Source organism: Poromitra crassiceps (assembly GCF_964638095.1).
Source record: "Poromitra crassiceps genome assembly, chromosome: 1".
Taxonomy (NCBI): domain Eukaryota; kingdom Metazoa; phylum Chordata; class Actinopteri; order Beryciformes; family Melamphaidae; genus Poromitra; species Poromitra crassiceps.
In genome coordinates, this window is record NC_139623.1 from 101,652,558 (window position 1) to 101,940,915 (window position 288,358).

The 288,358-nt window shown below is 43.0% G+C and overlaps 2 protein-coding genes and 1 pseudogene across 3 annotated transcripts; 2 read left to right on the forward strand and 1 right to left on the reverse strand.

Annotated features, from left to right (window-relative positions):
• Positions 1-10,923: 10,923 nt before the first annotated feature.
• LOC310788247 (vascular endothelial zinc finger 1-like) lies at positions 10,924-47,950 on the reverse strand (the record flags this gene model as incomplete). Its single annotated transcript, XM_083649786.1, has 5 exons — positions 10,924-13,424; positions 17,364-17,526; positions 18,329-18,398; positions 26,617-27,374; positions 47,918-47,950. The coding sequence occupies 5 exons, from the start codon at positions 47,948-47,950 to the stop codon at positions 13,066-13,068; spliced, it is 1,383 nt and encodes a 460-aa protein (XP_083505912.1). The 3' UTR covers positions 10,924-13,065.
• Positions 47,951-58,530: 10,580 nt separating this feature from the next.
• Positions 58,531-59,646, forward strand: LOC310780249 (gap junction delta-2 protein pseudogene; annotated as a pseudogene). The gene has a single exon. The product of its transcript is annotated as a gap junction delta-2 protein pseudogene (transcript).
• Positions 59,647-66,550: 6,904 nt separating this feature from the next.
• Positions 66,551-187,883, forward strand: LOC310776356 (unconventional myosin-XVIIIa-like; the record flags this gene model as incomplete). The annotated part of the gene is made up of 40 exons (XM_083636552.1): positions 66,551-67,555; positions 120,547-120,634; positions 121,636-121,742; positions 121,836-122,012; positions 122,961-123,171; positions 123,284-123,426; positions 123,556-123,656; positions 123,961-124,024; positions 125,795-125,939; positions 129,950-130,120; positions 131,234-131,324; positions 134,692-134,884; positions 135,877-135,963; positions 138,814-138,952; positions 139,980-140,139; positions 140,248-140,434; positions 141,403-141,628; positions 141,866-141,975; positions 143,023-143,088; positions 144,652-144,780; positions 152,828-152,971; positions 153,159-153,248; positions 154,534-154,653; positions 155,029-155,146; positions 156,604-156,731; positions 156,961-157,115; positions 160,935-161,058; positions 161,714-161,914; positions 162,321-162,431; positions 163,798-163,902; positions 164,063-164,209; positions 164,734-164,847; positions 170,839-170,955; positions 171,958-172,041; positions 173,795-173,932; positions 175,520-175,705; positions 175,819-175,958; positions 177,011-177,055; positions 185,359-185,481; positions 186,500-187,883. 40 exons carry the CDS (start codon positions 66,551-66,553, stop codon positions 187,881-187,883), a joined length of 7,374 nt encoding a protein of 2,457 aa, XP_083492678.1.
• Positions 187,884-288,358: the final 100,475 nt, after the last annotated feature.

Below are 288,358 nucleotides of genomic sequence, written 5' to 3' on the forward strand. Positions count from 1 at the left end.
TCTAACAAATATAGCCTACCAAGTACCGACACCAAGGCGATGAAGTAGATCAAGGTAAGAATATTTCATTTTGTATCCAGAATGAAAGAAGTTGTACACTCACTGGCCTAACATTCAGCTAAACTTGAATGTTAGTGTACATTATGTCATTTGGCAGACACTTTTATCCAAAGCGACTTACAATAACACATTTTTGTCAGCAATAGAGCAATCAATTATGCAACACAGTCTATGACAGCTACAACTTACCAAGGAATAGTGGTAAAGTTTTTTTTGTGTGTGTGTGTAAGTCTCTTTTACTACTTTAGTAATATTTGACTTAGGCTTAGAGCAGTGATTCTCAACCCTTTTCATATCAAGGACCCCTCATTTAGTCCACATGAGACATCCACTGACCCCTATTTGAGGACATTTTGTCTTGGATCCAAATCTGAGAATAGTATTATTAACAGACGTGATTTTGTCATCTGTATTGTAGGTAGAGAGATAACAGAAAAACTATGATCAAAATAGTCATTCTTTGACATTCTCTAATTGTGTTAATATTTTGTAATGAAATTATGCTTAAATTTAACTATTCATTCAGGTTGCTTGGGGGCGCCTTGGAACCCTCGGACCCCATGTTGAGAACCACTCAGGCTTAAGAGTATGTTGCATAATTGTCCCTTAATTATCACGTTTGCTACTTTACCATTCAATTTACTGATCGTTAAGAAGGGTGAAATGTGAGCACAGCACAGCATAGCCAGGTACTATATGATCATTGACAAATTCAAATATATTTTGTTTTACCTTGTGTGCTCTCCTCTCTTATGTTCTCTCTTCTCTCCAAGAGTTCACTTTCCTTTTAAATGATTCTATTCTACTATACTCAATAATCTAGAACGTACAAAAGTAAGTAAGTAAATAAATAAATAAATAAATAAATAAATACTTGCAATATTGGAACAAGCCCCTGAATTTAACAGCAGCTATGGCAGGTGAGAGGCACTTGGCAGCTTGTTGACATGAGTGGCTGATCTGAGGATAGACGTGATCCTTTTCCAGCCTAACGGCCACTTAAGCCCTTTAAACTGTGGTGCTATTGGACGGCCAAGACAGCACGCATCACAGCACTGCTTCAGATTAGACAGCTCATAAAGACTGCAGACAGGAGCAGACTGGGCTCATAAAGACTGCAGACAGGAGTAGACTGGGCTCATAAAGACAGCAGACAGGAGCAGACTGGGCTCATAAAGACTGCAGACAGGAGCAGACTGGGCTCATAAAGACTGCAGACAGGAACAGACTGGGCTCATAAAGACTGCAGACAGGAGCAGACTCGGCTCATAAAGACTGTAGACAGGAGCAGACTGGGCTCATAAAGACTGCAGACAGGAACAGACTGGGCTCATAAAGACTGCAGACAGGAGTAGACTGGGCTCATAAAGACTGCAGACAGGAACAGACTGGGCTCATAAAGACTGCAGACAGGAGTAGACTGGGCTCATAAAGACTGCAGACAGGAGCAGACTGGGCTCATAAAGACTGCAGACAGGAGTAGACTGGGCTCATAAAGACAGCAGACAGGAGCAGACTGGGCTCATAAAGACTGCAGACAGGAACAGACTGGGCTCATAAAGACTGCAGACAGGAGCAGACTGGGCTCATAAAGACTGCAGACAGGAGCAGACTGGGCTCATAAAGACTGCAGACAGGAGTAGACTGGGCTCATAAAGACTGCAGACAGGAGTAGACTGGGCTCATAAAGACTGCAGACAGGAGCAGACTGGGCTCATAAAGACTGCAGACAGGAACAGACTGGGCTCATAAAGACTGCAGACAGGAGCAGACTCGGCTCATAAAGACTGTAGACAGGAACAGCAGACTGGGCTCATAAAGACTGCAGACAGGAACAGACTGGGCTCATAAAGACTGCAGACAGGAGTAGACTGGGCTCATAAAGACTGCAGACAGGAGCAGACTGGGCTCATAAAGACTGCAGACAGGAGTAGACTGGGCTCATAAAGACTGCAGACAGGAACAGACTGGGCTCATAAAGACTGCAGACAGGAGCAGACTGGGCTCATAAAGACTGCAGACAGGAGCAGACTGGGCTCATAAAGACTGCAGACAGGAACAGACTGGGCTCATAAAGACTGCAGACAGGAGCAGACTGGGCTCATAAAGACTGTAGACAGGAGCAGACTGGGCTCATAAAGACTGCAGACAGGAGCAGACTGGGCTCATAAAGACTGCAGACAGGAACAGACTGGGCTCATAAAGACTGCAGACAGGAGCAGACTGGGCTCATAAAGACTGTAGACAGCAGCAGACTGGGCTCATAAAGACAGCAGACAGGAGCAGACTGGGCTCATAAAGACAGCAGACAGGAGCAGACTGGGCTCATTAAGACAGCAGACAGGAACAGACTGGGCTCATAAAGACTGCAGACAGGAGCAGACTGGGCTCATAAAGACAGCAGACAGGAGCAGACTGGGCTCATAAAGACTGCAGACAGGAGCAGACTGGGCTCATAAAGACAGCAGACAGGAACAGACTGGGCTCATAAAGACTGCAGACAGGAGCAGACTGGGCTCATAAAGACTGCAGACAGGAGCAGACTGGGCTCATAAAGACTGCAGACAGGAGCAGACTGGGCTCATAAAGACTGCAGACAGGAGCAGACTGGGCTCATAAAGACTGCAGACAGGAGCAGACTGGGCTCATAAAGACAGCAGACAGGAGCAGACTGGGCTCATAAAGACTGCAGACTGGAGCAGACTGGGCTCATAAAGACTGCAGACTGGAGCAGACTGGGCTCATAAAGACTGCAGACTGGAGCAGACTGGGCTCATAAAGACAGCAGACAGGAGCAGACTGGGCTCATAAAGACTGCAGACAGGAGCAGACTGGGCTCATAAAGACTGCAGACAGGAGCAGACTGGGCTCATAAAGACAGCAGACAGGAGCAGACTGGGCTCATAAAGACTGCAGACAGGAGCAGACTGGGCTCATAAAGACTGCAGACAGGAGCAGACTGGGCTCATAAAGACTGCAGACAGGAGCAGACTGGGCTCATAAAGACTGCAGACTGGAGCAGACTGGGCTCATAAAGACTGCAGACAGGAGCAGACTGGGCTCATAAAGACTGCAGACAGGAGCAGACTGGGCTCATAAAGACTGCAGACAGGAGCAGACTGGGCTCATAAAGACTGCAGACAGGAACAGACTGGGCTCATAAAGACAGCAGACAGGAGCAGACTGGGCTCATAAAGACTGCAGACAGGAGCAGACTAGGCTCATAAAGACTGCAGACAGGAGCAGACTAGGCTCATAAAGACTGCAGACAGGAGCAGACTAGGCTCATAAAGACAGCAGACAGGAGCAGACTGGGCTCATAAAGACTGCAGACAGGAGCAGACTGGGCTCATAAAGACTGCAGACAGGAGCAGACTGGGCTCATAAAGACAGCAGACAGGAACAGACTGGGCTCATAAAGACTGCAGACAGGAGCAGACTAAGCTCATAAAGACAGCAGACAGGAGCAGACTAGGCTCATAAAGACTGCAGACAGGAGTAGACTGGGCTCATAAAGACTGCAGACAGGAGCAGACTAGGCTCATAAAGACTGCAGACAGGAGTAGACTGGGCTCATAAAGACAGCAGACAGGAGCAGACTAGGCTCATAAAGACTGCAGACAGGAGCAGACTAGGCTCATAAAGACTGCAGACAGGAGTAGACTGGGCTCATAAAGACTGCAGACAGGAGCAGACTAGGCTCATAAAGACTGCAGACAGGAGCAGACTAGGCTCATAAAGACTGCAGACAGGAGCAGACTGGGCTCATAAAGACAGCAGACAGGAACAGACTGGGCTCATAAAGACTGCAGACAGGAGCAGACTGGGCTCATAAAGACAGCAGACAGGAGCAGACTGGGCTCATAAAGACTGCAGACAGGAGTAGACTGGGCTCATAAAGACTGCAGACAGGAGCAGACTGGGCTCATAAAGACAGCAGACAGGAGCAGACTGGGCTCATAAAGACTGCAGACAGGAGTAGACTGGGCTCATAAAGACTGCAGACAGGAGTAGACTGGGCTCATTAAGACAGCAGACAGGAACAGACTGGGCTCATAAAGACTGCAGACAGGAGCAGACTGGGCTCATAAAGACTGCAGACAGGAGCAGACTGGGCTCATAAAGACTGCAGACAGGAACAGACTGGGCTCATAAAGACTGCAGACAGGAGCAGACTGGGCTCATAAAGACTGTAGACAGGAGCAGACTGGGCTCATAAAGACTGCAGACAGGAGCAGACTGGGCTCATAAAGACTGCAGACAGGAACAGACTGGGCTCATAAAGACTGCAGACAGGAGCAGACTGGGCTCATAAAGACTGTAGACAGGAGCAGACTGGGCTCATAAAGACAGCAGACAGGAGCAGACTGGGCTCATAAAGACAGCAGACAGGAGCAGACTGGGCTCATTAAGACAGCAGACAGGAACAGACTGGGCTCATAAAGACTGCAGACAGGAGCAGACTGGGCTCATAAAGACAGCAGACAGGAGCAGACTGGGCTCATAAAGACTGCAGACAGGAGCAGACTGGGCTCATAAAGACAGCAGACAGGAACAGACTGGGCTCATAAAGACTGCAGACAGGAGCAGACTGGGCTCATAAAGACTGCAGACAGGAGCAGACTGGGCTCATAAAGACTGCAGACAGGAGCAGACTGGGCTCATAAAGACTGCAGACAGGAGCAGACTGGGCTCATAAAGACTGCAGACAGGAGCAGACTGGGCTCATAAAGACAGCAGACAGGAGCAGACTGGGCTCATAAAGACTGCAGACTGGAGCAGACTGGGCTCATAAAGACTGCAGACTGGAGCAGACTGGGCTCATAAAGACTGCAGACTGGAGCAGACTGGGCTCATAAAGACAGCAGACAGGAGCAGACTGGGCTCATAAAGACTGCAGACAGGAGCAGACTAGGCTCATAAAGACTGCAGACAGGAGCAGACTAGGCTCATAAAGACAGCAGACAGGAGCAGACTGGGCTCATAAAGACTGCAGACAGGAGCAGACTGGGCTCATAAAGACTGCAGACAGGAGCAGACTGGGCTCATAAAGACAGCAGACAGGAACAGACTGGGCTCATAAAGACTGCAGACAGGAGCAGACTAAGCTCATAAAGACAGCAGACAGGAGCAGACTAGGCTCATAAAGACTGCAGACAGGAGTAGACTGGGCTCATAAAGACTGCAGACAGGAGCAGACTAGGCTCATAAAGACTGCAGACAGGAGTAGACTGGGCTCATAAAGACAGCAGACAGGAGCAGACTAGGCTCATAAAGACTGCAGACAGGAGCAGACTAGGCTCATAAAGACTGCAGACAGGAGTAGACTGGGCTCATAAAGACTGCAGACAGGAGCAGACTAGGCTCATAAAGACTGCAGACAGGAGCAGACTAGGCTCATAAAGACTGCAGACAGGAGCAGACTGGGCTCATAAAGACAGCAGACAGGAACAGACTGGGCTCATAAAGACTGCAGACAGGAGCAGACTGGGCTCATAAAGACAGCAGACAGGAGCAGACTGGGCTCATAAAGACTGCAGACAGGAGTAGACTGGGCTCATAAAGACTGCAGACAGGAGCAGACTGGGCTCATAAAGACAGCAGACAGGAGCAGACTGGGCTCATAAAGACTGCAGACAGGAGTAGACTGGGCTCATAAAGACTGCAGACAGGAGTAGACTGGGCTCATTAAGACAGCAGACAGGAACAGACTGGGCTCATAAAGACTGCAGACAGGAGCAGACTGGGCTCATAAAGACTGCAGACAGGAGCAGACTGGGCTCATAAAGACTGCAGACAGGAGCAGACTGGGCTCATAAAGACAGCAGACAGGAACAGACTGGGCTCATAAAGACTGCAGACAGGAGCAGACTAAGCTCATAAAGACAGCAGACAGGAGCAGACTAGGCTCATAAAGACTGCAGACAGGAGTAGACTGGGCTCATAAAGACTGCAGACAGGAGCAGACTAGGCTCATAAAGACTGCAGACAGGAGTAGACTGGGCTCATAAAGACAGCAGACAGGAGCAGACTAGGCTCATAAAGACTGCAGACAGGAGCAGACTAGGCTCATAAAGACTGCAGACAGGAGTAGACTGGGCTCATAAAGACTGCAGACAGGAGCAGACTAGGCTCATAAAGACTGCAGACAGGAGCAGACTAGGCTCATAAAGACTGCAGACAGGAGCAGACTGGGCTCATAAAGACAGCAGACAGGAACAGACTGGGCTCATAAAGACTGCAGACAGGAGCAGACTGGGCTCATAAAGACAGCAGACAGGAGCAGACTGGGCTCATAAAGACTGCAGACAGGAGTAGACTGGGCTCATAAAGACTGCAGACAGGAGCAGACTGGGCTCATAAAGACAGCAGACAGGAGCAGACTGGGCTCATAAAGACTGCAGACAGGAGTAGACTGGGCTCATAAAGACTGCAGACAGGAGTAGACTGGGCTCATTAAGACAGCAGACAGGAACAGACTGGGCTCATAAAGACTGCAGACAGGAGCAGACTGGGCTCATAAAGACTGCAGACAGGAGCAGACTGGGCTCATAAAGACTGCAGACAGGAGCAGACTGGGCTCATAAAGACTGCAGACAGGAGCAGACTGGGCTCATAAAGACAGCAGACAGGAGCAGACTGGGCTCATAAAGACAGCAGACAGGAACAGACTGGGCTCATAAAGACTGCAGACAGGAGCAGACTGGGCTCATAAAGACAGCAGACAGGAACAGACTGGGCTCATAAAGACTGCAGACAGGAGCAGACTGGGCTCATAAAGACTGCAGACAGGAACAGACTGGGCTCATAAAGACTGTAGACAGGAACAGACTGGGCTCATTAAGACAGCAGACAGGAACAGACTGGGCTCATAAAGACTGCAGACAGGAACAGACTGGGCTCATAAAGACTGCAGACAGGAGCAGACTGGGCTCATAAAGACAGCAGACAGGAGCAGACTGGGCTCATAAAGACTGTAGACAGGAGCAGACTGGGCTCATAAAGACTGTAGACAGGAGCAGACTGGGCTCATAAAGACAGCAGACAGGAACAGACTGGGCTCATAAAGACTGTAGACAGGAGCAGACTGGGCTCACTGCACCCCTTGGAAAAAACATTCTTGTGTCGGCTGACTTGCAGGGCCAAGCCATTGCATAATTCAAATGAGTATGCAAACTAGTGTGTGTGTGTGTGTGTGTGTGTGTGTGTGTGTGTGTGCATGCGCGGGTGTGTGTGTGTGTGTGTGTGTGTGTGTGTGTGTGTACACAAGAAGCCATACTATTGTTTATGAATATGTTTTGTATGTTGTGCATGTCCCAGTAAGGTTCCCATAGTGTGTAGCCTACCTAGTGTTTATACCTGTTTCAATAGCCTACCTAGTGTGTATACCTGTTTCAATAGCCTACCTCCCTAGTGTGTATACCTGTTTCAATAGGCTACTATGGATTGCATTCTACGGTTGCATTTTATTTAAATGTAGCAAAGCCTAGGTATTGTCCCTGTCAAATAAATGAACGAATAAAAAATAAACAAATGCAGTGAAAGTGAACACTCACTTGATTGTAATGACTCCCATTATTATGGCTGGTTGACTTTTCCTTTGACTATACTGAGGAATCAGCATGACATCACGACCACCCGGAAATGCGGGACCACAGCAATGAACTAGTATGAGTTGTGCCAAACAATATCTCAAAAACAATACATCACATTGCTTTAATATATTTTGACATTCTGAGTGAGCAGAAGTAGCTCAAGGGTCTGATGTATGATGTATGTCGTGTTAAAGTTGTGTGAACTGTCACAGTTTTTAAAATAATGTGTGAATTTATTAAAAGGTACAGCCTGCCAGAGTGAGACAACAATATAACATAGGGTCCCATTATAAAGTTACCCCCAGTAAGCCGTTTGTTTACCAACACTGATCCCTCGTATAAGACAATTTATAGCTCATTTAAATTATGTCATGATTTGGCCCCTTATAAAAGTATAATGATTCAACTTTGGCCAGAGCATTCCTTTCTGGCCATGCCTATCAATTTTTTTCCTACATCTTAAAATGGCTTTTTTTTTTAGGATGTTAACATTTGGAATCAGAACACCAAATGTGTATTATTATTATTATTGTATTACTGCCCCCCCCGCCCAACACACACACACACACACACACACACACACACACACACACACGTTGTGCAATCCCAGAGAAATCACCACTTACTCCCTGAAGATGTGCTGAGGCCGTCACCAGAACCTCTGCTCTCCCAAATGTCTTTGCATGTCTCTGGAACACAGGATGGCACCATGCAGGAACATGGAGGCCTATCGATGCTGCTTTGCCTGGAGGTGATGAAAACCCATCCTAGCTCACAGCAGTGACTAGAGACTAGATGCAGAGTGAACACAGGCTTTTAATTCCTATTACTCCATACAGGATCATCAAGCATAGACTACTACTGAGGACTCGGATGAACTGGAGCGGAAAAAATGCTTGTAGACATCACCATCTGGTGGACAATGCTGAACACACTTACAAACCATGAGCAAAGATTCTCTGAAAAAGAAAATATAAGATGAGAAAAGAAAAAACAGTCTAACCAGTTGTCCAAATCCATAAAAAATAATCATCTTTAAACATTAATACCATGTGATTGTGATCCTACTCTTCGAAACACTGTCAGTTACAGCCATCCAAAGGTTGTCTGCAGTAGAATCAGTAACCTGAAAGAACCTGGGTCATTCAATGAGCTCCTCCAGACCCTGCAGCACCACCTGGCTGCATGTCTACCTGATTCCCAGATGGAAGTTTTAGATGCATCCATTGCATACACTGCTTTAACATCACCAACACAAAGACATTCCCTCACCCACTGGCAGGAAAACAAACCAAAACAGGAGGCTTCATTAATTTAAGATTCCAGGAATGTTGTGTGTGGGTCAAACTAAAGAGTATAAAGCTGCATGGAAAACATGGAATATTCCATTGCTTGTTGCCACTACATGGACATGGAAGCTGGATCGTTGCCACATGATACTGAATGTGTACAGAGATGTAACTGAGAGGCGGTGAATTTGGTCCCACCTACAGGAAACTACTGGATAGCCTACTACTACTTCAAACCCAAACATCATTTTGCTTAAATGAAACAAAATAATTGACCAATTATAACTATACTAACTTTAACCTTATCTCTGTGTGTTGTGACGGGTGTTCTTCAACTTTATTTAGTGCACCTTTAGAACAAAAGACAATCATACCTTTAGTATTAATTATGTTACATTAGATGTCCCAAAATTACAGCCAATGGAATGGAATATTATTCGATTTCAAATGAAATAAATGTCATTATGGTAAATTTTTTCAAAATACTTGAGAATACATGTTTTATTTTATCCAACATTAGAACTGGCCGTGGCAATACTAATGAACATAGTCACAACAGAAACCTAGAAATAATTGTAATATAATTTATTTTAAGTAGGCTACAATACAGTATATCTTAGATTGTAACAGTTGGTCAATTTGCAGGAATTAAGATTGTCTTCATCTTTCTACACACAAAGAATGTAAAAATGTGGCTCTTTCCTCATTGGAGTTGCTCATATTGATAGGTGTCATACTTCACCAACTTGGTAAACCAACTGTCAGTGCACGTAATTCCAATGTCGTATGCAGGTAAGAGAGCCGGCAGCGTAACCACAAAGCCCACAGTCACAGCAAAAGTCTGATAAGTGAGAAAGAAGCAGAAGGAAGTGTAAACAAAAGTACACTAATTTGCAAGTTATGTTTTACTTTTGACATGATTTTTTGTTTTGTTTTTTGCTTCAGTGAGTTTTATTCTCTCAAATTCTTATTTTTGTTTGATATTTAAGAAAATGTTTGACTATATTGATACAAATCTAATTCCATAGATTCAGTGCTAGGGTCTCGAACCCCTATTAATAATAAACCAGGTGCAAATACAGAGCAGTATAACTGCAAAGTCCAATTGTGGTTCAAACATAATACTATCAATGGTTCAAACCAAATGGGAATGTTAAAGATTGAAGAATTTCAGGGGACAGTAGCCCTATGGATGTGTCCAAAGATTAGGTTTTGATCAAATTTTCATGATGGCGATATCCAAGATAGACAGAATTATACATTCATATTTGTATTAACTATAGAGAAAAAAGGAGCTTATTGGGTACTTTTAATAGATTTAATCCCAAAATATACAGTACATGTGTACTCACTGTAACTAGAAACAGTTGACCAAACATCTTCATAATACACCGGTGCCCAGTGTATTTATGAAGATGTACTTTGTTTGGTAAACTATCTAGTTACACACGTACTGTATACTTCATGATTAAATCTGTTTAAAGTACCCAAGAAGCTCCTTTTTTCTCCGTTATATTTTTGGCCTGCTGAGCTCTCTTGTGCCACGTTTTGGATTTTTCCTTCTTTGTATTAACTAACATGACAATAACAACAGGCTGAATGTTTTGTTTGACGGATATGTAACAATTTAAAAATTGTCCCCTGAATGGTTCTGTTAAATGTCAAGTCAATTGTAGATGCACATGTACCATCCACTGCTGAACTTGATCACTGTTGAGGATTTGTGAGGACCCCTATGGGTTGTTTTGGTCAAGTCTAGGCCTGAATGCCAGTGGTGCTGAGGTAGCTAAAGTTGGAGGGTGACGGTGACATGAACACAGCTTTGCTTGTTCAAAAACCATGCTCTACTCTACTAAAGTGAAATACAGACATGTGCTTCTTTCATTCTAAAATTGACCAGGATTAAAAACATATAAAGACATGATAGTTTTCTTTTATTTAGACAACCCAAATAAAAGGCACATAAAACATTGCGCATGTTTATGTAATAATTTGACAAACATACATTTGAAAAAAATGTAGGAATGTTTGACCTTTCTGCTAATCAGAAAGCCTAGCCTCTCATATATACAAAATTACCATTGTTAATGTTCTAATACAAAAGATTTATAAAAAAGGTTATTTTATCTTTCACATGTATTCTAACTACCATATCCTGGGAAACTAAAATACTTTTGTACAAAGATATACATTCAACTGCCTTCACAAGGGTCCTGGAATTTCCAATTCTATTTGTTGCGTAAAAATAAAGAGATGTTCAATTCCACAAGAAATGTTCAGTTCATCACATTATTGTATCAAATTTGGCAAACAGGCTATCATAGTGTATCTACATAAATGCATAAGAAAAAAAAGAAGCTACGCTAGTATTTTGTTTGAAACAAAACGACAAACATGCATATTGCATTTTTCAGTATACAATGAACCAACTCAAAGAGCTGCAACACTGTCAAGACAACATGGCATTCACTAAAAATAGTTATGGTTCAACAGCTAGTGTTTGGGGGGCATGCAACTTCTGTCTCCTCCCATTATTGCAATGGGCAAAAACTTGCATTTAGTCACAAACTTGGATGCAGCCAGTGTGGCTGACTGATTCAGACCAATATGCCTCTTTATTGTGGTTGTACTACCATCACTTTCTAAATGTTCGTTAGTGTTTTCTCAATACATCTGCAAAATCATCCAGATCTCAGCCACATAACTATCCAGCCTGAAACCAGATCTCAGCGACATAACTATCCAGCCTGAAACCTACATGGGTTTTAATGCAATGTAAAAGGCATACATACCATTATAGCTAACATCATTTAAATTGACAGATATGTTTAAAATCTATCATTCTTGGACCCCTCAAGTCTCTGGTGGCCATCTAGCCAGTTCTTTTGACAAAAATGACAAATGATTTATGAAATATTTACAAACATGGAAAACTGCAGGACAAGATAAATGGAAGATATTATCAATTAAAAAGCAAATGAGATCATGTGTTTTGGGCTTTTCAGTGAGTTTCCTGAGTGGAGGGGCCATCATATTGCGTTGGAGTTATCACAGATAAATGATATCAAAAAGGCTTAATGAATATTCAAACAAAACTATAATCAGTCACCATAATGATGAAAATAACAGCCTGAAACTACAAGGCCAGGCCATCCTATGTTATGCCACTAGATGGCCCTCAAGTGTGCAGGCTGGTTACCCCACATACTTAAGAGACTCCAATTTGATCTTTGATAATACTGCTGTTCACCTATGTAGGATATGCTTTCAGTGCAAGACTCATTTCATTCCCACTTCATGGGAAAAATAACACTACAAAAAGACAAAAAAAAATAAAAAATACAAATAATAACAAAACATTTAATAGCCTAGAGGACTATCAACTATCCACTTAAATGGCAAAAGCACAAATTAAAATGCTGATAATACACTAATATGACAACTGTACAAGTTAGTCACTGTACCTCAAGAGCATACCTACCTGAAAAGACCACATGTAGCACTGTCAAAAAATATCCTTCCATGCAAGTGGAAGCTGCTGTCCCTTTTACTAGACTCATCTCCTGGGACATTAAATAGTGATTAGCAGGCTATAGTTAAAAAAAACAACAACATATAAGTAACAGCCAAAGACTTTGCGAGAGAACTTGTGAAACATCAAAACCAGCAATTTATAGTTATTGCCTAAGTCCATTTCTCTTCTCTCATACTAAAGGTAGAGGTGTTTTCCTAAAGACTCCTCAAGGGTGCTTGAGGAGTCCTCTTCTTCCTTTCACCAAAAGCCCAACTGTCATGATCAAATCACAGTCTTCTCACTCATTAACTCACTACATCTATGTTTTACAGTTCTCCTGATTACAAGAGAAATCCTACCTGATTTCTACACAACGGCTCTGCTTCTCATGTCAGTGATGTCACATTAGTTGGCTGCAGCTGTGACTCGGGGAGCTCTTAGTACCCTGGTTGCACAGCTAATGTAAATGTTCACTTCGAGGTTTGATGAAGTAAACCGGGTTTAGGGGGAGACGCGACTAGGCCCGAGGTGCAAATAACGTGGTCAGGAGTCTCCTGTTTTACTTCATTTTCCCTTTCTATCTGACCAGTTCAATGCTCTCCTCCTTTTACCAAGGTGGGGAAGAAGGCAAGACTTGGGACAGAAACGGCATGCTTTCCATTGACCTCATGGCGATGTTGAGGTGCCCTATATTCATAGGCATATTGGTTATTGCAACTGGGTGGGCGATGTTCATGTGTGCCGAGGCAGGGATGTTGAGGGAGGTGATGTTGACAGGCCCGGTGATGGTGACTGGATGCTGGAGGCTGACAGGAGACGTGATGTTGACTGTGTTGGTAGTAATGTTCATTTGCGCCGCTATGGTGACGGGGTTGTTGCTCGAGATGCCTCGGTTCATTGCCGTGGTCATGGGGGTTGTAACGGTCACAGGCGTGGCTGAGGAAGAGTTGCAGACCTCATTACCATCTGGAAAAATGTCAAACACAACGAGGCAGTGTTACCTTTTAGATCTGCAGCTCTCTTAGTCAAACGCCAGAGGCAGTGCTACCTTTTAGATCTGCAGCTCTCCCAGTCAAACATCAGAGGCAGTGCTACCTTTTAGATCTGCAGCTCTCTCAGTCAAACACCAGGTGCAGTGGACTTACCTTTTAGATCTGCAGCTCTCCCAGTGTGACTCAAATCATCAATATCCATCCTTTTGGACATACGCAGTATGTGTATGTATGGTTAGTGGTTATAACAGTTCACTGTCGGTAAGGAGATGAAGGGATGTTGTCTTTACATTAATGAATTACTCACTAAAAGAGGATGAGTAAATAGGCTTTTAATTGAATGGGATGGTACCGTTACTCACATATCCTAAAGACGTTAACCCTTGTGCCATGTTTTAACTCATTCGCCAGCCACTGCCAGGGTTTTTGATCATTTTGACTAATCTCCCAAGACCCACAGAATATTTTCTTCTATGACCATGTAAACACTGAATATCTCAAAGGAAAGAAGGGAACCACTACTTTCATAGAAAAAAGTTTGATTCTACCTTCATCCGTTCTTTAGTTACCGGCACTTGAATGTAGGTAGTGTTCACTGAAAACGTCCGTCTGTCCCCAAAAAGCCGAGAAAAAAGCCTTTTTGTAAATGAAGTCATCTTCACGGGTCCTGAACCGAATAAATGTCTCTGATGGCGGATAGTGGCCGGTGTTACACCAAATTATGCACTCCATAATGATTTGCTTTCCCTTTCCGGCCAAACACACCCGTGGTCACCACTTTTACCGTACCACCGGTGCAAGAGAGAGAGTCTCCCCGCTCTCAGGAGAGGGGAGCCGGGTCGCACTCTTGTCTTGCTTGGGCAGGCAAGTGGTTGTCTGCGTCTGGAGGTCATGGACCAAATGTACCAGCTAGGGATGCACACAATTAATCGAAACTCGATTACTCGCTCGTTAAGGATTTACTCGAGCATGTGAAAATGTACTCGATCAAAACAAAACAAAAAGCAACGTGCATTCTGTCAGTAGAACAGTGTTTTCAAATCATTTTTCAATGATCCTCCAGAGGGAGCAATGATATCACTGTAACAGACTGTTCAGCGTGTATGCGAGGCTCTGTGTTTGTCCCCTCGAGAGTTGCCGTAGAATAGGAAGTGGGGGACTTTGTTGTTGACAGAGACAGAGCCGGTGTTGACTAGTGTGCTTAGTGCTAACGCTAGGTGCTAGCTGTCTGAGAATAAATGTGGAAACGTGTTATAACGTTACAGCCTGACTCTCGTTTATTGTTTTATTAACAAAGTGTAAGTAATAGGCGGACCCGGACACTCGGCTACATCACTATAGCCCTTTTCAGACAAGTCATAAGATGCTCTACTTGGAACAGTAGCTCAAACATGGAGCAACCCACCATCAGCGAGGAAGAGGAAGAGTTGCGACGCACGTACAACAACAATCACTTGAACAATGTTCATTCGGATCCTAGTCTCACCTGGACTGGAGCTGAGAAACTCGCCATCAGCGTTTAAGAGCTGCGATGGTGCGACGGACTGCAGCAGAAAAAGTAAACTATCTGCATGCGGTAAGTGAGCCTCTGCGGCCGTGGCCGGGATTCTGGGCAAATGTTTACATGTCTAAAAGTTATGCCTCTACGTTTTTATGTGTTTTGTAGCGTAGGCTATGCTATGCAATGCCGTGAGTAATATACAATAAGTTGCTGCTGTATGAATAAAGGTTTTATTGAGGAAAAAACGCATTGGTATGGTTTGTAAAATTCTGTATTTTTAATTACAATTAATCGATTGATTGCTCGTTAACGTTACCAATGATCGAGTTTGGAATTTGTGGAAAATGTGCATCCCTAGTACCAGCTGAAATTGACATGGTGTTAAGAGTTTAGGGACTGGATTACTAAACTACCTGAGGACAAGTGACTTGTGTACATTTGCCAGTGCCTGGTGAAAAGAAAATTGAGTGACAGGCTGCCCTGCTGTCATGGAGTCCCATCCCTCGCTCAAAGCTGCTCGGTACCACGCTTTGAGCGGCAAGCCTGGAGCTGTTTTATGGAGCTTTTCTGATGGGAGATTGTTCCTTTTCTCTGCTTCATGGTTTTGGTGGACAATTATGGTGGCTTCTGTGCCACTCTAGACTCCTCTAGGCATGCTGTAGTTATTTCACAACGTGAGGAAGACAGCAGCCATCTGTCACGACGGTGAAAACACAGATTGACGTGATAGCATGTCAGGCTGGGGAGGGGGACAACTGACAGCTTCTATAAGATTGATTCATTTTTATTATGTGATAAGATTCAAACATAATGAGCCCTAAGTCCCGCCCACTCCAACCCCAACCCCAGAAAACACAAAATGGCAATATTTAGGATTTGGATTTAAACTAATGTCTACAACTTTTAGATGCTTACAATTATGTACATAAGAACCGACCTGCGATGGCTAGGCTAATTCTAGGACGTAGACTTAAATTATTAGCTGCCAAACTGAGTTCCACCTCTGCGCAGATTCCTCCTCCCTCTTCTCTCTCTCCCCCTCAGGTGTCCTTCATTGGCCTGACGTACACCCCGCCGCTGCAGCCCTAGGCCCGGTCGGCATCGTCCCAGCCACCTGTCGTCAATCTAGGCCATCTACCCACTACTCCTTCGCCTGTCTGACACCCCGGGCTCATCATCACCACCGACCCCTATCCTCATCATCCTGGTCACCTGTCGTCACTCCGGCCCACCTACCCACTACTCCTTCACCTGCCTGCCCAGGGGAAGGGGGGGGACGTCCTCCCCCCATGGCCTCATCATCACCTCCGACCCCTATCCTCCCCTCCTCTCCTCTTAATCGATGTCACCAATGCGGACTCATGCGGATTCCTCAGATCATCCTCGTGGAAAGGCATGGCACCCATTCTATCCCCTCCCACTATTCCGCCACTATTTAAAGCATGGCACACATTCTACCCTAAAGCGAGGCACCCATAAGCTCTATGTGAACATGTGTTTATTTGGCAAAGGGACTCAGTACTAAAGGCTTGCAGCCAATTAAATTAAGCATAGTTTGGTTGCTAAGAAATCGACATATGTCCGTTTGCAAAATGTGTGTCTATATTTCTCTATCATATAATTGTTCGATGTGTTATTATTACTACTGTAATTTGTTACTGTTGTGTCAGCTAGCCCTCCTTTCCCTGTTCTCTCCATATGGTCTCCCATACTCTCTCTATACTCCCATACTCTTCCATATGCTCTCTCCTCTCCCACATTTCCCATTCTCTCCCCACCTCCTCCCTCCCCCTGCTCTCTTCTCCCCCGCTCCCCCCCTTCCCCTCTCCTGCTCTCTCCTCTTGCTCCTTCCCCACCTCCTATACTCTCCAACATTTCCCATTCCCTCCCCACTCCATCACTCTCTCACATTCCCCCTGCTCTCCTCCCTTCTCCCCCTCTCTCCTCTGCTCTATCCTATATTTCTATATTTTCTATATTTCTCTATCAATTGTTCAAAGTGTTATCTTTATTCTGTAATTTGCTACTGTTGTGTCAGCTAGAATTAGCTAGACATATTCTCTGTGAAGCCCTCTGAGACATGCTTGTGAATTAGGGCTATATAAATAAACTTGACTTGACTTGACCCTAAATTAAATAATAGGGTATTTTACGAGAAACATGCTTAATAATGGTTGTCTATGACACTTTATATTGTAGCAGTTAACTTGGATTAGGACTTACTTATATGCTTTTAATACTGGTTTTAATCATTTTTTATGTCTTTTTACTACATGTTGTTTTGTGTGTTTGTATACATTTTTGAAACCCTGGCTGCAAACCAAATTTCCACGGGGGGTAATAAAGTTGAAATACTATGCACACATAAGGCATTAATGTTGTGTTGGCAGGGGCGTGTGTGGTCTGACATACCTTTGTTACAGGAGTTAAAGTTGGTCTGTCCATGAGTCTTTAGATGGCTGGTGATATAGGCGGCACTGAGCATCTTTCCACAGATATTACAGGTCACCTTCCCTTCATGTCTGATCATGTGGGAGCGGAGTCTGTCTTTGGTGGCGAAAGCAGAGGTGCAGGCCTGCAGGTACATGGCAGACAGGGACAGAGGGTCATGCTACTATCTTTCCTAGGGCCACCAAGCTTCAATGACAATCGCTGAGCCAGGAGTGCCTCCAATCATGCATGGGCCAGAGCCACTTCAAAACGTCTATTAGTGTGAAAAAAGTGCTGTGCGGAATCTGCTGAAAGCCCTAACCCAGTGATACTCAACTTGCGGCCCGCGGGCGCCCCGTGTGGCCCGCGATGGAATTGCAAAAAATAAAATCAAAAATCAAAATAAATTACAGTGCACCTGAATGCAACATGCAAGATACCCGCTGAATAAGTGTCCAAATGTTCATGTCATTCTGGCCAATACTCTACTATTCTGTTATAGCATTTCAGTCTGGAATATGGAATATCTTTGAATAATCTATGATTTAGCTGCTAAATTGTCAAATACAACCGTCTGCTCACTACCCAGGCACTTACTGTATGTATGTACTTAACCTAACTAACTTAACCTAACTATCGGGTGTGCACAACATTGTCAGCCTAAACTCCAGCTGACACCCCAAAAACCTACAATCCGCTACAGAAACATGTATATTGTTTGTTTATTTACTGGCCCCTGGCCTTCTATCATTTCACGAAAGTGGCCCCCGGGCAAAGCAAGTTGAGTATCCCTGCCCTAACCTATTGCAAGTAGTACAATTTGAGCTAACTCAAATATGTTGTGAATAAATGAGCTGCTGATAAGTGGCAGTAATGACTCTTACCGTGAATTGACATGTTGTGAATAAATGAGCTGCTGATAATAAGTGTGCAGTAATGACTCTTACCGTTACTTGACATTTGAACGGTCTTTCTGAGGAATGGACATGCTTCACGTGGCAGCTCAGGTGGTCTGGCCTAGATGGACAAAAGAAACATTTTAATCTTTTGTCTGTGTGTGTGTGTGTGTGTGTGTGTGTGTGTGTGTGTGTGTGTGTGTGTGTGTGTGTGTGTGTAAATGGCCTGCATTTAATATAGCGCTTCTATCCAAAGCACTTTACAATCAGTAGGTACATTCACACAGACATCCATACACACACAGAGTGCTGGCACACCATCGGGAGCAATTTGGGGTTCAGTATCTTGCCCAAGGACACTTTGACATGCAAACTGCAGGCGGCAGGAATCAAACCACCAACCTCTTTTATCCAAAGCGATTAGTGGATGACCCGCTCTACCTCCTGAGCTACAGCTGCCCCAGCCGTGTGTGTGTGTGTGTGTGTGTGTGTAGTGTAGTGTTTTAGCTCCGTACTCCTGCTCCATGAACGACAAGTGTTGAGCACCACATGAATGTGCACAAGCACAATTACACACTATACTAACAACACTAATGTGTACGTTTGCAATACAATGGAAGTACATCGTGTGACATCTGTTGTAGCAAACTAATGTGTTTTCCCTTTGCTTTAGTAGTGAAGGGGTAAAAAACTACAAAAACTAAAATTTCAGTCACTGGTGGTTGCTTCTCCATGATCAATCAAGCGTGAATTAGTTTGACCTACTTTTAAAACACACCAACCAGAGCCGATGTGTTTTTGTGTCCTTTTCCACTCCCCCCCAGAATGTGCTGCAAATTGAGCAATGCACTATATTGATATGTATATCAAAAAATAATACAGCAATACTATTATTACTTTTCCCAGATCACTGACATTGCCTCCAGAAAGATGTAGAACTATAATGAGAATTTCCAGGATCCTGGTTAGCAATGTTAATTTCCTAGGCAGAATATCTGGAATATTTTGCCGTTCATCTAATAAAACTGAATGTAAAAAAATGAATTAATGTTGACATTCAGCACTTTATAAACACATACATGACTATATACTACTTATGGAGTTCACCAAATCACTGGTTACAAGAACACAGATACACACAACTACTCCCCTTTTGACCTTTACAGCAAAGGTCCAGCATTCACAAATCCTACTTTGCACACATGGCCCTTTGTTAGCCTGTTAGCTGTAGCCAAGCTGCATCATGTTAGATGTGGAGTGAGTAAGGGCCACAGCACTGGCAGCTGCTCCCAAACCGGAAAGTTTCACGCTGCTGGTGGTAACTTTTTTCTTCCTTCCAATTTTTCCGCTTTTTCTTACAATGAGAGGCGTCAAGTGGAATCTTCTCAGTGGTGCCATGAACCGGAATCATGTTACCCCCCCCCCCCAACGAGGACGAGAGCAAACTCCAGACGGTGCCTGCCTACAGAACTGACTGGCAGTGACTCAGTGCCCTGTTATTGAGTTAGTCAGTCCCCACTCTCACTTTCCAGTATGCTGATGAGTCCCTATCCCACGTCACTGTGTTGGGAGTGTGTCTAAAGCTGCCCTGAACAGCACAGCGTTAATGTTACAGCTTGGCCTGGGTGCTGCAGCCAGTTTACTTCTGGGAGCAACACAAATCAATTCTACTAAAATAAGCCATATTGAATGCATCATCTATTCAGCTCTTTATTACTCATCATGTAAGTGCATCTCATTAGTGGTGCATAATTGTGAGTGGGTAGTAGAGGCTACACTGGCACCAATACTGAAAGAAGGCAATGTATGGTGCAAACACTACCAGGGTAAAGGGCTTGATTCCCACTGGAGCTGGCCATGCTAAAAAGGTATCCGCTCACACATGTATAGCATATAACATTGAGGGGAGTGGGGGTGTCAGTGGGGGGTGGAGGGGAGAAGCATACTAGTCATGTTGTGTGGAGGCAGTAAACGTGATCAACTATCAATATTCTGCCAGTGCAGGTCAATTTTGACTTACCAATCAAAAGCAAATACTTTCTTGACTTTTTTTTATGTACATTTTTGTGTTCATAAACTGTGAGGGCAAAATTAAACCTTGTGTTATTCTATGAAATGTTAATTCTCTAGATAGTAAATAAGAGAAAAGGTCAGTGTTGATCTGAACATCACTAGGAGGCTCATGAAATTTCCTTGGGAAAGACAAGCTGTGACAAGCTGGCAGGAACCGCAAAGTACCGCAAAGTGACGCGTGACGCTATGCTTCCCCCCTGCCTAAGTATATTAGCACTAGTGCTCTCCCATGTGATGCTATGCTTCCCCCCTGCCTAAATATATTAGCACTAGTGCTCTCCCATGTGATGCTATGCTTCCCCCCTGCCTAAATATATTAGCACTAGTGCTCTCCCATGTGAGGCTATGCTTCCCCCCTGCCTAAATATATTAGCACTAGTGCTCTCCCATGTGAGGCTATGCTTCCCCCCTGCCTAAATATATTAGCACTAGTGCTCTCCCATGTGAGGCTATGCTTCCCCCCTGCCTAAATATATTAGCACTAGTGCTCTCCCATGTGAGGCTATGCTTCCCCCCTGCCTAAATATATTAGCACTAGTGCTCTCCCATGTGATGCTATGCTTCCCCCCTGCCTAAATATATTAGCACTAGTGCTCTCCCATGTGAGGCTATGCTTCCCCCCTGCCTAAATATATTAGCACTAGTGCTCTCCCATGTGATGCTATGCTCCCCCCTGCCTAAATATATTAGCACTAGTGCTCTCCCATGTGAGGCTATGCTTCCCCCCTGCCTAAATATATTAGCACTAGTGCTCTCCCATGTGAGGCTATGCTTCCCCCCTGCCTAAATATATTAGCACTAGTGCTCTCCCATGTGATGCTATGCTTCCCCCCTGCCTAAATATATTAGCACTAGTGCTCTCCCATGTGAGGCTATGCTTCCCCCCTGCCTAAATATATTAGCACTAGTGCTCTCCCATGTGAGGCTATGCTTCCCCCCTGCCTAAATATATTAGCACTAGTGCTCTCCCATGTGATGCTATGCTTCCCCCCTGCCTAAATATATTAGCACTAGTGCTCTCCCATGTGAGGCTATGCTTCCCCCCTGCCTAAATATATTAGCACTAGTGCTCTCCCATGTGAGGCTATGCTTCCCCCCTGCCTAAATATATTAGCACTAGTGCTCTCCCATGTGATGCTATGCTTCCCCCCTGCCTAAATATATTAGCACTAGTGCTCTCCCATGTGAGGCTATGCTTCCCCCCTGCCTAAATATATTAGCACTAGTGCTCTCCCATGTGAGGCTATGCTTCCCCCCTGCCTAAATATATTAGCACTAGTGCTCTCCCATGTGATGCTATGCTTCCCCCCTGCCTAAATATATTAGCACTAGTGCTCTCCCATGTGATGCTATGCTTCCCCCCTGCCTAAATATAGTAGCACTAGTGCTCTCCCATGTGAGGCTATGCTTCCCCCCTGCCTAAATATATTAGCACTAGTGCTCTCCCATGTGAGGCTATGCTTCCCCCCTGCCTAAATATATTAGCACTAGTGCTCTCCCATGTGATGCTATGCTCCCCCCTGCCTAAATATATTAGCACTAGTGCTCTCCCATGTGAGGCTATGCTTCCCCCCTGCCTAAATATATTAGCACTAGTGCTCTCCCATGTGAGGCTATGCTTCCCCCCTGCCTAAATATATTAGCACTAGTGCTCTCCCATGTGATGCTATGCTTCCCCCCTGCCTAAATATATTAGCACTAGTGCTCTCCCATGTGAGGCTATGCTTCCCCCCTGCCTAAATATATTAGCACTAGTGCTCTCCCATGTGAGGCTATGCTTCCCCCCTGCCTAAATATATTAGCACTAGTGCTCTCCCATGTGATGCTATGCTTCCCCCCTGCCTAAATATATTAGCACTAGTGCTCTCCCATGTGAGGCTATGCTTCCCCCCTGCCTAAATATATTAGCACTAGTGCTCTCCCATGTGAGGCTATGCTTCCCCCCTGCCTAAATATATTAGCACTAGTGCTCTCCCATGTGAGGCTATGCTTCCCCCCTGCCTAAATATATTAGCACTAGTGCTCTCCCATGTGATGCTATGCTCCCCCCTGCCTAAATATATTAGCACTAGTGCTCTCCCATGTGAGGCTATGCTTCCCCCCTGCCTAAATATATTAGCACTAGTGCTCTCCCATGTGAGGCTATGCTTCCCCCCTGCCTAAATATATTAGCACTAGTGCTCTCCCATGTGATGCTATGCTTCCCCCCTGCCTAAATATAGTAGCACTAGTGCTCTCCCATGTGAGGCTATGCTTCCCCCCTGCCTAAATATATTAGCACTAGTGCTCTCCCATGTGAGGCTATGCTTCCCCCCTGCCTAAATATATTAGCACTAGTGCTCTCCCATGTGATGCTATGCTCCCCCCTGCCTAAATATATTAGCACTAGTGCTCTCCCATGTGAGGCTATGCTTCCCCCCTGCCTAAATATATTAGCACTAGTGCTCTCCCATGTGAGGCTATGCTTCCCCCCTGCCTAAATATATTAGCACTAGTGCTCTCCCATGTGATGCTATGCTTCCCCCCTGCCTAAATATATTAGCACTAGTGCTCTCCCATGTGATGCTATGCTTCCCCCCTGCCTAAATATATTAGCACTAGTGCTCTCCCATGTGAGGCTATGCTTCCCCCCTGCCTAAATATATTAGCACTAGTGCTCTCCCATGTGAGGCTATGCTTCCCCCCTGCCTAAATATATTAGCACTAGTGCTCTCCCATGTGAGGCTATGCTTCCCCCCTGCCTAAATATATTAGCACTAGTGCTCTCCCATGTGAGGCTATGCTTCCCCCCTGCCTAAATATATTAGCACTAGTGCTCTCCCATGTGATGCTATGCTCCCCCCTGCCTAAATATATTAGCACTAGTGCTCTCCCATGTGAGGCTATGCTTCCCCCCTGCCTAAATATATTAGCACTAGTGCTCTCCCATGTGAGGCTATGCTTCCCCCCTGCCTAAATATATTAGCACTAGTGCTCTCCCATGTGATGCTATGCTTCCCCCCTGCCTAAATATATTAGCACTAGTGCTCTCCCATGTGAGGCTATGCTTCCCCCCTGCCTAAATATATTAGCACTAGTGCTCTCCCATGTGAGGCTATGCTTCCCCCCTGCCTAAATATATTAGCACTAGTGCTCTCCCATGTGATGCTATGCTTCCCCCCTGCCTAAATATATTAGCACTAGTGCTCTCCCATGTGAGGCTATGCTTCCCCCCTGCCTAAATATATTAGCACTAGTGCTCTCCCATGTGAGGCTATGCTTCCCCCCTGCCTAAATATATTAGCACTAGTGCTCTCCCATGTGATGCTATGCTTCCCCCCTGCCTAAATATATTAGCACTAGTGCTCTCCCATGTGATGCTATGCTTCCCCCCTGCCTAAATATAGTAGCACTAGTGCTCTCCCATGTGAGGCTATGCTTCCCCCCTGCCTAAATATATTAGCACTAGTGCTCTCCCATGTGAGGCTATGCTTCCCCCCTGCCTAAATATATTAGCACTAGTGCTCTCCCATGTGATGCTATGCTCCCCCCTGCCTAAATATATTAGCACTAGTGCTCTCCCATGTGAGGCTATGCTTCCCCCCTGCCTAAATATATTAGCACTAGTGCTCTCCCATGTGAGGCTATGCTTCCCCCCTGCCTAAATATATTAGCACTAGTGCTCTCCCATGTGATGCTATGCTTCCCCCCTGCCTAAATATATTAGCACTAGTGCTCTCCCATGTGAGGCTATGCTTCCCCCCTGCCTAAATATATTAGCACTAGTGCTCTCCCATGTGAGGCTATGCTTCCCCCCTGCCTAAATATATTAGCACTAGTGCTCTCCCATGTGATGCTATGCTTCCCCCCTGCCTAAATATATTAGCACTAGTGCTCTCCCATGTGAGGCTATGCTTCCCCCCTGCCTAAATATATTAGCACTAGTGCTCTCCCATGTGAGGCTATGCTTCCGCCCTGCCTAAATATATTAGCACTAGTGCTCTCCCATGTGATGCTATGCTTCCCCCCTGCCTAAATATATTAGCACTAGTGCTCTCCCATGTGAGGCTATGCTTCCCCCCTGCCTAAATATATTAGCACTAGTGCTCTCCCATGTGAGGCTATGCTTCCCCCCTGCCTAAATATATTAGCACTAGTGCTCTCCCATGTGAGGCTATGCTTCCCCCCTGCCTAAATATATTAGCACTAGTGCTCTCCCATGTGATGCTATGCTTCCCCCCTGCCTAAATATATTAGCACTAGTGCTCTCCCATGTGATGCTATGCTTCCCCCCTGCCTAAATATAGTAGCACTAGTGCTCTCCCATGTGAGGCTATGCTTCCCCCCTGCCTAAATATATTAGCACTAGTGCTCTCCCATGTGAGGCTATGCTTCCCCCCTGCCTAAATATATTAGCACTAGTGCTCTCCCATGTGATGCTATGCTTCCCCCCTGCCTAAATATATTAGCACTAGTGCTCTCCCATGTGAGGCTATGCTTCCCCCCTGCCTAAATATATTAGCACTAGTGCTCTCCCATGTGATGCTATGCTTCCCCCCTGCCTAAATATATTAGCACTAGTGCTCTCCCATGTGACGCTATGCTTCCCCCCTGCCTAAATATATTAGCACTAGTGCTCTCCCATGTGATGCTATGCTTCCCCCCTGCCTAAATATATTAGCACTAGTGCTCTCCCATGTGAGGCTATGCTTCCCCCCTGCCTAAATATATTAGCACTAGTGCTCTCCCATGTGAGGCTATGCTTCCCCCCTGCCTAAATATATTAGCACTAGTGCTCTCCCATGTGATGCTATGCTTCCCCCCTGCCTAAATATATTAGCACTAGTGCTCTCCCATGTGATGCTATGCTTCCCCCCTGCCTAAATATAGTAGCACTAGTGCTCTCCCATGTGACGCTATGCTTCCCCCCTGCCTAAATATAGTAGCACTAGTGCTCTCCCATGTGAGGCTATGCTTCCCCCCTGCCTAAGTATATTAGCACTAGTGCTCTCCCATGTGATGCTATGCTTCCCCCCTGCCTAAATATATTAGCACTAGTGCTCTCCCATGTGAGGCTATGCTTCCCCCCTGCCTAAATATATTAGCACTAGTGCTCTCCCATGTGAGGCTATGCTTCCCCCCTGCCTAAATATATTAGCACTAGTGCTCTCCCATGTGAGGCTATGCTTCCCCCCTGCCTAAGTATATTAGCACTAGTGCTCTCCCATGTGATGCTATGCTTCCCCCCTGCCTAAATATAGTAGCACTAGTGCTCTCCCATGTGACGCTATGCTTCCCCCCTGCCTAAATATTAGGCAACGAAAAAACGAAAAAACCTGTTTTTGTCAGTCCATTCTGATTGCACTATTGTTCGTATTAGCCTCTTCTCAAGTTGCACTAGTATGCAAAAGTCTTATTTTGTTTATTATGTTGATGTTTGAAGAAAAGTTAAGCTGAATAGTTATGAGAAATAAATACAGGGTGTGTTTGTTACACAGGTGTCCTGCTTCTTTTTATTCAGTATCATTGCTGGTTGACAATAGTGTATTATCGCTATCAGGTGGACTGAAGTTGCACTACAGACAGTTATGGGCCACACTCGGGAGCCCTGCTTAAATTTTTTTTTTTTTTTTTTAATTACAAAAAAAATCGGTATACCGGTTCGATCCGGTTTAGACGGCAATATCGAACCGGTTTTAAAATTTTCAAACCGACCCAGCCCTACTGGAGGGTTAAGGTTATAAAAAGGTAGCAAAGTCCAAACAGTTTAATACAACTATCAATCCGAAGGAAAAGTGATGGGGACCTACATGGACAATACATCATATGATCACGCTTCTGTATGAACCACCAATAATACAGAAAAAAAGTTGAGTAGTGGTCAAATGCCGGCTAGATTTTAAGTGAGAGAGCAAAGGAAAGAACGGAGAAGAGAGCAGGACAGAAGGCTGATATGCCTGACCCTTGGGCGGTTCCTAACCATATGGGAGAGCAGGGTTCATGCCGGTTGCTTTTATTTCTAACAGCTTTACTATGTGCACAGTAGGGGGGAATCCATACAGGGACATGAGGGTGCGCCTTCAGTCATTAATGGGACTACGCTATGTAGCATGTAAACGGTAATATGAATTATGGATGGAATATTCTATAAGCACCTTAATTGAATTAGACTTATTTTTTATGATTAAGGTCAGTAGTCAGATTTTTTGCAGTCGATGTTAACACAGTCATGGAGATGCAAGATAGTCAAGGCCCCTATCTTATATTGCATGAAGCCTTGAGCCTACCTGGAAAAGCCTTTCCCACACACAGAACACACGTAGGGCTTGTGGACTCCTCCGTCGTGGGAGCGAACGTGGTAGGTCATACGGTCCTTCCTTTTAAAACGCTGGTGGCAGATGGGGCACTCGAAGGGCTTCTCGTCTGAGTGGGACAGCTTGTGGCGGTTCAGGTGGTAGACGTCACGAAAGGCCTTGCCGCACATGTCACAGCCGTGGTTCTTCTTGACGGGTTTGGCGGGCTTCTTGGTGGCATTTGGCTGTGGCACATTGACATTGCCCATCGTGGACGGGGTCATGATACTTGCGCCCGAGGAGACGGAGGCGGTTGCCGTGGTGAGGATACCCGTGACGGTGGAGATGTAGGAGGGGTTGATGCTGTTCTCTCGTGGCAGGGAGGACATCATGGGCACCATGGTGGGGGCTGTCTGGGCGGTCTTCTTGGGCCGGGACACCATCTTGATGCCCGTGTGGCAGGACTCGTGCCGCCGCAGGTGGTAGCTGTCACGGAAGGCCTTGTTGCAGTAGCCGCAGATGAAGGGAGTTTTGCTTTTGTGCTCCTTCTTGATCACGGGCAATGGCGGCCGCGTGCCCCCTCCGCTCGCCACATTGTCTTTGAGAAGATGGGCGGCGCTGACGGGGGGCTTGTGGTCCATGGGGATGGGCAGGACAGGCTTCTGGTCGATTTGCTCGGCTCCTGCATTAAGAAGTGGGAGCAGGCTGTTCTGGGCCACCTGGTGCTGGTGGTGGAGGGCTTCATTGGCCTGCTGTTGGAACACACAGACACACAACACAGCTTAACATTTGGGTGGGCCAAATGATAACAATTAGCTCAATATTTAAGGTCCAACAAGAAACTGCAAACATAATGTGCCATTGAAAAGAGTCCAAATACTACAAGCTATTTTCACTGGTTATTACAGTTTGACTTATCCAATCATATCAGGATGCATGAAGTGAAAGAATACACAAAAATAAGATTTTGCTCACAATGCTACTGGATCAGATATCATGGAAACACGTCACACTTGCATAGTGATTGACATTCTATGGCTTTTTTTTATAGCGAGAGCTGGCTACTTCCATTGAGTCAGACTAGTAGTGTGGTAGACACACACACACACACACAGCATGCCGCCACCACACACACACACACACACACAGACACAGACACACAGCATGCCACCACACACAGCATGCCACCACACACACACACACACACACACACACACACACACACACACACACACACACACAGCATGCCACCACACACACACACACAGCATGCCACCACACACAAGCCACTTCTTAACATGCAGTGGAATCCGTATTATAACCTGCACCGAGCCGGTTGGCCTGCATGTTAAACAACAATTAGCCGGCCTACGCGCACTCCCGCGACTCCGTATCTTATCTACCTCGACCGCCGGTATAAGATCCGCTTCCACGCAATCGCAGCTCATGTTTAACAATGGCAGGTCATTATCCGCATATCCATAGTGGGCAGGTGTGGCTCTTCGTGACTCACTTCACGTTCGCTAGTTTATTAATTAATGAATCGTTTGGGCAATCGCTTATATCAACGAGCAAACTCACGGTTTCCTCAAGTGTTGCAAAAACGGCTTGAATTGTTAAGTGGGGGCTAGAATGACCGTGCTTTCCGAGGTGAGGGCTGGCTTGACTGCAGTTGCAGGCAGCCAGGTCCAGTGCATCAGGAGGGACGCTGCTGCGCTGCTTGCTTGCTCCCATGTCAGAAAAAGCCTAACGTTTGTGGGAGATTCAAGTTGTCGCACTTATTACTTTTAGCTAACGCTACGTTGTTTTTTCATCAAGGCAATGTCCAGAAGATATGGGTTCATGAGTTTCTGCAAATGCAGATAGATAGGCTACAGTAGGAGCATGCATGTTGTCTGTTTCAATAACGAAAGCGTCCTTTACCGAGAACGACGTGCCGACTAATTAAATATTCTTGCTGCGAAATCGGCCTCTTAATGACAACACTGGAATAAATAAGATCGACTACGACTATAGAGGCTATAAAGAATGGACTATAGAGAAATAAATGGATTCAAAACGTTTATTTAGGAAACATAGGCTATCAAACTTTTGTGGGGAGAAATACATTTAAAACTAGTCAGATATGACTAGTTGCCACTTGTAAAATAAATCACCCACAGTGATTGACGACGGTGCGACCACTATTTTGACTGCCTCATAGCTAAAGCTGTTTCCTATCACATTTCTTGTGTTTGATACATGCTACCGCGGCTCTAAACATGTAGTTTAGAGCCGCAGCACCGTCTTTTGGTGAGTCAGCCCATGAGATATATCGGCGGTTTTACCCCACTCGCGCGCCAGCCGTTTAACATTTTGTGGGCGTTCCCAGACATGCGGACTGTCTCTATGGGGGTGGACTGGTTGAGCGCAATGAGTAATCTAGTCTCCTGACTGGGGAGGTCAGACAGAATTTGCATATATGTACTGTACCTGTGTAATTGCACTTGTATTCTCACTTTCTCAGGTTGTCTTTTTAAATTCTGGCAGGGGGACTGCCAATGGAAACTAGCCTCTGGCTACAATTGGGTACTTTTACGCTATACTGTGTTCATGAATGTACACTGTCCCTCTATATCAAATAAAATAAATTCAAATTCAAATTCAAAACCTTGCCGCAGCCATCCAAAACAAGACTGGAAAATGTTTTGAAGAGAACTTGGTAGAATCATAGATATAATTAGAGCTGCAACGATTAATCGATTAATCGATTAGTCGATCGACAGAAAATTAATCGACAACTATTTTGATAATCGATTAATCGTTTTGAGTACAATTTTAAGAGAAAAGGTCTAAATTCTCTGATTCCAGCTTCGTAAATGTGAATATTTTCTGGTTTCTTTACTCCTGTACAACAGTAAACTGATATTATCTTTGAGTTGTGGACAAAACAAGACATTTGAGGGCATCATCTTGGGCTTTGGGAAACACTGATCGTCATTTGCCACCATTTTCTGTCATTTTATAGACCAAACAACTAATCGATTAATCGAGAAAAGAATCGACAGATTAATCGATTATGAAAATAATCGTTAGTTGCAGCCCTAGATATAATATTACTATAGATGCCAGCCAATGACGCCCCCGCCAGGGATGGGGGGGATTTTTTTCCCCCTGCTCTCCCCAAAATTTCAATAAAACTTTATGGCATATTATTACAATACAACAATACTGGTGTTAACAGTAATAGAGGATGCCAAGTCATTCAAAACAATAAGCATTTTGCTTTCAGGAGCATCGTGCCAGCATCCGGTGCTGTTCCAAAATGTGTCAACGTGTGTCGTTGCCTGGGAAACGCACATCCCATAATACAACTGTTCGCATCGCATCCCATAGTATGATGATACTTGGGATGCCATTGCGAACATAGATGCGAACAGGTTAGCTAAAAGTTTAGCATCCCCAGCGAGACCCCCCACCGCTGCGGTCGGGGTACGTTTCGAAATCCCTCCAGGCCTGAAAAATGTTCTAGGGGAAACACTGGGTCACGTGGTCACCTCTCCCCTGAAGTGTTGTGCCTGGTGACGCGGGGTTAGTGCTGACCTTGAAACTTAAAATAGAGATCGTGAGTTCCGAAACACAAACCCACACATATAAACACAAAGCTGCCCATTGTTATCTCAATGCAGCTGAAACTAAGATATTCCATAAAAAAAAAAAAAATCTAGGCACAGATTTAGCTACTACATCAATGAATTTCAGCTTTAGCTTTAGCTAATCGCTCCCTGCTATTAACATGAGTTCCTGTTGCCAAATCTCACGAGTGTGTTGCTGAGATAGAGATAGGTCTTGAACAAGTTTAATTTTATCCTGATCTGTCTGTCTGAAAAATGCCATTTTAGTGTCTGAATATTCAGAAGATATGTGGCTTCGGAGAATGGGGCGAATATTTACTTTCATGAATATGGGGGCAAAATCTGAGATCATGTTGACTTTTCCCATTGACTCCAATAGACTAAGACCTGCCGAAAATCTCTTAGTGGCCATGTCCGTGGAAAGCCAAAACCTGCATGCCAAAATGACAGGAAGTGAGTTGAAGGTCTTGCTTGAAATCCCATCGTCTTTGGTAGAATAATCTGGCTGGCTGTTTTAAATGAAAATCGCTCATGGCATTTTTTGTGGGCAGGTGCTCCGGTGAGGGAGAAGGTTAGTGACGTCAAACAGCAGAGCTACTTACATCCATCGACATTAACAGACAAGCACGCAGATAAGCTACACAGAGCTGCAAGTACTGACCTGCAGGCCATGATATTAAGAACAGTTAATCAATGCCCGTCAATTCAGATTCCTCAATTATTCTGTCTAGATTTACAGCTTGAAACTGAGGTAACAAGGAAAGAAAACAACTACTCTTTTTAACTCTTTATTCACTTTTATAATACACACTTTGCTAAAGGCTTTTGGTAAAAAATGTAAATCCCATGCAATTACTTTTAAATCCTACCTAAATATAACATTCAACACTGTCCTTAAAGTAATGAAACAGACAATCAAGACAACGTTGTTGTCTTCCACAAGCACAAAAGGACAAGGTGAAATGCTTGACCTTTCCCTTTGAGGCTCAATCATCCATCCAAGACGGTCAGCCAAGAAAGGACTTGCAAGAAAAGAAAAATGAAGCAGACAATGTCCTCCTTATGCCATCTAGCCTATTGTGAAAGACACAAATCTGAGCAGTGATGCACTCGGCTCTCAGCGGGGCATCTTTGTCTTCACATCTTCACTGATTTGGCTGCTCTATTCATAAGACAGGGACATTGTTTATTAGGGCTGTGCCGATTCACTTATCTCCCGATTCGATACTATCACGATACTTTGGTGCCGATTCGATATATATTGCGATTCACGATTATTGCGATTCTACGATTATTGCGATTCGATATTACGATTTATTGCGATTTTTGTTTATTTTTTTCTTTTATTTTTTCAGTTTGTTTGCTTTTTTACACTAGATTAGAACATGGGAAAAGTTGAATCATACACTAGAGACTGTATATTATATATCATGAGTAGGGCTGGGCGATATAGTTAAAAACAGGGGCGGACTGGGATCATAATTCAGGCCGGGCATTAGATACCAAGCAGGCCAGGCCGATATGGGCCAACGCGCGTGAAATTTGGGCCGTTTGAAGCCAGATTTGGGTCCAATTTTACAATGAGATGCACCCACTTTAACCCTGAAGTGTAATTATTACTTCAGACTAACTAATAAAGTAATAAAACCACTAGTAAACCAGTAGGCGGCGCCTGGCCTGCTGTTCAGTGAGTGGCCTGACTGCAAGCACCCAAAAAAAAAAAAAAAAAAAAAAAAAAAAAAAAAAAAAAATTAATTTGCGATTATCGATTCTGGAATAAAAGATCGATCCAAAAAATCGTGACATTAAAAATCGCGATACTTAGGTGAATCGATTTTTTCCCCCACCCCTATTGTTTATCCACACAGCACTCAGCTAAACTAGCTGCCATTCTCTCATACGCAGTGGGACCTGGGAACTCACTGAAAACACCAGCAAGCCCTGAGCCCACCCCGGCCATTTGTCTGAGCACCTGCTCACACTTGCCACCTTCCAGGATTAGTCGTCATTGTGCCAACACTAGCCCGACTGCTGGCACACCGGAGCAGGGGGGCTTTATGTTTGGGTGGTGGTGGTGGTGGTGGGGGGGGGGGGTTCCCTCTTTGTGAAGCTTGTGAACAGCAGACATGGGATGGCCACTGCAGACAGCCTGGACACTATACAGAGGTGCAGTGCCTGAAGGCTGATGTGCCTTCATGCAGCTCAGACCATTTTGACACAGATGCGCTCTGACAGCTGGGCTCATAAATAACATCAACATGGAGGGAGTGTCCTGATGGCTCCACAGGACACTGTAGGCTTGAGTTGAGCTCATAAGTAGGGCTGAGTAAAAAAAAAAAAGAATAGATTCTCCGATTTTGAATCGATTTTTATTTTAATCCTTTGATATCGATTCATATGTCCAGAGATAGTTTTTTTTTTTTTTTATAATAATAATAAAAATAATAATAAACATAGGCTATAATATTATAGGTTGTGTGTGGTAGTTCAAACATACCGTAAATTCTGGACTATAAGGCGCACCGGTGTATAAGCCGCACCTTCAAAGTTGACTATTTTTTTCTTATATAAGCCGCACCGGACTATAAGCCGCGGGTGTTTTGATGTTTAATTACCATATGTAAGGTTTCGTGCACAGAGGGGATTGTCGGGAAAGAGATGGCTGTTTGGGGAAGCTCCCATTTATTAACATTTCAACAAAACAAGTTGCATATTTGCATAACGTATTCAAGTGTTACCATTTAGTGCAATAGTAGCTACAGAACATGTACTGTGCTGTGTAAATTTAGGGGTCCTTGGCATGAAAAAGGTTGAAAACCACTGATCTACATTATAGCCTACAGTAGTACCATAACAAAAAACAAAGCCTACAGCGCTTGACGAGGCAATATCAATGGCTAAATTAAATGTGTTTTTTTTAAAGTGCAAAATAAAGTGCCTGTAACACGACAGTAAGCGCGTAAGCCTAAAGTTGCAGTAACACGGCTGCTTAAAATATACGGTAATCAGCCTACCAGAAAAGTCATTAATCCTCGTCTTCATCTTTTAGGCTAAGGTGCAGTACACGGCTGTAACCAGAAAAGTCAAGTCATTAATCCTCATCTTCGTCTTCTTCCTGCGTACTAAAACCACCAAAGTCCTCATCTTCAGCTTCGTCAGCCACTCTCCTCTCTCCTTCGTTGTCGCTCTCAAAACCAACGAACTCCTCTTCGTCACTGTCGGAATCGAACAGCCTCTGAAGGCCCTCAGCTGTGGCGGCGTCCTCCTCTTCATCACGCAGCAGTCCAGCCTTTCGGAACCCGTTGGTGATCGTGGATGTTTTGACACTCCTCCACGCTGTCAGGATCCACTGGCAAACTTGAGCCTTCAGTCGGATCTGAACGGCACCTCGGCCGTCTGCTCTCTGTGTCAACACCCTGATGCCAAGGTTACGTGCTGCTGCTCGATTTCCTTCTTTCCTTCTTCTTCTCCTTGCCATCGTCGTAACACAGCCAGTTCTCCATCTTTTGAAGCATGATGTTAGATTACAACGAGCTAGTTGTGTGGCTTAGCCTTCCAAAATGTTGCCATTAGTTTTTTAGAATGTAATACATAGAATTGGGAATGTTACATTCAATTTCATTCAGACTGTCTTTCAGGCTCAATCGCTGCCTTTTTCCCCCCGGAGCGAGGGAGGAGGGAGGGTGTTTTACTGTAGTGGCTGAGAGAGAGTAGTGGCACAGTGCTCCAATCAGGTCGCGAGGCACATTTTTTGCAACATCATCCAATCAGGGTCTCGCTCTCGTAATGTCTGTCTTGCTCTCGTTCTGCCTCATACCAACATCCATAGATTTTGGAGGTTCCCGAGTGGCCGTTTGCTGAAAAAATCCATAGATAAGCCGCACCGTTATATAAGCCGCAGGGGCCAAAAAAGGCCAAAAAACGGGAAAAAAGCCGCGGCTTATAGTCCGGAATTTACGGTAGTTTCAAGTTGACATTTATGTTTGTAGTTGAAACAAAAACATTGATTAGGCTATTTACTCGGACTACTGTATTGTCCCAGTATACAGGTGGGAAATCGATTCTTTTGATAGAATCATGTTGCCTCCGCTACGATAGGTGGCGATATGCACTCTTTCCACGCAGGCTCTGCCAATTCTGACAGCTGATAGCAGCAAGTCTCTTAAAGTCGAACTGAACCGGAGGCGAATGCAATAGCACGAGCGTCGGAGACTGAAAACAAATTGAGAGGCGGACCATATACGTGTCGATGATTTGATTTGACAATTCTGACGACTGGCTTTGGCATTGGTCAATCATGGCGTGTTCCACCCCCAAATCGAGTGGGATTCAGCGTGTTGTCATGCTACGCGAGTGGGATCCGCGGAGTACCAGGCAGCCACTTGCTTCGTGCGGAGCGAGCAGACAATCCGATGCATGGGTGCTGCCTGCCCGCCTGAAATCTCCGAGGGGAGACCCCTGACTACCACGCTCTCAAGCGCGCGCTTTTTACGCTATTTCTGTAAATACGCTATTCCTGGAATGCGCGTTTTATTTCAAATTGTTTTTATTCGTTTTTAAGCAATACAAACAAGAAAAAACAAAACCCGTAGAAGACAGACAATACAAAATAGGTGCAAGGTTGCATGATGTCATACATGTATACACAATCTCCTGAATAATTGTGATGCAATGACAACCAAGTGTAAAAATAAAACCAAAATAATAGAGACGAGGAAAGAACAAGAGGGGGGTGGGAAGAGGGTAGGGTAGAGATGTTGGGGGCAAGTTCTCGCGTCAAATTCCTTATGATAATAATCTAAGAAGGGGTGCCACGTCATTTCAAACTTTTCCAGAGAACCCTGGACTGTGCATCTGACTTTTTCTAGTTTAAGAAATGACATTACCTCTCACGAATCCAGCGTGAGTGTGATGGAGGTGTGGGCGATTTCCAACTAAAAAGAATAAGCCAGCGGGAATGCGCGTTTTAACGAGCCAGTTCCATTTCTTTGCATTCTTAGAGATGATAGTTTTTGTTTTTTGTTCATGTTTCATGCAATTGGCCAAGTTAGTAGTTCGTTTATGGGATAGGAATTCTGCCAGATGACAGGCACTAGGCGCCATTTTCTACTTCATTTGGAAGAGAAAATTATCCTGAAATGAAGATTTGATTGACAGCTGCATGTTGTGATATGAATGATTGGTTGAAATGGGGTAGAAATTTGATAGTACTAGGTGACGTCAGCAAACTGTAGATTAGTGTTATCAATGAAATCTTGAAAAATGAACTTTTGATGTGAAAAAGTGTGAAAAACTCAAGGAATTAGATTTTTGTTTTTGTTTTTGCATACATCATTAAATAGGTGCACTGCATACCCAGGTATTTGAACTAAAATAAAAGAAAAGTCATTTTTGGGTTCAGCTCGACTTTAATAATGCAGCTATTTCATTAAAAACTATGATATAATTATACAAACGTTTCCCCTCAAAACGATCACTTCTGGCCCATATAATAGTGTGGCAGTGTTTATATTGAGAGACGCTGCGTCCTGTGTGTAGTTTAGTGATAGGACATTGTTTTGCTGTGTTCTGTGTTTATGTGGCCGAGCGAGGTTGTGTTTATGTGGAGAGAGAGAGCGCCGATAAACAAATGTTCAAACGCAGGGATGGTCAGGTAACACAAAGCCCAAAAGCCTATGGCTCCTAGTCTGCAGATAAAACACATTGACAAAAGTAATTTAGACTCAGGTGTGCATAAACTACAGGTTAAGAACTTCCTTTTTTAAATACAATAATGTGAAATTATCGCTCATCGGACATGAGAAGCAGATATTTGTCGGTTATAGTATCGGCTGAAAAAAGCCCCCCCCAAAGTCTATAGATTCCCCCCAAAATCTATAAATCCCCCCTATCTGAAGAACATAAGGGGGGAATTTGCAAAGTGAATTTTAAGCCCTGTAATTCCATTAAAAAAATATTTTTTCTAGACAGATTTAGCTCTACATCAAAGAAATTCACATTTAGCTGGCCGCTAACATTACAGTTTTACACGCTGTTCGACTTCCGGGTCAAAGAACGTCAGCGCATGCGCTGATTGCTTCGTCCAGTTCCAGTCCAACTGACCTGTATACATGCAGGAGTAAATCGACTATCAATCGCATTATCTGGGTGTGTTAGTCTGACTTTCATAACTTCGATTTCAGTCGAGCTAACATGTTTACATGCATTTCAAAAGGCCGGTTTTAGGCAGACTAACGCAATAATTCAATTTTTTAATGTGCATGTAAACCATTGACAGTACATAATATGGACCACCTTAGCTATATGTTTTTGACACAGCAAAATGAAGCTCACTTCCCGATATTGTTTGATTTCGTTTGATTGGATGAATGGATTTTCCTGTTGCATTGTGGGAAATCTGTTCAAACCTGGAGCCGGGAAAACAGGAAAGGGCGTGAGCGTGGACGGGACTCGGGGGAGGGTTTCCTCCGCCACGGCATCCATCTTGTTCATGTTATTTTCCATGCTAGCCGTTAGCTTGGCTAACAAATGTTGCTAACGTTAGTTGCTATTGCTAGCCTTGCTCCATTGCTCTCACATTGAATACAATAGCCCGAAGAAAAACCAGAGTATTATTTCCTCCAGACCTCGCGCGGCGTCACCAGCCTGCCGCTTGCATCTTCCACAAAATCGAGGTAATCTTATTTTCTAACGTAACGCTAATTACATAGCATGACATTAACGCTAGCTACGTTAGACTAGAGTAGCATAAGTTAACGTTATACAACGTTAAACAGTATTGCATGCTGCACAGATTCGGACGTAGACAGAAAACAAACGCAGTTCTGTTTACCTAGGTTACCTCTTTGAGATGAGGCAGACTCAAAGCATACTCATGATCTACCAGCTATAGCGTTATATATCTAGCTAACGTTAGATCAACTATCAATCAATGAGAGGGAACAAGGGGGTTAAACTCCTCTGGATAGTTTATCCACCTCTGCATTTACAGTATTTACCAATTGCACGTAGTGTTGGGTAAGCAAACGTTAACGTTATACAGTGATTAACAGTGTCTAGTATTGCATGCTGCACAGATTCGGACGTAGACAGAAAACAAACGCAGTTCTGTTTACCTAGGTTACCTCTTTGAGATGAGGCAGACTCAAAGCATACTCATATGATCTACCAGCTATAGCGTTATATATCTAGCTAACGTTAGATCAACTATCAATCAATGAGGGGGAACAAGGGGGTTAAACTCCTCTGGATACTTTATCCACCTCTGCATTTACAGTATTTACCAATCGCACGTAGTGTTGGGTAAGCAGACATTAACGTTATACAGTGATTAACAGTGTCTAATTCGTTTCTTCCAGGGGTAGGCGCCGTCCAGTACCGATGGGACACACAACAGAGGATTATGATTTGTGACGATCAAAGCTATAATATTCTGTTCTCCTGAGATTAACGCTAAACTACATGTTACTGCTGATCAGTTGTTTCAACATAGGAAATTGCCATAACACACAAGCCAAATGCTGACATGAGAGATTTGCTTTGAACAAGTTGTAGCCTAGCTAGTATCTGCCAGTGACCGGAGAATATTGTTATATTTGCTTGTTTTAATGCTTTTGTCAATAAACATTGTCAACAAAGATAGCCTTGTTGTATATTATCATGTATCTGAATGTCGCAAATATGATCGCGCAGAACGATCCATTAGTTGTCTGGTCAGAGGCAGGTTGGATAAAATGATCAGATGTGATATAAAGATTGTTGATGTCGAGTGAACACGAACTACGAACCGAAGATTGGACCATGAGGACATGACGACGGAGAAACAAGCGATCAGCAGTCTGCTTCAATCAACGAATGCTTTATATTTATTGAAATGAAATATGGTGATATCTGGTGGTCTGAAATTACTCTCTCTAGCTAGGCTAACTGGCTCATATTATGTCATATTATTGTAACGTCTGAATCAGCGTTTCATAACTTTATAATAGCCTAACGTTACTGTATAGCCTGGATGACAAATGCTACCCATCCTTCCATTGGTGTATGCTGCCTTTAGCTTGTGGTATTATGGTACAGTAATATTGTCTAGCTACTAGACAGACAAGTTTATCTGAAATCAGGGTGACAAGATCCCTGCTGCTAGCTCGTCTGCCTTTCTGTGTCAGAGTATCTAGCATGTTTACAGTATCTTAACAGACTGCATTACATGCTACACCATGCAAATATATTTCGATATAATTCAAACAATGGTTCCAATCCTTAACCATACCATGGTGGGCTGGACTGTGTATTGCTGTGAAAAAGTTAAATTTGATTGTTTCAAGTGTTACACGTGGTTACACGTTATATTTTTAATTGAGCTTTGCAGAATACCTCAACACAATTGTGTATCAGCTTTAAATGTCCAATATATACAGCATTAAACAAACGACCAGCAGCATTCAAATGTGCAAAAACGTTATATTTATTGAAATGTGGTGATCATGTCACAAGTCACATTACATAACGATATAGCGTTAGGTGTTCTTTTGATCAACAGACCTCGGGGGCTCTATACTGTTGCTACGTTGCTAGCTAGCTAGCCGCAGATCAGCTCTGCCCGTCCACTAAAACCCGATTTCGATATAGCGTTTTAGGTGTTCTTTTGATCAACATACCTCATAACGGGGATCTATACTATTACGTGTGTCTACTAACATCATTAAAATATCATAAGGGTAACGCTGTTTCTGTTATTTTACTTTTAATCTCTGGCTACGTTGCTAGCTAGCTAGCTAGCCTGCCTTGGCAACTGGTTGGAATCATCTGGTTTCCTGTGGCTGGTGTAAATCAAAGAAAATCCCGCCCCCAAAGTTATAATTTTTATCGGCTCTTTTACTCGAAATGGGACCATAATTTAGAAAACGGAGCCCAGGAGAGCATGAAAAAGACTTGAAATTGTTTATTCAGACCATAAGCTCATTCGGAAAATGTTTATTTAAGACACAGAACGAGAGAGAAGTCGGCTCATTTTTACATTGGAGCCAATGTACGTGTCGTCACTTCCGGACCTGACGTGCGCCCCCCGGCGGGATTTTCGAATTAATGGAATTCCAGAACTGGCTTCATACATTCCCTAGTTGACTTGCCCACTGATGTAAACGTACTGAGTGATTTTCACTGTCTGCACAGTGAGGTTATCATTTCACAGCACACTGTGGGATATGTCACTACACTAATCACAGTAACGTGAACATTCACAATCACGAACAACAATCATTACATAATGTTAGGCAAACAACAGATGACTAAATAAATGGTTAATGATCATTTAATGACAACAATAGCCAATGAGCTGCATTGAGTCATTCTGGTAAGAAATGCATGGTGCATCATGAGAATATGGTACTTTAATTGAATTAAACTAAATTGCAATGTATCAAGATGAATCATTGTGCCCTTAAAATTCTTGAATAAAGAATTAAAGAAAAATAAAGAAATAAAGAAAGAGCACGGCTCCTACCTTTTTCAACTTAGAAGCATAATGCAAGTCGATAATCACACAACAGACACCCAGTTCATAAATGCTGCAATAATTAAAATGCAAAGGCTTCCATCAATGGGCCATAGGCTCAATCCCCATTGTGTTAACTCAGTTGGTGATAGTGACTTAAAGGTCCCAATTCGTGCAGCTGTAACCTCTTAAAAACGTGTGTCTGTGGTCCATAAAACATGATTCTGGATTAATTTGTCGAAAATATAGCAACCCTGTTTGTTGTGACGGAGTTGTCCCTTCCTCATCTCGTTGCGTCCCAAGAATGGTCTGTTTCTATAATATATTCAGAACTAACAGTTCCCATTGGCCACTGAGGGAGAGCCCGCCCCAGGCTCCCAGCGGCCAATCAGATTAGTATCTGTGGACCAGCATGCTGGGTTGTGTCCACAACTAACGCTATCGCTAACTTAACGTTGCTACGCTAAAGAGGACATCTCAAAATGCCTAGACTTACCGAATGCACCTCCGCAGTTGCTGGATCACGTACAGTTGGCGTCGCTCCAGCTAGAAGTGTTAATTTTGTGGCTATAGACAAAATGGTGCAGATAGCTTGTGTGAGAGAGATGCGCGCAGTATGCTTGAGGACCATCGTGACGTCCCGATACCCCGTCTGGGGGAACAGAGCGTTTGGGGGTGTGGCTTGAAGGAGACTGCAGGGGGAAGCTGGATAGGGACAAATCCAACTGTGGCAGTTCTGAGCTTGTGACCACTCATTACAGGGAGGGATGATAGCAGTATATATGCATTTACAAGTAAAAACAGCTTTTGCACGGAATGGGACCTTTAACAGACAAAGCGTATCACTTTAAGAAATTACCAATATGTATACAAAATGACAAAGAAGGTAACGCTTAAAATTTATTATTGCAGTGCCAAAAGGCGTGGTGAAAAATGTGGATGAACCTAAATGATGTGCTGGTGCACCTAAATTAAAAAGGCAACAATGTAAAAAGTTAGTCTGGAGCCCTGTAGTATCATACCCCCTTAAGAGTTACATGGGGAAAACTACAGCCGTTTTCTATGGTCAAACGGCTCCAATTTCAAAAATAATTGCATATTTCTACTACATAGGTGTCCTAGGTTTAATAAATCATCATATTCACAGCAGTGAAATGGCGTGTCAATTTTTCCCTCGCACTTCCCTCATCAACATCTAATTTAGTTAGTGATTTCCTACAGTTCCAAAATGTTTTTGACAACTTCCTGAGAACAGGTATGAACTTACTGCATTCAGCTGTTTTATGTATAGACGGAGAGAGTAACAGCAGCACAAGAGTGTTTCCAGCAGAGGAAAAGTCCAAACACAACTTGTGGCTGCATTGTGTTATGGTCTACTGAGGATACTGCCGGTGGGGAAATTGGTATCTCTTCCTCTTCTACAATGTCTCCTGTATGACTGTTAAATGTCAGTACAGAATGGGCAGTGGGGAAGCTTTATCTCTTTGATTCTGAGGGACTGTCACCTAAACCTGACATTTACCACTGATGTTTAAGATAGCAGAAATATTTTCTGCTATACAACTCTGACTGCTGCCTGTGTTTGGCAAGTCATCTGCAGGAATAAAAGAAACAACAAACAGCAAAATAGGCCCAGAAGGGCAAGGTAAATCGATCGACAATAGAGTACTGCAGGGATGACATGTTTTGTAGGCTTACCCAGAAGTCCCTGCACTTCCTGGTTCTTACGTGTAAAAGTCAATGGGATTTTTGGTTAAATGCATGAAATAAGTTGTAGTTAACAAAATGTTATGAAACAGCGCAGTTTGTGTTCAGCAAGATATTCTTCACAAATGAGGAGTCCACTTTTATGACTTTTGAAGTGTTTTCTGAAAATCACAAAAAATGCTTTGAAAATCATAAAAGTCATAAACTTTTGTTAACCACAGCACAGACCTTATGTCGTGCATTTAACCAAAACCCCATTGACTTTTACACGTAAGAGCCGGAAGTGCTACAGTAACATCCAGGTGTTCCGGACTCATTCCTGCTGTACTATAGCTGTTTTTAAAGCTGCCTCTTTCATGTTGTTCAACTGTCACATTGAATGGACACATAAAACCTTCTAGTATTATTTTTGGATCATTTCTGTTGGTTGGCCATTAGTCTCCAGAGTAAGCCAAACATCTGATGTCACTTCGAGACGGTTTTAGAAACATTATGTAATGAGAATAATGAATTGTAAAATATTGTCATGCTTTTGTTTTACATCTCTTATCGCCTCTCAACACAGAACTACAACCAATTTTTGCTTCACTTTGACTTGTGCAAAAACTTTCAGTGCCAGTCTGTGAATGTGAGACGTCCCTCCCTGCAGTAAAATGTTTCCCTGGTTAGGGCTGGGCAATATAGCGATATTATATTGAGATTGTGATATGAGACTAGATATCGTCTTAGACTTTGGAGATCGTAATATCGTGATATGGTATAAGTGTTGTCTTAAAGGCTGCATTACAGTGAAGTCAGTGTTTCCCCTAGAAAAAATTTCAGGCCTGGAGGGATTTCGAAACGTACCTCGACCGCAACGGTGGGGGTCCTTGCTGGCGACACTAAACTTTCAGCTAACCTGTTTGCATCTATGTTCGCAATGGCATCCCAAGTATCATCATACTATTATGGGATGCGATGCGAACCGTTGTATTATGGGATGTGCGTTTCGCAGGCCACGACACATTGACATGTTTTGGAACAGCGCTGCACGCTGGCACAATGCTCCTAAAAGCAAAATGCTTAATTGTTTTTAATGATTTGGTATCTTCTATTACTGTCATCACCAGTATTGCTGTATTCTAATAATATTGATACATTGATTGCAATAACATTGATTATTGCTGCCTGACCTGACGAAGAGCCTGCATCGGCTCGAAACGTTGTCTTTTAAAATGCAAAATTAAACAAAACATTGGGAGCAAATCAGTGTCGCGAGTCTCTTTTAATCTTGATGAATTAACCACTTTGGACTCAGCACCTACAAGAAGAGATGTGCGTGTGTTTTCTCTAATTTTTCTAATAATATGCCATAAAGGTGCCCGCTAGGCCTGTAGAACGGTAGGGGAAACACTGGAAGTGATGTAATTTTCCGAGCTTACCAGACTGTTCTAGCTGTTCTATTATTTATTTGCCTTTACCCATTGAGTCATTATCATTAAAAGTTCTTGTAACATCTCACTTTGACTTACAACTGAACATTTAGCCCACTATGTACGAAATACCAAGACCAAGATACTCAGCCTAAAAATAGGATGAGTATATGATTGTTGGTCCATTTCGCTCGGCCCTAATTGTACTCTTGAGTAACTTGCAAAATAGCCTTTAACCAACATAAAAAGAATCATGATGAGATCGTGGATCGGGGATCCTGCCTGAAAAAAATCGTGATATGATATTTTTGCCATATCGCCCACCCCTACCCCTGGTGCAGAATTCAAATGTTCACTAGAGCTTTCCCCCCAAATCAACAGGGGAAAGACGTGATTAGGACACTACTCTAGTTCATCTACACAAAAATACTGACTTTCATTTGCTTGATTGATGCAATACTTAAAAGGACAAATCAGTAATCAATGAACACCTCTAAACTAAATAGCATTCTATGATGGAAACAACCCATAGGACCCAAAACTTGTGGCAACACTAGCAATGCCTATGCTGGCTGCTGTAGCAGACACCAATTAACTCTTGCAGTCCAACAAGAAATATAAATATTCATATCCATCTCCTCTTTTGAAGTCAACTTGCCACCAATCACCTAAAGATTGTATTACAATTGCTTTTGTCACAGCCGAACACTGTGTTAGGGTTCTGTACTCGGCTTCACTTGCAAATGATGGAACAATGTGAGGTATATAGCCAATACATGCAAGGCTTCTGGCTACATGCCAGATACAACAAACCACATTGCCAATGCATGCAGCTTTTTCATCTGGAAGGAATAACAGCCAAATATGCGATTTAGCTATCAAACACAACAGGCTCTGTTAGCCAAGCAAATACAACTAATAGCCAACACACTGAAGAGTCTGAATCAACCACTGCCATGTCCGTGTGAAGTATGCCTAACTTTTATTACAGATAAATAAATACCAGGTAAAATACCTTGACTTTCTACTCACATTCTTGCTAAAACTATAGCTTGACTCAGATGAAGCAGTACTAAGGTTAACACTGAAAGATTAACATTGGCTTGCCTTGTGTAGCAAGTCCCTTTTTCCACACGCCCTTTTAGTGCCATCTTAGGTGAGAAAGTTCAAACCTGGCTAAACATGGCAATTCTAATTCAAGCAATCGTCCATTTGGTACTTCTACCAACACTAGTCCACCTTCTCCCCTGTGTGATCCTCTTGACTGCCTCTCCTGTGGTCATCACAGTCACACCACCACTAGCCTGGAAATGGGACACAGTTCCAGTGGTGTGTGTGACTTCCACTCATTGCCTCTCCTCCATTTCCCATCTCAGTGCTCCCTCTCAACATAATTATACAATGATATATGATGACAAAATTGTACAAAATGTCCAATTAAAATAATACAAGGGATCAGTCGTTGACCATTTTTGTAAACAAACTGCTTCAAAATAATTCCGGGTGGAAATAGAGTACTGTATGTCCTAGTCTCTTAGAACAGACGAGTTGGCTTCCGCAATTTTCAAATGCTTCCGCCATACCGCCTGTAGTTCGTGGGGGAGAATCATGCACCAACCGGAATGGGAAGCAGAAAGGCGGGTCTTCCGCTCATTAGTCCAATCAGAATTTTTTTTAAGGCGGGTCTTCCGCTCATTAGTCCAATCAGAATTTTTTTTCGTGGACACACGTGTCGTGATTGGTCGGATTTTTTCGAACTTCCTTCCAGTCTGAAGTTTTTTTCCCAACTTCCTTGTGCATGTTCTGGGGGTGTAACGTACAGACTGTATAGCTGCATTCGCCGGATGTAGATGAGACAGTCTGTTTAAGAGACTATGTATGTCCAGAATGAGGAGCGAAAGTCGCCGCCATGACAGTCTTATTGCATCGATAAAAACGTTATTTTAGAGCCACAATATATCAACAACTAGCCAACAGATATCAAAGCTGGTGGGCTTTATGGAAAGAGCATGACTTAAACATGACCGTTATATCAAATTGGTCATTCAGTGTGGCGTTTTATTGCCACACACTAACGTTAGCTCACAGCAAACAGCTAGCTATGTTCCAGCTCCCAGCGCCTAGTGCGGGTGGATGTATTTACGGGGGACCACGCGTTATTTCGAATCCCACATAGGTTACGCTAAAACCTAATTGATTTTCAGCTTCAATTTTTTTTTTTTTTTACTGTTTTTCATTCTTTAACCTCTTCCCCCCTAGCGGGCCCGCCGGCGGGCTGAGCCCTTGTCATCTCTCACAAATGACGCTCTACAGCAGCCTAGGAAGGACTCAGTGAGACATACAGCACACCAAAATGTCGGGAAGAAACGTGGCTACAAAACTCTGACAAGCATTTGTATTCAAACGAAAAATAATTCCAACCCCAAGCAACAATATCACCATGTAGTAAAAACAAGAAAACCGTGCATGCCTGCGTTTACGTGGTGATTTGTTTTTGCGAGTGAATCTTTTCTCTCCAAACGAGGTGGCTTTCGAAAGCTAACACTCTGCTCTTTCTAAAGAGGTATAGCTCGTCTCTGAGAGATGAAAACTCACTCAGTAGGCTGTCAAAGAACAGCAAAAAACTGTTTCACGTTTTACAGATAGAACTACAAGTTATGTCTTCCTTTGCTGTTTTCAAATCAAAAGTTGTGTTTGACTTAATAAAAACGCTACTAATTGCTACTCCTAATGCCTCTTCATCATCTTAAAGCATTGTTTTTTACAGTCATCGTGTTTACAAAGCCATATGGAGGATTTTACATGGAGTGGTCATCTTCACAGAATAGACGAGCTTTGGGTTCAGTCGACAGCATTTCCTGAAAAAACTGCCTGACGTAAATTATTTCAGTCCACGTCGATTCTATTGGCTCTGACGCTTCCAAAGAGGTGTCAATCATCGAAATCGGCCAATGGGGTCCCGAGATAGCCCTCTGCGTATCGCCCCAGGCTTTGCAGGCAAATTGAAGAAGCCCTTTTGATGCATTTCACAGAGTAAAAATACAGATATAAGGCTTGAGGGTTATCCAAACCATAACGCATATTAACTGAGTACCTATAGTGATATGTAAATAGGAGAAAAAAAAGGTATTTCAGTGTTCTACCATAGAAAAGTCAAATGGCACTCATGATGCCCAAAATGTGCCCAGATCAGGTCCGCCTGGGCCTACATGTAGTAAATCATCTGTCAAATTGCTCTGGTTCACTTTCTAAGGATTTGCTTTGATACAAGCACTCATAAGACATTAGTCTACTGCTCCATAGAATAATTTGGCTACCAACCCATGATTTTCAGGTGCTTTTCATCCAAAATAGTGTTGTTTTTTTGGGCGGAGCTTGAATTTTAATTTTTTTGCCATGTTCTAACTGATTTTACTCTGATACAGTACATTTGTAATTGATTCTGACACTTCTACAGCAATCTCACAGGTGTTGGCTAGCTTTTGAAAAAAATAATTTTCAGAAAATACCCTGTAGTTGTGGAGATATACTCAATTCAGTTCAGGCATGTCATTTTCGGCAGGTGAGCTGAAAAATAGGCTTAGGGGTTAACAGGTTAATTTCTGACCATTTTCCATGTCTCAATTAGAAAGGAAAAATAAATTATACTTTAGTAGCCCGATCGTGCAACACATAGGCATTCTTTTCCACCACAAAATGAAAGCACACAACCAATATTTATTACAAAACATGTCTCAGTGTTTAGTTGACTAACCACCGCTGCATGAAACAAAAAGCAATATTGGCAAAAACATGGCAATGATCAAATAAAAACAGTTTGAAGGCAAGAATAAATAGGGAATGCTGCTGAACTGAACCGCTGGAAAATTCCTTTAAAAAGTGGCCCGCAAAAGCACCATGTCATAGCCTAGTGAAATCCAATAATTTGGGAGAATACATTTTAAAATAGGTGGGGATTAATCTGAGTGAGCACTTTACTATTATTTCCTTTCATGATAAGGTACCCCCCTCTCCCCTAAAAACGGACCATTTGCTGTAAAAGCAGTTCCATGTAAAAGTCTTGCATTCCACTCCCCAAAATAGTTTTTACATTTTTCATGTTAACTCATGCATGTAAACTCAAATCCAAACGTTAACTTAGGCCATGTGAATACAACATCTAATGTATTTAATTGAACTCTATTCCCCCATAATGAAACCACCAAACCGCGACAGATGTCATAACGTTACAATACATTCTTAACTGCATGACTCACTTTCTGGTTGAGTTTGTCAATGGCGCATTGAGCGTAATCTCGATTGTGGTCAAATCTGTGCGTTCATTGCTAGCAAAGTGCATAGTTTGAATTCCTCTCCATCACGATCACCGAAATAAATTACTCTGAGCTAGCTAACTGGCCTAAATGAGCGGTTAACGTTAATTTAGCAACTGGCAAATTTGGTTACCGCAGATAAAACGTCGTTAGCGTGGCTAGTTAACGTAAAAAGTTCTTATCAGCTGCTAAGATTTGCAACTGCAAGTAAAGAAGCAGCTAACAATTACTACAATTAGTTGCATTAAAGATTACATTAGTCGTGATAATAGCAGCTCTTGAAGTGCTAATGTTAGCTTGCGTTTAGGGTACACCTCATCAGACGGCGGATGATCAGCCTTCAGTCAAAAGAAAAAACAGGTCTGTCTCGATTGTAACGGTGCAGTGGCGTCTCCAGCCTGAACGTTACTTCAAATGATCCCGCATGTTTTGCTGGCTTTGATTTAGCAAACACATTTAGAAATCACAAACCCCACCGAGTTATCCAATAAACATGACGTTGGTCGATGGATGTGTATAGCTAATTTAGAAAGAATATCCAAATTTTCATACAGAGAGGAGAATAGATTTTTTTCTAGCGTCATGCCCAAGCCTCACAGCTGGAAGCCTGGATTGAATATACCATTGTTTTGCTTGGTTAGTTGCTCTTAGCGTTACACATTTGAAAACTGGTTGTTACCGCTAAGGTATCCGACGTGCTCGTTTTCAAATTGTTTTGCGAACCGTCCTACTTTCAAGTAATAAGAGTCAACTTACTTGAAAAAGAAACGTACTCCAGCTCGGCTCCATTTCCACACTTACACAATTCTGTGGGAAACCTAGAAGAAGCCTACAACAAAGCAACCAAACATGGCAGCTGAAACAACTTCCGGTAACCTCGCGGACAGAACCATTTCGTATACTATGTAGGGGGACCTTGGTCCATTATTATGCTTAAGCATGTGTGGAATGGTTTACATACAGCCCAAGAAAAAAATCGAATGTACCAAATTAACAATTAAAATGTGAAATGTCTTTGCAGCAAATGTTTGATGCGTTTCTCTCCTACCACGGGTCTAATGTCACATACTTGGATTTGTATACAACCCTATTATGGTTTTGCTGGGATTCTGTGAGGGGCATTCATTCGACCACTGTCGCATGTGGCTAGGAGGTGATTGTGTTAAAGCAACACTCCTTCATTCATCAAATAAAACATCCACATAAAAGATATGGGTTTATAAATGCTTTGATATATTGCGAACACTTTCTCCAAATGTTTTCAATTTGCTAGTTTAACAGAAGCAATACAAACCCCGTGTATGTAAGTTTCATTTTCATTCAACAATACATTACCATGATAGGCCTACCACAGATAGATATATAGATAGATAGATAGACAGATAGATAGATAGATAGATAGATAGATAGATAGATAGATAGATAGATAGATAGATAGATAGATAGATAGATAGATAGATAGATAGATAGATGCCACGTATAGGACAAATCAGTGTGACGTCACAACAACAACAAATTCCATGCGGTCTGCATGTCTGGGGGGGTGTGCGCACACACACACAAAGTCCCAGTGATGATGTCATCAGTTATGTCATAAATTGTGACATCATCAGTGATGTCAGAGGCATTGTGACATCATCAGTGATATCATACGAGGTTGTGATGTCATCAGTGATGTCATAAAGCAGTTGTGACATCATCAGTGATGTCATAAGAGTCCCACTGATGATGTCATCAGTGATGTCATAAGAGCATTTTCAAGTCCCAGGGGCAGACACTGAACGAAGATGGAGTCTGGCTTCAGACCCCCGTCTTCAGCCATTGTTGTGGAATAGAATTTACCATCCCTCCCGCAGTGAAAGCAGAGAATCAAGAAATGCATTTCTCTATCATTTGGATTGGAAAAGCAGGGGAAATTAGTTTTTGTGTCTATCAATGGTGCAATGAATAGACTTACCTATTACAAATATGTCCTGTAAATACATTTGTCTACAAATACATTAAAGAGAAATTGTGAGTGTATCATTAATTAATCTCAGAACCAGCTGCAGTTTTCGCCTTGACTGACATATCTAAGCTGATGGCTTATGTATATAATAGCTAATTAACATGCAGGGCAACACAGGCTTTGGAAAATGCAATAATTGACATTGAATGTTTTTAATAAGTGCTCAAGGGCCACACTGGAAATTAATCACACCCTTTTTGTATTATGTTTTTAGAATACTCTCTCCTTGATGTATTTAACTTAATGTAATACATTCAATCATTTGAAAAAGAAGAAGTTATCATTCTATCTAAAGTATTAGGATCCCATGATACTGTATTAGTATGAAATATATCAATAGATACTTGATGCCTGTAGTTGCAGCAGGGTGCAATACTAGATGCAGGCCAGTACACAGCATAAGCAGTAGGCCTATGTTGGGCAGCTAAGAAGATGAATGCTAAGTAATACACATGCTTTCAGTCCTCAAAGCAATACAGGAGCAGTCTGCTGTGGTAAAACAATGCCACAAATAGAACCAGGAAAAAGTACAGAGCTCGGGACATTTACAAAAACAGTAGGCAATGCCAGATACCTGGGCAACATGTCATATGAGGTCAGTCTGATATTAAACTAGTCTATATACTATAACTATACTATACTATACTACTATGCTATCGCATACTATACTATAGTATACTATAGTACAGGGGTGCCCAAATTCTTTCCCATGAAGGGCCAAAACTCAATCTGGGTGGAGGGCCTAGGGCCAAAAATAAACCTTGTGGAAATACATTCAAATGTATTGTGTTTTATAGAAAATTAACATTCTAAACCTAAAATAACATTTCAATATAATAATCTACTTTTTATCTGTTTGGTAATTGTAATAATTTGCAATTGGTTATATATATATTTTTAAACATCTGCATTTGTGGGGAGCTTAAACATTTAATCAGTAAACACCCCGTTAAAAACAGTTGTATTTTCCACCTTTGTAATCAAGAGAGAAATTTGACTTAATTCACAACTTGAAAAATCCTCAAGGTACTTTGAAAATCAGCTTTATTGTCCATCTTTTGTAAACAATTTGCCATGACAATTTGCCAAAAACATGCAATATCCTGGTTGCTAATGTGGTTCCTCCTCTGGTCGTTAAAGGCGCCTGTTCAGAGGGAGGGGAACTGGTTGGAATAGCGTGAACCTCCCACGTGCTATGTCCTACCGGTGAAGCTTCCTCTGTCAGGTGAAAAGAAGCGGCTGGCTAACTGCCCATGTCTCGGAGGGAGCATGGAGCCAGTTTCGGCTCTCCCCAGATCGGCAGAGGGTGGAGTAGCAACCAGGAGTTTGGCCCGCGGGCCCCAAATTGGTCACCACTGCTATAGTACTATATATACTATGTATATATACAGTACTATGTATACTATAGTATACTATAGTACTATATATAATATGTATATATAGTACTATGTATAGTATAGTATAGTATAGTATAGTATATTATAGTATAGTATAGCATAGTATAGTATAGTATAGTATAGTATAGTATAGTATAGTACAGTACAGTACAGTATAGTATAGTATAGTATAGTATAGTATAGCAATATACTATACTATACTACACTATACTATACTATACTGTACGATACTATACTATACTATACTATGCTATGCTATGCTATACTATACTATACTGTACTGTACTATACTATACTGTACTGTACTGTACTATACTATACTATACTCCACTGTGTTCCACTGTGCTCCACTATACTATAGTATACTATAGTATACTATACTATGCTATCCTATACTATACTATACTATACTATACCATACCATACCATACCGTACCGTACCGTACCGTACCGTACCGTACTGTACTGTACTATACTATACTATACTATACTATACTATACTATACTATATAGGCTATACTACTATACTATATAGGCTATACTACTATACTATATACTATACTTCCCTGTGTGACTAGCCATCATTAGTGATGATTCAAACTCTGCTCACCTGTGTCAGTGCGGCTCCACTCTGGAGCGCTCCATGGTGCTGAACCTGTGTTGAGGCATTTCGGCCACTAATTAGCCATTTTTGCCCATTTAGTCGGCCCTAATTACCTAATAAAAAAAAACGGCTCCGTTAGGTCACCCACAGGGAGCTTTACACTTGCTGAAAGATTCAGTGCGATCGCACCTAAAATGGCATAGCTGTGTGGCCGAACACAATTCTGCTTACAGTCACACACACACACACGCACACGCACACGCACACGCACACGCACACCCACACGCACACACACTTCACATTCTTATGATATGGTCACCGTGCTACTAAACTATTACTATAAATATATGGCAGAAGTCATCGTCTGGCCATCCTGCAGGGACCTTTGTCGCCTGCCATTCCTCCTGTCTTTCTCCCAAATCATTCTTCATTGTCTAACATAGGCAAAAATGCCATGCAAGTAAATAAATAAATGAGCTTATAGGTGATGTATATTAGGCGATACAAGTGCATGAATTTTAAGTACTAGCCTGCGAAATAATGCTTAATGCAAGCTGCTGTCATGTCAGCAAATCAACAAAGGGTCCAGATTGCTATAGGCAGCATTAGAGAATGCACATTATACAAACAGGTTGCCAAAATCACACCCAGCAACAACAGTATCGAGCCAGACAATGTTAAATTCACATTAAGACAGGATGAGCACTGCAGGTATAGCTGGAAAAAAAACATGCCAACATGACAATGACAGAAGCATAGCCTACACATACAGTATATATTGTACTACTTTTAATATATTAATATCATGACAGTGGGCAGCACAGCTATGATGACCAGTATGTTTTATGAAGAGCTGAGTACTCAAGCAAAGACCTTTCCTATTTAATGCAGGTGATCTTGGCAAAGTTCGTCCATCTTTGCCACCCCTGTAAATGTTTAGTGTCCCATATTATTAGAATCAGAATCAAATGTATTGTCATTGTACAAGTACAATGAGATTAAAATACTTTACCTTACTATTGTTGTTGTTATTATTATTATTATTATTATTATTATTATTATTATTATTATTATTATTATTATTATTATTATTATTATTATTATTTCATATTTCATGGCATTGCTTCATCATTAGCATAGATGTACAGTATGTAAAACACACTTTTTTTATCAGGTTAAAATCCTTAAAATGGCTTCCCCTCCTCCTTCCTCATTTAAAAATTTCTTCAAAGAGCTGGACTCCATAATTCTGTCCTACAGTATACGGAATGATAAGAACCATAGAATTGTGAAAACTCACCTGCAAAAACCTAAGTCTGCAGAGGGACTGGCCTTATCAGTGTTTAGGGATTATTACTGGGCTGCCAAAGTTAGGGCTCTTATGTTTTGGCGACAAGGGGCTTCTGGCAATTTAACTCCCGGGGCCCCCCTGTGGCTAAAAATGGAGGTCGGCTCTATCGCCAGGTCCTCTTTGCCAGTGATGTTGTTTTCTAAGTTAGAGGAGCCTGGGACTTTGAAAGGTTTGAGTTTTGTTGTGAAAAACTCAGTCAGAATTCTGAATCAGGTTAAGAAGTTTTGAATATACCAGGTGTTTCTGTTCACATACCAATCTGTTTTAATTTAACCATTTGCCCTCATGGTCGGATAGAATTTGCCATGCCTGGAGTGAAAAGAGGCTGGTCTCCATCAGAGACCTGTATATTGATGGCCAATTTGCATCCTTTGATCTTCTGAAGAGAGAATTTGAGTTGCCCCAAACGCATCTTTATAGATATATACAAACTAGAGATGATGGGCTCTATCGTCCCACTGGCCTTAAATTAGCGCTTAGCGCCAGGCGCAGCCCATATTAGTGGGCGTGGACCGGCCCAGTCGATATTTTCGTGTCGGCGCTACACACAGGCCTTAAGCATTATAACCACGCCTTTTAAGCGTAGAATTATTCAGAACATGTTCATTGGAGAAGTGCAGTAAACGAATCACAATATCCCTTTCATGTTCCATTCCACGGAGTGATCCAATCCGGTCAGAAAAGCCCCAAAGCGCTCTGAGCTCCCCCCCCCCTCTTTCATCCCCGTCTGTCTCCATATATATTATTCCATATTATTATGCTTCTCAAACCATTCTCACTACAGTTTAAATACAGCAAGCATGTAAATACGCTACACTATAGCAAGATCAAAGTGAAAATAATGTTCTAAACGCATCGGCTTGAAAAATATAGCCTATCCCTGGATGTCATGATGAGATTAGATTGGTGAAAGTTTGGGCAGAATGATATCGTTTTCTCTCGCTACCTTTTCTTCTCCCCCAATGCACAGGTAGGATGATGCAACAGCCTCTGGTAGGATGATGCAACAGCCTCTGAATGACAGGGGCTCAAAACTACGGTATAACAACTTTTTTTTTTCATCGGTCATTGTACCTGTCTGACGCGGGAGAGAGAAGGGGAGAGAGAGTGAGATGGCAGAGGAGAGCTGCGCGCAATTACGCACAATAATATCCCCGGCGCACTGAATAAGGCCTGGTTTTGAAAACCGCTAAACGCTAAATTAACGCCAGGGGGAAGATAGCGTTAGGCCGGTATTTAAGGCAGAAAAGCCCATTCTGGCCTATTCTGGCACTGCGCCACGCCTCTTCGGCGTAAAGCGCATTTCGGGGCCTAAAAACATGATGCTATTTTCCCGAGGCAGGCGCAAAGCGTGTTTTTTTGCGTTTAACGCCAGTTTAGCGCCTAAGGCCAGTGGGAAGATAGGGGCCTATGTCTGATCCAAGATTCACGATTTTGAAATTCTCCCAAATGAACATGCTTTTTCTTAGGTTTTGTTAAGCCCTCCTAACTCCAGGCATCTTATTTCTAGGTTTGTGTGTTTGTTTGACGATGGCATTAAGGCCCCCACTGAGAGGATCAGAGAGGCGTGGCACGAAGAACTTGGTGTTGATCTATCTGAAGTCATATGGGACAGGAGTCTGTCTGTGGTCCAGCTCTGCTCAGTTAATAGCAGACACCAGCTGATCCAATTTAAAGTTGCTCACCGTCTTCATTACTCCAAGCATATAGGTTACACAAGATATATCCTTCTGTCTCACCATTATGTGATAGGTGTCGGGTGTTGGAGGACACACTGTCCCATGCTTTTTGGTTTTGCCCTTCATTATCCGGATTCTGGGCCAAGATATTTGACTGGTACTCTAAAGTAGGCCTACAAAGTAGCCCTTCAACCGGAGGCGGAACTCGCCATCTTCGGCTGATCGGAATCCTCTTTGCTCCTCCCAACAGCCGTGCAGCAATCTCTGACACAGGGGATGACTGTTGCCAAGAAACTAATTCTGAAGGAATGGAAGTCCTCCTCTCCACCTTCTTTTCAGTTGTGGCTGACAGACATGGTCTCAATTATACAATCGGATTTTTGACTTTAAGGGGTCTTTTCAATTGAAATCTGAAAATCATTTGAGTTTGGAAAAAAGTTCAAGTTCTTGACAAATTTCTGAACCCATACTGGCTATTGCTAGTGGCAAAGGTTCAGGCATGAAGTTACATTCTGGATTTCACTGTAAGTTTGAGGTGTATTGGAATTGGAAGGCATTTGGAATTTTTGACAATTTGCCTGAGATCTGTAAGTGTATGCCTGAACTTGAAATTAATAATTTAAGGATTATCTCTGTTAAAATTGACTTAATATGCAAAGAGGATGTACGTCATCAGGCTCTCATCAGTGCCTTAGCTAAGACCAAATCTCATGATGAGAAACTGCTAGAAATCAAGCTATATTACTTCATTTTAAATATACACAACACAAGTATAAATCAAAACTAGGGGTTCAAGCCTTTTCCCAAATGCAATGATATCAAAGAGTGGCAGTGGTTCTGGTACATGGTCCAAATATATCGCTCGATGTATCTGCCTGCCAAGTTTCCCGATCATTGAACAAAGGGGTGTGGAGCTGTTAGACCACGCCCATTTCTGGAGTCTGCGGCGCCCCCGTTTGGTCAAATCGTACAGTAGCATGTCAGAAATGCCATTCCAGATGAGGCTGATAAGTTCGGGACCGATTATGCGAATGGACTTGATTTACCGCTATTACATGGTTACACCATATAGACCCCGCCCACGTTTCCCGATGATGACACAACTTGAGATTCTGACTAGTACAGCCTCCTTGATATATCTGCCAAGTTTCGCGATCATTGGACAAACAGGTCTGGAGTTATGGCCTTTTTTTGTTTTAGGCCACACCTATTATTGGTGTTTATGGCACCCCCTTCTGTTCGAATCGCATAAAATAAGGCAGGCATGGTCAGTGATGATATTTGAACATCTATCTATCTATCTATCTATCTATCTATCTATCTATCTATCTATCTATCTGTCTATCTGTCTATCTGTCTGTCTGTCTGTCTGTTTGTCTGTTTGTCTGTTTGTCTGTCTGTCTGTCTGTCTGTCTGTCTGTCTGTCTGTCTGTCTGTCTATTTGTCTGTCCCACTGATGACATCCTCAGTGGACACCACACACACACACACACACACACACACACACACACACACACACACACACACACACACACACACACACACACACACACACACACAAGACACTAATGATGTCGTCAGTGATGTCATAACTTGTGACATCATCAGTGATGTCAGAGGCATTGTGACATCACACACACACACACACACACAAAACAGCAGTAGCGAGCACACTCCAAAATAAAGTAAATCAAGGTGCAGGGCCAAGGTAGAAATGTAAAAAGGAGAAAAGGGCAGCACTCCAGAATGTCAGCGTTTAATAAGGTTTAGTACAGCACAGCAAACAACGTACGTGTTTCAGCAGGTAGCCTTCATTGTACTCCTTATCACACACACACACACACACACACAAGAGACAGACACACACACATACGCACGCACGCACAACGTCCCAGTGATGACGCGTGTGCACACACACACATACACACACACACACAAAGTCCCAGTGATGATGTAATCAGTGATGTCATAAATTGTGACATCATCAGTGATGTCAGAGGCATTGTGACATCATCAGTGATATCATAAGAGGTTGTTTTTTTACGTTTTGGTCCCAGTGAAATGTTATGCGATCTCTCCTGTTTCTAAATATATCTGTACCATATGGTTTGAACCAGTAAAACAATTTTTATACGCATTTTACGAAAATGTGGATGGGAAAATAAATGGCGGATGAAAATCTCTGGTACAGTGCTGAAGCAGGAAGTTGGCGGTCACTTTGCCTCTCTATATTTATAACAGCTTATATAAACCAAATTGAATGAAGCCAAGAGCCAGAAAGATGTCTTATGTTGAAAGTATATTTAAGCCATAACAAACTCCTCTAAACTTTATTAGAGAAGGACTGAATCTCAATGTACACATTATGGTATGTCATAGTCGAGTCCAAATATTCAGTAAAGAAACTGACAGTTGACATGGATACTTATACTGTAAGGCAGGGAAAAGAGGAGGGAAACAGAGGGCAGGGGATGTTTTGGAAGTGTGTGCGTATCTGCGCAGGTCACTTGACATGCAGAGTTTTCTGAAGGCTAGCAGCAGAGGGGAGAAATCTCCTCCTTGATAACTGTCTGCCTGTGCGTCTCCATCATGACGTGCATATAATGTGATAACTCATATCAATACAATGTGTATGCAATTATAACTTATTGATAATTAAATGAGCCAATGGAACTTACATTTTCTACAACAGCCATGGACAGCTGTATGTTGCCAGCTCCAGGACAGGTGATCCAGCATCCCTGAAGTATGCCATCAAGGAGCAGCCAGGGTGACCGCAGCGGCCGACCTGCATATGCGAGCTGCAGGGCAGGCGAGCCTAGGAATCGAGCGCACGTAGCACATGAGATCCCTAGTGTTCCCAAAGTTTCATGACGATTCGTTAATCGGCTATGAATCTATGACAATTTAGCTGAGAGGCCACACCCTCTCACAACTTTAATGCTTAATAGCTTCTAAACGAATGTAAAAAAAGAAAAGCCTATGCTTGCTCCATAGCCTCCATAGATGCTACCTAGCAATTTTGGTGGAAATCGGTCAAACGGTCTAGGAGGACAGCTCAAAAATGTGTTTTCCAAACTTAAAAAAAAATATATATATATAAAAAAATCCAGATGGACCTTGAGGGTCCTTGATGCAAATTTGTAGAGCAGGTTCACTTGAACATGTGGAAAGAAAACATTTGAGCAGAAACTAGCCAACAATATCTGTCATTGGGCCAAATTTCAGGTCTCTAGGATATACCAACTCACGGGAAAAATAATGACAATGACAAAGCAATAGGGTTTCAGCCCCTTCGGGGCTTGAACCCCTTGTGCATTTAGGCCTAAATACATGTTTAAACACTTAGGCTACTTAAGCTCTAAAAATTAAAGCAGGCACAAATCCATGAATCAGTGTGGACACTCTTTCCAGTACGTTCTTTGAACTCTGTGCTGGACTGTGAATGGCTGTTCAGGAAGGGTGCCCCCTATTGTATTTAAATCTTTGTTCCACTGTACATTTAAAACCTTTGTTCACATACTGTATGGTGCAATGAATGTTTCAGATTGAGTTCGGGAGCATGTGTGGCCAGCCCATTCTCCCCTCATCCAGCTTGAAAGACTCCACAACGTCCAGCAACCGGTTCCACTTGAAAATAATAGTTATGCAAATTGTTTTCTTGGATATTTTTCCAGCTTTGGATAGACAAGAGTCACATCTTCCAAAGGTAAGCTCCTAGGACAAGGGCAATTGTTTGATCACCTTAGAGGTTGTTTACTTTTTGGCTTCTTTCACATGTTTAAAACAGTTTATGTGATTATTTTCACAGTTAACTGTTGAATTGTGAGGGGAGTTTATATTTTACTTCAGTATTAATGGTGCTTTACAGTATTATACAGTAAATATTCTCAGTGAAAAATCTATACTGAATTTTTTGGTGACATACTGTGACATAAGATTCTGAGGAAAAATGAAAAATATATAAAATAAATAGAAGTAAATAATAAATAAATAAATAAATAAAGATAATCCTTATGGAAGAGTGGACAACTTTGTATATTTAAAAATATATGCAAGTCGTAACCAGATAATATACAGAGTTATACATATGTGTTGATAGTGACTTTCTGTCTTCATTTCTGCTTTCTTGATGAAGAGCTTAAGATGTGCCAAAGCTGTGCTGATGAACACTGAAATGTGGCCATGGAATGTTTAGGACATTGTTCTCATACCATTAAGAGTGGAGGATGATTTAATGAAATAATCCAGTTTGATAATGATTCAATTCTTGAATGAGACATTCACATGACTAATGTACATACTGTTTTAATTACCCTGTATTTCAGAAATGGGAGACTGGTCCATTCTTGGCCGCTTCCTGACGGAGGTGCAAAACCACTCCACAGTCATTGGCAAGCTTTGGCTGACTATGCTCCTCATCTTCCGCATCTTGCTTGTGACCCTAATTGGGGATGCTGTCTACAGTGACGAGCAGTCCAAATTCACATGCAACACCTTGCAGCCTGGATGTAACAATGTCTGCTACGACACTTTCGCACCCGTCTCACACCTGCGCTTTTGGGTCTTTCAGATTGTTCTTGTCTCCACACCATCCATCTTCTACATTGTCTACGTTTTGCAAAAAATCACCAAGGATGACAAGTTGGAGATTGAGAAGGTTCAAGTGGCACCCATGTGCTCACCTGTGGTTGAAAGGCCCAAACATGCAGGAATAGAGAGCGAAGCAGCACTGGAAGCTGGCATCCCTGAGGACACTCCCCATACTGAAGAGGACTGGGGCTCACAGGAGGGCGAGTGTGTGGAGAAGAACCAGGAGGAGGACATGGCAGATGTGGGCAGGGACCCAACAGAGCTCTCCAGCCAAGTACTCCTCACCTACATCATCCATGTGGTACTGCGCTCCATCATGGAGATCATCTTCCTCGTAGGGCAGTATTACCTGTTTGGGTTTGAAGTTCCGCACCTTTTCCAATGTGACACCTACCCCTGCCCTAACCGAACTGACTGCTTTGTATCTCGGGCCACAGAGAAGACCATCTTTCTCAACTTCATGTTCAGCATCAGTCTAGGCTGCTTCATCTTGAACATTGTGGAGTTGCACTACCTAGGCTGGGTCTATATATTGCGAGTACTGTGCTCTGCATGCTGCCCGTGCTGTCAGCCAGATAGGCACCCCGTGGAACGGGTGAGACTGCACTCCGACAACAACCCACTGCTGCTGCAGCTCAAGCACTCTCTGCGTGGCAGGGTGGTCCTGCAGACCCCCCCTCCAATGTCCCGGGACAAGAGCAACTTTGTGCCAACACAGGCCCCTACCATCTCCTTTGAGACAGACTCCACTTTGGAGTACACTTCTAGGAGAAACCCAGTTGAAAAGGAACGCGCCAAGTCTAAACTGTACAATATGGCCAAAATAGGCAGAGGCAAAAAGTCGTGGCTGTAAATCTTTTAAACTGTTTTGTGGATCCATGTTCCATGAAAAGAGACATTCTTCCACTCTCAATTCTATACACCATATGTGACCATCATCCAATAGACCCTTCTCACGGGGGCCATTTTGTGTCGAGAAGCCAGGGTAAACACAGGTGCAAGCAAAACACTAATGAGGGTTTCCAACTTCCATGATTGGGATTTGGAAACTTAATTAGTGTGTTTGCTTGCACCTGTGTTTACCCTGGCTTCTCGACACAAAATGGCCCCCGTGAGAAGGGTCTATTTACTTCTGTAGCCTATCCTCAAAATGAAAGGACAAAGCACATTGGTATACAGCAGTGGTTCTCAAAGTGAGATACAGGGAAATAAGGGGTTCCGGGGGGTCCCCAGCAAAAAGGGTAATGATTTATTTTAACTGGAATTTCAACCATAAGTAACATAATAACAGAATGTATGACTATTTTTATATACTTTCTCTGTAATAAAACATGTAAAAGTGTGACAATCCTCCCACTCCTGGCCCTGTCTTGCAGGAGCCTGGTGTTGGGCTCATTAGGCTGATTGGGTGCACCTGGGCCTGGTGCACTCATTGGGCTTAAGAAGACCTTCAGACCATCCAGTCTGTCTCTCTCCTCACCAATGCACCATTTGTGTAGTTTGTGTTGTGTAGTTATTTGACTCCCCTCATATGGTCCAACTGTATAAGACATAACGGGTTACAACCCGGCTCAAGGAAGTAACAAGTATCCACGAGTATAGAGGGTATGCACACCCACTGGAACACACCCCCTCAATCGGCAATGAGTGTCAAAATGAGTGTCAAGTTCCTCCCTGAGCAGCAGGTGTCAGATAACTAGGCTGATTACTGCATTCAAGCTCAGTCTTGCTGTGACTCAGTGGGCTCCTCCGGCAAGACAGGGCCAGGAGAGTGGGAGGGTCAGGCTCCTCCTGCAAGACAGGGCCAGGAGAGTGGGAGGGTCAGGCTCCTCCGGCAAGACAGGGCCAGGAGAGTGGGAGGGTCAGGCTCCTCCTGCAAGACAGGGCCAGGAGAGTGGGAGGGTCAGGCTCCTCCTGCAAGACAGGGCCAGGAGAGTGGGAGGGTCGGGCTCCTGCAAGACAGGGCCAGGAGAGGGGGAGGGTCGGGCTCCTCCTGCAAGACAGGGCCAGGAGAGGGGGAGGGTCAGGCTCCTCCTGCAAGACAGGGCCAGGAGAGTGGGAGGGTCGGGCTCCTGCAAGACAGGGCCAGGAGAGGGGGAGGGTCGGGCTCCTCCTGCAAGACAGGGCCAGGAGAGGGGGAGGGTCAGGCTCCTCCTGCAAGACAGGGCCAGGAGAGTGGGAGGGTCAGGCTCCTCCTGCAAGACAGCGCCAGGAGAGTGGGAGGGTCGGGCTCCTCCTGCAAGACAGGGCCAGGAGAGTGGGAGGGTCAGGCTCCTCCTGCAAGACAGGGCCAGGAGAGTGGGAGGGTCGGGCTCCTGCAAGACAGGGCCAGGAGAGTGGGAGGGTCGGGCTCCTGCAAGACAGGGCCAGGAGAGGGCGGGTCATCACAAAAGCTCAAATCTTATCAGACGGGGGACCCTGGGACAAAATCTCAGCAAATGGGGGTCAGTGGTCTAATTTGTGTCCGTTTAGGGGTCCTTGACATGGAAAAGTTTGAGAACCACTTTTTAAATGGACCGGAAGTCATATGTCAGATTATTTACCATTCTAAATTGCCCCCAGCTTACTTCCTGTTGCAGGGTTTGCTCGTACAATAACTGACAGGACATAGGCTAGCTTCCAAACTGTTCCCTATCAACACAATTCCGTGAAAACCATCTAAATTATATACAGTAGTATTCAATTCCACCTCAATTAAGAGATTGTCCCAAGGACAAATTGTGACCTGCTCCATCATTGAGTGGCATTGACCCCTCGAACCATTCTGAGTTTAATACACTATTGGAAAGAGGAGAATGTAATTTTTTTGGTGATATCAGCATTATCTTTGTACTCCAAAGATTGAGTGAGATGCATCCCTTTATGTCTTGACTGTTTCCAAACTATATTTTTGAGAAAAAGGGCCTCAAATTATGACAAAGTAAGCTCTGCTTGTCACCCTTTATGAGCTTCAAAACTATATTTAGCATTTGTTATAATAATGTTTACACAGAATGAAAGCCAAGGCTTTATTTTATTTAAATCTGATGAAACCCCAAAACAGCAAAAATCAATATTTTCTCATAAAATCACATTCTTACACAAACACGCCAGTGCGACATCAGACTCATTTTGAGCAGAGCTTTTTTCTTTTTACAGGATGGCTACAGTACAGGAAGTCACACTTGTACATGTTATGTTGCCTCTCCTCGCCATGTGAGATAAAAGGCTCAGAACTCTTGTTATCCCGCATTTCCCAGACAAATCCTGCCTGGCAATTTGTCTATTATTGAGTCTGTCTTGTGTCACTGTGTCCTCAAGAAATGCTTTCACTGCAGTGTAGAGGCGCAAGTTCAAACATGCATGGTGTTCAGTGATGATGTGAGTCCCTATTTGCTCTGCTACCAGTTTACCATCCAATCCACAACTTCATCCACTACCTCTTTAATTACCTTAAAACATTGTTTTATTGTGGTAAAACCTAGAAAGAAATGAAAAAGACACTGGTAGCACTGTGTGTTTGATGTGTGTGACTAGGTTACTAAGATGCAAGTCTAATGTTGGGCCAGTCTGTTTCTTTTATTGCTGATAATAAACTATACTTTGTTTAAACCCTTGTTTGTGTGATGTGTGCTTCTTTGTTCAGATCCATATAATTCATGTTGCAAAAATATATAGCCTATTCTATTTACTTTAGGGTTTAGTCATGTTTAGAACCACACACACGCACGCACGCACGCACGCACACACACACACACACACACACACACACACACACACACACACACACACACACACACACACACACACACACACACACACACACACACACACACACACACACACACACACACACACCTCTCTTATCAATGACAGTGGATATTGGATAAAGATTACTGGAAAAAAGTATTCTGCAAATTAAACCATCCTTATGAAAGTCTATTCTAAACCTAATTTATGGACTTGCACTGTTAAATCTTCCCAACTTCATGCTGCCCACCGCTCTATAGGATTGAAATCAATTGAAGAATTGAATCAGAATCAGAATCAGAATCACTTTTATTGCAACAGTATGCAAGTTACATACGAGGAATTTGTCTTAGTGTCTGTATGCAGCGTAGCGGTTACATTAATATATACAGGGATAAGAAGTAGGAAGATAACTAACGGCAATCGCAAGGTTGCAAGTGCAATCAAATCAAATCAAATCGAGTCAATATATACAATATGTACATGAGTGGTGAAGTGTTCTGTGGATGATAAATATGAATTTGATATGAAGTGTCCATCATATCAAAATGTGTCTTTGCTCTATGCCTCTGTTTGCCGAAGTAGGCTACTACTTCACAGTAAAAGACACTGAATTGCACACTACCCAGGGCCGGTTCCAGAACAAGATGACTAGGGGTGCATCCTAGATAGGAAGGGGTGCAGATGCCCGGCCAAAGGCCGGGCCCACTTTTTTTTTAACTTTTCAACTGAGCATGCAGACAATTAAAATAAGGGTGCAATGCATGCTTTTGCACCCCCGTAGAACCGGGCCTGACACTACCCTAAAATATTGTAAGTTGTCAATCTAACTACTTTAAAATAGTTGAATTAGGCTACACCCAAAGTAGCCTACATAGTGAACATGTCATCATATCTGAGTCTAGGATTTGGGTAAATTAGAATTGAAGTGAAGTGAATTTATTTCCCTCCACTGCTCGGTGGGTGGGATTGATAGTTGGAAGAATAGGCCCCATGTTCACAGCAGTCATTTTGAGGTCTCAAAGCAGGGCAAACAGGTGTAACCAATTAACATTAATGATAGATCCACTCTATTTAGGTGTTCCAGTGCCAGGGCCCTAATTAATGTTATTTGTTACACCTGTGTTTACACTGCTTTGACGCTCAAAATGGCTGCCGTGAAAAGGGCCTATTCTAATGCAGTTTTTTTTTTTTATCCCAGCTGTGCCACCACCGTGCACCTGTAGGCTACTGCAGTTCTCTTGTGCGCCAGCAGACCACGAGGGGTCACTGCTGGCCGGTTCACATTAATGCAGCCTTCAAGCACTGTGGGAAATTTAGGAGTGCTCGCATAATGGGCGATCCTTAATACAACAGGAAAACTGGAGATCAGATGTAACATTTCGGGGTGGTAAGCTGTGTCAACAAATCATGGTAAAAGTGACAATTTTATTAATATTAGCCCTTTATTGTTTGGCAGGCATTCTCTAAATGTCTAAATAGTAGGCTACTATAGGCTATTAGTAGATATTTATATTTTCACTTTTTATTTACATTTTGGTGCGAATGTTGGTGGGCATTTTGTACCTACATACGTTTAGGTTGTCCTATTGGTGTTGAAGACATAGGAACTGGCAGCTGTAAAAACAAAAGGACATAATATAATGATGCGCGACGACTCGTAAACGCGGAAGGAGGAGCTTACGAAGAGTACGTGAAGGCATCATAACTACATTGCCTCATGATTGCCTCGCACCTACTGTCAACTCCAAGGGAAAATGCTGAAACCAATTCCCAGGTCACACAAGCCTTCATCAGGCGCCAGCATCAATGTCCACTTAGCTTCCGCACGGTAAGTCACTCTCATTACTAAAACTAACCTGTAACCCGTGTTGTTTTATTTGCATTAGGCTTTATTTTCACACTCTTCACTGAAAGTGTTCCTAAAGCCACTGGTGCTATAAAGAATGAGGGCAAAGCAGCTTACGCAGGGAGCGCATTACGGCCAAGCTCCGAGTCTGGACTCTTGACAACAACAGCCTTGCCATAGCATGTGTAACGCACAGTAAAGTGACCTGAAGCTAAACCATACAGGGCTGTTCTGTCAAGTTATCTCGACAGGGACATTCCCAGGGCCAGAACAGTACAAAGATGTGGTTAACAGTGGATTAGCTAAGTGTGAATTGAATGTTACTGAATATGGGTTCAAAAATAGGTCACTATCTAGGCTGCTAGTCGGCTCCCTGCAGCTCTTGTGCAGTGCAGACTGCAGAATCTCATTCATAACCAGGAGGAGCACTTTATTACAACTGTGTGTGTGTGTGTGTGTGTGTGTGTGTGTGTGTGTGTGTGTGTGTGTGTGTGTGTGTGCGTGCGTGCGTGCGTGTGTGTGTGTGCGTGTGTGTGTGTGAGAGAAAGAGTGTGTGAGAGAGAGGTAAGTGCATCATCAAGGTTTTAAGGACTTTGATCTTGCACAACAATATAAACGTTTAACTTTTACTTTGGTGTATCATGACTCCCTACAACCCGGCTCAAGGAAGTAGCAAATGAGGGGAGTCATACACCAAAGTAAAACTTAAAATAATAATTTCAAACTAAAGCTAAGGGAAAATAACTAAACAACACAAACTAACGGAACCTCCGCCAAGCACAGACACATATCCCCAAACCCGGACAGCTTAGTTGGAGGATGCGAGTGACGTACTTCTTTGCGGGGCTATTCAAGAGGTTGATTGTCAGCTACTGCGTCACTTTTATTTGCAGATATCTGACAGTCTATCTGTACAGTTTCATATTAATATGTGCATGATAAAAGGTCCACATACCTTATTAAAGTGCCTTTGATAAGAGAAAGTAGCAATGAGCCGCTTGGGCGATGGTACCACAGAAGAAGAAAAGCCCTGCAAAGCAGCATACAGCAGAGAGGAGTGTCCAGATTTGGCCGATTTAGCTCGCAGCTTTTTCACCAGCAATAATGTCATTTTCTCGACTCTGGTAAGGAAACGGCTATAGTGAATGATTAAAACAAGAGGTTTCCAGAAAGATCAGAAGTTTGACTTGTGGTTTCAGCCATTAAACCGGGTGGAAACAGCACATGATCATTTGTAGCAGCAGTTGAAACAGAATTTTGATAGAATATTGGCAAAAAGTGTCCATGTTTGGAGACGTTACATTAAACAAAAGGTGCATCGGTGAGGTGGGAGAGAGACTGAATGGTCTGAAGGTCTTCTTAAGCCCAATGAGTGCGCCGGGCCCAGGTGCACCAATCAGCCTAATGGACCAAACACCAGGCTCCTGCAAGACAGGGCCAGGAGAGTGGGAGGGTCAGGCTCCTGCAAGACAGGGTCAGGAGAGTGGGAGGGTCGTCCCAAAAGCTCAAATCTTATCAGACGGGGGACCCTGGGACAAAATCTCATCAAATGGGGGTCCGTGGTCTATAATTTGTGTCCGTTTAGGGCTCCTTGACATGGAAAAGTTGAACCACTTTTTAAATGGACCGGAAGTCATATGTCAGATTCAATATTTAAGAATGGCACAATAATGCATGTGGATACTGTATACAAGATTAAAAAAAAAGCAAAATATAACCCCCATTATTGAAATCAATGGAAGATGAACATTGTATCTTCTCACAATGCAGTAACAGTTGCTTACTTGTTAATTTAGAGGGCTACATGTCTGTGCATTGCAACTACGTTACCATTTATAAGCTGTTGTGGGAAGGACATTGAATGTAAATATCAACAATAATGGGCTTTCTGAGTATTTTACTGTTATCTCTGTAACAACTAACAAGTATGTATTGTCATCTTGCGGGGCTGACTGAATTGATTGTACTGTCACAATAAATTGGAGAGTTGTATCACACTCTCGACAGATGCTTTCATAATTGTTTCCTTTCCCCCCTTCCTGCAGATGACATTGCAAGGCGTCCCCATCTACTGTAGATGCATCCATTCCCTGTGCTGAGAACTAGATGTGAGAATACACTGTATGTCACACCGCTGTAAGAAACCCAACCTTGTAGGAGTCAGCAGAGAAAGTCCAGCATGTTTCACCTAATTAAGAAAGACAAGGAGAAGGAAAGGGAGTTTGGGAAGAAGGAGAAGAAAGACAAGAAAGACAAAAAGGAGCGAATGTCCCAGGCAGAGTTGAAGAGCCTAGAGGAGATGAGTATAAGGAGAGGCTTCTTCAACCTGCACCGAGGGAGCTCCAAGAGGAACTCTAGGAGCAAGCTGGAGATTTCTAGTCCTATCCCAATCAAAGTGGCCAGCAACACAGAGCTCAGCCTGACGGACATAGAGGCTGAGCGCCACGACAACTGCAGCACCCTGGGGCAGGATGTGGGGCAAATGAGTGCAACTAGCTCTAGTGATGATCTGAAGGGACATGAACAGGAGCACCATCGCAGCTCTGTAAAGGAGCGAGCAGTCAAGTTTGGTGAATTGGCCAAGTCAAATTCTCGGCTGGGCAAGAGGCACCGGTCCCTTCCCCAGAGGAGCAAAGAGGACTTGGAAACCCCAACTCCCTTTGGGCAGAACTCTGCCACATCTTCTCATCAGGTCGAGGCCAAGGCTTTGAACCTACAAAGCTCCTTCTCACAAGGCTATAACAGGAAAACGGTCCACATTCCAGAGACGGTGGAAAGGACCTTCCCCGGTGCAGACCTACAGCTGCCTGTGTTAGTGGCACCACCCATGCCAGTTCCAAGGGAATTGGAGCTACAGCGCCGCAACACCGGGGATTTTGGCTTCTCCCTGCGGAGGACCACCTTGCTGGACCGGCAGCCTGATGGAGCGGTGTGCCGACACGTGGTGCACTTTGCCGAGCCGGGTGCTGGGACCAAAGATCGGGCCCTGGGCCTGGTGCCTGGAGACAGGCTGGTGGAGATCAACGGGGTCAACGTGGAGAGCAGGAGCAGGGACGAGATCGTGGAGATGATCCGTCAGTCTGGAGAGGCCGTCTGCCTTAAGGTGCAGCCTATTCTGGAGCTGAGTGAGTTGAACCGCTGTTGGCTGAGGACCATGCAGGACCTGCAGAAAGATGTCTATGATGTGAGTACTACAGTGGTTTTTTGGCTATTGAATCACCTTCAGTCCACTGATATAGAAATACCGAGAAAAACGCTTATCTGAGAAGACATTTGTGCCTAAATCAGGAAATGCAGGTGTGTTGTTCTCTTGCAGGCTAACCATTGTGTTTGGCAGTTGGCATGAACAACTCTGGTTTATCTGTTCATTTGAAAGCCCTTGGTCCCCTTCTGAATAGTCTCCAAAATGAGATATCCACCATTTGAAAAAGTTGACTCTCACAAAATAACCAGTGGTATGAAAGTTAAACTCATTAGGGCTTGCTATGGAAGCCATTCATTATTTTACTCACAAAAGAGCTTTGTTGTGACCGTAGACTCACCTGTGTTTTTGAAGTGCCGACGTCATTTAGGAAAATAATTTCAGACGTTTGGAAATTAATCTCTTCATATAGAAGCTACGGGCCCTAGCGCGCCTCTTATGTTATCTTCCCTGCATCTTAAGCATATACTGTATAATAAAGGTCTTAAGCTATCGTCTGCCTCCACCATCCAGTTTTGCGCTGGGATCTAAGCGCAGAGACAGGTGTAGGCGTGGCCCAGGCGTGTCCGTGCACCTCTTAGCCTATCATCTGCCTCCCGAAAGTGTCATTTTGCGCTCTGGTGAAGATACCACCGTCATGTTCCGAGCGTAAACACAGGTTTGGGCGTTGCCCGTGCCAAAATAGGCGTTCCAGCGCAATGTGTTAGAAAAAAGGGCCTTGGGTGCTCTCAATTTTAACGCCACCTAAAAGCAGGTCTTAGTGCCAAAAAAAAACACTACGCCTGAGCGCTGTGGGGCGCACACAGTATTATCCACGCATTGCAGGAAATCCTCGCTTGGATACATTACGCACTGCCTCGATGTCACTCTCTCTCCAACACCTTGCGCGCGCACACACTCTTCCCTCCTCAGAATGCCACGTTGATTTTCAACTGTAGCCTACATTGCAGAAAAAACACACACCTTGATTTAAAAATGAGAATTTGTTTGTCATGGTTTTCTTAGGCTACATAATTCCCGACCATACAGGTCTGTGGTGTGAGGTAACAGTAGATTACTTTAGGTAGGAGAAAAGGTAGGAGAAAATAAAAAGCAAATGCTGATCTTTTCCAACCATTAGGCTACGTTTAATAGCGCCGCAATAGCCCTCTCCACTTCCCTCGTCGGGAGTGAGAGAGAGAGAGAGATAGAGAGAGATAGAGAGAGAGAGAGACACGGGGCATACTGTCGGCCTATAACATTACCCAGCTCAACTTAACTGCCTCATCTCCTAGTAATAGTCAGTAACAGCCAGTAACCTATGCCTACTGCAAAAGTTAACTGTTGAAAATTCGATGTCTGGTTTTGTCACGAGTAGCCTACAGCTGAAGTCCCTCTCGCCTTCAAGCAGACAGTGACGGAAGCATGTGTCTTTATGTGCGCCAAGGGGAAAATGACAAATGCTGGCAGAATCCCATCGTATTGGAGTCGCGGCAGCATTAATTTTACACTTTTTATAATGTCCTAGGTCTAATAACTGTTTGTTTGTTTGTTTTTGGTCAGGGTGAGTCTGTCTCGAGCCAGGGCCGCGGGAAGTACGGGTGCTGCAGGTGCTGCAGCACCCCCTAGTAGGGCTGTCACTTTTTCCCAAAATAAAGTTCGAACAAACTTTAATTGCCCGCAAAATGTTTTTTGGTTACGGTAATTATTATTATTATTATTATTATTATTATTATTAATAATAATATTATTATTATATATATATATATATATATATATATATATATATATTTTTTTTTTTTTTTTTTGCAGGCCAGGCCACCGGGCATCGGCCCGAAGTGCCCGATTATGCAGTCCGCGCCTCCCGGTTACATCGTATACATATATATAATTACATTACATTACATTACGTCATTTGGCAGACGCTTTTATCAAAAGCGACTTACAATAACACATTTTTGTCAGCAATAGAGCAATCAACTATGGAGTACAGTCTATGACAACTACAACTTCTGAAGGAACAGTGGTACAAGTTTAGGTTAGTGGTACAAGTTTAGGTTAGTATATATATATATATATATATATATATATATATATATATATATATATATATATATTTATTTATTTTCTTTTTTAAGAAAGAGAGAGAGAGAACGAAGTTAGATCAAGAAGGGCCCAGATGGAGCCTGAAAAGGTGAGTCTTTAGTCTTTTCCGAAAGATCGGCAGTGATTCAGCCGTCCTGACCGAAGGTGGAAGCTCGTTCCACCATTGAGGTGCCAGGGACGATATATAATATAATATAAAATATTTAAAGAATATTTAAAAAAATCCTCAGCTGTCATGGTCCAGTCAGTCAGCTCCTCTCCGCTGCTGTGTTAGCTTGGACGCTCACAGTCACAACACTGCCTCACAAACTTGGCTGCATCCAACTCAAGACAACTTTTCAGACCCTGGAGACAATCTTTCTCAGAAGAGACTAACGCGACAAATCTGGAGACTTTTTCTGACATGGGATTAACATTACCAGCAAGCAGCAGTTGGTTAATTTTGGTACAGGTAAATTATACATTCGAACATGCCCTCCTCCCCCACATTCGAAGTTAAATTCGAATTTCGAATAAAAAGTGACAGCCCTACCCCCTAGTGGCGAGATGTTTTTTTTTTTAACAAATGTAATTAAAAATATTTTGTTATTTATATATCGTCGCACATCATATATGTTCCTTTCTTGTTTGGGAATGTTTCGGGAAATGATTGCATTATTGATATACTGAAAATGTTGCCTATTTAAATAGAATTATCAAAAATAACAATCAAGGAAGTTAAGGTGCGTTCACACCGACCTATTAAAGTTTTTCGCTGGCGTCGAGTTTACATACAAAGTCAATGCAAATGAGCGATTGAGCGTATATTCGCCTGGGAGAAAAATCGCTGGGCGTCCGAGCGGCAGAGACAGAGCGATGAAATATCCCAACTCGAGCTAAATTACGCTGGCATCAGTCGCTCGCTGTTCAACGCTGATTGGCTGCCGTGTGAGAGTGAGTCAAGGATCACACTGGCTTGGAACAAACCTCTGGTTTATTGTGTGGCAACAAACCGCATTGACAGGCTGACAGCTGACATGAAGTGAAGTCTGTCCTACCGGTATGGAGCTCGCATTAGGAGCACGCTGATAGGCTTTAGCTTGTAAACAATGACGGTGGCTCGTAGTGGACAAATATCATGACATTGCGTAACGTTATAGCCCCCACATGTCCGTCAAATCGTGTGCCTGTTGATGAGCGATTTAAACAGAGCGACAGAGCGATTCCAAAGGGTTGAATCAAGCGACAGAGCGAAAAATAAATATCTTGGTGTGAACACAGCTTTACATGCTTGTAGGCTAGAAAAGAAGAAGTGCGCATGCGCGCAGCGCGCACATGTTGTGTTGAAGCAACCAACACAATTTGTTTAATCTGGCAATAAAGAAACGTGAACTTGACATGCTATTTTAATAGCCTACTCAAAAATGCACCTCCCACTATACAGCAAAGGAGTCAATGTTTCTTGATATAATCATTGCCATTCAGATCAGAATAATTAGTCTAGTCATTAAGTTTGCTTAATGTTAACTGGTGTATTCAGAGCAAATAGGGAGATATAGAGCATTATCATCATGCTATATATCTCCCTCTTTGCTCTGAATGATTGAGAAAGGGAGAAAATACTGAATAATTACATCACAACAGTATAATCCTAATGTTAATTTAAAATGAGATATTCCTCTAAATATGGCTAAAAAATGTCCAAAAAAACTCTCTCGTTGAGCACGGTCCGCGTCTCAAGCGGGTTGGGTTGGGTCGTATTAGATTTTTTAGGACCGTTGAGAACTCTGGCTACATGACAGCCATCAAGAAAGGAGGACAGCACTCCAAGTTGAATAGCCTACTTTTATTGCCACACAGACGCAGCAGCCCTTCTTCAGCGTGTGAAATGGCAATGATACACAGGTGAAGAGGTGATTCACAGGTGGGCATGAGTGCTATGCATGACAGCCTCACATCTCTCTCTCCCTCTCTCCATCTCTCTTTTCTCTCTCTCTCTCTCTCTCACTCTGTCCCGCTGCTTGTGCACGTGAGAAGGAAGCTGCTGTCACAGACGTGGTACTGTGGCTTTTAAGAGGAGTGGACATGATGTCACACTTGTGAATACTGTTTTGGGCATAAACTCGCCTATATGGAGGTTTGCGCGGCGCTATTCCAGCGCAAAACGGGCGCTAACGCAAAATTACCGCCTTTGCGACGATAGAGCCCTACATGGTTTTTTTTCAAATGGTGTTTACAGGGCATTGAGAATCACTGTGTGTTGTTAAGTGCTTGTTATGTGGAGATCTAAAGACAAGGCTATACCTGGTGCATTGCATAATTGATCCACACCTGATGAATCACTGTGCGAGTATATGCAATACATCAGTCTCACAAGCATGTGGTTTTGCATGCTTCAGTGGGTGACACATCTCTCCGAGTGAAGTGTGTAAGGAACTGAAACAAGGATGATGACACTGGTAATGATCCATGACAGTTGGCCAATCAACTACTCAAACTAAAAAAGCAAGACAACATTAAGCATCTCATTCTCCACAAATGATGCATACACACCTCATCAGTAACGAGATGCACAATCCCTTCATGCTTCATTCAAATTGTTCTGGTGGTGTAGTGGTTATGGTCTTTCAGAATTAGAAAGTTTGCACTTTAATTGTAGCGCCCCATCAGACTTTTTAGCTGACAGAAAATGTCAGCCCTACTCAGTTTGTCAACATGTGACTGAGCAGTAGTCTGACATATCATATTTGAGTTAAACATGTTCACAGATTTATTGTCCCCCAATTTGCCCAATCAGTGTACTTTCTTAAACTATCACATTTGAAGGATGGGCTCAGCCTGATCCACAGCAAAATGTTTCTAACAAAATAATTGCATCAAAGGAATTGTGTATGCACTATATGATGCCTATAAATTAAATTAATACAGTAACACTACCGTAATTAAATTGGCTACTGACTGCCATTGTAAAATGAAGGCACTGTGAAATAGCCCGTTTATTGCATCAAGTAATCCAGGCTGCACTTGCTACGAAAGACTTTGCACTTCTGTAGGCTCAATAAAGAAATAACTTGCTCATATGTTACTTTGCACGTATACGCTGTTTGTTTAATGTGGTTGATAAGGCCTGCTGGAGACCCATCATCTTACAACCTGTAGTCTTCATAGCTTTCTTTCTCCTCCAAGAAGTCCTGAACTCATAAATTAGATTCCATGCTTGTAATCCTTCTTAAACAGAAACCCATTAAAATTTAAATCAGTAAAACCATATCCGATTTTTGAACAATCCCCTCTGCCCTTCCCATCAAATACAACTTGCTTTTCTCTCCCTACTTGATATCCCATTGGTTTACACTTTTGAATGCTCCCTTGTTTTCCCTCCCTGTGTTCAACAGGATATATACATCAAATGAAGGAAGCAAAATGTTCTCAAAATGCTGTTTCATTGTGACTGTAAAGTCCAGAGAGACAGAGGGTACAAGGCTAGGTCATGGGAATGAAGGCTGTTTTTTAAACCATATGGGGTATTTCAAGCTTGTTGGAAAGTCACTCCCACTCAATCCTTCTACAGGTCTGCTTTAATAGCTTGGAATTCTGCATATACAGTACCAGGGTGCAAACATATTTTCTCTTCAATGATTTTCTTGAGAGGAGCCACAGTATACAAAGTTAAATTTGAAAGAGTGTGGTGAATCTGGTGATGATTGATGGTTGGATGGATGGATGAATGATGAAATAGTCTATGGTATCTGCACAGGGTAAAACAAATAGGTCAAACAGGTGAAATAAACTTTGGCTTAGGTAAAACATAATAATATAGTAATAATACACTTTATTTATATAGCACCATTAGTCTGGAGGGTGATTAATGTTTGAGAAAGATGTTTAGGCTAAATGCCTAACATCAATTCCCCTCAACACCTTGTTGGTCCAGACACACATTAGTCTAGTCACGTTGGCTCTGAGCAGAAATGGAAATTGGACAAGATGATTTTTTATTATTATTTTTTTTTTTTTTTTTAGTTATTTAGTTAGTTATATATTTGTTTTCGTGAACATGTGTCGTGAGTGATCGAATCCCATCGAACTTCCTTCCCGTCTGAAGCGTTTTTTTCTTTCTTTGGAAGATGATAACTTCAGTCAAATGTGAATGGGCTGAAGTACAGACTGTCTTTGGAGCATTTAAAGATTGTGGAAGAGGTGGGCTGGCTTGAGAGACTAGACACACATTGGATGAAATAAGCAGAATCACTAATAGATCAGGATCACATTGTACAATAATTTCCCCTCCAACTTGTCAAATGTCACAGTACAGTACTTACTGACACATGTGGTACACTGACAATAAAACATCAAATACATTTCAAAGGAACAGTGCAAGTCCTATTATGGACTCATACTATATACTCCACATATACCTACTGTGTTTGAGCAGCAGGTATGTGTTGTGAGTGTATTTAGCATGATGTCAGTTAGTGCAGTGAGGAATGAGATGCATGAAATAAGTCATGGGTGTTGGAGAGACTACATTCCAGTGGCTGGAAGGTACAATAAATACTGTGACGTTACTTTGCATGTAGTCACACGTCTGAGTCATTATCAACATGAATGTTAAAATTCCCAGTAACCAAAACATTATGTGAGCCTCAACAGATGAGAAGAAGACTCACAATTCCAACAGGAAGTTAGTATGACCCTGAAGGTCTGCCGCTGGGAACTAAAATGGGTTCCGATAAATAGATTAGGAGGGGTAATGTAATGCACCAAGATTGCAGCACCTCTTCTATTTTCTGCTTGTGAGATGTTTGTGAGATGTGACCATAAGTCTGGCAAGCGGGAGTGAGCCATCAGGAGGGTAAACCAGGCATCAGGATAGTTGACAATGTTGGAACACCACAAGACAAACCAGCAAACCAGAGAAGGTGCAATCTTCAGCCACAGGCATGCATTATCTCCAAGACACATGAGTTATGTGTACTATAATGTGTCTCTAGTCTGTGTAATTTCCTCATGAGCTATGTACTCTAATGTGTCTCTAGTCTGTAATTTCCTCATGAGTTATGTGTACTGTAATGTGTCTCTAGTCTGTGTAATTTCCTCATGAGATATGTACTCTAATGTGTCTCTAGTCTGTGTAATTTCCTCATGAGATATGTACTATAATGTGTCTCTAGTCTGTGTAATTTCCTCATGAGCTATGTACTCTAATGTGTCTCTAGTCTGTAATTTCCTCATGAGTTATGTGTACTGTAATGTGTCTCTAGTCTGTGTAATTTCCTCATGAGATGTACTCTAATGTGTCTCTAGTCTGTGTAATTTCCTCATGAGTTATGTGTACTGTAATGTGTCTCTAGTCTGTGTAATTTCCTCATGAGATATATACTCTAATGTGTCTCTAGTCTGTGTAATTTCCTCATGAGATATGTACTCTAATGTGTCTCTAGTCTGTGTAATTTCCTCATGTAACAGAAAAAATGCATTTTATAGCCACATTGCTTGAACACACATTCACACACAGTACCCGAACATTGATGAATACATGCAGAATAAATACATACTGTATAGTCTTTGTCTCAGGCAGTGCTGAACATAATGCATGCAGAGTAAATACATACTATATAGTCTTTGTCTCGGGCAGTGCTGAACATAATGCATGCAGAGTAAATACATACTATATAGTCTTTGTCTCAGGCAGTGCTGAACATAATGCATGCAGAGTAAATACATACTGTATAGTCTTTGTCTCAGGCAGTGCTGAACATAATGCATGCAGAGTAAATACATACTATATAGTCTTTGTCTCAGGCAGTGCTGAACATAATGCATGCAGAGTAAATACATACTATATAGTCTTTGTCTCAGGCAGTGCTGAACATAATGCATGCAGAGTAAATACATACTGTATAGTCTTTGTCTCAGGCAGTGCTGAACATAATGCATGCAGAGTAAATACATACTATATAGTCTTTGTCTCAGGCAGTGCTGAACATAATGCATGCAGAGTAAATACATACTATATAGTCTTTGTCTCAGGCAGTGCTGAACATAATGCATGCAGAGTAAATACATACTGTATAGTCTTTGTCTCAGGCAGTGCTGAACATAATGCATGCAGAGTAAATACATACTATATAGTCTTTGTCTCAGGCAGTGCTGAACATAATGCATGCAGAGTAAATACATACTATATAGTCTTTGTCTCAGGCAGTGCTGAACATAATGCATGCAGAGTAAATACATACTATATAGTCTTTGTCTCAGGCAGTGCTGAACATAATGCATGCAGAGTAAATACATACTATATAGTCTTTGTCTCAGGCAGTGCTGAACATAATGCATGCAGAGTAAATACATACTATATAGTCTTTGTCTCAGGCAGTGCTGAACATAATGCATGCAGAGTAAATACATACTGTATAGTCTTTGTCTCAGGCAGTGCTGAACATAATGCATGCAGAGTAAATACATACTATATAGTCTTTGTCTCAGGCAGTGCTGAACATAATGCATGCAGAGTAAATACATACTGTATAGTCTTTGTCTCAGGCAGTGCTGAACATAATGCATGCAGAGTAAATACATACTGTATAGTCTTTGTCTCAGGCAGTGCTGAACATAATGCATGCAGAGTAAATACATACTATATAGTCTTTGTCTCAGGCAGTGCTGAACATAATGCATGCAGAGTAAATACATACTATAGTCTTTGTCTCAGGCAGTGCTGAACATAATGCATGCAGAGTAAATACATACTGTATAGTCTTTGTCTCAGGCAGTGCTGAACATAATGCATGCAGAGTAAATACATACTGTATAGTCTTTGTCTCAGGCAGTGCTGAACATAATGCATGCAGAGTAAATACATACTGTATAGTCTTTGTCTCAGGCAGTGCTGAACATAATGCATGCAGAGTAAATACATACTATATAGTCTTTGTCTCAGGCAGTGCTGAACATAATGCATGCAGAGTAAATACATACTATATAGTCTTTGTCTCAGGCAGTGCTGAACATAATACATGCAGAGTAAATACATACTATATAGTCTTTGTCTCAGGCAGTGCTGAACATAATGCATGCAGAGTAAATACATACTGTATAGTCTTTGTCTCAGGCAGTGCTGAACATAATGCATGCAGAGTAAATACATACTATATAGTCTTTGTCTCAGGCAGTGCTGAACATAATGCATGCAGAGTAAATACATACTATATAGTCTTTGTCTCAGGCAGTGCTGAACATAATGCATGCAGAGTAAATACATACTATATAGTCTTTGTCTCAGGCAGTGCTGAACATAATGCATGCAGAGTAAATACATACTGTATAGTCTTTGTCTCAGGCAGTGCTGAACATAATGCATGCAGAGTAAATACATACTGTATAGTCTTTGTCTCAGGCAGTGCTGAACATAATGCATGCAGAGTAAATACATACTGTATAGTCTTTGTCTCAGGCAGTGCTGAACATAATGCATGCAGAGTAAATACATACTATATAGTCTTTGTCTCAGGCAGTGCTGAACATAATGCATGCAGAGTAAATACATACTGTATAGTCTTTGTCTCAGGCAGTGCTGAACATAATGCATGCAGAGTAAATACATACTATATAGTCTTTGTCTCAGGCAGTGCTGAACATAATGCATGCAGAGTAAATACATACTGTATAGTCTTTGTCTCAGGCAGTGCTGAACATAATGCATGCAGAGTAAATACATACTATATAGTCTTTGTCTCAGGCAGTGCTGAACATAATGCATGCAGAGTAAATACATACTGTATAGTCTTTGTCTCAGGCAGTGCTGAACATAATGCATGCAGAGTAAATACATACTATAGTCTTTGTCTCAGGCAGTGCTGAACATAATGCATGCAGAGTAAATACATACTATATAGTCTTTGTCTCAGGCAGTGCTGAACATAATGCATGCAGAGTAAATACATACTGTATAGTCTTTGTCTCAGGCAGTGCTGAACATAATGCATGCAGAGTAAATACATACTGTATAGTCTTTGTCTCGGGCAGTGCTGAACATAATGCATGCAGAGTAAATACATACTGTATAGTCTTTGTCTCAGGCAGTGCTGAACATAATGCATGCAGAGTAAATACATACTGTATAGTCTTTGTCTCAGGCAGTGCTGAACATAATGCATGCAGAGTAAATACATACTATATAGTCTTTGTCTCAGGCAGTGCTGAACATAATGCATGCAGAGTAAATACATACTGTATAGTCTTTGTCTCAGGCAGTGCTGAACATAATGCATGCAGAGTAAATACATACTGTATAGTCTTTGTCTCAGGCAGTGCTGAACATAATGCATGCAGAGTAAATACATACTATATAGTCTTTGTCTCGGGCAGTGCTGAACATAATGCATGCAGAGTAAATACATACTGTATAGTCTTTGTCTCAGGCAGTGCTGAACATAATGCATGCAGAGTAAATACATACTATAGTCTTTGTCTCAGGCAGTGCTGAACATAATGCATGCAGAGTAAATACATACTGTATAGTCTTTGTCTCAGGCAGTGCTGAACATAATGCATGCAGAGTAAATACATACTATATAGTCTTTGTCTCAGGCAGTGCTGAACATAATGCATGCAGAGTAAATACATACTATATAGTCTTTGTCTCGGGCAGTGCTGAACATAATGCATGCAGAGTAAATACATACTGTATAGTCTTTGTCTCAGGCAGTGCTGAACATAATGTATGCAGAGTAAATACATACTATAGTCTTTGTCTCAGGCAGTGCTGAACATAATGCATGCAGAGTAAATACATACTATATAGTCTTTGTCTCAGGCAGTGCTGAACATAATGCATGCAGAGTAAATACATACTATATAGTCTTTGTCTCAGGCAGTGCTGAACATAATGCATGCAGAGTAAATACATACTGTATAGTCTTTGTCTCAGGCAGTGCTGAACATAATGCATGCAGAGTAAATACATACTGTATAGTCTTTGTCTCGGGCAGTGCTGAACATAATGCATGCAGAGTAAATACATACTGTATAGTCTTTGTCTCAGGCAGTGCTGAACATAATGCATGCAGAGTAAATACATACTATATAGTCTTTGTCTCAGGCAGTGCTGAACATAATGCATGCAGAGTAAATACATACTATATAGTCTTTGTCTCGGGCAGTGCTGAACATAATGCATGCAGAGTAAATACATACTATATAGTCTTTGTCTCAGGCAGTGCTGAACATAATGCATGCAGAGTAAATACATACTATATAGTCTTTGTCTCAGGCAGTGCTGAACATAATGCATGCAGAGTAAATACATACTGTATAGTCTTTGTCTCAGGCAGTGCTGAACATAATGCATGCAGAGTAAATACATACTGTATAGTCTTTGTCTCAGGCAGTGCTGAACATAATGCATGCAGAGTAAATACATACTATATAGTCTTTGTCTCAGGCAGTGCTGAACATAATGCATGCAGAGTAAATACATACTATATAGTCTTTGTCTCAGGCAGTGCTGAACATAATGCATGCAGAGTAAATACATACTATATAGTCTTTGTCTCAGGCAGTGCTGAACATAATGCATGCAGAGTAAATACATACTATATAGTCTTTGTCTCAGGCAGTGCTGAACATAATGCATGCAGAGTAAATACATACTATATAGTCTTTGTCTCAGGCAGTGCTGAACATAATGCATGCAGAGTAAATACATACTGTATAGTCTTTGTCTCAGGCAGTGCTGAACATAATGCATGCAGAGTAAATACATACTGTATAGTCTTTGTCTCAGGCAGTGCTGAACATAATGCATGCAGAGTAAATTCATACTGTATAGTCTTTGTCTCAGGCAGTGCTGAACATAATGCATGCAGAGTAAATAGATACTATATAGTCTTTGTCTCGGGCAGTGCTGAACATAATGCATGCAGAGTAAATACATACTGTATAGTCTTTGTCTCAGGCAGTGCTGAACATAATGCATGCAGAGTAAATACATACTATATAGTCTTTGTCTCAGGCAGTGCTGAACATAATGCATGCAGAGTAAATACATACTATATAGTCTTTGTCTCAGGCAGTGCTGAACATAATGCATGCAGAGTAAATACATACTATATAGTCTTTGTCTCAGGCAGTGCTGAACATAATGCATGCAGAGTAAATACATACTATATAGTCTTTGTCTCAGGCAGTGCTGAACATAATGCATGCAGAGTAAATAGATACTATATAGTCTTTGTCTCAGGCAGTGCTGAACATAATGCATGCAGAGTAAATACATACTGTATAGTCTTTGTCTCAGGCAGTGCTGAACATAATGCATGCAGAGTAAATACATACTGTATAGTCTTTGTCTCAGGCAGTGCTGAACATAATGCATGCAGAGTAAATACATACTATATAGTCTTTGTCTCAGGCAGTGCTGAACATAATGCATGCAGAGTAAATACATACTATATAGTCTTTGTCTCAGGCAGTGCTGAACATAATGCATGCAGAGTAAATACATACTATATAGTCTTTGTCTCAGGCAGTGCTGAACATAATGCATGCAGAGTAAATACATACTATATAGTCTTTGTCTCAGGCAGTGCTGAACATAATGCATGCAGAGTAAATAGATACTATATAGTCTTTGTCTCAGGCAGTGCTGAACATAATGCATGCAGAGTAAATACATACTGTATAGTCTTTGTCTCAGGCAGTGCTGAACATAATGCATGCAGAGTAAATACATACTGTATAGTAGGGCTGTCACTTTTTCCCCAAAATAAAATTCGAACGAACTTTAATTGCCCAATATTCGTTCGAATATATTCGAAGTTTTTTGATTAATTAAAAAAAAAAAAAAATTTTTTTTTTTTTTTTCTTTTTTTCAGTCCAGCAGCCTCTTGCACCAGCTGAACGTAAGTTCTGTCTTAAGTTAGGGTGTAAAGTCCACACTAACTGCTACGTTCAAACTAGTTAGTTTGACACTAAAGTTGTGTCTTTGTTTGGTTGCACCACGGAGACGTAAGGTACATCTTAACTAGTAGACCCTAAAGTCCATACTAACCAAAATAGTGTCGCAGACAATGACGTGTACAGTATCTGTGACCAATCAGTGAAAAGCACGGTGGAAACGGTGTTTATTTACGGTTGTTTAAGTGGAGTGAAAACAGGACATGTTGCCCACCGCAAATTAGTGCTTTCATATTTCATCAACACTAATCAAATGAGAACGTTATTGAGTAACGTTCGTTTAGGTTCATATTACTGTTAACGTTTATCTGTGAGCTCTTCATCAGTATTGTAGGCTATACCACCATCCTGCCTCACTAAATTGTTGCGGTTATTTTAATTTGTATGCAGTGCTGCAGCTTGTGGGAAACAAAAGCGTGAGTCATAAATATCAAAGGGTGTAATTTATCACGGAGAGCGCGTTGCGGACGCAAAACAATGATGCGCCACGGTGCCAAGTTGCAATCCGTGCCAACTGCTATTTTACGGAGGACTTTACACCTAGTAAGACGTAGGTGTAAATTTTAAGTTCTAACTTATGCCTACGTTGTAACTATTTCACTTGGTGCAACCCAAATATTTTTAGTAGTGCGTAAACTCGGACTTAGTGAGACTTTACGTTCAAACTAGCTTACGTTTCAACTTACGCACAGCTGGTGCAACCCACTGCAGCCCACCGGGCATCAGGCCGACGTGTTAGCTTGGACGCTCACAGTCACAACACTGCCTCACAAACTTGGCTGCATCCAACTCGAGACAACTTTTCAGACCCTGGAGACAATCTTTCTCAGAAGAGACTAACGCGACAAATCTGGAGACTTTTTCTGACATGGGATTAACATTACCAGCAAGCAGCAGTTGGTTAATTTTGGTTAATAAAAAAAAAAAAAAAAAAAAAAAAAAAAAAATTAACACATTGAATGCCAGCCATGTTTTCATTCCTGTAGGTAAGTTGTGCCAGGGGTGTTTTTGACGATTCTGGCTCATTTTAGCAACAGCCGAGGATTCTTTTCTGTTAAGAATTCATGAACACCAATCATCTAAAAATAACTAATAGAATGTGTGCTTTCTCTGTCTAAAAGAGTTAGTTTGCAGAGTTAGTAGTTATGTAGATATTAGCCGTTGAGTACAGCATGGTTTCAGCGTCTGGAAATTTATTCAGAGATAAATGGCTTTTTGTGAAACAGTCACTTTAACCATTCATTTTTGGCATCAGTAAGACCGTCAGACATTCTAAACAATAGTTTTGAACAGTAATTTCCTCCATAACAACAGGAAACACCCCTCTCATTCAAACTCCTCCCTCCGTGTGTCTTCTCCTCCTTCCTCCTGGCTGTACAGCGGGCGTGTCAGAAGCGCTTTTGCTGCTGCCTGCCTGTGTGCCTGCCTGCCTGCTTGCCTGCGTGCGGACGCTCCTTGTGCGAGTCAAGATGGGCCGGGGAATGCGTGGGCGATGGGCAGATGTTGATTATGGCCTTTCTGAGGTGTTTCAAAGTGTGTTTCACCTATGATCTATTTTGCAAATCGCTCTCCGCTCTCTGTGTGCTGCTGCCGGTGCGCGGCCGCTCTCAGGCAAGACAAGTGGATTACTGTAAAATCGCCACGGCATTTCCTTGAACGGCTTGGTCCCGCGGCAGTTTTTTCTTTGATTTCGGTCGTCTGGGGGAGCACTGTCAACACTTAGTGGGTCGGTAAAATAGATTATACACATTATCTTGCTCCAATAGTGATCTCGAAGATGTAAAAGTTGTTGATTGATGTCCCAGCGTCAAAAAAAAAAAATTGTTTATGTAAGACGAGTAAACTCGGCTCTGGCACTTAAGCGTTGGATTATGTAAGACGAATTATTTCGGCTATGGCACTTAAGGTGTTAATAATAAAAATAAAAATAAATATTCGAACATTCAAATTACATTTCGAAAACGAACCCCTTCCCCCACATTCGAAGTTGCATTCGAATTTCGAATGAAAAGTGACAGCCCTACTGTATAGTCTTTGTCTCAGGCAGTGCTGAACATAATGCATGCAGAGTAAATACATACTATATAGTCTTTGTCTCAGGCAGTGCTGAACATAATGCATGCAGAGTAAATACATACTATATAGTCTTTGTCTCAGGCAGTGCTGAACATAATGCATGCAGAGTAAATACATACTGTATAGTCTTTGTCTCAGGCAGTGCTGAACATAATGCATGCAGAGTAAATACATACTGTATAGTCTTTGTCTCAGGCAGTGCTGAACATAATGCATGCAGAGTAAATACATACTATATAGTCTTTGTCTCAGGCAGTGCTGAACATAATGCATGCAGAGTAAATACATACTATATAGTCTTTGTCTCAGGCAGTGCTGAACATAATGCATGCAGAGTAAATACATACTGTATAGTCTTTGTCTCAGGCAGTGCTGAACATCATCTTCTGGCATGTTCTTTTGGGGGGCTTGGTGAAAGTATGAAGTGATGCTGCATTTATACCCCTTTCACACCAGACTGCTGACCTAGGAAATTCTGTGAAAGGGTCGTATTTCCTAAGTTGACTCTACAAACATGACCCTGTTCAAATGGAGGGTGAGACCTGGGTCAGAAGTGCTCTGCTTGGTGTAAAGGTTCAGTGCCACACCCGCTTGCCTTGTTTTCCGGTACATGAATGTGGCGTAAAAGGGGCACGAAGGTGTGAAGTTGGTGTTTCAAAAGTTGAGACTTTGCTGCGACAACAGAGAAACTAACGATACCGGTGTTAATGGTTCTGTGAAGCTTTGATTCTGTGATTGAGTAGATAAAATTAACCTTGCAAGTTCACAGAACTATGTCTGGAGTGACATGTCGTCCGCCATGTTGAACATGCATGAGTCTGTCCCTGGTCTGGTCTGGTGTGAGTTAGGGCTGTCACTTTTCATTCGAAATTCGAATGCAACTTCGAATGTGGGGGAAGGGGTTCGTTTTCGAAATGTAATTTGAATGTTCGAATATTTATTTTTATTTTTATTATTAATTTTTTTTTTTTTTTTTTTTTATTAACCAAAATTAACCAACTGCTGCTTGCTGGTAATGTTAATCCCATGTCAGAAAAAGTCTCCAGATTTGTCGCGTTAGTCTCTTCTGAGAAAGATTGTCTCCAGGGTCTGAAAAGTTGTCTCGAGTTGGATGCAGCCAAGTTTGTGAGGCAGTGTTGTGACTGTGAGCGTCCAAGCTAACACGTCGGGCTGATGCCCGGTGGGCTGCAGTGGGTTGCACCAGCTGTGCGTAAGTTGAAACGTAAGCTAGTTTGAACGTAAAGTCTCACTAAGTCCGAGTTTACGCACTACTAAAAATATTTGGGTTGCACCAAGTGAAATAGTTACAACGTAGGCATAAGTTAGAACTTAAAATTTACACCTACGTCTTACTAGGTGTAAAGTCCTCCGTAAAATAGCAGTTGGCACGGATTGCAACTTGGCACCGTGGCGCATCATTGTTTTGCGTCCGCAACGCGCTCTCCGTGATAAATTACACCCTTTGATATTTATGACTCACGCTTTTGTTTCCCACAAGCTGCAGCACTGCATACAAATTAAAATAACCGCAACAATTTAGTGAGGCAGGATGGTGGTATAGCCTACAATACTGATGAAGAGCTCACAGATAAACGTTAACAGTAATATGAACCTAAACGAACGTTACTCAATAACGTTCTCATTTGATTAGTGTTGATGAAATATGAAAGCACTAATTTGCGGTGGGCAACATGTCCTGTTTTCACTCCACTTAAACAACCGTAAATAAACACCGTTTCCACCGTGCTTTTCACTGATTGGTCACAGATACTGTACACGTCATTGTCTGCGACACTATTTTGGTTAGTATGGACTTTAGGGTCTACTAGTTAAGATGTACCTTACGTCTCCGTGGTGCAACCAAACAAAGACACAACTTTAGTGTCAAACTAACTAGTTTGAACGTAGCAGTTAGTGTGGACTTTACACCCTAACTTAAGACAGAACTTACATTCAGCTGGTGCAAGAGGCTGCTGGACTGAAAAAAAAAAAAATTTTTTTTTTTTTTTTTTTAATTAATCAAAAAACTTTGAATATATTCGAACGAATATTGGGCAATTAAAGTTCGTTCGAATTTTATTTTGGGGAAAAAGTGACAGCCCTAGTGTGAGTGGTAGTAGTGACATTGGACATGTCTGTATTTGAGGCATGCGGTGAATTGCCTACACAAGGTGGACTTGGATTAGGACTGTTATAGTCCAGTTGGAAACAGTTAGGACTGTTATAGTCCAATTGGAAACAGTTAGGACTGTTATAGACCAGTTGGAAACAGGACTGTTATAGTCCAGTTGGAAGCAGTTGTGCACCATAAAACAGCAGGTGTGCAAACTTGATATTGTAACCTGTTTGTGTGTTTGTTCATCCTTCCACCATTACTTTACCTGAATCACTATAGTCTATGAATTACCTAGGACTGTAGTGAATAACTATAGTGTTTGAATGACCTAGGACTGTAGGAGTGAGTGTATACACAGCCAGATAGACTCCACCCCCTTCCCTAGAGAAGACATTTGTCTCTCTGTGATACTTCGTCCCAGATACCACCGATCATGATCACCATCGTGAGACAGACCATTTGAAAAAGTAGAAAATGCACATGTCAAAGTGACCTAGAATACAGCTATTTATAGGAGGTTATAATAAGACCTCAATTCAAGATCTGGATCTGTCCAAATCTGTATGTGCTGCTGTATGCTTCTGTGTAGTGTAGCCATAGCGTTTACTAGCAGGAAGATGTTGCATAAGTTGAGTGATATGTAGTGACTGCAGTGACAGTATGATCGGTGCGTAAGGATGCCTGTTATTGAACAGAAACCTGTTGTTCAGGTTGGGTTTCAGTGGTACACCTTTCTCTCTCTCTCTCTCTCTCTCTCTCTCTCTCTCTCTCTCTCTCTCTCTCTCTCTCTCTCTCTCTCTCTCTCGCCTTACTTTCTTATTTTATGATTTCAAGATTACTTGCAGGTGGTTTGCCAATATAAGCCCCCAACATAACATTTGAATCTGTCAGAAAAATACTAGGAAGTCCATTTCCCACCTATGTAATTTTCATTGGCACTTCATGATGATCTCTAAATATTGTCATTTGCTTTTTTCAAAGGCAACCTGACACTACAAGATGGTTTGTTTTCACATAACCTTCTAGGAACGAGTCACTCGGGAAACCGTTTCAAAGGGCAGCAGACACTTTCAAAAAATACCTGGCAGCTGATTGGATGAATCATCTGTCTATCACATTTATCACAGGCTCAGTCTCGCTGGCGTCACACCGGCCCGCCCGTACTGTAGCTGCCTCATAGCACGCTGATTGGTGCTACAGTACCAAACCACTTCCAAACCACTGGTGGTTTGGATTCAAAACCAATAAAGTGGCCGTGGCAAGTTGGATTTGTTGTGTCATCGTGATCTCATGATCTCACACAAATCCAGCTGCCTTGCAACGGTCCTGAGTGAAGGATCATGGAATTAAAGGTTTCCAAACTTATGAGTTTGTGTTTAGAATTGTCTAGGCAACGAGGTATCTGGACATAAGGAGCATTGTTTAGTCTTGAATGATCATTCTAAACTTGTCAGACGTGGAAATGAATTATTTTGGGAGGATCTTATATCCAACTGAACGTAATGTCACGTCACGATTGATCAAGGTAGTATTCATAATATATATTGTGGGGGGGGCGGGACACACATCCCCCACAATATTAATATTCTCAGAATGCCCCCACCATATATCTGACTACGGCGTTCTGGCGGCGGGGCGGGGCCGCTGCCGTAAATGCTGGAGTTCCTTGTGTTGCTTGCTTTGCTTGCGCTGCTCAAGTTGCTTGAGCAGCCCGAGTTGCCCATGACACCTCCACACACACACACACACACACACACACATACACATACACACACACACACACACACACACACACACACACACACACACACACACGCATCGTTAGCATGCGTGTGCAATCCAGAATGTCTTCACTCAATGATGACATCACTCACTGATGAATCACAATTGCTCAGGTATGCCATGAGTAATTTATTTTATGTTCTCAGTGATTTATGACCAGTGTTGGGGGTAACTCATTACAAATTAACACTAGAAGTACTGTAATCACATTACATTTACGCAATAGATCACGGCAGGTCGTGGTATATGCTCATTATACCACACCGAAGGCCGAAGGGTTGTGAAAACACCTTTAGGTGTGGTAATGACCATATATCACAGCCTGAAGTGATCTATTGCTTTATTAAACGGTTACCAAGTATGGCAATATGAAAGGAATAAACAACTCCAATTTAAATGGCTGTTATTCATAAATCATACTCTTGGCTCCCTGCACAGAGCTGATGCAGTTGCTGAACAACGTCAGATAGCAACACAGGCTTGGTGACAAACTCACGTTAGTGTGGTGTGTTTTATGTTGTTTAATTATATGTGTGAGTAACAGGAAGCCTTGTGGAAGGTAGGTAGCCTATAGGCTGCTGGGGGCAGGTTGTTATGGTTGGTTACTTCCTACAGCTACAGAGTTGACATGTTGCTACGCTAAATAAATAGATTTGATCATAGTTCACAGTTTATCTCACGTTGCTTTTTTTCGAATGTAACGACAGCTAGCTAACTTTGGATAATGCTTGTGCTAACGTTAGTTAACGCTAATGTTTCCATTTCGGTAGGCAGCTAGCGAACATTGTTAGCTAGCAAACGGCTAACTAGCTGTCATATACTGATGACGTCTCTAGCGGGAGACGACAGTAAATACTACCGCAAGGCATTCTGGGTATTGTGGTGCAGAGCTCCTGTTTGTGAGGCTAGGAGGCTAGCTAGCTACCGGTTTTCAGTTTTCTCATAACTGTGGTACATTAGTGTGGTATACGCTAAATATACCACAGCTGTGAGCCAATGAGATTGCTAGATTTGAGATAATTTTATAATTGTCTGTAACAACAACTAGTACAAGGCATTACGGTTCTTAAATCCAGTAATCACATTACAGTTACTAAATCAAACACTATGGGCCCTATCTTCGTACGGCGCTATCTTTTGCGCTGCCGTTTGCGCGCCTCTTATTGCTATCTTCCCTGCGTCTTAAGCTATTGTCTGCCTCCACCATCCAGTTTTGCGCTGGGATCTAAGCGCAGACACATGTGTAGGCGTGGCCCAGGCGTGTCCGTGGGCCTCTAGCCTATCATCTGCCTCCCGCAAGTGTCATTTTGCGCCCTGGCGAAGATACCGTCGCTATGTTCCGAGCGTAAACAGAGGTTTGGGCGTTACCCGTGCCAAAATAGGCGTTCCAGCGCAATGTGTTAGAAAAAACGGCCTTGCTCTCAATTTTAATGCCACCAAATAGCTGGACTTAGCGCAAAAAACCCCACTACGCAGGCAGTATTCTCCGCGCAGTGCAGGAAATCCTCGCTTGGATAGGCCTACATTACGCACGACATGGATGTCTCTCTCTCTCCAATACCTCGTGCACGCACACACTTCACACCTCAGAATGCCACGTGGATTTTCAACTATACTGTAGCCTACATTGCAGAAAACACACACCTTGATTTAAAAATGAGAATTAGTTTGTCTGGTTTTATTAGGCTACATAATTCCCGACCATACAGGTCTGTGGTGTAACATTAGATTACTTTAGGGTAGGAGAAAATAAAAAGCAAATGTTGATTTTTCCAACCATTAGGCTACGTTTAATAGCACTGCAACAGCCCGTCGGGGAGTGTATGAGAGAGACGGAGAGAGAGAGACACGGGGCATACTGTCGGCCTATAATGTTACTATACCCAGCTCCACTTAACTGCCTCATCTCCTAGTAGCCTAATAGCCTGTAACCTAGGCCTAGCTACTACAAAAGTTAACTGCTGAAAATTCGATGTCTGGTTTTGTCACGAGTAGCCTACAGCTGAAGTCCCTCTTGCCATCAAGCAGACGGTGACAGAAGCATGTGTCTTTATGTGCGCCAAGGGGAAAATGACGGACTAAATTGGTGGGATTCAATATATATAATAGAATTAGAAACGAATAAAAAATAGCTGATTAACTCATTGAGTGCCAATGACGACAATCGTCGTCAATTTGATTAGTGACGTAGAGTGCCAATGACGACGATTGTCGTCAATTGCCTTTTTTGACAGTGGGACGTGGATCAATGCCTAATACATCTCCTGTAAAATTTTGGGGCATGTTGAATGTGTATAAGCTATTTTACCGACCCATTAGGTGGCGACAGTGCTCTCCAGATTAGAGAAAGTTGAGTAAAAACAGCAGAAAAAGCCGTGATGAAACCATTCTCATGAGAATGGCTTGGCTTTTCGGTGTCGCGCTGGGAGCCGGCGCACAACGGTGGGGGGCTCCGAAAATAGACTCTGGGTGCAGCACACTTTGAAACGCGCAGCAGAAAGCCCAGAATCGGACGCAGCTTCATCCCAGCTCACAACCGAAACCCCAGAAACGAGCGAGCCCGATCCAGACTCCCCCGACGAGCGGCGGCCATCCGAACGTGGATCCGCAAGCAGCAGAGACTCGCCTGACAAGCAGCAGAGCGAGCAAAGCCACCAGAGACACACCCACGGAGGAGGAGTTTGCAATAGAGGGGGGTGGGGGTGCTGTTATATTGAAGGAAATTACTGTTCAGATGTTTCAGGTCAGAAAATATTAGTTTCAGAGTCAGTGATTTGCTTGAAATGCTTAATTTCACAAAAGGCTCAATATCTCAGCTCCTAGATGGAAACGCATGTTTTTGCTGTTTTTGACCTATTTTCTCCGGCTGATAACTAAAGAACGGAAAATGATATCAATAAACTTTTTTTTGCTGCTGATACAATAGAGTCTCATCGTTCTTTGTGCGTGTTCGGTGTTTACATAGTAATATCACACAATATTCTGTGGGCCTCGATAAATCACTGAAAACGCTCTGAAACTCTGGCACTGGGAGCGTCCGTTCTCCAAAAGTGGCTGGCACTCAATGAGTTAATAAAATGTGTGCTATTGGAACGAAATTCAACTTCAAATAGAGCTGCATCACTAAGCGCGGCTCTCAGAACGCTGCGTAATTACGCACGCAGTAGCCCCGCAGCGGAGATGCAGAGGAGAGCCGAAAAGGGATAAGCACAGCATGAAAGCTGAGAAACATTTATGGCAGTAAAACCTACATACCGGTCCTATTATTTGAGCCGCAGCAGCATTAATTGCACACTTTTTTATAATGTCTCTAATAACGGTTTGTTTTGGTCGGGCTGAGTCGGTCTCGGGCTGAGTGTACCTAGTATGTCACAACGGCGGGCGAGTTGAGCTCGGTCCACGTCTCAAGCGGGTTGGGTTGGGTCGGATTAGATTTTTTAGGACCGTTGAGAACTCTACATGACACTGTCATGTAGAGTGACAGCCATCAAGAAAGGAGGACAGCACTCCAAGTTGAATACTTTGGCCATGTTCAGACTAGGAGGCCAAATCTGATTTGTGAACTTTAGTGACCTATTAATGACTTTATCCAGATTGGTTTTATGAGTCTGGACGCTCCAAGTCTGATTTGTGTCACTTGTCCCAAACCACATATGGAGGTAGTTTCCAATCTGCTTTCGACTGATGTGACTTCAGTGCGGACGCGCAGATCCACCAAATCTGATTTGAACATCACTCGCAACTCGTCATCAAATGCTTCTGTGCAGGAAAACCATGTCACCAACGTACGAATGTACTGACGCCCACGTCGTTACCATAGCTAGCAACCCATGCAGATAGGCTGTTTGGGTCTGGACACACAGATCCGACTTGAGAATCAGATTTGTGGCAGTGCGGACACACTCCCAAATCAGATTTGGGAAACCAATCAAGATACTCATGATCAGCAAATCAGATTTGCTTGGAATGTGAACATGGCCTTAGATTTCCACACAGACGTTTGGGCAGCAGCCCTTTTTCAGCTTGTGAAATGGCAATAATACACAGGTGATTCACAGGTGGGCATGAGCATGTTTTATTTGGTTTCTATGCATGACAGCCTCACATCTCTCTCCCTCTCTCACTCTCCCCATCTAGGCTATCTTTTCTCTCTGCCACTGTCCCTCTCAGTGAGGAGGAAGCTGCTGACGTGACGCTGTGGCACGGTCACACCTACACAATGCTTTTGGGCATAAACACGCCCATATGGAGCTTTGCGCCGAGATGACGCGAAAAGCAGTGGGCCAACACGCCCACAATTAGGGCTTTGCGCTGCACTATTCCACCGCAAAACGGGCGCTAATGCAAAATTACCGCCGTTGCGAAGATAGGGCCCTATGTGTGTGTTACATGAGTTTTTCAATTATCTGCAGGATCGGGACTGGAGTCTGCAGGATTATGGAAAAAACATTAAATGTGCAGTGTTTTTCATGCCCAATTCGATTACACAACACAACAACAGCTGACCGTTAAAAGCCGTTAATTGCTAGTATGGATGGGCTGGAGGGACGGGGGGAGGAGTGATGATTAGTTAGGTTTAGGCATGAGGAGTGACAATTGGTGCGTTCAGGCCAATCAGAGGCAGAGTCGTCCCTCCAGCCAATTCATTATAGCACCAACTTTCATAGGGCTGAGCCAATTGCTTTGAAGCTTCAAAGCTTCAATCAATGCCATTGGTAATCAATGCAATTTCCAAATCAGTATTCAAATCCTTCGTTTTTCCTCTGACATGTATTTTTAAATAGTAATCCAACATTATTCATTATGCATCAACAATTATTATAAGGACATTGTGCGTCACAGCTCTCATCTAACATTACTTACCAGCACTGAAACTGCAACAGTTTGACCGTGCAGCCACCAGGGCCTAAATGTATGTGAGCGAATTTGTTTTTATGGGCTATGGCTGTAATTTATTTGATGTGCTTATTGTAAATCTTTTGTCCATTTTCGTTTGAATAAAAAGGAAAATCCTTGGAAGTCCGATTTTCTCCTCGCCTCTCATTGTTACTACGTGCCCCGCACCCCCGTCAAAGTTTCAAATCTATTCAAATACTTGTCACTGAAGCTTCAAAGCCCAAAAATGGTATTCTGGAACAGTCCTAAGCCCTACAACTTTTGAGGGGTGGAAATATGCACGTGTCATTTTCTCCTTTCTTCCATTCTTTGAATGTATTTGAACAATTGTGATAGTACAGGGAAACCTTTTCTACTGAAGTACTAGAGTGCCGAGGGCCAACATTGATAGTACAGGGAAACCTTTTCTACTGAAGTACCAGAGTGCAGAGGGCCAACAGTGATAGTACAGGGAAACCTTTTCTACTGAAGTACTAGAGTGCAGAGGGCCAACAGTGATAGTACAGGGAAACCTTTTCTACTGAAGTACTAGAGTGCCGAGGGCCAACATTGATAGTACAGGGAAACCTTTTCTACTGAACTACCAGAGTGCAGAGGGCCAACATTGATAGTACAGGGAAACCTTTTCTACTGAAGTACTAGAGTGCAGAGGGCCAACAGTGATAGTACAGGGAAACCTTTTCTACTGAAGTACTAGAGTGCCGAGGGCCAACAGTGATAGTACAGGGAAACCTTTTCTACTGAAGTACTAGAGTGCCGAGGGCCAACAGTGATAGTACAGGGAAACCTTTTCTACTGAAGTACTAGAGTGCCGAGGGCCAACAGTGATAGTACAGGGAAACCTTTTCTACTGAAGTACTAGAGTGCAGAGGGCCAACAGTGATAGTACAGGGAAACCTTTTCTACTGAAGTACTAGAGTGCCGAGGGCCAACAGTGATAGTACAGGGAAACCTTTTCTACTGAAGTACTAGAGTGCAGAGGGCCAACATTGATAGTACAGGGAAACCTTTTCTACTGAAGTACTAGAGTGCCGAGGGCCAACAGTGATAGTACAGGGAAACCTTTTCTACTGAAGTACTAGAGTGCAGAGGGCCAACAGTGATAGTACAGGGAAACCTTTTCTACTGAAGTACTAGAGTGCCGAGGGCCAACAGTGATAGTACAGGGAAACCTTTTCTACTGAAGTACTAGAGTGCAGAGGGCCAACATTGATAGTACAGGGAAACCTTTTCTACTGAAGTACTAGAGTGCCGAGGGCCAACAGTGATAGTACAGGGAAACCTTTTCTACTGAAGTACTAGAGTGCCGAGGGCCAACAGTGATAGTACAGGGAAACCTTTTCTACTGAAGTACTAGAGTGCCGAGGGCCAACAGTGATAGTACAGGGAAACCTTTTCTACTGAAGTACTAGAGTGCCGAGGGCCAACAGTGATAGTACAGGGAAACCTTTTCTACTGAAGTACTAGAGTGCCGAGGGCCAACAGTGATAGTACAGGGAAACCTTTTCTACTGAAGTACTAGAGTGCAGAGGGCCAACATTGATAGTACAGGGAAACCTTTTCTACTGAAGTACTAGAGTGCCGAGGGCCAACAGTGATAGTACAGGGAAACCTTTTCTACTGAAGTACTAGAGTGCAGAGGGCCAACAGTGATAGTACAGGGAAACCTTTTCTACTGAAGTACTAGAGTGCCGAGGGCCAACAGTGATAGTACAGGGAAACCTTTTCTACTGAAGTACTAGAGTGCAGAGGGCCAACATTGATAGTACAGGGAAACCTTTTCTACTGAAGTACTAGAGTGCCGAGGGCCAACAGTGATAGTACAGGGAAACCTTTTCTACTGAAGTACTAGAGTGCCGAGGGCCAACAGTGATAGTACAGGGAAACCTTTTCTACTGAAGTACTAGAGTGCAGAGGGCCAACATTGATAGTACAGGGAAACCTTTTCTACTGAAGTACTAGAGTGCCGAGGGCCAACAGTGATAGTACAGGGAAACCTTTTCTACTGAAGTACTAGAGTGCCGAGGGCCAACAGTGATAGTACAGGGAAACCTTTTCTACTGAAGTACTAGAGTGCAGAGGGCCAACAGTGATAGTACAGGGAAACCTTTTCTACTGAAGTACTAGAGTGCAGAGGGCCAACATTGATAGTACAGGGAAACCTTTTCTACTGAAGTACTAGAGTGCAGAGGGCCAACATTGATAGTACAGGGGAACCTTTTCTACTGAAGTACTAGAGTGCAGAGGGCCAACAGTGATAGTAAAGGGAAACCTTTTCTACTGAAGTACTAGAGTGGCGAGGGCCAACAGTGATAGTACAGGGAAACCTTTTCTACTGAAGTACTAGAGTGCAGAGGGCCAACAGTGATAGCGACAGTATGAGGGCCTGCTGTGTGACCAGTTTCAGAGCCGGAACGTGGCCGCTCATGTGTAGACGGCTGAAAATGACTAATTTGTTTGACATTCTTGGGTGTGTAACTGATACAAGCTCTGCCAGTTACCTGTGACATCAGCACTTGACAGACACACCCCCAGCTTGTCAGTCATAAGCAGGAGCTATTTTAATTCGTCATTGTTGTTGTTTTGTCACATAAATCCCATTGTCAGTGTCACTCATACAGACGGGTGTTTACATTTCATGCATTCCTGCTCTTCTAGTAGGGATTATAACAGTCCCTCACATTAACTGGGCCTGTTTCATTACCCGATGCCCGTCCTCATTGCCACCCTCTTAAGGCAGCTATTCAGTGAGCTGCTCTATTATGCTGCCATTGGCGCCTATTTTTTCCATTAATGCGATTGTGTGTGCGTGTTTGTGTGTGTGTGTGAGAGAGAGAGAGAGAGTAGAATTGTGTTCGGCCACAGCTATGCCATTTTACATGCGATCGCGCTGAATCTTTCAGCAAGTGTAAAGAGCACCCCTGCTGGTGACCTATGGGTTTATGAATTGGGTAATTAGGGACGACTAAATGGGCAAAAATTGATAATTGGTGGCCAAAATTAGGTCAACACAGGTTCAGCACCATGGAGAGCTGCAGAGTGGAGGAGCCCACAGGTGCTCCGGAGTTGAGGAGCCCACAGGTGAGCGGAGTTGAACTCAGCCAGTGAAGTGGACTGTGAAAACCCTCTGGAGAGAGAGAGGAGATGCTACATGCCAACTCTTATGAGCGAGGCCTGAGTAAATGGTCAGTCACACAGTGACGGGTATTCAGCTAGTTGATTATAAGGAGAATTTTGTGAATGTACATCCTGCTCCTGTACGTCTGAGACAAATTTCTGTTGCCTGTTAAATCGATGGGGCCAACATCGTCCCCTCTGACTGTGCTTTGCTATTTGTTTAAGGAAGTGTGAAGAAGGGTGCTAAAACCTTTTCCCTTTCTCCACTGATAATAGAGCAGAGCTGTTAAGTGTCTTTTTACTTGAATACTGGATTCTGATTGGCTAGCAACAGTGGTAAATAGGCCAACAATCTACAGTTCGGCTCCAACCGCAGTATCACTCCGCTCCCTGATGAATGAAGAACACCTGTGCTGACTCCGCCCACTGTTAGCCTGTCAGTCTACAAATCTCTAACAAGGAAATGTCCGATTTCGTAGTAACGTTTGATTTACTGGGTGGATTGAGTTTTGAGCAGTGGTTAGATGAAGATGAAGGTGAAGTGAACAAAGAACGACATGGTGAAATTGGGGAGAGAGAACTGGCTGAGCTTGAGTTGTCACGGAGTGAACCTGGGACTGTCAATGGAACTATATTCTGTGGCGGAAGGATAAATGTATTCTGAAACCAGTAATGATTGTAAATAAATGAATTGAATGTTACAATTGTGTATTTTTTATATTATGTGGTAGCTATTGTAGAAAAGAAATTTACCACTTCGCCTCGTGCCACAACCCTGTACCAGTGGTAAATGTGGCCACAACCCCCTTCCTCTCGTGGTAAATTTCTTAAATTTTCACTAATCACAGTACATGTGAACACTGAGATCACACCTAATAACTGTGCTGCTCCCAAAGCCTGCTCATATGGCTGCTCTACTTTCCACAAGCAGTGCTGTGATTTTTCAGCCCTATTTTCTGTTACTGTGTCAAATCTGGGTCATTTTCCTAAAGCGGTCAGAGGGCTGCAGAGTGTGAAGTCCCATGATTCATTTCTGCAGACTGTCCCCAAAGCATGGACACTGGTCACATATCTCCAAGTGTCTGCTTCTTTGATGTTTGTTTCAGGATTGTACAGATCTATCTATCTATCTATCTATCTGTCTGTCTGTCTGTCTGTCTGTCTGTCTGTCTGTCTGTCTGTCTGTCTGTCTGCCTGCCTGCCTCTCTGTCTGCCTCTCTGTCTGCCTGTCTGTCTGTCTGTCTGTCTCTCTGTCTGTCTGCCTCTCTGTCTGTCTGTCTGTCTGCAGGGTTTCCTCTATATGCATTTAGTAGCGGCGGCCCAACGCTGCTTCAAAATAAGATGAAATGTAATGAAAAATGTCATTAAGTCAGTTGATTGGTTTGATTAGAAAATGTCTTATACCAAGAAATGGTGACTGAGTAACGTTACAAAATAATCAACGTTACCATTCAAAGGTTTGGACACACCTGTTTGAATGTACTTTGGTTTTCATTTCCTCAAAGCCATTTTTACCTAAGGGCTTATGCTTAAATACTTGAAATTATACAAATAGTGACCTGCTTAGTGACTTGCCTATGCATTTCTTTCCAAAGCCTTTATTTAACTTTCCATCAGGGCAAAAGGCAGCTGCTTTAAATAACCTAAAATATGAGATAGCTTTGATTTGTTTGACTCTTTTGGTCACAGCATAATTCCATTTTGTGTTATTTTGTAGTTTTGATGTCTTTGGATGAAGCAGCATGAAGTTACATGCTACAAACAAACATTACATTATATAACATCACTTCTATAGAGAAATAAATGGTGCAAAGCACAAACTGCTATAGAAGAGTAAATCTGAGCAATTCTCCAGGCCGGCTGCGTCGCTTAACCACCGTCCATCCCCATTGGTTGGTGTTTTAATAAAAGTACTTGTGATATCTCACATGTGGCTTTGATTTACCATTGCAAATTTAGCCCAATTAGTAGAAAATGCAGATGTGAACAGGTCTAATGACAAATATGGAATATCACCCAAGGAAATACCATGGTTTAATGCCAACCGATAAACCATACAGATTTGTTGTAATTGTAAACACAAATAAGGGAGCAGAGACATGGTTTTCAAGTATAACACAATGTACAACTTTTATTCAAACACAGGATTGAAAAATATAGTTCACTTGCATTCACCTCAGACAAGATGGGACACTACGTTAAAGTCTGAAATGTACCTAGATTTGCTAGAAAAATTGACATTTCAGCTTATCACCTGATGTCACTATTAATGGACAGTACATTAGTAAGGATTTTGAAAGTTTTGATGAAGAAATCCAAGTCAGAAATGTTTAAAATACATACTACAGCATGCGCTGGGACGCGTCATCAGTGATGTTAACTGGGGTCGTAAGGTGTTTCGGGTCTGTCAACATCATACACCCTCGCCCAGTAGACCCAGCCGAGGCCAATTAACTCATTCACCGCCAATGACGTCTTTGACGTGTTATCAGCAATGGCCTTCCCCGCCAAGGACGTGTTTGACGTGTTTTTGTTTTTATTGGTGCAGCGCCTGCAGCAAACACTTGCCCAGCCTGTCACACAGACACAGGTCCCTGCCTTCAAAGGGTAGCCGACAGCACGCGATCAAACACATACCGCAGCTGTTGTTTTGAAATTGAACAAGAGGAAAAGCAGAGAACGGGTAACGCTTCCTTGTGCAGACAGGAGAAACATTGAAACGCCGAGCTGGAGTCGCCTTCCTCTGTGCCAGCCAGGAGAAAACGGGAGAAAGTAATCAAGAGATGTGTTTGATCATCGGAGGAATGAGGAAATGATCGATCAGTTTGCGAGGGCGGTGAGGACGTGTTGAATAGCCGAGGGGAAAACGGGAACGATCATAGATATGACAGGGAGACATGGACGAGGACGGTGTACCAGAACAAATCAAAATAAACACAGGAACAGCTAGGCAGCAGCGGGCAGAAGGCACTCACAGCAGCCCGCTGTCCTTCTCAAGAGCTCTTCAGTTGGTTCATGAAATCGCTGGGCTGCTCGCCCTCCAGTGTTGCTCCTGGCCAATCCCAGCGCCACAGGGCGTGGTTATTGCTTATCCTATGTTGGGTTAGAAATCTAAAAGGGGGATCGTGTGTGTGTGTGTGTGTGTGTGTGTGTGTGTGTGTGTGTGTGTGTGTGTGTGTGTGTGTGTGTGTGTGTGTGTGTGTGTGTCTGTCTGTCTGTCTGTCTGTCTGTCGGTGTGTCTGTCTGTCTGCACACTCACACCGAGTAAACTGTATTGTTGAATGTGTAAAAAAAAAGCACTTCATGTGTGTATATATATATATATATATATTTATTTTTTTTGTCATTTGTGTCCTAACGAATAATATTTACATGTCTGATGTCAATACAGTTCAAAATAAAAGAATTGAGAGTGAGTTATGCCTGAGATTGTGCCCTTTTACAAAAATGCTTTTTTCTCCCTTTTCTCTTCCCAGACAGGCTTTTTTGGTGAACATGGGGTGTATAAAAAGGGTTATAAGTAGAGTACAGAACATGCTAAAAGCTAACTTTCTTTTTGGGGGTGAAAGTAGAGACTTAGATCTTCATTTCGAGGTATTGGACATCACTGTAGTCCTAGTACAGAATTTACTGTGGGTCTTGAAAGATTACCAAACATTATGGAAATACTTGGCCTGTGCCAAAAATGCCAGTCAGATATTGGCAGTGAATGAGTTAAGACCCCGACCAGCGTCCCAGAAGCAGCCGCTATTTACTGTCCAATATTGACAAAAAGACCGCAACACCACAAACGCGACCGCCAGGTCAGACAATTAGCCTAACGTTAGCCACAGTACTTAGCAAACAGGCTGGGCTCATAGACAGCTAGGCTGTGGCAGCAGAGCAGCGCCCACTCACTCGGACACGCCCTCAATTATGCATAACTTTAAACCCAAATGCAAACGGGCGAGTTATAAAATATATTTCCCCCCCACACATGTTATGAAAAGGTGAAATCAGCTATATAGACCAAAACCGTGTTAATGACCAGGCTGTAAATATGTTTAATTACAGTTAGAAAGTTGGGCATTTAAACAGGAACAATGGGACTCCTGAGCCCTGCCTCAAGTGGCCATTTGAGGAATTACAGCTTAAACAAACCCTTCCGCAACTTCAGGGGAAAGTGGGAGGGGTTGGAGCTTGGGTCTATGCACACGCATGTGCACACACACACACACACACACACACACACACACACACACACACACACACACACACACACACACACACACACGCGCGCATAGGCTATACATGCATTATATACTGTATAGTATGGTCTTTTCTTTCATTACATTACATTCTTAACTGATCTTACTTCATCCATTTGTTTCCAATTCCTGTTAACACAGGAAATAAATAAAAGGTTTTATAGGAACTGGGTCAGAGGCAGCAGTGTTTATGGTATATAGAGTCCATAATCTTTGGACTAAACATGTGTAGACTAGGCAAACAACCCACATGCTGGGGATTAGCAGGCTGTGCTAGATAGGCAGATATACTGTGTTTTAGGCAGTCCGTGTAGACTGGTAACATATAGAAGATAAAGCCTATTTGAAACTTTGTGTCCTAATCTAGTGTATGTGTATTACTGATGTTTGAGGTTTTTATTGTGGGAAGGCTTTACATTTAAAACCTTTAAAAATAGAAATAGAAATATGAAACAAACATTGTGCACACAGATAAAACAATGACATTGCTGTTGTATTACATTGTTTTGCTTGCGTGGATCTCACTGCTCCTGACTTCTGATAACATGTGCTACTGTCTGCTATCACTTTGTACATAAGAACTGCTCATTTGATAAATGAACCTGCAAATGAATTTATGAAGAGCGTGTGAATGTGCCAAGCTTGGATGAGGCCAGCCTGGCCCAGAGCTTCCTGCTACATCTCCAGTTCCTCCTGCATTTACACCTATTGAGGAACTTAACGCACATCCGCTTATTGGTGCTGAGCCAAATGTCCACAGGAGCAGAAGACAACTTATCGCGAGCCCTCTTTTCTCATTGATTCTCCTGCAGCTCCACCCCTTGGCACCCACATCCAAAGAGCTGAATTCCTGCCTCCAGGCGAGGCACCCTGACATGGCACCCACATCCAAAGAGCTGAATGCCTGCCTCCAGGCGAGGCACCCTGACATGGCACCCACATCCAAAGAGCTGAATGCCTGCCTCCAGGCGAGGCACCCTGACATGGCACCCACATCCAAAGAGCTGAATGCCTGCCTCCAGGCGAGGCACCCTGACATGGCACCCACATCCAAAGAGCTGAATTCCTGCCTCCAGGCGAGGCACCCTGACATGGCACCCACATCCAAAGAGCTGAATGCCTGCCTCCAGGCGAGGCACCCTGACATGGCACCCACATCCAAAGAGCTGAATGCCTGCCTCCAGGCGAGGCACCCTGACATGGCACCCACACCCAAAGAGCTGAATGCCTGCCTCCAGGCGAGGCACCCTGACATGGCACCCACATCCAAAGAGCTGAATGCCTGCCTCCAGGCGAGGCACCCTGACATGGCACTCACATCCAAAGAGCTGAATGCCTGCCTCCAGGCGAGGCACCCTGACATGGCACCCACACCCAAAGAGCTGAATGCCTGCCTCCAGGCGAGGCACCCTGACATGGCACCCACATCCAAAGAGCTGAATGCCTGCCTCCAGGCGAGGCACCCTGACATGGCACCCACATCCAAAGAGCTGAATGCCTGCCTCCAGGCGAGGCACCCTGACATGGCACCCACACCCAAAGAGCTGAATGCCTGCCTCCAGGCGAGGCACCCTGACATGGCACCCACACCCAAAGAGCTGAATGCCTGCCTCCAGGCGAGGCACCCTGACATGGCACCCACATCCAAAGAGCTGAATGCCTGCCTCCAGGCGAGGCACCCTGACATGGCACCCACACCCAAAGAGCTGAATGCCTGCCTCCAGGCGAGGCACCCTGACATGGCACCCACACCCAAAGAGCTGAATGCCTGCCTCCAGGCAAGGCACCCTGACATGGCACCCACACCCAAAGAGCTGAATGCCTGCCTCCAGGCGAGGCACCCTGACATGGCACCCACACCCAAAGAGCTGAATTCCTGCCTCGAGGCGAGGTACCCTGACATAGCACCCACACCCAAAGAGCTGAATGCCTGCCTCCAGGCGAGGCACCCTGACATGGCACCCACACCCAAAGAGCTGAATGCCTGCCTCCAGGCGAGGCACCCTGACATGGCACCCACATCCAAAGAGCTGAAGGCCTGCCTCCAGGCGAGGCACCCTGACATGGCACCCACATCCAAAGAGCTGAATGCCTGCCTCCAGGCGAGGCACCCTGACATGGCACCCACATCCAAAGAGCTGAATGCCTGCCTCGAGGCGAGGCACCCTGACATGGCACCCACACCCAAAGAGCTGAATGCCTGCCTCCAGGCAAGGCACCCTGACATGGCACCCACACCCAAAGAGCTGAATGCCTGCCTCGAGGCGAGGCACCCTGACATAGCACCCACACCCAAAGAGCTGAATGCCTGCCTCCAGGCGAGGCACCCTGACATGGCACCCACACCCAAAGAGCTGAATGCCTGCCTCCAGGCGAGGCACCCTGACATGGCACCCACACCCAAAGAGCTGAATGCCTGCCTCCAGATGAGGCACTCTGACATGGCACCCACACCCAAAGAGCTGAATGCCTGCCTCCAGGCGAGGCACCCTGACATGGCACCCACACCCAAAGAGCTGAATGCCTGCCTCCAGGCAAGGCACCCTGACATGGCACCCACACCCAAAGAGCTGAATGCCTGCCTCGAGGCGAGGCACCCTGACATAGCACCCACACCCAAAGAGCTGAATGCCTGCCTCCAGGCGAGGCACCCTGACATGGCACCCACACCCAAAGAGCTGAATGCCTGCCTCCAGGCGAGGCACCCTGACATGGCACCCACACCCAAAGAGCTGAATGCCTGCCTCCAGATGAGGCACTCTGACATGGCACCCACACCCAAAGAGCTGAATGCCTGCCTCCAGGCGAGGCACCCTGACATGGCACCCACACCCAAAGAGCTGAATGCCTGCCTCCAGGCGAGGCACCCTGACATGGCACCCACACCCAAAGAGCTGAATTCCTGCCTCGAGGCGAGGCACCCTGACATGGCACCCACACCCAAAGAGCTGAATGCCTGCCTCCAGGCGAGGCACCCTGACATGGCACCCACACCCAAAGAGCTGAATGCCTGCCTCCAGATGAGGCACTCTGACATGGCACCCACACCCAAAGAGCTGAATGCCTGCCTCCAGGCGAGGCACCCTGACATGGCACCCACACCCAAAGAGCTGAATGCCTGCCTCCAGGCGAGGCACCCTGCCATGGCACCCACACCCAAAGAGCTGAATGCCTGCCTTCAGGCGAGGCACCCTGACATGGCACCCACACCCAAAGAGCTGAATGCCTGCCTCCAGGCGAGGCACCCTTACATGTGTTTTCAATTACCTTGCTGTGATTGTAAAGGTTGATTGAAGACATACCTATGTTGTTCATCTTGTTGGTCCATGCCTCAGTTTGAGATAGGGACCTGCAACCACTACTTGTTATATTTTTGTTAGTTCATCATTTTGGCTAGCAGATAACAATTTCTTTGAAGTACACAATCTAATACATTGCATACATTTACTGGTTTATAGCTCCCTCTTGTGGTCTACTGGTGAAACTCATGAGAAGGGGTACTTCTCCCTGCTATGCCTTTCACGTGTGTTTCTGCATCCTTGAATGTGTGTGCAGGCATTATATAATAAAGGTTCACTATAACAGGCCTTTTGAGCTGAGTTTGCTCCATTTGGATCTGTCCTCTTCACATTGAAGCTAATGGCTTTTATGCATTTTATGGAAGACTTTTCTTACATGCACAAGTGGCCATAGTGGAATGGAAGGGGGGGGGGGGTTGATTTTGTCATGAGTGGACATTTGCAGCACTTGTGACCCATATACCTTTCCCATTCTCTTGATTTCACTATTGGATTTTCTGTCTGCCTCAGATGGAGACCGATTTGCCAGGAGGGCATACAGTACAAGTATGTATAGCACCTGATGTGGGAGTCCACCTTTCTGTTTGTGTATCACCTGATGTGGGAGTCTACCTTTCTGTTTGTGTAGCACCTGATGTGGGAACCACCTTTCTGTTTGTGTAGCACCTAATGTGGGAACCACCTTTCTGTTTGTGTAGCACCTAATGTGGGAACCACCTTTCTGTTTGTGTATCACCTAATGTGGGAACCACCTTTCTGTTTGTGTGGTACCTGATGTGGGAACCACCTTTCTGTTTGTGTATCACCTGATGTGGGAGTCCACCTTTCTGTTTGTGTAGCACCTGATGTGGGAGTCCACCTTTCTGTTTGTGTAGCACCTGATGTGGGAGTCCACCTTTCTGTTTGTGTAGCACCTGATGTGGGAGTCCACCTTTCTGTTTGTGTAGCACCTGATGTGGGAGTTCACCTTTCTGTTTGTGTAGCACCTGATGTGGGAGTCCACCTTCCTGTTTGTGTAGCACCTGATGTGGGAGTCCACCTTTCTGTTTGTGTAGCACCTGATGTGGGAGTCCACCTTCCTGTTTGTGTAGCACCTGATGTGGGACACCTTTCTGTTTGTGTAGCACCTGATGTGGGAGTCCACTTTTCTGTTTGTGTAGCACCTGATGTGGGAGTCCACCTTTCTGTTTGTGTAGCACCTGATGTGGGAGTCCACCTTCCTGTTTGTGTAGCACCTGATGTGGGAGTCCACCTTCCTGTTTGTGTAGCACCTGATGTGGGAGTCCACCTTCCTGTTTGTGTAGCACCTGATGTGGGAGTCCACCTTCTTGTTTGTGTAGCACCTGATGTGGGAGTCCACCTTTCTGTTTGTGTATCACCTGATGTGGGAGTCCACCTTCTTGTTTGTGTAGCACCTGATGTGGGAGTCCACCTTCTTGTTTGTGTAGCACCTGATGTGGGAGTCCACCTTTCTGTTTGTGTAGCATCTGATGTGGGAGTTCACCTTCTTGTTTGTGTAGCACCTGATGTGGGAGTCCACCCTCTTGTTTGTGTAGCACCTGATGTGGGAGTTCACCTTCCTGTTTGTGTAGCACCTGATGTGGGAGTCCACCTTTCTGTTTGTGTAGCATCTGATGTGGGAGTTCACCTTCTTGTTTGTGTAGCACCTGATGTGGGAGTCCACCTTCTTGTTTGTGTAGCACCTGATGTGGGAGTCCACCTTCCTGTTTGTGTAGCACCTGATGTGGGAGTCCACCTTTCTGTTTGTGTAGCACCTGATGTGGGAGTCCACCTTTCTGTTTGTGTAGCATCTGATGTGGGAGTCCACCTTCTTGTTTGTGTAGCATCTGATGTGGGAGTCCACCTTCCTGTTTGTGTAGCACCTGATGTGGGAGTCCACCTTTCTGTTTGTGTATCACCTGATGTGGGAGTCCACCTTACTGTTTGTGTAGCACCTGATGTGGGAGTCCACCTTTCTGTTTGTGTAGCACCTGATGTGGGAGTCCACCTTTCTGTTTGTGTAGCACCTGATGTGGGAGTCCACCTTCCTGTTTGTGTAGCACCTGATGTGGGAGTCCACCTTTCTGTTTGTGTAGCACCTGATGTGGGAGTCCACCTTCTTGTTTGTGTAGCACCTGATGTGGGAGTCCACCTTTCTGTTTGTGTAGCACCTGATGTGGGAGTCCACCTTCTTGTTTGTGTAGCACCTGATGTGGGAGTCCACCTTTCTGTTTGTGTAGCATCTGATGTGGGAGTTCACCTTCTTGTTTGTGTAGCACCTGATGTGGGAGTCCACCTTTCTGTTTGTGTAGCACCTGATGTGGGAGTCCACCTTTCTGTTTGTGTAGCACCTGATGTGGGAGTCCACAATTCTGTTTGTGTAGCACCTGATGTGGGAACCACCTTTCTGATTCCACCATCAGATGTGTGGGGCACCCAGTGGGGGTGACAGGGAGAGGGGGCAGAGGTAATTGGTGTAATTCTGCACATTCTATTTATAGTCCCTCTGTATCCCAGCAGCTGTCCCCCTTCTATCTGCCATGCTGTGCGTGCCCGGCTGCTATCACATTACCCGGCCGCCCCTCAGTCTGTGCTGGCTGTGACGTCCAGCCCTCGTGGTCGCCCTCCCACTCCCACTGCGACTACGGTCTGAGTGCTTTCCCCAGACCCGCAGCTGACCCTACCCTGCCCCTGATCGCTCTGCTCCAGTGAGAGAGGGAAGAGTGGAAGGCTAACTAGACCTAGAGACCTAGAGAAAAGGTAACAGGCTCAAGCCTCGTGTGCAGTGTGTGTGTGGCTAGTGGTGTGATCTGCTCAGGGTGTACATGGCCTGCAGTAGCTGTTCCATTAGGGGTCTGACTGCGTCTCAGAATGGCCTCCTTTGCTGCTGAAACTAGCCTATTTATAGGAGTGGACTCTGATGAAAGCTGGGTCAGAGATGGTGAAACATGTTGCTGCTCAACTCATTTTAGTTCTGTCTTGTTCAGTAATTAAGCGGAAGGCCCACTTTTTAATCCGTTAAAAAAGCATGACAGCAAGCATTTGTATGAGGTACTCTTCAAAGGTGAGCAAGTAGCATAGTGCTTGATTATAATATAAACTACAGTGACGTCTAAGTGTGACACTCCCAATGATGTTTGTTTAAGTACTCCCATTGTCAATTGGTGCTTCTGGCTGTGTGTTCACTGTTAGAGACACGAGACATTTTGTGCTGTTCTTTCTGTTGTCTGGAGTTGAACTGCATGTTTTCTGATCGGCTTTGTGTCATTACTAATGGAACAAGTGCAAGTAGTGATCTTGTCATCATTCAGTTGGAATGAGAGCCAGGAAAACCTTAGGCCCTCTTAGCTATGGGACTTTTATTTTGGTAAAAACAAAAGTATGTTTCAGTTTGTAGTAATATTGAGATATTGAGAGTAAGGCTCGTGATTAAGAACACTGAAATAAGCAGAATATTTGTGTTACACTATTTGTTTTTGCTACCATTTTTTTGCATTGATAGATCAAGGGCACACAACAGAAGACAAGCGAACACTTTATGTTCACCATATATAAAACTGCAGATAAGCCATGTCTTGTTTGGTTCCACGCCTCTTTTAGTGTGAAGTGAGCTATGCATTTCATCCTGTTCTTCATGTCTTCTGTCCTCAGTGCTGCATGGTCCCAGCTGCCCTGTTGGTATTTGACCTGTCGTGTGCAGAAAGCAAGTCCACAGTCCTTCATCGTTCACCCCTTAGTTCCCACCCTACATCACTCCGCCTTACATCCTCCTGTCCTCCATTGTCCCTGTCTCGCTCTCTCTCCACCGCTTGTCCTTGTTCTCCTGGCGGCCCAGCTCCTCCCATGACATCTGGGCTGTCACCATGGCTTACCGATCACGCTTTTCATTCTGGGAGACCAAGGGAAGTCTCACTTTACCTTTCTGTGTTTTGGGCCCCACAGTTCATATCTGTGTGCGGTTCTTGATTTTGTCTTTGCGAAATGTTCTATTTTGTTTTGTCTAAATCGAAAAGCTTTGGTCTGAATCCACGGTTTGATTATTATTATTTTCTGCTTCCCCTCATCTAGGTTAAAGTTGACAAAGAACCAAATGTAGGTGCCATTTAACCTGCATGCTTTTGGACAGTAATTCACATAATGCCACCATTTCTGTATACTGTAGTACTAGGCGGACTGCTGTATAGGCATGGGTCGATTTCCAGTTTTACCGGTTCGGTGTACGAGCCCAAACCGGTTTGATCACGTGCGAACCGAAAAAAATGAATTATTATTTATTTTTTATTTTTTTAATAAAAAAATTGTACCAATCCATTCTGATTGCACAATTTTTCCTATTAACCTCTTCTCAAGTTGCACTAGTAGGCAAAAGTCTTATTTTGTTTATTATGTTGATGTTTGAAGAAAAGTTAAGCTGAATAGTTATGAGAAATAAAAACAGTGTGTTACAGTTAAATGGTTCTGCTTATTTTTATTCAGTGTTAGTGCTGGTTCACATACCAGCTTAGAGGTGCATTATCGCCACCAACTGCAGTCGCATTAGTCATTTATGGGGTACACTTTTTTTTTTTTTTTTTTTTTTTTTTTGTAAAATTTGATATACCGGTTTGATACGTTTTTTGGGGGGAATATCGAACCGGTTTCAAATTTTTCAAACCGACCCATGCCTACTGCTGTAAGCTAAAGCCATTTCACTTATCAGTGGTATAAAGAAGTTAGATAGCTTTCCAGTGAATTTGGGAATAGGTGATGAAGGCTACAATTGTTAATAAATAATCTAAATAACTGAAGGCTGTTGGTGACCTTCATTATTGTTGGGGCCACAGATGCCTATAGAACAGTGATTACAGCATGGCTTTATCTGTGAAAGATCTCTAACATCTAATGTGTTTCCTCCACCTTGGGCCTCTGTCTAAAACACATGACATGATGGCCTCTGTCTAAAACACATGGCATGATGGCCTCCTCTGTCTAAAACACATGGCATGATGGCCTCTGTCTAAAACACATGGCATGATGGCCTCCTCTGTCTAAAACACATGGCATGATGGTCTCCTCTGTCTAAAACACATGGCATGATGGCCTCTGTCTAAAACACATGGCATGATGGTCTCTGTCTAAAACACATGGCATGATGGTCTCCTCTGTCTAAAACACATGGCATGATGGTCTCTGTCTAAAACACATGGCCTGATGGTCTCCTCTGTCTAAAACACATGGCATGATGGTCTCTGTCAAAAAACACATGGCATGATGGTCTCCTCTGTCTAAAACACATGGCATGATGGTCTCCTCTGTCTAAAACACATGGCATGATGGTCTCTGTCTAAAACACATGGCATGATGGTCTCTGTCTAAAACACATGGCATGATGGCCTCTGTCTAAAATACATGGCATGATGGTCTCTGTCTAAAACACATGGCATGATGGTCTCTGTCTAAAACACATGGCATGATGGTCTCTGTCTAAAACACATGGCATGATGGCCTCTGTCTAAAACACATGGCATGATGGTCTCCTCTGTCTAAAACACATGGCATGATGGCCTCTGTCTAAAACACATGGCATGATGGTCTCCTCTGTCTAAAACACATGGCATGATGGCCTCTGTCTAAAACACATGGCATGATGGCCTCTGTCTAAAACACATGGCATGATGGCCTCTGTCTAAAACACATGGCATGATGGTCTCTGTCTAAAACACATGGCATGATGGTCTCCTCTGTCTAAAACACATGGCATGATGGTCTCTGTCTAAAACACATGGCATGATGGCCTCTGTCTAAAACACATGGCATGATGGCCTCTGTCTAAAACACATGGCATGATGGCCTCTGTCTAAAACACATGGCATGATGGCCTCTGTCTAAAACACATGGCATGATGGTCTCTGTCTAAAACACATGGCATGATGGCCTCTGTCTAAAACACATGGCATGATGGTCTCTGTCTAAAACACATGGCATGATGGCCTCTGTCTAAAACACATGGCATGATGGCCTCTGTCTAAAACACATGGCATGATGGTCTCTGTCTAAAACACATGGCATGATGGTCTCCTCTGTCTAAAACACATGGCATGATGGTCTCCTCTGTCTAAAACACATGGCGTGATGGTCTCCTCTGTCTAAAACACATGGCATGATGGTCTCCTCTGTCTAAAACACATGGCATGATGGTCTCTGTCTAAAACACATGGCATGATGGTCTCCTCTGTCTAAAACACATGGCATGATGGTCTCCTCTGTCTAAAACACATGGCATGATGGTCTCTGTCTAAAACACATGGCATGATGGCCTCTGTCTAAAACACATGGCATGATGGTCTCTGTCTAAAACACATGGCATGATGGTCTCCTCTGTCTAAAACACATGGCATGATGGCCTCTGTCTAAAACACATGGCATGATGGTCTCTGTCTAAAACACATGGCATGATGGCCTCTGTCTAAAACACATGGCATGATGGCCTCTGTCTAAAACACATGGTATGATGGTCTCCTCTGTCTAAAACACATGGCATGATGGTCTCTGTCTAAAACACATGGCATGATAGCCTCTGTCTAAAACACATGGCATGATGGTCTCTGTCTAAAACACATGGCATGATGGCCTCTGTCTAAAACACATGGCATGATGGCCTCTGTCTAAAACACATGGCATGATGGCCTCTGTCTAAAACACATGGTATGATGGTCTCCTCTGTCTAAAACACATGGCATGATGGTCTCTGTCTAAAACACATGGCATGATGGTCTCTGTCTAAAACACATGGCATGATGGTCTCCTCTGTCTAAAACACATGGCATGATGGTCTCTGTCTAAAACACATGGCATTATGGCCTCTGTCTAAAACACATGGCATGATGGCCTCTGTCTAAAACACATGGCATGATGGTCTCCTCTGTCTAAAACACATGGCATGATGGCCTCTGTCTAAAACACATGGCATGATGGTCTCCTCTGTCTAAAACACATGGCATGATGGCCTCTGTCTAAAACACATGGCATGATGGTCTCCTCTGTCTAAAACACATGGCATGATGGTCTCCTCTGTCTAAAACACATGGCATGATGGTCTCTGTCTAAAACACATGGCATGATGGTCTCCTCTGTCTAAAACACATGGCATGATGGTCTCCTCTGTCTAAAACACATGGCATGATGGCCTCTGTCTAAAACACATGGCATGATGGTCTCCTCTGTCTAAAACACATGGCATGATGGTCTCTGTCTAAAACACATGGCATGATGGTCTCTGTCTAAAACACATGGCATGATGGTCTCTGTCTAAAACACATGGCATGATGGTCTCCTCTGTCTAAAACACATGGCATGATGGCCTCTGTCTAAAACACATGGCCTGATGGCCTTTAGATTTTTGTCAGGCAATTTCATGAGAATGAAGGGCCTAGAAGCATTCATATCAAAACAAGAAAGGAATGCCTCAGGGGTCATGTGATTGAAGATATCTAAAAAAATAAATATATACATTTGATTTTTACTATTTTGATTATCCCCCTTTTTGCCTGTTAACTGTATTAATACATACTAATATATAATAATACATCATAATACATAAACAACAGATTCAAATGGTTTAGGTGATATTGGATAGAAAAAGTGAATTATTGGACCAAAGCAAGAGTAACTAAATGAATGGCTACTTTTTCTCCTTACTTTCATTGCATAGTAGCTGTTAATGGGTGAGGGTTGTGAGATACACAAGTGGCAGTGGCTGATTTCAGAATAATCGTTACTAAGTTTCAGACTCAGTGCCCAGAACATACAGTTGACTTCTTTGACTGCGTCGTCACCTCAGAGAGGGAAATAATCCTCTGTATTGTCTGCCCTGCTCTGTTTGTATCCAGTCTGATGTGGATAGTAGTCAGCCTCAGCCCTCTACTAGACCTGCTCTAGACACAGGAAGTGGTCCACAGCGAGCTACATCATCAGCTGAAGAGTTCAGTAGTGACGGTGCCATGGGCGGTCCAGACCCCCCAGCGGGGGAGCAGGGTCCTGGCAGTAAGAAGGTGGTGAAGATTGTGAGAAGGGTTGTTAGACGAGTAGTTCCCACTGGGACAGAGGAGCAAAACCAACCCCCTATCTCCGAGTCTGCCAGAGCCGCCACTGCCGCAAACCCTGTGCCCAAAACCACCAAGGCTGGCGGCCCGGTGGAGAAGGATGACATATCCGTGGGCCTGACCAGCCTCATGGGCAGAAGCCGAACCAAGGAGCACCGGCCTCGCACCCGCACCCAGGACCGCAAGGAGGACTCATGTCAGAAGGAAGAGGAGGAGAAAGGAAAGGCAGAGGAGGAAGAGGAGAAGCCTGCAGAGGGAAAAACCGAGCAGGCCGCGTCCACATCTGTGTCCAGCACTGCACCGCTAAACCCTCCGCCGCCAAAGTCCAACCCCCTCGTCCCTCCGGCTGGCTTTATACCTGCTCCCAAAGCCGACCCTTTGGCTCCTCCTGCTGGCTTTATACCTGCTCCCAAAGCTGACCCTTTGGCTCCTCCTGCTGGCTTTATACCTGCTCCCAAAGCCGACCCTTTGGCTCCTCCTGCTGGCTTTATACCTGCTCCCAAAGCCGACCCTTTGGCTCCTCCTGCTGGCTTCATCCCAGCCCCCAAACAAAATCCACTGACCCCTCCAGCTGGCTTCATCCCTGCATCAAAATCCAACCCCGTGCCCCCAAAACAGAACCCCCTGGTGAGACCTGCAGGCTTCATCCCTGTCCAAAAGACAGACCCCCTGGCCCCTCCTGCAGGGTTCATCCCAAAACCTCGTTCATTTGCTGTAAAGAAACCGGAGGTACAGAGTGACAGATGTGCCTGTTTGCTACTAAGCATGCTGTGTGGCATTAACATAGACATTACTGTTCCTATACAGTATGCACCCTCCTCACGTATGTTTGCCCTGAAAGACACGTCAAATGGCTCAAACGTCCACTTGGACTCCTAAGTTCTAGGTCACTGTGACCTCATGAACGCCATTTTCGAGCTCATTAACGTGATATCTCAGTAACGCCTTGACGGAATTTCTTCACATTTGCCTAAAACGTCCACTTGGACTCAAGGATGAATTGATTAGATTTTGGTCATCAAAGTTGAAAGTTCAAGGTCACTATGACCTCACGAACGCCAATTTCAAGCTTGTTAACATCAGTAACGCCTTGACAGAATTTCTCCACATGTGGCTCAAACGTCAAAGTCTGGACAGAGATGGATGTCGAATGCTCACTTATTGGCAGAGGCATATAAATTATCTGTGGTGCTGTCGTTCTAGTTTCTTCTCATGACTTGTATAATGAAGCTACTTCTCAGCTTTGTTATTAACAGGGTGTTGCATCACGGGGGGTGAATTTCTTACATTTTTCTCCACATTACAAGTTGTTTCTGATTTCTGCCAAAGAGCCTTGATCTGCCTGCCCTTGATTAGGGACGCACCGATATGAAAATTTTGGCCGATACCTATAACCGATATTAACATTGCTGTTATAGCCGATAACCGATATTTACCGATTTCGATATGATCTGTATAAAAACACATTTCTACGATAATAAATTTGAGTACATAGTGAAAAACACATGTAAACACTTTGAATTTGAAAATGTTATGTATTTCTTTATTTCCAAAACATTTGGAAAAGCAAATAAATCATAGATTTACCACATTGTATGCTCTCAATATGAAGGTTTTGGCTGATACCGATAGCCGATATTAACATTGCAACATCGGACCGATGCCATGCCGATATGTAAAAGTTACATTAATACTAACATACATAAATACTAACATTGGCCGATACAGTATCGTGCATCCCTACCATTGATATAATAAAACCACCCTGAATAGCTGAGGGATAGCAGGGTGCCGTCTACCTGCTCATGACTAGGCTTCATAAGTGGCTATAAGGGTGTGCTCATGGCCGGTCCTCTGGGAGTCTCTGGTCAGTTGGAGTTGGTCTAAGTCAGAGCACTGAGCTGTGACTCATTACTGCCATCCTCTGCAGGCGTAGCACAACGTTTTAGTACGTATGACTCCTCCAGCTGTCATCATCATCATTTCCTTTATGTTACCAGGTAGATTATTGAGAACACATTCTCTTTTACAATAATGACCTGTAGCTGTGGAGCGCTGAGGCAGAGTCATTGATTATGAAGTTACGTCCATATACCTGTATATTTGGACATTGGACACCACCACAATGGATTTGAAATGAAACACTCAAGATGTGCTTTCATTGCAGAATTCCATCTTTAATTTGAGGGTATTTACATTTAAATAAGGTGAACAGTGTAGGAATTACATTACATGTTAAGGGACCAAAATAACATTTTAAGGGGCCAAAAGTATTTGGACAAACTAACATAATCATCCAATCGTCCAATGAGTTCTGAAGCATTTGCTTGAATATGAGCAGATAATATTGCCAGAAATGCAGCAATTCAACACGCAGAATTCATCCTGCTGCTGTTGTCAGTAGTCACATCATCAATAAATGCAAGGGAATCAGTTCTATGAACAGTCATACATGCCCACACGTGGACATGTATGACTGTCAGTTCCATGTATAGCTGTCAATGGAACTGGTTCCCTTGTATTTATTGATGATGCAACTGCTGACAACAGCAGCAGAATAAATTCGGAAGTGTTTCGGACAATATTATCTGCTCATATTCAGTCAAATGCTTCAGAACCCATTGGACGATTGCATGATTATGTTACTGTGTTTGTCCAATTACTTTTGGTCCCTTAAAAAAAGGCAGGGGGCACATGTAGAAACTGTTGTAATTCCTACACTGTTGTTCACCTAATTTGTTTGTAAATACCCTCAAATTAAAGCTGAAAGCCTACACTTAAAACACATCTTGATTGTTTCATTTCAAGTCCATTGTGGTGGTGTACAGAGCCAAAAGACAAAGAATTGTGTCAATGTCCAAATATTTATGCACCTGACTCTATATATCTATATCTATATCTATATATTCATGTTATTCAATTTCTTCTAGACTAATAATTGTTTCTTGCCAATTGAACAACCCTCTCCCAAAGCCAGAAACCAGAGAACCAAGATTCTGGTTTGTGATGGATGGGGAGCAGTGGTGGCCCAACAGTTATAGAAGCGAGCTTGTGACCGGAAGGTCGTCTGTTCAATCCCCGGGACCGGCAGGATAAATATCTGAGTGGGGAAAGTGAAAAGGCAGCGCTTGCCCCTCCCTCAATACCACACACCGAGGTGCCCTTGAGCAAGGCCCTTAACCCCAACTGCTCCAGTGAAGCTGATCAGTGGCCAGCAGATCAGACTGTGGTTGTATTGGTCAGCTTCCAGGTATGAATGTGTGTGTGAATGTGAATAGGGCACTCGTGAAAAAGAGAGCATTGCTCTCAGTGAAACTCCCCCTGTATAAATAAAGGTTAAATAAATAAAATAAATGTCCAGCATGGAGGTGGTACTTAAGGCTTTTGCACACCAAGTCCTTATTTTTCGTCCGAAATTGTCAGACATTTTAAAATAAATATTGCATCAGTCAATAGCCTTTTGTGAGCTGGGACCCATCTGTGTTTTCAGATGACTGACGGATTAAAAGAATGCATACAAAAACAAATGTACTATGTGTGCAAAGACCTTTAGGCAGCTAAGTTCAGTTCAGCTAAGTTTTTATTTATTGTCTGAACTTCTATATACAAGGGAATGTTGTTTTATAGCAGTACTACAGTATGTTCAAATTTCACCTCTGCCAAGATTATGTTTTTGACCCTGTTATGTTGTTGTTTTTCAGCAGGTTACCTCAAAAACATATGAACAGATAGTCCTTTGGACATTGGATGGTTTATCAATTTTGTTTTTAGCCATATATAACTAACAGAAATAGACTTTATTCCTAATCCTAAGGGGTCAAGAAATCAATTTAACGTACACTTAAAGTGATAAAAATGATGTTTCTGCAACCCATAACATCATAAGACTGTTTGATCTATTATTTTTCATGTACTAGTCCTGCATTTCAATACATCGGTATGAGGGTCTGCAACTAAACTAAAATACCTAATTACTAGGCAATTTGGATTACATTGGTCGTTAAATAAGCGTAAATATAACTTGACAAATGTCTTGAACCATTATGCTTCTGCTATAGAGCATAAATATACAAATATTGGAATATTTGTTTCTCCTTACTCATTTCTGATGGAATTAACTGGAAAATTAGTTGGGCAAACATTCCTTGAGGTTATTTGTTGTTGTCAAATTAAATCAAACGTTAAAAGGAAAATATGGAGTTAACTATGTCATCATCACTGTTACATCCCATGTTAATACTTTCTCTGTGTGCATGCATCTGTCTGTCTGTCTGTTCTTTATGTCTGTCTGTCTGTCTGTACGTGTTTCTGTGTGAATATGTATCTGCGTATAGAGAGCCAAAGTGAACGTCACTTCGTGCTTATCTTCCTGTACCAGCGTGTGAAAAAATATGAATGGTGGTGAACGGAGCGATATACTACCTTTTTGATCGTTTGAATTGTGCCACTGGAGTACACGTCATGTTTGTCAATATAAAAGATAACTCTGCAAGTCGAGAAAGTCGCAGTTTGTGGTAAAACTGTGGCACTATAAGTTATAAATCAGAAAGACTATGCACATTCACAATTCAACCAGTCGCGTAAGTGACGTCTCTCCCGCCAGTCCATTGTTGTTGATGGTGTGAGGTATAATGTGCGACACGAGATGTAGCTGATTGACAAAACTAAACCTTACGTTTCAGTTTCAGGACAAACTGCCACTTTCTTACCATGCATAGTTATCTTTTAAATGGACAAAATTTAACATGTGTACCCCGTGGCACAATTCAAACGGGATCAAAAAAAGTAACGTATCTGTTCACCACCATTCATATTTTTTCACACGCTGGTACAGGGAGAAAAGCAGGAAGTGACGTTCACTTTGGCTCTCTATGTATCTATTGTACAAAGGTAAAAGAGGCATCTTGTCCTTCTGTGCCCCCTGGTGGTAAGCCCTGCCCTGTTGCACTGACCCAGGCTCACTCTACACAGGTTGAACAGGTGTGTGCTCCATCTTGCAGATAATAGTGTGTGTGCCCTCACATTCGAACTAATGCCTGGCATTTTTTTCATGGAATGCTTTTCTTGTATAATTTATCGCAGTTTGGGGAATAGAGGATCAAAAGGGCATCCGTTTAGTTTTCAGTTTGGACAATCATAGCAGTTACTTCTGAACCATACATCTCACTTTAGGCTTTTTTAAATGTTTCTGGCAATGAATTTGGGATTGCTGGTCCAACTATCCTACTGTACTGTAGGTTCTACTGTCCTGTAGGTTCTACTGTACTACTACTGTAGGTTCTACTGTACTGTAGGTTCCAGAGCTGATTCCCACTGAGGAGGATCACAAGCGTGTGAAGAGGATCTTTACCGTCAGTATTGGCAACGATGTAACTTCTCTCTCCTTCAGCTTGTTTGGTTTGTAGCTGCCTTGCTTTAAACAGGCTTATCAGCCTATGTCAGCCACTTGCTCCCCAGCAAGAAGGAAATGTGTTCAGAAATGACCATGGTCCACATGGGGCTGTCCCACTGCTAGGGCTCCAGTTACAGGGGTGCCCCACGTTGGTGGACGCTTGGTGTGAAATTTGAACCAACCCTGCCCGTGTTGTGCTGTACAGCTTTGAGCCAATGAGTCCAAGTCACAGGATTACTGCCTTTGAGTCGACATAAAGCCATTTGTCAAAGCTCCACAAATTTAAAAAGTCACCTTAGGCTCGCTTGGGCAGTATGAGTTGGACTCGTGTAAGCAGCTATCATAATGTGCTTGCTTGTTCATGTGCATAATGATATAGGCTACTGCTGGCTAGGAATGTTATTCTCTGGATGATTTTAGCAGATTGATTTTAATCTCTTAAGTACCATTCATAAACACTGTCTTGAGTTGTATGCTAACTGGTTTGTAATTTTTTCAGAAAAGCCTGGCATGAATGAACTCTTGTGACTGGTTGATTTGAACACCCTTTTGACAATTTAACAGCTTTAGCTCACTGTCTGTGTCTGCCTCTTGTTGCCTGGCATTACATTCTTAATAGCATACACTTCTTTGTTATCAGGTACAGAGAATCAGCTATTGATCTAGGGTAGAGCGATATGAAATCCTTTTATTTTTTTCCAAATTCGGTTTTATTTTCCTCAAATTCAGTTTTTTCCATTTTAACACATTGAGTGCCACAGCGCTTCAGTAAAATTGTCTGCAGCCTGTGCCAGATTCACTTCCATTCAGTTGAAAACAGCTATAGAATTTTTTCTATTATGGCTATATTGACGGGGCTGGACTTTAATGAAACATTGAACACTCCTGCTTCTTCCAAAGAAGAAATTTTGTTTCTAGACAGTTCCATTATGAAATGGCAGCCTCTGAAAAAAGTGCACTTTCAAGGGTTTTCTGTCGTTTTGTTTTACTTTCCAAGATATAGTCACTTTTATGAATACCTTTTGCACTCTAATTTCGAGCACATTCACTGACTCTGGCTGGTGTTTTCTGATGTGGTGGCGTGGTGCGGTTTCTGTGCAGCCTGCGTGCCCCCCCTCCCCCCCCCCCTCTCCACCTCTGAGCTGCGGGCTCCTCCCACACGCACAGAGTTTGTTTTCTCGACTCCGTTTTTGCCCCGGACAGATCCCAGCGCGCATCAAGGAAATGATGCGCGCTGGCAAACGCGACTGAACGAAAAGGCTTGGCCGTTCGGCTTCAGATGCTGGCTTTCTGGCAGGAAATCGTGTGGAGATAGATAGAAGCATAAGAGCTCAGTTGTGAGCGCGGATGCAGCCGAGCCCACTCTCCGCTGCAGACAGAGCAATCTGTACGGCTCTGGCTGAAGCATGCATCGGTTTCCTCTTTGATCACGGCTTTCTCCGTTTTCTCCTGCACAAAGTAAGGATCTGAGGTGGGTGGGGCAGCTTCCGTGACGATGTTTAAGGTGGCGCCGTGTGATCCCTTGAAGGGATTCATGCTCACTGGCTAGGTACGACCTTAAACAGCAGAATTATGGAATAATATGAATTATGATTTTAGGACGTCCACAGACGTCCTTGGCACTCCTCGTTACTTTTTTTAGGACGTGCACAGACGTCCTTGGCACTCAATGTGTTAATTAATAGGACTTAGGAGCGTTTTTTTTTTTTTTTATCACTTGGCCCTCTCAGACAGCCTCTTCGACATGTTTCTCAAGTTGAAAACTACGTTGTGAGGTGCAGTTAGGGTCCCACGCAAGACCGACCTCCCTCTCAAAACACCTCAATCGAAAACTGAATCATTTCTCTAGACGTATTTTACAATTATGAAATCATTTAGGTTACAACGATCATTAGATCTACTTCTTATTTTGATAATTAGCCCTACCTTTATCAATTTCAGCCAAATTATGGAAAATTCTGCAATATTCCATGTTTTACAGTTGATTCAATTTTTATTACCAAATTCCATGATTCTATCCGTTTTTTCCGTTTTGCGGAAATCAGGCCCTAATTTAAGGGTAGGACAGAAATATCGATATATCGTGATACTGCCTCTTGCGAGTTGCAATACATTATTGATACACTGACTGGCGCCATATCATGATTAGTGAAAAAAGAGTCCCGCACACTGCAAGTGTTGCAAAGTTGCAACGCACCTGTCCTGAAAGATGTGCGGAGTTTTTCTTCAAATGTCAAGCCATATCATGATACCATATTCTGATACACTGGCACATATACCGTATATACATAAATATGCAGACACTGAAATGTGTCCAGGTTTACATTAAACAAGTTGATTATGCTTGTTAAGCAATGCAATGTGTATCCTTTGAATTCATTTATGTTTGTTTTTAGTTTTTGCTTTCTGTAAACTCAATTTGCACAGATTTAAAAGATTTTAGTGAGGCATTATTTTGTACCCTTTCGTGGACAAGTTGCAGTAGTATAGTAGTATGCAATTTTTAAAATGCACAATTCCTGCTTTTTGCCTTTTTTAGGGTATTTTTGTCTCTTCAGTTACACTATCAATTATCGCAGAATTGCTGTATCGTAATACCATCCTTATCGAGGGCCAAGAATCATGATAGCATCGCATCGTGAGTTATTCTGCGATTCCAATGCCTACATTGGTTTATTTTGCCCTTTGGCATTGTTTGACTATTTGGCATCAGACACTGCCAAATAGTCAAACAATGCCAGTGATTGTTTGCCCTCTCAAAGTATAGAGCACTGAAAGTCAGACACTTCTCCTCATGTCTTCTCCTTGCCTTCCACTCCTGCTGTCTCATGTCCTGTCCTGTATCTCTCCTTCTGCTTTTCTGTGGCTCGTTGGACGTTGACCTGCTGCTGTCCTCTTTGCTGCTTGCATGGCTAGCCTGCCAGGGGCCCCACATCCTCGCAGGTACAGCCTGCCTTGTCCCATGTCTGTCCCTGGACTGGCGTCACCTCCTCAGCCCTCTTTCAGGGTGCCTTATACAGTAGTGCTACATTGTAAACTTGTTCTCCTTTATTGACCCCTCTCTGGCCTACTTTGGTTGTGCTGGCTTGCTGTCTTTGCCCCCTCACCCCTCACTACATTTCTGTCTGGGGTCATGCAGAGGGCCTGGAAATCCCCTTTAACATGACCTAACCCAGTGGGTCCCAAAGTGGTGTCCCCAAGGGTCCTTGACCGGTTTCCTTGAGGTCCTCAGTAAAGTTTAATTTTACTACTAGTGGATTCACTGAACACATTGAGAGAATGTGTAATGATTACTGTTTTGATCATACATTTCACCCAGTTTTGTTTACCCCAGCGTAGTTATGCCGTTTGACATGACTGTGTCGCAGCCATCTTATTAACTGTGACTGTTCATACGGCAACATGTATATACTTTGATGCATGTTCATACTGTATATACTGTACTATGTGGCCTGATCCCTGCTGATTAACAGCCACATACTGGGATTCTGCTATGCTGAGGCACTTGAATGAGTGAAATCAGTCTTGTTGCATTGTAATGTATTGTCTTGTTTTGACTCTGAATGCACCATGACCTGCATTGCATGATTACACTGTTTTGCCTTGTGCATTGGTTTGGTTTGTATTTGTTGTTTTTTTGTTTGGCTGCACGGTGACCTTAAGAAAATGTATTTTGTTTCACTGTGCACTTGTGAATGACAGTAAAGTTGAATTGAATTTATTTGAGTGTTGAAACAAGTCAATGGAGTAACAGCGTTCTCAGTTGCCTCCTGCTCCTTCCCTTCTCCAGTCTAGGCTTGTTGAGGACCCAGTGGCCATCCTACAGGCAGCACACGCTGCAGCCACTCAATGGAAGGTCTGGCTATTCCTGACTGTAGTTCTGGTTGCATCTCCCCGTGTTTCAGAGTGATGTTTGTTTCAATAGTTTTCCTTCTGTCTATGATTAACTAGTAAAAGTGGGGGCCAGGATGGCCTAGTAGTTTGTGAGGTCATCCCCTCACTGGGTTCAATCTCCCTGTCAAAATATCCCTGAGCGATTTACTTAACCCATTGTTCTTCAGTTAGATTGATTGAATTCCTGGATATTGTGCCCTTTTGAGTTTGCTTGGAATGTTTATTCTGCTATCTATCTATCTATCTATCTATCTATCTATCTATCTATCTATCTATCTATCTATCTATCTATCTATCTAACTATCTAATCTATCCTAGGTATCTTTCCTGTAACATGTACAGTAGTTAATTTGCACTGCATGTGTCTCTATGCATGACACTCCACACTCATTTGATTTGACTTTGTGTTTCCTATGTGTGTAAAGATGTATGTGTATTTCTTTGAAATCCCTGCTCAACTTGGTATTCGTAGAATCCATGTGATACGCCCACACGGTGTGTGACAGAGTGTGGCATGACTACCTCTATTGTTAGTAAGAGTGGGCTGTGATGAAACAGCCTCTCTCGCCTTCATGTGTGGCCTTGTTATTGAACAAATGAAATGCACTGATAAGGACCCAGAACGTGCTCAGTGAGCTATGAAGGGCTCTGAAAGGGAAAGATGGGAATTGTAGTTGTTCTGTGGTGGGCTGATGGCTACAGTAAATGACCTGATGACATTAATGCTGTAAGTGAAACATGGAAACGGACCATCACCCACATGGCTCCCACACGTCTTGCCTGAATGTGTAGTAATGGGAGGCAGTGCTTAACCTGAAGCATGATTGGGGGGAGGGGGAACTCCAGTGTATGCATGTACAGTATGCATTTAAAAACAGAATATGAACTTTTAAGCATCAGTTTTTCAATAATAATTATATTTTGTCAATCGTTCAGTGCATTGATATTCTAAACGCAGGAGGTTACTTCACTCCTTTATTTTCTAGTGTTCAATATGTTGAGACTTTTTGTTGTTTTGAAGAGTTTTTCTCACCTTGTTCTTTCTGACAGGGGAAGACTGAGGAGCAGATAGCTGCAGAGCGGGCCTGGTACAACACCGAAAAAGTATGGCTCGTCCACAAGGATGGATTTTCCCTGGGTTAGTAAAGACATCTAAGTTCAGCTTACTTTGTGTGTCGGTGTCTGGGCGACATTTGATTGTTGGACAAACTACTGTATAGAAATGGAGTTTGATTTTCAAGAATAGACAAATTGTTTGATTTAATTAATGCTGACCTTTTGTTTCATTTTTATGGAACTTGTGTTTCCCATACATAAAGGAATTTGTGGCGGGCCGCCACAAAAGGATTTGGACCGCCACAAAAGGATTTGGACTGCCACAAAATGATGTTGACCAATGTTGTTGTTTTTACAGTGCACCACCTGAACGCAACATGCAAGATATCCGCTGAATAAGTGTCCAATAAATGTTCATGTCATTCTGGCCAATACTTCTGTTATAGAATTTCTAATATCTTTCAATAATCTATGATTTAGCTGCTAAATTGTCAAATACCGCCATCTGCTCGCTACCCAGGCACTTATGTATGTACTTAACCTAACTAACTTAACCTAACTATCAGGTGTGCACAACATTGTCAGCCTAAACTCTGGCTGACACCCCAAAAACCTACAATCCGCTACAGAAAAATGTATATTGTTTGTTTATTAACTGGCCCCTCGCCTTCTATCATTTCACGAAAGTGGCAAAGCAAGTTGAGTATCCCTGACCTATAGGGAGAAATTTAGTTTGTCATTGTAAACCCACAGCACAGTAATGATGACATGTTCTTACTTAGATCTAGCCTTTTAATTTTGCTCTTAAGCTTTCTCAGAGTACACCAAATTCATGCATTTTACTTTAAAATGTTTAAAAAAATCTCACGGGGGGGCATGCCACCGCACCCCCCTAGGGGGGCTGCGGTCCCCCACCCCCCTAGGGGGGCTGCGGTCCCCCACCACAAATACTCAAAATCCTGTGGGAAACACTAAGGAGGATTCATCCGCTACAGATGCTACAAATGTTTGAGATAAGATGCTATTTTTGCACTCAGGTCATATTGTCTTAATAAACCAACTCTCCTCTTTCTGCTGATGCAGCCACACTCCTGAAGATGGATGCAGGCAGTCTGCCGGAGGGTAAGGTGAAAATCCGACTGGAGAGTGACGGATCACTGTTGGATGTGGATGAGGATGATGTGGAGAAGGTATTTATTGAATCATGCATGAGCTATGAACTTCATTCATTCCTGATGATGACACTGGGTGACCATATGACATCTCTTGACCCTGAACTTCAGGCAAACCCTCCGATGTTTGACCGAGTGGAGGACCTGGCCTCGCTGCCCTATTTGAATGAGTCGAGTGTGATGCACTCCCTGCGCCAGCGCTACGGCGGCAACCTGGTCCACACCCACGCTGGGCCCAACATGGTGGTCATTAACCCCATTAGCGCCCCCGCTATGTATTCTGAGAAGGTATGCTGCAGTCTGTACACATACTAGCACACCTCTTATGGAATAGCACAACACAAGAAAAGATCATTAGAATGAAATACACTTGCAAAGATGGAAAATCAGGTCCACTTTATTTTAAGTGTAAAATACTGATGGGTGCAAGGTCCGGTCTAGAACATGACTGATTGTTGCAGCCGGCGCATTTCCTCAAAACTCAGATGCTGGAAAAAAGTTGCTTGTCACAACACTCGTTTGACGACTTATTTGAGGGAATGTATTAATGATGTTATCTATCACATCCGCTATTTCTATTGCTCTTTGAACAACTCGGGATATTTATCGGCGAGATTTTTGGCCAAGCTAGATGTGATTTGCTCCATTCGCCTGCCTGCAGCTTTGAAACATCGTTTACAGACGGGCTATGTTGTATCTGTGTCAACAACATAACGGTGGGAGGGCGCTGGGAGGATTATACCGGAAGAAGCACCCATATTTCACATAAGGCATCATGGCAGCTAGAAATAAGGTGGATAGGATACTAGAAATCTTGCGCGCTACGCGCACTCGATTCCCCTGCAGCTCGGCTGCTGCGTGGCCTCGCCTGCTCTATTGGCATGTGCAGCACACAATTGTTCAACTTCGCATCACTGACATCACTCACTGATGACATCACAATTGCTCGAGTGACCATCACTGATCACATCATGGAGTGCTCGAGTGACATCACTCAGCGCACAATTGCTCAACTTCGCATCACTGATGACGTCAGTGAGTGATCAGTAGTGAGAGAATAGTAGTCACACATTGACACACACACACACACACACACACAGTCACACATTGACTGATGATGTCATAGACACTGTGACATCATTACTGACAAAACACCACAAATCTCACAATGTGGGACCAAAATTGCAGACAGACAGAAAAACCCAGCCCACTTACTCCCTTCTGTCTTCCCATCAGGTGATGCACATGTTTAAGGGCTGTAGGAGGGAGGACACTGCCCCTCACATTTACAGCATGGCCCAGTCTGCATACAGGAACCTCTTGACCACTCGCCAGGACCAGTCCATTGTCTTGCTGGGCAAGAGTGGCAGTGGCAAGACTACCAACTGTCAACATCTGGTCCAATACCTGGTCACCATTGCCGGCAACACTAGCAAAACCTTCTCCAGTAGGTTTAAACTAATCCAAACTCGTTCTTTTTTGTATTCACTATACAGGACATTACAGACATCAATGTAATTTTCCCCCAAATTACTTTATTTCTCCTTTGATTCATGTAGCAGAGAAATGGCAGGCTGTCTACACAGTTTTGGAGGCATTTGGGAATGCCTCCACTTCTATGAATGGGAACGCTAGTCGTTTCTCCCATGTTGTCTCCCTGGACTTTGACCAGGCTGGCCAGGTGACCTCAGCCTCTATCCAGGTACATATAAACTCAAAGCCATTGGAGCGGTCCAACCACTGAACCTCCTACTACACACACTTACTGTACATATATGAGTTCAGATGAGATATCAAAATCGTAATATCTTGTCCTCTTCTGTCCTTTCAGACCATGCTTCTGGAGAAGACGAGGGTGACCAGAAGACCGGAGGGAGAGTCCACCTTTAACGTGTTTTACTATCTGATGGCCGGAGTAGACAGCTCCCTTAGGTTAGGCTGAATTCTATACTATCATACCAAAAACACATTACAGTCCATAGTATATAGTCTGTTTACTGACACCACATAGGAGATTGGAGGCAAAATTGCACTTGTGATTTTCACTGGATTTTGTATTTCTTATTTTGATACATCGGGTGAACTATTGCTGCTTTTGGGGAATACTTTGTTGTGTGCCAGACCCAATACCCCAATTCATCCCTCAAGTCACAATGGCTGAGGTACTGGCAGGCACCAGAGACATTGAATCCTCTGCCTTGTGTTCATTGTGACTGATAACTGGTTTCTTCATCAGAACTGAGCTGCACCTCAACCACTTGGCTGAAAACCATGCGTTTGGAATCGTGCCACAGGCTAAGGTAAATACAGCTTGTTTTTGGGAGACTGGCCCGTTGGCCCAGCTTGATACAAATAGGGGAATTGACTATGTTGAGTGATGACTAGCATTATCTCAAACATGAGAAAAGTAGAACTAGTAGCAGCTATATGGCTATACGGCTACATCTGACAGTGGGTTAAGGTTAGGGTTTTGTGCAGGAGATAGTGTGTGTGTGTGTGTGTGTATGTATATGTATATGTATATGTATATGTATATATATAATGTGTGTATATATATATGTGTGTATATATATATATATATATATATCATCATCATCATCATCAGTATATAAATGGGAGTAGAGCAGGGAGAGAGGGTTGGAGAACGTTTTATAACTAAAAGGCCAGTCTTCTTAATACTACTACAGAGTATTCACCAATATGTAGCCACGCCCATTTGACCCGGTTGTGTGGTTGTGTCACGACGTCCGGCTAAAAAAAAAAAATCATCTAACTCTGAATTATCTAATAATTTAGCCAATTGTATGTAACATACGAAATAAAAGCAAACGGCAATGTCTAAGAATGCAACGCCATGTAACTGGCTCGTTAATTCTCGCATTCAACGTTAACGTCTGCGGGTCTTATAGACGTAAGTGAGACTGAAAACCATCTGAAGCTTTCTATGTTCGAGTCCAGGTATGTTTTGTACAAGGACGTCTCTCAGTGTGTTGCTGTTAACTGCCCATTCCGTTGTTTTCTTTTTGTTGATCTCATCTTTTTCCTCTTCGACTTGATTTGTATCACTCAGACCGCAGCTGCGGGCGATGTTCAACGCATTCCTGCTCTAAAAACAACTTTCTTCTTCTGACGTTCTTTTGTATTTCACGCCGTGACCACCGGAAGTGTTAACACAACCCAGAAGAATTTGGCCCAGCCCCACGTATGTGAATATGCTAAAGAAAGAGTCACGCTCAACATGGAGCACATGAGTGAACAATGTTAGTGTGTTCTCATCACTTAAAGGGGCCGTAATCTATGACTTCTCATCGACAAGTCTCTTTTCCTTTTCTTTCACCCCCTGCCCCCTTTTTGCCCCCCTCCCCAATTATACATGGCCAATTTTTCCCCCTGCTGCCCCGGTCCCTGCTCCACCCTCTGCCAATCTGGGGAGAGCCGTAGACTAGCACCATGCTTTCTCCGACACATGCGCAGTTGCCAGCCTCTTCTTTGCACCTGACGAGGAGCTTCACCGGCAGGACGTACAGTAGCGTGTGGGAGGATCACGCTATTCCCACCAGTTCCCTTCTCCCTTCGACCCCAACCAGGCGCCCCCGACAGGAGGCACTGGTGCAGTGACCAGGGCACATACCCCCAATCCGGCTTCCCTCCAAAAATGTGAGTTCACGTGACCGGCTGGTTTACCAGGCTACGCCTGACCAGACCAGAGGTAACACGTGGGTGCGAACCTGCGACCCTCGTGTTAGTAGGCAGGGAATTTACCGCTACACTACCCGGACGCCCCCTCATCGACAAGTCTCTGACACAGTTTAAGGTGTCCTGGATCTGACAATTAATTCAGTCACATTCAGTTACATTTTCACAATAGAGGCCAGTACGTCTTGGTTAGGTTTTCATCTTGTGCTACAGGACAGTAAAAACCCCATCTATTGCACCTTTAAATGGTAAGGTGACCAATGGGTCAATCTCCCCAAAACTTGGTGCATTCCTTTAAGATCTCTTGTGAGGACTTTATCAAGTTCCAGAAACAAACCAAATACATTTGAATGTGTGTGTGTTTTATCTCCCAGTCTGATGACAAGCAGCGGGCCTCCCAGCAGTTCTCCAAGCTTCAAGCGGCCATGAAGGTCCTGGGCCTCAGCGTGGAGGAGCAGAGGGCCTTCTGGCTCGTCCTCGGGGCCATCTACCATCTCGGGGCTGCAGGAGCTACCAAGGGTAAGACTGAACACACCAAGGGCTTTGCCATTCTATAGCTGCATTACTTATTCATGGGAGTCATATTCTGTATGCTAACATCTACAGTATATAGTAATAATAAAGATACACTTAGATACATATAGATTTATATATGTCTAATACTGATAAAAAAAAAGGCATATCAAAATAATGACATTCAACACTTTACACATATTAGTAAACATATTTTGACACATTTTTATTTTTATTTTATTTTTACACTTAACAGACACTACAACAACATGGCAGCAATACATCCTCACACAAACAAAAGACAAAAAAAAGACAAAAACTAGAAATAAAATAACCACTGCCACTCCTCACTGGAGGAGACCCTTTCCCACTTTGTGTCGTGTTGCACCCTGCAACCGCCTGCAGCCACAATCCTCTCCAAAAGAAATTGGCCTTTGACATAATTACCTATCCAAATCTAGAATATTATAGCTGGACAACATAGATATTATCGCCATTATGAAGTGCTACTGTCAGTCATCAATGTCTCTAATATGTCAAAGTCAAATTATATCTTCTTAATGCCATTCTTGCCATTCAATTGATATGGTATGATGTAGTGTCCATCAGTAGAAGAAAGAGATGCAGTGGATAAAAGCAGGTTTCTACACTGTTCTGTATTATTTGCTAGTTTGTCGGTCTGTATTGCACCCGTTAAATTTAATTTACACTCAATTGTGTATGTGTGAGTTTAAGGAAAGGGTCATTCTAGATTTGTTCATTTTCAAAGAAATATAACATTCACCTTAATTAGAAACCTTCTAAACACTATGCTCATTGTCAATGCATGGTAGAACTGACTATAAAGTAACATTATTTTTGAGCCATAATGACACTCACCGACGTGATGTCAAGTCGGCACTAACTTAGTGTAGGTAACAAGTTCAGCCTGATGCAAGACAGCTGTAATCCACATATATGAATTATGCATACTTTACTTTTCAAAGACGTTACTGCAGAAGCTGTCAGGATAATCCACAGCAAATTAAAAGTTATTAATAAAAAAAGAATAATCCACAGCAGATGAGTAGATGTTTTATACAGTAGCTTCATGTGTTAATCAGAATAGAAAAAATTGAGAAAAGGTGACTGTATCATTATCTAGGATAATTTGTTGATCAGGCTACATTTTCTGTTTTGGAAGTGATAGCACTGCCACATATAAATAAAACATCATACAGACATAACAAGATCCCCCTAGTGAGACATCACAGATTAGTCTCAATCTCTGGTTTTATAGTTTGGTTTTATGGGAGTTGGTCATGCTCACAGAAGTGTTTCGTTGGGTTGGATCTAAGCAGATTTATCGAAAAAGAAGTTGTATCTCAAGGACAGCAAAACACCAGCCTGATTTTAGCCTTAAGTCAAAAAACAACAAAACATCTTACCTTGTCATAAGAAGTCATCAGGGGACTCATAGAGGCAGGAAGATTTGTTTGTAGATATTTGGATGATGAAATGAAAAGCAAGACGTTTTGATTGTTTTCTTGCTGTGAAGGAATAGACATGACTTTAGAAATGTATTTGCCTCCCATTTACAGTATGTACTTTCATTCCAAAATAAGATTCACCATTTGAAAATGATGATTGTTGGCACGAAATTGATGTGGTGTTTCTCTTATCTTAAGACCCTTGCCTACAAATAGTTATTTTTACGGATGGAATCATATGGAATTTTGAAACCTTGACTCAAATTTCATGTGACAAAACCTTTACAAAATACACAGTTTTGGAATGAAAGTCTTATTTATATATCTAATGTTGAATCTGTTTTGAATCTTTGTTTATGATGTTTTTTTCTGCTCTCTTTAGTCTATGATGTACAAGTTGAACAACACAATATTATTAATTTTATTATATTTGATTGAAGAATAGCTTCATAATGTTTTTGTCTGCTTATTGTTACTCAGGAAATCAATTAACTTGATGCAGGCCTCGTCTAGTTTCTGTTTTGGAACTTGTTAATGTACAATATACAATTTACAAGAAACAATAGCATGAATATTCTCCCCAGTAGTGATAGTAGTGATAGTTGCAGGCAAGAAACAATAGCATGAAGATTCTCCCCAGTAAGAAACCATAGCATGAAGATTCTCCCCAGTAAGAAACCATAGCATGAAGATTCTCCCCAGTAAGAAACAATAGCATGAAGATTCTCCCCAGTAAGAAACAATAGCATGACGATTCTCCCCAGTAAGAAATAGGGATGTCACGATACTAGAATGTCTACTTCGATACCGATACCCAGGAAAATATTGATACTCGATACCATTTTCGATACCACGCGGCGGGATGACAACAACACATCAAGAGGCATAAAGAATAAACAAAGACAGATGGACGCTTCTCCATAATCTAGGCCTGATAAAACTCATTAAAAACTTTGACCTTACACAGCAGATTAGCCCTAATCTAGTCATCAGCCTATCAGAACACTTTGAACTTGTTGAAGCAAAAGATACCAACCAATGACAGGGAGGGAGAAATCAGTGGTATGTTTGATTTTTCATTAAGAGAAAGCACTGCTGATATTGATACAGTTGCAAATGAGCATTGTATCCATTTCAAATTTTTAGTATTGATACTTATCGATACTATCGATACCTGTTGCAAATGAGTATTGTATCCGTTTCAAATTTTTAGTATTGACTTTTATCGATACTATCGATACTTTTGACAACCCTAGTAAGAAACAATAGCATGAAGATTGTCCACAGTAGTGATAGTAGTGATAGTCCAGTAGTGATAGTTGCAGGCAAGTCCTTGCCAAATGATTTTGAGTGTTCCCCTCCAGTGATCTGTCATAGAAACAATTTTAGAATTTTAAGCAATGAATGCTTCAAACTATTGGATGACCGCTGGTTCTTTGTTAATAGGACCTTTGTCCTCCTGGAAGACAGTTCTCATACATTCACCTATAGATGAAATATCATGTTCATTGGCCATGCAACTAGATTATGTAGCACAAGAGGGCAGCAAAGATCTCTATCCCCGTGGAACCAGTAAAAGTGACCTGACATGAAATGAGCTTGTATTATTTTCTCTATACACATTCTATTAATGTCTTATACGTGTAGACAGAAGGAAGGCTTACTCCACTATGAGTTTGGGTCCTTTTTCTTTATAATTGTATTGATTTATTGATTTATTTTTAAGTAACCCAGTTTCCCCTTCTTCATGTGCTTTGCTAGCTGATATTTGCATTGTGATAGTGAATGTCTACAGTATCAAAGACAATATTTTAATGTCTTTTCTTTTATTGTCTTCACAACCATCTTGCTTATCATAATGAAAGATATGGGAGGCTTTTGCTGATGAAACAGATAGTCAACCATTCTTCTTTTGAAATCCCCCAGTTTCTCTCTTATGTCTTAAGAGATAATACTCCATGGTGGATTAAAGCTCATATCTGCATATCACTCAGCCACTAGATTAAAGAGAAACCTATGTTTCCCAAAAGAGGTCTTTATGTAAATCAATTAATTGCACTTGATAATAATATGAATTGTATTAAATTTCAAGTTGATAAAGGATAATCATCACTGAAAAAATAGCACAGAAGTTTTCTGATCTTTTTGAACATCAGACATTAGAAGCTTTTCGTTGTAGAGACTTGTGAGAGGACAGATGAACAATTAACAATTAAACCCTCTCTTCACAAAATGGTTATACCCATAGATTCTAGACTAGAGTAACGCACCAGGTGGTCAGAGTGAAGTGGCATGCCTACCAACAGAGATGTGTGAGCAAAATCCCTCCCCCCCCCCCCCCCCCCCAATTGCAATTCCATGTATTCAAGCCACCACTATTTTGAGTGTGCTGTTAGGGCATGTTCTCTCCAGCTGTGTTTGTGTCAGCTTGACCAGAGACATAATCCTACTCTGTCAGAGACAAGATTGTCAGAAAGCTAGCAGGCTAGCCACGCGCCTGGGCTGCTTGGCAGAGGGCTAATGGAGGTTTTCCTGCACGTGTCTCAGCTGGCAGGAGACAGTTTGCACGTCATGAGTGGGCCCAGAAGGCTGCCTACCTGCTGGGCTGCACCCTGGAGGAGCTCTCCTCCTCCATCTTCAAGCACCAGGCCAAGGGCACCCTGCCCAGAGCCAGCAGCACCCGCCAGCCTGCTGACGAGCATGGCACGGGAGACGCAGGTACTCTACACACATGTCTAAACACTCTCGCCCCTTCACTCCAAACAGCCTTGCTCTCTGTCCCTCTGTCACTCTTCCTAGTGCTACACACACACACACACACACACACACACACACACACACACACACACACACACACACACACACACACACACACACACACACACACAGACACACACACACACACACACACACACACACACACACACACACACACACACAGACACACACACCTCTGTTTGCTCATCAGCTGGGGGAAATTGCATGCCCTGGAGAAAGTAAAGCTTATCTTAGTAATGAATACCACAGCTTTACAATGGCTACTGACAGATAAGTACACACACTATATCAGGACAAGCAATTTTGGATCTACTCTTCATTCACTGTCCTTGAAATCATAATTGGCTCACATTGATTTTTCACACATGTGCAGTTCCTCTGACTTTTATCCAGACCACAGCACACTTTGAAGGGCGTGAGGATACAGGTAAAAGTCTATCACAGTTAGGGATGGAGAGAATTGACCTCTATTTCACCATTGCGGTATCTTCCCTCACTCACAAGCACACAGACATAGAGGAGTGTATACACACACACACACACACACACACACACACACACACACACACACACACACACACACACACACACACACACACACACACACACACACATATATATATATACACACACACACACACACAGACACATCCCCCCCAAGCACCTTTAACTCACTAGCTGTGTCACAGATAGAGTGGAATGAATTAGGAAAGCTGAACAGGTGGCCGTTGCCATAAGGCACAGATGTGGGTGTGTGCAGTTGGATCTGAGCAGTTCTGATATAACTGTGTGTGAAAGACACTGATTTACAGAGAACATTTCAGAGCTGGTTGGATACCCTCTGCCATAGGGCTTAATGTCGCAACTTAAATGTGCTGCCATTGAACATCCTATTAGCAGCAAATGTAGCGACCATAGTTTTTACAGCCGAAAATCCAGAATTCTCACTCTATCTTATAATTCCAACGCTTGTTCTGTTTTTCTTTTTGATGGTACAGATATTGATGTTTTACTAGCTGTTTTCTGTTTGTGTCTGGCTGCTCCTCGTACCAGGATCCAAGGCTACAGCTATGGAGTGTTTAGAGGCAATGGCATCAGGGCTATACTCGGAGCTCTTCACCATCCTCATCTCCTTCATCAACCGGTTAGTCTGCCTGCTCCTCTATGCTTAGCAGACTGCAGCTGCCACTACTAGCAAACAATTAATATGCTTATGTGTGTCTCTTGACAAAGATGGTGAAAAATCCTGTAAAGTGAGGACATGTTGATTGTCGCTGCTCCTCACTTATTTCCGGGGGTATTTTAATGTTAGGACTTTGTTTGGGGCACAATGTTAGATGCACAGTACAGTACGTTAGTTTAGTGTAAGGTGCGTAAGGTCACGTTTAGAGTTTAGTTGTTTGGATTAGTACTTGGTTTAGTAATTTGGTTTAGGTTTAGTTTAGGGTAAAACAAAAAACAAAACAAAAACAAAAAGAGGATTAGTTTAGGGCAGTGGCCATAACTTCGAGGTGAATTTATGAAGCCATTCTCTCGAATGGCAAGGCGCCACGTGCCGGTCCGGAAGTGACATGCATTGTTCTCTATGGAAAAATGACCTGACTTCTCTCTCAGTCTGTGTCTTAAATAAACACGTTCTAAATTAGTTTATTGTCTGAATCAACAATTTTAAAGTCCCTGGAAACCAGAAATATTTTATTATTATTTAGCATTTTGAGTTCATCACATCACAGGAATCTATGTTAATAAGCCACCAGCCAAATTTGAACGATGATGAACGTCGCAAAGTATATAAATTTAGGTTTGACAGTCATGACAAAAGTCATGAGAATCAATTAGATTTTAGAGTGTATTTTCTCCCGTGGACTGTGTGGGCATGTCCCGTGTGTGTGTGCGTGCAAGACTACAGGTCTCCGAGAGAGAGCGCGAGAGAGAGGGAGGGAGGGAAACGGAGAAAGAGAGATGGAGTGCGTGTGTCGAACACACACACACACACACACACCGTGTGTGTGTGTGTGTGTGTTCGCTTGTTGCTCGGAGAGGGAGAGACTGTTGCTGCGTCTGTACAGTGCTACTGTGTGTGTGTGTGGGTGTGTGTGTGTGTGCGTGTGTGTGTGAGTAACCTCGCGTCACCAGGCTGTGTGTCGAGCGCTATGCTGCCTGCTCTCTCTCTCTCTCACTAGTCCAGAGAGAGAGAGAGAGAGAGAAGGCAGCATAGCGCTCGACACACAGCACACAGAGTGGGAGGGAGACAGACAGACACTGAGCGAGCGCTGTCACTGGGGGCAAGGAACGGACAAAAGGAGAAGGGCGAGTTGCTCGCGTGTACAAAGGTTATATAGAGCTCAGTGTTTCCCATACATAAAGGAATTTGTGGCGGGCCGCCACAATAATATTTTGACCGCCACAATAAGATGTTGACCAAAAAAAAATAATAATAATAATAATAATAATAATAAAAAATATATATATTTTTTTACAGTGCACCTGAACGCAACATGCAAGATATCCGCTGAATAAGTGTCCAATAAATGTTCATGTCATTCTGGCCAATACTTCTGTTATAGCATTTCAGTCTGGAATATGGAATATCTTTCAATAATCTATGATTTAGCTGCTAAATTGTCAAATACCGCCATCTGCTCGCTACCCAGGCACTTATGTATGTACTTAACCTAACTAACTTAACCTAACTAACTATCCGGTGTGCACAACACTGTCAGCCTAAACTCTGGCTGACACCCCAAAAACCTACAATCCGCTACAGAAAAATGTATATGGTTTGTTTATTAACTGGCCCCTCTTCTATCATTTCACGAAAGTGGCAAAGCAAGTTGAGTATCCCTGACCTATAGGGAGAAATTTAGTTTGTCATTGTAAACCCACAGCACAGTAATGATGACATGTTCTTCATAGATCTAGCCTTTTCATTTTGCTCTTAAGCTTTCTCAAAGTACACCAAATTCATGCATTTTAAATATCACGGGGGGGCATGCCCCCACACCCCCCTAGGGGGTCTGCGGTCCCCCACCACAAATTCTCAAAATCCATGACGTCATAAGCTCCTGCATTTTAGCACCTCGCGCACTGCTCTCTTCAATGAGGAAGTGGAAATCCAGACCTTGTAGAAAAGTGTCGATTTTAAGGCTTTGAGTTGAAAGTAATGTATCATAATTTCTGAGCCACACAATTACTAACATAAGACCCTAAATAACATAGAACGTTTTTGTGGATTTTGGTTTCCTTTAAGTCTTTTTCATGCTCTCATGGGCTCAGTTTTCGAAATTATGGCCCCATTTAGAGTAAAAGGTGATAAATAAGACTTTTGGGGCGTGGCTTCTTTGATTGACACAAGCAGGAAACCGGGAAAACTGATCACAACAACAGCACAGCCAGGGCAGGGTAGCCCTAGCCTAGCAACATAGCCGTAGATTAATAGTAAACTACCAGAAAAGCGTTATCTTTATGATCTTTTAATAATGTTAGTAGACACACGTATACACAGTATAGATCCCCGTTATGAGGTCAGTTTATCAAAATAACACCTATATTGAAATCGGATTTTAGAGGACCGGGGTAGCGACCATATAAGCCGGCTCCAGAGCTGATCACCTGGACACATTTTAAGTCAGTGATGCTTTGGCGAAATTATCTGATAAACTGGTCTGTGCGCCTCTGTGGTGATTAGCTAATGTCTTCGTAGCATTGTGATTATGATTTAATTCATTATGGAAGATAAATGTTGGTTTAACATACATTAAACATTGGTTTAAAATAATTCCCTACCATACATGTAAAGTGACGCTTCTGGGCAGACCATTTGGGCATAACATTATGTAATGTGACATGAGATCACTTGGGCATAACATTATGTAATGAGATCACCACATTTCAATAAATATAAAGTTTTTGCATATTTGAATGCTGCTGGTCGTTTGTTTAATTTGTTCTTCTGTCAATATTGGACATTTAAAGCTGATACACAATTGTCTTGAGGTAATTCCACCAAGCTCAGTAAAAAATATGACAATCTAATGTGTCATTGATTATTGGAAAACATACTTTATCGATAGAACTCAACATAAGATCACTTATGTTGTGTAACACTTGACACAATCAGATGTAACTTTTTCACAGCAATAGTGTACAGACCAGCCCACCATGGTCTGGGAAAGGAACCATTGTTTGAATTATATCAAGATATATGTTGCATGGTGTATGCCAAATTGTTACAGATATCACCATATTTCATTTCAATAAATATAAAGCATTCGTTGATTTGAAGCAGGCTGCTGGTCGGTTGTTTCTCCATCGTCATGTCCTCTGGTCCAATCTTCGGTTCGTGTCATAGTTCGTGTTCACTCGACATCAACAATCTTTATTATATATCACATCTGATCATTTTATCCAATCACTGTGTGCGGGCGTGTGTGTGTGTGTGTGTGTGTGTGTGTGCGCGCGCGCGCGCGCGTGTGCGTGCGTGTGTGTGTGTGCGTGCGTGTGTGTTTCAGGGCCTTGAAGTCCAGCCAGCATTCCTTGTGCTCTTTGCTCATTGTGGACACCCCCGGCTTCCAAAACCCCCGGCTGGCTAAGCGGGAATGCGGCGCCACTTTTGAGGACTTGTGCCACAACTACACCCAAGAACGTCTGCAGACCCTCTTCTACCAACGCACCTTTGTTCAGGAGCTGGAGAGATACAAGGAGGTAAAGACACATGGAGTGTATGCAGTGCACTGTGCATACAGCCTCAGTCTGTTTCTTTTTTCTCCAGCTGCTCTCTGTTTCTACCCATTCTCTCGGATATATCAACTCCGATAGGGCACACGTTCATACATCAGGTACACTATCCCTCCCACCTGTCACAAGCCGTGACAAACCCAAAGTTGTTCATGTGTTCCACCGCTATATCAATGATGTCGGTCTGCACCTCTCCTGCCGAGATCAAAGTCAAGTCGCTCACAACTGCCTTTCTTTGGGAGACACACCCAGCTGCACAGCAGTGGTGTTTCTCCCTGATGAACAATAACAGCCTCTTATTTCACTCTCTCCCTCCTGTCCTCCCAGCAGTTCTGTCAGCCCTTCATACCTGGGCAGAATCATCCCTGCAAGCACAACATTCATCAGCATATTTCCACCTTTGAATTAACTGCAGGATTACTGTAGGCATTTTTTCTCCTTTAAGCGATCCATTTTGCTTCTTGTTTCTAGATTCGATTACTGCAATGCACTTCTCTCTGCATGTCCAAACTCTACACTCAAAGATTCTTACTCAGTCGCTGCAGACTAACACGAACCTTCTTACTCAGTCGCCAGGAGACTAACACGAACCGGAAATCACGGTAATATTACCATTAATACTGGGAACAAGGATCCTGGGATTTCCCACCCACATTCCCACCCACATCTTCTGCCTGCGGGAGAAAGGGAGAGGAGAGAAATTAATACATTGCATAAATCTATGTAGTGTAATGCTAAATCATCTGCATTTTTGAAAATGTAAGAAGCTGGAAAACTGTCATGTAAAACTAGGTCAAACCAATTGTCCAAGATAGTTGGACAATTGCACTCTCAGAACAGCCTCAGTGTTAATCAGCTAGCAGACATCTATTGTAAAAATGTTTTTCTTTTTCCGTTTAATCAACATCATCATTAGCCATTGAAACAGCCCGCCAATCTGCCTGTCTATCTTCATCCAGGAGAACATCGAGCTTGTTTTAGAAGACATGGAGCCCAGCACATCTCTATCTGTAGCTGTGGTAGACCAAGCATCAAGCCAAGCGCTGGTAAGAATAACATTTAAAAGTATCTATTGTCTTCATTTATGCTTTTATATATTTTATGTTTCACACTTGCATAGCCACTTATTTTCCCTTGATATTTGCACACAACAAATTGGTATTGTATACTAAGTTAACTCTGAATTCCTCAGCAGCTCAGAACACCCAGATGACTCACATCCCTTTCATGATCAATATTCACACAGTAATCACCGGAAAACCTTTATTCAAGATACTTTCATGAATCACAATGAATCTGTCGATAACACACACACACACACACACACACACACACACACACACACACACACACACACACACACACACACACACACACACACACACACACACACACACACACACACACACACACTGAAAGTTCTGTACTGAATATCAGTAGTTAATCTGTTGGGCTGTGTTTTTAGATATTGAAAGGTGTTGTTTGGCAGAGACAAGAGGAAAGAGAGGGTAGGAGCAGCAAAACAAAGGTTAGAGAACTGACTTCACGAGGAAAATCCATGTTTAGCCTTTGCAGCCTGTGATCTGTGTGTTTGGAACGGCTTTATTCTTTAAAGGGTCTCCACTCTCATGTCATCAGAAGCAACAAACCATAGTGCTGAAGTCCAAAGGCAAAAACCACTGGCACTGATTCTTCAAAAAAGAATCGAAAGCTGACTCCAAAAGATCTGCTTCTTAGAATGGAAAAGACATTTTGATCAAAGATGTTTTTCACTCACCCGATGCCCGATGCCTGTTATCACAAACCGTTGTAATGCTCAGTTAAATACAAGCCTCATAGCTGTCATATGTCTCCTCCACACTGACCATCAGTTAAATACAAGCCTCATAGCTGTCATATGTCTCCTCCAAACTGATCATCAGTTAAATACAAGCCTCATAGCTGTCATATGTCTCCTCCACACTGATCATCAGTTAAATACAAGCCTCATAGCTGTCATATGTCTCCTCCAAACTGATCATCAGTTAAATACAAGCCTCATAGCTGTCATATGTCTCCTCCAAACTGATCATCTGTTAAATACAAGCCTCATAGCTGTCATATGTCTCCTCCAAACTGATCATATGTTAAATACAAGCCTCATAGCTGTCATATGTCTCCTCCAAACTGATCATCTGTTAAATACAAGCCTCATAGCTGTCATATGTCTCCTCCACACTGATCATCAGTTAAATACAAGCCTCATAGCTGTCATATGTCTCCTCCAAACTGATCATCTGTTAAATACAAGCCTCATAGCTGTCATATGTCTCCTCCACACTGATCATCTGTTAAATACAAGCCTCATAGCTGTCATATGTCTCCTCCAAACTGATCATCTGTTAAATACAAGCCTCATAGCTGTCATATGTCTCCTCCACACTGATCATCAGTTAAATACAAGCCTCATAGCTGTCATATGTCTCCTCCAAACTGATCATCTGTTAAATACAAGCCTCATAGCTGTCATATGTCTCCTCCAAACTGATCATCAGTTACGGTAAATACAAGCCTCATAGCTGTCATATGTCTCCTCCAAACTGATCATCTGTTAAATACAAGCCTCATAGCTGTCATATGTCTCCTCTAAACTGATCATCAGTTAAATACAAGCCTCATAGCTGTCATATGTCTCCTCCACACTGATCATCTGTTAAATACAAGCCTCATAGCTGTCATATGTCTCCTCCAAACTGATCATCTGTTAAATACAAGCCTCATAGCTGTCCTATGTCTCCTACAAACTGATCATCTGTTAAATACAAGCCTCATAGCTGTCATATGTCTCCTCCACACTGATCAAGTGGCTTGCTATAATTCTCTCTGGCTGAAAATATACCATTTAAATTCTTGACTTTGGCACGAAAGCACCAAATTGAAATTGAACGTACGGCAGCTGAGATGAGTACTGCACTTCATTTCAGCAAAAACAATTCCAAGTCAGGTGTTTAGCTGGTATAAGGTTGGACATTAGCAGATACAATACACAACAGCCACCTATTAAAGACACTGCTTTGTGATGCCCACCTCTGTGTTGCACGTGGCTTTCTGTCCTCATGCTAATTAATTGGATTACCTTTAATTGCCGACTCCTCAACCACTCTATTCCTACATGAAGGACTGCAAATGCTTTAGAAACTTTGAGCCTCTAACTCTATTAGAGCCAGCCTGTCACCACTGCCTCAAATCTGCAACATGCACAAGGCAGTATTGAGTGTTGGAAGGTTGATTGTCAGAATCTGTCTTTTGCAGTATGCAGGAGACAGACAAACAATGAAAGCAGAAATTTCCTCTGATTTATGGACATGTTCCCTTCACATTCATGAGTGGAATCATCTAGCTTGGAGGTAGACCTATACTGTAGTAATGAGTAAGCAGTCTATGGGCGAGAGTCTCACGATACGTTACATTACGATATGTAATGAATCACATTGGTAAAAGAAAGCTAAAGGCCCTTGTAACAAGGCAGTTTTCAGTTAGTTTTTCTTTGCACATTCAGTTATTTATTTTATTTTATTTGTGTATTTTAGACAGACCTGTTAGAAAAGAGTGAGTACAGTATGGATGCCAGTCTTGAGTTGTGCTGAATCACATGGGTAAGATGTGTAAACCAAGCTTAAGGTCCTCGGGCCAGTTTTCTGTTTATTTCAGTGGGTGAGTCATCATTCCTCCTCATGTACTTTTATTCTGGAGGACTGCAGGTATAAAACACTTTGTGTACTCACTGAGGGTGCAAGAAGAACCACTAACGTACGTGTGTGTGTGTGTGTGTGTGTGTGTGTGTGTGTGTGTGTGTGTGTGTGTGTGTGTGCGTGCGTGCGTGCGTGCGTGCGTGCGTGCGTGCGTGCGTGCGACAGGTACGGACACTAAGAACAGATGAGGCACGGGGCCTGTTGTGGCTGATGGAGGAGGAAGCCATGCAGCCTGGGGGATCAGAGGAGACACTTTTGGGACGTCTCTTCAGCTACTACGGCCCTGCTGAGGGAGAGAGTAAAGGTGAGGAGAGGACACACACGCACGCGCGCGCGCACACACACACACACACACACACACACACACACACACACACACACACAGACAGCTAATGCAGAGCACATGACAAAGATATTCATAAACTAATATGAATCTGGGACTCTATTGAAAGTTCCTCACTAATAAAAAAGGAGATATTGAATCATCCAAATATGATTTACATTACAATTATCAATATTAAAAATCTACAAATTTGCTTCAGATAACCTTTCATCCCTGTTGTTGTAAGTTGTAACATTAAATATTTGTGTATTTTGTATAATCCATCAGAGCAGCACTATTCCCTAGTCTCTGTTTCACATTACAGTATACAGTATATTACTACTGTATATCTACAGTGTACAGTATATCTATATTGCTCCAGCAAAAAAGTTATTTACTGTAGGTTAAAAGCAAGATAAAGGGAAGTATCATGGAGAATGAGCCTTGTATATTGCTAGTAGATCTTAGACAAAACACTCACTGAAGGATAACACCAGGATTATAGAATAGTCATAGAAATCCTTATACTGAAACTTGCCAAGGTTACAGCCGAGGGTCTATTACAATCCCCCTAAAATAACTCAATAGGGTTCTGGAGTAATAATAAAGGGCAGATTGTCCTCTTGCCCTCCAAAAAGACAACCCAAAGCCTCTTATTCATATGTTTTTATATAGGCCAGATCTGTCGTATTGTCTGCTGTACCATGCTGGAGGCAGACTGGTGCTTTGTTTATGACAGTGTACGAAAACAGTATGAGTAAAGTTCATGTTGGTTTGTGACAGACTAAACTACACATACACACACTACTGATCAGGACAAGCTGAATCAGCACATTTCATGCTCCTTTCATAAAGACTGTCTATAAACATTTCCCTAAACTCATCTGGGTGGCGATGACAGTCTTATTCTCTCTTTGTCGATGCAGAGAAGTTAGGGTATGTGTGCTTGCTGTCCTGTTCATCAACCACCAGGGAATCTTACCACTCCCCTCTCTTCTATTGACATCAGGTCACACCTTCCTCCTGAAGAGCGAGCGGGCTCATCACTTCTTGCTGGGCCACAGTCACGGGACTGACTGGGTGGAGTACGACGCCCGCGGGTGGCTGAACCACGCCAAGCAGAACCCTGCCTCCACCAATGCTGCCACCCTCCTGCACGACTCCCAGAAGTAAGCTTCAAATTTGCACAAGGATTATATTTTGTAGTGGATTATCTCTTGAAATATGACTTTAGTGGATTATTATTACGGTGCTTCAGGCCAATCTACCTCTTCCAGGAAGAACATCAGCTCTCTGTTCATGAGCCGTGCGGGCGGAGCCACTGTCCTGTCCGGCTCCATCGCTGGCCTGGAGGGCGTCTCGCAGTTGTCCCTGCGACGGGCCACTAGCATGAGGAAGACCTTCACTACGGGGGTGGCTGCTATCAAGAAGAAGTCGCTGTGTATCCAGATCAAACTTCAAGTGGTGAGAGGAGAGGCTGGGACAGCGTCTGGTGTTTGGAGCAAGGACTGGGGCCTAGAACTGGAACGATGGCCAAGGCTAGCAATGGAACTGGGATTAGGGCTAATGTTACAGTTTGGATAGGAAGATGCGGCTGCTGGGATTAGGGCTAATGTTACAGTTTGGATAGGAAGATGCGGCTGCTGGGATTAGGGTTAATGTTACAGTTTGGATAGGATGATGGGGCTGCTGAGATTAGGGTTAATGTTACAGTTTGGATAGGAAGATGGGGCTGCTGAGATTAGGGTTAATGTTACAGTTTGGATAGGAAGATGGGGCTGCTGAGATTAGGGTTAATGTTACAGTTTGGATAGGAAGATGGGGCTGCTGGGATTAGGGCTAATGTTACAGTTTGGATAGGATGATGGGGCTGCTGGGATTAGGGTTAATGTTACAGTTTGGATAGGATGATGGGGCTGCTGGGATTAGGGTTAATGTTACAGTTTGGATAGGAAGATGGGGCTGCTGAGATTAGGGTTAATGTTACAGTTTGGATAGGAAGATGGGGCTGCTGAGATTAGGGTTAATGTTACAGTTTGGATAGGAAGATGGGGCTGCTGAGATTAGGGTTAATGTTACAGTTTGGATAGGAAGATGGGGCTGCTGAGATTAGGGTTAATGTTACAGTAACCATGTTACAGTGAAACAAGGGCCAGGGCTAAACCGTGCTCTCACAGTGTTATTGACTCTTTTAAAAGGCTTGACAATGGCCTCATGCAGAATTAAGATATTAGATTTAACCCTCTCGCTAAGAATTCTTATTCAATGTACTATTTTTAGATATGCATGTCAGAGACAGATCATTTGCATATTGTGATTAAAGAGTTTCAGTCGGCGATTATATTTGGATATGTCATGAGTGGATGATGTTGCTTTGTTGTTCCCATGTTTCTACCTACATAGAGTCATTAACCCACTTCTGTCTCGTCCAGGACGCTTTGCTTGACATGGTGAGGAGGTCCAGGATTCACTTTGTTCACTGCATGCTGCCTAAGGCCGATGCCCTCAAGGCTCTGAGTGGGTCCTTGTTCAAAGGAGGTGAGGGCGAGGCTGGCGGGGAGAGCGGAGATTCGGGCTTGATGCAGCTCGACGCGGCTTTGCTCCGCGCTCAGCTCCGAGGCTCCAAGCTGCTCGACGCGCTCCGGATCTACAGGCAGGGTGAGGGTATTGCTGCCGATTTAACTGTCACCACTTAAGTCCCACTGCTGCTGATTCAACCGTCTTGCATTTTCAAGACGGTATAGAAATATAGATCCCCTGTACTCGAGCCTAATTAGAAGTGTGGATTGAGCTAAAAAAAGATGTGAGTTTATTTCATTATTTTCCTACTGTCAGCACAGTGCCACAACGATCTACGAAAAATATAATGTTGTTATTCAATATTGTCCTTCACAGGCTACCCCGATCACATGGTGTTCTCTGAGTTTCGCCGACGTTTTGATGTGCTGGCACCGCACCTCACCAAGAAGCATGGAAGGAATTACATAGTGAAGGACGAGAAGAGAGTGAGTCAATCAGAGAGAGAGGGAGCTAAATCTCCAGCTCTGCCAGTAGCAAAGTACAGTGAAGATGAACAGCTTCATCTCATCCCCTCCTGATTTGTCAGCAGCCACTGACAGAGAAATACGGCTTAATTGATCAGAGGCATTGTAATGACCTAATCAACTTAACCTCAGCTGCACCATGCCTGTTACCAATGTAGATCGATACTCAGCAGAAAAGGCCTGCTAATTGCATTGAGCTTTGAGGCTGAATACCCTCCTACTATATACGGAAAATGACACAGCCTAATGGGTCTAGTGTTTTGTGAAATGCAACCTTCGCAGGGTGCGTGAATGCTCTGCTTGGAGGTTAACTATCAAAGAGGGAGCGTTGTCCAGTGGACCACTGCGAGAGAAGGCCCTGTTGGAGTGCAGTGGAGAGAGAAACCGTACACAAGCTTGTTTTTAGAGAGGGATGAGAGAGAGTGAAAGAATGGGGTTAAGGGAGAGAAAAGCTCTTTTCCCCTGTGTCGCTGTATTGGGGCTGAGTTTCTGTGGAAACGCTGGCAAACAAAAGCCCCTCAGTGCTCGTGGCTAACCTCTTCTGCTGTAATCTAGATGGGGTCTTTCAGGCTGGAGGCTCAAGTGGAGAGAGGAGGCCGGGACAAACATACACCTATGTGCAGGCTGGTAGGCTGGCCGACAGCGTACCTCTTCATAGGCTGTATGTATGCAAGGCCAGGTGGAATAAGCCAGGCGCAGGTGGATTCTTGAGGACAAGTTGTCTAATTGGTTTGAGATCTGGAGAGACAAACTCTCCCGGTGCTTAGCGTCTTTCAGAAGGAAGTACAGCAGGGAATGGATTTGAGGGAAGAGGGAGAGACTGTGAGGATGGCAAGATGGGGACTCTGTGGACTACTGAACCGATCCAGTGTCAGTAGAAGGTCCCCGTGGATCCGAACGTTGAAAGACTAAGCTTGTGTGTGTGTGTGTTTGTTTGTGTGTGTGTGCATGCGCGTTTGTGTGTGTGTGTGTGCGTGTGTGTACGTACACATATGTGTATTTATCCAGGCCGTGGAAGAGCTATTGGAGTCCTTGGATTTGGAGAAGAGCAGCTACCACATGGGTCTGAGTAGGGTGAGTACTGCCACCATGTCGCAAACATTAGACAAACTTAACATAACCAAATAAACACTTGCAACCTTTGTCCGTTTAGCGGTGTCAAAGTAGTATACACAGAGCTACATACTGCTGTTTTTGTCCGAGCATCTTTCAAAAAGTTTTTCAAACACCTTGTGTCGGGGAGTGGCTCGTGTCCTTCATTGCATCTGTCCCTCCTTGACAAATGTTTGTCATTCTGTTTTGGAGAGTTGCCAGTGTTTTAGAGAAGAGAGGCATGTCTCTTCCTGCCCCACGTTGTGGGGGCCATCATCATCTCTCCTTTGTATTCATGTCATTAGAGCACATTCTTGCAAGTGATGGTCCTCTGTGTTGTTCTCCACCACGGCAGTTGTAAAGTAATCACAGTAAACACTGCTTGGCACACTGAGGTCTGCTGTAATCCCATCAGCTGGAAAGTGGCCATCAGCCAAGAAGAAACTCAAAGGAAACAACAATGTGCAAAACAATGGATCTCTGCTCACAGACTGGTGCAGTCAGTGCATTGGGCCCTATTAAAACACAAGAAATGAAGATGATTTGGAGGCAGCTGTACATGGCGCAGAGCAGAGTTGGGAGAGTGTGAAATGGGCTCAGAAGTAGACTAGCGCAAAGTCGGCCATTCACAAAGCATTCCAGTGGCGTCTTAGCAACCTCTGTCTCACTAGCATGCCAATTACACCAGCCTCGGATATTCGCATGGCAGTGGAATCACAGCTCCTGATAGGATAAACTGCTAGGATAGCCTAGACTAGACTAGACACGTGTCTAAAAATAGCGTGACTATGTCCTTGATTTTCACAGTATGTTCATCTTGAGGAATGCAAAGTTTCTTTTGAAGTGCTAAGTAGGTAAAGTAAAGGCAAAATACATAGGCATTATTTAATGATCTTTTTCATCACTGTCTGTAGGAGCTTCTCTTTCACACCCCAAGCGATTTAAAACATCATATCCATTCATCATGAAATACATTACTCCTCCCCACTGGTTTGCAGATTCCCCTAGTTAAAGCTGTGCTGTCGGACTCGGTTCCAGCTCCTGCCCTGTTAACGGATCACATATGGGTTTGGACATTTACAAAGCACTGGGACATGGGCGGAGAGACCTTGGGTGGAGACAGTTCTGCCACCATCATCATCCATCCCTTTTAGTATCTTGCTGCCGTATCTGGAAGGGCTTAACGGTACCTAATCCTTGTGAGGTGTGGACACGCCGTAACCAGATCTGCTTTCTATTGGCTGTTTAACCGTGTTTTACCTTTTGCCCCAGATTAGAAGCTGACAACGCAGATTGTCTGAGATAATAACTTAATCACACCTTTCTCACTTAGATAAGACTCACTTGTCCACGGATTACACTGTTCCTTATTGATTTACTGCTTCAGCGCATTCATTTACTTTTTAACACAGTTGTGTCCTATTTTTTTCCGTTGTGCTTAATACCTCTGAATCCCGTTTTTCCCTAGTTAGAACAAGCATGACATGATTTCTGACTCATTTTCTCATGAGTGAAGTTGGTGTTAATTGTGTGTGTTTGTTTTAGTTGTTCTTCAGAGCTGGCACCTTGGCCAAGCTGGAGGAGCAGCGGGATGAACAGACCAGGCGTAATCTAACCCTGTTCCAAGCTGCATGTAGCGGTTACCTGGCACGGCAAGCCTTCAAGAAGAGGAAGGTAGGCAAGGCTTCACACACCGATAAGAACGGCTTGACCTGAAGTCGTCGATTTTGCGAATGGGAAGAAGTGAACTCAAACACAGGAAAAAGGATATACCGTATTTCTCTGAATATCAGACTAAATCTAAATAGACATCTCAATCATCACTCAAATCGAATGAGAGGAAATCCACTTGATTTATTTTGATGCGTTAGGTGGCGCTGTTGACGGCGCTCACCAATTGTCTGGGAGCCAAGACTATATTATAAACTAGGTGAAGAATGTGAGTTTCAGCGGCCTTGTTGCCTAGGAGTCCACCAGGTCAGGAGTGGACGGCTGGTTGTCCAGAGCTAATTTTAGTGCCTGTTTGCTCTGCTCTTGGAGTAGAGATAAACTCACTCTGCTGTAAATCTTCAACTAATTACAGATGCGCTCTCTAAATCTATCAGCCTAACCCCCCCCCCGCCCCGCTCCACCACCCTGATCCATCCAATCAGCATTCCCACAGGGATTTGATGGTGACATGTCCCATTCTGTCACCGTCTCATCGATCAGCTCCTTTAAAGGCAGACCTATCATACATACCGCTGACTCACACCCCTCTGCTCCACCCCCCCATCCATTTCCCTCAGCGTGTGATGGGTCCATCTCTCTGGACCTCATACATGTCCTGTCGTGATATACGGAGGCCCGCTCCCCCTCTCCTCTCTGTGATTACTATTTAAGTGAACGTGCGGCTGGAGCTGGGTAGCGATGAAGCAGCAGAAACAGAATCACCCTGCAAAGTTACTGCTCTGCTCCCAGTATGACATGCTGTTAGTGGATGGACATCTTGTTCACTTGTATATTATGGCAGTAAATCCATTAAAATGCTTGCTGTCTCATACATTTATATTAAATATTGTCTTGTTTCTTTTAGTATTACCGTAGATTTCCAGTTTCCTTTCTGCTACTAATGTTTACATTGTGTGATTTTGAGATTTGCCTTTTCATCCTATGACAGTATAAGCAGGTTTTTGAGTAATACTGTAGATGTTAGTTGAAAAGAGAAACCTGAGAACGGCCAATCGATTCCCTTTATTTAGTTCAAAGGTGGTTATTCACCCAGCGAGGCAGGCTAAGAGCCCGCTGCTTCATAATCTGTTGGAACTAGAGAGGAATCAGCAGTGAGGAACCATGCAAGATCGCTAGGCACGTGTACTCTTACAAAACCCATTAGCAAAGGGGCAATTCCTTCCCCTGTTTCCTCCCCTGCAAATGTATCTATAATGGAAAGATTCACTTTATTTGATCTTGTAATCATTGCTTCTGAAATACAACTCTGGTTGACGAGGTAAGATGTAGTACGCAATTATGAATGTGAAGAGAGCTACCAGAGCACACGGCTAACCTAGGTTAGAAACATGGAAGGTTTTTCCAATATATTATTTATTATTATATAATTTATTCAGAGAGCACAAAACATTTGATTGCTGGGGAGAGGCTACACAGCAGTCTGAATGGATTTGTTTATGTGGTGGTTCTGCTGCAGTGTAGCCCATGGATACTAACACAGATGCTCCTCTATGGCTCTCTAGTCTTGCAAAACTTTGCAAAACGTATTTATTTATTTATTTATTTATTTATTTATTTATTTATTTATTTATTTATTTATTTATTTATTTATTTATTTATTTATTTAGTGTGTGTGTGTGGGGGGGGGGCAGAAGCTTGTAAATGACTTGTAAGGATATACCTTGCATCCAGCTGGGGATGCCAGTGGGTCAACGTGTCACAGAGTCTGGTTTTGCAGTCTATGTTTAGGACCAGGAAACAGGGAGCCCTTTATTATTAGCACAAAAAGCCCCAACAGGGTGAATCAAGACCCCAACATAAAGCCATCACTTGCTGCACATTATTCAACTTGTCTGAGCAGGGTGGATCTCTGTATGAAGCATCCAGTCTGAGCAGGGTGGATCTCTGTATGAAACATCCAGTCTGAGCAGGGTGGATCTCTGTATGAAACATCCAGTCTGAGCAGGGTGGATCTCTGTATGAAACATCCAGTCTGAGCAGGGTGGATCTCTGTATGAAATATCATGTCTGAGCAGGGTGGATCTCTGTATGAAACATCATGTCTGAGCAGGGTGGATCTCTGTATGAAACATCCAATCTGAGCAGGGTGGATCTCTGTATGAAGCATCCAGTCTGAGCAGGGTGGATCTCTGTATGAAACATCCAATCTGAGCAGGGTGGATCTCTGTATGAAGCATCCAGTCTGAGCAGGGTGGATCTCTGTATGAAATATCCAGTCTTAGCAGGGTGGATCTCTGTATGAAACATCCAGTCTGAGCAGGGTGGATCTCTGTATGAAGCATCCAGTCTGAGCAGGGTGGATCTCTGTATGAAACATCCAGTCTGAGCAGGGTGGATCTCTGTATGAAACATCATGTCTGAGCAGGGTGGATCTCTGTATGAAACATCATGTCTGAGCAGGGTGGATCTCTGTATGAAACATCATGTCTGAGCAGGGTGGATCTCTGTATGAAGCATCCAGTCTGAGCAGGGTGGATCTCTGTATGAAGCATCCAGTCTGAGCAGGGTGGATCTCTGTAATACTCGGGATCAGTTGTGCTAAAGCCTTGCAGACACTTGCTGCTTGATGTATGTGGCTGTGACATCAGAGTCACAAAGTCCTGTTGATTGATATTCACTGGCATGATAACCTTGTGAAACTTTGCCAAACCTACAATATGACATTACATATCAAAACAACAATTTCACTTTTTTTGCCCCCCCCCCCCCCCCCCCCTTCAACCATCTTGTGCCTAAGCGGAAACCCTGACATTTTGAAAGTGTTATTTTTCCACAGCAGGCATTTGCCACATTGGGAGTTTTCTCCTTCAACTGCCCTAGTACGAATGGCTTTTTAGCATTGCTATCTATTTGCATTGAAATACATGTAAAGCTGCAAGCTTACTGTACAAGCCAGCTTTTGCCTAGCAATGACCATTCATTTGAACCAACAATGGAAAATTTAACAAATTTAACACGAGAGGGAGGGGGTTGTGGGCACATTTACCACTGGTACAGGGTTGTGGCACGAGGCGAAGCCGAGTGCTATAAACCCTGTACCAGTGGTAAATGTGCCCACAACCCCCGACCTCGAGTGTTAAATTTGTTTTCTACAACAGCTACCAAATAATATAAAAAATACACAATTGTAACATCCAATTCATTTATTTATAATCATTACTGGTTTCAGAATACATTTATCCTTCCGCCACAGAATATAGTTCCATACACAAGATCAATGATTGCACTAAACATTTAGTTGCCTTTGAGCCAAAAAACAACTAACCTATTCCTTAACGGGATTCACAGTTATTGATACATTGCCTGTAAAAGTACAGTTATTTAAACAGTTATCTAAAGCAGCCCATTTTGGTGGTGGTGTGTTGATATCTGGTGACGGCAGAGGGCGTTTGTTTGTTTGACAGTCCCAGGTTCGGGGTCCGGGCGCTAGTCCGACCTCCCGCTAGTCCGACCTCCCGCTAGTCCGAACTCGTGACAACTCAAGCTCAGCCAGTTCTCTCTCCCCAATTTCACCATGTCGTTCTTTGTTCACTTCACCTTCATCTTCATCTAACCACTGCTCAAAACTCAATCCACCCAGTAAATCAAACGTTACTACGAAATCGGACATTTCCTTGTGTTAGAGATCGGCCATTTCCTTGTTGAAGATTTGCAGACTGACAGGCTAACAGTGGGCGGAGTCAGCACAGGGAACGGAGTCAGCATCAGGGAGCGGAGTGATACTGCGGTTGGAGCCGAACTGTAGATTGTTGGCGTATTTACCACTGTTGCTAGCCAATCAGAATCCAGTATTCACTCATGCCGTTGTAGAAGTTAAGATATACTTAACACAAGCGATACAATGGAAACAAGCAAATAGTAAATATGTTCCCCACCAGTGATGGAGTTCCACCCCTGGGTCAGTCCCATTCATTGTCAATGGCACCCCCTAGCAGCACAAAGTCAACGTTACAGTGTGAGTAACTAACTCACTAACTCACTAACTCACTAACTAACGGACGGACAGAGACTGAGCCATAGTCGTCCCCCCCCCCCCCCCCATTTTGGTGGGGGACAATGATATTTATTTGAAACAAGCATTCCCATATCCCCAATATTGTTTATAAAAAACAGAATATGACTGATTGATGAAAAGACACTAAAACATTGGGCTAAACAGGCGTAAATAGCCAATTTTATTTTTTTGGGGAAAATATCAAACACGTATTTGATTTTAAGGTGTACACCAAAAGACAACCTCATCCTGCAATGAAATATGTTTGATAAGTTTGATAGGATTAAAAAACAAAACATTTCCCTTCACTTTCCATAACAACTCGGTTCTGACAGAACCTGCAGAGGCGCCGTGAGCCGATGTTTAAGGGGACAGCGTACGCTATTTCATGATCATCTTATGATTTTGGTATAGTGCTAACTGAGAGAGATGTAATTAATAATAACAACAATAGAAGTTGAAGAAAAGGCACCGTGAGGCTATAGAGAGGGGTGGGGTCCTTTTAAATGTGACAAATACACATCTTTTAGATAGAATCCACACACCTCACAAAGTGATTGTGTGTGAATGAGAGTATTATAATAAAATGTTTTATTACATTCAATTACATAATTACCTAATTATTTTCTAGGGCTTTCTTACCATACTGATTTTCCATGATATCCTTCATACTTTTGCCACTAACAGCCCTTCCCATTAACAATGCCGCTGCCTGCTACAGCCAACAGGCTTTTCCGCGCTGGCCCTATGCTAGGTTTCGACCTAGCCTTGTTTGTCTTGTTTACTGTGTGAGATGCATGCATTTCTTGGCTACCTTTATAGGACCAGGCTAACTTTAATACCAAAGACTATAATTCTTGGAGATCAATCTTATACCAGGATAGAAATGTCCCTATCAACAAGTCACTACGTAGTAGTGATGATGATGATGATGATGTTAGCCAGGCAAGATGAGCAGATGTGATCCTGATAAAGCCCTACAAATAATCAGAGCCACTGTCCATGAGCAAGGCATTAATGCTGCCACCACTTCTAATTTGACAATTGAGGGAATACTAGTAGGAACTGAGTAGATCAGCATAAAGAGCTTGGCCCATAGTGGGACCAGGTGGTGGAGGTGGCACTGCCCCTGCAATTAAATAGCTCTCGAATGTATACTACAATTTACGGGCAGTGGTGGCCCAATGGTTAGAGAAGCGAGCTTGTGACCGGAAGGTCGTCGGTTCAATCCCCAGGACCAGCAGGATAAATCTGGGTGGGGAAAGTGAAAAGGCAGCGCTTGCACCTCCCTCATTACCACCACTGAGGTGCCCTTGAGCAAGGCCCTTAACCCCAACTGCTCCAGTGGAGCTGATCAGTGGCCAGCAGATCAGACTGTGGTTGTACTGGTCAGCTTCCAGGTATGAATGTGTGTGTGAATGTGAACAGGGCACTCCTGGAAAAGAGAGCATTGCTCTCAGTGAGACTCCCCCTGTATAAATAAAGGTAAAAAAATAAAAATAAAAAAATAACTACATACTCACATACATATACATACACGCGCGCGCGCGCACGCACACACACACACACACACACACACACACACACACACACACACACACACACACACACACACACACACACATCTGTAACCCTTTGTTCACACCTGGCGCTTAACAGAAGCAGAGCTGAAGCTAAAGCCTTGCTGAAGTTGAGCTCACGCTTAACTCGTCACACAAGAAGCACTCTCTTTTCCTCAGCACCTCGCTCGGCTTGCCTTGACCCCGCCCACAACTTCTATTGACTTCATGCCTGGCAGCTTCACGCTTCATGCTTGGAAAGTAGGACTGAATCCTGAACAATCGCTTCAGTGTGGCTTGAGCGTGGCTTGAGCAAGGCATGCATGCGGCTGGTGTGAACAGCCTCGCCTGTTAACAAGGACGCCGAACTGAAACTTGTGGGTTCAGCGTAGGTTGAGCGTTGCTTCGGCGTAAGGTGTGAACGTGGGATAGCCCTTATGTATCTTGCCCTTATGTGTGTTGAGACACATGGTGAAGTATGTACAGTATATCATGTCATTGTCTTAATCTTGGCTCAGAATCCTAATTCACATCGCACTCCCTTACAGTTGTCATACCCTCTCAATGTGATATGAATACCATTTGTTTATCCACTGTGTTCAGGTAGTCTAATCTTTTGTTTGTTTTATTCCATTAGGGGCAAAATATGACAAATGAGCCCTGTTTAAATCTTCTGTGGGAGATTTGCTGCATTTCACTGCATGCTAAGGCTTTCACTGTGTGACGAATCCTAATTGGTCATAGAGACTCAGACTACCTTCAGGGCAAAATGTACCTGATGCTGAGAATTGTTTTGGTCTAATTGGGTTTGCCCATAATCTGCTGCTGCTAGAGATGCTCATGCCTAAGCAGCATGGAAATCGTGTAACACTTGGAATTAGCTGCCAACATGTTTGATTTAATTAATCAAAAATTAGCTTCCAGCCTTGGAACATGCTCTGTAGAAACTCTCCAGAGAAGGCTGGTAAGGCCTGGGTTCACTACTAGTCCATAGACAGGCAATATAACGCAAGAAGCGCAATGTGATTCTTTCCAAATATTGATCATCAGTGGGGGAGATGATGTGTAGATGATTACAGCATTTACATGAGTGAGCATTTCAAACAATTAGATTTTCCTGAATTTTGTTGCTGTGGTTCCATGGACCCAAACCTGTTAATTTATGTTTCAAAGACATTGCAGCCCAGTACCACCTACTGTATGCATTATGCTCCACCTTTCTGCATTCAGTGTCTTTAACAGTCTGGATTCTACTTTTGTGAATCAGTGGTGCATGGTGCAAAGAGCAGTCAACAGTGCATGGGGTGTGTGTACACTACAGGGTGTGGTTGGTAATCTCGTGGTCAGCAGAGCTGACCTGCTGTTGGAAACAAGGTGGGATTAGATAGGACTACCTGGACAGTATGTGTGGTAGGGGCTGGTGTCGTCATGACCATCGAATCACCTCCTTCCCTCTATGGAGAAAATAGTCAGGAGTGGATCCGCCACAAAAGCTTCTCCCAAGAGGAAACTGATGTCCTTGTGTGAGAGGTGCAGAATCGCCCAAAGCAAATAGCAAATAATAGGGCACCTTAAACAATGAGCTTGGGAGGATAACACATGTGGTTACTTTGCTGTCGGGGCCCTGTAGGAAACAGTTCATTGATATTAGGCAAAGAGCCAAACAGAAGTTGGTGGTCAACTGCAAGGACAGGTTGGCTATAGGAGGGGGCATCCTTCATCACGCCGCACGCAGACAGTTTGTTGGATGACAGCAGCCACATGTGTTTATTGTTAGAATGAATGAAAAATGAGGGCTCTTATTTTTGCCTGCTTGAGGGATTTACATCAGAGTCAAAACATATCCGAAAGGGTTGGTAAGCTTTTGAATAGGATCTGTTCATGTGCATGTCACTTGGTAAAGCCACAAGAATAGCATGGAACACGACTGCGCCATGCACCTTTTGACCTGGTCTGGGCCAGACAAAGTCCTGGTAATCCTTGACACCAAAACTGCACTGCTTGATTGTTACTGACCCATCCCTACTGTACCTTTCTTCCACTTTTCAGAAAAACAAAAAATAAATCTGTTTGCTTGACGAAAATGCAAATTGTCAGTGTAAAGCCTGGCCATCGTTACAAAAATAGAGCCCTCTGTTTTGATACATCACATTTTTTACTCTACATTCATATGTGCTAAAATAACAAGTTATTGTTCCACCTCCACCCTTATGGTTAAATCTTTGTTTTTGGTGCTGTGTTGTTGTTTTTTTCTTGTTTAACCTTAATGTACGGTATGTGTCTTTTGTTTGTCTCAATTGTGTAGCAGTTCTTAACTGTGTTTTGGAAAAACACTATACCAATGAAACTATTATTATAATTATTGCATGACACTACTACAGTAGTACCATCCACTCATTCTGTGTATCTATTTGGGTGTGTGCCTATGTGTGTGTAGCTTCAGGATCGGGCCATCCGTTGCATCCAGAAGAACATCATAAAGAACCGTGGTGTGAAGGGCTGGCCCTGGTGGAAGGTCTTCACCACTGTCCAGCCTCTCATTAAGGTCCAGCTCACTGAGGAACAGATGCGAGGAAAAGACGTGAGCATCCCGTTCTGTCAAATGTAACCCAACCGCACAGATTCCTCTCAGTCAGACAGTCTATAATCCACGTGAAAAAAGCTCTACATACCAATGCAACATAGTTATTATCAATTGTCCTACATTCTTTGAAAAGATTCATATTTCGTATTTTCCCTTTGTAACATTGACATTTTATGTGTTTCAGGAGGAGATTGTGCAACAGAAATCGAAGCTGGAGAAGTTGGAAAAAGAGAGGAATGAGCTGAGACTGAACAATGATCAATTGGAGAGCAGGGTGGGTCTTTTTGCCTGTTGCCATTTTGTAGCATTGTGTGTTATTGTAAGTCGCTTTGGATAAAAGCGTCTGCCAAATGACGTAATGTAATGTTGCTGTTAAAGATTGATGGCTTCTGATTAATCTGATGAGTTGACCCCCGATGTGTATGCAGGAACAATAAATGAAATGGACTAGAATACTCTTAAGCAATCTGAATTCAGATCATTGAGCTCAAAAGAATCCCAAATGGTAACTACAGACATCATTCATGACCAATCAAATCGGCTCTTCTCATTCCCCTTAAAAGTTGTGCATTCTCCGCCATGACGCACTGACAGGTGTCCTCCTTGTTCAGGAGGTGCAGAGTCACAAGGCGTGAATACACAACACCACAAATATGCCATAAAGTTGATCCTTCATTCTTGATCCTTGGTGCTGATGATTCCTTTTATGATGAATTCATGTTTCTGGAGAGCATGAAATCTCTGTCACCATGTCTTCTGTGTGTAATGATGCGCATGACCAGTTGTATATTGCAAGACAATGATTCACACTATAACCAAAATGGGCAAATACAACTTTATAGTAGTAATAATTATGTGCTTCCATCATTTTGTTGGTTGCTTGCAGTTCATTTTACTTATGTGATCAAAAATGTTAACTTTCAGTCAATAATGCTACTACGTAATGCTATTGCCAATACTGTGAGTAAGATAATAGTTCCATTAAACTGCATAAATTAACAATTTACAGTATTAGCTTATTTTGATTATCAAGAGAGGTTTGTGTAAATTGGAGGAGGAAGGTAAAGAAGTTGAGCTAGATTTATAAGGTCCCCACATTGGATCAGGTGTGCAGGACCTTTGTAATTCAATTCAATTCAATTCAATTCAATTGGGGTGCATATTGGGTGCATAATTGCAATTTTGATCCCAAAATTCCACTGTCATGCCCAATTTGTGTTGACATTCCCCTTTAGTGCTCTCCCTGCCTATTTCAACAAAAGTGATGTCTTGGCGAGCCATGAAAACTCCCGAAAGGGAGCGGGCAATAAAAAATTTGCTCACTTCCACTGAAACTGCCAGTTTAGTGGCACAAGGTCACTGTGCTTTATTACGATGGCACCAATATAGGGTCCCTATTTTTCCGTCTTAGTTTTAGTTTACGATAATAACCTTGGTGTGTGTGCGTGTGTGTGTGTGTGCGTGTGTGCGTGCGTGCGTGCGTGTGCGTGTGCGTATGCGTATGTGTGTGTGTGTGTGCGTGTGTGCGTGCGTGCGTGCGTGTGCGTATGTGTGTCCAGATCACTGAGCTGTTGGCAGAGCTGGCTGATGAGAGGAACACTGGTGAGTCAGCATCCCAGCTGCTGGAGACTGAGACTTCAGAGAGACTTCGCCTGGAGAAGGACATGAAGGATTTACAGGCACACGAATACACACCCCCTACACACTATCATCCATTAATACAAAAATCACACCCAGATGTTGAAGTAAGCGGTGCAGGTTTGCAGGTCCAACCCTTCTCCTCCGCCCCCCTCTCCCCTCTCTCTCTCTCTCTCTCTCTCTCTCTCTACGCCTATGTCTCTGTCTGTGCCGACCGGGGAGGCGGGAGAGTGGTCTAGGCTGCAAAGCTACAGATCTCGTTCACCTACCCACATCCCGCCACATCCTGAGGCCTGCGCCGCTTAAAAAGACTATGTTTTGCTTGATATACTTCAAACGTCAATGACATGACATCTGAATGCCTTTGCTCATTTGTTTTGTTTTGTTTTGCTGCTGCGTGAATCTGTGAACTCCAGGCTAAGCTTGATGCCATGAAGAAACAGATGGAATCACAGGAGATGGAGGTGATGGAAGCTCGGCTCATGAAAGCATCAGAGCTCAATGGGGAGATGGACGATGACGACGATGATGCTGGTTAGTTGTAGCCACTAGTCATCATTAGCAGTGCAAAGACATAGTTTTACCCCGGCCCTAAATATGTTACCCCATTCACAGCCTTTTATTAAAGGCTATAATTAATGTAGAATAAGATTTACTTAGTTGTAAATTGCACCCCAGGCAAAGGCCCTTAATACTCTATAAGAATTCTGTAACACTAGGCATCTCGCGTGCTATGCGCGCTTATTCCTAGGCTTCTATCTATCTCTACAGTATCTATCTGTCTATCTCTATACTATCTATCTATCTATCTATCTATCTATCTATCTATCTATCTATCTAACTATCCAATTATGTGCTCTAAATGTACAGAAGAAAATACTTTGAATATGTAACTATTCTCTTTCATAGGAATCACAAACTTGGCCAACAGTGTTTTCAAAGCTTTCTTTTAAAGTGTTGTATTTTCTTGAACCTTGTGTCGCCCTCAGCAGCTGCCTAATGGACAGTCCAGCTCTGGATTCTAGTGGCATAATTGACTGAAGCGCTGTGTTCACACCGACATTATGTGCACAGCTTGAACAATTTCACTTAAACTAATTGCAACTGTGGTTGGTGTTTGACTGGTTCAGCAGGATACATGACAGTAAGACTGTAAGGTCACATCTTGCATAATTGCATTGAGTGTATTTTCAGAATTTGGGATTTCCAGCTAGGGGATGAAGACGCTCGCCCTCAGGCATACACCCTATGCCTATTGCTTTTTGGTCTTTTTCCTGCTGGGAAAGAGAGCTCCCACTGAGACGTTTTTCCTTTGGTGCGTCCCCGCTCCCCTTCACCCACCCTCAGCAGACAAGCCATTACAGGGCATACCAGGATTCTTAGATGAATGAGAAAATAATCGTGGGGATCAGAGCCGGTGGCCCCGCAAGTTGTCATTATGCTATATATATGCTAATGAGCAGCCCTGATGGAGGAGCTGCTGTTGGTATGTGAAGGAGAAATGGACAGCCACTAAAATGATAAGGCTTGGAAATGAAGCTAAACCTGAATGTCTGCCTGGCCACTGTTCCACTTCTGATAGCCTCTGACAGCTCCAGAATGAGGGTCGACTAGGAACTGTGGAGAGTGCCACTTAGACATGTCCTTCTCTAACTACTATAATGGTGTGCTCAGAATTCTTGCCACAGCACAGGTTTATCCAAGATTACAGTTGAAACTTAAAACGGCACTTTGTAGTTTTCCGTCGATTATTATTATTATTTTTACCTCATAAGGTCGGGATTTGATGGAAGAAGTTTTATTTCATGACAGATTATATTAATTCAGCCCTTGAATATGATATGACATGATGAACCGTCTAAGCCAGTACACTCCATAATCCACAGCATCCAGCGTTTCAGAGCCATTGAGCCTCTCCCTCTGTACAGCCTGCTAGTTAAAGGCAGAGGACACCCAAATGTCATTTTGTGAACTGTATGTCTCTCCTCCAGGAGGCGAGTGGCGGCTTAAATACAACCGAGCCATTCGTGAAATGGAGTTCACGAAGAAGAAACTCCAGCAGGAGTTTGAGGACAAGCTGGAGACAGAGCAGCAGAGCAAAAGACATCTTGAGAGAAGGGCAAGGCTCTGTTATATATTCACAGATATTACACCATTCAAGTCTATTTTAGTGTATGGCCACCTCAGATCCACAGCCTATTACTGAAGTAGTTGTATCTGACATGATTTAAGGATGCATGTTGCATGAATGTGATAATATTCATAATACGGTACATTGACTTGTCATGAAAAAAGTAATAAATCTGCATTTATATGTATTCGTGTGTGCATGTGTGTGTACACTGCAGCTGGCTGATTTGCAGACAGATAACGAGGATTTGCAGCGCTCTGTGCAGCAGCTGAAGAAGAAGTGCCAGAGAGTGACAGCAGAGCTGCAGGACACCAAGCTGCACCTGGAGGGCCAACAGAGCCGCAACCATGAGCTGGAGAAGAAACAGAGGAAGTGAGTGCTATCTATCTATCTATCTATCTATCTATCTATCTATCTATCTATAGATAGTATCTTATCTATCTACTGTATCTATCGATCTATCTATAGTATCTTATCTATCTATCTATCTATCTATCTATAGTATCTTATCTATCTATCTATAGTATTTACCGTAATCTATCTAATCTATCTATCTATCTATAGTATCTTATCTATCTATCTATAGTATCTTATCTATCTATCTATAGTATCTTATCTATCTAATCTATCTATCTATAGTATCTTATCTATCTATCTATCTATCTATCTATCTATCTATAGTATCTTATCTACCGGTATCTATCTATCTATCTATCTATAGTATCTTATCTATCTATGTATAGTATCTTATCTATCTAATCTATCGATAGTATCTTATCTATCTATCTATCTATCTATCTATCTATCTATCTATCTATAGTATCTTATCTAATCTATCTATCTATCTATCTATAGTATCTTATCTATCTATCTATCTAGTATCTTATCCTATCTATCTATCTATCTATCTATCTATCTATCTATAGTATCTTATATATCTATCTATCTATCTGTAGTATCTATCTATCTTTCTATCTATAGTATCTTATATATCTATCTATCTATAGTATCTTATATATCTATCTATCTATCTATCTATAGTATCTTATCTATCTAATCTATCTATCTATCTATAGTATCTTATCTATCTATCTATAGTATCTTATCTATCTATCTATCTATAGTATCTTATATATCTATCTATCTATCTATCTATCTATCTGTAGTATCTATCTATCTTTCTATCTATAGTATCTTATCTATCTATCTATCTATAGTATCTTATATATCTATCTATCTATCTATCTATCTATAGTATCTTATCTATCTATCTAGAGTATCTATCTCTCTATCTGCACGGATACTCATTCACTCACACACAATAAAGACAACATATTGGTATTTTCCTCTTGAATGACTTAATGGTGACATGCTGACCCACCCCGGAGAAGAACAAAGTTTTCTTTAATTTGAATAGTGACTGAGATGGTCTGTAATCTGTGGAATTGCATTAGCTGAGAAAAGGAGTCAGACTTGAAGCAGTTGAGAAGCCATCGCCGTGGCAGAATGTGATCTCTCCCCTGTGGCTAATTGAAGATGCTCTGTGGGTAAAATTATTTTCAGCTGCGCTTCAGAGAGAGAAAAAAAGGGAATTACAGCGAGCTGACAGCATGAAACACTTAGCTGTTAAGTTCACCAGCCATAAGTGTTTTCTGCCCCAGACAATTGAAGCAAACATTATGCACATTATTACAACCCAATTGTAAATTGATGGCTAATGAAAGTGGATGAGGCTAAAACAGAAGCAATGCTGCACTGATCTTGGTCTATAGCAGGGGTGCCCAAATTCTTTCCCATGAAGGGCCAAAACTCAATCTGAGCGGAGGGCCGAGGGCCAAAAATAAACGTTGTGGAATTACATTAAAATTTATTGTGTTTTATAGAAAATTAACATTCTAAATCTAAAATAACATTTCAATATAATAATCTACTTTTTATCTGTTTGGTAATTGTAATAATTTGCAATTGGTTATATATATTTAAAAAAACATCTGCATTTGTGGGGAGCTTAAACATTTAATCAGTAAACACCCAATTAAAAACAGTTGTATTTTCCACCTTTGTAATCAAGAGAGAAATTTGACTTAATTCACAACTTGAAAAATCCTCAAGGTACTTTGAAAATCAGCTTTATTGTCCATCTTTTGTAAACGATTTGCCATGACAATTTGCAGGGATGCAATCTCAGGAGTGAGCACAGTATCCGCAGCCACATTCAGACACTGTTTCACAAAGTCACCACATGAAAAAGCTCGTCCACCCTTTGCAATCAGTGCAGATATCTGATAACTTGCCCGAGTTGCATTCTGGATAAAAAATGGGGGGGGGGGGGGAGGGGTGTTCCCCCAAACCCGTGGCGGGCCAAAACAGGGCCCCAAATTGGTCAGCACTGGTCTATAGGATGCAGACAGTCTGATGACTCCTTATAACAACAACAACAATCAACATCAACAACAAACAAAATGCAGCACAGAGTGAAACAAAGTTAGACTGATATCAGGCTGAATTGTCATCTCATTACACTCCATTGCCTCACATAAAAAAGACATAGAACATACATTTTAAAAGAAGTGCAGCAGTGCATAAGTGTGAAGCAAAGTTCAAAAAAAGTTTCATGTCTGTTTCAGCAAAGTCAGAGCTAGTTAAAGGCTAAAGTGAAGAGGTTTTTAGCTTTGTTTTAGCTCAATATTATTTTTTCTTTTTATATATATTTAATATTTTAAAAATATTGAGCTAGCTGGCTTCCCTGATATCTCTCCATAGTGGGTTCCATAGCTTTAGGGCGCAATTGACAAAGGCTGCATCCTCTATTTTCTTTGTGCTGTTGCTGGGAACCTTCAATAAATCAGCAGACAGCAGCGGATGATCACAGTGTTCTTGAAGGCACGTAGTGAACAAGGGAGTCATGTAGCTTGGTCCTAGTCCATTAAGGCCTTTGTACATAAGGAGGAGGACCTTCAAATCCATTCTAAATGTTACAGGAAGCCAGTGTGGAGCTGCTAAAACTGGACTGATTTGCTCTTTCCTCACAAGCTCAAAACCTTCTAAATAACTGTACGTACGTAGTGTTGGTTAGACAGGCTTAATATTTAAATAGCTGTACGTAGTGTTGGTTAGGCAGGCTTAATATTTAAATAACTGTACGTAGTGTTGGTTAGGCAGGCTTAATATTTAAATAACTGTACGTAGTGTTGGTTAGGCAGGCTTAATATTTAAATAGCTGTACGTAGTGTTGGTTAGGCAGGCTTAATATTTAAATAACTGTACGTAGTGTTGGTTAGGCAGGCTTAATATTTAAATAACTGTACGTAGTGTTGGTTAGGCAGGCTTAATATTTAAATAACTGGACGTAGGGTTGGTTAGGCAGGCTTAATATTTAAATAACTAGATGCAGGGTTGGTTAGGCAGGCTTAATATTTAAATAACTAGACGCAGGGTTGGTTAGGCAGGCTTAATATTTAAATAACTGGACGTAATGTTGGTTAGGCAGGCCTAATATTTAAATAACTGGACATAGGATTGGTTAGGCAGGCTTAATATTTAAATAACTGGATGCATGGTTGGTTAGACAGGCTTAATATTTAAATAACTAGACGCAGGGTTGGTTAGGCAGGCTTAATATTTAAATAACGACGTAGGGTTGGTTAGGCAGGCTTAATATTTAAATAACTGGACATAGGATTTGTTAGGCAGGCTTACTATTTCACATTTGTTTCAAGTGATTTATTAATGTGGACAATTATTTCACAACTGATACTTATATCCACACAGTCACTTTGCATCACTTTGCAAGACCATGACAATTCATGATAACAAAGTACTTGCTACAAGGATGATCACATCTCTATGTGTGTATCTACGGCACTTCGGTATTGTATAGTTTCAGTCTATCAAATTCAAACTAAGACTGAAACAATGATACATGCAACAGATTCCCCCAGAGAGAGGTCCAGTTTACTATGATGGACAGTAATTGACCACTACAGTGCCACTGTCTTCTGTAGCATCCACACGCCACTGAGCTGTGTGTGTGTGTGTGTGTGTGTGTGTGTGTGTGTGTGTGTGTGTGTGTGTGTGTGTGTGTGTGTGTGTGTGTGTGTGTGTGTGTGTGTGTGTGTGTGTGTGTGTGTGTGTGTGTGTGTGTGTGTGCGTGCGTGCGTGCGTGCGTGCGTGCGCGCGTGCGCGTTCCAGATTTGACCTGGAACAGAACCAGTCTCAGGCCGAAGTCCAAAGAGAGAGGGTTCTGAGGGAGAAGCTGGCCCGAGAGAGGGACATGATGATTGGTGAGATGTTCAGCCTCCGCCAGCAGCTGCAGGTAGGCTCCACACCCCAGCCTGCTCTAATGTCTTCTCCAGAGACAACGTGTCTGCTCTCTGTCTGACATAACTGGGCTGGTCCAGATGTGTGTTGTAATGTGTCTGTTTCCCCAGGTATGATAACAGTGTATGAAAGCATTGTAAATATGTTGTTGTAAACCTTGTACTTATTTCTTTCTTTTTCTCGGTGCTTCCCCCTTTTTTTTTCTAATTGTATTATGCTATGTATTCTCTCTCTTTTTGTCTCTTATCATGTCATTATCTCATCATTATTATGAACAGTCAACGTCAACAACCACTGACTATGCCTCAAAGTACAAATGATCCATGTCACAGCCTTCACTATTTATACAGATGTTACTTCTTTTAATCTGGCCGCATTGCTGCTAAGCATGATAGTTGTGTACGATTTTGCTGTCATTCGTTTCTTTTCTTTTCGAAAATTGTTTTTAACTCATTGTATGATTGTCTGTTTTTCTATTTTTCTTTTGTTTATCCTATAATGTATAGTGTTTTATTTATTTCATTTTTTTGTGTTATTTTTGTGAGATACTACTGTACTGTACAGTATACAGTAAGCCCTTCCGGCTTTCTTTCCTCACCTGCACAATTTTGTATCTGTGTGAATAAACATAAACATCCCCCGTCCTGCAGGACAAGGACACTGAGCTGTGTGCGGCCAATGTGAAGGTGCAGCAGCTGGAGGCGGAGCTCCAGGACCTCTCCTCCCAGGAGTCCAAGGACGAGGCCTCACTGTCCAAGGTGAAGAAGCAGCTCCGCGACCTGGAGGCCAAGGTGAAGGACCAGGAGGAGGAGCTGGATGAACAGGCTGGAACCATCCAGATGCTGGAGCAGGTACGGCGGGGGTGGAGGTGTGGCCCAGGGGGAGTGATGTGCTCTTTAAGATGTATGGAAGAGCATTTGAATTCTGGTTCAAAAAACACTTTTTATGCCATCTGAGGTTCGTAATTCAACCTCAAATTAAATTGTAGGGGATTCAGTTTGTAAAGGTATTTTTCATTTTCTCAACAAAGAACTTACCTACTATTCTTACATTATATATATTCTTATATGTTTCTATTATATCAGAATTTAGCAGTCATTTTGTAAGAGCACAAATGGTGGATATCTCATTGTCTAATAAACTCAATTTTACGATTTTCTATCTCATTTCCATTTGTGTGTATTTTTTGTGGCCTCCATGTTGTGCTGTGATTTGTTTGGTTGTTATTGTTTGTGTGTGTCCTCATCATGTCCTCAGGCTAAGCTGCGGCTTGAGATGGAGATGGAGAGGCAGCGGCAGACCCACTCTAAAGAGATTGAGAGTAAGGATGAAGAGGTGGAGGAGATCAGGCAGTCCTGCAGTAAGAAGGTAGGCGCTGCTCTCTCTCTCTCATTCCCATGTGTAAGCTGCTTGGCTTTATTTCCTGTGCATAACCTCTCCGTCTTGAACAGGCCTGCTCATGGTTTCTTAAAGACGAGCTGAACCCAAAAACGATTTTTCTTTTCTTTTAGTTCAAATACCTGCGTATTCAGTGCACCTATAATATATGCAAAAAAAAACACAAAAATCAAATTTCTTTAGTTTTCCCACACTTTTTCACATCAAAACTTCATTTTTCAAGATTTCATTCATAACAGTAATCTACAGGTTGCTGACGTCACATAGTACTATCAAATCTCTACCCCATTTCAACCAATCGTATCATGACATGGCAGCTGTCAATCAGTCTTCATTTCAGGAGAATTTTCTCCTCCAAATGAAGGAGAAAATGATGCCTAGTGTCTGTAACCTGGCAGAAAATACAAAATAAAGCAAATTGTAATGTCTAAGAATGCAAAGAAATGTAACTGGCTCGTTAAAATCGCATTCCAGGATAACGTTAGTTAACGTAGTTAAGGCCGAATTCAGACACCGGCCCGGAGATCCAGGCTGGCAGGCTGCACTCTCCGCTCTGCACAACACAAATGCAGCTGGCTGCCTGCTGCTCTAACTCGCATAGCGCCACAACAAACTGAATCCCACTCGATTTGGGGGCGGAACACGCCAGGATTGGCCAAAGCTAAATCCAGTCCCCAGAATTGTCAAATAAAATCATCAACATGTTACTATGGCCTGCCTCTCAACCTGTCATCTCAGACAAGTTATGTTTTCAGTCTGAAACGTGACTCCAACCCACGCGCCACTTGGGTTCCGTTGGATTGATTTAGTCTTTAAGGCAGCACTGACAAACCTGCACTTGTGTTTATAGTGTGTTAAATTATGTTGTACTTTTATTTTTTTTATTTTTTATGGTTTTCATTGTAAACTGAAGTTCTTGTAAAATATATAATTTAAAATAGCAATTTTGGCTGGATTGGTCAATTTTGAGATATAATATTTTGCATGCATTAACCACAGTAGTTTCATAAAATATACATACAATACTAGTTCCCACACTATTTAGTGATTCCTCAGAATGAAAAAGGAAAACATGCTCTGGAGCTTGTACACTTCCACTGAGATTTGTTTTTTTGGATAAGCACATGTGTGCATATTATAACATATTCTTTAATTTGAATATAGTGACTATATCAATAACAACATAAGTAAGCCATAAAGCAAAAAGTGTGTGGCCCTGCATCTGTGTGTCCTGAGCTGTGAGAGCATGCGGCGTGATAGATGGCGTGTTGTGTGTGACTTTGTTTAGCGCTGGTCATCTGTTTGCGCGTCCTGACACTGTTCATGTGTCCCGCAGCTGAAGCAGATGGAAGTCCAGCTGGAGGAGGAGTACGACGACAAGCAGAAAGTCCTGCGTGAGAGGAGAGAGCTGGAGTCCAAACTGCTCAACGCCCAGGACCAGGTACCCCATCACACTGCCTCTGATCACCGTGAGAGGGTTTGAGTGTGCCACTCCTTTTGATTGGAAAGGACTATACGTGTTCTGGGCTTTGAAGCAAGATGGAAAGAAAAGTGGAGTGTGTTTGATCATACCTGCTGAAGTAAAGTGTTTTGTCCTTCAGGTGAGCCTAAGGGATGTAGAGACAGAGAAGAGGCTGAGGAAAGACCTGAAGAGAACCAAAGTGCTGCTGGCTGATGCCCAGATTATGCTGGACCACCTGAAGAGCAACGCCCCCAGCAAGAGGGAGATCTCCCAGCTCAAAAATCAAGTACACCGCTCTATTACACACTATACTTGACCTTGCCACCATATTTGCTAGTGATGTAAATGAAAATGTAACACACGTCACTGACTGGTCCACCTCAATCACTGCAGTAATTTTATCTTCTTTCCAGACCTATCATGCTTATTTCATGATATTTTTAGTCAAATGATCTCACACAAAAAGAAACTTTGTTAAGAAACTTTCTCCAAGACAATTTCACTTTTACCAAGTAAATGTAAGAAAAAAAGAAAATGCAGATTTATTGAAACCGGTAAAATTATAATTAAGCCGATTTCACAAAAAAGCATAACATAAAACTCCTAAGTCTGGATAAGAGATAAAATAACAACTCTTGTCAGTTCTTGTGAACTTAAGAGGATGACAAATCTACACAGGCTAATAAAGCCTCATTCCTTTGCATATTCCTGGTATTTTTGAGCAGACTTTTGGACACCAGCTTGACCCTGGCCTCCTAATGATTTGTCCCTCACCTCCTCCTACCTGTTCGTCCCTTCTGTCTCTCACAGCTGGAGGAGTCAGAGTTCACCTCAGCAGTAGCAGTGAAGGCTCGTAAGGCCATGGAGATTGAGATAGAGGACTTGCACATCCAGATGGAGGATGTGGTCAAAGCCAAGATGTCGGTGAGTCAGAGAAAAAGCGTTCCTCCAGCTACCTAAATTTGTGTGATTTGCCATGTGTCCTGAGTAGGGATGCACCGATATTATCGATCGGCACGTGACCGGAAATGGCCGATTTTCACGTGATCGGCCTCGATCGGTGATCTGCGCCGGTCACTCTAAATAGCCGATTCTGTGAGCCGATTTTCATGTGACATGCGCGCACCCCAAAGCACCGAGACAGGCACCCAGCCACCACACCACACACGCCAGCATACTTTCCTCGTTGTGGAATTTTTTTCACCGTCAGTGAAGTAGACAAAGCTCGCCGTTTGTCACACATGCAAGTCGAAAATAAGCCGTGGAGGTAGAGGTGCGGCCGAGTCCCGCTCGGCTGGAGTCCAGTCTGAGCGGCTCGCTTCACCTCACTGGCCCCTCTCTCTCTGCTCTCTCTCCCCGGGAAGCGGTGCCCCAGCAACCCGCCACCGCGCACAGCCGGCTTGGCGAGGTGAACGTGAGCATTGTGTCCAGTATAACCATTCCCCGACCTGCCTTCTCCATTCCACATCAGTGCTGCTGCCTCAGCCTGTCAGTCATGTTGTAACGTGGATACAGGAGAGACTATTTGTTTCATATTGCAAATAGAACGACGGACATAATAATAAAAATGCATCAGACTCACAAGTGTGCAAGGTTTTCTGTGCGTGACGATCTTTTTTCGGATGGCAGATAAAAAAAAACTTCGGACTGTGTGTAAACTCCGCCTGATATTCAGACTGAAGATCGTTACTGTAACTCATAAACTCATTTCCCCTCTACTCAAGAGGAGTGGTCTGGAGCCAGGCTATAAACTCCTTGTCCATGGATAATTTTGATGTTCTGTTGCTCCTGTTTTCTTTTGGAAAAGTAAATGCATGATAGCTGTGGGATATAGGCTATTGGATTTTATTTAATTTTTGTATTCATTGTATTTGCACAAAAAAACACTTTCATTTTGAGATGTGTGAGTGAGATGGTCCTACAGTACTTCATGCAAATGATAAGAATTGTTATATGAATCTTAATTTTCAAACAAAGTTACAAAAACGTTTGTGTAAGCTGTCAATTGTTGTTCTTAGAAAGAAAATCAGAATCGGCAAAAATCGGTATCGGCAAGTCAGACTATTAAAAAATCGGAAATCGGAATCGGCCAAGAAAATGGCAATCGGTGCATCTCTAACCGATATGAAAATTTTGGCCGATGCCGATAACCGATATTAAGATTGCTGTTATGGCCGATAACCGATATTTACCGATGTCGATATGATCTGTATAAAAACACATTTCTATGATAATAACATTTTGTACATACTGAAAAACACATGTAAACACTGAATTTGAAAAAGTTATGCATTTCTTTATTTCAAAAACATTTGTAAAAGCCCATAAATCATAGATTTACTGCATTACTTCATCTCAATGTGAAGAATTTGGCTGATACCGATAACCGATATTAACATTGCAACATCGGACCGATACCGATATGTTAAAAAATGACTAACATCGGCCGATACCGATATGATTGCCGATATATCGTGCATCCCTAGTCCTGAGGGTATAATATAAGATGGAGATGTGAACAAATTCACATTACCGGAATTGACTACGACTAGACAACCAAACACATCTGCACCTGTCTTTGTTTTCTCTATTCTTTTAAACATACATTGGGCGAATGTGTTTGACGGTTTTATCAAATTTCACACTTGTTTTGTGGTATGTCATTATCAATGTGCATATACTGTATCTCAAATGCACATTTCCAGGTCATGAAACATACTGTACAGTACCTATAGGTTTTTATCTTGCAGTACACACATACAGCTTTTTTATGTTTTTGCCTCAGAGAAATTGCTATGTGTAAATATATTTCTTTCCTCTTGATGGGTAAATTCAATCAAAATAACAACCTCAAAAACTGTTTAATTAATAGAGAACTTGTGCCTCTCAAATTTCACTCTTCAAAATGCAAAAAAGGCTCCATCATTAGTATGCATACATACATCAGCCAGCTGTGGTGTGATATTGAACTAATAAAGGCCCTTTGGCATATGTCTCATTTCAACATTTTGCTCTAATGGATCAATACGCTTTGTTGAATGTTTTTTTCTGCCATTTACTCATTAATGGCTGTCTCATGAGAGTACTGCCTCCATTTCAGAATAGTAGACTGAGGATGTTTGTGTCTCTAGGGAAGACACACAGAGTATAGACTGTCTAAATTGAACCCCAGCTCACTTCCTGTTGCAGTGTTTTACAGAAGAAGAAAAAAGACATAAGGTGGAGGAGTGAGTGAGCATTCTGTGAAAACCGTCTATGAGGGTTTTACAGCAGAGCCGTTCTGCTCTACAGCCGTTAAGGGTTAATATGTCACTTTTACAAGTTTAGAAAAGAATGTAGGTGGTTAAAGTAACCAACCATTGACATTACCCTTGTGTACGGCAACCATTTTAGGGCATCCTCCTCCGTCAGAGTAAGCGTTGTCAGTAGTCATGTCTCCTAGTAAACTATATCGAGTGTGCTCTGAAACACCTGCAGTCCTCACACGAAAACGCTGTCATTCTTCCTGCATTACTGTTTCACTCCTCACGCGTCAGTCATCGCACAATACGGCGTCTCTCGTCAATCATCAGTCCTCACTCGTCAGGCATCACTCCTCACATCTCACACGAAAACATTGTCATTCCTCCTGCCTCACTTATCACTCCAACTAGCTGTCAGGCATCACTCCTCACGTCTCACACAAAAACGTTGTCGATCCTCCTGCAGACTAGCTGTCAGGCATCACTCCTCACGTCTCACACAAAAACGTTGTCGATCCTCCTGCAGACTAGCTGTCAGGCATCACTCAAACTAGCTGTCAGTCATCACATGAAAACGCTGTCATTCGTTGTTTTTGGTTGTTCTTCCGTGTGTGATGGGGAAACCGCAAGAATGCCTCTGTGAAATGAGCAACAATTTCTTACAGCTTCACTTCCGGTTGAGTGATTTTGCCTTCAAAATAAAAGCGTGTTTTTTTTTTTTTTACAATAGATTAAAGTAGTAATCCATGAGACCCAACAGAATTGAAGAACATCTAGTTTAATAATCAAACATTAAACTAGATGTTCCTCTTAGTGTTACTATGTTAATTCTGTGTGGGAGGAGAATTAACATAGTAACACTAAGAGGAACATCTAGTTTAATCTTTGATTATTAAACTAGATGTTCCTCTTAGTGTTACGATGTTAATTATGTTGGGTCTCATGGATTACTACTTTAATCTATTGTAAAAAAACAAAAAACACGCTTTTATTTTGAAGGCAAAATCACTCAACCGAAAGTGAAGTAAGAAATTGTTGCTCATTTCACAGAGGCATTCTTGCGGTTTCCCCATCACACACGGAAGAACAACCAAAAACAACAAATGACAGCGTTTTCATGTGATGACTGACAGCTAGTTTGAGTGATGCCTGACAGCTAGTCTGCAGGAGGATCGACAACGTTTTTGTGTGAGACATGAGGAGTCATGCCTGACAGCTAGTCTGCAGGAGGATCGACAACGTTTTTGTGTGAGACGTGAGGAGTGATGCCTGACAGCTAGTTTGAGTGATAAGTGAGGCAGGAGGAATGACAACGTTTTCGTGTGAGATGTGAGGAGTGATGCCTGACGAGTGAGGACTGATGATTGACGAGAGACGCCGTATTGTGCGATGACTGACGCGTGAGGAGTGAAACAGTAATGCAGGAAGAATGACAGCGTTTTCGTGTGAGGACTGAAGGTGTTTCAGAGCACACTCGACATGGTTTACTATAGGAGACATGACAACTGACAACACTTAGACTGAGGAACGATAGCCTATACTCTGACGGACGAGGATGCCCTAAAATGGTTGCCGTACTGTGTGCTCAGTTTATCAAAATAACATTTAGATGACCCTTGTGTGCTCAGTTTAGCAAAATAACCGCTATTTAGAAATCTGTTTTTTGTTTTCGGACATCTGAAGAACCAGGACGAGTCAGTCACCTCAGCTGACAGAAGCCAGGCTCTGAGTAGTCTCAACACCAGACCCATGAGAGTTCTTACGCTGATACACTACGTTACACTGGTTTTATGCTTACGCGAAATCAGCAGCGCCGACTGTGCCAAGGGGTCACCACAGCTGGCCGTCCTATCGGCGCAGCTCGGCGGAGGGGGGCGTGCAGCTCCTCGAAAATGTGACTCCACGGCGTCAGCGCAGACGTGACGTGACCAGCACGAGAGCTGTGATTGGCCATTGCCTTGGGCCACGCACATATCCGCTGACGTAGTTGTTGTGAGGAATGAGGAAATGCCATTTCCTCATTTAACAGTGCTTGTCCCTCATCTAGCAAAGCCTTCTGCAGGCTCACCGGAATGAGTTTTGAAATGGAGGGACAAAAATGTACCCCCACCGACATGATTGCAAGTTCTTAACATCACGATAACATCATATGTAATGTGTACCACAAGCCACCTAGTGTTTTGGACGTGTACCGCAGCCAACGCGCAGAGTTACGTTTGAGTATGCACAGTCTCGCTGTCGCCGCTAGTTGGCGGCAAGGCTCCAAGTCGAGGCTGCGGAGAACCCTGTCTACTGCTTGCTGCAGATGCGGAGCGCAGCGATTCAACGTAATATTTGAGTCTGGGGAGAGACTAGGCTCTGAGCAGCACGGCCGGGTGTAAGCTTACTCCAGGAAGGCAGCGTGAGGTGGAGCTCCGCAAACCGGGAGCGCACCCCGCGCTCGGGCAGAGGTGTTCATACTCAGAGCGCTTGCTCTAACATTGTCATACTGGGAAGAAAACAAGCAAATTAACTGATTCGTGCAGCTCTGTGGTGATTAGCTAATGCCTCCGTGGCATTTCGATTATGATTTATTTAGTTTTGGAAGATAAATGTTATCGCAAATTAAATCTAATGCCTTGTAGTTAAAAATCAGAGTTTTGCGGACGGTGCTTGTGCACACTGTCGCTTGTTCGCTTTGCCTGTTTTGAGGTAAGGTGATGCCTGTTTGTTGTAGGTTATGATTATGTTAGTCAGTGTTGATCATTCACAAGGTTTTTACTGAGATAGTACGAGCCGAGGTCTCCTAATTCTCTAAAACACGCTCTCGGTAATGAAGACTAGTAAAAACACACTAAATAAAGCAGTTTGTTAAAACTCACAGTTTTTCCAAGGCACTTTGGCGGACATGTTTGCCTGGTCAATGCCAGGGCTGTAGGCTATCCTTGGCTGCAGTCGACAGAGCCTATATAGTTGGGATGGTAATGATTGGCCAGGTATTAGTTGGTTGCCTGTGTAATGGACACCTGCTCGTGCCTACTTCACGTTTACATAGAAAAATTAATTTAATCAATGTTTCCCCTTGAACAGCTGAGAAAGTGGTGGACACTGTAAATAGTTAGCACTGTGAAGATGATACAATTCGTAGGTGGCGGTAATACAACATTTAAGGATACCAACTGCCATAAAACACAGAAGAAGAAGAACCTGAGAAAATGGAAGTGCTGAGGGGTTGTAGCTATTGCGCAACACACAGGTGAAAACCGTCTATAGTAGACTGAGGATGTTTGTGTCTCTGGGGAAGACACAGAGTGCTGTGTGCCTGTGCTCTGCTTGTTAATTGCTGCATTTATGGCTAGGAAAGGTCTTGTAAATGTCTCAGATTAGAGAGTGCATGTTGAGGGCCTGAGTCTGTCTCTCCTAAACAGAGAGGATGAACACTCTAAATAGGACATCACCAGTATGCTGCACTGGCTGCACTTTTCCCCCGCCTAAACGGGCCAATTGATTATCTACAATTGGTCTCGTCCTCCAAGCCAGAACCCCGTCCAGATTGTGTTTCATTACCATTAGATGAGATTCCAGGACTGCCAGGGCTTGGCTGGCTTAATGACCATTTATCATATTCAATAGCTCATGAATAAATCCTGTCATTCTGTGGTAAATTGTCCTTCCTTCTCTCTTTGTCTCTCAGCTCGAGGAGCAGGTGAGCCGTCTGCAGAGAGAGAAGAACGAGCTGCAGTCTCGTATGGAGGAGGATCAGGAGGACATGAACGAGCTGATGAAGAAACACAAGGCTGCCGTCTCCCAGGTAACCCGCCCCGCCCAACATACAGTATCAGTATGTATAAAAATATGGACGTAACCACGGTGACGTCACCTATTCATTTGTGGACTCCCGTTTTGAAGCCTCCAGTTTGGCATTTTGGCCGCTGCCATCTTGGTTCTCGCGCAGCTGGTGTGAGATCAGGGCTCTCCCACAGAGCCGCCTGCTATCGGTCCATGATGGGGAAGCTGCCCAAAACATAACATAATGCTTTCTCTATTTGACTCTCAACAGGTGTACCGTTGTCATGAAAGGTGAAATTGGCTATAGAGACCAAAATTGTTATTTGAACCAGGCTGTAAACATGTTTATTTATTCTGTACATTTGGGCATTTAAACATGGGGCTGAATGGGGATTGACTTCCTTTTGAATACAGCCTCAAGTGGCCATTCGAGGAACTGCAGTTTTTGGTACTTCCACATTGGTTTCATCTGTCCAAGCCCGAGGTTGGTATCATCACCCAGTGTCACGAGTCCTTCCGCTATCTGTCTCGAAGCCTGCTCTACTCAGCGGGAAGCTCTGGCCAGGAGTCATGAGTAGGGCATGATAGTAGAATGGAAATGGACTGTGACACACACAATCCCCACAAAGAGTAGAATTCCTTTTTATTTCACCACGTGTAAGTACAGCGGCTTTGAGATGAGATGGAAGAGGTGCTCACTTCCAAATACTCTGTGTGCCTGCTGGCATCAGAGAGAGATGCAATCTGCTCTACAGCAGATGACATGAATTACACATTGACTTGGCAGCGGTATTTTCCTTCAACCTTTGACATTGAAAGTGCAAATATATTTTTGTACACATAATTGAATTTCTATATTTGCATGTATGCAGTCTCTCTCTTTCACTCACGCACGCACACACACACACACACACACACACACACACAACTCTGAATATTGTGTGTGTGTGTGTGTGTGTGTGTGTGTGTGTGTGTGTGTGTGTGTGTGTGTGTGTGTGTGTGCGCGCGTGCGCGTGTGTGCCAGTCTGCTAGGGACTTGAGCCAGATCAGTGACCTGCAGGCCCAGCTGGAGGATGCCACAAAGGAGAAGCAGGAGATCCAGGAAAAGGTACAATAATGTATTCAACTGTAATTCAATTTGCATTTAAATTGTGGGAATCCATCAAAATTTAGAGTCAAAGAAAAAACTTGTACTTTTGCCACCATATAATGTAAAGAAAGGGTCATGTACTCAGCGACTCGTTTCCATGGCCTCACAAATGAAATCAAATTAAAGCACTCACTTTTGTCCACTCAATGCTTACCTCCTTGATAGTGTCACGGTGATTTGTCTCTGTTGCTATTTTGACATTTCAGCTCCATGGTTCAAAAGTTAAGTGAATGGCCTCTGCAGCATTTTATCAACACTTTCCTGTAAAATATAGTGATTCTTTCTTAGGCAAATGAAATGGGTTCTTCTTGTTTCCTGCTATTGGAAACAAATGTGAAAGCAAAATTGCAAAACTTAGGGCTAATGTACACCGCCTCCGGAACAGAGGCGGTACGGCTCCGGTACGGCTGCGAACAGACCCACACTCATGTAATCTGTCTGACGTACTGTATGCGGGATCCGACAAAAATAGATCGCGTGTGTCAATTAACATGGGCGAGAGTCGATCCGTCAGTTTTGCCAGATCCGCAACGCAGCCGTAACGTAGCTGGTGTACATTGCCTGTTAATATAGACATTTTATGTGAAAATGTTGGGGGGGAAAGCATGCTCTCTCAAATTTTAATGGGATTGGTTTAGTTTACATCAGTTATAAGTCATATGATTGGTTTATTTTACATCAGTTATAAGTCATATGATTGGTTTAGTTTACATCAGTTATAAGTCATATTGGTTTAGTTTACATCAGTTATAAGTCATGTTGGTTTAGTTTACATCAGTTATAAGTCATATTGGTTTAGTTTACATCAGTTATAAGTCATATTGGTTTAGTTTACATCAGTTATAAGTCATATTGGTTTAGTTTACATCAGTTATAAGTCATATGATCCAATGAATTGCAAGGTCCGGGAGGTGCCATTTTACTCACACATTAATCATGCCCTCACAATACTGGCTCTCAGAGGAGTCATGCAATGTCCTACTCCTCTACGTGCAATGACTTCTGTATTTGCTAGTTGCTTTGTACACTTGCACACACACACACACACACACACACACACACACACACACACACACACACACACACACACACACACACACACACACCAGGCTGTAAGGCATTGTTAACGCCTGCCACAGAAGGCAGCGATAGCCATCTAAAGTCTCTGACCTTGGGAGTGGTTATCACATTTCCAGCAGGAGGAAAATCTAGCTTCTTTAATAAAATCAAAGGAGAAACCCTTCTTGACTCAGATGCTAAGTCGCTCATTAGGTGCCATGCTGCATTTGGGATTGGTATTTGTTACAGCGTATCATTCTTCCTTTTATCAGTCCTGAGAAAATGATTCAGATGGAAGAAGTGTGCTGACCATTTATCTCCCCCCTCTACAGAGCCTGGAAATGGTTGTGACTTTGTTAGTCAGCCCGATCTCCTTCTAACCATTTGGGGCACATGAAGGGGGGGGGGGGGGGGGGGGGGGTTGGCTTACCTAGAGCTCATCATTCAGAATGGAAACAATAATATTATCTACCAATAAAACAACTGGAGTAACAGTTTACGAAAAAGGCAGAGTATCTGATGTTCACTTCAGAGGAGGTGGAAAACACAGGTCAAGGAGGAGGTGTGCAGTGAGCAGCGCTCTTCAGGGTGTGTGTGTGTGTGTGTGTGTGTGTGTGTGTGTGTGTGTGTGTGTGTGTGTGTGTCCTTCCAGCTTCATTCACTGCAGAGCCAGCTAGAGTTCCAGGAGCAGTCCATGGTGGAAAAGTCTCTGGTGAGTCGTCAGGAGGCTAAGATCCGCGAGCTGGAGACCAAGCTGGAGTACGAGAGGACTCAGGTCAAACGTCTGGAGGTGAGGTCATCCCTTATGTCTTGTATAATAAATCTGCTGGAGGTAAACGACATGCTCTGTGAACCTCTATATTCAAATCTGACATTTAATATTGTACCGGTATTTATTAAGAGGAAAATATATAAAGTAAGGGTATGATTCCCTATGCACAGTTTCAAATGTGTGAGGTGCTGATCGAAAACACATCCAACAAGGAATAAATGGAAGTAAAAACGCTTACATGAAAAACACTTTCATAAACCAAGAATAAAAACAGACCAGTCGTCTGAATAAGTTTGGTCTGAGTATGCGGCCATTCTTGTTGGAGACGAATTCGTAATTTGTGACCCTTGTTATACTCCATCATCCTCCACCAGCTGTCATTTCTACTCGCTTCTAATGCTGGGATATGATACGATGCGATGCGATGCCGGTGTGGTGGCCGTTAGCGTAACTGCAGTCAGCAGCCAAACAGTAATGGCATGGATCTGGCGTTGTTTGTTTTGTAATGTTAGCTGATAAAGTAAATTGCAAACGGCACCGAGCCAATTTACCAACCAGATAAGCGCCAGGAGTCTGGGTGAATTAGCGGAGGTTGTCCGCACAAGATAACGTCAGCTCCTAATTCATCCAGACTCCCTGGGGCTTATCTGGATGATAAATTGGCTAGCTATGTTAGCTAGATAGCAATACGTCACATGTGGTGGATATACCTATAGCTTTAGGCAACATTTTTGTCAGTGTTAAAAGTGAACAAAGAGTGGCGGCAGGAGGAGAACGCTTGTGAGGTTTTAGGTAGAACAAAAGCACTATTTGTGTAGCTCAAGTGGTGTTTTTTATTTATTTATTTATTTCGGTCATGGGCAATTAAAACATTTCATAAAATAAAACAAAAAAAGTACAAACAAAGCAGCACAAGGCTGATAGACCGAAAAGGTGTAGGCTGAAGCTATAGCTTATAGCTCCTACCCTTCTTACTTAAACAAGCTATACAAACAGAAAAATGATTATCGAATAATCAATTATAAACAAAACAGAGACAATAATTCTCAAATTCAAATAATTACAAAATTGATAATTACACTGCATATACATTGCATTACCCGTATATACATATATACACATATATATACATATATATACATAGGCTATCTCAATAATTATTATCATTATAATCATTATTATAATCACAATAATCACTTTAATAATTATATTTCATTACAATATACAATATATACAATATACAACTGTCCAGAAGTTAATATACACGATACACAGATTATATATAACTCAATATTGTTACTGTAACTCTTCCTCCCTATACCTCATAATAATGTATTTTTTATATTTCTTTTTGAAGTGGATCACATTTGAACATTGCTGTAGCTCCACATTTATACTGTTCCATAACTTAACTCCACATACTGAGATACAGAATGATTTTAATGTCGTCCGAGCTCCTTGGGTTTTTAAATTTAACTCCCTCCTGAGGCAATAACCCCCCTCTCTATCAGAGAACATCGCCGTGTTCATTTTGATACGTCATTTTGATACGGTGTCTGTGTGAGAGGAAACTTCGACATGGTTCCACGCAGTTTTCTCCCCCAGAGCCTGGTGGGCCGTCTGAAGGAGAACCTGGAGAAGATGTCAGAGGAGAGGAACCAACACAGTGCTGCGGAGAATCGGGAGAAGGAGCAGAATAAACGCATTCAGAGGCAGATAAGGGACATGAAAGAGGAGATGGGAGAGCTGTCCAAGAAGGAGACCGAGGCCAGCCGCAAGAAACACGAACTGGTGAGACCTAGAAACACAGTGGTGGGGGGGGGGGGGGGGGGGTTGTTTTAAACAAGAGGCAGTTTATTGAAGTTTGTATCGGAGGAGATAACCCTGATTCTTCCATTCCCCAGGAAATGGACATTGAGAGCCTGGAGGCAGCGAATCAGAGCTTACAGGTGGACCTTAAGCTGGCCTTTAAGAGGATAGGTGACTTACAGGCTGCCATCGAGGACGAGATGGAGAGCGATGACAACGATGACCTAGTCAATAGGTACAGCTGACCCTTCATCTTCTCCATACTGTGGGAAGGCAGAATTACCTTTTAAAAACCTTTAGAGCAGGGGTGTCAGACTCATATTAGGTAGAGGGCCGGATTTGTTCAACTGAGACCTCATGGGGGCCAGATTTTTTTTTTTTACTAAAATCAATTCGACTCATTTACCCATTTACTTCACAAAAGAAATACTGCTCTTTCCATTTCTCTTGAAACTGCCTGCATTCCGTGTCAACCTTTCTCTTTTTCGACAGCATCTTGTTGATTCCTTTGTTTTTTGGTAGGTAGCCGAATGCGCGATTCAATTCCAGCGTGGCATCATGGCTGCTTTGTTTACACCTGATGACCTACTGACATACTTCCTTGTAGTGCAGGTTAATTAACTTATGAATGAACTCTTAGCTTGCTTATTAGCCACACGTAGTTCATGATAATGGGGTGCGAATTTAATAATAATAATAATAAAAAATAAATAAAATAATAATAATAATAATATTCCAAAACATCTCGCGGGCCGGATGAAACCTGATCCGGCCCGCGGGCCGTATCTCTGACATCCCTGCTTTAGAGCTTTCTCTTTGTAAGTTGCAAGATGAGAACTATAATTACAGTATCTGACTTGTATCTGTTCATTCTCTTCATTTCCCACAACTTCCTGCTGTTTCGCTCTGACCTCTCTGAGAGTGGTCTGTCTGCTCCAAAACTACTTCTCACCTGCTTTAATTCAGTCATGATCTTCTGTATCTGTGCTGGTTTTCCTTGATTGGTTTGCTTATTCCTTTCCTCTTTGCAGAAAGGTTGAGTGTTACAGTAGCTCTGATTCCACTGAGGTAAACGCTGCAATAATACAGACCTGTGAAAGGAAGACATTCTACGCCCGTCTCCATTTGAGAATGAGGACAGGGACAGCATGACAATACCTGTGTGTGTGTGCGCGTGTGTGTGTTTATTTATTTGCTCTTATTGGCCTCTCTCACACCTTTGTTTGTGTATCTCACTTTTTTCTGTTTGTCTATTTTTTCTCCTCTCCCTTTCCACACTTCTGCCAGTTTACAAGACATGGTGACAAAATATCAGAAGAGAAAGAACAAAACGTGAGAACCAAAAAATGCATCCTTTGTGTTTGTCATTCTGGCTGTTTTCAAGTTGTTTTTCACACGAGAGAAAAACGCAGTATTCCTGAATCGTTCAGTTTGTGCTTTTGACAATAACACTGTGATGAGAAGAAATCAATGTTTAAAGGATAATACCCATGTTTCTTCTTTAAATTTGGGCCAATTGTTTGTATTGTACTTCTGGTGCCTCAGTCTGATACCAGGAAAATATCCTTTACAACATGTAACCTTACTAACTTTCACATCCATGTCCTCTTTTTGTGCGTGTCCTTGTTAGCTGTGACACAAGATAATTTCAAGCTAACTGTAACTAAACCTGATCACATACAGCATGCACTGACTGCAAAATGAAATGTCAATTAGATGAAAACAGTGCTAATGGTATAACTCTAAATGACACCGGTAATTGTCCTTTAAGCCAATCTCACTGCTGTGGAAAGATGTGACTCAACTGAAAAACAAAGAGTCACAGACTGTGTCGTATTCTCTCAGATACTGCATTATTGTCTCCTTGAATATGATCAACCATCATCCTTTACTCATTTGAACTAGCACCATAGATCACCTGCCTGTCAGGAGGGTTAACACTGCTTTGTACTAAACCCCACAGTTGTTTGACTGTCTACTTCTTTGTGGCTGTTCCAAAGCACATGCAGCTAGTCCATACTGTAGCTTGAAAGTGTTTGGTATGTTTATATCCAGGGCAGGCATACATGAAATGTGTTAGTTGATTGCCACCATTAGTTGTGTAAGAAATTTATTTTATTAATATTAATGTATTTTAATTTCCACTAAACATTTCCATTTCCATGCTATTACAATATCTGACTATTACTATTAGGTACTGAGAAATATTTGTGAATTACTCCCAAAGTTAAAATAATTAAAAAGAAGAAAATATGACTGTGGATATATGGTCACAGTAACAATGCATCTAAAAATCGTATTATAAAAAGTAAAAAAAAATAAAGAAATCTGACTAAATCTGACAGCGGAATGAGATAACTTCAGTCTTGTTTCCAGTGGAAATCAACTTGTCTAAAGAATTTGATTGATTTTCAAGTGTCATTTTCTTGACATTAGTTTTACTTCATTTGGCCTTGTTTAAAGATATTTACACTTATATTCACAATTACACATCTCTAGAAACAAACATGACTCTCTCCAATTGGGAGATTGTTTTTAACACTGAATATTAGACTCAATGATTTATATGTTCTTTTTAGAGGGTTTAAAATAACACAAATGTGCAACTTATGGTGGCAATCTGCTCATTTATTGTCTGCCAAAATTATAAGTGCGTACACAGTATACAAGTATGGCATGACAATACACACACCTAGCATGTTAGAAGTCAACTGCATGTGCTGTGGAAGAGCCCATAAGCATAATAGCTTCAGTGAGTCTGTGACATTAAGGCAGCATACACTGATGGTACTGCTGCTGCATTAGTGGAAGCACAGTCAACTAGTGGTGCAGGACAGTAACTGCACAGTGCTGTTGCCGTACTAAAAATGTTTTAACCCCAACTATTTTCTGTAGCTATGTGCTTGCAGTTCACTAATATAATCTAATTTCATAGTGTTGAGAAACATCCATTATTTATTTATTTTTATAACAAAGACACACATTTTTTATTTGTGAATTGTAAGTGTGCTATAACAACTGAAAAAAGTTACCCGAGAGTAAATTCCATTTGCTTTCAGTTTTACACAACAATAGCAATTTAGTGCCATGTTCAATAATTTAAACGTTCATCAGAGAATAATAAAGGGATGTAGTGCTCAGCTTGAAGTAGACATACCCTTTCATGATTTCCTTCTTCAAATAGGGCTTTCACACCGGCAGGGCTCCGTGCCGGTTCCGGTTCCCGAACCCAAATTTGAACCGGCCGGCGCGTTCGGACCGAAACAATAATTGGTTCGGAACCTGAAAAGTTGGTTCTCAGCAGAACCACAAAAAAAAAAAAAAAATCCTTGTGGACCGTGACATCATCAGTGGGCGTGTCTTATTCTAGGCTGTGAAGACGAGCAGGAAGGAGAAGAATGCAGTGACACCATGGAGAAAAATAATTTGCAGTGGTCTGCTGAGGAAACCAAATGTTTAGTGGTGATTTGGGCATCTACCGAATTTCAAGAAAAGCTAAAAAGCAGTACAAGAAAGAGCAAGTTGTATGCCAAACTTGCAGAAGAGATGGCCAAGGCTGGGTTCACTCGAACGGCAGACCAAATAAATGTGTTTTTATTGAAAAAGTGCACGTCAAGTAAGCTAGTCTTGTTGGCGTGTTACGGTCAAACTTCCCACTTCACTATATCACGTTGTATTCAAGATTCAAGATTTGTATTGTCACTCCGTAGTACAAGTATCACGTGTGAAATTCTTGTGCTGTAGACTCCGTTACAACATAGTGCAAATAACAGTATAACAGTGCAAAATAACAGGGCATATAGATGCAGTAAAACAAGAGAAACAACAAGCAATAACAGTAAACTTTTCCTTTTCTTTTCTAGTATAGACACCTTAAAACATAATTAAACATTCTGTTTGCACAGGTGCAAATAACATAGGCATAATTATCATATGTAATGGTAGCAGCTACTACATGATTGTTTATTTGTGTGTGTTAAGGAGTCTCGTGGCCTGCGGGAAGAAACTGTCCCTCAGGCGATTTGTTCGTGCTTTTGGGACCCTGTATCTCCTCCCTGAGGGTAACAGGGAGAACAGGCTGTTGTGGGGGTGGTATGTGTCCTTGATGATCTTCAGGGACCTCCTGAGGCACCGCTGGTTGTGCAGTTCTGGTAGCTCACATCCTCAAATCACATTTGCGAGGTATCGCTGTATGTGTGTTTCTCCTAGGGTTTACATTTAATTTCATTTTATTTTGTCCAATAGCCTATTCAAATATTCCAGAATTGCATGTTGTGTTAAAAGTAAATATTATTTATATCTAACTTTTTAGCCTGATTTGATGGTTTTCTTGTAAAAAGTTATGCCGCCTCAAAGCTTTCTGGGAAATATCCAAACAACGCTGGTGTTTGGACAGGAGAAGGGAGGGGGTGGTGGATGGGGAGAAGGGAGAAACAGGAGCAGCAGATCCATTCACAGCGCTAGCTGGCTTTAAATGAAACTACATATGCGCGAGCAGCAAATGCACAGAGCTCTTAAAAAACTGAAGGACTACCGAATAACGTCCTCCCACTTTGGTTCTGGTGTGAACGTGGGCTGGTTCGCCAGAAAGCACCAAGGTTCTGAGACTCCAGAACAGAACCAGAACCGTGTCTGTCTGAAAGCGGTAAAAGAGACATGGCATCCCACTCTTTTATGAGTCAATGCTCATCGTTATCCATTTTATCAGACAACTCAACTGTATCAGCGCTCCGCTTCTCTCTTTGTGCAACTTGAGTCAAAGCAAAGATAAACGATTTGCCATGTTTATTTAATAGCAATTTCTTTCCTCCTCTAAACTTAATGCCGTAGTAGTGTGGATAAACAATAATGCAGGAGGTGATTTCTATTTTAAAATATGAAGTGGATTTCCCGGATGATCTGCATTACCATTCAATACAGTATGTAAGGACTACTTCAATACAAAGATCACAACAGCATGATTATTATGATTATTATTACGGTAGGGGTTTAATATAAGAATAGCTGTGAGATGTGGGTAATATCCATAGAATATATTTTCTTCTGTATTAAAATAAGCAACGGAAATATTAAAGTACTAGCATCTAGGTTCGCCCGCTGCGCGTCCTCGTCCGCCCTGCACCTCACCGAGCTGGCCCTGCGCTGCACGCCCTAGCTGCTCCTTGATGGCATACTTCAGGGATGCTGGATCACCGGCATGGATAGACAGAGATAGATAGATGTACAGTAGATAGGACTGAAAACTGTTAGTAGCAATATATATCTACTAGCATTGTATAATTGCAATATGCTAATTTTATTTTCGTAGTACAGTATGTGGGGGAAGATATTACATAAGGCCCAGTGTGTACAGTGCACTCTGTTTAGATTACAAATTGATGCTCTATGCTCTTTGCTAATAATGTAATCCACAAATGTTGGCACCACAGGAATATGGGAGGGGTAGGATTTAGCACAAGTGCTAAAGTGATAGGAACAAGCCATACGCCATTTGATGCTGAGCTTAAGTATTTGTGACAAAGATTTACAACCATTGGAGGCCAATTGTCAGAAGCGATTAATGTCCACTTGTAACTTCTTGGGGCTTGTTTGTATGTAGGAGCCTCAGGACTGGTTAGCTAGTGGTGTAGGGCCGAGGACAAATTGTTTGTGACACCATTTTCAAAGCACTCAACTGCAAGGCACCTTTTATTTTGTGTGTGTCTTGGGGGGCAATCTAAGGAACGGTTTGTTGTGGGCAGGTTGCAATATTTGTGCAATAGTTTAAAGACCCCTGAAAGTCACGTTTCAAGATGTGTACAAAATACTCTACTTTGAATAATAATTTGTGTGATGGTTTTTCCCACACAAAAAAGTTAAATTATCTTATTAAAATCCTTAACATGAATGACTTGCTCTTCTTCTGCCTCATTAAAAATTCCAAAGCAACCAATCAGGGTTAACTAGATAGAACATAACTAGCCAATTACAGCATACAAATAATAACTGCTGAATACTGGACAGAGATTGACTCCAGTATTTGTGATGTCACGAATTGGGTTAGTTGAAAGTCACCTTTACAGTGAACACTGAGAAACGTTCCACTTTCAGCAGACAATTGTGGAAACAGCTTCTAGTGTCAAACTCTGCACAGACATCATTCTGCACAGTGAAGCTCAAACATCCAACTCTAGGAACAACAAGAAGAAAAACAGATTTTTTTGCGTCTTTATGTTTTCCCCCCAATATTTTATTGTCAATTTTTTATGAAACAATACACGAGACAATACAAGACAAACAGGCTCAGACACAGGGGGGGAAAGAAAAAACATACATACTGTACATCATTGACATTTAACATTGCAATGTGGTGCTACCAGCTGCTCAAGGCGCTTACGTATGTAATAGATAAAGTGCTTGGGATCTCACGCAAGGGGTCCACAAGACACCAGCCGGGCAAGCCAACCATCAGCCCCAGCCTCAGTCACCTGTCATTCTTAACCTCGTCAAAGTAGGCCATAAACGGTTCCCAGATAGTTGAGAACCTCCCAAGCGAGTTATTTCTCAGGGACCTGAGTCTATCCATCTGTATAACAGAAATCATGTCCATCAGCCATACCCGAAAAGAGGGTGCAGAGGAGGACTTCCACTCCTTCAGAATGAGTCTCTTGGCGACAGTGGTCCCCAGTGTCAGAGACTGTTGCACAGCTGTAGGGAAGTTCAAAGAGGACTCCGAGCAGCCGAAGACGGCGAGTTCTGCCTCCGGCTGTAGGGTTGTGTTGTAGGCCTTAGAGTACCAATCAAATATTCTAGCCCAGAATCCCATTAATGAAGGGCAGAACCAGAAGGCATGAGATAGTGTGCCCTCTGACACCTGACACATAGTGGTGAGACGGAAGGGTAGATCTTGTGTAATTTATGCTTTGAGTAGTGAAGGCGGTGAGCGACTTTAAATACAATCAGCTGGTGTCTGCTATTAACTGAGCAGAGTTGTACCACTGCCAGACTCCTTTCCGATATAATGTCAGATAAATCAATACCAAGTTCCCCCTGCCATGCTTCTCTAATTCTCTCAGTAGAGGCCATGCCGTTATTAAACAGGCATACAAATCTTGAGATGCTTGGAGTGAAGAGGTCTCAGCAATACATAAAAAAAAGCATGTTCATTTGGAAGTACTTCAAAGGTGTGAATCTTGGATCAAACATTATTTCTGATTTGCAGAAATCTGAGCAAGTTCATGCCGGGCAACCCAAACATCCTCTTCAGTAGATCAAAGGATGCAAAATGGCCATCTATGTATATGTCTTTGATGGAATCTAGCCCTTTTTGGCGTCTTTAAGTTAAACACAACAACAACAACATTGTGGAGCGGAAAAATGTTTTGCAATAGCCAAGAACTGATTTAACCAATGGCAACTGTGGAAAAAAAAACTTTACAAATCAATATCACAATTGCATGGCAAAGCAACAAGACGTCGTCCACCTCAGCCACTTAAATTCCTGAACTGGAGAAAGAGTTGAACTCTTTGTGATGTTATCTTCAGTTCAGATATTGTGAGTGTGCCACACATGGCTCTACTTTCACAATGACAAATGACATCACAGTTACAATTAGGGTCGGCACGATGGACGATGGCATCGACCATCGTCGATGGCCCGACCCCATCTACCTCTGACCATGATGTCCGTTTGTGAGTGCAGCAGATATGCGCAAATGTGGCAAAGAAACGTAATAGATAGCAATAACTAATTAATATTATATAGCCTCAGCTCTGGTCACTGTTTCAGTTTCAGCACCAGCACCAGCCCCTCCGCCTCTCTGTCAGTCCAGAATAAGAATCGGACACATCTCTCTTGTTGATGCTCACTCTCTCACTCTGTCTCTCTCTCTGTCTCTCTCTCTCTCTCTCTCTCTCTCTCTCTCTCTCTCTCTCTCTCTCTCTCTCTCAATACGCTCCCCCACACACACGCACCTTTCTCAAGATTAAAAAAAAAGGCAACAAAAAGAAAGTTGTGGCTTTCAGGCAGACCACCAAGAGAGATGGGTGGGGGGAGAATTCACTTTGCTCTCTGTGGAAACATGATTGAATGTGTGACACATCACCTATAGTGACAAAGGAAATGTGACTCTTCCCTGGGACACCTGCGTATATCTGCCATGTTCATGTCTGGACAAATGATAGAGCCCAGCAGTCTGGCTGTCATCTCTGTCCTCTCTGAATATTGTGTTTGCTCCTGATAAACATTTTGCATCCTGCCCCAAGGCTCCCATAGATAAGCTCGTCTCAGAAGAAAGATCTGTTACCTCACCTGCATTGGTATTTCTTATTTTTTTTAATTATAGTAAACTGACTTTAGACCCTGCAGCAGATTTGCTATTCATTGATAGACAGTACGCATATTTTAAAAAGCACCTCGACAAAAAAGTCATCATAGAAGGACGTTTGGCGCTGGAACAGTGTTGTTAAAATCAGTCGCTGAGCTCTGATGCCAAAAAGTGCAACGTGGAGCTTGTAATTGTCTCTCCCACAGAGTCACAGTGGTGCATGCCAAGTGTAGCTTAGTGTTTAGAACATATACATTGTCATGCAATCATAAAAGTGTTTATCATGGAATGCAGGGAAATTCATTTTCACACCTCATTTAGCCACAGCAGACAGTAGAGCAGAGACATTAGCTTGCAACAACGTTGGAAATGACATATGCTCAAGCATGGGGGTGGTGATTTCCTTGAAAATCATATTCTGCAGTTCTCTCGGTTCACTTTTTGTTGATGCTGGGAGTTGACTTACAGGTTATGCCTTTCCTCCTCACCACCATTTCTCTCCACGTTAACTCCTGCAGACAATGACATGGCATCATTCAGACAAATTCACCTTCACCTGTGAAACAAATGAACAAGGGTTGATCTTATCCAGGTGGAATCTACTCTGCTTTTCCATCGGGGTCTCCGGGTCTCTGTGTGTTGATTGTTATTGTCAAGACCAGGGCTAGAGGGCTGCCTCATTGGCTCCAGTCCAAAATCAATCTCCATGAACAGGTCACATGCCACATGCAGCCGAGACCCAGCCAGACAAGTTCATTTAGGCATTCAAGAGCTTCACTTCTATTCTGCTTAGAGAATGCACTTGCTTAAGCATTTCTGTTGACCATAGAGCATCGTGAATGTTTTTACTCACCTGAAGCCTGCCTGGGATGCCTGTGCACCATACCGATCCAAACATATTGTTGTGTGTGAAAAGAGTGTGTTATACGACTAACAAAAAACAACAGTTCTGCCATCTAACCTAACAATTATTCATATCTGTATGTATGCTCCATCTCCCAGTGTTGCACTGTTAAAACAGTTAATCTTCATAAGTCATTTACGGTAGTCTCATATTGAGTCTTAGAATCTGTCTCTTATCAAGTTTAACTTGTTTCTCCAATGCCAATATTTTGAGATATAGCAGACTAAGAAATTGACACTTACCGGTAATTCAGGAAGATTCTTGAAACAAGCTGATTTGCATCGGAAACAAGGGGGGAAATGAGTAGAATTTTAAGACTCAAATGACTAGATTAAATGACTCAAGGTGGATTTGCTGAGTTGTTGCAGTCTCTGTCTGATGCATCTTCTTCACCAACTGTAGCTGATTGTGTTTCTTCCTCCCAGTGGGGATGAGGCGGAAACAGACTCGGAAGTGGAGGACCGTGTGGACGGGGTTAAGTCTTGGCTGTCCAAGAACAAGGGCTCCACCAAGACCCTGCCAGATGAGGGGAGTCTGAAGAGCAGCAGGTCAGTGCTCTCATCCCTGTGCATCACGACAGACTTACACAGTGATAAAGCTATCCTCCTTCACAGCCCTAAAAAGGCCCAGGATTACCAGGGGCCGTGTGCAACAGAGGGATGGGTGTTTCATATGATTAGGTGTCAACTCTGTCTCCCAGTCATCTTTTGTAATGACAGGAGGCGGCAGGGGGGAAGCGGCTGCTGTCACATTTATTGAAGTGGCCCGTGGCCAGTTGGCACGCCTGCTAAATGGCCCTTCTGCCTCAGTTAGATAGATCTTCACACCGGTTGATTACCTCACTTTCTATATACATACCAGCTATACCCCGAGGTATTTTATATGGCTTATCATCCCTGCCGCTATGCTGGTTCCAAGGACAAAATGAAAATGACAAATTTATAATGTTGCAACATCAGGGAAAGTTGCTGAGGCACAGACCTTAGAAATTGTCGTCAGTTCAATCCCCGGGACCGGCAGGATAAATCTGGGTGGGGAAAGTGAAAAGGCAGCGCTTGCCCCTCCCTCATTACCACCACTGAGGAGCGCCGGTGGAGCTGCTCAGTGGCCAGCAGATCAGACTGTGGTTGTACTGGTCAGCTTCCAGGTATGAATGTGTGAATGTGAACAGGGCACTCCTGAAAAAGAGAGGATTGCTCTCAGTGAGACTCCCCCTGTATAAATAAAGGTTAAAAAAATAAAAGAAATCCCTGCTGCCACATATCCAAACTTTTGAGATTGGGTCAAACTCAGGGCAGCATTGTAGTAGCCTGGGTAAACCCATCCCCCACGTGACCTGCTCTCAGACCTGTTCTCAGTCACTATGACGCTAGTGACTGGGAACTGAGAGAGCAGGTCACGTGGGGGCTGGGTTTACCTAGGCTAGCATTGTAGTGTTGCTGAGAATGAAATGATACAACAGTTTATTATTTTTCCTCTTAAGTTTGTGTTTATCTTTTTCTCTTCCTGTCTCTCTTGTTCTGTTGGTTGTGTCTGTGGTGTCAATTTCCTTACGCAACCTTTTAGATATTCAGCAAATGTAGATGCCAAGGAAGTGAAAGAAGGTAAGGAGAAGATGAATGAAGGAAGTAAAGATGGGAAAGAGGTAGAGCAGAACAGATCCGTGTCCGTCATGAGTTCCCTAAGCTACAGGAAGCGCTCCAACCTGAAAGACTCCATAGGGGGGACAGGGGATGAGAGCTTCTTGTTCAGCACTCTCAAAGAGCAGCCAGACACGCTGGACCACTCCTCCCTCCGCAAGGCCAAGTCCAAGTCAGGAGAGCTCCAGGAGGACTGGAAGAAGAGCCAGGATGACCTGGACGACAAGGGCTCCGTCATCTCCCTGGCCTATTCTGAGGCCACCAGCAGAGCCAGGAAGGGCATGGACCTCCGCTGGACTTCCCGCACCAGCCCTGACTTTGACAAGGACTCCACAGTGTCCTCAGTGGCTCCCAGTAGGATGTCTACCAGGAGGGGCATGTTGGATATGGATGACGACAATAAGTCCACCATCAGCAGCGTGAGCCACTCCAGCCCTCGCTCCCTGCACCGCAGCACCTCCTGGAAGGAAGACAGGCGCAGCGGCTCACGCATGTCCCTCGCCCGCAGCGTTGGCCTGAGTGAGTTTGGCCTGTGTGTGGACGACGATGACGACGATGCGCACAGCATAGCCTTCAGCGAAGGGGGCACTTCAGCTTACAGTCCCCGCTCCCTCAGCCGCAGCTTCTCCACTCCAGCCCAACCGCGCCCCTCGGACGGCAACCCGCCAGAGACCTCTGACATTAAGCCTGTCACTCACCGCAACTACCTGGACCCCGACTTGGAGGCCGCCATCAACGAGGTGCTGAGCTTCAAGCCCATCAAGTTCAAGCGCAGCAAGCTTGACGAGTCTAGCGATGAGGAAGAGGAGGCGAAGAAGGGGCCGGGACTGGAGGACAGTAGGAAGAAAGGAGAGGATGAGGGTCTGGGCTCCAGCGTGCGTCACTCTGCCTCGGCCTCCACTCTGGACTACAGCAGCCGGGCGGCCAGCAGCTTCAGCACCAGCAGCTCCCGCAGCCGCAAGGCCAAGAAGAAGAAGGTCTCAGAGTCGGACAGCTCCTCCTCAGACGACCGTCACAGCAGGAGGAGCTCCAGGGGAAAGACGGGCAAAAAGTCCAAGAAGGGATCTAAGAAGAAGCAGGAGGAGTCCGAGGATTCCTCATCCTCTTCGTCTGAGTCTTCCTCCGGATCCACCATCTCCTACCGCAGCTCCAGCAGTGTCAAGAGGGGCCCGGCCCAGCTCCCCCCAGCATCTGATGATGAGAAAGAGCCTGCAGGTCACGGGTCATCTGGCAAGAAGGGAGCCAAGAAGAAGCAGAAGAAAATGGATAACATGGTGATGAAGTACCTCTACAAGCCTGACAGTGACTAATGCCAACAGAAGAAGGTGACGCTTGGTGTGATTCTAACCCAGAAGCGTGAACTAATTGGAATTTAATTGGGATCATTTCACTAAATTAACATACTAACCCAGTCTGCTGTCTTGAAATGGTTTAGTATGTGTAGCTGAGGCTGCAAATCATCCCTGTGATTTGTATGATCATATATTAGTCCTTGCTGTGTTTTTTAAGTCATATTGACTCATTGGTGCCAGAGTAGAATTTGCTTTGTGGCTCCAGGTTTCCATTCATTAAGCATAAACAGAAGGAATCTTTTTGCAAGTATTTTATGCTGGATATTGGCCTTAAAGGATGCCACCCGTACAACATTTCGCCAACATTGGTTTTCATGATGAAAAAACACTGCTGATTTTCACAAACCTGCTAGAATATGTTTGTTGTGTTATTTGCACACTCCAGTCTTTTCAGTTCTATTACAGTGTTTGCCTGAGAGGCATAATCCATCCTGGCAATAAAGGAGCAGTATTCATATATGTCAAGATTACTTCCTTGCTTGTATTTTTGCTTTAACTTTTATTTTCCCCACTCCAGCCAACAGAATTAAATGCACCGCTGAAACCAGTCGCCATAAGACATGTCAATGCTACTGTAAAGCAATACTAGTGTTGTAAAGCAATGTTAACCTCCGCCTTCTGTTTTGTAAAGATGGATGCTACCTCTGCAAGTGTGAGTGTGTCTCTGGGAGTTGTTTTTGACACAGAAATAGGCTGCAAGCCTGCGAGAGAGAGAGTGGCATCTGGTGTGACACAGACAGACAGGCTGTGTGAAAGTGATGTGCTGTTCTACCATAGACTATGAAATAAGTTAATGTGTTCTACAAGTGCAAGCAGATTTTGCCAGAAGCAAAGTTATATTAGTTTTTGCTTTAAATGGACAGTTTGGAGAAAATGGAGACTGGCCGCGTTTAGGCAAGTACAGCTGTCTGCAGAGTGTGAACAGGGTCACGAGCAAAAACATACAAAGGTAAAATGCTTCCATACTGCTCACCTGGCATAATCCAAGTCTCCACAAGCCCTGAGATGCCAAGTTGACTTGAAAATACATCATTTACACCCTGATTTTAGAAGAAAACTGCACTGTAGACACATGCTCGAGCAAAAAGTGCAAGTGCAGGACCAGCTGTACGTGTACATGCTATCTTTCAGCTAAAAGCAGGGTGTAAATGATGTCAACTTGGCATCCCAGGGCTTGTGGAGACTTGGATTACGCCAGGTGAGCAGTATGGAAGCATTTTCCCCCCACGTTTTTGCACGTGACCCTGTTCACACTCAGCAGACAGCTCTATTTGCCTGATGCAGCGGGCCTCCATTTTTCCAAACTGGGACCACGCTGGGTGCATTCTACTGCATGTAGTAGACTGACTGTCTACTGACCTCATACAACCCCCATGTAAAAAAAACCTGAACTATCCCTTTAACATGTTTAGTGAGAAGAGTTTTTGAAATGTGACAGCTGTTGCCATAATCGCACATGAACACTGTTTGCGTCATAATTAAAATGCTAAATGTAGGGCAACGCTTCAGCATAAATAATGTTTAATATTGATTCTGTTTGCAAGTATGGTAGCACGAGCCAAGGTGCAGGCATAAATATACACAACACGGCATCATCGCCAACAAAACAGTGAATGTTTATTTAATGTTGATGTCACAACCAGCACACTGAAAGCATGATGTCACAACCAGCACACTGAAAGCATGATGCTGGATGATGACTTTTGACCGGACTAATTTCACTTATACCTCCACTATACTGTAGACATCATGACATCACCATTAGGCAACATTCACAATGTTGAAGCAATGCATGAAAAGCGTGAATGTTTGACTCAGAGAGCCTTTGACTTTCGTGCACGGTTTTCGCACTTGTCGTGTGCATGGTGTGAATTATGTGTTTTTGTTTCATCTGACAGTGTACTCACCATGGACCAAGAACCTTTTCACTTGCATTTTTCCTATGTAAACAAGATAAATGAGTAGGGAACCACTATAAAATCACCGTAAAATCGAGGAGTGTATTCACTTGCTGCCTAAAATGTTCATGGTTCCCTACTCCATGTTTTCTAGTATGTTGCCTCGTTGGACGTCTCCACACCAGCCCCACACCTTTCACTACTGTTTCTACTGTTTCTACTGTAGCCTCCTAATGATATATGTGTGTGTGGTGTATGTGTGTGTTCTGACTCCTGTAGCCCTCCAGTGTACCGGAGACACCTGGGTTTTGGTAGACCTGGTGAGGAGGAGGAGGAGGAGGTGGACAGAGCTTCCAGCAGTCAGCCCCTGAGGCAGAGCGACAGTGAACTGGCAGAGACCACGGCGTAACCCAGGCTCAAGGTCGCCTCTCTCTCTTCACCGACACCCACGCACACAGGAGGGACATATTTCAATTCCCAGACTCTGCCGCCACGTCACTAACGCACCACTTCTCAACCAGCAAGCCAGGCCAGCGACAGTACTTCCAGAGGCAAAAACAGGGGCGAACACATGTAGTACGATCATTTCGATAGCTCAACTTGGGCGATTTATTATGCTTTACTTGTTATGGTGTGCCCATTTACGTGAAACGATATCGCTTCCATGGCTGTCTGTGCCTGTGTTGTGGTGTTTCTTTCTTTCTTTTACTATAAAGTATTGAATATGTTAGTCAATACAGAACAGTAGAGTTGAACCCTATTAGCATATTTTAAGTGCTATCAGAAAAACTTCTTGCTGCTGCTTTATTCAAAAGAACTGCTTTTCAGGCTGATTTAAGCTCTCCTCTGCACTGTTGTTTGAGGACTATTCAGATAGCTCTGCCAAGAGGATTTAGATAAGCGCTCTCTGACTAGACTTCTCCAAGGTCTGACCAACTATTAAGACTATTCTTATCTCCTCCATGTTAATGTGGACTGCAGTGCTGCAGGAGGAATTAACCTATTTTCAATTAATAATCCTGCTTTAAGTTTACAGAATTTACACATGAAGAGTTCCTTCCAAATTGAGGTATCCATATTTTTTTTAACTACTGAATGATCAAGTACATTTGATCTAAAATTGTATTATATAATTTTGGAATGAATAATAATTGTGAAAATAAGGTTTTGTGTCATATGCCTGCTGTGCTATAAGTATGGAGTGCATGGTGGAATGCTATTGGACTGGCTCTATTTAGGCTCCTCCCACAGCTTTGCCCACTTGTCATGTTTGTTTCTTCAAAGAGAATGTATTTGTTTGCAGGTATAAAAGAGGTTTCCAGAGAGCTTTTTTACATCCTGCAAATGCTGTGTGTGTGTGTGTGTGTGTGTGTGTGTGTGTGTGTGTGTGTGTGTGTGTGTGTGTGTGTGTGTGTGTGTGTGTGTGTGTGTGTGTGTGTGTGTGTGTGTGTGTGTGTGTGTGTGTGTCTCCATCAATACAGTATGTCTTCAAAGTGGAGCGAAATAAAAAAGCAGAATGTCTGACAAAAATGAATCCATGACCTTGACCTAGAAGGCCAGAGACATTGGCAGGCAGCTGAGATGTTGCAGTCCTATGGCTGTTAGGGTTTGTTGTTGTTTTTTGTCTCTCAAAATGCACACACTATTTGTACAGTATGTGACAGATTGAAGAGATCTGCTCCTTTTAAGTGTTAAATCCTCATATTTATATTCTCATATTGGATATAGTGAGCTAAATGTTTGGACATTGACGTTTTGGCTGCATATTCTGTTACTTTGGATGTTATAGTGCAGATTGTCTTAACTAAGGGGGGTTTTGGCCAACAAAATGATGACTGCCCTTTTAGCACATGGTGGTCCTCCCATTTCAAAGTGCCAAAAATGGACAAATTATGCCTACAGTAAGTTAAAAACTTCTAGAAGTCTAGAGTCCATGAAAACCATCAATATCTAATAAGGTTTAATTGTATTTAAATGTGTGCATTTTAATGCATCTCTAATAGGATTCAGATGTGGATAAGTCTTGACTCTTACTTTGAGGCAGTAGAGAGAATACTGTAAGTGCTCTTTAAAATGGATAAAGATTTCTGTCATATATACATACTGTAGAATCAAAACTCAGATTTTCTGTTTCCCGGCTAACTTTCAACAAAGCTTCATTCAATCAAAATCTGAATGCAGGTTCTTGATAAATAATTACTTAATTAGGTTTTCTCCTCACATTGCATTCAATAGAAAATGTATTACGAAAATAACAAATAAAGAAAAGGAGATTCTTGCCTAACTTTAACTCCATAACAGGAGCTTGATGACTTGAGGAATGCTATCTCAGACTGTTTATTTACCGTAATTTCCGCACTATAAGCCGCACCGGAGTATAAGCCGCAGCAGCAAAATTGCCTGTTTGTTACATATATAAGCCGCACCGGACTATAAGCCGGAGGTGTTTTAATGTTTTTTTTTTTTTTTTTTTTTTTTATTGTGTTTTAATGTTTAATTACCATATGTAAGGGTTCATGCACAGAGGGGATTGTCGGGAAAGAGATGGCTGTTTGAGGAAGCTCCCATTTATTAACATTTCAACAAAACAACATAACACAACACCACCTGTGTTTTTTTTTACAGTGCACACAGTGTCCGCGGTGTGGTGAAAAGAGGGCAAGAGAGGAAATTAAAACAGAAGTGGATTTAAAAGAAAAGAAAGAGTGCTAAAGAAGAGAGAATTCCGTTTTTTTTTTTTCTTTTTTCGAAAAAATCCATAGATAAGCCGCACCGTTATATAAGCCGCAGGGCCAAAAAATGGGGAAAAAGCCGCGGCTTATAGTCCGAAATTTACGGTATACTCATTTAGCCACCAATGTATTACATATTGCCTCATGGAATACTGCCAAAAATACCCTCAAATTAAAGCCGACAGTCTGCTCTTAAAATTCATTACCTTTGTGTAATTTCAGATCCAAAGTGACAAGAGCAGCTAAAATATCAGCGCGTTGCTGTCCAGATACAATCAAATACTCACTGTATATTTGGCCTTATGGAATGATAATGATATCCTTAGATGATTGTGATCTTATGAATTTAAAACTTTATGTAAATTACGTCAGGATAGATTTGAATAAGGAAGCATATATATGTGCGTGCGTGTACTGTCTGCTCATGTGCAAAGAAAATAAGCTTCAAGTGTCTGGCTTACTATTTACATATCTTCTCAAGAAGCTTATCTGCATATCATTTCTTATTTTCTCATATTCTTGTTGCTTTAGACATGAATATTAATGTGGAACATGGGGCACTTTGATGTCAATGCTTCAGAATAGAGTTTTGTTAAACTGAAAGAAATATTGTAAGTTTCATGGCATCTAAGTTGGAGTTGCTGGCTTTATACATTTTGCTTGAAATATTAGTATAATTCATATCCTTGAAAAAAAGCTTGTCTATTTTCATTATTGAACAAATCACCATTTGTGATAAGAGTGATTTTTGAGTTAGTTTTTTTAGTAAATAAATTCAGCTGTTTGTTTACAGAATCAACGTGAGCTTGTTTTAATTGTACAGAGAAGAAAACAGAAAACCGAGAAAAGATGGTTGGCAGGACAATTTAATCAAAACAAGACATTGATGGCTTTTCATCATACCCATTCATTTCTTCCAGGAGACTAACATACAGAAGAAACAAACAATTCATTTGAATGATTAATTCTGAACAGTTGGAAAGGCAGCTGAATCAGTGAACACTGCTCACAATACCTCAGCACAGTTCAGTAGTTAATATTACCACACAGCATCTACACTGTTCAAAACTAAGAACACTGCTCACAATACCTCAGTTAATATTATCACACTGCATCTACACTGTTCAAAACTAAGAACGCTGCTCACAATACCTCAGCACAGTTCAGTAGTTAATATTACCACACTGTTCAAAACTAAGAACGCTGCTCACAATACCTCAGCACAGTTCAGTAGTTAATATTACCACACTGTTCAAATATAAACACTGCTCACAATACCTCAGCACAGTTCAGTAGTTAATATTACCACACTGTTCAAAACTAAGAACACTGCTCACAATACCTCAGCACAGTTCAGAAGTTAATATTACCACAGTGCATATACACTGTTCAAAACTACGCTCGGGGCCAATTCAGTGAGATCAAAAACCAAGAGCAAGCACAGTCTTCCTTCCCACACAATCTGTATTCTCCATAGGTGAAGCTTACCTAGATCCAAAAGGATTGGTGGTTTTAGATTAGCACCTTGGTTGACATTCACACTCACTCTGTTTTGCTTTTTAAATAATCCCCCTATTTATCCAGCCAATCTGTAATCCTCATTCCTATACACAACCTGTTATGTGCTTCACTCTGTGCCGGGGAGCTTTAGCCGTAATTTCACTTGACGTGCCTGCATCCTCTGGGTGGCTGCATGTTTCTGCTTAAAGGCTTTCCATTTGAGTGGCAGATTAAATTCTGCCCCTGATTTGACTTCTTTGGGCTCCAGCACTGTTTCACAAACCACTGGAGCAGGAAGTCATTAGCTCCACAAAAGCAAGCAGACCTGTGTTTACCGTACCACCCCCTCTGTTATTTAGACAGAATGGTTTGGTCACACATCTACTATCCCAGAAGTCATGTTGCTTCTCTATGGACAGGGTTTCATGGCTCTTTGGCATTATACGTACATCTGCTATCCCAGAAGTCATGTTGCTTCTCTATGGACAGGGTTTCATGGCTCTTTGGCATTATAATGTACATCTGCTATCCCAGAAGTCATGTTGCTTCTCTATGGACAGGGTTTCCCTGCTCTCTGCCATTATACATCTACTATCCCAGAAGTCATGTTGCTTCTCTATGGACAGGGTTTCCCTGCTCTCTGGCGTTATACATCTACTATCCCAGAAGTCATGTTGCTTCTCTATGGACAGGGTTTCCCTGCTCTTTGGCATTATACATCTACTATCCCAGAAGTCATGTTGCTTCTCTATGGACAGGGTTGCCCTGCTCTCTGGCATTATACGTGTATAATTGCATCTAAGTGTAATCTTAAGATTTCTGTGCATATGATTACCAGCCGCGACAGTGATGGCTGGTATTGTTTTCACCTTGTGAGTCTGTGTGTCATCATGGCAAAATGTGGTCCTGGAGACACCTATTGTAGCGGGAAGTACCACAGAAGCTGTTTTGAGTACGGTACTTTGCCAGGTGCTCTGTCTCTGGACAGATTTTGATAGCGTGCAAGATGCAATCCCGAAACTTTACAGGTGTGTAATTGACACACAGACATACACATGTATGCCCCTGGCCCACGGTCGTTTTAAGTTGCGGGCGTCATTCTTATTGAAATAGAACATTTGAGTATGTTGTTCCCATATATAATGTAGTTCACATCTCCTTTGGAGTATATCATTGTATTATTGTATGTATATTATTCTTTCTTTACAGCCTGTCATACACATGGAAACTGCACTGCTACACTTGTTCTTGTCTCCTCTAGCCCCCTTCTTTTGTGCCAGCTGACAATGAACTCTTCCACCTTTTAAAAATGACAAAGGAGATGGAGAACAGCCAAAACTGAGTCTGACTAGACTTTCAAATAAAACTGTGAGCCCGTTTTAGTGTAAGCGGCTCTATCTGTCAAGCAGAGAATCCATCTCTGCGTTTTGACCTTGGTGGGAGGTCACCAGGCTGTAAAGCATGTGTAGTAAGAGGGGGGAGTGTGTTTATCAGGCATCATCCTCGACTATTAGCACTCCCAGTTTTCCGCTGGTTGCCTGCTGTCAATAATGCGCTGGTTAGAGGCACTGGGACACTGCCTGCAGGGACCAGGTGAAGAAGCTGGATTCATTTGCAATTCTGAGATGAAAAGGCACAGCTGAGTGTGCTGCTTGGTCGCCTCCCTTTGTTTGCACATATCATTTCCACTCTAATGAACAGTGCACAGTAGTGGGCCCATGTAACAAGGCTCAAAGGTAGCCTCAAACACTGTTTACATTTTGCATAGGTCCTTACAGGGCCCGGGGAACAATGAAAGTGTGTGCGTTCTCTCTTCCTGCGTGGGACTTGGCATGAAAGTGAATCAGTTTTCTCCGCCGTAGAGACAGGAACTATTTGATTTCATTCTTGTGCCACTCCTCATATCCAAGCACGCTGTAAAGTGTAAACCCTGCAAACAAATGGCCATACCCCTTGGAGTGGGAAAAAGTCTATCACCAATTTCAGTGTTGGAGTCTTCTCTATCTCTGGCCAAAGCCTAGTGTTGCATGCTTAGTGTTGGTCTGGGCCTCCCTAACAGGGGGAGGTGGTGTGTGTGTGTGTGTGTGTGTGTGTGTGTGTGTGTGTGTGTGTGTGTGTGTGTGTGTGAGAGAGAGAGAGAGATGAAGACCTAGTACTGTACTTTACAGCAGCAAACTTTTTCACATCAAAGACCCCTAAACTGACAAGTTAGACCACGGACCCCCATTTGATCAGATTTTGTCCCTGGGTCCCGCACCTGATAAGATCTGGTTTTAGATGTTTTAGAAAGTATATGAAACCCATGTGACCAAAATAGTCATACATTCTTTCATTGGTACTTATGGATGGAATTATAGTTAAATCAATTATTCCCCTTTTTTCTGGGGGCCCCCTCAAAGACCCCAGGGTCCCTGGACCCCACTTTGACAACCACTGCTCAGTCTAGTCTGAGGGATTTGAGAGTGGGTGAAATAGCCATCCCTTATGGCCTCTGTCAGTATGGAGTATTGGGGAGGGGGGGGGGGACATTTACCTGATGTGGAGTGGGCCATCTGTCTGGACCCAGGCAATCACAACAGCACCGAGCTCAATACACTTTAGAAAACTGAAGTCTGTGTAACCGAAAGAATGTGAGTCCTCGTGATGAGTGATAGCGACTAAATTGGTTAAACTCACTCCCCCAGTATAAAGGCACATTAATCAGCTCCGCCAAGGGAGCTCTCTTGGTGTAGTGGTTAGCGTGTGCACTTTGGAAGCCGGAGCTCGGCGGTTCGAATCCACCCCTTGGCAAGCCCTTAACATGGGTTGCTGCAACTACCATCAACACAACGCCGTTACATCTGGACCCAGGCAATCACAACAGCGCCAAGCTCAATACACTTTGAAAACTCGCTGCTGTTGCCCAAATAACATGTGATTTCATTCCCATTGCCTTCTTTCACCTGGCCTTGCTATTTGGCCTTAGTTCTGCAACATCAGGAACCTCTATTTAAAGTCAAGAAAAGAGACGGCAATCATAATCTCTATTTAACGGCAGTAGGGTTGCCTGGGTGTAGAAATCATCCCAAATCCAGAAGGGACTGGAACCTTTAAAGGATGGCTTTACCAATAATAATATAATCTCTGTAATATAAGCGCATGGGAAGTGTTTACCTTCTCGCTCCGTTTACCTCATGGAGAAAAATCCTCCTGCAGAAACTGCCCCACCAGCTGCAAGTCATTAAGGCTTGTTAAGACTGCGATTCTTCATGGATTGCACATACTTAAAAAATAAACAATAACAGCCGCCCTCAGAGCAGATTCTGCCTCTCCAGCAGAACTCCCGCAGCTCCATTGTGACGCGTTGTCCATCTGCTTTATATTACCGAGATTCAGAGGGGAACCGTCAGGGACCTCTAGGCCTAGGATATACTAAAAATAATATTTAAAGTTTATTTAAAGTATTTTTTTCAAATTTTATTGTATTAATTCATAATTTGACAAACAACATTTTTCTGAGGAAATAAACCCATTAAAACTGCCTATTCAGTCCATCAGAATTTTGCACTTCACAGTTGCTGGGAAGATATGCAGCTCTATGCTGTGCTGTGATAGGCTTACCCGCAGAATTTCAGCTGGGGCCAGTGTGTGTTTAATCCAATGAGATAGTATTTGGAATGACAGTAAAATTGACCAATCATATCTTCACTCAAAATGGGAGGGCCAAGTCCTCGCTACCTTTGTGACAGGTTCCGCCCGCAGCCCGCTGTGTGAGCCAGGCTCCAGCTGCAGACATCTTCCCCACTGGGTACCCTACAGCTAATGAGCTAATGTTAGTTAGCCAGCCTTTGTTGACACGGGCAGTAATGTTACTTCACGAGACAGACAGCAGCAACAAACAACTTTAGCAACCATGAAGAGGATATTGTTTCTACTATAGATACAGTATGGGAACGCCAACAAAATGTTACTATGGCTGGCATATCTCAATGGGCTGGCTCACCAAAGGACAGTGCTGCAGCTCTACACTACAGGATTGGGGATTCTAGAGCAGGTACATAGACGTCTGTTCAGATGTGGGTTTACTGCTGTGGTTGAATCACCGATTCTGTCTGCCTGGGCTGGGCTAGCAGCTAAATGCTAACTATGCTGAATGGGGAGAACAGGAGGATTTACCCCACCCTGACCACAACCCCAGCGTCTATGATGAGACATCGACTGTATCTATGGACTATACTACTATGCCGTTTTTAAAGTTACCTTCATGAAAACAAAGCTTTTGCCTTTTGGAGTGCGTCCTGGCCAGAAATGGATTTTCTGATTCAACTACACAGTGAAACGTTATTCAAGTAACCCCTTTGCCATTCAAGGGTAAGTTATTTAAAACGTATAGATGTCTGTGTGAACGAGAGGGGGAGAAGATACAGTGCTGTGCTGTTGTTGGTTGCTGTGTGTGTGTGTTGTGCTGTCATGAATAGATCGATACGTTATATAGGCTTGGAGTTTTGTTAGTTCAATCAGGAGAGACTAGAGACCAGTGAGTAGGCTAGTGCATATTACATTTTGAGATAGCCTAATTTATCTTCACATTGGCATGTAGCCTACTCATTCAAGAAATTTCTTTCAAAAGTGCAAACAGCAATTTTACATAGCTATTCTTTTGAATAGACAGACCTGCAAGAGTTTACATCATTAGTGCAAAACATTTTAGATTTCAGATGAAATCTTGTGAATAAAAGGACAATTAGACTATTGAAAAGTATGGATTAGACTGAGGATATCTCTTGATTACTGTAACAAGTCTTACACCTGCAATAGCCTACAGTTGTAAGCAGGGTTTATACAGCTTTTAAGAGTAAAAGCTGGCCCTAAACCAGGCTCTCGAAGCCTTTATTATCACATCTAAATATATTGACAATGTGAAAAAACAATGGCATTGTGATGCCTGGTGAGTGAGGAACTTTTTTTGAGTGCTCCCTGTGTCCTGCGCACTGTCCACAGCCTCTCGCTAGGCTGCTGTAACATGACACCGGGCCGGTGTCACCGGCTACATAGGGGGAGAGGCAGCGGTGCCATTGCCAGCGCACGAGACTCCTCTGTGGAGTTTACTCGCTCAAATAGCTTTGTACTACAGTGTCTCTCGAATACGGGACAAAGCGCGTCCGGTATCAGTTCAATACGGAACACGTATTTTTGTTTACAAATACGGGACAATTCTGTATTTTAAGGGACGGTTGGCAACCCTACTAGCAATAGCAACTAACGTTAGCAACATTCGTTAGCCAAGCTTAAGCTAGCGGGGACAACAACAAGATGGCTGTCGTGGCTATGAGGACATTTTTCAGAGAGCAATTCGGACCCTCCCCCGAGTCCCGTCCATGCTCACGCCCCTTCCTGTATTCGCGGCTCCAGATTTCCCACAATGCACCAGGAAAATCGATTCATCCAATCTAACGGAATCAAACAATATCGGGAAGTGAGCTTCATTTTGCTGTGTCAAAGTCAATGAGCTGGATTTATCCATATATTGTACTATCAATGGTCTCAGCATTGTAAAGCATCCTTGGGTGTCTTTAAAGGCGCTATACTGTATAAATCAAAGTTATTACTATTACCATCACAAGACATTTAATTTCAGCTACTAAGGCTATCAGACCTCATTCTCAAGCCAACATAGCAAAACACAAAGCATTCTTATTATTATTACATACAATGAAAGCCATAATGCTTCCATGGTAGATGTGGAATTGGTGCACTTATTACTCCTAAATATTTAACATAGCCACAAGAAAGTGTCTGTGGCCTAGGCTACCTAATGTTTTTCTTTCAGCCATCTCAGACAATGCAACAACAACAAAAGTAAATCATCCTTTGAAATGTTGGGCCTTGATCACACAGAAAACGAGTGGGATGAGAGTGCAGCATTCTGATTCTACCAGACACTCAATCAATTCTTCACTTCTGTCACTGCACGAGTCATTGCACTAGGAGATTAAAGGCTCTGACTTGGTGCCAGCACTCACCAGCTTGGTGGTCTTTACCACCAAACTTAACAGGGCCACAGCTATAAAATGATCGACAGCAGAAATTAACTATGCATCTAATTGCATGAATTCATAAGCATAAACAGCCCAGTCCTCTCCAGAGAGGGATTTATTCAAACCAATATAGAAGCCTACGTAGTGGCCATTTGGCTCCAGGCTTGATTGTGTCATTGTGTGCTGACATCTGCTGACTGCAAACAACTATATGTTTAATATCAACATTGTGAACCAAAAATACGTTGCATAACAACATTCAGCCCAATCTCTTCAATCTGCGTACAAATAACAAGTTTTTCCACTTTCAAATAATGTCCTCAATGTCCAAATTGCGGGCAGTGGATACGCTGGCCGCAACCGCCAGTGGTGGTCATTAACATAACCACAGTCTCATATTGAATAGGTACTGCCAAGCTAGGGAGTAGGGGTGGGAAGGCCGGACCAACGGATAGCATCCTCGTCTTTCAACTTAAGTGAGAAACATCCTTCAACGTAGCCTCGAGTTTAGGATGGCACAGGGGCAGCTAGACATAGGGGGTCCAGGGGAGTCCCCAGCAAAATGAGTATAGATTGTGTGATTTCACTATGATTGACAGAGAGAGAGAGAGAGCTGGTTCATCTCCTGAGGTGGGACTGTTTTTTTTAAACCCCAAACCCAATCCCTAAACCCAACGAACTTTTTTACTTGCCTAAACCTAGTTTCGCTGACAAGCCTCCAGACACAGACACTTTCTGTGACAGACACTTTCTTGTGGCTATGTTAAATATTTAGGAGTAAGGGTGCACCAATTCCACATCTACCATGGAAGCATTATGGCTTTCATTGTATGTAATAATAATAAGAATGCTTTGTGTTTTGCTATGTTGGCTTGAGAATGAGGTTTGATAGCCTTAGTAGCTGAAATTAAAATGTCTTGTGATGGTAATAGTAATAACTTTGATTTATACAGTATAGCGCCTTTAAAGACACCCAAGGACGCTTTACAATGCTGAGACCATTGATAGTGCAATATATGGATAAAGCCAGCTCATTGACTTTGACACAGCAAAATGAAGCTCACTTCCCGATATTGTTTGATTCCGTTTGATTGGATGAATCGATTTTCCTGGTGCATTGTGGGAAATGTTCAAATCTGGAGCCGCGAATACAGGAAGGGGCGTGAGTGTGGACGGGACTCAGGGGAGGGTCCGAATTGCTCTCTGAAAAATGTCCTCATAGCCACGACAGCCATCTTATTGTTGTCCCTGCTAGCTTAAGCTTGGCTAACGAATGTTGCTAACGTTAGTTGCTATTGCTAGTAGGGTTGCCAAAATGTCCCTTAAAATACGGAATCGTCCCGTATTGTAAACAAAAATACGTGTTCCGTATTGAACTGATACCGGACGCGCTTTGTCCCGTATTCGAGAGACACTATACAAAGCTATTTGAGCGAGTAAACTCCACAGAGGAGTCTCGTCCCCTGGCAATGGCACCGCTGCCTTTCCCCCTATGTAGCCGGTGACACCGGCCCGGTGTCATGTTACAGCAGCCTAGCGAGAGGCTGTGGACACAGGGAGCACTCAAAAAAAGTGCAGCTGTCTGGCTGCATGGAACACGCTGCTGGCATAAGCCCTTCCCTGCTCTACAACTGCTCTCCCATTGGAGCGACTGTTTCAGTCGCTGCCGGATGTCCGCTCCCCGCTTATTACAAGCTCTGTCATTGGCTCTGACCATGTCAATCAGAGCGGCTTCCGCTCCCTCCTCTCTGTGTGTCGCTGTAAATCAGGGGTGTCCAAACTTTTTTGAATGGGGCCCAGATTAGATAATGTGAAAATAAAATAAAATGGCAATACAAACATTTTTGAAAAACAAAACAAAAAAAACAATCACATACTACTAACCATTTCATAACCCAATTAAATATTTTGTATATACACAATCAGTTGTTAAAATACTATTATCAGTCAGTGTCACTGTTTATATAATAAAGCAGATTGACCCACAAAAAAAAAAAAAGATGTGAAAATGCCGTGGGGCCAGGTGCTTCTCGCATCATATGGGTTATACAAAAATAAAATAAAAAATCACATACAATTGTACTTTGTTTACCATCTGAAAACATTAGTTCTGCATGTGCTGTTCCTACCTGGTGCTTCTACAAACTGTATGATAGTGCTGTCATCGTTAGGGGAAAAACTGAACTTGCTTGATTAACCAATACTGTGTGGAGGGCCACATATAGTATATATTTGAGAGACAAGCCGAGGGCCACTTAAAATCTGTTCCCGGGCCGCAATTGGCCCCAGGGCCGGACTTTGGACATGCCTGATAGTCCCCTGCCGCCGCAGTGAAAACAACAACGCTAACTAGCTAGCAAGCTAACGGCAGAAACCTACACTCGTTGCTCGTTGCTACACGCTGAAAATGGCAAGTTGGATTGTTAGAAACTATTTTCCAAGGGCACTGCGGCTAAGCGCTGCCCATCGCAATTGAGCTATCGCTAAGTCCCGCCCCGAACACAGAGTAAATCACAGCGCGTGTAGCTCCACAAATACTACCTTCTCTCCAAATACTTATAGTTTTAAAGGTATATTCCATCCAAATACTACTTTATGTCCAAGTACTTAGGTATGTTTCAGCCAAATATCCTACTACTTATGTCTAAGTACTTGTGTTTTAAAGCACAGAATATACCTTCAAAACTATAAGTACTTGGACAGAAAGTAGTATTTGGGTGGAATATACCTTCAAAACTATAATACTTGGTCTCCGGCTCTACCGCTCCATAGCATGGCTCTACCAAGGAACAGGCTAGTTAGCTCAGATGGTAGAGAACCAGACTTACAATTTAACAATCTTGGGGCTGAGGGTTCAAATCTCACCTGGAGCAAGTGTTTATTTGATAAGGATATCTTTCACTTTATATTAGGGTACACAAAAAGAGTAACAAATGGACAGGTAATGATTCAGTACTCATAAGCTACTGAGTATGATGCACCATTTTACAATAGGGTACACAAAAAGACTAACTAATAGACAGGTAATAATTAAGTAATGATTCAGTATTCATAAACTACTGAGTATGATGCACCACTTTACAATAGGGTACACACAAATAGTAACTAATGGACAGGTAATAATTAAGTAATGAGTAACTAACAATTAACTATATACTCACAAACTGACCATTGACTAACCATTAACTAATGAGTAATTACTTTACTAAGGAACTAACAACTAATCATGAACTAATGATTAACTACTATACTCACAATGTGACCTTAACTAACGATTAAATAATGATTAACTAATATATTCACGAACTGACATTTATTAATCATTAATGAACGATTAACTACTCTACTCATGGAACTGACCAATTAATCATTAACTAATGATTAACTACTAATTCACGAGCTGACATTTAGTAATCATTAAGTAATGATTAAGTACTCTACTCAGGAACTTAGATACTAATCATTAACTAATGACTACCTACTCATTAACTATGCTTAACTAGTGATTGACGAATGATGAATTATACATTAACTACTCATTAACTAACTATTAGTTAATGATTAGTTTACTAGTAACTACTACATTATTTGTGTAGGCTAGGTTATTATAAATTGTTACCATAAAATCATCCACAGGTTAACGTTAGTGTGACAGTGCGACCACTATTTTGACTGGCTTTTTGGCGGTGTAACAAAGGCAAGCGCTCACTTTTTTTTGGCACATTGCCACCCCACGTTATCGCCTGAATGCGTCGGAATGCATCGGGACCTTCACAGTGAGACGTGCGTTATGGAGCAGTGGAGAAAAGTCTTTGGCAGAAATCACATGTTGTGGATGCAGTGTATGGAGACCTGTGCGCGCGTTTTGGGCATTACCAAAGTGCCCAATTCTGCCCTGTTCTGCCCATTCTGTTCTTCAGGCTCTCCTCCTCTGCACCGCATCACACCCCAACCCACTCCTCCCCTCCACCCGCCCACTCTACTCGCCATCGGAAGAAAAAAACTGACCATTTCCAGCTCATGTCTAGAAAGGTAAAAGCGGAAAATATCCTGCTCTGGCTAGCCGCACATGGTCCAGACTTCATGTTTAGAAGTGGTTTTATTTAGTTGCCTAAACCTAACAAAGGTGTTTTTGTGCTGGCTGTCGTCACCGGGGTTTCCATATATTATTATATGGAATAGGTATTGTTGGTATTTGTTGTGGGTTGAGAGACCAGGTTGCAACATTTCAACAAGTCCTTCAATAGAAGGACACCTCTGTCATAGATGCATATTGCTGTTGTCGGGACAAATCTTTAAAATATCAGCCTTTCAAGAACTAAGAAAAACTGTTTTAGCTTGATGGCCATGCATTTTTCCGTTTATCCTCTGGGTTTTGAAAGAGTTTCAGAAACCATCTGCTGTAATACACGTAATACTTCAATTGAAGTTAAAACATTAAATTCACCAGAGGTTTTTACTTGACAGCAAGAATTTTCAGACATTTGCATGCTTAGCATCCCCATGTAAAACTCATCTTTGGGGTTATATTAGGGTTCATGAGATAGACAATTGGATAGCCATCGATGCTATAGGTGAGAAAGCAGCTGAAAGTGACATTGAAACATGTTTTCATTCAGTGAACCTCGACCAAAGCATGCTCTGGAAATAAGTGGACAATGTCAATGAAATAGCAACAAACTGCACCCATTACAACAAACATGTTCCCTGTCACAATGATGCGAGGGGCCTACAGTTATATAGTATAAAACTAGGCCATATATTTCTTGCGCTAAATATAGGTGTCTATGTTGAGATTTCTAGATCAGTCGTGAAATGGGCTGTAATTTTTCATGAAATGTTTTTGAAATGTACACTACAGTATATCTCAGGATAACAATGTTGTACCTAATGAGGCTTTATAGGTAGTTTATTTAATATGATGTTTCTGTCATTTGAAGAGTAAATTCTCACATAGCTGATTGGAAGACCCATAAATAGCTATTTAGGGAGGAGTAGCCTACCAATCATCAGCACATCCACCTGTGATGTTTTGAATCGAGATCATCTGGCACAAGATCCTTTCAAATGTTTTTCTCCCCCCGCCTGATCAAGTTTTTTCAGATTTCCTTGCTCCACCCCCTCTGCCGATCTGGGGCAAGCTTCCTCCGATACATGTGCCAGTCGTTTCTTTTCACCTGACACCGAGGAGTTTCACCAGCAGGACGTAGCACGTGGGAGGATCACGCTATTCCCCCCAGTTATCCTCCTCTCAGACCGACCGACCATAGGAGGCACCAGAACTCATACCCCACCGGCTTCCCACCAGGCAGACACAGCCAATTGTGTCTGTAGGGACGTCTGACCAAGCCGGAAGTACCTTTGCTGGGAATTGAACCCGGGTCTCTGCGGTGGAAGGCGAGTGCTTTTTACCTGTACACTACCCAGACTCCCCAATCCTTTAAAATGTAAAAACGTCAAACCTGTTCAGAGATTGACAGCCGGACACTGGGTCAGATGTGATGCGAATGCCTGTCGTTTCGTTCAGTCTTCCCTTTTAGCACGCTCCCTCTCACTGCCCATGTGGGACCCAGCTTGAGTGACAGCACGCTGACATTTACAATGTCTCACCCTGAAGGTGTGGGCGAGCATGTGTTTATCCTAATGTGATTACAGCGGCCCGTCTGAGTCATTAGTGACTTTTATACATTATATATACATCGTTCATTTACTGCCTGCTCATTATCCTCTGTTGACTGAATCTGTGTTCTGTTTGCCTTGTTGCATGTATTTTCAATGTTCAATTGGCTTAATTCTTTCGTATTTTTTCCAGGGAATAATGGATTATAATGTTATATATTATTTCAATTACTTGAGTGACACTTGTGGTTAGATAAAGATTAAATCAATTAAGCACTACTTCAAGGCACTCAGAGAGTGTAAACCTGCACCAACGCCGAATAATTCTCCAATTTGCTGCTACACTTAAAATACATCATTCCTGTCACTTAAATTTTAAGTGGAATTGATTTCTTAATCCTCCACAAACCCTTAGGATTTAGAATCAAGTCTCTGTCAATGTTAGTTACATGGCTAAAAGACAAACGAACAGAGAATGGTCTAATGGCAGAAATCCCAGAGCCAGATCACCGCCGAAATCTACATCTAAAACCTCAAACTATAGGCTCATTCGCATGGATATACTGTACGGAAGTCTAAGTTATGGTAATTTATGTGGTAATGGCTGCTAAAATAAGTGGCTTTACCTTAACATCCAGAAGCCATGTTCTCTATAATACAGTAGCTATCTGATTACAAAGTAGAGGAATGTGTCTGGGAGACTTTCACCCAAGATAGTGACCTTTACAGTATGTCCAGGCAAATGCTATTTCAGTTCAGTTCAGTTTTTATTTATTTATCGAGCAACATCACCCCGAGGGGTCTCTGCACACTTCACAACCAAATAGCAGCATTTGAGAATGCACACACACATGCATAACCACACAAACATTTGCACAGATATGCCCACATACAGTAGATGCATACCCAGTACCACAAGGATACATATGATATGGCAGGGAATATACTGTACATTGATACGTGTACAGTAAGAATCCACATTATGTCAGTACTGGAGGTGATACCTTTCAAAGTTATGAGTTCATAGAAGGCCAATTTCCCTCACAACACCTGTTTTGTTGCAAAAGAGTGGCTACATAACTGGAACTTAATCTCTCCTCCTCGCCATCGTCTATCAGTGCTTATTGGAGAGGCGTTATAAAAGTGGCCCTGTGTTTTCTCCACTCTTCTCTTTTCCACACAGCTGCTCATGCCATACTGCACTGGACCTTCCCATTCCAGTAGCACAAATTAATCTTCAGCACCTCTTCACCAGCATCAGAGCTGATACAAGGGCACATATATTTATTTCACCACTCCCCCCGCCAAGAGCCAAACAAGCACAGACATATAATTTTGGCCTGTCATCTCTCGCTATATCTGCTGTTTTTACAGGCGAACAATACAGCATTTCAATGAATGGTGTTAAGTAGAGCCTGAAGGGCCTAACCTACTGTATACTCAAGTCCCTCTGTGTGTCTTGTGTTTTCCTGCAGGATGAAAAGGACTTGTCTCCCAAACACACAAGAGATGTGATACATCTCCACATAAAACTTAAGAGTACATTGTAAACATCACCCCAGGTCTGTGGTAGGTACTGTAAGATGATTTGTTAATTTATGATATTTGGACTCAACCACCACTGGCTTCGGTAGAACTTTCTGATGAACAGTATTTTTTGTGGGTCTATACCTTGCTATGTGCTATTTATAAAGCTAGGAAGTATAGGAAAAATGCCCCTATGCGTTTCTAGGAAAATAGATCACAGAGAGAGATGCTGAAAAACAGGCTGAAAAACAAGCTGTGATGCGAGTTATGAACTCAGCAGTGATGTCATACCTCACAAGCCAGTGGAAGCCATACGTATCAGCGCGCCGCAGACACCTTCTCCTAACTATGCAATGACCACAGAGTCCCATGCAGAGCGATGAATGTGATTACCAAGAATATAGTACTCCTCGGACCGACATCCCAGCCAGCGGTGCCCCAGATGGTCTAGAGCGCCTGGGCCAAGATGAGATAACCAGATATGCTCTATCTAGACGGCCTAAGGCGGGAGGGAAGGTTGGGCCGCAACCATGTTCTAGCGAACGTGCTTGTGACAAGGCAAGCAAAGATAGATGAGACAAGACAAGCAGATGGGTTCTCTGAATCCGCAAACCCCTGAGAGAGAGTCTGGGCCTTTCAAACCCGTAAGGAACTCTCTAACAATGGCTTTACCGATAATCAACCGTTTGTATCATTAATAATCTCAGTAAAATATAAGCACATGGGCAGTGTTTACCTTCTCTCTCTGTTTTGCTCAAAGAGATCTCTCATTTCCTCCTCTGGTTGGAAATGGTTGCGGCCCAACCTTCCCTCCATTTTGACGCGTTTTACGTCACAACGGAGCTGCGGAAGTTCTGCTGGAGAGGCAGAATCTGCTCCAAGGGCAGCTGTTATTGTTTATTTTTATATGCCACATCCGTGGAGAATGCATGGAGACTGGAGAGCCTTAACGAGCCTTAATGACTTGCAGCTGAGAGTTTCTGCAGGAGGATTTTTCTCCATGAGGTAAACAGAGAGAGAAGGTAAACACTGCCCATGTGCTTATATTATCGAGATTATAAAAGAAAAGTACAAAGTCGGCCGACTTTAGCTGCTTAACGTGGAGAAGCTGGCTAGCATTTGCTAGCTACGTTAGCTTGTGCTTGTGACTAGCAAGACTGCTGTGGCTGCCCTGCTGTCCCTGCCAGTTGCCTCAGGAAGAGCCTGGTGACGCGAGGTTAGGTTGCCATGGACACCTTGGTCTCTAGTGATTGGTTAGGGGAGACCGAAAGCCTTCCCCTCATAGAAATACTCTGCACTGACTGCAATCTCAGACCAGAAGAGGAAATGAGTTTGAGTTGACGAAGTCTGAATATCAGGCTAGTTTCGCTCTAGTCTGGACTCCAATCCGTCCACAGTAATTTCAGTGGGTGGGAGTACTTGCCTTGACAGACAACTCCTTCAGCCAATCAGCATCGCCAAATCCAGTCCTTGAGCCAATCAGCATCGGATCCAGTCAAATCCAAATCCACTCGGAATAACAACGAAAAACGTCCCTAGTGCTTGCTTCATTGTTGTTATTGGGTATATTTCTGCAATAACTGCACTTACGGCTGTGTTTACTCTACGAACATTAACGTTACTGCTCATTGCTTCATGAGCCGCCATTAGCCTACTGTTTTGCCCTGATTGGCCGGTTATGTTGTCAACTACGAGGCAGGTCCGTGATTGGCCCGTGGACTTTGTAATGTCTGAAAATTGCTGGAGGCCAGACGGATTCGCAGAATGTAACAGAATGTGAGTTCACGTGATCCGGATGGTTTACCAGGCTACCATAGGGTAGGATTTGGCAGTAAATCTGGATTGCTTTACTGCACAAAACAGGAGCAGAACTGCTGTTCTTCCAGCACAAACAGCCAATTCAGAGCCTCTTGAAATGACAACATCCTCTTTGTGACAGGAACTGAAACAATAGAGCACCGCTAGTGTTGAAATATAAAAGACTCTGCCTTGGCTTTCAGAATAATGTTTACTCTTTGGAACATTAGACATCGCTTTCATTCACTGTCACGCTTCCATTCATCCAAAAATATTCCACAGAGTGTAGAAGTGGGCTATGTGTCTCCAGATCCTTCTTGACTGCTCCATAAAAAGACAGTTTGCTCACAGGGCTCAGTCTGTGTACAGTGCCGCAGCATCACTCCTATATTCACTGCAGGGGCATCGTTCCTACAGCACCATTAGTTCAACAACTGAAAACCATCACAATAGCTCTCCCTTTGGTAGTGGAAAGAAGAAAATGACAGCCTTTTTGACAAAGTGCAATGCATAGTTTCAAGTTGAAATAGGTTTTTTAATATTTTTTTTTTAAATCCTGCTTATTTACTTCATCTGTTACGGAATAGTTTACATCCTGACACTTGTGACCTGTGTATAGTGTCCAGCTTGTAAGAGGCATACTGTGTGTATTTATAGGAGGCTTTGTCACTGGCCTGTCCCTCCAGGGCCAGTGGCTGTGGTGAGTCTGCTGCCTCTCTAATCGAGTGGTCTGGGTGATGGATGGTCCCTGGCATGATCTATGGCTGCTGTTGTCCTCCCACAGGCCTCTGTGGGTTGTCTCTGGTCAAGTGACCTCCGCTTCCCGTGCATCTCCACACCTCCCTGGAGTCCCCATCCACTACCGGGCCGGCTGTAAATATGATCCATGGCACGGCATGCCAGGTGCTGAGTGATGGCTCTCATTGGCTGAAGGTTGCACCAGTCATCAGCCGGCCTCCCTAGCCTCGTTTCAGTCTTTCGCTCACTCACACCAGACTTGGACTTAAGACTTGGGGCTCTATCGTCGCAAAAGCGGTAATTTAGCGTTTGCGCTGGTTTTGCGCTGGTTTAATGCCGCGCGCAATGCAAATTGGGGGCGTGCACAAGCGCATGCCTGTTATAATTGTACTGGACATGCATGGGGTAGGCCTGCCACATGCCAAACCCGGCATTTCCGCGCAAAAATGTGGGGACAGATGGCATTCTCCTATCATCAGCATGCGCGCGAAGAGCTTTGAAAAGCACCTGTTATGCGCTAAAATACCCCGCTGCACTTGAGCGCACCATAATCTCCGTGCTGCGCAGCGCAGAGTAATTCCTTTTGGATATGTCATTATGCACGGACGTGCCCCACCAGGACATCAACTTCTGCTGCTAAAATTGGGTATTATTAGCAGATAATTCAGTGAGGCATCAACTATAACCACGCCCGTAGCCAGGGTTTGAGAAATACCGAGGTCATTTTAGCGCGGCATGGGGGGCCCAGGGGTGGCTGTGCCCCCCCGGATAGAAAATTTTGTCCATTTTAAAGTAAAATGCTTCAATCTGGTGCACTTTGAGAGCAAAATGAAGAGGCTAGATCTATAAAGAACTACATACATCATGTTAGATTAATATCCTCTTTACTGTGCTGTTGCTTTAAAATGATACAAAAAATAAATGTCTCCCCATATGATATAATTTATATTCTGCATACAGGTCACATGGCAGAATACTGCTCAATTAAATACAATGGCCCATCTACACAAACATCACTTACAGGGGAGTTACTTACCCATTCACTTTAATAGAACTGTCCCCAAAGTCTAGCCCCAATCTAGCCTCAATGCAAAATCTGAATGTTGTGAGTTATCTCTCTTCCTTCTATAGCACACAGAGAGGAAGCAAATTGTTGCATTTCCGATCAACTGTCGCATTAAAACATCAATGACAGATTAATAGATCTGGGGACCGGGGCTATTTTTCAAAAAAAAAAAAAAAAAAAAAAAAAAAAATATATATATATATATATATATATATATATATATATCTTTTTTTTTTTGTGTGTGTGGAAAATACCGAGGTCATGACCCCCCGTACTTACAGAGAAAAGGCTGGTTTGGCTGCTGCGTTGAGTGCGCGGTCTCGTTCCACAATGCGCACTCACTCCTGAACACTGTACCTAATTAAGTTAGTGTATCTCACTAGCTGATAGGACCCCACTTCAAACAAACCGAACTATCCCTTTAACATTAAGGAAATATCTACTAATAATAATGTCAACTAATCAATGCTGATACTATTTGCCAATACATAAAGGAGCGAGGATAATACAGTACATGCTTTGAATTCCTTAATTTTAGCAGTGTTCTTCTAAGCAGACCGGATGGCATCCATCAGATGATAGAACGCTCAGCCATAAAACTTGAGACTTGACTTGGACTCTAGCTCAAAGACTTAACTTGGACTTGCAAAAAATAACTTGCGAGCATCTCTGGATTCGTCGTCTTTACATTCGCCCCGTGAAAGACACGTGTTAAGTGGCGTTCATGTCCCCTTATCTCACATGTTCTGAGTGGCTTTAATAGGCTACAGGGGCCAAGGGATCAAGTCAAATCATGTTACTGATTTTAGCTTTGAAATTTACTCCATTAGTTTTGTTCTATACATTCACTTCTGTCTCCCACTGCCAAGAGAGAGGTGACATTGACACTACCCAAGATATTTTCTGTTAATCTTTTCTGTGAATCTATTGTATTTTCCGGACATACAGTAGATACTCGTTTATCTAAATGGCTGCAAATGGTCCAAATACAGTATTTACTCAAACACCAATTCCACAAAGTCAACCTCCCATTCACTGCCAAGAGAGCAACTACAGGCTACACAGCAGTAAGGCCTCACAGATTTAAAACTAGGTTTAATTTTTCTAGCCTTGGGACAGAAGTGTAATTAGATTGTCCAGCCCTATTAGAAAACAACTTATGAATTATTAAAATGAGCGCTATTTGCCTTCATGCCCTGGCTGGAACCTTTATGTGACCTCATAATGCATTCGGACCTATCAGTTTGACCCATGCAGCACTGGAGTCAAATATGCATTTCTTACTTTTGTTGCAGCGCACTACGCTGCACACGGCCCCGCTGAATAATGGGTCATGAACTTCTATAACAGAGAGAACTGCCAGCCGCTGACACAATACATTTTTCCCTGCTGCTGTGTTTAGCTACTCTGGTAAATACACACATACTGAATGAGCTTTGGCAGGCCATTCAGCACTCCCCTCCCCCTCCCATTCAGCACTCCCCTCTGCGATCTGCAACTTTGCGACTGCAATTTTCTCCTCACTCCTCAAAATCAACAGTTCACCAAGTGCTTGCAGATTTCCTATAGCCCTTTCACAACTTTTATGAAAATGACAGGGACTGTAAATAAAATCAAAAAAATCTAAGCACTTGTGAAAAATGGCAGCATTACAATTTCATCCTTGACTTTTTCCAAAACCCACACTTCTTAGTCTCTCAAGCCAGTCTCCACAATCCACAATCCACAATGCTCCAGAGAGAGTCTACTTCAGCCCATTAAAATTTGGATAGAGGAAGTTTTCATCTTCCAAAGAAAAAAGCGCTTCAGACTGCAAGGAAGTTCAATGGTATTATTCGACCAATCATGAATTTTGGAAACATAACCGAGGCAGTTGATTGGGGGAAATGAGCGGATATCTCGCCTCGTTTTGACCGGACATCAGTCTTATTATTTGCCTTATTTTTTGCCCAACTTTGAGAGCTGCAAAGTACTGTAAAGACTGGTAGGCAGGAGCATTTGTACATTGTGAGAGCTGTGTCTCTCTTATTTTTTTATTTTTTTATTTAACCTTTATTTATACAGGGAAGAACCCTTGAGAGCAAGCTCTCATTTTCAAGGGAGCCCTGTTACAGTGAGAACATTTACAATAGTTACAATATTACAGACAACTTACAAATACAAATATTACACTATATGTAATATGAGAGACTACACACTTCTGCTACAAATTTAGAAAAAAATAAAGCGTACAAAATCTTAAAAAGAAAAGAAAAAAGGATGATATGACACCCTTTAAATCCTTTGAATGGCTATAGCATCTTTTCATCTAAGTCACTGTATCATTCTGAGATGTAAAGCAGGTGCGCTTCCTCAAATTGCCTCCTGTGTGACCAATACAGCTTGCTGCTCTTGATGCCTGATCTGTACTGTTGTCTGACCCAAGTGCCTCTGAACTCCAGAAGAAATGTGATATTTTCATAGAATATAGTCTGAGAAAGCACCACTGTTATTGAAATGTATTCCTGTGCTCTCTGTCTGTGCTCTGTGTCCTAATTGATTGTAAGGAAGTACCTCCCCCTACACAGGTGGGATGATTGTTTCTGTTTTTACCTGCATTTAAAAAAGAGGCTAATTCTACCACTCTATATGATGCTCTGATGAAGGCACATGTGCCGAAACGCGTTAGCCCTCAATAAAAAAAGAAAATGGAAATCTGAAGTCTTGCATCTCAATTTTTGGAGTGCTGCTACCTTCACTCTTGTAGTGATTTTTTTGTCACTGTATCATTCATTGCTCTGGCTGACTGAAAAAGGTAGAAGCCAAAAAAAAATTATATGCAGAAAAACGGTGAGTGGAGGTGTTAAAGCTAAAAACGTGAGTGGAGGTGTTAAAGCTAAAAACGGTGAGTGGGGGTGTTACAGTTGAAAACGTGAGTGGAGGTGTTAAAGTTGAAAATGGTGGGTGGAGGTGTTAAAGTTGAAAACGTGAGTGGAGGTGTTAAAGTTGAAAACGTGAGTGGAGGTGTTATAGCTGAAAACGTGAGTGGAGGTGTTAAAGCTGAAAACGTGAGTGGAGGTGTTAAAGCTGAAAACGTGAGTGGAGGTGTTAAAGCTGAAAATGTGAGTGGAGGTGTTAAAGCTGAAAACGAGAGTGGAGGTGTTAAAGCTGAAAACGGTGAGTGGAGGTGTTAAAGCTGAAAACGGTGAGTGGAGGTGTTAAAGCTGAAAACATGAGTGGAGGTGTTAAAGCTGAAAACATGAGTGGAGGTGTTAAAGCTGAAAACGGTGAGTGGAGGTGTTAAAGCTAAAAACGGTGAGTGGGGGTGTTACAGTTGAAAATGTGAGTGGAGGTGTTAAAGCTGAAAACGAGAGTGGAGGTGTTAAAGCTGAAAACATGAGTGGAGGTGTTAAAGCTGAAAACATGAGTGGAGGTGTTAAAGCTGAAAACGGTGAGTGGAGGTGTTAAAGCTAAAAACGGTGAGTGGGGGTGTTACAGTTGAAAATGTGAGTGGAGTTGTTAAAGTTGAAAACGGTGGGTGGAGGTGTTAAAGTTGAAAACGGTGGGTGGAGGTGTTAAAAGTTGAAAACGTGAGTGGAGGTGTTAAAGTTGAAAACGGTGGGTGGAGGTGTTAAAGTTGAAAACGGTGAGTGGAGGTGTTAAAGCTGAAAACGGTGAGTGGAGGTGTTAAAGCTGAAAATGTGAGTGGAGGTGTTAAAGCTGAAAACGTGAGTGGAGGTGTTAAAGCTGAAAACATGAGTGGAGGTGTTAAAATTGAAAACGGTGGGTGGAGGTGTTAAAGTTGAAAACGTGAGTGGAGGTGTTAACGTTGAAAACGGTGGGTGGAGGTGTTAAAGTTGAAAACGGTGAGTGGAGGTGTTAAAGTTGAAAACGTGAGTGGAGGTGTTAAAACTGAAAACGTGAGTGGAGGTGGTAAATCTGAAAACGGTGAGTCGAGGTGTTACAGTTGAAATGTGAGTGGAGGTGTTAAAGCTGAAAACGTGAGTGGAGGTGTTAAAGCTGAAAACGTGAGTGGAGGTGTTACAGTTGAAAATGTGAGTGGAGGTGTTAAAGCTGAAAACGTGAGTGGAGATGTTAAAGCTGAAAACGGTGAGTGGAGGTGGTAAATCTGAAAACGGTGAGTGGAGGTGTTACAGTTGAAAATGTGAGTGGAGGTGTTAAAGCTGGAGTTTGCTCTCCCTAATTTCATGATGGAGGAGCTGCTGCTTCTTGCTCCACTGCTTGTTGTGCATTGGGGTGACATTAGCCTTAACTCATTGAGTGCCAATGACGTCTAAAGACGTCAATTCAAATAGTAACGTAGAGTGCCAATGACGTCTAAAGACGTCAATTGCGTTTTTTGACGGTGGGACGTGGATCAAAGCCTGATGCATCTCCTGTAAAAATATGGTGGATGTTGAAGGTGTATAAACTATTTTACGGACCCATTAGGTGGCGACAGTGCTCTCCAGATTAGAGAAAGGTGAGGAAAAACAGCAGAAGAAGCCCCGTGATGAAACGGAAACCGATGCATGCTGGAGCCAGAGCCGTATAGATTGCTCTGGCTGGAGCTAACGTTAGCTGCGAACAGCAGCCAATCCGCTCCCACAACTGAGCCCCTCTGTCTCTGCTGCATAGTTTCTCCACATGATTAGCCGCCAGAAAAGCAGCACCCGACACCGAAAAGCCAAACCATTCTCAGCAGTCCGGTTTGGCTTTTCGGTGTCGCGCTGGGAGCCGGCGCACAAAAACGGCGGAGCGCTCGGAAAATAGACGCTGGGTGCGTGTTAGGCTGTGTGTTAGTGTGGGGATGAGTTTCTCCCAGCTCCGCCGGCATGCAGGCTGTGTGTTAGTGTGGGGGTGAGTTTCTCCCAGCTCCAGCATGCAAGCTGTGTGTTAGTGTGGGGATGAGTTTATCCCAGCTCCATGCAAAGTTTCGTCACCTGACGCAGGTAGCAGAGATTCGAGCAGAGCCACCAGAGACACTCCCACGGAGGAGGAGTTTGCAGTTGAGGGGGGTGGGGCACGCAGGGCACCACACAACTACACCACGTCACTACATCAGAAAATATTAGCTTCAGAGTCAGTGATGTGCTTGAAATGCTTCATTTCACAAAAGGCTCATTATCTCAGCTTCTAGTTTGAAACGTCTGTTTTTGGTGAAATCAACCTATCTTCTACTGCTGAGAACTAAAGAACGGAAAATGATATCAATAAACTTTTTTTGCTGATGATACAAGAGAGTCTCATCGTTCTTTGGGCGTGTTCGGTGTTTACATAGTAATATCAACAATATTCTGTGGGCCTCGAGAAATCACTGAAAACGCTCTGAAAGGGCTGGCACTGGGAGCATCCGTTTTCCAAAAGTGGCTGGCACTCAATGAGTTAACCTCCAACTTTGCCCAGAGCCGCTAGCTCTGCTGCAGGTTAAAGTCCTGTTCATAGCCCTTCCAGATGATCCATGTCTACAGCAGCAGCTCCATTGGCAACAGTGAGGTGCTGCTTTCTGCACACTGGTTAATGATAATAGCAATTTGGCCTTTTGATAAACTTCTCACGAAAGTGATATTTTATGGGCTACTCTTTTGACACGGATTTGGATATTTGTTCAGCTTTTGAATTAAACATAAAGATCACACACACACACACACACACACACACACACACACACACACACATACACACACACACACACACACACACACACACAAACACACACTCGAACACACCCACACAAAAGCAAAGACAAACAGGAGCGAGTGTGATTTTTGCAAGTGGAAGGTATCTTGCTCCTCCAAAATTACGTTCTGGTTGGTGCAAATCCTTACTCCAGGAGAATACTCCTCACATTTGGTACACCTGCTTGGCTATTTTACAGGTGTTATTCATGCTAGCAGATACGACCGCTTCCTCCTGCAGGGTCACTCTCCACTCTCAAACCAATGAGTTCTGTGCCTGCCAGCATGACAGAAATCTCATAATTCAAAAGCTAACTGGCTCAGCTGAAGAATTGTATTTTCATGAGGCGAGTGAGTTTCATTAACTTTTCCAGTCCAGTTGCACTGCTCACACTCAATTTGCTCTCCCTGAAATCCAGTAAAAAATTAAATTGGCTCCGTACAATATTGAGTTTGGACTTTCCACAATCATGCATTTTTTCCCCTCTTCTTAGTCTATAAAATATGAATGTTTGCAGCAGCAAAAATGCCAGCGATAATCTATTTGTTGATACGTTATCTCAAGTACAATTGTTTGAGTTTTCTGGTGACAGTGGCTGACAATAGGAATAGTTGTCACTTGTCAGACTGACTTTCCATCCCACAACTATCAGAAGTGGCCTTGAGCAAGGCACATAGGTAGCTCCCAAGGCTGAATGTATCCAAAGGATGAATGTGTCCCAAGGGTGATGTGAGTGCTCAGTCGATTTTCCATAAATTAACATTAATGTTCCAGTAATATTCAGTTTTCAGAATTTTCAAATAGCCTATCATGTGTGAGGATAAGAATACAGTATTTATTGAGTGAATCTGATGACTTAGGCCATGTTCACATTACAGGCAAATCCGATTTGCTGCTAAAGTCATTAATCATCATTATATTGATTGGTTTCCCAAATCTGATTTGGGAGTGTGTCCGCACTGCCACAAATGTGATTTGGGCAAGTGTTCAAGTCGGATCGGTGTGTCCAGATACAATAGACCCTTCTCACGGGGGCCATTTTGTGCCGAAAAGGCAGGATAAACACAGGTGCAAGCAAAACACTAATGAGGGCTTCAAACTTCCAATGATTGGAATTTGGAAACCCTCATTAGTGTGTTGCTTGCACCTGTGTTTACCCTGCCCCTTCGGCACAAAATGGCCCCCGTGAAATGGGTCTATTAGCCTATCTGCATGGGTTGCTAGGGTAACGACATAGGCATCAGTAAACAACTGCTCTGAAGGTGCTTTCCAACGCAGGAGCACGAGAAATCACCATCATCTCTTGCCATCCAAACAATCACGCTCCTGAAAAAGACAGATTTGCTCTCAGCGAGACTCCCCCTGTATAATGTAACTGAGTGAGGCAGGCGCCAGGTTTATTCTTTATTTTCAAGTATACCCATGAACACAACTACTTCTGTTTATGGTCTTCAAAATAAAAGAATACCCTGTCCTGTACTGTGTAACACTGAACATGCAGAGCCTCCAGACACGAGGCAACTAAATAAATTCCATAACATACATGAATGTTAAAAAAATCACAGTGCTGAACTCCTCAACGTTTGTCAGTGCAGCAGCTGCAGCCTGGGAAAGACAGGGATTTTATTTTGAAAGTTATGACCAGAAGTGGTGTATTTAACTCCGGCTGGTTTGCCTGTCCGTTGTGAAAAATAAATGTTGATAAAGAACAAAGCACACATTTTTCCTATTTTCAGTGAGTAAATGTTTGTTTCTATCTATGAAGTAGCTCCATTATGAGGGCATTTAGGGCGTCCTCCTACCTCAGAGTATTGGCTATCATTCCTCAGACTAAGCGTTGTCAGCTCTTGTGTATCACAGTACACTGCTCTGAAACGCCTTCAGTCCTCACACGAAAACGCCGTCATTCCTCCAGCAACATGCCTCACAACTAGCTGTCAGTCATCAATCCTCACGTCTCACACGAAAACGTTGTCATTCGCTGCAACGTGCCTCACTTATCACTCAAACTAGCTGTCAGTCATCACTCCTCATGTCTCACACGAAAACATTGTCATTCGCTGCAACGTGCCTCACTTATCACTCAAACTAGCTGTCAGTCATCACTCCTCACGTCTCACACGAAAACGTTGTCATTCCTCCGGCAACGTGCCTCACTTATCACTCAAACTAGCTGTCAGTCATCACTCCTCACGTCTCACACGAAAACGCTGTCATTCATTGTTTTTGTTTGTTCTTCGTGTTTGGGGAAACAGCAAAGAACGCCTCCGTGATTTGAGCAACAATTTTTTACAATTTCACTTCGGGTTGAGTGATTTTGCCTTCAAATTAAAGCATGATAAAGTTTTTTTTTTTTTTTTTTTTTTTTACAATATAGATTAAAGTAGTAATCTAACTATAAGACCCAACATAATTAACATAGTAACACTATGTTACTATGTTAATTGTAGGAGGAATTATGTTTTCATATGAGACATGAGGATTGATGACTGACAGCTAGTTTGAGTGATAAGTGAGGCATGTTGTTGGCTGAATGACAGCGCTTTCGTGTGACGACTGAAGGCGTTTCAGAGCACACGCGAAGCAGTGTACTGTGATACACAAGAGCTGACAATGCTTAGTCTGAGGAATGATAGCCAATACTCTGAGGTAGGAGGATGCCCTATAAAATGGTTGCCGTACAAGTGACACAAATCAGACTTGGAGCGTCCAGACTCATAAAACCAATCTGGATAGAATCATTAATAGGTCATTAAAGTTCACAAATCGGATTTGACCTCCTAGTCTGAACATGGCCTAAGTCGTCACAGGCAGAACAGTCACAAACTGGTCCCTGATTGGACGACAACACCAGCTCCTCTAATTGAGGTAAACCTGCTGAGGCAAGGCTTTCCAGTGGGCATGTCATTTCAAATGCTGTCAATTTGCATGACTCAAAGGATACTAGCAACTCTTCGTTCACTGGAGTTCGTCTGAAACAGCCTGTAAAAAGTATGGTTTTTGAAAATGCAATACTAATCAAATTTAACAAAAAAAAGTCAATAATGTATGTATGTTTTTTTCTTTTGTTTTCCTGTCTGAACCTGTTTGTTCTGTCTTGTTCATGTGTTATTAAAAAAAAGTCGGGGGAAAAGTCTCCATTAAACATTTTTGATATATGCAGATTATAGAGAAAATCAATAAATTCCACCTTTAAAATAAATTGATGCTCTGACATTCAAAGTTAATCAAGAAAAGTGATATTTGTAACATATAATGTTAATCTTTAAAGCACGGCTGCAAATTCATTACAAGAATTTAAAAACTATTCCTGTTAAATTATTCATCAATGTAGGCTAGGACTTGTGTGGTCAGGCACACGTGTTTTAATCACCAATCATTTACAAGTCACACCTTTTATTTCTGGTCCTTTTTGAATAGCGCTTTCTGCTGAATATTAATGGTGCTCTCTTGCTTGGACACAGGTTAATATGTGCCCTCTCTCTGATGAATAACTAAAGACTAATGTATAATGCATAGCTGTTCCCTTCGCCGTTGTCTCAGGTGTCCGTAGGTAGTGACCCTGAGTAGCAGTTGTTTCTGAATGTCTGATATAAAAGTTGGAGAGATCACAAAGTGGCTCTATCTATCAGTGTTTCGGACCAGAACAAGCACTGAAATCCTCATTTATTGAAGCATGAAGAAATACTCACTTGACTGATTATAGTTGAATATGCTTTTTAAAGTGATCATCTCAAAGATTTTCATGTAAATAAATATCTGTTACTGTAAGTCACTATCTATCGCCGACTGAGTTAACACGATGGTGATTGAGCCTATGACCCACTGATGGAAGCCTTTGCATTTTCAGCATTGCAGCATGTAACTGGGTGTCTGTGGTGACACCCCAGAGAGGGTAGGCGGAGCTAACGCAATAGACTCGCTCTTCACGTTACTGTATAGATTCCCGACAACTCGTCTCTGCTAGCATTACGGGTGGTTACTCTGGCCAAACAAACTGACTAATGTCACATGCAACACTGTTTGGATCCCACCTGCAATTGTCACCAGTATACAAAAAAAATGCTGCTGATTGGACAAGCCAAACACACCTGGGCCATACTAGTGTTTAGAGCGAACCTGAAGAAGCCAGCAGGCGAAACACGTTGTTCGCATGTCTTTTCTGTACTTGTTTTAAGATATGAATGAAAGTGAAGAAATTCAGCTATACCTGTGTGCGGTGACTCTCCCTCAACTAGCCTACTCATCTAATTTATAGGCTATATACTGTATATTGACATCTGCTGCTTTGAATTACAGTCAAGTGTCTGCTTCTGAGTTTATGACCATGGTACAATTGTGAGCGAAGAATACCAAGGCCAACTCCAATTGAGCTTTTGTATATTCTGAAGAAAACTAAATTGAGGTCATACTCTTTCTGCTTACCATTATTCTACTTGGTGAACTTGTGCTTTTTGCATCGATGATCCTGTTGGGTTCAACACTGCTACATAAGCTCTGTCTATGTCTGTCTGAGCACTGTAGGCATTTGCTTTGAATGGTAAGCCTATTACACACACACACACACACACACACACACACACACACACACACACACACACACACACACACACACACACACACACACACACACACACACACACACACACACACACTGCACTTTCATAGCATAATACTCACTATATTCACAGTGCATTTCTCAACATGTTTTGGGGTATTGTAAACCAAAATATCCCCTCCCATCACACTATGACAATTCCATCTCCAGACGTTGCCTGCTTCAGTTTGTAAAGGAGATGGTGGCTGGAGAGGCAGCGCTGCTGAACTGAAGGGGGAAAGGCTGCATCAGAATGGCCAGAGGCTCTGGGTTGTTAGCTAGCTGAGTGGAGCTGCCTTGCTGTTGTACTAGCTTGCACACCCCTAGGCAGCTGGTCCTTGCAAACAGAATAATTATTAAGTGGTCTTGTTGCCCTGTGGGACTGTTCCAACACAAGTAAAGAGTTGCACATGGATTTATTTTATGCTTTTTCCCATGGCACGGCGAAGCACAGCCGAGGGCATCACGAGCCAAATTCAGGTCAGGCAGGCTGTCAGTGAATCACGGAGACAGGAACGCTTAGTGAGGTGTCGCTTCATGGGATGGCCTCTCGTTTGGCCAATCACGGTGCTTAGACACGGCAAACTCCGCCCAACCGGGACGCCGTGGAGGGAAAACAAACGTGCATTCACATGACAACAAATGCACAGACAGTAGGCTACTCTGCCATCGTGGAGCTGCCAGAATGTGTTGTGAAAGTGTTGAGAAATAAGATTTACAACCTCGTGAGTACAGGTACAGGACGGACAAACCACGTCTTTATTTTTGCCATAATGCACCAATGCATGCACACACACACGCATTATACACATGCATAAATTAATATGAAAATGCATAAATGAATAAGATCTTTAGAATGTTGTGTGTTGGAGAGCGAAAGAGCATTTGTTGGTGAACATGCATGTCGGTTATGCTGTGTCTGTGTGTGTGTGTGTCGGTGTTGCAGCTAGAGGCATTCAACACACCACACGCGCTGTGAGCCGGAACAGGATCTGTACTTGTTTTTACTCACAGTGGTGCTTTTTTGTTGCAGATGAACAGCCTCCCTGCACACAGGTTACAGATCCAGGTAGTGTGTAAATAACAACTCACCCACTTTAGTCTGTTTATAGATTATAGTATATTGAACTAAGGGAACTATTGTAGAGAACGTGCTGTTCTCCCTGATTGCAGGAACAAAACATTATGTGTCTGTGTGTGTGTGTGTGTGTGTGTGTGTGTGTGTGTGTGTGTGGTGGTTGAGTGCTTGAGTGTACACACTCTGTCCCATCTTGTGATGGCACGTGTCTTGCTGTGAGGGCTCACGCTGAGCTGTAATAACACACCCCAATGCTGTCTGAAATATTCATTACCAGATAGGCTCAACTCTCCCAGTCAGTCACATGATAGGCTCAACTCTCCCAGTCAGTCACATGATAGGCTCAACTCTCCCAGTCAGTCACATGGACTCCTTATTCCCCCACCCCACCCCGAGAGCTGTGGCATCTCAAGAGCTCTTAAATGTCACTGCCCCTCTCTTTTTTGCCAGAGGAGTCCTGGTCGCTGCACTAGTGCCTCTTCTGGTTGTTCGGGGCGCCTGTTCGGGGGGAGGGGAACTGCGGAGAATATAGCGTGATCCTCCCATGCGCTACTGTACGTCCTGCCGGTGAAACATTTTAGGTGCACAGCCCTTTTTTATAGAATTTAACTCACTGATTAATTCTATTGCACTAAACAATGAACTTTATTGTTTTGTTTTATTTTAAAACATTGAATAAAGTTTAAAATTAATGTATTTATTTCTTGAATGTAACATTTTTATTTGTTTTTGTAATCATCTCTCATTGCATTGATTTTTTCATTCATTTCATTTTTTTACTACTTATATACTCTGTTGTCAGCTCTCCTGTATGGTGCTGTGTTCTTGTTTGTACCTGACGAAATATGTCGGCCTACATCGTTTTTGTTGATTTTTGTTTTTTTGGTGGGGGGGTGGGGGTGGGGGTGGGGGGGGGGGGGGGGGGGGGGTTGGGGGCGCAGACTCCTCGCTGTCAGATGAAAGGAAGTGGCTGGCACATGTATCGGAGGAAGCATGTGCTCTCCCCAGATGAACAGAAGGGGTGGAGCAACGACCGGGACAATCCGGAGAGAGAGAGAGAGAAAAAATACTGAAAAAGTAACAGAATTACCAATACCTTTGAGCATTTATAGTAAGCATACTGGTTGAAAGGCAATGTACAAAGAAATTATGTGTTGATCATTTCTAAGTCTACTATGTCGGAATGACTACTTACAGTAGTAGGCTAACTCATCTGGGCAAGTTTTAGCCACACTTGTTCTGTGTTTTGTTTGTGTATATGTGTGCATGTCTGTGTTTGTGTCTGTCTAAATCGAATGGCCTTTTTTGAGGGGAGGCTGAGCTGATCGGTTTGTGAGGTTGTGGGTCGACAGTATAGCTATTATGAAGCACAAACAGCAGCGGGTTCATTAATATAATAGTTAAACTGAGATGAACAGTGGCAACATAAAACAATGAAGCAGAAAATAATCCTGACTGCATGGCCATACTATACCTAGATACAATATAGGCTACTGTTAAACCATTCCAGAGGGGCAGCATTAGTTGGCTGTTCGAGCGAGAACAGTAAATGTCAGACAGCAAAATCCATGCCATTTAAAAAGCAATTTTAGGTCACTGCAAAATTCCACAAAATGCCCACAGGGTCACCAAAACCCAATGTGGATTTTTATTGAAACAATTAAATAATCCCACTCGAGAGGGAGAGAGAGAGAGAGGGAGAGAAAGAAAGAAAGAGTCGTTCAAAAACAATTAATTTGTGTCATTGTGGAATTGTTTGAATTTGGAAGAGGATTATAGCTAGTCTGGATTAGCTAGTGCCAGATAAGAAATATGGTATGCAAGAAAGCGGATACTGAAAAATATCAAGTACACAATTTTGCTTGTTTTCGACATACAGTATTATAGAACCAATAAGCAAATCAAATATTCAGAACCTTGAAGAACCCCTGCAAAAACAACCAAAAACAAAACATGAAGTCCAGACTAAGCAAGATACAGTCCACACAGGAGCAGCAGCAGTTGTTGATTAGTGGGCGGTCAGGCTCAGCAGTGCTGATGGTCACTCTGCAGCGGAGGCACCAGGTCACAGCATCACCCTGCCACCATGGCTCAGATGCAGGCATCACTCACAATTACTCTTTATGTCATTCAGCCAGGAAAGCTTGACTGAGCACACATGCTCTATTTCAGCTACACCCTGTTTCACTTCCCCACATTCACACCTGCGATCCGCCCGCTACAATATACTGCCTCACTGGAGCAGTTGGGGGTTGAGTAGCAGAGATGGGGACTCTTGGACTTGCAACTTGGACTTGAATCGCACTTAAGTCACTCAGACAGTGACTTGAGACTTGCCTTTAGACTTGTCCTGAAAGACTTGAGATTTGACTTGGACTTGAGATTTGACTTGGACTTGAGGTTTGGGACTTGTGAACAATATTTATTTATTTATTTATTTATTTTTGGTGCGTTAACATTAAGGAAATCTCTACTAATGTAAAATAATCAATGCTGATACTGTATTCTAATAGACAAGCAGTGATGGTAATACAGTACCTTCGTTGAATTCCTTAGTTTTAGCTATGCAGTGTTCTAAGCAGACCGGGTGGCATCCAGCAGATGATAGAACGCTCATCCATAAGAGACTTGTTGAGACTTGACTTGTACTTATGACTAAAGACTTAGGACTTGACTTGTACTTATAAAGACTTAGGACTTGACTTGTACTAGTGACTAAAGACTTAGGACTTGACTTGTACTTATGACTAAAGACTTAGGACTTGACTTGTACTTATGACTAAAGACTTAGGACTTGACTTGTACTTATGACTAAAGACTTAGGACTTGACTTGTACTTATGACTAAAGACTTAGGACTTGACTTGTACTTATGACTAAAGACTTAGGACTTGACTTGTACTTATGACTAAAGACTTAGGACTTGACTTGTACTTATGACTAAAGACTTAGGACTTGACTTGTACTTATGACTAAAGACTTAGGACTTGACTTGGACTTATGACTAAAGACTTAGGACTTGACTTGTACTTATGACTAAAGACTTAGGACTTGACTTGGACTTGTGACTAAAGACTTAGGACTTGACTTGGACTTGTGACTAAAGACTTAGGACTTGACTTGGACTTGTGACTAAAGACTTAGGACTTGACTTGGACTTGTGAGCATCTCTGTGAGCATCTCTCTCATCAACCATCACTTGTGAGTAGTGATGGTTGAGGGGAGGGGTTTATTTTGCATTCTGTCCCAATTCACATTTTCCTAGCTAGAATAAAGTGTGGTCTGCATTAGCGAGAGACCGAATTTCAAGCAGGCAGACCCATATTCTCATATCTGATCAGCCTGTGGCGGCAGTCAAGTATGGCATCAGTTATGACGTCAGTTGATGTCAGTTTATCCTAGTATATATAGCGAGGGTTTTACGCCACCTTCCTCTCTGGCTGGATCATAGCAGCAGCTGGCATCACGGCTGTCCGTCTCCAATGTCTCAGTCCACCACCAACGAGTCTTGACTCCTGAAGAATTCCCCATGGGGGGGTTCTCTATCCTAGCCTGCAGATGCCCCCCTCTCTCACTATAAGATGAGCGTCATCTTACAATGGAGTCATACACCAAAGTAGTTGCCATGCCATTTGCTGAATAAAGCTGCTTGTTAAATCTTACCAACTGGTCTCTCATGGTTGAAACCCAATGTGTTGCTCATTTATCCCTGAATATGACGTATAGGGTGGTGCTCGTTTGCAGACAAGAATCACTTACATGTGAGCAGTGTTATGTGTAATGTTACGTGATGTATCTAGAGATGAGGCACAGACCTCTGAGGACTAAAAGACAAATGAAATAAGGTGTGTACAGACAGTATCTACAATGTAAATAAGGTGTGTACAGACAGTATATTAAATAAGGTGTGTACAGACAGTATATTAAATAAGGCGTGTACAGACAGTATATTAAATAAGGTGTGTACAGACAGTATATTAAATAAGGTGTGTACAGACAGTATATTAAATAAGGTGTGTACAGTACAGACAGTATATTAAATAAGGTGTGTAAAGACAGTATCTCTACAATGTGTCAATGACAAGATGTGCCGTACCCCCACGACCCAATGTTGCATGGTGCATCCATGATGGTGTTTTTGAACATTCAAATACAGTATGTAAGTGTAGAGAAGAATAGAACCATAGGATGAAACCACAGAACACCAGAAAAATTATCTTCATTTCCACTGTGGCCTTTGAACGTAAAAGACGAGCAAAACCACTGGGCAAGATACATTAAGAAAATCGAATATTTTCATCCTTATAGGCTACAGAAATCTCCTGTGTTGATGTGTGATATGGGGAATGGTGTGCTGCTTACTTTAAGATTAATGTAAAGTATATACATGTTTACTTTTGATCTTCATCAGTGTGTTTGTTTATGTGTTGTATGTCACAATCACTGTAATAAGAGACAGGCTTCATCAAGTGTTAGAGAAAATGCATTGCCTCATTGTTCTATAAGCAAACTCTTCATATTGTTTTTGCATTTCTTGTGTTGTTTTCTTTACTTCTCAATTTGCCTTCGACTTTTCAATCCGGCTGCTGCAATCGTGTGGAAAAAGAAAGGGAAAACCTGTTTAAAGGTGCTGAGTGCTGACTTAGGCTAATTCTTACAGTACCACCACATCACTGCCATACAAGGAGTGGCAGTACTATTTTTGGAATAGCAGCATGGAAGCCAAATCCTTAACGTTAGATGTTGTAAATGATGAGAGGGGAAAAACAGACATAAACCTATAAACCTAAACCTATGGCACAAGGAGGCCATTAAGATCCCACCTAAGTACTCTCACGGTGAGGGGGGACATTAATACAGGAAATAGTGAAACATGACACTGATAGAGAAACAAATGAATGCAGCTGGCAGTGCCAAGTACAAACCCACAATGACGCAATGATCAGCTGAGATGTCATGCAGTGAAACTGTCAGAGTAAAGATAGTGAAGTATTCATATTGCTGCTGATAAGAACAAGCGCAAAGCCGACAGCACAGTGGTGTGGCCATTAGCTTTATGGCAGCACGCTTGCTCCCACCACCCCCTAGACACTCCCCCTACCCACCCCTCGAATCCCAACTCTCTACCACCTTCCTATCCCTACCTACGGCCCCTTTCCATAGCCTCACTAAACATCCATGAGTGAGTGACTGACTGACTGACTGAGTGATTGGGTGTCCTGTCTTTTCCATCTTCTGACCCCGGCGGGGCCTGCTGGCCCAGCGCCGTGGGAAAAAGCTGCAATGGTCACTATCAGATTATTATTACTATGGACCCATCCAAGAGATATTTTTTAATATACTTTTAGTCAGCAGTTCCGATGCAGCAGGACAATGAAAAATAAATGTCTAGAGATATATGGTTTAAAATAAAAGAACAAAATAGCGAGAAAGCAGCATCTGTGCATGGAATAAGGAGTTGGTAAATGTGAACTCGAACTTCAACATGGGCCAATGCTGAAATTTTCACATGTCGGTATCACCCAAGGTGACCGCACAATTTGTCTCTAGTTAGGGTTAGGGTGTTAGGGTGTTAGGGTTTTGTATATTGTTATTATGAATCCTAATTAAAACATTTTCACCTGATCATTTTCACATAAATCACCTCAATAATGTATTTTTTATGTCCACTCCAGGGAGTATCAAGCAGGTGTTGTTTATTCATTTTAAGAATGAAATTTAACTGTTTTTACAAATTAACTCTTCAAATATATCTGGACCAGAAAGTCTCCACTACTCAATCATATATCCTTGATATAAACCCCAAACACCACAGTATACATTCCCATTCAAAGGTTACGTTTCCATGATACTGGATGGCAGCCATCCTGGAATTCTGGGTCAAAATTATGTTATAACATCAGACTGATGTCAGAATCGGATCCCTCGTGGTTGACTTACACCAAAAAGTGTCTTCATACATTATTATAGGTGTTCTGGGTCAAAAGTCAATTTCTCAACATGGTGCCAGTGGCCATCTTGGATTTGGCCATCTGGCAAAGAAAATCCCAGGATCTTTAGGAGGGACCTGGGCACTATTTTAACAAAGGGTCTATATAAGTCAAATCACTCATCAAAACATCTTAGCCAGAGAATGGTCATGGCTTTTAAGTTATAGCATCAGTTATCAGATACTGTAATTTCCTTCTCACATCATCAAATTCACCATTGATTAGTCACTTTAACAGTTTATGATGTTCTATATGGTATCATTGTAATCCCTGACCATGGAAACATAGGGATAGACCTCACCTTTTCTGTGTGATCATGTGTGGCTAATGACCCCAGATAACATCACTGATGACACGTCCTAGCGCATGCGGTAGCAGTGTATTTGAGAATGTAGAATCCTGGCTTGCCTCTGGCCGGTGACACTTAGGAAAGACTAGGTGACAACCAAGTATAGTTTGGTGACGAGCTGGAGAGACAGTTGACGGCCGGAGAGACGGCAACCCGGTACGGGATGGGATTAGCACCCCATCTTGGCTCTCTCGTGAGGGAGAAATCCACAAACGCTACGGATTAGCCTCCTGAAAATCTGCGCAAGATCGGCGCGGCCTGGGGTCCTCCAGGCTAGAGCAAGGTGCTCGACGCAGGTGAATGACGTGCAGCGCACAGGCCCTCTTGGGGCGTCCTTGAGGTTTCCTTTCTGCCTCTGGATTGCCTTTGACATAAGGGGGGTCTGGTGAGACGAAGGAGGAGCACGGCCGGGAGAAACCCACAGAGCCTAGATCCTCCATGCACCGAAGGGCCAATACTGCGGCGTAGCACTAGCTCTATTGCAGCGGATTGGGTTCTTTTTACCCCTCCCGCGGGCAACGTTGCAGATAGAGTAGTAAGGCTGATCCGTAGCGGCTTCTGGGACGTGAGTCGGGGTCTTAATTGGCCTCGGCTGGGTCTACTGGGCGAGGGTGTATGATGTTGACAGACCCGAAACACCTAATGACCCCAGATAACATCACTGATGACACGTCCTAGCGCATGCGGTAGCAGTGTATTTGAGAATGAATGTTCAGGAGATGATCCAAACTACATAATTTGCTTATGGTGGAATTAAAATGGCCACCACAAGGCATTTTTACGATGGCTCAATTTCTGAAAATGTTCAGGGCCCCAAACTATAAGCATACCAAGTTTTGTGCTTTTACCAAAACAGGAACATAATTTTCACATATCGTCTGGACTAATAGACAGAAATCAGGGTTTTGTCATTTATATGGGAGTAGGTTTGTTTACAGAGTGATAACTATCAATACGCTACCAGATTGGCACGGTTATCATACCAAAATATAAACTAGAGACATGTAGGAAGACAAAAATACAAAAATTGTGCGGTCACCTTGGGTGGTACCGATTTCAGCATTGGCCCATGGACTAAACTTGAATAGTATGATTGAGTAGTGGAGACATTCTGGTCCAGATATATTTGAAGAGTTCATTTGTAAAAACAGTTAAATGTCATTCTTAAAATGAATAAACAACACCTGCTTGATACTCCCTGGAGTGGACATAAAAAAATACATTATTGAGGTGATTTATGTGAAAATGATCAGGTGAAAATGTTTTAATTAGGATTTATAATAACAATATACAAAAAAATAACAACAATGGAAATAATGTAATATGAAAAGATGAAAATACACACAGATATACCTGTTTTTGCAAATGAATTCTTCATTTCATATGTGACCTTGGTTGGGCTTTATTGGTCATTTTCTTTCCAGGTTTTTATCAATCACGTTCCAGTCTTTCTCTCTGCCATGGAAATAAGTAGCGCGACAGAAGTGAATCAGAAGTGACTCTTTCTCTCTGCCGTGGAAAAAGTAGCACGACAGAAGTGAGGTATATTTTGATGAGCAAAGTGAAGAGGCGGAAGAGACAAACAATACAACGTAGGTGTGCAAACATCACATAAAAGACAAGAGCAAACAATCTCTCCAGAGTACAAGGCTCTTTGATTATCAGAACAATCAGCTGCCTGGCAAAGCAGTCATCAAGATGAAAAGCCTCCAGAAGTGTCTTTTTTTAATCAAGTGCTAGACTGCCTTACAACTGAGCTACAAAAAAGAAATGTGAATAATGTGTCCAGTTTCTTCAATCAAACCGCAGCACCTTTTAAATAGTCTGTTAGTCCCGCTTGCCAGACTATCTCCGTTTCACGCTGTACCCGCGCAGGAGAGAGTCTGGCTCCTCTTACTCTCACTCTGGTATAGCGGAGGGAAAATGTTCTGTTATCTTTACAACCATCCACCGAAAGTACCAAGCAGGCCTGCTTTATTGCACAATCCAAATCTTCGTCAAAACTTTGGAAGCATTTGAGAGCGGAAAGGGATTTCCCTTCGCTCTGACTGAAATGGTCGTGGCACCAATGGTAGAGCTTATCCCCACAGCCAGGGGCGGACTGGGATCATAATTCAGGCCGGGCATTAGATACCAAGCAGGCCAGGCCAATATGGGCCGACGCGCGTGCCGGCGTCCGAAGGGCGCGGGCGAAAAATTTGGGGCGTTTGAAACTCAATTTGGGCCGTTTGAAGCCCAATTTGGGCCGTTTGAAGCCAGATTTGGGTCATTTAAAGCCAGATTTGGGCTGTTTGAAGCCCGATTTGGGCCGTTTGAAGCCAAATTTGGGCCGTTTGAAGCCCAATTTGGGCCAAGTCCAATTTTACAATGAGATGCACCCACTTTAAACCTGAATAAAGTAATAAAACCACTAGTAAACCAGTAGGCGGCGCCTGGCCTGCTGTTCAGTGAGTGGCCTGGCCTGGCCTGCAAATTTTTTTTTTTTTTTTTTTTTTTTTTTGGCAGGCCAGGCCAGGCCACCGGGCATTTGCCCGACGTGCCCGATTATGCAGTCCGCCACTGCCCACAGCCTGCTGCCAGTGAGTCAGACTAATGGCTTGTTAACCTGGCAGTTTCTGGAGAAAAGAGAAAAATAATAATGGAACGTTTTTTCCCCCATCGTAAAAAAGAAATTCTCTAAAATAATGGAATTACCATCTTTTCTCTTTCACATTGCATTTTCTTCTATTATAGTATGATGGTCATCACTGCGCCTCTCAACAGAGTGCACTACAGTGTTTGACAGGTGACAGATGACAGACTGAGGCACCTTGACATTCTCAGTGTCAAGAACAGCAAACTCAAATAGGTTAGCCAGCTATGATTAGTACTGCAGATATGCTCCTTTCAAACTTCAAAGCACTAAGCCAGTGGTGGTGGTTTATTCACAAAATACACAGTTCATTCAAAATGTGTGCTCAATGTGTGCTCACAAGATGTAACAGCACAGACCAGTGTTGTAGTCAAGTCGTCTGAGTCTCATTTTCAGGACTTGACTTGGGCTTGAGCACTGATGACTCAGACTTGGATTTGGACTCGACCATTCATGCATGCGGACTCGGAAGTTGGAGACTTGTTATTTTTATTTTTTTGTAATACGCCCTAAAAATTTGCCATGAGATATTGATAGATTATTAATACTGACATTATTCAATTTTGTGTAAGGGCAGGCATGTGTGTTCCATCTACATGCAGATTCACACTCATGTTAGTATGGCTAAGCCTAATGTACACCAGCTCCAGAACAGATACGGTACAGCTGTGAACAGAGTAGACCCACACTCATGTAATCTGTTAGACGTATGCGGGATCTGACAAAAATAGAACAGGTGCGTAATTTTTCCGTACCGCATGTAGAAGAGAAGAAAAAAAACATTGCATGGATGCAACTGGGACGTATCCTCAGTGATGTACCCTGGGGTCATAGGATGTTTCGGGTCTCGCAACATCATACACCCTCGCCCAGGTGACCCAGCCGGGGCTGGCCAAGCCCCAACTTACGTCCCAGTAGCTACCCACGGTCAGCCCTCTAGGAAGGGTGGAAGGTGGTCACGTGGTCAGGGCCACTCAATCCGCTGCTCCGGAACTACTCTGCCGGGACCGGGGGGGGGGGGGGGAGGGCTCTGGTACGTAGAGGAACTGGGCTCTGTGGGTTGCCACCCGGCCGGGCTCCTCCCTCGTCTCACCAGGTCTAGGACCTGTGCGCTGCACCAGACTCCCCCGCTCCAAACATCTCATTCCGACGTGATGGTATCTTGGTGGATACCATGCAGTACCAGTAATTGGTGGCACTGCAGACTCCACTTGCAGCTTGATTGGCCCTCCTAAAAGGCCTCTCATGGATTGTTGGGCTTCTTCCTCACGGAAGACGCAGGCTGGGGCGCTAACCCATACTGCTCCCGGGTGCCGTCCCTGTTCCGGCTGTCAACTGACTCTCCAGTGGTCACTAGTCTTTCCTGGTTGTCACGTAGTCTATTCCTATGAGTCACTGGCTAAGCCAGGCTAACTTATAAAGAAAAAAAACATTGCATGGATGCAACTGGGACGTATCCTCAGTGATGTACCCTGGGGTCATAGGATGTTTCGGGTCTCGCAACATCATACACCCTCGCCCAGGTGACCCAGCCGGGGCTGGCCAAGCCCCAACTTACGTCCCAGTAGCTACCCACGGTCAGCCCTCTAGGAAGGGTCGAAGGTGGTCATGTGGTCAGGGCCACTCAATCCGCTGCTCCGGAACTACTCTCTGCCGGGACCGGGGGGGGGGGGGGGGGGGCTCTGGTACATAGAGGAACCGGGCTCTGTGGGTTGCCACCTGGCATAAATTAACATGAGCGAGAGTCGATTTTTTACCGGATTTGGCCATCCAAGTTTTAACGGATCCGCAACGCAGCTGTAACACATCTGGTGTACATTGCCTGTAACTCCGGACTGATTTGGACTCGACTCTGACTCTTGTTTGCTGACTCTGACTTGGACTCGAACACTAGAGACTCGAGATATAGTAACTTAACTAGTACTACAACGCTGGTGCAGACAATATGTACAGTGTACCAGTCCAGTGGCACAGTTGGTGGCAACATATAGCTTGATTCAAAAGCACAAGATGCATAAATGATAACATTAGCAACTTGGTTGGTAGCCTGGATAGCTTTATCAGTGACTAGCAATGTACCCACCGTTGCCCGGGTTAGATAGGCACAAAGCAATCCAACTGCGCCTTTTGCTTGGCCGGAAATTATGGTGGTGTCCAGATGGTTTCCAGGAGTACATAACATAAGCTGGCTATTACCATCTGTCCCCGGGTCATAACCCACCGCCATGCAAATGTTCAGCGCAATCCGACCTGGGGTGTGGGTATAATGTGATTTCCAGGATTTTCCAGGACCTTCCAGGTGGTTCCAGGACTTGATGAGCTTCTCCGGATCATAACCACCAGCATGCACATTTTCAGCCCAATCCCACCTCGGGTGTGGGCGTGAGGTGTTTTCCAGCTGTTTTCCAGGACTTCCCAGGTGGTTCCAGGACTTGCATAGACGTGCATAGAAGACAGACAGACACACAGACAGACAACTTGTGGATGTGGATTATTAGGATTTTTCAGTCAGTCCGGGGTGGTGTGTGACGTTTGTAAGTGTGTGGGAGAGAGAGAGAGAAAAGAAGGAAGGGACAAAAGCAATTAAAACAATGAAGTGAATGTATCCTTTGCGACATTTCATTAATGACTTTTCACGAACAATATAGCTTTTATGATTCATTTTACATGTGTTTTACTCTAATATTGACACCCAAATGGAAATCTCATTAAAAAAGCATACGGTGACTTGAACCAGTACAGCAGTTGTCACATTCACCCGCCACTCCCCATTGGAGGGAGTGCGAAGACCTTTTGAAGAGAATAACACAACCTCCCTGTCATCAGTGGTCTGATGCTGCGAGCCGAGCACTGATTGCTGGCTGGATTCTCCAGAAGGCAGACAGAGTGGAAAACAGCCATTGAATTGAGAAAAGTGAGGTGAGCGGCGGGCAGAGATGAAAGCGTAAGCTAGAGGAAGTGGAAAGTGGCATGAGTTGCATTTCTCTGTGACTCAGGGCCTGCATGCTTTAACAGGATGTTGCAAAACCAGATGCACACACACACACGCACACACACATTCACGCACGCGTGCGCGCGCACACACACACACACACACACACACACACACACACACACACACACACACATACACACACACACACAGCTCTCTGGACATCTGACATACAATTGATTCCCAGATACAGACAGCAATTCAAACTCGCTAAACCTGTCAAGAGGGCATTAAAAAAATGGACTAGTGAAGGTGTAGAGGATCTCCATGCATGCTTGGACTCTACTGACCGGGATGTATTCAAGGCTGCAACAGAGAGTCTTGATGAATACTGATACAGTCACATCATATCAGTTTCTGTGAGGACAGCTGTGTACAACACGCTCCACAGTGAGGTACAACAATAACAAATGCTGCTGCTGAACTCAGGAGACTTTAGACTGGAAAAAGATGAAGTGTTTCGGTCAGGACGGCCGAATCACTGCCCATCTTTCGGTGAAAACTAAAAACACACCTTTTCAGGCTCCAACTGGGCCCGTCTTGAACTAACATCTTTCTCTCATCTCTTCTAAAAAAAATAAAAAATAAAATAAAAATAATGTTACTAATTCCTTCTCAAACTACTTTCTAGAGGTGCTACTCTATTCCTTCAAAAAGTCATAACTGTCATAGATTGTGTTGCATAGTTGATTTCTCTACTGTTGACAAAATGTGATATTGTCAGTCGCTTTGGATAAAAGTGTCTGCCCAATGATGTAATGTAATGTAATGTAATGTAATGTTCAGTAGTGGTGACCAATAGTGCTTCAAAGAGTGCAAATACAGGTTTGGCAAGGCAGTGTGAGCTGTCAAACGTATGTATTCACAACAACTCCATCAACAAGTTTCGGAAAAACGACTCAGCCTCTGTCTGGAGATGCCTAAAAGAGATTAAAAAAACTACAAGCCGTCTGCTCCACCCTCAACGGATGACACTCACCTGGCCAGCAACCTGAATGAGTTATATTGTCGCTTCTATAGACATCTCCCGTGACGCATCTCCTCTGTGCCAAACCACCAACACCCCTTCCCCACCCCTTCCCCCTCGGCACTTAAAGACTATAGATCCATCGCCCTGACCTCTGTGGTCATGAAGTCCTTTGAGCGCCTTGTCTTGTCCTACCTTAAATCCATCATCACAGACCTACTCCTGGACCCCCTGCAGTTTGCCTACAGAGCCAACAGGTCTGTAGATGATGCTAGAAACATGGCCCGCCACTCCATCCTCTCACACACTCAGCTCGGCCTTCAACACGATCCTCCCAGCCCTGCTACAGGAGAAACTCTCCCAGCTGGGCGTGTCCGACTCCATCTGCAGATGGACCACAGACTTTCTGACTGACAGGAAGCAGCACGTGAGGCTGGGTAAGCACATTACCAACTCCCGGTCTATCAGCACCGGTGATGCCCAGGGCGGTGTCCTCTCTCCCTACTTCTTCTCCCTGTACACCAACAGCTGCACCTCCAGTCACCAGTCCGTCAAGCTCCTGAAGTTCGTGGATGACACTACCCTCATAAGGCTAATCTCGGATGGAGACGAGTCCGAGTACAGGCAGGAGGTTCGCCATCTGGTGACTTGGTGCAGTCAAAATAACCTGCAGCTATGTTCATTTTGGGACATATTCTTTAAAACCCTATCCGACATCTTAGGAATCGAGCTGCAGCTGTTTCCCCTGATTGCTATTTTTGGTGTTCCCGGTATTATTTTATATTTGCTCACCAAACACCTAGACATAATCGCCTTTTGCTCCCGCCTCGCATGAAGGACAATCTTAATATCTTGGAAATCACCTGGTCCCCCATCAGCAGCTTCATGGTTAGAGGACATGATGAGTTTCCTTAAACTAGAAAAAATTAAGTTCTCACTAAAAGGTGCTGTTGGAAAATGTACTGATAGATGGGAACCCCTTCATATGTAAATAGCCTTCAGAGGCTTCCAGCCGAGCAGCAGGTGTAACTCACCTTCCTTTTTTGTTTAGTTTTTTGTTTATGGTTTCTTTTGTTTCTTTTCCTTTTCCTTTTCCTTATCCCCCTCCCCCCCATTTAATTCCTGTATGTATATGTATGTGTGTGTCTGTGTGCATGTGTGTGTGTGTATGCGTGGGAGGGGCGGGGGGTTACATGTTAGTCTGTGTGTGGGGTAGCTGGGCAGGGGGATTATAAAGTGCTCCATTACATGTTAAATGGCTGTTAGATGCCATACAACATATGTTTTCAACCTGCTCACAGTGTACCCCTTGCTCTTATGTGTTGTAAGTACTGTATATATGCGTGTGTATGTATAAAAAAGAAAGAAAAAAAACCTGCAGCTAAATGCTCAAAATAGACTGGAGATGATTGTGGATTACAGGAGGAACACAGTCCCTCCCCCATCACCCTGGGTGACTCCCAGCCAACACTGTGGACTCCTTCCGCTTCCTGGGAACCAACATCAGCGCAGGACCTGAAACAGGAGCTGAACATCAGAGCTCTGTGTGTGTGGGGGGGGGGGAGGGGCAGAAGCCAGCCACCTGCCTTCATCTGTGTTTAACTTCTCATTAGGAGCAAGTGTGACATGAGGCCACTACCTGTGACCAGCGAGACACGCTATACTGCTACAGAGGGAGGAGGGTGTGTGCGCTGCGTTGTGCAACTGTTGTCACTTGTCAGGTACTGTGACCAGGAGCCTTGAAATGCTGGGCTGTTGTCTGAGAGTGCTTCATCATCTTGATAAATGCAGCCTTGGAGCAGTGCACTATCAGCATGCTGCAAGGCATGAGACACACTCTGACTAATGAAAAGAGAAGGTCAAGGAGAAGGAGGGGAAGAGGAGAAATGGTGACCAGAGATGAGGATGTAACAGTAACGTGTCACACAGTCTGTGACAGGCGTGTGAGAAAGAGAGAGAGAGAAAAAGAGAGAGAGAGCGAATGTGTTTGAATGCTTGTGTGTGCTCCTGCCATAGTAAGTAGCCTACAGTATGGGGACTGCTGTGTAGTGTTTGTACTGTGTTTTGAGTTGAATGGATGAGTGTTTGGTAGCATACAGGCCCTTCATTGCAAAAAAGTCACAGTCGGCCTTCAAATCTTATTTTTCTTAAACCAAAGAAAAATTGTGCCACTGAAGTGAGATAACTCCACTTGTTTCCAACGCAGCTTCACTTCTTTCAGGAGTTTTATAGTGGGAGAAGAATAAGGCAGATCACTGCAGTATCAATCAAATTACACTTGATTCTACAAAATTCTTGAAACAAGTTGATTTGGAAACAAGTGAAAGTATCTCATCTTAAATCTAAAATGTATTCACTGGTAATGATTTTAGGACTCAATAAAAGACTAACTGGAGATTTTTTTGCAGTGTTCTGGGTACAACACTATTATGGACAGCAAACAGCATCTTGACGAAATCATAACATGTCCTTCTACAAATAGACACATTGTTATTCAGGCACCATAGGAGTTTCTGTTTCACTGTAGCGTAATACTGTGTCTCACGTCACCCTCTCATAACATCCGTCGTGCCATAGCCTATCTGTGCCGCTACACTTCTAATTACATTTGACAAGAGGGGGTTACATTAATTTTCTTGTACCTGTATTACCGAAGACATTCTATTTTGAAAGTTATTATGCCAGGGAGTTGAGAATTTCTATAGCGCGGCCGCGCGACGACTCCAAAATGAACGCGCCGGCACGGCATTAATTTTGGAGTGGTCAAAGTGACAACACTGAGCTTGGGGATGGTCTCAGTCTCATTACCATAGTCTGCTGACTCCATTGGCAGGGCCCTGCATGGCTCTAGCCCAGTCGTCACATAGAAGCCATGATCAGGGGGTTAACAGATGCTGCTCAGTCCATGGGGTCACATCCCCTCTATTCCCACTGTTGGGACTCGGAGCAGACTGACTGAGCAGAAGGGCTGATGCAACCCAATCGCCTGGATAAAATTTTGGCAGTGTATGTTTCTGCATTACAGGGAAATGTAAAATACTGACTTTCGTGACACAAAACGTGACGTAAATCGTGACTCACAAAACGTGACGCAACTCGTGACTAACAGGCAGACACTGCCGGCCGACTGACTGACCGACAGGCCCGTCCACCTAAACAATTTTATTATAGGATTTGTAAAGAACAAAGAAAGAACAAACAAACATTTAAATAACAAAAGCCTCCACACAAAACCCTGCAGCAGTACCTTGGAAATCCAGGACTAAAGTGGCCAAACTCAATGAGTAGCAACTGTAGAAATGTGAAATGCTATGATTGTATTTTTGTTCAGAAATGTTCATATTACATTTCCGTGGATTGCAGAAATGTACAATGCTGACATTTTATTCTGGCGAATGGGCTGGCAGAAGGCCGTTCACACAGCTCGCAAAATTTGCTGTGGAAAGGAGAAAATGGTCATGTCAAGGAAATGCCTCTCCCTGCGTACTGTCTCCTAGCGCCCTTGTACCCAACAGTGACGCTACAACCCCATAGAGCAATAATATGCAATTCAGAATATGAGGTCGAAGGTCAACGTGGAGCAATTGGATGTGTACAGGAAGCTGCTACTGCGCGGTTGACTCGCCTGCGTAGGGGGAGTTCATTGCCAATATATGGTAATGATGAGGAATGGTAATGAGGAATGTCGAATTACAACTGGGCCCCAGGAAGTACCCAACAAAGGACAGAAAGAGGAAGCCAGCAGGAAACTGTACACTATTTATGCTAAATAGGAATGGGGACTTTGGCATAAATCCATGCAAATCGAGATGCAACTTTAAAGATCCCAAATTGTGTGATTCCAGCAAAGTATATACAGATAAGAGTACAACTTATTGATGGTTCTTCACATTGGCGCTCCACATTAGTAGATTTACATAGCAGGCATGCAAATGTGGAAATGTACAGTTAGTAGCTTAGAATAAAGTAAAATTCAGTGCAGAGAAGTTCCAGCTTTCTTTGATCTGTTGCAGAGGTAATAAAATATGTCATCTCTGCATCATCCTGTGAAATGAAGCTCTGTACTTGAGCTATGGTTTTAAATGATAAGACAGATCAAGTGACACTCTCCTGACACCAGCTTCAAAACACTAATAAAATAATGCTGTCATTGAAAAATGACCATTTCAAGGTAAATGTACTGTGTGTGCGCGTGTGTGCGCGTGCGTGTGTTTGCGCGTTCGTGCATGCGCGCGCCTATATAATATAATATAATTTTTCTTTGAAGATATTCTGCTGTTTTGCTGCTATTATTAGAATATTGACTTTAAAATGCAAATGCAATTTTAGCAAATGATAAAATGCCTCTATTACCAAATCAATATCATTAGACTTTCACATCCCTGAGATGCTTGTGCAGTCTTTAAAAGACAAGATTAACAATAGCACCAGCTATTCTCTGCTCCGGGAACAGACTCCCCTGACAATATACTGTAGATAGTTATAATTAAGTCTGTGTTGTTTAGCACTTCAGTGGTGTTGCTGCTTATTTTCCCAAAACACTCCAAATGGAGGCGATTCAAAACCCCAAAGCTGAGGAAAAAAACTGAAATCCACAACAACAAACGACAATTATCAGCCAATGATCAATGGCCACCCCTTCACCACCGTTCAATAAACAATGCAGAAGGCTGCTGGTCGGTAGACAGTATTGATTCAGGTATATGTATTTCTAGCACTAACTTAGTTATTGTTACATCAGTTTCATAACCATAATCTATCACACACAGTTGGCTCCTCTCCAACAGCTTAAGTGTTAGTGCAAGATTGACAAATAACAGTCAACAGATTTCATTGCATACAATTGTTGGCTGAAAGGGGCCACAGCTCTGCAATGTAATGGAAGATGATTACCCCTGCATGCATTTATGACTCCTATGGCTGTGATTGTGTTACTGCCTGTGACTATAATATGGGCTGTTATTGTAGGTTGTAATGCTGCGTGGGTAGAGCCTCATTAATAGCATTTGGCGTACAGTCTTGCTTAGACGAAGCACTTAGCCAAGCCAGTCAATCTGAATATCACAGATATTGCTCTGAGTTAGTACAGTGTGTTTGTTAGTGGAACATGCCACAAACTAATCAATCAGTCTTTAGCTGTCTAATGAATAGTCATCATAAGATGCTTTTACAAAATTCTGCCATCTGAGATTACCTTAATGCTAATGTGAGGGCTCGCTACCGAGTCCCGACGTGTGCCTCATTACCTCGGGACATTGGTCATTTCATTTCAAGGGTCTGATTTCCATTAACTGTTCTGCCCCTCTGCCCATTAGCAGAATGAAAGCTTGGCTGCAACCATCTGGCTGCTAGCTAGGCCTCAGGGCTGCTTTACGGGTCCACTGGGCTTCAGAAGAGAGGAGAGCCGCACTGTTACGGCTTTCTGTGACTCAGGCCAGGGGGAGTGAGGGAGGGATGATGCAAGGAGCCATGCCCCTTGCTTGTGAATGAGAGGGAAAAAAGAGGAAGATTTGGAGAGACTAGATTATCAGGTGTGTGTGTGTGTGTGTGTGTGTGTGTGTGTGTGTGTGTGTGTGTGTGTGTGTGTGTGTGTGTTGTTGTTGTTGTTGTTGTTGTTGTTGTTGTTGTTGTTGTTGTTGTTGTGTTGCGTTGTGTTGTGTTGTGTTTGTAAGGAGCTGGGGCCTCAGGGGTTAATGTTGTATGAGCTGGCGCCTCGGGGGTTAATGTCGTATGAGCTGGCACTTCGGGGGTTAATGTCGTATGAGCTGGCGCCTCGGGGGTTAATGCTGTTTGAGCTGGCGCCTGGGTGGTTAATGTCGTATGTGCTAGCGCCTCAGGGGTTAATGTTGTTTGAGCTGGCACCTGGGGGTTAATGTCTCATGAGCTAGCCCCTTGGGGGTTAATGTCGTATGAGCTGGCGCCTCGGGGGTTAATGACGTATGAGCTGGCACCTAGGGGGGTTAATGTTGTATGAGCTGGTACCTCTGGGGTTAATGTCGGGTCAGCTGGCGCCTCTGGGGTTAATGTCGGGTCAGCTGGCGTCTCGAGGGTTAATGTTGTCTGAGCTGGCGTCTCGAGGGTTAATGTTGTCTGAGCTGGCGCCTCGGGGTTAATGTCATCTGAGCTGGTGCCTCGGGGGTTAATGAGGTATAAGCTGGCGCCTAGGGAGTTTAATGTCGTATGAGCTGGCACTTCTGACTTCTGGGGTTAATGTCGTATGAGCTGGCACCTCTGGGGTTAATGTTGTATGAGCTGGCACCTTTGGGGTTAATGTTGTATGAGCTGGCACCTCTGGGGTTAATATCGTATGAGCTGGCACCTCTGGGGTTATTGTCGTATGAGCTGGCACCTCTGGGGTTAATGTTGTATGAGCTGGCACCTCTGGGGTTAATGTTGTATGAGCTGGCACCTCTGGGGTTATTGTCGTATGAGCTGGCACCTCTGGGGTTAATGTCGTATGAGCTGGCACCTCTGGGGTTAATGTCGTATGAGCTGGCACCTCTGGGGTTATTGTCGTATGAGCTGGCACCTCTGGGGTTATTGTCGTATGAGCTGGCACCTCTGGGGTTAATGTCGTATGAGCTGGCACCTCTAGGGTTAATGTCGTATGAGCTGGCACCTCTGGGGTTAATGTCGTATGAGCTGGCACCTCTGGGGCTATTGTCGTATGAGCTGGCACCTCTGGGGTTAATGTTGTATGAGCTGGCACCTCTGGGGTTAATGTCGCATGAGCTGGCACCTCTGGGGTTATTGTCGTATGAGCTGGCACCTCTGGGGCTATTGTCGTATGAGCTGGCACCTCTGGGGTTAATGTTGTATGAGCTGGCACCTCTGGGGTTATTGTCGTATGAGCTGGCACCTCTGGGGTTAATGTTGTATGAGCTGGCACCTCTGGGGTTATTGTCGTATGAGCTGGCACCTCTGGGGCTATTGTCGTATGAGCTGGCACCTCTGGGGTTAATGTCGTGTGAGCTGGCACCTCTGGGGTTAATGTTGTATGAGCTGGCACCTCTGGGGTTAATGTTGTATGAGCTGGCACCTCTGGGGTTAATGTTGTATGTGCTGGCGCATCGTATGAGATGGCACCTCGGGGGTTATTGTCGTATGAGCTGGCACCTTGGAGGTTAATGTTGTATGAGCTGGCACCTCTGGGGTTAATGTTGTATGTGCTGGCGCATCGTATGAGATGGCACCTTGGGGGTTATTGTCGTATGAGCTGGCACCTTGGAGGTTAATGTTGTATGAGCTGGCGCATCGTATGAGATGGCACTTCGGGGGTTAATGTCGTATGAGCTGGCACCTCTGGGGTTAATGTTGTATGTGCTGGCGCATCGTATGAGATGGCACCTCGGGGGTTAATGTCGTATGAGCTGGCACCTCTGGGGTTAATGTTGTATGAGCTGGCGCATCGTATGAGATGGCACTTCGGGGGTTATTGTCGTATGAGCTGGCACCTTGGAGGTTATTGTCGTATGAGCTGGCACCTTGGAGGTTAATGTTGTATGTGCTGGCGCATCGTATGAGATGGCACCTCGGGGGTTAATGTCGTATGAGCTGGCACCTCTGGGGTTAATGTTGTATGAGCTGGCACCTCTGGGGTTAATGTTGTATGAGCTGGCACCTCTGGGGTTAATGTTGCATGAGCTGGCGCATCGTATGAGATGGCACCTCGGGGGTTAATGTTGTATGTGCTGGCGCATCGTATGAGATGGCACCTCGGGGGTTAATGTCGTATGAGCTGGCACCTCTGGGGTTAATGTTGGCACCTCTGGGGTTAATGTTGTATGAGCTGGCACCTCTGGGGTTAATGTTGTATGAGCTGGCGCATCGTATGAGATGGCACTTCGGGGGTTATTGTCGTATGAGCTGACACCTTGGAGGTTATTGTCGTATAAGCTGACGCCTTGGAGGTTAATGTCGTATGAGCTGACACCTTGGAGGTTAATGTCGTATGAGCTGACACCTTGGAGGTTATTGTCGTATGAGCTGGCACCTTGGAGGTTATTGTCGTATGAGCTGGCACCTTGGAGGTTATTGTCGTATGAGCTGACACCTTGGAGGTTATTGTCGTATAAGCTGACGCCTTGGAGGTTAATGTCGTATGAGCTGACACCTTGGAGGTTAATGTCGTATGAGCTGACACCTTGGAGGTTAATGTCGTATAAGCTGGCACCTTGGAGGTTAATGTTGTATGAGCTGACACCTTGGAGGTTAATGTCGTATGAGCTGACACCTTGGAGGTTAATGTCGTATAAGCTGGCACCTTGGAGGTTAATGTCGTATGAGCTGACACCTTGGAGGTTAATGTCGTATAAGCTGGCACCTTGGAGGTTAATGTCGTATGAGCTGACACCTTGGAGGTTAATGTCGTATGAGCTGACACCTTGGAGGTTAATGTCGTATGAGCTGACGCCTTGGAGGTTAATGTCGTATGAGCTGACACCTTGGAGGTTAATGTCGTATGAGCTGGCACCTTGGAGGTTAATGTCGTATGAGCTGGCACCTTGGAGGTTAATGTTGTATGAGCTGACACCTTGGAGGTTAATGTCGTATAAGCTGGCACCTTGGAGGTTAATGTCGTATGAGCTGACACCTTGGAGGTTAATGTCGTATGAGCTGACACCTTGGAGGTTAATGTCGTATGAGCTGACGCCTTGGAGGTTAATGTCGTATGAGCTGACACCTTGGAGGTTAATGTCGTATGAGCTGGCACCTTGGAGGTTAATGTCGTATGAGCTGGCACCTTGGAGGTTAATGTTGTATGAGCTGACACCTTGGAGGTTAATGTCGTATAAGCTGGCACCTTGGAGGTTAATGTCGTATGAGCTGACACCTTGGAGGTTAATGTCGTATGAGCTGACGCCTTGGAGGTTAATGTCGTATGAGCTGACACCTTGGAGGTTAATGTCGTATGAGCTGGCACCTTGGAGGTTAATGTCGTATGAGCTGGCACCTCTGGGGTTAATGTCGTATGAGCTGGCACCTCTGGGGTTAATGTTGTATGAGCTGGCACCTTGGAGGTTAATGTCGTATGAGCTGGCACCTTGGAGGTTAATGTCGTATGAGCTGGCACCTTGGAGGTTATTGTCGTATAAGCTGACGCCGACAGACACCCCCCATTAACCCCAAGGTTGGGGTTAATGGGGGGTGTCTGTCGGCGTGAGGTGGGGGTGGCCTTCAGCCTGACCGACATCATGAAAGTCGGCCCGATGTCACTTTCGTGACACAAAACCTGATGCAAATCGTGACTAACAGACACCGCCGACCGACCAACCGACCCGTCCGCCTAGGCAATTGTATAGGATAGAGAGTTAAGGGTGTGGTAAGGGGGAGATATTGTAAAGCAGTGATTCTCAACCTTTTTCATCCCAAGGATCCCGGGTAGTGACCAACTCACTTTAAAAAAGTCAAGTCAAGTCAATAAACTTGACTTGACTTGACTCTTACAAACACATAAGCACCTTATGCGGCTGGTAGCACCACCTTGTAATATTGAATGTCGATAATATATGTATGCTTTTTCTTTCTTTTCCTTTCTTTTCCTGACTTTGTTTGTTTGGTTTGTCTGAGCCTGTTTGTCTGTCCTGTTGTTAAAAAAATGAAAATAAAATATTGAGGGGAAAAAGGACCCTGGTTAGTCCACATTAGGGCCACGGACCCCCGATTTGATGGGAATTTGTCTCTGACCCAAATCTGAGAATATTATTTATTGTTACAGTAGATTTTGTCCAGAATTCCATGACTATGTGTATTGTTGGTAGATAGATAACAGAAACACTTGAGAAGGTAAAAGGAGAGGGAGGGAACGAGGGAGAATGACAGAATGAAACAGAATAAGAAGACTGAGATGACCACACGATTCAGTTTCATACATTACTGTTAACCAAAATAAAACTAACTAAACTCAAGTTCCTGTTAATCCCAACGCGTGGAGTCTAGTGGCCAGAGGTGACAGTGAGTGATGACGCCACATCACGCCCCGGCTTGCAGAGGGGCGTGACTAGAATGTCTGCAAGAAGTACTCCAGTTACTGTACAGTTTGGATTTTTGGTTCGAGTGGTTTTTATTTTGTAATAGCATTTGAATACAGCGTGACTCTGGCTCACTTCCAAAGTCTTGGCTCCATCTCCATCTCCATTCTTGCCTTGTAATTGCTTTTGTTTTGATATTCTTTTGCTCTGTCGTGCACCGCAGACTGCCTGTGAAAGCCTGTGGAAACTGCTCCATCTTCTTCTGTCAGGTCAGAACAACAGCAGTCAGACAACCATCCAGTGTGCTAAACTATTGTTTTTCTGCTCATACCTTCCTGCAGACTGTATGTTACCATGTATTGTCCATGCATTGCTTTCGTAGAAGTCACAGACTGGAGTATAGGCCTACAGGTAAAGCAACAGCTCATATAAGTTATTTTCCAGGGTATGTTAGGTATATTGCTTAAACTGTGTATACCATAAGAGGCTATATGACAGCCTAACATGAGCTAGATAACTGTTATTACAAGAGTGCTAAACTATTGTTTTTCTGCTCATACCTCCCAGACTGCATGCTATCATGTATTGTCCATGCATGCATTGCTTTCGTAGAAGTCACAGACTGGAGTATAGGGCTACAGGTAAAGCAACAGATCATATAAGTTATTTTCCAGGCTATGTTAGGTATATTGCTTATACTGTGTATACCATAAGAGGCTATATGACAGCCTAACATGAGCTAGATAAGGGTTATTACAAGGATTTTTCCAACATGCAAGACATCACTTTCAGTGAGAAATTGAAACAATAAAATAAACAAAATGAGATTTTGGTGTCATAAGGGGAAGGTATATTTTCAACGTATGAAGTAATCAATCATAAAGCATCACTTGTGTTGTAGATTATAATGAGTAGATGTCAAGTTTATAGTGATTACTTGGCTATATGAGGTCTAAAGTTTGGATATAAAGCTGATGCCTATAAGCTTACTTAGATAACTGCTGTTACAAGGAGAAAAGTAATAACCCCCCCAGATGGAGGTCAGAGGTCAAGGTTCAGCTACAGAGCGACGCCCTTGGAGCTGGTAGGGATTCAGTGTCTTGCTCAAGGACACTTCAGCAGATTAACTGCCTGTTGAGACAGGGGCTTGAACCCCGGTTCTCCTGTTGAAGGATGGTTTCTCTAAAAGCTAGACCAATCCTATCATGGTTTCGGTTCTTGCTGCTATTTTGGACATCAACTATTTTGCTGGTTGTTACAGTATACCCTTAGTTGCCAGTTTATTAGGTCCACCCCACCATTCGTCAGGACACTATAGACAGACACTGGTAAAATGGTGTGCTGGTACACAGGTACAGCTGTGGCTGTGAGACACCATGATGGCAAAACAATACTGTCAGTGACTTTACCTCCGGAAACATCGTCTGTGCTTGCCGTGCCACAGCAGGCTCTGGCCTTTACTGAGAAATCAATTGGATGACATCAAATGAAATAAAACTGAACAAAGACACTCAGTGGCCTGACACCTGACTCCTAGTATGAACAAGCTGGTTACATCATGGGCAAGAATGATGTAAGCTGAAAGGAGGGCCACACACAAGCAAATAACAGTGCAATGCACCTCAATGCAAACAAAGTTGTTGGACACTTGTTACAGAAACAGTATTGGATACAGTACAGTAGGCCTACTGTAGGTGCCACCTAATAAAATGGCTTTTATTTATGTATATATTTTAGATAAAGATAGCAATATAAATAATTTATAAAAAAAAATACTGTTTTACAACAAATAGGAAACCAACAAACTATAAGAAACAAACAAAATGCTTTTTAAGTGCCTGCTGTATGAGTGGAAAGCACATATCTGAACTCCCCTATTGTAACTTTGAGGAGGCTGTTCCGTCAGCTGACGCTAGGAGCTGTCCGCGGTGCTGAAGCCTCGGCTGGCAGCATGGTTTTCTCTCCATGTGCCCACAGCACACATAGAGCCAGGAGGAATCCGCTTACTGAGCGCCCAAATTACACAAAAAGACCTCTGCATTTCACTTGATTATTGTCGAATCTGTGCCAATTGCCAAGTAAGCACAGGCAGCAGCGGCGTGCGCGTGCGGCTCTGTGAGCATTTAGCAACTCGTTTTTGTTTGTTTTGTTTGTTTCGCACTGGAAGTATTTTTTTAATACGAGGACGCATTCTGTGCGCGGAGAGCCGACCTCCACTTTAGCAGCCATGTGTATGAGGCAAGACTGTCAATTGACGACCCTCCTCACGCTTTTGGTTCTTGTCGCCGCGGTGGCCGAGACCCACGGACAAGGTAAGAACTTACAGCCTATCTTTGTTCGTACTTTGTGGGGGGAATTGTTCTGTGTAGCGTTACTTACTACTGGAAAACTAGGCTGAGTGGCAACGGCGTGCTGGACAATGGCACCTTAGTTCACGACTCAGATCTACAAGTGTGTTTGTGGCGATATTATTAGCACGGCGGCGTGTGCAGTGCTTACACAAATGCTACATTTTATGTCTAAGCGTGATCGTTAAATCTTCATGTCACTCTATCGAGAAAACAAAAAGAATGTTGCTTACAAAGTTGTAGACTGCAAAGTATTGCAAATGAGGTCTCTACCTCGTAGGCTATTTCCGGGTTAAAATAAATGTTGGATGAATTTGAAATGACTTCAATCAATCCTCTAGACTTTATAATTATTTTTTTTAACTGATGGGCTACAGTAGTTTCATTTCATTTGTAACTAATACAGAGACCGTTTTAGACATTAAATCGGACCCAAGCCGCAAACAAAAATGAAAAAGTTTTGGCTTCATATACGCACAATACGACGAGCTCATTATAAGTTATGGATCATTACATGTATCCACAGGGTAAATGTGCTCCATAACGTTTTACCATGGAGCACAACTTCCACACCTCCACACAAACAGCTTGTTCTGTTGGGAGCTAAAAGTAGCCTACACACAGACAGATGGACATCTGGGCTCTCTCTCTCTCTCTCTCTCTCTCTCTCTCTCTCTCTCTCTCTCTCTCTCTCTCTCTCTCTCTCTCTCTCTCTCTCTCTCTCTCTCTCTCTCACACACACACACACACACACACACACACACACACACACACACACACACACACACACACACACACACATTTTAAATATTTATTTATGTCCACATAAATACAAGTATGCAAAGGACATAAACAGTAATAGTGCAGTGAAATGCTGGGAGTCAGTCAGTTACATGAGTGCCCAGACAGCAACCACAATAATGCATACACATAAGAAACACACAGGATGATAACATAGCTGGTTGATGTATACAGTTATACTGTAATGCAAGATACTGTAGCGGTCAGTATCCACTTCATGGGTACAAAAAGCAGCGCCTCCTCCATATTGAGCGGCTGCCGATAATAGTAGATATTGAACAATATCTCGCTAACTGCTTGGCCCTTCTCTTTGGGAGACCAGCCATCTGAAGGCCTCTCACAACCAGCTTATGGACATGACCTAGGCTAGCAAATATGAAAACTAGAAGTTTACACCTGTAGCCCAGCTGTGAAATACAAAAATACAATACAAATACAAGCCAGATACCCAGGGCTTTTGTTTACTGTAGGAAAAATAGTCTGACATGACATGTAGGCTATCTTCTATAGACTTACTGTATAACAATATTCAGCATGGCACCAATCAGTGGCCCTATGAATTGCATAGCAATGATTACACAAACGAGTAAACAGCCAGGAAGTGACTTGGCTGGGCATTGAGGTCCGTGTGACAGACGGTGCTTCGTAATAAGACTCTAATCCTCAGAATGGCTGAAGATTATTGACCAAGCTGTTTGACACAGTTGAGTGCTTGTGGAAAGCTGCATTGGATTCATGCACATGGCCATGTCCTAATTACTTCTCTATTGTCAGTCTGTCTCATCATCATTATAACCTGCATGCTTTCTGTTCAACTCTCAGTTGCATTGCATCTGCACAGTTTTATTGTTGTATTGGACCCTTTTCTGTGGTGATCTACAGTATATCTCTCCTTTGTCACTCAACTGGACAAGGCAAGCGTGAACCGGCTCCTTGGCAATGCATGCAAATACACTCGATCCAGTAAGTAATGTCATGTAAATAGGAACAAAATATTATGCAATATGCAGCCGCTATGCAATCTCAGCACCGGCTGCTACATAAATAAAGCTATCAGTCTGAGCAGCACAAAGTGTTGAATACAGGATAAGAGTGAGATGTGAGAGGGTGAGATGTGATTCTGCACATTTTGCCTTTTTTTTTCTGAGGGTCATATTTAAGTTTTGATTTTTAAAGTCAGGAGCTCAACAACTCTCTCAGTTGAATGTGCTGTGAAGGTCTCTCTTTACAGGAGTTGTACAGTAGAGTAGTAGTAGACTGTAAAGCAATTGGGCATTCCTTATTCCTTACAGATCATGCATCATTAAAATGTAGGTAATCAAGAACACAAATCACACCATCTGCTAATACAGTACGAGCAACACAGTCCTTTAGAGAGAAAGGTACAAAATAATGATAGCTAAATTGCATGCTATTGTGCACCCTGCTGTGTTGAAGCATTTAATGGAAGCTGTCTGTTTCATGCTGAAAACGGCCACGTTCATAAGCACCAAGTGATTACTGAATAATATAATAACGAGGAAAATGAATTCATATGCCATGGCTGTTGCAGTCATTAGATCTCAACCCATCCAAAACTGATGTGCGGCTCTGGAGCAACGCCTCACACAATATTCCACACAATCGACAAAACATCAAATTATGGAATCTTGTCTGGAAGAAAGGAGCAGATACGTAAATAAACAAAGAGCAAATTGAGTTATTTGTGGTGACCTTCTGCCCTCAGCAAATGTTTTCTGTTGGTGTTTCATTACTTGTCAAAGTAACAGACGCAGTCAGCAGCAATACAATATGCTTACGTACTGTATTATGAGTTGTGTGAATTTTTGAGTGCTTCAAGAATGAGTTACACTTAGCCCCACGAACACACCTGCATTGCTCGCTCTCGGCTCAACACTCAGGGGAGAGGAAAAATGCATAGTGGGCTATTTTTAGAGCAAAATAACATTTAATAGCTTCCATTAGTGAATTCACTGCTGTTGCTAAGCCATTGAAGGGTCAAATCTCTTAACAAATTCTCTAGGGGCGAACCGTCTGAATGTTTAATTCTTGAAGTTTTTATGTTTTGTGCAGAAATCTTGCATGTGTAGGCACATAAATGAATGACATTTTCCTGTTCTCTCATCTCTCATGCCCATTATTTTTGAACTTGCATTAGTCTCTCATGGAGCAGGGAATACAGACAGGACCGCAAATCAAATACCATGACATACTCTTTTGTGAACTTTCTCTACCTTATTTGCATATCCATATTTTCCTATGTTCACATTTTTCTTTCATATTATCAAGTGAAGAAAAAGATAATTTCCAGTCAATCATTTCAATAATAGATTTAGCTTAATAATTGCTGTTCACACAGCAAAAAGCACAACAATAGGTGACTGATTGTTCCTTTACTTTAAGGGCATTATTTTGCATATCTCGTCTTTCCATTCAGCGCTGCATGTTCGCACCCTGTTCAGCTGCGACCTGTATTTGGAGAAGTTTAGGCTACTTTTGTTATTCAGGATTTAGCTCAAGCTTTAGATTTTATGTAACTGAATTCTGTTTGGTAACACCTTAGATTAACACTCGGGATTGTTTCATTATTTATGAATGTACCATGCGATTGTCATGAAGCATTCAGGCATTATGATGGTTAATTTATAATGTTACCCTGTATGCTATGGGTCATACTTGTATCTGTAGTGTTTCAATGCAAAGGGGGTTACCATGGTTATAAATGCATTTCTCCAATTTGTCTTTCTCAGCTCAAAATCAATTGCTCACTGTCACAGCACCCAGTGTGAAAACATCTTTCTCACTTTCCCTCCTCATTTTGTGAGGTAATGTTAGATTCTATTGACTTGTGCATTTTTATCCACGTTTGTCTTCTTTCAGGGTCAGAAACAAATGGCAAGCAGATAGATGAAGACATTAAAGAGCATGATGCAGGTTAGATACCACTTTGCATTAATATGTGGGACTTTTATGTAGCAATTAGGATTCTCTTTTGTTTTTTGTCCCCCCCCCACACACATAGCTGCATCTAGACTGTTTTTTGTGAAGCATCTGCACATAAAAACCCTCAAATCTAGCAATAACACCTGTGACGATTTTAATACACAATAATCAATAAATGTTCCCTCGGAACATTACCTCCGTACGCCGACCGTCTGTCCCGGTCTGTCCTGCCCGTCGAGAGGCCGCTCACTACAGTACATCACCTCCACTCAGCAGCTAAAACTCCTGCCCCTCTGTAGCTGAAACTGCTCTCCTCTTGAGCTCCAGCGAGTGCCACTTGCATCCGTCTCCGACGATAAAGTTATCTGCCTAAGACCATTCTGCAGCCGGCTTACACGAGCTGAGATGGTCGGTCCCAAAATTATCTTTGCAAATTTTGAAAATAATATTGGGGGTCAACTAGTTTTTACTACTAGTTACGTTTGACTACTGAAACTATAAAGTGCCATACAGTAGATAGAGCCCAAACTAAACAGAAAGTAAACAGTTGCCTTTGGGGGGAAATGGAGGGGAGTTTTCTTTTTCTCCCGTCAATGCCGAAATCCATTCTGGGCAGTGTCAAACTATCGTACCAGACAGAGGGTCAGAATGCTATTGGTTTTAGTGGTAAATTATCATACAAATACGATAATTATCGTACATCTGGTGTTTTGGAAAGTTTTCTGCTGTACACATTGACTACGTTTACATGCACACAATATTCCACTATTATTCGGAAAATGACAATATTCTGAATTTGATAAGGGTCATGTAAACAACATATTCCAGTTGCATTTTCTGAATTTGGCCTTTTTCAGAATTTAGCATTTTCCGATTAAGACATCTGGGTTATTCCAGTATTATTCGGGTTTTAGGAGGATTCTTTGATCATGTATACAGCGCATTCGGAATATGGAAAACCTTCCAGCAGGAAGCTCCTGAAATGGACCAAGTGATCCTCTGTTTATTCTCAACAGAAAAACTCCGCCTACCTGCATCTCTCTCTCTCCTCCTCCCTCACGTGTCAGGGAGGGCGAGCTACGGCTGCATGTAAACAGCAATATTAGTGGATTATTCATTTAGTCTGAATATTGTAATTTTCCGAATATGGGCAAAAACCCGGAATATTGTGTGCATGTAAACATAGTCATTGACTGTATATTATTATTATTACAGTAAGTACAGCCCAAGTGCCGTCACAGGTGTTATCTGCACAAATGGCTTTTTTTTTTTTACATGTGCTCTATATTCCTGGCCTGGGGGCATGTTTTAATGTTGTTTTTGTTTTTTGGGGGTATTTTCATAAGAATCTTGAGTCCTAACTGTAAATATATATATTTTTTTTACCTGCACCTGCACACTCTAAGTATTTAAGAAAGTGAACATATACTAATAATATATACAGGTGAATAAGATAATTTTAGGTAGTTATAGCATTTGGATCAAAAGACAGCAAAACATTAAACATGAAAAGGACACAAAAAATGTATGTCAACCTGCAAGAAATAATCAACCAATCAATGTTAAGTTGAAAAGTATAATTATAGAAAGGCAGGTCACAAAACCCTTGTTTTTTCTGAGAGATGCGACAACCTACCTTCAAATGAATTGGTTCAGCCTTCTATTTTTATACATTTTTCTTTGAACATGTTACAGTGTTCATTACAACAGAACGTTTCAGTAAGGGACGGTCATTCATTTTTGGGGAGAGAGAAAAAAGTTTGAAGCAGGGTCATCAAAATGCTTTTCAGAGACAACTTACTAGTCCTTCAATATGTGCCATGCTTTTCATGCAGCACTTTCATTTAGTTTGACCTTGGGCTTTATGTTTAGAACAAGCGCGTCGATTTGGGTGGGGTTGGTGGTGACTTGTCACAACCAATATTTCAGGATGTCCAATTGTCCCTACCAACTTTTAAGCAACCTTATTTGCATTATCTTTGGAGTGCAGTTATATAGGTCATTTAGATTGTCTTCCCATATTTTGCAAGGATAGAATTGACCCGACCATTATTGAGTGAAATTAGTTTGCATATATGTTCAAAGTTACATTTACCCCTGTTTTTCACAACTGAAAGGGCCAGTCCAATTTCTTTCCCCCAAACTCACGTTTGATTGGCTCATTTGGCTGATGACCAAACAAACGCCCACCCACACAGTTTTCCGGGTTCCCCTGCAGCAGACAGACCCTCCTGGAGACAATCTTTCTCAGAAGAGACTAAAGTTAGCGACAAATCTGGAGACTTTCTGACATGGGATTAACATTACCAGCAAGCAGCAGTGACGCAGCAGTGCAGCAGTGCAAGCAGCAGCAAGCAGGCAAGTCCCGCTAGCATCGATGCTAATTTAGCAAAGTACAGCGCACAGCTGAAGCACATGGCTATAATATGGATGTTAACGTCCATATTAAGTAGCCATGTGCTTGCGCGATGACAGCAGTGTATTGGCAATGTCAAATGGTGGCGATTGACATCTGACTGAAGATCGTGCAACTCTTAGGAGGAAGAAATGTAGGATGTATGGGGATCATGTCTATGTTCCCCGGGTTCTATATTCCCCGTTTTTCACTAACCTCTCCCAGCCCCCACGCCAAACCTAACCTCCCCCCATGCCTAAACCTAACCTCCCCCAGACCCTAACCCAAAACCTAACCTCTCCCACCCCCACGCCTAAACCTAAGGTCGGCATTGCGGGTGGTCGGCATAGCGGGTGGACACCATTTGGGAAAAACGGGGAACTTAGGACCCGGGGAACATAGGACCCGGGGAACATAGGGATGACCCCGATGTATGATGTGTGGGATTCAGTGGCAATTTTTTCTTTCCAAACCGGCTGTTTGTGAAAGAACATGATTAGATGGCTAAACCTACAGTTTGTGTTTGTTAGTTACAATTATGCTGACAGGAGAGCTGAGCAGGTGGTGACATGAAAGTTATTGAGAAAAGGAGAAGATACTGAATAATGACATCACAACAGTATAATCCTAATGTTGATTTAAAATGAGATATTCGTCTAAATATGGCTAAAAAAGGTAAAAAAAAACAATTTTTTATTTATTTAAAATGAGATATTCCTCTAAATATGGCTAAAAAAGGTAAAACAAAAACCTCAAATTTTTTCCGGCGGTGCCTTTGCGGGTGCCACCGAAACAGCCTCCCCTGATGCCGTCCTCGACCCTACCAACTTTGAGACCAAAACGACGCCCTTGGTTTAGAATATAAAGCCCACTTTAAAGTTCTATAGGGCGGCATGGTGAGAAGGACCCAGGTTCTGTTCTCTGTCCTTTCTGTGTGCTGTTGACATGTTCTCCCTGTGTCTGAGTGGTTATCTTTTCTGCCCTTTCTGTGTGCTGTTGGCATGTTCTCCCTGTGTCTGAGTGGTTCTCTTTTCTCTGCCCTTTCTGTGTGCTGTTGGCATGTTCTCCCTAGGGTTGTGCGATGTCAGTAAATTATCCATCGTGATTATTCCACAGTGAACCATCGTGATCCATGATGGTATCGTCATTGGCGGGGGTGGGGGGAATAATAAATAATTTATTAAGTCGCTGCGGTGCGGTAATGCCATTCATTACAATGCGTTCATTAACAACTGGACAGCTGAGCTCTTCACGGAGACCAGCGGGCTTCGATAGGCTACTATTAGCCTCTGTGCTAACAGCACAGAGCCAGGCGACTGAATGAAGCAGTGGCTCTCACTACCAGCAATTTGAACTGCGCAAATAACAAAACGTTAACGTTACAGGTCCTCACCAACAACGTGTGTGTGTTGAATTTAACTAGCTGGCAGTAAACTGACTGAATTACTGGCTGATATAACGTTAGATTCGCGTGGGCTTTTGAACCTAATGAGAGCGATTTGACGAGAGGAGAGTTGAGAGAGAAACACAGCTGCTGCTGTAGCCTCAACGCGAGACTGATCAGTCATTCAGACTGATGAGTCTCGCGTTGAGGCTGCTGCTGTGAGCGACTTCAACTTTCACTTTGGAAACAGGCGAGTTAAATTCACAGTTGAAGACTTGTACTCACTTTGGGTTGAAAACAGGAAAGAACGTGAAGTTTCTTCTTTGTCTTAAAAGTGTTCAAAAGAACTGACTTCTCATGCGCGGGGGACGCCCCGGGGACATTAAACAAGCGCACCCAGTGCAGAGAAGAACTAGAGCGGAGGAGGGGGAGGGGAGGCTTCTCTGAGTCTGAACTGGGAGCGCTCGTTTAATGCTGCCGGCGCGTCCCCCACGTGTCACGGTAAGTGGACTTGGTATTTTTTATTATTAAAAGGGCACAAATTTATTTCGAACAGATAATTAATCACGATGATCCGAACCGAGAAGGCTCAGAGGTCGATCGGGGGTCGGCCAATCACGATGGTCGATGCCATCGTCCATCGTGCCAACCCTAGTTCTCCCTGTGTCTGAGTGGTTCTCTTTTCTCTGTCCTTTCTCTGTGCTGTTGGCATGTTCTCCCTGTGTCTGAGTGGTTCTGTTCTCTGTCCTTTCTGTGTGCTGTTGGCATGTTCTCCCTGTGTTTGAGTGGTTCTGTTCTCTGTCCTTTCTGTGTGCTGTTGGCATGTTCTCCCTGTGTCTGAGTGGTTCTGTTCTCTGTCCTTTCTGTGTGCTGTTGGCATGTTCTCCCTGTGTCTGAGTGGTTCTGTTCTCTGTCCTTTCTGTGTGCTGTTGGCATGTTCTCCCTGTGTCTGAGTGGTTCTGTTCTCTGTCCTTTCTGTGTGCTGTTGGCATGTTCTCCCTGTGTCTGAGTGGTTCTGTTCTCTGTCCTTTCTGTGTGCTGTTGGCATGTTCTCCCTGTGTCTGAGTGGTTCTGTTCTCTGTCCTTTCTGTTAGAGATGCTGCGATCGAGATTTTTCAATTCCGATCCGATTTCGATATTTTAGCTCAAAACCGATCCGATTCCGATCAAATTTCGATACCCGATTCGATACCGATTTCGATCCGATACCGATACAGCACATATTTAAGTCTCTCTATGCTGTCTGATAGCTAGCAGGCAACAAACATTTTTAGGGTTAGGTATGTATGTGTGTGCTTTGGTAATATAGTATGTAAACGATTTAGTTCATCTAATTCATTTGATGTAAAACTAAAACATAACAATCAAATTAGGGCTGGGCGAGATGGAGATTTAATATTCCATAGCTCTGACCTAAGCAAATCTGACATCACTATTGTGATATAATATTTTTTTTAGTAAAGTGTATCACTCAATAGTCAATACAAAAAATAATGGCTTTTATAGAACCGAAAGCCTAGCTGCTTAGTCTGCAGATAAAACATAAAAAATTACATTTAGACTCTTATTGGCATGACGGCAACATATAAGCGGTCTGAATTTTGCATGGGGCCAGTTCTATAGTGAGGCATGGAAAGCCTCACTATACGCCATCATATCTGTGTCGTTTCACTTTTGACTGAAAAATGATGCCTGTAGTCTAGATTAAAGAAAATACATGTATGTGATGTTGACAATTATGTAGGCTATGTGCGCATTCGTTTTCCTTATAGATCATGAGTGCTCCGCAGCTAGCTACGTTAGCTTGCATGTAACGTTTAGCGTTAGTTGATTTTGGAGACACAAACCCTGGACGTTTCATTTTGAGTAGGCTAATGCATGAGGTTCTCTATGGTTTACGCCAGCTCTGGGAGTATGAAATGCTTTAAATGCGGGGGTTTTGGTCACAACAAGCTTGTGGAGCGCTGCCCTGCAACTAGATAGCCTAACCAGCTAGCTAACGTTAGCCATCATCACAACAGCTAACGTTAACGCCAAAACAAATCCGCTGCCTCATCCCCACGTTTGGTTTAGCGTAACGCCAGCTCAGACTTTCCCCTAATCTCAGAAACCTTGCGGGACATGTATTGCAAATTGCAATAGTGGTTGTTTTGTTATAATTTGAAACTGTCAAACTGGTGCGGACGCGTGATTTCGAATCGCACATAGGTTAAGGACGGGTGTGTCTGACGTTTTGGCCCTGGCCATCCTAGGCTCAACGCGGCCTCTGTGCTGCTGCTGCTGCTGCTGCTGCATGCTGGATAGAAATCCTGGAGCGGAGTCATGGAATGGAGTGCTTATATCGGAGCCTTGGATCGGTCATTTTCGCTGGAATCCGATCCGATCCGATCCATGTTTTTTGGCTGATATCGCGCCGATATCCGATCACATGATCGGATCGCAGCATCTCTACTTTCTGTGTGCTGTTGGCATGTTCTCCCTGTGTCTGAGTGGTTCTGTTCTCTGCCCTTTCTGTGTGCTGTTGGCATGTTCTCCCTGTGTCTGAGTGGTTCTGTTCTCTGTCCTTACTGTGTGCTGTTGGCATGTTCTCCCTGTGTCTGAGTGGTTCTGTTCTCTGTCCTTTCTGTGTGCTGTTGGCATGTTCTCCCTGTGTCTGAGTGGTTCTCTTTTCTCTGTCCTTTCTGTGTGCTGTTGGCATGTTCTCCTTGTGTCTGAGTGGTTCTGTTCTCTGTCCTTTCTGTGTGCTGTTGGCATGTTCTCCCTGTGTCTGAGTGGTTCTGTTCTCTGTCCTTTCTGTGTGCTGTTGGCATGTTCCCCCTGTGTCTGAGTGGTTCTGTTCTCTGTCCTTTCTGTGTGCTGTTGGCATGTTCTCCCTGTGTCTGAGTGGTTCTGTTCTCTGTCCTTTCTGTGTGCTGTTGGCATGTTCCCCCTGTGTCTGAGTGGTTCTGTTCTCTGTCCTTTCTGTGTGCTGTTGGCATGTTCTCCTTGTGTCTGAGTGGTTCTCTTTTCTGCCCTTTCTGTGTGCTGTTGGCATGTTCTCCTTGTGTCTGAGTGGGTTTCCTCCGGATGCTCAGATTTCCTCCCACAGTCCAAAGACATGGACTGGACTGGGAGACTGTAGAATGCCGATAGGTATGAATGTGAATGTGCCAGTATTTACTGGCAATCTGTTTCCATGCTTTCTGCCAAATGCATGCTGGGATAGACTACAGCCCCCGTACCCAGAAATGTAATAAGTGGGTAAAGAAAATGACGGAATAACAGATGATGTGATATTTAATGTGCAGTTCATATTCTGTGATAATGAAACTTTAAAGTCCATATGAAAAGGAAATCAAAGCTCACTGCATGAGAAGTAAAATCGAATCGTGGTGACATTTTGTGAACTGTGTAGTTAGCCTATTAATCTTGTTAAGAGGTGTCAGTCAGATTCACACCCTTAAGTGTAGCATGTAAAAAAACGAGATTTAATATACAGCCAGGGTAGAGCCCATCCATAACGTGATCAGAAGTAAAATGATTCAAGCTGATTTGCTATCAAAAGTTTTAAATGAGCAAGAATTTTCTGGTACAGAACTTTATGATAAGAAACATGCCTACTGTAACCACTCAAAAAATCTTCACAAAATCCCCACATTCTCTACAGAGCAGCTCCTGTATTTTAATAATTCAATTGTTTGAAAGTATTCCGATTATTATGTCTATTAAACTTTTTGCAGATAGTTAATTCATCACGTAGTCATACAGCGTGGAGAGTCATTGACGGCACTGGCATGGCGCTTTACGTTTTACACCATTTAATGGCATTCAGCTGAGCCTATTATCTTTATGCTTACACATTATCTCTGCCTGTTAGTGATCGGGGAGTTGGAGAAAGGGATGTTTTATGGATCCTAAAGCTCATTAAATGAATTATGATCTCCTTCTGGTAGATGGAGCTCCCCTTAACATGCCTTACCAATGGTTTTCTTATTTTGTAATAGATGGAAGGCTGTGATTAGGATATTAGTAATGAGCCTGTCAGTGTCCCATTGTGGTTTGTTGTGGATTATTTGCCATGGTTTATATTGGATAAGGACTCAGATTGACAACTTCTGGAAAATGTTATTTATTCTAGTACTTTCAAGTACTATATACGGTTTGTGTGGTGACAGAATATGGCGATAGCAAAAACCTTATCTATTGTCTATTTAAATCCACAATCTTAAAGTTTGAGGTTTAAATGTTGAAACAACCCCTCCCATCTCATCAGTAAAGAGAAAGGAGGTAATTTGTTAGCCTCATTGCTTTAAGACAGTTAACCCCATTTAATTCCAACGGAGAAACCAATCTATAATAGACTTTAGTTCATACGTTACCATTGTATTGTTGGTTTGTATTTGTCAACATGAAAAGAATAGAGTTACAGTATATGACTCTGTTGATGATGTCATCACAAGATAATATGTGACAGGGACTGGTGTTTTGGGTAACAAGTGGGCCACGGTCATTTTCAGATTGTAAGCTTTCAAATGATGTCATACATTGAAATCTGAAAATATAAGAAGATATGCTTCTTTGAATGTTCGTACTCCTACATTGCTCTGAAATTTAGTGAACAAGCTTGGTTTGCTCGAAACAGAATGTGAGTTCACGTGATTGGTTTACCGGGCTATATGGTTTGCCTTGAACAAGCTTAGTTTGCTAACAATTTTGTAAGTATTTAATGATCCTAAAACTGTTGTTTGTGAGTGTGTTCTTCAACATCTGAACCTAACTTGCGTAATATGGAAGAACAAATTTATGTATGCATGTATGTATGTATGTACTGTATGTATGTATGTATGTATGTATGTATGTATGTATGTATGTATTAGGATGTCAAGGGTTACATTTTCTAAACTGTCACTGGACCTTCGGGCAGCGTTTAACCGGATGTGTTTTTTTTTTACCCGATAAAGTTATCATTCTGTAGCTTACAGGCAGCAGATTGTTGTGTATGCGCCACGTCAGTGGGACTGGCCCTTTAAGAGTGTTACGACAGTGCCGTAAGTGGGGGTGTTAGCCTGATGTTTGACTGTTGTCATTATTATTTTAGTTGAGCCTGCTAGAGACGTAGCAGCATGAGTTTAGCCTGTACGACTCACAGCCGTTGTTAATAAAACGTTAAACAGCACGTCGTGGTTCGCCAGTTCTTCAGACATAACATTGGCCACAAGGATGATGGGACCGCCGTTCTCAACGTTAGCAGCGGTAGCTAGCTTGATAGCTAACAGATAACACACCAGAAATATTAAGTGTCTAGCCAATCTGCTCCCACAATTGAGCCTTTCTGTCTCTGTTGTGATTATTAGTTGCCTGAAAACGAAAGCCCGCACCAGCGCCTTTCTGAAGCCACTGCTGAGTTAACGTTATTTATTTAAATCTCCTTCCTCGCACTGGGATCACCGCACCCCAGCGTACTGACAGGAATACGCTTAGCGGACACACGCACAGTTTATTTTTGATGAAAAATGAATGATTGCGAGTCCAGAACACAGTAGGGGTGGGAATCACCAGATTCCCACGATACAATACTAAAACGATACTTGAGTCACGATACGATAGTATTGCGATATTGCGATATGCTAGTATTGCGATATATTGAATATTGCAATATTTCGATATATGTGACCTGCTCTGACCAAATCAGTCGCTTGTCGCGCTGGCTGTTTGTCTAGAAAACGCGATTTTATCAGATAATATTTATTTCTGCTGTTTTGGGGTTTCATCAGATTATAGTCAAATAAAGCCTTGGCTTTCATTCTGTGTAAAGCTTATTGTGAAATTCGACCGCTAAATATACTTTTGAAGCTCTTGAAGTTAGAGTGACAAAACTGAAACTATACCGCGCTGACAGCCTGCTGCTCTCTGCGTTCTCACTCTGCTGACTGCTGCACGTGCAGCCCTCCTCACGTTGCCAGTTAAACGGGTTTGGAAGTACTTGCAAATGGTAGGCTATATTATAGACTACTCTAGGATTTAAAACGCTGTTTCTAAAGTTTGTCAGGGTTGTATTGTGGAGTTGTGTTATTGGTTTGTTATTTTAGACTAGTTTAGGCTGTTTATGTAACGTTTTAACCATTGAGTTATAATATGAATGGAGAGAGCGTCCGTATCTCCGCCCTGTGTATTGAAGCCAAAATCCGGCCAGATCAGTGAACCAGAGCGCGCAGTAGCGCCTTTGATTGAGAACCTGCGAGAGCTCCACGCCCCTCTGAACTTTCTTATGTAGAGCTGCTGTTTCTAGAATGCGCACAGTGCGTTGTGTATTTATATACAGTCTAGCTCTGTAAATATTACACTTTAAGTTGTAATATTTTTTGTCTCGCCAAAAGTAACCAGGAAGATTCCCACTATGAGATCAGTTTATCAAAATGACGCCTGTACGAAAATCTGATTTTGGTTGTCGGAGATTCAGAACTCCGGGCTGCTGCTGTGCTCTCAGCGCTCTCACCGCGGGCCGGAAGTGGAGGCAGGCCAGCCTCACTGGGGGGATTGCTGTGTCTAGCCTAATGTTTTCGTGGCATTTTGATTAACTTTATGATTTAATTCCTTTTGGAGCAAATGTTGGTGTTACAAATCTAACCTTGACGCTTTACGCAACGTTGTTTGCTGGTGTTGTGGGTACTGCAGCCTGTAACGTTCTCCGTTGTCGGAGATTGAGTTGTACTGTCAATGGTTGTATCAGCCAGACAAGTCAGACCTCCGGGCTGCTCTCAGCCCGCAAGAGGAGCCAGGGCTGCTTGGCTCAGCCTCTCACTGGGGGAAATTCTCGGATGAACAGCTCTGTGTTGATTAGCCTAATGTTTCCGTGGCTTTATGATTACATTTCTTTTGGTGCAAATGTTGGTTTAACACATGTAACCGTGAGGCTACGTTGTTGTACCCGCGTTAGCCTAGACCTGAGCCAGGCTGCCTGGTCTATTGCCTGGTATATCGTTACTAAGAGAGGAGCTTGTGAACAACAAACATCCCCACAGTCAAAGCATTTCCCCCAGATATGCATATAAAAACGTTTGTTGCTTTAATAGCCTACAAGAAATAAAACGTCTGTTTGTATGTCATGCTAACCCGTTAGCGATGAGCTAATGGTGGTTGTGTACTACTAACTAGGCCGCCCTCATCTCATCTTATACCCGGGACGGGAGTTAACGTTATAAAACACATTTCCTGTCAGTTGGACAACCTGGTCAGTTCTGAAAATATGTGTCTATTATTGTGTTATTTCAGCTATCGTTATCGGTTGTTAAGTTATAGTAATATGAAAACCAGCCGATTAGCAAGCAGCTAATGCTAGCTTGCATGTTAAAACCATTGTGTGTCATGCTAACCCGTTAGCGATGAGCTAATGGTGGTTGTGTACTAGGCCGCCCTCATCTCATCTTATACCCGGGACGGGAGTTAACGTTATAAAACACATTTCCTGTCAGTTGGACAACCTGGTCAGTTCTGAAAATATGTGTCTATTATTGTGTTATTCCAGCTATCGTTATCGGTTGTTAAGTTATAGTAATATGAAAAACAGCCGACATGCAAGCAGCTAATGCTAGCTTGCATGTTAAAACCATTGTGTAGCCTACTTATAACGTAGCTGGAGTAATTCATAAAACACATATTTTCTGAACTTACTTCAGTCCCCAACCAACGTTAATTCCTCGCGCACAAAACATTTGTTTTCATTCCTCAAAACAATGTTCTTTTTTTTGGGGTCCATTGATGTCTGTAGCCAGCACAGCCAACATGAGCCACCGACCTCCAGGCAGCGTTAGATAACATAAAGCCGTGTGTCTTGTCTGTGACGAATAGATCTATTATGTGCAGACCCTGTCCAGCCAATGGCGGCTTGAGACTGGCTGCCACAGCTGTCAATCATCCATTTTTATCCCTTTTTATATGTCAAATAACTACTTAAAAACAAACTGATCAGAAAAATGACCACTTGCACAGGCATTAGCATGATAATGACTATCTAAAATGATACAAACCACCTTTGGAAAAAAATTATCTGACGTATACTGTGATTATTTCGGTTGTGATTTTCCCATCCACTAACATGAGGGGGGCCTTGTGACCTAATACTGGATTCAGCCGTCAGGGCGGCGATCTAACATGCAGCGGCTTCACTTATGGGACCATGGAATTGCGTCCATCTTATATAGGTCGATGGTTTTAACCTCTTAAAAATCTGCCTCTTCGAGGGTTATCGATAACGAACATGGCAACCCGTCTCTGCCGTCTCTCTCTCTCTCTCTCTCTCTCCCTCTCTCTCTCTCTCCCCTTGCAGCTGCGTAATTTCTGCATCCAGTGACAGTCTGTCTGTCTGTCTGTCTGATAGACTAATACTAGTCAGTAATCTGCGTGATAAAGTTGCTTGATTTTAAATTCAATTCACAGATGGCATTAGACTGAGCTAATTTAGGATTATTTGCCTCATAGCCTAGGTTACTTTCAGCTGTCTGTCTCTCTGTCTCTACTCCAGAGCAGAAACGGGTCTGCTATAGATTCTTTGTTGCTGTTATTTGTAATAATTATTACAACAATTACAATTATTACTACATTAATGTACAATTATTAGCCTGCATAACCCTAATAAAAAAAAAAAAATGTGGGTGGGGCATCAGATGATCTTGGGTGTTACAGAACAGTTGGTATTGATGATAATAATAATAATAATAATAATTGATAGGACTTATATACCGCTTTTCTACGTAGCCTACTCAAATATGCTTATACATGAATATTTCCCAGGGGTTAAAGGCTGCATTACAGTAAAGTGATGCCATTTTCTGAATTTACCAGACTGTTCTAGCTGGTCTATTAGTTGCCTTTACATAGGCTACTTTGTCATGATATCCACTGAGGTGTACTGAGATGTCATGTGTACCTGTTCAACCAACAAAAGTATCTATCTATCTATATATTCGAATAGAAGACCAGGGGCCAAATGTATAGTGTTAATTTGGGCGTAGAGCTTTTTGGGCTTAGACAGATTTCTACACATACAGTACATGCACAGAGTTTTATACATTTGGCCCCAGAAGTGGTCGTGGTTTATAGGGAAAGTCCCATCAAATCTGTCAAATGTATTTTCTAATCTAATATTAGAAAATACATTTGCCAGATTTGATATGATGGCTCATTTGAAATGCTGTAAATGAAATAAATGAATGAAATAGATAAACTTAATTTGAGGTCAGAAAGTCCAGTTTCAAGGATTTTCTAAGTGGTTTCCAGGACCTTACCATGACCTACCCCAGATCATAACACACCACCATGCACATTTACAGCCCACTCCAACCGGAGGTGGTTTCCAGACTTTACAAGTAGTTTCCAGGACATTCCAGGTGGTTTCCAGGACTTTCAAGGTGGTTTCCATGACCTTCCCATGACCTTACCCACATCATAACACACTGCCATACAAATTTACAGCCAAATTTAACTTGGGGAAGTGGTTTCCAGGACTTTCCAGGTAGTTTCCAGGACTTTCCAGGTGGTTTCCAGGACTTTCAAGGTAGTTTCCATAACCTTCTCATGACCTTCCACGGATCATGACACACTGCCATACAAATTTACAGCCAAATCAAACCTGGGGAGGTGGTTTCCAAGACTTTCCAGTGCTTTCCAGGTAGTTTCCAGGACTTTCCAGGTGGTTTCCATGACCTTGCCATGACCTTCCCAGGATCATAACACAGTGCCATACAAAATTTCAGCCCAATCCCACCTGGTGTGTGGGCATGCACATGCAGACAACTTCAAGAAAATATGTTTATGTCTCAGAACGTCAAACTTTGAGGCCATTTTTCTCAAAAACATAGTTTGGAAACAGTCGCAACATAAAGGGGTGTATCTCCTTCAATTGTTGGACTACAAAGATAATTTTGATATCCCCAGAAAGCTGAGATTCTTTTCTTTCCAACAGTGTATAAAACTCAAAGTGTGTTTTGGGGTCAATGTGACTGATTTTGTCAGAGCAGGTCACATATTGTCTAACTCCTTTTCCTACCTTTTCCTTGACCTCACCGGAAGTAAAACATGCAGTGTTTTTTTGTTTTGTTTTGTTTTGGCCCCACACGTAGGCTACATTATTAATTAAGCTTCTCTGGACTCAATACGCCACTGCAGGCGTGGACTGCAACAGCGGGCGCTTTGGGCAGATGCCCGGTGGCCTGGCATGGCATGGCCTGCAAAACAAACAAAAAAACAAAACAATTAATATCGATACTTGGCGTCCAAATATCGATACAATATCGTCAGGCAAAATATCGCGATACTATGGTGTATCGATCCCCTAGAACACAGTAAAATCATTGTCAAAACTTTATTTAAAAGGACACACAAAAAAGACGTGTAAACGGTTATTGATTTTTCTACATGTACCCATGTACAGTAGTTGTGTAAACGGTGACAACCCTAGTATGTCTGTATGTATGTATGTACATGTATGTATGTATGTATGTATGATGTAGTGAGGTCTCTAGACCATAGTTCAAGCAGAAGGCCATTCGTGCATAATCTAATCCGATCACCCCTGACGTCAATCAAGTTCTAGTATGACGTGGTCAGTCAAAGTCTTAGTATGACGTCCGTAATGACGTCAGATATGACGTCAGTTAATTCTCATATATATAGCAAGGGTTCTACGTCACCTCTCTCTCTCTGGCCGATCATAACAGCAGCAGCTTCACAGCAGTCCATCTCCCTTGAGCCCTCCTCCGGAGCGTTGTTTTGCCCCACCCACCTCCCCAGTCCGCCACCAACGAGTCGTGACTCCTGATCCCCCACGGGGGGGGGATCTCCTAGCCTAAGCAGATGCCCTCCTCTTGCCTCAAGAGCAGCGCCACTGGCTAATGGAGTCATGTATGTATGTATGTGTATATATATATATATATATATATATATATATATATATATATATATTTATTTATATATATATATATATATCAGTGGCGGCAGGTGAGCTTGAAAGCAAGGGAGGTAACTCTCACTGGTGACCAGGCGTTTTTTTTCTTTTCTTTCGCAGTTTTAAAGTCCCTGGAAACCAGAAATATTTTATTATTATTTAGCATTTTGAGTTCATCACATCACAGGGGCCTATGTTAATAAGCCACCAGCCAAATTTGAACGATGATGAACGTCGCAAAGTATATAAATTTAGGTTTGACAGCCATGGCAAAAGTAATGAGAATCAATTATTTTTTAGAGTGTATTTTCTCCCGCGGACTGTGTGGGCGTGTCCCGTCTGCAGCAGGGAAAATTCTCTGTCTCTCTCTCTCGAAGGAGAAGAGAGAAAGAGAGAGATGGTGTGTGTGTGTGTGTGTGTGTGTGTGTGTGTTGCCCGTGTGTGTGTTGCCCCGCGTTGCCCCGCTCATAGCGTACTGACTGACGGTCATCTGTCTATCTATCTTATCTGTCTGCACGCGCGCACACACACACCACACACACAGCACACAGCAGCGCTGTGCCCTCGCAGGCAGAGTAGAGAGCTTTCCCTCTCAAGGTTCCTACACACCGCCGACGAGTAACGATAGAAGAAGATAGAAGTAGCGATAAACTCGCAGATAGACAGATAGATAGACAGATAGACAGATAGATAGATAGATAGATAGATAGATAGATAGATAGATAGATGTTGGTTCTTAAAAGAGCCTTTGTGTTGACGCAATGCGTAGTTAGCTAGCTGCAAAAAGGTGTGGGACCACTAGAACTCTGAAGAGAGATGGAGGCAGAATGTGCGGGACTGCGGGTTGCGCGTGTACAAAGGTTATATAGAGCTTATGACGTCATAAGCTCCTACATTTTAGCACCTCGCGCACTGCTCTCTTCAATGAGGAAGTATCTTGTAGAATCTTGTAGAAAAGTGTCGATTTTAAGGCTTTGGGTTGAAAGTAATGTATAATAATTTCGGAGACACACAATTACTAACATAAGATCCTAAATAACATAGTTAGAACGTTTTTGTGGATTTTGGTTTCCAGGGACTTTAAGACAGATTTAGAGGAATATCTCAGTTTAATTTAGCATTAGGATTAGACTGTTGTGATTAGGGTTGTGCGATGTCATCAAAATACCCATTGTGATTGTTTTACAGTGAAACATCGTGATTAACGATGGCATCGTCATTTATGCCATCCGCCGCTGCAATGCACGTTAAAAGCAGGACAGCTGAGCTCTTCATGAGAATGACAGGCAGGCTACTAGCTACTGCACAGAGCCAGGCGACTCAAGCAGTGAGCGGCAGCTACTGCTGTAACAGCTAGCAGTAGCCTAGCTGCTGCTGCTGTATTTCTCTCTCAACTCGCTCCAGTCTCCTCAACTCTCTCTCTCATTAGGTTCAAAAGCCCACGCGAATCTAACGTTATATCCGCCAGTAATTCTGTCAGTTTTCTGCCAGTTAAATTCAACACACACACACACACACACACACACACACACACACACACACACACACACACGTTGTTGGTCAGGATATGTAACGTTAACGTTAGCCTATTTGTTTTGCGCCATTCAATATTGCTAGTGCTGTATCAACTTCAACTTTCACTTTGGAAACTGGCGAGTTAAATTCACAGTTGAAGACTTGTACTCACTTTGGGTTGAAAACAGGAAAGTCTTGTCTTGTCTTAAAAGTGTTCACAACAAAATAACTGACTATAATGCGCGGGGGATGCCCCGGCGACATTAAACAAGCGCACCCAGTGCAGAGAAGCACTAGAGCGGGGGAGGGGGAGGGGAGGCTTCTCTGAGTTTGAACTGGGTGCGCTTGTTTAATGAAGCCGGCGCGTCCCCCACGCGTCACGGTAAGTGGACTTGGTATTTTTTATTATTAAAACGGCAACCATTTAATTCGAACAGATAATTAATCACGATGACCCGATGTAGAAGGCTCAGAGGTCGATGGGGGGTCGGCCAATCACGATGGTCGATGCCATCGTCCATCGTGTAAATACTGTATATTTATTTCGAGTTTTTATCAATTATTTGTGCTGTTATGGTTATTATTAGCTTAGTTACGCACTTCTACACTATCTTAGATTGTGTTAATTATGGATGGAATTATAGTGAAAATAGATTATCCGCCTTTTTGCTGGGGACCCCCTTTGAAAACCACTTAGCTTATAGGCTACAACTGCTGTGAGAAGCTGGTGAATTTTTTGCATATTTTCAATGCACATTGATTAAACAATCTGCATTATTTAAACAAACAAATAAGATGGATTAAACAGCTGTCATCTGGTGCATTGTAGGCCCAGGAGAAACAGAGTTGATCTGGGAGTAATTTCAGTCAATTACAGTTAGTTTGTCAGTAAAAGGTTTGATGAATAAATAAATCAAAACCACTCCACTACTGTACTGGTGACAGTAGCTGTCGTAAAGACAGGGGGAGTGATTATCAGCTATACTGTCATCAACTTAATACCAACATACTCGTTTAGTTCCATTCAATTGCATGGAGGGGAAAGTTACCATCAGCTTTGAAGCATTATTTACCCCCCTTCCCAACATGCTAGGTTGACATGCTTGGTCCAAATCGATTCCTTGTTTCTTCTACTTTCATATGGTATAAAGATCATCACTCTAGCTTTAAAAATGAGCTCCCTGTCAGCCGTCGTTGTACCGGCCAAATTAATTTGAAAAATGTGGGAGTTTAAGGTCGCCGTTTTTATTTGCATTTTGACAGGCTATGCAGCATGAAACATATTAATACGAAAAGAATAGCGCTGCTTGGTGGACCATTTGCACGCCGAATTTACTAGAAGACCCGGATAACGAACTTAATTGACTTACTTGCACATCCATGCCGTCTGTAACCGGTGCGCGTGCAGCCGATGACGTTGCAGTATCCCAGTGTTTGCTTTGTTGAGATTTCAGCCTCCGTGTACCGCGCCGCCCTCTAAACTCACGTTGTAGGAAGTCGTGTTGGGCCGCTCGCGCAATACAATGCAACGACTGTCTGGCTTGTGAGCTAACTTACTGCTTGATAAAAAAAAAAGGAAAAGAGAAAGGGGAAAGTATAATATGGTGCTACTGTCTGTAAATCTATCTATTAGCCTATTGTCAGGTGGTCACAGCAAAGTGGAGGTCATCACTTCCTAGTAGACAATGGAGCTGGATTCCACAAGATTTTCAGACGCATTCATCATTGGACAATACAATGTCAATCTTAGCAATCTATCTAATAAATAATTAATAAATATAAATTAATAATACATTAATTGATTGGTATTGATTGGTAAGGGCGGTTTAGGGTTCAGCTAAATATGATTGGTTGAAAAACACATAATTTCACTGTTCCCTGTGAATTGCGAGTGTTTTTCAACCAATCATATTTTTGCATTAGATAAATTACCAAAGAAATAAACGCCCTCAGGGGTAATGTTTTTGTACCGTACCCCCTGAGGGCCGGGCCAGACTCCTGACTGCATGGAGCTCTCCTTTCCATCAGTGCCCTACAGGTGTCACTGTTGTTGAAGCATTTTAAGAATATAATGAATGAAAAAATGAGTTTCCGCACATGATTGATATTTTATAAAAAAAGATTTTTTTTTATATAAAATCCCCAATCTCTTCTAAAAAATAGAGGACCATCCTCCTCTCCTTCACTAGAAAAACCTCCTCTGATATATATATATATATATATATATATATATATATATATATATATATATATATATATATATACATACTGTGGCTGTAATGTATCTTCAGTTATTTTTTTTCATCGCAATGACACGTGACTTTTGCGATGTGTTCATTGCACATGTTCGCGATGACGATACGATTAATCGTGCAGCCCTAACTAGTGTATAGTACTACCGTACTAGCAGAATACCCGTGCAGTGTATCGGGCTGCGCAGCCATTGCGCAACATCGTAAGTTCGGCCATTAATCTGTGCAGCCATCGCAAATTTGGCCATTAACTGGCCCTAATTACCTGAAATGAAAAAGCCTGCTCCATTAGGTCACCCGCACTTCCTGAAAGATTCAGCGTTATCACACGTAAAATGGCATAGCTGTGGCTGAACACAATTTCTTCTCCCTCCCTCCCTCCCTCCTTCGCATTCTTATTATACTGTAGGATGGACCTAATTTCAGATTCACACCTCTTACCACTACAAAAGAAAGAACCTCATTTGGCTGTAAAGCCTCAAACAAACTCACAAATCTCCTAGGAGTTGTTCATGTTCACAGATATTCATTACATTTTATTTTTCTAAGATCATGGGAATAAAACAGCATAATTCCGCCTCAGGGTGGAGTGTTGCTTTAAGCGGCGTGTTGGAAGTCTGAACATCCCATAATTCCAGAGGAGGGGATAGAAATCATTCAACACCTGTTTGTTGGATTGCCAGTGATTAACTTCATCAAGGGCTATTCAGCATCTGTGTGCTGTCATAATTAGTTTAACTTTCCCAAGGCCTGTCAATGGCAAATGAGAGTCATTATGCCAGAATGCCCCTCTTCAAGGCTTGGCGCCTGCCTGCCTGACTGCCTCTCTCTCTCTGCCTGCCTCCGTCTTTCACTGCATGCTAGGTGGAGCTCACAGCCTGGCTGAATGCTGCTCATTCTCAACTCTTGATGTGCAAATGCTTCTCTCTCCATCAGTATGTTCACTGCATCCTAATTTGATTCATTGCCTCATATATCCCCTTCTCTGTGTGGGGGTTTATTTGTCACAGAGAAACAGTATGGATTGCATGGATTTTCAATTGCTTTCACTGTCTTGCTTGGACTGATTCTCTCACAGCTGGTTTTTACCCTGTTCAGAATAAACCCTGGTGTTCCGACAGAATAAATAAGGCTGTACTTCAACTAAAGCTTGAAGGATATTGCTGCTCAATCGAAAAATTCAGATCCGTTCAGTGCACTCTAAGTAGTTGGAAACACAGTTTGATGTTTTCACTCCTGTCACTGCTCTATATGTGAGTTGACACAGCCGTGGGCTCAAAATGCAGTGTCAGCTTTAAATTGAGGCTATTCAGCCATATTGTATGAATAGTTAAACAACTCTGCGGCTATGGCCTTTTTTATACATCATTCCTGTATTTCAAGCTTAAAGTAGGCTAAACTTCTTAAAGTCTGCCACCCATACTGTACATTACCATTCTTTTCATACTAATTTCTTTGTCAGGTTCTCGCCACTTGAAAGACATTTAGCATTGAATTTGATCTCAGTGCAGATTCAGACATGAGTGTGCTTGGCTTTAAATGACCCAAAGTAATTGAGCATTTGTGGGGTAAATGGGAGCAAGTAAAACAAAAGGTATCAAATCACCGTGTTCCTGTGAGAGGGCTTCAAGTAGAACATCAGCAGCTTTTCTCCCTAATAACTGGAAATTGGTCACATCTGTGTTAGCTAGCATGCTCATTCGCTTGCTAACTCAAAGTGCTAAGGTAAGATTGAACTGTCAGTCTTTCTGTATGTAACTATGATTTTATCTGTTAGATTGATTCAGTGCTAACAATATGTTTAGGTAAGGTGGCTGCCTACATGTAACTGGTTCAGGGATACATTTGACAGCTGTGTTGCAATGCGTGTATTCTATTCATGCAGCCAAGAAAACGTTGCAGTGTGTGCGGATGAGTAGGTTTTGATTGAGAACAAATTTTCTGGTCTGTTTTCCAACATGGATTAATTAGCACGAGGATACAGCAACAACATTTCATGATTCAAGTTTCAAGCAGCTGCGATAGTTGGCTGCTTTACATTTGCATATTGAGCATTTAGCAATCACCTTGCAGAAAATACAGCTTTAAAAGTTATAAACTTGACATTGAAAATGCACCCAGAGAGAAAAAAAATTACAGTTTAAAAAATCAGATAGTTTGGATAGACCTGGTATGAGTTCTTGCATTTAGATAGTTATGTAAGATAATTTGTCAACAGTCTCTATTTTGTATCAACACATTCTTGATCATATTTTTAAAGTAGAAGGTTTCAAGTGAATCCGTCAATATGGCTCCTCACTGGGGAAGGCAGCAGGAGCGAGTGGCCCACTCATAGCCAATCCACTTTATGATATCACTCTCAAAACAGAGGACAGGGGTACGACTTCCTGCAGGGAGGGCAATGGACTCGGAGAGCATGACTGGCCAAATTGGGGTGGCCATGCACATTTAATGTATTCTAAGTGGTGAGCACCCCTCCAGCCTAACCCTGAATAAAGCCATGTCTACCACTTTGTCAAGGCAGTGCATAGCGGGCTTACTTTGCCTTTGGCCCGGTGCCTTATCGATCCTACCAGTCGTCGGCTGAAAAAGAGTGGGTCCGGCGAGCCTCCCCCAGGCCGAGCCTCCTCTCCACACCTTTCACGCTCGGGCTGGCCGTGCGCACACCTCCCTAATCAGGACTGGCGTGTTGGGCGGCTGCAGAGGGGATGGCTCTCTGAAACGATTAGGCCCGGGGACAGCTCCGGCTCTCTTCCCCTCTTCTCCATGCCAGATCCCATCTAGAAAGCATTTCATCTGTGGCAGTGGAAGGGCTTATGGAGGGTGGGAGAGTGCTGTGTGGAAAGCAGCAGGTAATAGGCTGTGTAATGTGTTTGGGAGAGTAGTTTTAGTATTCACAGGTGGTGCTGACCTCTGGCAGCCTGAGCCAGCCCCTCAGTAATTTCCTCTGAAAAGATGTAATTGAATTCATCAGGATGAGTAAACATAATAAGTAGCAATGAAAGATAACGATGTTGTGGATAGATCAAAGAAGGGGATATCAGCGCCACAAGTAATTGAAAATAGTCAAAGACAAACAAGGGGGGAAAAGCCTGTGCAGGACACTGGGCCATTCATTACATTTGTGTTGCAGCTTTTTTATGCCTTTCCAAGTGTGTTAGATTACTTTATGTACCAGCCTTTGAAGGTTAAATAGTTTACTATTCAAAACAAATGACCTTATTCCTTCTCTAGAAACACACTACAAATCATTATGAGTCTGGGGAGATGCTCAATTAATTAAATGTTTCAGAATATGTATTTTATTTATTTATCTATATCTATAAAAGGCGAAAGTAGGCAATCTCTGTTCTCTTTGTGTTCTCTGTTTCAATGTTTGTCCCATTGATGATGTCATACTGATGTATGCGAGCGTATGCGAGCTGCAGGCCCAGCTTGGCGAGCTGCAGGGCAGGCGAGGCCACTAGCGAGCCCGCATAGCGGGCGAGCCTAGGAATCAAGCGTGCGTAGTGCGCGAGATGCCTAGTATACCAAAATAGCAGGACAGCATCAAATAGCTAAAACAAGTATTTCACCAAAGCACCGTTTCTCCTGCAAATTGCAAGTTCATAGCATTGCACCTTTACCAGGAGACAAATTCTTCCTTATGGATCAGTTTGCTTGTGATAACAACTTAGATTTTTTCTTTACCTTGGCACCAATGTCTCCAAAGCACATCACCTAAAGCAAATATTCCGCTTTCATCACATTGCAATCATTGTCTGCCTCAGTGACTCGGTGGTGGGCAATCATTGTCTGACTCAGTGGTGGGCGCCTTTCCATCCACTTACATCCACTGTGATTTGGATGTGTGTGATTTTGTGTACAAGTTCTGTTGATCCCTAGCAGATCACAAGAGGATCAGGGGATCCAGAAACCATTGAATTTGTGCAGTGAAAAGTGAGCGAACAACATCATAGTGAATTGCCCATTCATTTGGGTCACTGGCTAAAATGTGGCGCCATCCATTTCAATGCATTTGGCCCTGCTGACGTTCCCAGCTCCGACAATGCAGACGCAGAACAGAAGGCTGTGATGTGGCCGTGAAGCCCGCTTCTCTCCTGATGATGGAGAGCCATGACTCATTGTGGCCATTCTGATCTGTCAGAGCAGCGAGCCGCCTTTAAATAGAATGCTTGTACGTAAGAATGGATTACTTAGCAGCAGGGAACAGCTGGATCTCTGTTGGACCGCGCCATTGATTGCTGGACTAGCTTTTAGTGCTAAAGTATTGGAACCCGCCCCCCCCGGCGCCCATGTATGGTCTCCCTTTCACAAGCAACTGGTGACTGGAGAACAGTAAAAGAGTGGCTGTTGCTTTGATAAATTCTAAATGTTCTTTTTCTCATGAGCTATTAGGATATTTTGGATTTAATCTGTTTACTTTATGGCAAGTCGAATGTGATGACACATTTGTAGGATTTTGGTTTAGATGCCATGTGAAGTAGATGGGAAGGGCTGTTTGAGTTTCTAGGAATTGTTAGAAATGGGCTAGCTGCCAGGTGCAGCATCTATTGCAGTAGGTTTTGAAGCTTCCTATTGGTGGAGGAAGAGCTTGCTAAGCCAAACCGCTCCCTTTGTGACGGCTGTGATGAACAATAAGCCAGCCATCGCTGAAAATCTCTGTGTGTGGGTTCTTTCTGTCCTTGCATCACGCTTTGGAAAATGAAGAAAGATCAGCATTGGAAGGCTGACATGTTTACAGTGTGGAAAGTCGTATTTTTCTCCATATACCTGTGTTATTTATTTATCTCTGTCCTTGCCTGTGGAGTTGCACGTCAATATGTTTGTCCTACATCACTTTAGGGATGTGGCAGAGAATGGAGAGGCCTACAACTAAATGTGTTTTTCTCCTGCTAGATGCTTCACCTGGAGCAAAGAGAGACGTGTTGGTTTGATGGATCTCTTGCTCAGTTGTCCTTAAGCCTGTCTGATTTGACTGTTCAATACTACATGATGTTGTTATGTGGGATGCATGCGCCTGATAGTACAGCACAAATAACCAATTCACTGGTCTTAATAGCTTTCTGAATAACATTGCTAACTTGGCATTGTTAAAAATAAATTGGATACAATTTGTGCAGTTATTTACCATATTTATAGCCACCAGTTGCTTTATTGAAAAGGTCAGGCCAAGATTGAACTGTGAATCTTCCATAATTAACTGTTTATGCTTCTGAATTTTATCGAACAAGATGTTTAAATGTGTGAGACCACTATGTTGAAATGTCAATATATGTTATTTACATGCATGTTTGTCTGTGTGTGTGTGTGTGTGTGTGTGTGTGTGTGTGTGTGTGTGTGTGTGTGTGTGTGTGTGTGTGTGAGAGAGAGAGTGAGTGAGCGAGAGTGAGGGAGCTCGCGCGCGCACACATGCCTTCAGCCATACAGATCAGTACCTTCTGGAACTTCTAGCTGATTTGCAATGTATTCTAGCCCATTGTCAACACATGCATAGGCTACAGCATGGCATACATACATGTATTTAGAAATCTGAAATCCAACAATAGGTTCAAGGCCCATTCACATCTATAACTAAATATAACTATAAAATGATACATTGAGAAAACTAGAACGACCGCACCGCGGATACATGCCTCCGCCAACAAGTGAGCAGTCAACATGCATGTCTGTCCAGACTTTGACGTTTTCTTACTAATTAATAGAAAAAGCTTCTGCTGTGGATTTTTAGCTCAAACAAGCATTGCACCACTGAAGTAAAGAACATGTTACATGACATTGACATTTTCGAAAATAAAAAACAGTTTTGACAATCATGAGTGGTTCATTAAATATTTAGTAGGCTCAGGTCTGAGTGCCAAAGGGGTGCCAAAGTCACCCCCTCTCCCTCTTCATGGGATTTCATCCGCCATTCATTTTTCCATAAACCTCGCTTAAAATGCTTATAAAAATTGTTTTACTTGCTCAAACCAAGCGATTTGACTATACTTAGAATCAGGGGAGACAATGCAACATTTCACTCAAAAAAATAATAATAATAATAATAAATTTTTATTTTTATTTTCGAATTTCGACTTTCAATAATAAAAGTCGACCTTGATAATAACAACGATTATTCGAAAATTTGAAATTCGATGCCCATCCCTAGTGTGGTTACCATTTTACAATTTTCGAGCCGAAATTGTAACATAGCAACGTTGGTCCAAAACGTTGCGATTTGCTGCTAAAGTCATTAATCATCATTGTCTTGATTGGTTTCCCAAATCTGATTTGGGAGTGTGTCCGCACTGCCACAAATCTGATTCTCAAGTCGGATCTGTGTGTCCAGACCTAAACAGCCTATCTGCATTGGTTGCTATGGTAACGACGTGGTCATCAGTAAATACATACTTTGGTGACGTGGTTTTGCTGCGCAGAAGCATTTGATCATGAGTTGCGAGTGACGTTCAAATCAGATTTGGTGGATCTGCGCGTCCTCACTCAAGTCACATCAGTCGAAAGCAGATTGGAAACTACCTCCATATGTGGTTTGGGAAAAGTGACACAAATCAGACTTGGAGCGTCCAGACTCATAAAACCAATCTGGATAAAGTTTACAAATCAGATTTGGCCTCCTAGTCTGAACATGGCCTTAGAGTTGGTCACTTGTGATCGGCTCACCCAAGACACATGTTAATACCAGGTATGAACAGGGCTAGATTTCCACAATTGACTGGTATTCTCATTTAACCCTGAGATCAATTCTAAAACAGCTGTAAATGTGACAGTAAAAACACAGCCAAAGAGAGGCAATCACACACAGTATCCATATGTAGCTCATAGCGTATAGGGGAGGTTTATGTACATCCAAGGATTAAATCTGGATTATAAAGGCAAACAGAGAAAAGGAATTCTGACAGTAGGGGATGATCCTTGTCAAGGACCGGTGCTTTTATATGACATGGCAAACTCAAATACTCAGGAATAGACCGGGGGAAAATTATGATTATTCTCATAATGTTAATGCTTCTGACTGTAGATCAAAACATTATTTAAAGTGGTAATTCCCTTCGGTGGAACATTACTTATTTATATTCTTTTTGAAAATCTAATCCTCTAAATCTTACCGCTAACAGATACAGTATTTCAACAATGGTGTGATTCTGCTATATTGTTTTTGGTTTCAATTGACACAATCTGCTGTTTTTCTTATCTGATTACATGTTTTTATTTCAATTTTCTTTCTCTTTTTCTTTATTAATCTAGAGGTTTACTGAGCTGTCATAATCTTTTCCAACACCCTGCTTCACATGCATGCAGGTGCACGCTGCACTCGCACACGCACGCACATGCGCACGGCACGCGCACACACACACACACACACACACACACACACACACACACACACACACACACACCACAACCAGAGCCATCCACTGGTGCTCTGCTGGAGCAGTTGGGGGCACGTTACTCAGTAGTTGTTGAGGGAGGTGGAGCATACTCATTTGCTTTGCCTGCTTAGATTTTCACAGCTAGTCTGGGGTTTGAACTGGCAACCTTTATATGGCCATACGGCCCCTTCTCAACCTTCAGGCTACCATTTAGCTCAGTAAGAGTGGGAAACAAAGCCTGACTGCCAGTGGTGACCAGTGGTTGCGTTAGACTTTCTCATCATTTTGACAGACAGGGTGGTAAAAATTTGGTCTTAATCTATTTATTACCTGTGTTAAAATGACAGACACCCTTCAGATATTTCTATCAGAGTGGCTAAGTAACACCCTTTCTTCTTCCTTTCTTCAGCATGGGGCTTATAAAGGATTTCATTCCCCATTCATTTTCCCATTGGCGTTTCTGAAAATCCGTATAAAGAGTTGTACTTGGACAAAAAAGCAATTCAGCTATATTCAGAATCACAGGAAACCATAGAACATTTCACTCAGACCCCCAAAACGAAGCCTTTTTTTATCCCTCATTTTTTTAAGAGTGAAATGTTCTAGACGCTGGGTTAGCTGGCTCAGGCTGGCTGTGGGCGTGGTCAGGGTGGGGTAAATCCCCCGTTCTATCCATTCAGCAAAGTTAGAATTTAGCTGCTAGCCCAGCCCAGGCAGACACGATCAGGGATTTAACCACCTCAGTAAACACACATCTGAACAGACGTCTTGTGTTCTGCTCTAGAATCCCCAATCGTGTAGTGTAGAGCCGCAGCACCGTCCTTTGGTGAGTCAGCTTGTGGACCGCTGCCTGCTGAACTAGCTAGGTAGCCACAACCAGCTAGCTAACGTTAGCCACCACAACAGCTAACGTCAACGCCAAACAAATCCGCTGCCTCCTCCCCACGTTTGGTTTAGTGTAACGCCAGCTCAGACTTTTCCCTAATCTCAGAAACCTTGCGGGACATGTATTGCAAATTGCAATAGTGGTTGTTTTGTTATCATTTGAAACTGCAGCCACACTCGGGACGGCGAGTGTGTCTGACGCGGTTTTCCCCCTCCCTTCCTGTTTGTCTGAGTGTGACAGAGCTCTCCCTTGAGAGGGAGAGCTGACAAGAGGAAACGTGAAGCGAGTCATGCCGGCGGCTTAAGTTAGAAACAATGCGTGACAATTATACTCAAATGTTCGCGATATAGTCATTTACTACGTCTCACGTGGCACAAGCCGCGATACATCGAGTATATTCGATATATCGCCCAACCCTACTCTATAGTAAAAAAGAAATCTGTCAATGACAGAAATATTCCGGTAACGCAACCACTGGTGGTGAGTGGTGACTATGGATTTGTAGTGTGGAAAAAAGTTCACATTAATCTATTTTTGATACACAGTGAACAGGTACCAAAGTGAAATATAATTTTACCGCTGTCCTCTACAGTCTTCTCTGTCATCAGCTGGTATGGTGTGCTTAGATGTTAATACAGGGCTCTTTGAGAATGATGCAACAATCTGTAGGATCAGGACTAGAAGCTGAAATCACTCGGCTACCTAGTGGAATAATAAGTGCATTTTGCTTTAGAAACATTTGCGACCAGATATTGTCACAAAGGAGAAATATTAGCAGTGAAATGAAAATTATGATTTTCGGATGAAAATATCTGCTAACTGAAGCAAAGACAATTCATTCTACTCCCTGCCAATAAATATAAACATGGATCAGCGAACATATTGATAAGAATGCAAATGTGTGTGGATAATGGCTAAGCATGTCATTGATTTAAGTAAGTACCGGTAAATTGATGATAGTTAATGCTTCATCTCAAACCATCTCTGATCATGTTTGCCAGATAGCCGATGATTATCCACTCTTCTTCTGAATCTTTGGGACGAGAATGACCAGTACCTCTTTACTGCAGCGGGGGAAACATAATTATAGCTGTAACAGTCCAATTTTATAACAAGTGCCTTAAATACATTTGGATAACAGTTGTTGGGGAGTTGATTGGAACATTCTGCTTAAGAAATAAGTCACTACTTCCTGGACATTTTTATCTCCACCAGGCGAATGCCTGGAGGGGATCATGTGTTTGTCATGTGTGTGCGTGAGTGTGTGTGTGTGTGTGTGTGTGTGTGTGTGTGTGTGTGTGTGTGTGTGTGTGTGTGTGTGTGTGTGTGTGTGTGTGTGTGTGTGTGTGTGTGTGTGTGTGTGTGTGTGTGTGTGTGTGTGCTAACCGTCTCACTCCATTTGGTTGCAGTGTTGCCAGATTGGGCGGTTTTCCGCCCCAAATTGGGCTGTTGTGGATTTCATATTGTGGGGGGGGGGGGGGGGGGGGGGGGGAATTGGGAATTGGGCTAGTTCGTTTGGAATTAGTTTCTGCTACTGCATACGGACTGGACACGTGTTCGCGGATTCTTTTGTTGGCATTCTTTTCATCCAGCTTTGCACGTGAAGATGACACAAATGTGAGTCCCTTTCTTTTACTGACCAGGGCTACGTTTGGACAAATAAAGGCCAGTCTCCATTAGAAGCTGGTAGCCAGGCCCATTTCGGTTTTCATCCTTTCCATGGTAGGCTATCGCTGCCATAACTGATGCGTTAATGACAAAGGCATTTCATAAGCTGGCTGACATTATTGCAAGTTTGAAACAACCACTGCTGAAATGTTTGCTTGAATTCCTAGAAACCACACTTGTCTTACCTTGGTGTGCACACCAAAGTGCCAACAAAAGAACCCGCAACACTAGCGTAAACATATGTTTTGCCTGTAAGGGAAGTCAATGTTAACCGGGGTTGTGTCCAACTCTGTTTTCCAATTAGCTGGTGTTTCCATAGTGGTTCCCTTCGCAGTTGGGTGTCAGTTTGGCCATGGTTAGGGTGAGGTAGCGGTCCCTGGTGGAGATCTGCACTCTACTGAGTGCACTTTTCTTGTTGATTGTCTTTTTTCTGTTGTAAATGAAACATCCCATCTGTTGAGAAATGCACTTGTATTTAGGACCTCTGGGTGGCTGGAGTCTATGCCAGCATCCTTTGGCCGGAAGACAAACAGCTTGGACAGGTCAGCAGCCAAATTACAGGAATAACAGATAATCAGTCACACTCACATTCATAGAGACTCCAGTCCACCTGAGTTGCAGTTCCTGTGGAAGGAAACCCACACAAACATTAAAACAAGCAAACTCCACACTGGCTGGGAATCAAGTTCAGATCCTTTGTGCTGTGAGAAGATCGTGCTAACCACTGAGCCACGCACCAGAATCCAATTTACTAGTTTTATTCTGATTTTAGGAATAATAGGAAACACTCCAAAAACACAATTTCTGTGCCCTGAGATGCTCCAACTGTCAGTCAAGAATAGACTGTTTTAATGACTAAGTTTTAAAAGGCACTCTGAAAAGCACAACCAAAGAGAATGCTTTGGATTAGCAGACGGTCTGGTCCCTAGACTGGCCTCTTGTTTTTTGTTTGACTAATACAGCTCCTGTTTCTCTTAGAGTCTTTGAAAGTTCTGCATGAACAAGAAACAGATGTTTTTTTTAAAGATATTTTTTGGCATTTTCACCTTTATTAGAGAGTTCAGAGTTGAGATAGAAAGGACAAGGACAGATTGGAAAAGAAGAGGCATGACATGCAACAAAGGTCTTGGGTCCATTTCGAACCCAAGACTCTGTGATTACATGGGATCCATTTAGCCCACTAAGCCACCAGGTCACCCCTGAAACTAAAGCATTTGTCAGCAGGCAGGCTTGTCAGCAGTCAGGCTTGGGGAATGTTGTGCTAAAAGATCATCTGGGCATCCCCAGTTTTCTCCCCTTTTCTCCCCAATTGTACTCGGCCAATTCCCCCTGCTGGCCCAGTCATTGCTCCACCCCCTCTGCTGTAGACTAGCACATACTTCCTCCGATACATGTGCAGTTGCGAGCCACTTCTTTTCACCTGACAGTGAGGTGTTTCACCGGCAGGAGGATCATGCTATTCCTTCCAATTCCCCTCCCTCCCCGAACAGGCGCCCCCGGCCGACCAGAGGAGGCGCTAGTGCAGCGACCAGAACTCATACCCCACCGGCTTCCCACCTGCAGACATCGTCTGACCAAGCCGGAATTACTGCTGCCGGGAATTGAACCTGTTGGTAGTAGTGAGGTGCTTTTACCTCACTACCAAAAGTCATGCTTCTTGAGTTTTTATTTCCGATACATATTGCCACATTTTACATGAAATGTTCCAGGTTTTATCAGGACCAAAGAAGTCCGGCAGAATTTGCAGTGTTTGAGGAGAGGTCTTGAAATGATGCTCAGGTTACACTCTCTAATATACAAGACCTGCCTCAATTTATCTCCACATGAACAATACTGGTTATAGTTGTTTTCAGAAATTCCTTCTCCACCCCCCCCCCCCCCCCCCAACACTAAATTCAAAGCAAGTCTTAGTGCATAACATAACATAACATAACATAACATAGCATAACAGCTGCAGATTTCACACCAACAGGAGGAGAACATCTTCAATGAGATGACAGCTGTGAGGCCATAGCCTGTATTTTCATTACTTGCTCCTGTAAGGTAAAGCAGGTTATAAACAATTTGACAAGGAGAGTGCATGAGTGAAAGTGAGAGTCAGAGAGACAGAGAGAGAGCAATGAGAGCAAAGTAGTGGCACATCTTCTACCCGTCTGTTTGCATTAAGGATAACACAAGAAATGCCATTTGGTAGATGCTTTTAACCAAAGTGCCTTAGGCTTAGTTCACACCGGCCACCCAAGCCTTGCCTACGCCTTGCCTTTACCCACGCTTTTAAATAGGCGTCCGTTTTAGTCAACGAGGCTGTGTACACCGGGCGCCTGAGCGTGAACCCTGCGTGTACCCACGCCTTGCCTGTGCCTTGCCGATTTTATCGTTTAGGCGTGAGTTCTATTTTCAAGCCGACTAGGCGCGTGCAGGCAGGCTTCTTCTGTCAAGCCATGAAAGAAAAACGCGACAATATCCGTGGGAAATGGCAAAGTCAACTGAATTTCAAAATAAAATGGAGTTACTAAAACAGTGTTGAGCAGAGAGAGAGAGAGAGAGAGAGAGAGAGAGATTGACGGGTGGCTATCACGTGGGGCTTTCTCCTCGTCGGCAAACAAATCTTCAGGAGAGAGAATTGCGACCGAAGAAGCAAGATGGACAATGTTGTTGTGCCAGCACATATTCTTGCAAGATTACCTCTCTAAAAAGTCAGACTATAGTCAGACCTGGTTATACATATCCAGCATCAATAGAACATTAAATATATCAGATTTATTTTACCTACCCATGATAATTCGGGACCACACGTGAAACAATACAGCCGGGAGAGAGGAGAGGCGCTTGTGACTCGGCTCCAGGTTCAGCGTGCAAAGGCGTGCGGTGTGATCGGTTCACGCCCAGCTCAAGGTCTGCAGGCGTAGGCGTGGGTTGAGGCAAGGCAAGGCGTAGGTTCCCTGTGTCTGTGTGAACGTAGCGTTATAGTACCATACACTTTGAGCATGGATGGCCCCAGTGGGAGTCAAACCCCGCACCCTGCAGATGTTAATGCCATTGTCAACTCAAGACCAGAGCAACAGTACAAGACGACAACCCATATAATTTGTATGATGTTTTATTCAACGCTTCCTACTTTCAGTGACAGGAATTAATAAGTTGTAGGTATTTGTTCCCTCTGCGAGGACTGAATCCCAAACTCCGGCTTTGTTCACTCCGAGCTGGACCCACGGAGAGCCGAAGGATATGGTGTAGCTAGAGGTGACATCCGCTCCAGTGGAAAGTGAGGGCCAGCCGACTGGTCAGTTGTCACATTATTTCATGCCTAGCTGTGCACAATAAGGAGGACACCCAGCAAATAGCCTGTCAACATCAGCGACCAGTGCAGCTTGAAGGTGACATGTTTGTGTTTAGCTGCATCTATAACACGTCATATACTGTAGTAGATTCATTTGGCGAGTAAACAAATCTAGACAAGCTTTTAGCAAAGCCAGAAAAAAAATCTCATCACAAAAGTGCGGCACTTGGCTCCAGTGCAATTACCTTGTGTAAATGAAGCTCCGTCTGTCCTGTGAGTCGGCTGTCCTCGGCGCAGGCGGTTGCACATACACGGCGTGTCGTCAAAGCAGCGGTTTGGAAGGTGTCAGGCTGTTTACCTTAGCTGCTGTGAGGATTGATGAGGTGGCTGAGGCTCGGGCTGGGGCATGATGGGAACAGAGTGGAGAGAGGTGTTCCCCCTTGGAGGCGGCTAACTGAGTTTGACAAAGCTGTTTCTGCTGAGAGGCTGTGGGGACGCAGCCTGGCCCCGCTCCAGGAGCCCCAACTTGCCTTGGTGTGTGTGGATGCACATTTGAGGAAGTAGTGAAAGATAACGCAGAGGGAGGAGGGAGATAGCTCTCACTGAGAGTCCAACAGTCCAATTCAGCCTGTCGAATGTTTAATAGCATGGAAAAAAAGTGATAATGCCATGGAGCTTTATCAAATGTTTGATATTCTGAATATTCCTGGTAAATATGGAAGTGTCGGTGATATTATAAATGTAGATTATTTTTTATGATGCTAGACTCATCACTCTAGCAATTAGTGTAGAGTTACTGTAACTATAATCTACTAGACGATTTCATTCCAAAATGCTACACATTATGAGAAAGATATTTCTAGCCTTATATTACAAAAGATTCAAATACTGCATCACCCCAATGATCAATGATGCTTTTTGTGTTTTGAGATAGAGAAATGGTATTGGGATGACTCTATGGTACAACACACTTTTAGGGGACAAAGCAGCATGTGGCTTTTGCACAGCTACAACTGCCAAGGAAAGTGGATTAGCCTAACGACCTGCTCTGATTTTGGACTTGCCATTTCTGTTTTTACTGTATAACTGTTTTTAACCTCTTAAACTCTGTGAAATATTGGCTTTTCTTACCATTGGAGCACTTTATTGTAAATTAAAGTAGCTGTAAATGTTTCAGTGTTGGTTAAAACTGACTTTGCAAGCCACTGGATTTGTCACCCTTTAAGCCAATTGGATTTGCGAGCTCACATTTAATTTCAGAGCACAATCCAATCTGCCCAAACTGATTATGAAGGCGAATGTGAGGAGAAATTTGAAGGCAGAACTTCAAACAGATCCTAAAGGTTCTCAGATGCTCTGCTAGTCATTTACCTTCATAAGCCAATGTTTGTACTGGTGAAGGGTGGATCTACATGGATTGGAATGGTCCCATTATTTTCTGAAAGATCTCATAAGTGCATCAGTGCATGCAATTGTAGAATAAAAATGAATGATCACGGCAGCTCCAGAGAGTGAAGATCTTATTTTAAAGTGTTATACAGTAGTTCTTGTCAACCTCTAAATATAAACTTTACAATGACAAAGTTTCACTAGAATGACAGTTACCGTATAACTGCAGCTGATAAACATTTATGACATGTTAAGGAGTTAGTCGTGAAAGAATAATGTCCAACTGAAGAAGTGACGCATGCGCCCAGGCCAGCAGCTGCTTGGCTAAAACAGCGTTGTTGGTTGCTTTGTAACATCAGCTGATAAATGTCACTTGAAAACGGCAACCTGGACAATTTATCGGCCAGATCAGCCTCGAGACGGCCGGGAAGGATTCTGGTAAGGTCCCTCCATGAACCCAAAACACAGCCCCGAATCTAGATTTCCCCCCGACGCCGGTCACATTGCTGCTGTTTGGCCAGACGGGCTTCACTAGATAAATACTTTTTTCTTTTTCTCTGTGGACTTTTTACTAGACTCTGTGTTGTGGTTGTTTGCTGACATTCATTGACTGTATTAGCTAGCGAATGTAACGTTAGCATGTGTTGTTAGCCTTCTTCTTCATTGGTGTTTACTGGCTGAAGAGCGCTGAGAGGCAGGCTCATGAATGCGCAGAACGTCACATTCGCCAGATTTTCCAGGAAATCTCTACCCGTGAGGAGCAGAAGGCTGCATTCATAGCTTTAGACTGGCTGAACGCAGAGAGACTGGCTGGGTTCACTTCTTAACTTACGTTACGGAGCATTCACTCATTGGTAATAAAAAACACTTTGTGCACATTTATTTCTTCCCAAATCTTATGGAATGGACCTTTAAATGAACTAGGGATGCACGATATGGATTTTTTTCAGCCGATACGATAACCGATAAATATTTGCTTCTCCTGGTCGATAACCAATACGATATTCCGATAATTATTTGACATTTTTGTATTTAAAAAAATAAGTTCTTAACCTGTATTTTATGCACACCTGGGGTAAAAAAGAAGAAGAAAAAGATGTAGTGAGCAAAGATGGATGATTCCCATAGCTCTGACTGACGTAACCAAATCTAACTGACATCACTACTGTGAACACAAAACAAAGAACACTTCTGATATAATATATGATTGTTTTAGTAAAGTGTATCACTCAATTATAGTCAATACAAAAAATGAAGGCTTTTTAGAACCGAAAGCCTATGCCTGCTTAGTCTGCAGATAAAGCACATTGACAAAAGGCATAATAATTTAGACTCTTATTGTTATGTTACTGATCTGTTCAAATTTTGCATTGGGGCCAGTTCTCAGTGAATGGGGGAGGCATGGAAAGTCCCACTATAAACCATCATCTGTGTCATTTCACTTTTTACTGAAAAATGCTGCCACCAGATTAAAGAAAAGACACTGTGATGTTGACTCATGTTTTTTTATGTAATGTGCTCGTTTGTTTTCCTTATTATTGGTCTCCAAACAGATCGGGGCTCTGTCCAGCTGCATATAGCTAACGTTAGCTCAATTCCAAAGTCCTTGTTTGGTTTATAGTAGGGCTGTCAATCTCCCTCTATAATCAAATTCGAATTTCAGTGCTTTATACATTTTAAAATTCGAATTATATTCGAATATTTTAATTAATTTTTAATTGAATTAAAAAAAAAAAACTTTTTTTTTTTTGGTCTGAGTGAATTGTTGTCTTCTCTTATGTTATGTTCTGATTCTAAATATAGCTGAATCTTTGGGTTTGACCAAGTAAAACCTTTTCTAAGCATTTTACCAAATGTAGATGGAAAAGTGAATGGTGGATGAATATTCAAAATAATATTAGGCTTATCACAAATAGTCCAGCAATGATGTTTATTTAACACGTTCACTGCCATTGACGAGATATCTCGGCTTACAAAATCCAACGGTTGACTGCCAATGACGAGATATCTCGGCTTAAATTTTTTTTTTTTTTTTTTGACGGTGGGACGTGGATCAACGCTCCCCACGTCTCCTATAAAAATATTGGAGCCACCGAACGTGTACAACCCATTCCACCGACCCACTAAGTGGCGACAGTGTTCTCCAGACTAGAGGAAGGCAAGCAAAAAGCAGTGTGAGGAAGCCATTCTCATGAAAATGGATTGGCGAAAACGCTTTCACTTTCGCGCTTGGGAGCTGGCGGTGGGGTTTTGCAAATTTGCATAATAGATTACGGGTGGAACACACTTTGAAACACGCAGCATAAATAAGACCAGAATCGCAAAAGCTTCATCAAAGATCTCAACACAAACCCCAAGAAACGAGCGAGCCCATCCAGACTTGCACAGTGGCCGCCAGCAGACAGGCACAGCAGCAGCAAAGCAGTGAGCCTGGTGACGCGAGGTTACAGCAGCAACAGAAACGAGCTTGTGACACGCCCGCTGCAGCCAAGAAGAACACACACGGAGGGAGGAGTTTGAAGGAGAGGGGTGTTTCCTGCTGTTATGGAGGAAATTACTGTTCAAAACTATTGTTTAGATGTCTGACGTCTTACTGATGCCAAAAATGAATGGTTAAAGTGACTGTTCTATCGAATTTCACAAAAAGCCGTTTATCTCAGAATAAATTTTCAGACGCTGAAACCATGCTGTATTCAACTGCTAATGCTTACATAACTACTAACTCTGCAAACTAACTCTTTTAGACAGAGAAAGCACACATTCTATTAGTTCTTTTGAGATATTGTGTGTTCACAAAATCCTAACAGAAACGAATCCTCGGCTCTTGAAAGATGAGCCAGAATCCTCAAAAAAAAACCTTGGCAGAAGCTAACTACAGTATTGAAAAACGGCTGGCAGTGAATGTGTTAAGAAAACATGATCCTTGTACAATGTACATACATTCACAGCATTAGAAAATAGGTCAGATAACCAGAGCTTAGTTAATATTTATCAGTGATGTATTGGTGCTGTCTGAAATGCTAAAATAAAATCCTCCTTATCAATAAACAAATAAGTAAACTTTGCCAAAACAACAATGAGCCATGAACAAAAAAAAATCAGTCACGTATTGCACTTAAGAGCTACATGTTTACATGTCTACATGTGTGCAGTGTGGGTGGGCGGGGTGGGGGGTGGTAAGTGGGTTAAAAAAAAAATGTTGTGGGAGGAAACGTATTATGCCTTGGATGCAGATCATTTTTGATGGTATATTCAAAAATATAAGGTAAACCATGTTTTGGTTTTCATGTAACCTGTCCTGACCCTCACTCAATAAAAACAATTATAAAAAAAAAAAAGAGCTACATGTTTACATTCAGTATAGCAGCTTCAACAGTCAACTTCGGTTAACAATGAATGAACATACATTTTAAGAGCTACAGGTAGGTTTACATCAGTATAGCAGCTTCAACAGTCAACTTCAGTTAACACTCTTTTCTTCAAGTATGTTGTCAGAACTTGTCACTGTTCTAGTGTTCTAAAAAAAATAAAAAAAATATTCGAATATCAAAATTCGTTTCAACAGCCCTAGTTTATAGTGGGACTAGCTCCCAGTTAGCTTAATAATGTTAGCTGGTTGTTTTTGGAGTTAAAGACACAATCCCTGGACGTTTCATTTCGGGTAAAGGTGCTGAACAGTCACGTGACTTTCCGTGATGTTTCCTGCCCCAGAAGTGAGTTCCCCATTAATTTTCTCCATAGACATTTTGAAAAATCCTTATATAACGAGTTTTAAGGCATTCGGTTTGGCGCAAAAAAAAAAATAACAAGCAGGAAAAAATGTCCCCGTTATTTTTTGTTTTGCGCCAAACCGAATGTTTTATGGTCACTCATGATTCAGTAGATCACGGGTTGGCTTGGTTCCTGCCGTAAAACTCGTTATATAAGGATTTTTCAAAATGTGTATGGAGAAAATGAATGGGGAACTCACTTCTGGGGCAAATATCAATATGGTTTATGCCAGTGTTTCTGCTGGGTCGGGACCCAAATGTGGGTCACGGGATCGTTTTGAGTGGGTCGCGGATGTGTGCATGTGAAAAAAAGTTCTATTCATTAAACAAACAAACAAAATTACTGTCTTTCAGGGTCTGTAGCCGGCAAATTTTTAAAGCCAG